Below are 288,358 nucleotides of genomic sequence, written 5' to 3' on the forward strand. Positions count from 1 at the left end.
CCTGCCTTACAACCGTGAGGACTGGTGAGCCAGCGACTTATGCCAATGGTCTCAGACTGACCAGGGGTTACTCACGCTTGTTGACACGCGATTTTGGGACTAAAACAGCTGTGTTCTTTTGGGTTTTAGTTTGGGTTTTTGGTGGTGGTGGTGGCTGTTTGTGCCTTTTTGTTTTGTTATTTCCACTTTTATTATAACACCGTTAGGCCGCGTGTTGCTGGCGAGCTGCTGGCTAGGGTCTGTTAGACCTGAGGGGGCCACCGCCGTTTGCCTCGCTGTCCCCTTCCCCTTCCACCCCCGCGGCGGGCACCCCCTGAAAAACCACCTGATGGCCCGCACCCCCAAATCTCGCCCCCTTCTCCCCGAATCGACCCGGGGACTCCATCCGAGGGGCTCCTTCGCCCCACGGGCGTCGTTGCCCCGGGCGGAGCGGGCAGAGCCTCCCGGCCGGCCCCCCGGGCGGGGTGCGGGCACGGCGCTGCCCCGGCCCGCCGCTTCTTCCTGGTTCGGGGCCGCCGTGCGCGGAGGTGGGGGGGCGGCGGGCGGCCAGCACCTCGGGCACGGGTACCGGGGGCGGCTTTGCGAAGGGGGAGCCTCGCCGGCCACCCGCAGGCGATACCGGGCGGGACGAGGAGGAAGAGAAGCGGGGGGGAGCCGCACGCCCCCGGGGCGCGGCGCGGCGCGGCTCGGCTCGGAGGTCGCCCCGCTCGCCCCTGCGGCTCCCGCACCTCGGCGGATGCTGCACGCAGTCCCCGGAGCACCGGGAGGAGACGCCGGTGCGTTGCCGTTTTACGCTTTTGCTTTTATTTATCTTTTTATTTTCCTTCCTGGCGGGGAGGGGAGCGGGGAGGGGGGACGGGACTCCGCCGCGGTGCTGCGCTGCGGGGAAGGAGGAGGAGGAGGTGGTGGTGGTGGTGGTTCCCCGCGGGGGGGAGGCAGCGTTTGGGCTCGCTCCTCTTCCTCGCTGCCGTGTGCCCCGCGTCCCTCCTCCTCCTCCTCCTCCTCCTCCTCCTGCCCAGCGGGGCTCGGAGGAGGAGCGGGCGGCGCTGCGGGACACCTGGAGCGGAGCACAGGTGGCTCGGCCACAGGCAGGCGGCGGCAGGTGGCCTCCGGGCTCCTTCCTCCACCTCCTCCTCCTCGCCATTCCGCCGGCGGGACAGGTACGCGCGGCCGGGAGCATCCCGGTAGCGATCGGCGGGGCACGACCGCCCCGACACCCGCTGCACATACACTAATCCTGGCTCGGGGAGCTGGGGGACGGGGCCGGCGGCGGCTGGAGGCCCTCAGGTCGGTACCGTGGGGGGTTCCGCTTTCACATCGTGGCCGCGCGCGGAGTTTTTAGAGCAAAACCCGGCGAACTTCTGCTTTTCACGCCAGCCTCGCTGCGCGGCCGGGCGCCCCAGGGCGGCTCAGGAGCGGGGCAGGCGCTGGCCCCGCCGCCGCCCCCAGGGCGGGTCTGGCCCCGGCACCCCCGGTCCCGGCCAGGGCTGCCCGTGGAGTTTGAAGGGACGGGGACCAGGGACAGGGACCGGGGCCGCGGTGTCTGCACGGTGCCGCTTCCCTCCCGGCTCCTTTCAGCGCCCCCGGGGCTGGGCCTGCGCCCGGCCTCTCCCTCGCCGGCAGATCTCTCGCCCTTCTGCTTTATTTTCATATTTTAATCGCTTATCTTCAGCTGCCGTGCCTTTAGTGCGTGTCTCCGGGTGTGCTCGGGCCGTGCGATCTTTTTTTGTGCGCGTGGATTTTGACAGTGTTTAAAATAACTCTGAGTCTATGGTGTCGCCGAGCTGTGGGGTCAGCAAAGACAGTGGTTTTAGGGTACGTTTTTATTATTGTTTCTATTATTATTTCGTGGGGACTTTTGGAAAATCGCTACACGGTTTTTCCTGGAAAGAATGTAACCATGTATCTTTGTGGTTTTAAATAGGTCGCTCACGACAGTGTTTCCTGTGAGCATCAAATTTATCCTTCGGTATATCAGGTGCTACGTTTGGAAAGTGGTTGGTTTTTATAAAAGTACCAGGAAACTGTGAAAGTAAAGAGTAAAATTAGAAGATTTGAAAATGCAAGAGACTATTGCCAAGGAACCAAAGCTTTCCCTCTTTCCAGTAGGACCACAACAAAATCTCAGGTGATTAGGGCTGACACCGTGTATGTTGCACTTTGTAATTTTTATTGTATCCAGTGCTTATTTCTAAAATGTTGAGTTTCTACGTATAATTCGTGTCTATAGAGCATTACTAGTTCACAGATACGTAGAAGTTAAACAGTGACTTGTGAGTGATTATATATGAAGGCTTGAAATCCCTGGCTGGAAGGATGACGAAGTGCTCCCTGTCATTCGAGGTAAATAATAACAGAGCAGGAGAACGGTCTTGTTTTACCTTAATGATTTGTTGATTACTGTTGGCAGCTGAGCAGGAAACAGAATTGGATGGTCTTAGAGCAGTTAATGACAACTGCTATGAGCCTGTCAAAGCACTCAAGCATCATGGATTATATATAATTTTCCTATTCTACATCGGCTCTGCCTGTATGCGTTTAAAATTGTTCTGAAGAGCACCCATGAGAACATTAAAAATACCATACCAGGGTGTAGCAGAGCTTCTGTAGGCAGGTGCCTACAACAAGAAGGCTGTGCTTGGTTGGGCTTTGCCATGATGCTCCCCTTCAGGGCCCTGTCCGGGCACCTGTGGATGAAGGATTCCCTCGTGTTGAAGTCTTGCTTTTGTGTTTGACTGACAGGGTGTTTTTTTCTTTGATTTTCTGCAGTAGCTTTTGAACTCATGTAAGATTCTAGTAAGAGAGTAGAAAGGTACCTGAGGAAGTAGGTAACCAGATGGACACCTTTATAGATGTTATCAATTGCTAATGAGACAGATGAAAGTCAATTTCTAGCTTTTAAAAGCCAGTGCATAGAATAGAAGTTGCATTAATGAATATTAACGTACCAAGTAAGGTTTATGCATTAGGCTCCGAAGTAATCCATCTTAGATAAAGCTTGGTATTTATAACACACATGCACACACACACACACACCCAAAAAAAAAAAAAAAAAAAAAAAAGTTATGCTCTTCTAATACTTCCTAATGAAATGGATTCAAATTCATTTTCACCGAGCTGGGAGAAAGCAGTGAATAAAATGTAAAGTTTCATTCTCTTCACTGGATTTATGTTAACTAGACAATTAATAACAGAAATTGAGTGTTCATGCCATATTTACACCATGCTGTACAATTAAAAATAAAAAAGTATACAACCTCTCAGAGCCCCAGATCTGCAATGATAAGTGGGAATAGAGTAGTGAATGTTAATGACGTGACTGATCTTTGTCACAGTGATAAGGTCTGGCCCACCGCAGTCCGTTTGCTTGATGATAGAGATTTCAGTATGTTCCTTTTAACATTTTCACGAACACACAGCATTAAACAGCTAAAAATATGAAACAGTTTTCAAGACAAAATTGTTTTTGCATTGGGCTTTATTTCTCATAAACTCAATTCCCATGCAATGCTTGTATTTCTAATCACTTGAGGCCTTGCATCCTCTTTACAGACAAGATATCCTGCATGTGCTGAGAAGCACTATGTCTGCTTTCAAGGCATGGTACCAACCAAGGCTTGATGCTGGGCACCTCATGAATCAGTAGTAGAAGTGGGACAGGCTTCCAGTTCTATCCAGCTCGTAGAGTTTGAGAAGATGCCTGTTTGTGATATGTTGGATTAAAAGTGAATGCATGTGGAATGGTAATGGTAGGATCAGGCAACTTGTCCCAGGAGAATGCCAATGATCTCTTTCAGTGTTGCTGGGAGAAACACAGAATTTGGAAAATTGGTGCTTGAGTCTCAGTATTGCTGCATATGCACAAATTTCCTGTTTATTCTTTTTGTGATGTTTTTATTCAGTACTCTATATAAATTATTCATACAGCTGAAATATCCACTTCAGTTATTTATTCCATCAAATAGAACATATCATTATAGTTTAGGCTCTAATTACTCTGCTACATGATTGTTATGACTAACGAAACACTTTCATTATAAACTGTTGAGAGAATACAGATTAAACTGAAACCCACATCTCATACTCACAGCATAAATAGCAAAAGTTCTAAGTGTTCAAATGATTAGATTTTGGTTGAAGGAGGTGATTCTTTTTCTCTACTCCACTCTCGTGAGACCCTATCTGGAGTACTGTGGTCAGTTCTGGGGTCCTCAGCACAAGAAGGATGTGGAAGTACTAGAATGAGTCCAGAGGAGGGCCTTGAGGGTGATCACGGGGCTGGAGCACCTAACCTATGAAGACAGGCTGGGGGAGTTGGGGTTGTTCAGCCTGGAGAAGAGAAAGCTCCAGGGAGACCTTGTAGTGGCCTTCCAGTGCCTAAAGGGAGACTACAGGACAGCTGGGGAGGGACTCTCTGTCAGGGAGTGTAGGGATAGGACAAGGCATAATGGCTTTAAACTAAAAGAGGGTAGGTTTACGTTAGATTTAAGGAGGAAATTCTTTAATCTGAGGGTGGTGAGGCACTGGCAAAGGTTGCCCAGAGAAGCTGTGGATGCCCCATCCCTGGAGGTGCTCAAGGCCAGGCTGGATGGGGCCTTGGGCAACCTGGTCTGGTGGGAGGTGTCCCTGCCCATGGCAGGGGGTTGGAACTAGATGGGCTTTAAGGTCCCTTCCAACCCAAACCATTCTGTGATTCTATGATTTGCTATCCATTTTCTGTTAACTTCTTACCTGCCAGAAGGAAGTGATATGGAAATAGATGAGTGCTCATATATAGGAATGTAAACAATTTGATTCAAATTTTTACTTGCTGGAACTAAATGGGTTTAACCTAGATGAAAACATAATGATTTTTTGACATTCAACAAATTGCAGTGAGGGCCAGTGTGGATGAAATCTATTATTCCTTGCCCTAAGTGCTGAAAGCCTAGCCAGTGTTTAATGGGGGAGGAGTCTGGAAAGTTTGCAGTCCGATCTTGCATGAATAGATTAAAGGGTAGCACAGTCTTCTGGATCACTGCTGAGGTGCCCAGTCCTGTGGTGTTTAATTACCTTGGGCAATTTTTCTCTCAGGCAAGCTGTCACATTGGAGCTGTGAAGCATGTTTGTTGTGGTGAGGCTCTCACTTAGTAAAGGACACCAGTGATGAGCAGTGGTAGGTGAGGAATGTTTAGACACAGCTTTGAGTACAGCCAGTTGATACTGCTCTATAAAACAGTAGTGTGTCTAGTTTCTTTAAAACACTCTGTTGAAGATGGAAAGTGTAAAAGCCACTAGGTATCCAGAACTCTTAGGTGCTTCCAAGAAAAAGAAAAAAAAATCAGCAGGACACTGCCATTTCTGAAGAGGCCTAGATTTTTAGGTATAAGATAAAAGTACCAAGCAATGGAAGAAGAATCAGAAAAGGGAAAAGAAAGAAAAAGAGCTTTAGGGCTCCACTGCTCAAATAATTTATACAACTGGAGTTTCAGGCAGATAACCCTGGAATTCTGTACTTTATTTGCTTATTACTTGCATTAATACCCATTTTCAGGGGCACCCAGCCTTCTGCAAAACTGCTTAATTTGAGCCTAATTAGATAGCAAGTGTAAAATAAACAAGTTAGTCTCTGAGAGAGTGATCCAGTTGCTACTGATGCCAAAGGCAGCGGCTGACTTTAGTGGTGATTACAGTCTTACTGTATTCCTCTAGCCTTCAGTCCTAGTTCTGGGTCTGATTGTGCTAATCGCTCTGCAGGAAGATCACTCCCACCCCGATGAGACATCGAGCGAATGCTGCTTTTGAGCTGGAGGAGCCCTGTACAGTGATCCAGATCAGGTCATAAATTAAAATGACAAAATTGAAATCTAGTTCCCTAGGGATTTCACACACCAAAAAATTTAGACAAAATGTTCTTAGTTATGCTAAGCACTGTGAGAATTAGCAGTGGTTGAAGAGAGTTGCATGAAACTTTACGAGCAGCTCTTCCCCAATCAGGCAATGACAGTACCTGAGCTTCTGTACTCAGTGACACTAAATAAAGGGTCTGCCACATACACTATTTTAGATTTCCTTTACTTAGTTATCTCATTCAAATCAGTAGGGATTTTTCTGTTTCTCTGGTTATTTTCATGTATTAGTCGTACATAAAGAAGTTGCTCTCTCCTACCATCTAATCACCACTCAAATACCAAACATAATCCGTGTTGAATCCTTGTGTCAGATGGGTTTTTGGATATAGTAGTAAACAATTTTGAGGTCAGTTACACAGCTGATACATAGCAATTGCATTAACTTTTCCAAAGAACAAATTGTACTCATGTTTTTCTGACTTTTTCCAGCTGTTTTTAGAGTTTGGCTTTTTTTTTTTCTTGATGTCCAGGGGATACCAGTAACCCCCATCTGCATTTGCTACATCTCATCTTCTTTATTGAGAGGTTTGCAGGGACTGAGCCTTCTGTGAAGGGTTGATCGTGCTAAGTTTAACTTTTCTGTAGAAATCGATATACAACCTGCAACTGTATTCTCTAAGAGACTCATTATCAATTGAGAACAACTTTTTCTGGCTAAAGAATTTCTGGTACTTAAACAATTCCCAAGAGTAATATTTGGATTAAAACATTCTGTGTTTCTCTCATTCAGAAGAAAATGGAGAGGGGAAAAAAAAAAAAAGCTTAAAATGCTCATTTAAAAGTACTCAGAGAAGTTCTTGGTTAATATAAAGTGGGATCATTCCTTTGAGTCTCCTGGCAGTTACTGAAATCCCAGCTCTGCTGCTTGGAATAGCTGTAAATCTTGGACATATCCCAGGAAAGCCCACACAAAGGGCAAGTGAGAGGAAAAAAAAAACGAGAAATAACATGGAAATTTCCAGCCATTTTTTTTTTCTTTCATTCTGAAATGATTTTGAAATAACTCAGTAGTGAAGTTAGTTTTCTAAATCTTTACTTTGCCATTGATTTTTTTTTTTTTTTTTCCTGGAGCTTTAGAGAAATCTTTCAAAGGGGAAAAACAAGCAAAGTAATAAATCTGAAATGATTGATCAAATCAGAGACTCTACTTCTCCCTCTCCTCTCGGAAACACACGGTGACTGAAGTACAAAAATGTCTTTTTCCATTTTATTTCAGCCATTTCAGATCAAACCAGCTGTACTAGGTTTGTTTTGCACATTGGAGAGAAAGTCAGATTTTATTTATTTATTAAATTTTGTTCCAATAAACATAAAATTTCTCAGTTTATCATTTTAATTCTTAAGTGTTTAATTTCTTAAACACTTCAGGAAAGCTTTAACATCTGGGAAATTTTAACTTCAAGCCTTTCCATTACAGATTGGCGAAACTAAGAACTGAGGGAACCTAGCATCTAACTACTATTATTTTAAAGTGAAAACAGAAGGGAAAACAAAATCAAAGCAAATATATACCAACAGATATTCCTAAAATTAATTGAGATGTATTATATTTTTTTTATTGGTACCTGGTGTATTTGGCTTCTGCTTAAGAATTTTGGTTCATGTGAGCTTTGGATCTTGTGTGAAAAGGTTTGTTCTTTGCCTGCTTATTTAGAAATCAAAATTCAGGTGAAACAATGTAGTTGGACGAGTTATAGCCATCTTTGGAATTCAGCAACTTGAAGAAAGAGGCTTGGCAGTGTGAGAGATCATTACTAATAGTCACCCATAAAGCTGTTCTTTTATTTCCTTTTCTGCTTACGCATTGTGTACAACCTTTTTACTTGGTCTTAGTTTGCTTTTAATCCTTGACTTTCTGAAGGAGATTTTTCAAGAGTAAAGGAGGGGCAACATTGCTATCAAGGACAATAATATGTTCTCAGCACTTGGCTATATTTTTCAGTTGGTTTTCTTGATTGTGGTCTTGTGAATACAGGCAAGACCAGGAAAAGTAATTGTTATTTGCAATAGAGTATATTTGATTAAGGATTTGTATAATGCAAGATTAGCCTGTCATCTTAATGAGAATATATCTGTACTCCAAAGATTCAGAAACCCCTGAGATACACCTATTACATAGCTGTCAGTGCCCTGATGATTTTTTTTTCCCAGTTACAAATTGAACCATGAAAGTGTGGCCTCTTCCAGATAGAAAGCATCACTCTGTTTGCATATCCAAAGGTCTTTCAGAGGCCACTGTGTAGCTGCTGCTTCTGTTGGGCCCAGGGATCTGCCATCTTTCTGGGTGTGGAATTGCCAAGGTGTGCTGTGGTGGTAAGAAGTCAGCTCTGAGGTAGGTTTATCTGGGGACGTGTGGCTCTTTGCTGTAAAAGTGACAGAGAAAAATCAGTTTTCGATATAATGATAACTTCAGAGCCCAAAGGACTGTTGTTCTGTGCCTTCTACTTACTATTTACACGCAATGTATTCTCTGCTAGATAAGACTCCACTGAAGTAATGTGGAACAGCTTCTCTTCCAAGGATGTTTTAAAGTAAAATAAGTTGAAAGTGCTATCTCCGCAGCTCTTGTGGGAAGGCTGGCATATGTAACAGCAGTTCACTCTTATCTAGCCAGATACAGATTATTAAATATTATCTTGGCCAACATTAGCATCTGGTATTCCAGACACACCACTGAAGCATAAATTAATGCTGATTGAATATGTTCAGTGGTAGAGGTGATCTTTGATATATCCTCAAGTTTTCTTCCTTGCCAACCCTTCAGTTTGACTTTCGTCTTGTCTGCTACATCTGACCAAATCTCACTCATTCTGCAGTCTACACACAACCTGGGTTAGCATCATGGTGAAGGCGCAGTCTATATATTATTTATTTTTTTATGCTGCAATTCTGTAAATCCCTGTGACAGCCACTATTGTCCTTAAATCTGTGTGTAAACCTGAGTGTCACAGGCAAGCTTACAGCCAGTTTCTTCTGACTAATATACTCAGAATTTCTGCTGCCTTCCCATGGTACCAACTCCCAGGAAGTGTTCTGGAGTTTGTGACAAATTCTTTGAGTAACCTGGACTCTCTCAGCTCATCTGAAAAGAGACTCATCAGCTTCTGGGATCAAGGTCCACATCATCTCACAGTTAATAGCAAAACATTGCTTTGTGATGCTGTGTAATGTATTGTAATGCTTTTCACTTATCCTTCTCCATCATTGTTATTTCCCAGATATCAACATCCTTCTTTCCTTAGGAGCTTAAAAAAAAAATAAAAATCAGTTAGTCCTTAGTTTAACCCTTTTGTCAAATTTTGTTCATTCTCAAGGGGGAAAAGTAGTTCTGGAATATCACCTGAAAAGCTAGCATATGCAGAGCTTGCAGTGCTTAAAGTGAAATTATAGATTCGTCCTTTAAGGACAATATATAATATTGTCCCCTCTTTGAGGGTCAAATATATAATTACGAAGGTACGGATGGAATTATGGATTTGTGTGCACTTGATGGTTTTTGCATGTGAAGGACAGCTTCACGACTCTGTACAGAAAGGAGCAGTTACAGTGAAAGCTACAGCAGCAAAGACTGAAGTCAGAACAAGGAAAACAACTGGATGAGGTTTTTGATAGATCTGTGGTTCACAAATTCACAAATACTAGTGAAATACAGAGAAGGAACTTTGGAGACTGACTTGTCCCTCAAAGCTGTGTCCATTAAAAACGATAGCATTATAATCTGAAACTTTCTGACCCTTAGTCATTGTTTTGCATTCATGTTGTTTTGACAGCTCTCACCATTCTAGAGTACTAAAATAGGAGCAGAAAACAGAATCTAAAATACTAAAATCTGCCACCAGGTTATACAGCGGTCCAGTTTGAGTTTGGATCTTTAGTTGAGCGATCACTCTAAAGTGCTGAGCAATTTGATTCCAGGCATTTTCATCTCTAAGTTGCTGAAGTGAAATGGGGTGGGGTGTGGAACAGGATGGGACAAAACCCACTCAGACAAAGAAAACCTGTGCCTGAAAGGCAGACCAAGAGATGATGATGAACTAAAGTGAAAATAGTCTCTTTATTATTATAGTTGCATAGAGTGCTTCATGTATCAGAAAAAAATGGCAATATTGAAGATGTGCAGAGCATCTTCATATTTCCAAAGTCACTCTTAGTGTTAACTGCCCTTTTATTTTTCTAAAAGCAGAAAGAAAACAGAAGTGATGTTTTATTCATGCTTGTTTTTTGGCTTAGAATATGTGCTCAAGTAATTGGGACAGACTTGGAGGAAAACACTTATAATTATCATTTACTTTGGCTCTCATTGGACCTTTTACTCTTGGACTTTTTCCCCAGATGGTGAAAGCTAATTGTGTCAAGGGGTTTCTTGGTAGCCAGAGTGTGTAGTCTGTAAAAATATAAACTCCCTGGCTTGGCTTTTGTAATCTTTTATATGCACTACTACTTTGTCCTGGCTTGTTGCAGAATCTTATGCTTAGCTCTCTTCCAGCATAGCTTTCATCAGCACGGTCTGAATCAGCACAGTTTGCCTGGAGGGCAAGCAATCATTTGGCGTGGGTTATGTTTTGCAGAAAAACATTCTTGTCCAATGGAAAAGAACCTCTAATGGGGTCACATGGGAAAGTTGTTGTTGTTAAGGGAATTTTAGGAGGTGCTCTTCGGCTGAATGCAGGATATTGAGAAGTTCATCTTAAATTTTGGCTGACTTGTATAGCGGGTTGCAAAATGTGCTTTTATCCTCCTGCGGTAAAAAGTGAAAATGCAACGTGAAGAAAATTGGTTCTAAATAAAGGCTGAAACTTGTAGCTACAAGTCATAATTCTGTGCGCCCCTGGAAAGCATGCAAAAGGCTGAAGAATACTTTTCATTACTTCTAATTGGCCTCTTATTGTAAACTGTTTATAAACTTCATCCCTTTGTGAGTAATATTTTTCCAACAGCTAAGCTTTAGCGAGAAGACTGAAACATGCCTACCACAAATGGCGTGTAGCAATGACAGCAGTGTGCTCCTTCCTTTCTGCAGCTGTCTTGTAACATGCTATCAGCATATTCAGAGTTCTTATCTGCAGTTTACACCCTACCATAAGGAACAGTTGTATCTGCCATGAGGTGTGTATTTTACCTGTAGTATTTTCTTTATAATTATTAGTAGTATAATATTTATTTATTTATTTATTTTTCTCCTGTAACTGCAGTGCTGCTCTGTGAATTTTGTGTTAATTGTGGCTAAGGTTGTTCAGTTTTCCAGGCTCAGGGAGGAACAGGACATGTTCTGATGACTGAAATACATGCTTACATGCAGTTTCTGTGATCTGTATAATGGCATAAAATTCAGGACAGTGAAGGATTTCGATTTACTGCTTGCACATAGCTCATTTGTACAGCAAATTCTTGTCATCTTCGCTGCATTGTGCCTAAATGTGCATGCTCCGTGTCACATGTTCACAAAAGTCCAGCACAGATTCGTAGGCTTGTTCAGGTTAGAAGAGACCTGAAGAAGTGTTGGACCATCCTCCTGTCCAAAGCAGGGTCAGGTAAGGGGTCAGGCCAGGCTCCTTAGGGCTTTGTTGGGCTGGGGCTAGGAAAACTCCAAGAGCACAGAACAACGTGGTTGTCCAGCTGCAGCTGACTGAGTCATGGGATGGGGCACCTGCGTCTTGGGAATGTGATGATGGGTGTACCGGGACTTCATGTGGCCTGGGGAAACGTGCTTGTTGGGAACAGGATGTTGCTGCTACAGTGATTCCTACTCCTCATGCGTGAGTAATTTGCAAGAAAGGAACGTGGCAGCAGAAGTGACAGTAAGTTTAACTGTTATATTGGTTTGGACTGCTTGCAGTCAGTGGTCTTTGGCTTGGATTCTCTTCTTTGTTGGTTTAGTTCCATAATCTTGCCATTAGGTTGATAATAGGAAGAAATGCATGTATATGTGTCAGGGAGAGGATTTGTGAAAGTTTTTATTTGCATTCTAATAAATGTTTAAAACTTCACCAGTCATGTGGGACTTTTTTCTTTTACTCACCATTTGATATTCCCTTATTACTCATAACTTGCCAGGTGATCTTTGGAAAACACCAGCCAACCTCACATGTTGCAAGACCTACAGTAAAACCGAGACTCACTTGATTCAACTCTAGTAAGAAGCAGACAGTTTTAGCCTGACTGTATGGTGCTGAGCACTGAGTTCATGACAGTTTATTGGGGAATTTAGTATTTGGCAGAGCTTCATGTTGGCACCACATGCCCTTTTGATTCAGACGTTTCAGGCTCAGGCCTTTACCCGTTCTTGGTGAACAGTGATTACTTCGCGTAGTCCATTGTGTACCAAAATGATTTCCTCATATGATGACAGCAGTCCTTAGCTTCATGCTGTATGGGTTTATGTTTCAGATATTCATTTGTAGCCATTGCAATACTATTTAATATCTGAATAACTTCTTGGGGTAAGGTTATAAATTCGTTCAATGAAACTTTTCTTCAGGACCTCTATCTTGAACTGAATGTAAGAAGAGTTATGGTTTGCAGTTAGAAATGTTCTAGTAACAATCCTGTTGGCAGTGACTTCATAAGAAATACAGCTTTTGTAATATGTTTTGAATGGCATGTGAAATGACCTCTTTAATCTTTTCAATAGTGCTTAATTTTGGTAAGACTTTAATACTTTAGTAAAAAAAATCATAGTAGAATGCAAATAATTTTCAGTATTTTAAGAGAGGTATATTGCATGTATCCCAAAACCTTAGTGTAATCATTTATTTTATTATATATTGAAGATTTCTAAACTGGAGAATGAATGCAGGGAAAAATCATGATAAAAAGTATATAGTACCTCCAGGATACATCTTAGATACATGAGTTCTTACTTTTAACTCTAATGTCTATCAATGGTTCTTATGTTTTAGGAATCTGTTTTTCAGGCTGTAATTATTTGTGAAGTGTAAAATCACATTTTCTTGTCCAGTTTGTAAATTAGCCTCTATGGATAAAAGATTAACATGCTGATAAAGCATTGGTATGATGGTACATCTGAAGACAGCCAGATGATTAAAGGCATTTCACAATTGGCCAATTTTGTACTTTAACCTGAGAGAACTAACCAGAGCTTTGGCAAGAGAGCAATTAAATTATTTCATAATCACCCAAGCATTACAGCAATAACACTGGCACACGTAAGCCTGAAAGCTGGTTTTGCAGTGTGTTCCTGATGTGCAGTAATGCAGTTGCCTTCACTGGGTTTGCTTGCAAAAACGAAGACCACCCAAATGAGTGCAGCCAGATGACTTTAAGGCAAGTCCGTCTTCACATCTCTCTGAAAGTACTGTATGAATGCAAGAAGACTTTGAGGCTGTGTTTGTTTTCACGTTGGTTTTAAATAGATAGAAAGCTTATCCTGTAATATGTCTTTCTGTGGTATTAAATCATTTTTTTATTGATTGAGAGAGGCGTTAACTTTGGGCATGTTGACTCAATTCCAGTTTCTAATTGCATTCCCTGTGTGCAAAACCTTCTCCTGCAGTGTCAGTTGAATAAGGTGCCTGTCATTTACAGTTCAAGTATTCTCAGTATTTAAAGGTTGCTGCAATTCAGAAGCGTTTGAAATTATTCTTAGTTTTACGTGGTTGGGAACCCGGTATTTTGAAGTTATTGAAAAGATTTTTATCTTTATGGTAACTGAAATTGCAACACTTAAGAAGCTTACTGTATTTTTACAGTAATAGCTTATCATCTAATGGTCTGACTTTACCCAGAATACCAAATTTTATAGCCTGGTGCCACTTGAGTTCCTGAAAATTAAGCTATCATTAGATAAAACTAAAAAATACATGCACTTACTTCAGCTCATAAAGAAGACCCTTGCAATACCATGCCTATAATGTAAGGTTAGATGCAGGTCGGAGAAACTGTCCTGGTGGTGCAAAGTGGTGCCTCCTGGCTTGGCTGTGGGCGTGCAAAAGGTAAGCAAAGGAGCAAGCAAGCAGCATGGTGGGAGTGCTGTGACTTTAAATGAACAAAACAGTGATTGAGCAATATCTACCGTGTTGGGAGTGTGTGGTACTGATGTTCTACCTACCCCTCATCTCGCTGATTCCCTTATTACCTGCTGTTATTAGCTCTTCCTACTTGTTGTTGGAAAGAGCCTGCGTGGTAAAATCTGCAGCCCTCCTCTGTTCAAGCAGACAGCTAATGCATAATGTCATTTAGAGTGCTTCAGGACAGGCAATTCATGTAACATAGCTGGCAAAATTGGGATATATCTGTGCATTATTAAAAGAACATAGGGGTGAGCTTAAGTAAACTCTGATGTATCCAAACTGATGAAATGTTTGCATGCAGCTTTGTTTAAAAACAAACAAACAAAAATCAGTTCTGGTGCTAATTGCTTTCCACTTTGCTTAACTTTAAAAACAGACAAAGCCTGCTATGCTTTTAGCTTATGTTTTTAAACATCCTTACCAGATAGTACGAAGCTTGTGGTTTGGGGGTGGGGCAATGTTTTGGTTGGTTTGGTGGTTTGGTTTTCTTTGAGTGAGTATTTTGTGCTGCAAGATAAGAAATGGGGAAAACACTTTTTTTTTTTTTTTCTTAGTGTAGCTTTATTTATATATGTACATATATATTTGGACACTGAGCATCTGCAAAATGACCGTCAAATACCACAGTGAGAATGGATTTACTAATAGATACTTATAAATGGTAATGCATTAAACTTATTGGATGTACTAAAAGAAGATAGTGATTAAAACTGTAACATTAGCATAGTAAAGGCAAGTTTGGATATCTAGAATCATGGAAAAAAGTAGTTATTGCTTTATAGTGTACATACTGACAGTTAAATGCTGTCGGTATTATATCATTGCTTGCAAACTGTCCACTTACAATTCCAGTAAGAGCTCTTTTAAGCAAGAGGCTACGTTAAATAAGAAACCAATTGTTTTCACTCATTGATAATTCATATGTTAAATAACAGATTTTTTATTCAGGTATCATACAAAGAAAACAACATGCATTATCAACTTCCCTTTTAGCATTACAAGCTGTTGTTTCCTGTGAGTGAGTTTGAAGAGAACTGGTTAGATGGAGTTACCGTCTGAGCTGGGAAAGTAAGGAATTCAGCCAAAGCAGGTGTGCTGGCTGAAATGGGCATCCACAGGTGAAGGTAATCCCCTGGGCCACCCTGGGCTGTTCTTTGGCTGTGGCCAGAGCCCTGCCATTCGTGCTGTCTCTGAAATATAGTGGTCACTCTCTTGTGTCTTATCTTGAAAGTGGTTGTAGTTTTCTCTCCCCTGGTCCTTCCAGACCTTTTTCTTCCAGTGTTCAGAACCACTCTGACTCAGATTTGTACACAGGCAGGATATATTTTCTCCTCTTCCAACACTGCCTTTTAACCTTGCTTTTCTTTTAGGTGTGACATGTCATAGGTTTTTAGTCTTGTCCCTGTATAATAGGCTCATTATCCCAGAATCTATTCTAGTAAAAAAAAAAATATGTATGCTGTTAGATATGGCTGAGCAGAGCTGTGCCTTGCGTTCAGATGAGGTTATACGTGTGTGTTGTGTGATGACATCAGTCCTTCCCTGTCATGACTGGAAATACCCCCTCGTCATACAACATACGTCTGTTTGTCTTTTTTTTTTTCTTCTTTTTTTTCCCCTGCCAGATCATGTTGGTGACTCACAGTTATCCTGTGATCAACCCATAGACTGATCTTTCCCCTCAGTACCTTCTGAAATGCTCCCTGGTTTCCCACATCCTGTGTGAGTACGCGAATCACAAGCTGGTTATCTAATGGTACTGATGACCTCCTGCTCTGGCTGTTTAAATAAAGGCAGGCAGAGAGGGGTTACTGTGGTTTCTGCTCTGCCTCGTGATAAGCCCAGGCCTGATGGTTAGCGTGATGTGTGCCTGAGAAAGTCTGCTGAAATAACACCTCGGAGAGCAGAGAAACACCTCGTTGTTGTATTTCAACAGGGTTCTGGTGTAAAATGAGGTGAAGCTGCTTAGGCACGTTATCATGGCTGGTGTAATTTATCTCTGCCTTTGTGCTGTATCTATCATATGAGAGAAGGGTTTACCTCCTGAGCGTGTGCTTTGTGTGCTGAGGTTGCAGGAGATTTAGGGAAGCAATGTTCTTCATCTGCCTTCACATGCTGCCTGGCATAACGAGAGACCCTTTTTGGTGGAGGGCTGCAGACCCTGTCGCAGATTAAATGATGATCATTGAAACGTTTTCTTCTTGTTTTAATAACACTCAGTTAACAATAAAAATAGAAAACGTTGTCCTTATACCTCACAAAGGAAGCTTGTTCAAGATTAAGATGATAGTGTGATGGGTGCTGTGAATAATACCTTTTAAGATTACTTAGCTTTTAATCATGGAGTGAATTTGAGGTGTATTTTGGTAAACATCTTTGAAAATTAAGATGCTGCTAAGCTCTTTATTAAAACACAGATTTTCTTATTCCATTGACTTGTTGCAAGATTTAGGTGTCATTTTGTTTTATTTGTACAGTGAATAAAACACGATTTGACATAAATGCAGAACTGCAATAGAAAGCAATCCTGAAGAAAACAGTGTTTGGCCTGACACATTCCTTTGTCTTCCTTTTAACATGAAATAAGCAATCTAATTTTAATGAAAGAAGGGGAAATAATTGTCTTGTGTATGTTTCATACATCATTGTGTTCAAATAGAATTTTATTTTTCTGGGCCTGTTATTCTCGTCAGTAGGAATTCAGTAATAATTATTCCTATGCTGTCTTTGCTCACAGCTCTCCCAACCTTTATAGAGGCTACATTTAGTACATGAAATTGAAGATTTAGAAAAAAAAATGAGGCAATTCTTGAATGTGAGGCACAAAAGTACTTTACATTTGATGAAGCACACAGCACAAAAGTACTTTAAAATATATATGACAAAGCACACAGCTACAGTAATAGTATCAGGATGATGTAAAGACTTAAGTGGTTTCTCACACAGATTGCAGAGTCAGGGTTGCTGCTGTTACTCATTAATTATGTAAAATTCCAAGTGCAACACCTCATGGCTTAGTGACTGCAACATGCCCAGCTTCTGACCTCAGCGAGGAAAGCCCAAAGTAGCCAGACTGAAATTCCCTTTGAGAAACAGGTAACTTTGTTTATTTCTCAGATATACAGTTATCCTTAGGAAGAAGTATTTTTGTTTTCTCTGTTTGGAAGGGAAAGCAACCCGCTCTATCACTGACAAAAAAAAAAAAAATCCCAAACCAGTGTCATAGTATTGCTGCCAGATACGCATTGAGGAGCACACAAATACTGCTTCTCTACAGTCACTTTGTTCTTGGAATTAGTTTCTTGATGTAGAAGTAGAGCATCTTGTGACACCTCATGAAGCTTCAGTGCCTATGTACAACTTGCACAGCAAAGGGTTTCAAGCTGGAGAGTCTTGTTTTGCATGCCCTAACAGACTGTGGGTAATAGCAACCTGTTAGGAGGTTGTCACAAGACCCATGAGTCTTGTTACATATCTTAAGCACACTCAAATCAAAAGCTTGGGGACTAAGTTTCCATCAAGTTATTAAAAAAAATAAAAATTACTTTCAAAGCGTAACTTTATGCATGAATGCTCAGGCAATCAGGCTAGGAAAGAGAAGGCAAAAGAGTAACATAGCACGTAATGAGTGAGGAATATAAGCATATATATTGTTCAGGGTGCTTTTTTCACGTCACAAAAGACAAATTTGATTTTGTGCCTCCTTGGCAGTGAGCTTATGGGAAGGGAGGGACATGGCTTTACAGCAGCAGATTGAGCCAAGAGGGAGTCAGCTGGGAGTGCGGTGAAAAGTCAGAGCCTTTCGTAATATCTATATTTATGCCAAAAGTAAGAGAGGAACACTTAGAGGAAACCTGACTCTCAGCTGATATGTTTACAGTATGGATAGGTAGATCATGTGTGAAGGCAGAACAGGCGGAGGGAAAGGTGGGGCAGTGTCTTTTTTTTTTTAAGCTTATTTAAATGAGAAGGGTGTAGTGGTTCATTGTTTTCTCCCAGCAATGTTAACGGTGTCTGGAGAGGATGAATCATCTTCTTGTCCCATCTGTCAGTCAGTCGAATATGAGAAGATAAGAGCCAGCGTGCAGTGCCTTTGATTCACGTGCGTTTGGAGCTGCAGGTGTGCATTTTGTCATCAGTCACTACGGTGTGTTAGGGAGACGCTGAGCATCAAAGTGGCTGTGTTCGCTGGAAACCTCACTTCTAAAGGGAAAACATACAGCTCACTGTTTGGAGAGGACTTGTCTCTCTAAATAGACACACAAAAAATGTGAGTCTTCAAATGTATCTTGTTTTGATTTTCGTGGTGTCTCTTCATTTTTATGTGAAAACAAATGTTAGGTCTTCTGTGATTTCAGAATACTGTAATCTCAAAACCCGAAAGTCTGCACGTAAGTCATAATGATACTTGCCTGCATGGTTTCTTGATTGCTCCTTGTCTTTTTCTGCTGTTCTACTGATAAGATCCTTATTTTGGCCTGAAATTCTCTACCATTTGAAATCAAATTTCATTCTTAATTTTTTTCATTTTCCTGCTTAATGTTACATTTATGTTATGTTTCCTTGTGTTCTGGTTTCTCTCTGAGTATTTTAGCATTTAGGGCAAGTACGTCGTTCAGTTGCTGACTCATTCAGGTCAAGAGGTGAAGTCCACTGCTGCAGGCTTGCTCCTAAAGGAGATATACAGCACTTTAGGAGCAATGATAGTGGAAAGTGCTGGTCTTAAGAGCTTACACCATGTGTTCATTATATGCAGAATAAGGTTGTGTTGCATCTCTGTACTTAGCTATTCTTTCTATATCTTTCTCTCTCTCTCTCTCTTTCTTTTTTTTTTTCCCTTGGGATTTATTTTATTGCAGTGGCAAAATATGTTGTCCCTGGAGCAGGGAAATGCTGAGGAACAAACACCCATGAGTATGCCCCTGAGCTTTTTCAGAGGGCTGGGAAAAATCGGTGCGTGCTTCTAGGTCTTCATGAGTCCTTCTTTGGACCACAATTCAGTATGGAGGGGAAAAAAAAATAGATGTTTTGTTGTTATTTTGTTTTGTTTTTCTTCAGTAGGGTACCTGAAAGGGTGAAAAGTGAAGATATAAAGACAGCACGTAGCAAATTAAATGAACGTGTTGATATTAGTGAATGAAATTCAAATAGACAAATCAGTCCTAATTTAATAATAAGGCAACAATCCCTTTTTGGATCAGGGTCAAGGGATGCGATACTAGGACGCTCCTTCCATCATGGTGTTGTGAAGACAAACAGTGAGCATGTGGCTAATGCCATCTGATCACAAACATTCAGGATTTGTGTTTGTACAAGGGAGTACAGATAACGGTGTGTGCTAGGTGATGCCAGGTGAGCATTTTTCTGTTCATGAAGGGAGGCAGAAAAGCCCCGTTGAAAAATTTGTTCTAAAATTATCTATTTTCTCATTCCTAATGGGGAACATGAGGCTGACAGTGTTTCAGAAAGAGAGGGTGGAGTAGGCTGAAGGAAGAAAGAAGGGAAAAACAAGAGAAGCATAAGCTACGGGCAATAAATATATATGGTTTAGAAATTTCATTATGATTGCTCTTGCAGGCTGCTGTCTGTAATCAAGTTTGGACTGTCCTCAGGTGAAATTCCTGAAATTTACATGTGTTTAAAAAAAAAAAAAAAACAGAAACAATGCAATATCCTTCTTGTTGAAGAGAGAGGGAAAAGTGTAAGCAAAGCAGTCAGAAAAGATCAAGAAAAAGAACCAGGACAAATAAATAAATAAATAAATATTTAAATCCTGTCTGCTGTGCTTACTCCTTGACAGCTTTGGGAAATAATTTGGTGTTCTTTTCACAAAATATATTCTACTGCAGTATCATAGCCTTGTAGCCTTTCTCCAGTGTCATACTGTTTACATGTAATGTACTGATACTGAAATAGTTTTGATACCTTTGGTGGATGAGGTGTACCTAAACTACTGAGATACTGCACTAGCATGAGGGAGTGTTTTCTCGGGTGTTTAGAATTTGAACCATCTCTTAGAGGGACACTATTCTAGGTCTAGTGTCCTTGCTAAAGAGCATACAGCTGTCTATAAACGTGAAAATTGTTGTAATGCCTACATAGGCCAGATTTCTAATATGCAAGGTACTGTGCAAGCATAATTGCTACTTACTGCCGGTGACTTTTCTGATCTGAATATTACTGTTTGCCACTGTAATTTTGTTTTTTGCCATTTTTGCCATTGACTACGGACATATATAGAGAGAATCATTTGGTTTTCCTTCAGGACATGTTCCTCAGAGAAATAGCACTGTGGAACTCAAAAATGAAGTGAGATTTGATCCAGCAAGGATTACACACTTCCATGGGGAATGAAAAGTTAAATTTATGTGAAATAATGACAAAACTTGTAAGAGATATAAAACATTTATTTCACAAAATTTAATGCTTGAATTAAGAGGGCTGGATTCCTAGGAAGCAATTTGCCCATGAGGTGAGTTACTTTTGTGTGGTTGCTTGCATCTGATTCTGACTGTGGCTACTGATGCAGTTAGCTACAGGTCGCTCACCTGAGGCTGCAAGAGGTTTTCTTTCTTGGTACATGGGAGTCCCAGATGGCCATGATGAGGGAAGTCTACGGAGCAGTTTAGGTGTGCCCAGGGTCTGTCTATTTTTAAAAAGATGCTGAAGTGAAGGGCTTCTTTCTAAAGATGCACATCACCCTGAGAGCCTAGAAAGCACTCTCAACATTTCTAGCTAGCAGCTGGGCAATAGGTCAACTTGCTTCCCAGGAAGCTACATAACCTGGATTTGACACTGGTGAAAAAAAAGATTTGTGTGTCACTGCTGGGGAAGTTTGTCATTAAGAGTCTGCATCAGAGGGCTACCAAAATTTGACAGAACTTGGACATTTCTTAACAGTAACTATGCTGCTTTCTTTTGTCTAATAAGATCTGGATGTAGTAGTAAAATCCAGTTTTATTCAGACAAGAATATCAATTAATCTAGCAGAAAGTTTTAAGTAAATTCCTGAAATATTTTTATGTTCCATGCTGACTCTTCCCATACGTGAGTAAGACTGTGAGCACTCGGTAAATGTATCTAGCACTGTAGCTCTGCACCATTATTCACCAGCATCAGTGTGTGGTGAATACATGTTCCTAGACAAGGTACTAATTATGAGCTGATACTTGTAAATATGTAAGCGCTCGCATACCTGTATTATTAGGTGTAGTTCTGTTGAGTCACACTGAAGTGCGTGGGAAGAGGTAAGATCGAACCCTTATTTTACATAACTAAATTGCTCTTCAAGGATAACATTTAACAATCCATTTGCAGCATCCTGTGACTTCCATTAGATAGTTTGTATGTTTTAAAGCTAAATAACTATTAATGTTCAATAAAAGTGCACCAGGTGCATTGGATTCTAGCCTCTTGTATTTCCTGAATTGTTATGATTCGTTAGCTGTCACTGTAAACAAGCTCGTGGGCTGAAATTTATTGTTTTTATTTAGATTACAGAAAGCTGATGTTCAGCGAGATATTACAGGAGATGTACACCCTTTAGAGTCTGACAATTACAAGTAGTGGACTTTTCTCAGGTTCCTTTCAGTGAGTAAGAAAAAGGTACTTTGCAGTTAAACCAGCATAACCTGCAAAAAAAAGATACCAATCTGTTTCTTGGTATATTCAAAAAGTTTAGAGGAACATGTTTCTGCCTTTCAGGGGAAATTCTGAAGTGAGATTTAAACCTCTATGTAGGACAGTGTGTGTGTATGGGGAGATAACCTTTTCAGAACCTTGTCCAAAGTACAAATATCTATTTAATTTCAACAGGAAGGCTAGAATTGGGTTTAAAAAAAAAAAAAATCTGATGATATATGTTTACAAAACCCATCTGTAATCAATTGAATCAATTTTAATCAAACATACATGCATTTTTATTTATTTATTTATTTATTTATTTATTTATTTTGTGAATATGTGATATGCGGGACTGAGTTTTCCCATCTCTTTCTGTATTTGTTCATCTTTTAATTTTACACTTAGATAGCAAAGAGAGGTTTCTGTCCTGAAGTGGTGTTTCCACTGTTTCTAGCTGGAATACAGCTTTCTATCCTGAAGAAAGCAGAGAAGAAGGCTTGGCCTAGGCTTCCTGCAGGCCACCTGTTAGACTGACTCCCCGAGGAAGGTGACGTGGTGGGAGAAGGCAGTTTATTTTATTTCCCCAGGCAAGATCCCTGTGCTGTTTTGGGGAATCACTTGAAGCAGCCTGGGTAGCTGGAATGATTTCGGCAGCAGGCAGTGACTGGGTTATGCCAGGGTTTTGGCAGCAAAGCTGCTTCAGCTGGCTCCTGGCAGGGGGAGAGGTGTGGAGGCTGTTGGGCAGCTCTGCCTGTAGAGCTTGCAGTGCCTGCCTGGGCAGCTGGTGCTGTGGTCTGGTTGTTGCAGGTCTTCCCCGTGTCCCCTCTCATTTTGTGACTTAAGGTCATATGCAGAATCGTTCATCTCGCAGGAATTACAAAACTTGCTGGATTTCACTAGGAAGGTTGAGGACATGTGCTGTTGTGGTCATAAGCTTGATCTCATGCTCAGGCCTATTTTGGAAGCTTATTGTTAGATCTGATTCACATCTGATTCAATGGAGGTTGCTGCATTTCTACAGCAGTTGTATTTTCTCATTGTTTTGGAGCTTTATGACTGTTCTTGTGGCTCTTTATCAGTGCTAAGGCACGTATGGACTCATCTGCAAACAAGGATGTAGCTGGGTTGACTGACATTTGTTGATAACTGCTAGGAGCTGCTGCTTTGCTGTATGCAGAGCTGCTTCGTCTGGCAACCTGAACGTTACAAAAATGACTAAAAAAGAAAATCCTCTTCCATCTCAGATTTCTTGAATAGTTGGCTGCAAGTTCCTACAAAGATTGTACAGTGAGTAATGCCATTGAAGTCAGTGACTCAACTCATCGCATAAAAATCAGCACACATACAAACGGTGGCTTTCTCAGAACAGCAGCAATCACAAAATAGGTAGTCTTAACAACAGCCTGTACTTTCATCCCGAAGTGAAAACGACCCGTGGTCTCAGTTTTTAATCAAGTACGGCAGACTTCTGCTCACATGTAAAGTGAAAAATTGGGTCTTTCTTTTTGCTGCTGGAAGTGATTTTAATGCTTCCAGGCTTGCATATGCTGGTGTTGTGCTCTGATCATTGCAGATCTGCATGTTGTCCTCTCTAATTTCATGTTGCTACTTTCCCATCAAATACATACAGAACAGTTTGCATTATAGGCTTCCACTTCCAATTGGCATCAAAATTTTTGAAAGCCTTTATTTCCCAAAGGACCACTTACAGATTTCTCCATTTCTGTTACTCTTAAGATATTTTTGTGCCTTTGTCTGGGAAGTATCTTTATCTCTACACAGGAATTTATATCTTACTGGTTTGCTGGTTTTTCATTGTGCTTACTTTGTGCAGACACTTGGGAAGAAAACTGGCCTTATCGTTTGCTACAGCTAGCTTGTGGCAGCGTGGAACTTGTTGCTGATTTTCTTTCCACTCACCGGCAAAGGATTTAAAATATTTATCTGGCTTAGTTTCACACCATGGTGCAGAATATGGTTTGTCTATAGCTGGTATCTTTCTCCACTATGGCAGTGCAGGAGTGGGGCCCCACTGTGCTGGGTGTTTCGTGGGCACGTGACAGTTATTCCTAGAGATTTAATCCACAGAAACAAGCGAGAGAAAGGTGAGGCAGGGCAGCAAGCAAAGTTCTAGTCCTCAAGTATTACATCAGCTCCATTGCCTGTTTACTTAAAGGTATGTGCATTGCAGAGCGTTTGATATTATTATCATTATTACTGTTTCTATAAATGACTTGGAACATCATGCCGGTATGTTCCTGGATAGGATAGATGTTTCCTCTGGTTTTGTATTCCACTTGGTATTTTCCTTAGGTCGCAAAGTAGGCGATGAGAGATGAGCTGCCTTTCACAGGGAAAAGAGGAAAGGCTGCTCTGAGGTAGTTCAGCTCTGAAATCAAGGTTGTAAGTGCATTTTTGGGGGATTTTTAATTGCAAATTTTCATAATGTCACAATAATTTAAACTGGTTTTGCTGATTTCACAGTTTCAAAAGCTGTATTTCAATCTTTTATGCAACACATACATCTTAAAAAAATCTATTATTTGGCAATAAACTCTATCTCGAGTACACTTAATGAGTTTGGATGGTTTTTAATTTTTCCTCTGTGAGACCTCAGAAGTAGATTTAATGGGGAGTGATTTGATCACATAGTGACATGTGTCATTTTGAGTGTTGAGTGGCTGGAATTTGGTGGATAATTGAATAAGCACTGGAGACCCTTGCTAATTTGAAATGTATTATGTGTGTCTGGGGAGAAATCTGTCAGTCCGTCCGAAATTGCAGTAGCAATGCAGGACAGAGTGGCTTTCAATAAAATGCACATTTGTGATGGAAAGTCAGAAGTAATCAAAGTCTCTATCTGTTGGAGATGCGTATCCCTTGGTATGCAGGTCAGTCCATGTATCTGAGCTTATAACCGTGTCTTTATTTTTGAGTATAACTAGGTAATAGGCTGTTGTTTTACTTCACGTGTTTTCTGTCATAGCAAAGGTCTGTTGTGCTTCTCTGCCAAGCTTTTGCAGAAGATATTGTTAATGAAGTAACAGCCTTCTGATACTGTTTGAGCATTGCGCAAATATTTCTGATGCCAAGGTTTTATAGTATGTAGCATTATATTTGTTGCAGAGTAGCAAATATTACTGTTCGTCAGAAATTCAACATTATGAGCAAAAGTCCAGTTCATTATTCTGAGAAGAGAAAGTCTCTTTGAAACTTCTTTTGGAAGTAGTTTTAAGTTTCGGGGCTTTAAATGTTACCTTGCACCGTCTTTAGGTACTAAAACTCAAAGACAAACCGTGTCTGTGTAAGATACTATACAGACACAGGCTTCTAAGAGACGAAATATGTAGTGTAACCACAAATGCAAGCTAAAAGCTGAAATTTGAGTGTTGTGGTTTAACCTACATAAGCTCTGCTAAAGCTGAGATACACCACAGTAAGCCAGAAAATACAAAGAAAAGGTTGGCATTCCATTCCTATGTGCTTGCCATGAAAGCCTGTGCTTTAAAGAACATATCCATTCTCACCTCCACAGCAAATTGTTAGCAGTTTGGTGTGGTGCTTGGCTTTTTTCAGTAATTGCTGTTTATGTAATGGCAAATGTGAATTCTAAAGAACTTACTTGATCCCTTATAAAAATCTGCAGCTACAAATCAGCTGCTACATATTGTACAGTTGGGATTGTAAATATGATATCAAAAAATAGGGCTTCTGCCTAAATACTGACCTAGTCTTGGCTTATGTACAAATCAAATGCTTTATTTTCCCTTCTCTTCCTTTTTTAAGAAGGAAAATTTACTGTGGACTGTAAAAATGTTTATTGTATGAGAGCTGTTTCGCTGTACTGTCCAAGGAAGAATTAATTTGTATTTCAATATAAATGTATTGGTTTCAAAATTTCTGTTTTGTTTTTGTCTTTTCAGAATTTGAAGTTCTGGTGGTAGATCATGGGGAACCATGTAGGGAAACGAGAACATAGTGCTGACAAGTCAACCAAGGTAAGAGCAGAAAATTGAAGAGGCAAGATCATTTCAGAAATCTGTGTTATATAATAATTTATATTTACTACCTTAACATGTTTACCAGATCACTTTCACCATTGCTATTTTTGTAGTTGTCATTTTAAAATGAAATCATTTTTTTAAGAGGGTCCTATGAGATGTAGCCAGACGAGGATTTTGCTGTGTTGGATGAAGTTTTCATGTGTCAGATGCATAGCTGACAAAATGCTTCTCAGTCATGTTTGAAATGAATGAAATGAGCCTTAGAAGCAGGAAATTGCAGACATTTTTAAAGAGCCAATGAGCTGACTAATGTTTTACTTATTGACAGCTTTCCATTTTGGCAGTCGTTGGCTTTATCATTAAGAAAGGAACTGTATGGAAACAAGTAAAATAAGAGGATTCCAAAGGCAACAATTGTCAGTCTCAGTAGATACAACTTTAAAAATCTCCTTGGTAGAAAGAGGAGAATCATCAAAATATTAACTAAAAGTTAGTATATACTTTCTAGGCCACTGTTGACACTTTGTATTTCATGTATTATGTTCTGTTTGCCTTGTGATAATATCTTGTTTATTTGTGTCTGCATTGTACAGAAAGAGTGTATTCACACGTATCTTAAAATAAAACATATATAAAAAAGTTGTTTCTTCTTACTAGCTTTTGCTAACTTCCCTCTACCCATCCCCACCCAAAAAGAACAGTTTACAGTCCAACCCCACAGTGTATAAACTTGGTGCCCTTTACATCAGACAGATGATGTAAACAGATAGTTCTGTGCTCTGGCTGGAGGAATGCAGGTATTTTGCATTGCAGTGGCACAGATAAGCAGCTATCCCTAAAAGGTTTATGCAGACTAGAATTCATATAGTTACTAGTTCTTTGACTTCTTCTTTAGGGAAGTACATGAGGATGTTGGAGGGAACAGAAAACAGCAGGAAGAGAGAACTGGAAACATGCTTTTGTTTTCTATGCAGTGTTTTACAAAATGGTTTTGGTTTCAGTGAAAACGATAGCGTGAGTCCCAAGCTGTGTTTGGCACTTTAAGATTTTTGGTTACATTTCTAGAAAATTGCCTTGTGCAGATCCAGCAAAGTCATGTGTACCTAACAGATGTATTTAGTCAAATATTTTGACTCTTTCTGACCAAGTGTGGGAGATCCTGCAGGTGTGATATGGCAGGTACACAAAGCTTAGACTGTTGTGCACCATGTGTCCTGTGCTTAGGTTTTTCTTTGGGCACAAAATCTGATTAGAAGAACTCTCCATAACTTCTCTCCCACTTTGGGATCATGTGTCTTACACATCTGAGTCAGTGAGTTGTCTGGCACATGGGGCCTTAGAAAGGAGAAGATTCTTCAGTATCTAGCAGTCTATGCCATGGGCACAAGTCCTTCAGGAATGAGCAAGAGTCAGGTGTCCATGAGTCTTGCACTGAGTATGTAAAACAGGTCTAGAAGGAAAAAGACAGTCGAGCTCTTTTAAATTCATTTTTCCTTATCATTCCATGAATGTTGAATTCTGCAATGAAAATAACATTCATTGATGTAAAATATTTCGAAGGGGGAACCTACTTCTGTAGCAATACCTTCTGTCCCTCTCGCATCCTTTCGGAGTGCAAAAATAAAGCAAAACCCCAAACTTTAAAACAGCCAATGCTGATCAAGATCTCCCTTTACTCAAGAAAGACAGCAGTAGTGTCACAAGAAATGATAAGGCCACAGATCTAAAATCAGGAAAGATATGGTTAAGGTGCTCCCGTGTATTCCATGTAACCAGTCAATCTTGATTCAGTTCTTGTAGGCAATAGTAAAGTTCTTACGGACAGATGTAACCATATGTACCATACTTGTTTTTAGTTTTCAAGCTGAAGTTGCTCTTTTGTCTTTGTTAAATATAGCTGTAAATTAGAACTGTTTTCCCACCAGTATTGTGGTGCTGCAGGCTTGCAGAGACTGATGTGAAAATGCTGAATGACCTCTCCTTGCTCTTAGCAGTAGAACTGCAATGCAGAAGGCTATCAGCTCATTCTAAAATTCATTACTTGTAACTTCAGGCTGTTTGTAATGTTTCAATTCCCCAAAATATAGTATCAAAGAAGATGATCATCTTAGGCAGCTTGTTTTGAACACATACCAGTCAGATTTTCTGCACAGACACCATACTGGCTCCTGAACAGATAGTCCAGTTCTCCAGGTAGCTACATCATGAATAGTGAAATGTTAGTGAAGATACTGTAAACAAACTGTAATTCTTGGTTGTACAGAAAATGCCCTGTAGTACAGCAATTACTGTGTGTATTTTTAATTTGTTCTTCTTTTTTTTTTTTTTTTTTTTGAGTTGACATCATGCTTTGTTTTGCTTTCAGTAAATTTGGATATTTGACGGCAAATTAGAAATAGCCAGAAACCAATTATTTCATCAAATTCCTATTACGAGACCAAGATGCTTTCAAATTTGCAGATTTGTGAAAGGCAAGATGGCTTCCCATGCTGTGATGCTTCTTTCAAAATGTTATCTTCTTGATTTATTAAAATGCCAGGCTATAATGATGCTTTCATGAATAATGAGGAGAAATTTGAAATTAATTGAATGCTTTGAAAAGTGGTCTATTTGACTTAGGTAATGAGAAAAATACTTACAAAGCCCTCACCTTTCTCTACTATTGAAAGAACACAGCAATTTCTCCTGTTTCTCTTTTACTTTGGATGGTTTTAGGCTACTGAGTCTATTGAGTCCTGCAGTAAATGTACAACTATTGATTTTGTTTAACTTTGTTCTTGGTGGTAATACATTTATTTAAATGTATCTGGGAAAAACAGAAAAGAAAATAATGTCCTGTTCTTCATGTCACAAATTTTGTTACCTTCTCTGAGAATTGAATGTAGAATTAAAAGAGTGGGTGAACAAGGTTTTGTTGATCTTTTTTCTGAGTTGTAGTTGATCTATCTTAATTCGGCACAGCTGCAAAGAGCCATGGGCTTTTTTTTTCTAATGTCAGAAGGTGTGTTCAAGTGTTTCATTAGAACAGTTCCTTGCCACTGTCTGTTCTGGCTGTCTCCCTTGGAGAATTCTGTTCAGCATATATATGCATCCCTAAATCTCTGAACCTTCTTGATAGCTGTCAAAACTGGCTCTTACCTTCTGTGTTGATTGTTCAGGCCCGTGGTGTTGGGAAGAAGTCTTTTGGTCACTGCCTCAGCTATTCTAGAACTACCAAATTCAGCAAGACCACAGAGCCTGGTTTTCTGTACCTCAGGTCACATCATATGGTGGGGTGCTGGAAAGCAAGCTTGTGACTTGTATGAAAGATAAAAACCCACTGCCCTGCCATGTAAAGACATTGCTCAAGAAGTATAAGAAGGAAACGTGTTGGATCATTTGCCTATTTCATATCCTTGCTGTATTTCGGGTATGCTGTCAGTAAACACCAAGGAACCAAAATCAATTGCTACCTCTGATATCCAACTCTGAGGAACTTTGAGAACTGTAAATTTGCCACAGTATATTGATTTTCACAGTCAGAAATTCAAAACAGATGTAGTGATGATAAAGCACTCAATCTACAGTTTAATGTTTTGCTTGAACTACAAAGGCATCTGTTAATAATGACCAAGTCTCGGTGTATAGTAAATTTATGAAAAATCTTACCTTTGATTACCATCTTACATGGATTCTGTAATGTGTTTTGCAGTGGTTCATTTGATAATTGTAAGAAACAAACTTGTTCTCTGTGTTTAAAGTGAACTCAACACAGTTAGTTCAAGCAAAATTGCTCTGGTAAGCATGCGTCAATCAACAAGTCAGATGGTTTCTACACTGATTCTGAAGAGAATTCTGTTTTTTCTTCTCCTTGTATGGTTGATGTTCAGAGATCTCACACCCTGTGCAGCCTTACTCCTGATAACATTGACAGAAAGTTTTCTGGCTCTCCCTGATGAGAGAGGTGTGAAATTCTGAAGCTGGCTGGCTCAGTGTAGTACTTGTTTAGTTTACCTCGTAGCACTGAGCAATCTGCAAGCAGAAGAGTTTCACACTGATCTCCTTTGATGCCCTACCTCAGACTGTTGAGACTGCTTGTTTCTAAACCATGTGCATGTTTGTTGTTCTTTTCTTTTACACCAGGTGCTTCCTCTTAGTATGCATGATAAAGTACCAAGAAAGGGGGGAGGGGGGAGGGAACACAACAGGTGGAGTAATTTGATTAGTTATATTAATTGCATTGAAGTCTTATTTTTGTAAGATAAAGCTTTATTACTCAATATGTCAAGTTTAAGAGATACTTGATATACAGGTTATATAGGTTATGAGGTCTGGGATATGCTTTTTTTTAATGACACATGGTATTGTAGTTTAATATGTTTAAATACACTGTTCTTGTTACCATGTGTAAAAAGAATGAAGCCCTTTCACTTTTTCCCCTAGCAAAGTTGTATAGTGCTATTTTTTATTTTCCTTTAATATTTTTTGTTTGTTTTTCTGAGCGTAAAACCTCTACCATAAAACAAAGAATCCAGAGACTCAAATGATGTATCCAATATATCAAATATATTTGATATATTGATTAAAATATTTGATATATTGATTAAAATACTCCCTCTCAAGCTCATTACTCCATCTCAATAGCTTTCTGAAGGTAGAGGGAAAATAAAGAGAAAAACTTTAAAATGTTGACCAAATCAAAGTTCTCTGTGAGAAAAGCGGTGAACACTTTCACCAGCCAGTTTTACAGGTTACACATAGAAAATCTCTCGAACTGCTACGTCTGGTCAGGCTGGTGTCTGGTACAAGGGAAGAAAGTTTTCAAAAGAGGCAATCCCATTCCAGGGAGCAAAGGGCAGTTCTGTAAAGCTAAGCAAAACCAGTTCAATTTGATAGGCATCTGTTTTCTTCAAATTCTGCCATTGACCTAGATTTGGCCTTGAGCAAATCCCTTTGTGCTGGCTGTATTCTCCTGTTACATTTCTTAACCTTCCTACTGTCTAACTAGATTGCTTGCTGGGACAGATGCAGTGTCATTCTGTATTAATAGGAGGACTTTGAGACTTTGAGCGGAGCCTTCAGGCACTAATGTGCTTCAGACAGTGAGATGATATCATAGCGATACAGAAAGGACAGTGCTGTTTGAAGCCCCTGAGAATGCCAAGTATGTGGTAACTATGACATCTTTCATCAAAAATTAACCTTTAGACCATCATTCAGCATTGTACTGAAGCCTGTTCAATGTTTAAGTAGGCAAGTAGCTCTGCTATGGAAGGACTGATTTATGTGTCCAAATTTAAGTCATGTGTTTAAATACTTGGCTGTTCATTAAACTTTTCAGGCAATGGGTTGAATAAGGTCTATTAATGTTACAGTATTTTTTTTAAGTCTAAAATATCTGAAGCTTATCATAAGTATGTGTGGAAGAAAAACCGTCAGTGGTGTAGAAGGCATACTTTTACGATTCTTAATTCCCCTTTTTCCTGTGTATCTGAATGCTACTGAAGGTAGCAATGCTTATGAACAGAGCAACTGGCAGAAGAGTTACATGTGGGAGGCAAGACTGAGAAGGGTAAGCAGCAAGTTATGGTCAGTACCGTGGCACCTGAGTATTTAAGGCTTTTACCTGAATTGTGTAATACTGGACATTTTTCATTAGACGTTCATTTTAATGAAAAAGCAAGTAAATACATAAATAAATGTTAAATGAAATATATCACAAGAATGTTTTTCTGTTGTGCATGAGTGCTAAGTACCAACGTTTCTTGGTTTAGGTCTTGAGCTGGTTGAGTCTGCATGGGTGTAAAAGGAAGAGGTGCAGTCACTGTGGTTTTGGCTGGGGAGGAGGAAGGGTCTTAGGCTTTCTTCTCCCACCCTCAGCCTGCAGAACTGACTAGCAGAAGAGGGAAGTGCGCGCTGTAATTTTTGAGGTCTTGTGCATCAGATGCCATGTTGCTGTGGTACTTTCCTATAGTTTCTTTCTCATCTGCTGCTTGTTAGCTCTGATACAGAGCTAGACAAATGTCCTGTCAGTTGAGTTTAATGATAGAACCACTAAAATTAGCGAGGAATTGGAAGGAAAAGGGTATAATGCACTGCCCGTTCTTTTTGAACTCCCTGTGAACTGGGCTGCTTGCTGAACAGGCTTCTCTTAGGGTCAGCCCATACTGAAGCCCGAGAACACTGTGTTCAATGCTCTAGTGACTTCACATCAGAAAAATGAAGGTGAAGATGTCATTTTTAGTCTGGAGGAAGCAATAAGCGATACAGAGATCCTGAAGGGAGCGATATCTTCCTTCTTTCTCAAAGAACCTCTTTGTGCTTCTACTATTATGACGGTTTGTAGATCAACATGCTATCATGTGGCAATATGCTTTATCAGCTGCTCTGAAACTGGATGAGATAGGTCAAAAAAAAAAACAACCTAGAATTTCCATTAGTTATATTTGATAATTATATTGCACAAGATTATATATATAAATGTGTGTGTGTATATATATATATATATATATATATATGTATGTGTATATATATGTAATATATCACCTTAGAAGACAGTTAAATCTGTAAAATCAGCATGGGTGAAGTGCTTTCGCCCTATTAGAGGAGAACTTGCTGAGCTTTGCCTATGGGGCCAAACCCCAGCAGAATCTCCAATATCCAGGACAATGACTGGCAAATCTTTCTCATGACACTTTTCAAAGTATTAAGCCTTGGTAAAAGTGTGTCCAATAGTTCAGTAGTGTCCTCATCTTCTTCCCCTAATGCTAGTTCTGTTGCCTCAGATGCTTCCGGGCACCAGCTGGGAGTATTGCATGCCAGAGCAATGGTTTATATGACTTCTCCATCTCATACTTATATTTCTGATAAAGTAATTGACAGTGAAACTGGGTCAATGAAACTTGTTGGTAGACATGGTTTTACACCATGCAACAGTACAAAGCCAAAACCTGAGCGTTGATATAGTCTGATGCTAAGCATCCTGCCACAAGAAAAGAGGAATTGCACATAGCTAAGGTGAGGGGAATCTTACTTTAATTTGTAAATTCATCAAAAATGATATGGATATCAGAAGAAAAAAGATGAGGGACTTCCTTACAAAGTGTCACTTTAACAATAACTTCTCTTTTTACTTCAGAAGCTGAAGATGAATGATAAACAGCTCTTTCTGACGTAATTGCAGTTTTTTGTACACCAAATAAATGTAATTTGTCTGCGGCTGCAGTTCAAAAAGTATTTTTCTACCTTGAGCTAAGATGTCATGGGATATTTTTCCTTTTTAGTTATCTTTCTCATGCCCTCAGCTTTCATGACAGAAATACTTGCAGAGCATTTGCTAGAGGAAAAAAATTGCTGGAGGAAAAAAGTCTTTTGCAAAAGGAAATTGAAAAACTTTTAAGCAGAGTAATATGACTTTGTTCTTGATTGCTGAGATAAGGCTCATTTGAAAAACAATCTGATCTTTCAGTGCAGCATCCCGTGGATGTGGCCATTACAATATAAGAATTTGCATAGAGCTGAGAGCCACAAGTTAAATACCATTTACATTGGATAATTAGGGGGACTTCTGCACATCTCTTATAATCAGGAAGAGACAACGGAAACTGTGGGTGGTATTTTTTTATTATTTTTTTCCCCCTACAGTGCCACAGGATGACGTTCAGGTTGGTGTACCTGGACTTAGCTTTAACTGAAATATGGCAGTTGTAACAGCACTGAATTTAGGGAGGTATGGAGGAACTCAGCTTGCTCATGACCTCCATACAGCTCAAAAGATGCAGATGCCAGAAATTGTAGCCAGAAATTGATGGTACCAGAAATTGTAGCAAGGCTATCATCAATGAGATCAATCCTTAAACAAGTCACTACTGATCAAAACAACAAAAAAGTCACCATTTTGGGGCCCTCAGTTATTCCCATTCTGTGTAAGAGCTTCAGGACTAGATTCACTGTCTGGTAGCGCTGAGGTTTTCACATGACTCATGGAAATCCCAATATGCTGGAAACGTCTTGGTTAAAAGGCACTGGTTGAGACTGTTACGTTGAAATCTGAGTGATTTATGGTTTTGTGGTCATAACTGACTTACTAAATGTCTAGCACGTTTTCCTAGTCTTTCACAGTCCCCCCTTCTTTCCTCCCTTTACCTTCTCGGTCCCCCTACTCCTTGCACGCAGGTTTTTTGTCACGCTATATTCTGCTAGTATTTCTATCTCTAATGCAGTCTAAACTCAGTGCCATGTTTTGATGTTTGGAGGCTTCAGAAACAGCATTTAATGATTAACAGAGCAGTTGCATGCTTGGAAACAGTGACGAGACAGCCAGCTGCCAGGCAGTCTTATCATGGAGGTGGGAACACTGTAGAAGAGATAAAATTTGCACTGCTATAACACACATCTACTTGAAAAATAGTTCTCTTCTAGCCAGATCTCTTTCTTTGTGTTGACAGAAGATGTTCAGCAACTATTCCTATCACTCTACCTTGCTTCTCAAGCAATCCAGTAGTGCCATTGCCGTTGTTTGAAAGAGTTGAAAATCAAAGTTCTTCTGTTGTTTTTTTTTTTTATACCCAACTATTATTATATATATACGTATATATATATATACCGTATATATATATATATATATACGTTACATTTGTACCTGTTAAAAATTTGTCTTCTACAGAAAACAGAAGAATGGCTATTGAATACTTTTGGGGGAAGCATGGATTCAATTGTGAGGGGGAAACTTGCAAAAACTTTAAATCCGTCTTTAATTACTTATGTGCATGTGTATATACATGTATATAAATGTACACACACATATATACATATATAAAAAAAGATCAAGCATATATTGAACTACCTATAAAAATGTGAGTGTATATTCAAATGTGTATTCAATATATATCCCCCTGACTGGCTGCACATGTGTTCACTACGTGAGTTTTAAGAAGTAAGGCCAGCAGCCTTCCTCCCCAGGGCAGCTTGCTGTCCATTCTGATCTTCCCCATGAACTACAAGCTGAATCTCTTTTTAATGTTGAGCCAGAGCTTTCTACTATAGAAATTTGCCTTATGGTGCACAGTGAGAAAGCTTTGAATAATTACTTCCTTTTTTTTTTTTTTTTTTTTTAATCCAGTGTCTGAAATCCCAATTGTTTTTATGAGACTTGGCAGATGCAGGTTGGTAAATGTGGGACTCTGAATCAGCATCTCACGTTAGTGACTGTAACAAATGAGGAATGCTTATATCTCATAAAATATATATTAAAGACAGTTCAATACTTGCCAATGCCATCTGTTTGTTAAATATTTAATAATATATTTAACGTGTTAAGTATGTAGTAATAGAATATATAAAAATCTCCTGGTGTTCTGTGGAAGGCTTCAGAGCTCACAATAGGTGAGACCCGCTGCATAAAGTAACAGTTGTTCTATCTCGGGTCCCCTGCTACACAGAAAACTCAATATGTTTAGGAGGATTGATGTTATTTCTGGAGCTTGATCACATGAGATGTGATTCTAGGTCAAAAGCTGTACGTAATGAAGACTAAAACTTAGTTGTTTTTCTTTTTGTTTTGTTTTGGTTTTCTGCTGAAAGAAATAACTTGCAATATGCTGTGGGATATTTGCTGGTAGGAAGAGGCTTTCTCCTGTGATACGGTGCAAACCTACAGTTTCTTTCAGAAGCAAATTTGTGTTCAGAGAAAACTTATGTTAATATATTTTAGTTGAGATTGATCCGAACCACAGTAATCCATTATGTTCAGATGTGACAAATTAAGTTATGGTGATTTGTAGGTGCGGAGAATGTGGGCTTGCAACATCTAGCTTTCAGTTTCTTGCAGGTTCATTTACCTGATAAATTACTTTCAGTGTTGATTTTTGTTTTCCTCTTACATCCAATATTTCAAGAAAATGTAATTCTCAATAGTTTCTGCTGCTGCGTATAAGGGATCAGAGACCCTCTGAATGTGGAGCCCGTGAGGGAGATGGCTCCACCAGGAGCAGGGCTTGGCCTCAATCCCACCTCAAGGGCCACGGGTCTCAGCAGGAGGCAAGTTGTTCTGGTTTTGCTCTGATCATCTTGCTTTAACCAATTACGCTACAAGCAGTGGGCTGGTGGAGCAGGTGCAGAGCTGCTTTCCTCCATGCAGAGAGCCAGATGGCCAGCTAATTGTCCCCGTTCCCGACTAAGTCTTGGCCAAGTCTCCTGCGCAGAGCTCAATTAGGCTGGTGTGCTGCCAAGGTGGGTTTTGGGGCTTTAAGAAAATGAGGACTCCAGGGACGGCTTTGGGCAGCTGGAGTTCCCTTGGTCAGTCTTCAGTGGGGTTAATTTCAAACCTTAATGTGGTTCCTATTTTTGTTTACTTGGTTGGTTGTTTTTTAGTGGTGGTGTTTTCTGTTTTTTTGGGTTTGTTTGTCTTGAAAGCAAAAATGATTGATGCCTAACAGGACTCAAGACTTCTTGATCTGAGCTAAGACATCTTGCTTGTTACAAGACTTAGCGTCAAGGTATGGTTGCAGCAGAGAGAAAAAAATAAGTAGCAGCCCATATTTTGAAGCATTGACTTTCTGGGATTTTGCAATGAGAACTTATACCTGTTGAGTTACCTGTTAAGGCAGAAGAGTTGAAGGGGGAGCTTGGGGTGTGGGGAGGAGGGGTGCTGTTTGGATTGGTTCAGCTTTCTAGAATCCTTTTGGGGGAATCTGTTTTAAAAAAAAAAAAAAACTAAGACTTTTATTCATAGTACAAAATGGGAAGATATGCTAGACGTTTTGTAATGGGTTGTAAACTTCCTAAAAGAGATTCAAATGAAATACGTTTGCTTATCCATATGCTTATACTTAATGTAATAACTGCAGATATAATTTGTGTAACCTCTTTATATATTTGTTTGTGAAATGCTATGTGTAACTCCATCAGTTGTTTTTATGTCAAGACATTTCACTTTTGTTAGACTAAATCATTGTGGGAGATAAAACCGTTGGGTGTCAGAGGAAAGCATTAGATGAAGTGGAGTACTGTTGATAGATCATTTTGCAACAGTAGGGAATTGAATAAAAAAGATTCCCAGGCATTTTCAAAGGGCTGCCTGTTCTGTTCGTCGCTGGAAAGGCTGTCTTTTGGTCCCAAAAGATTTCTGAAGTCCCACATTGATATTTACTCAGACAGTTTGAGTACACTGTCATTGACTTATTGAGTTCACAAGTAGTGTATATATATATATGTGGAAGGATCAAATATACAAGTTAATACAATACAGGTATTTAGACTTTTAAACTTAGCGATGATGTATTCTTTTCTTTTTTTTTTTTTTTTCATCGATCATGCTCCACTTGTTTTCTTCAGCCCTATATTTACTTTTTTTTTTTTCCTTCAGTGTTTTGACTGTGGGTTTGCCCTCACCAATTATACCTGGTGATTACATAGCCAGTAGATTATACTACCTCTAGGGATGAAGGTGAAGAGCTTTGTGTGTTCACTGTTTTGCTTGTGTCTGAAGCTTGCACTGAACAGCAGATGAGCAATACCAGAAAAATCTGTCTGAGGTAAACTTCAAAGAAGTTGTCTCTGCCCCTTTTTTAGGATGCAACACCAGAAAAAGAATGGCAATGGAAATACCTCTCTGGTCATGCACGGTTAAATTCCCTGCCTCGAAAGGCAGTTGAATGTAGCTGTTTGATGTACAGTGCCCTGCATGGCTCCCTGGGTTCTGGCTCACCGGTAGAATTGAGGCATAAATTCCAGCCTTCACAACACATATGCAGCCATGTAAAATTCTATTTATGTGCTGAGGGTTACTAAGTAACAGTTGCTGAGGGAAATGCAGTCTTTTAACTTCATGACGTCTGTGCACTTAAAACTGCCAGCCAAGTAGTGCATTAACATAGATTTTGCACATTAATGTAATGTGATTTGCTGTGGGCTATGTGCAAGCAAAATCTTTGGGAAAAAAAAAAAAAGCAACAGCAGTTTTGTCTGAAGAGCTGGAGTCTCTCTGCAGCTGGGTCTTATGAACAAGAGGTGAAACCCAATTTTTCCCCTTCTACCTCTTCCTTTGCTTGACACATGATAAATATGGACCCCGATATTATATATATTATGATATATGCATATATATATATTATGCATAATATATATCTTTACCTGTATATATAGATTATACCTATATCTATGTTTTGCGTTTGCATCTTTCTCCAAGGGTAGGAGGGGTGAGCAGAAAACAAACTAAAAGCCCAATGTGACTCAGCCGTAGGCTGGGTGCTGGTAATACAAGGAGAAGGTTGCCCTGAGCTGCGTCGCCTCTAGTAACTGTGTTTACCTCTAATTTTGCACAGACATTATCAAAGGATTTGTTTTTACTAAGGAAGGTTACCTCGAAAAGGTCATCTGTCTAGGCTGAGATGGAGCGTATCTACTGAAGGAGATTCTACTGAAGTGAGCAATCTTTCCTTTAAACCAAACCAATTTTACAGCAGTGGCTTGAGCCGAAAATCTTCAAATATCAATGAAAATGAGCTGTTGAACTGTCATTAATTCTTACAGTTTTTAACTTATTTCTCCATTATAAAGCCACTTTTTGTCCTTGTGTATGTGCACGTGAATTTTGCAGTGGGAAAGTAATATGAGCTTATTAGGCTGTACGATTTGCTGATTGTAGACTGTATAGAATTTCATTTCAGGGAGGTTCTTGTGTTAATTAGGTAAATGTACACAGGAGGTGTGCAAAAGTATAGACAAGTAGCTACTACCACAATCCTTTTATGAAAGCAGCAAAAGTATATGTAAGTCATAGCCATTAGCTTTCATAGATTTTTGTAATTTGTTTCAGCTGAATCCAAGGATGTTATTTGTTAATCGCTGAATATTGCATCACAGCTGGGGTGTGATAGACAGGTTATTTACCTGGGCCAACATTTGCTGCTCTCATGTGAATAGTACAGTAACTTTTGAACCTTGCAGAATATACTTTATCTGTTCAGTCATGGCAATTGATTTTTTTTTTTCTTCTTGCTATGGATTATTTACCAAAACAAATAAATGAAAAGCCCACAAACAAACAAGTACCCTCACATCATCATTGCTTTAAAAGCTGGGTACATTGATTTTTGTTCCCAGCATTATAATTCTCTTGACATTTTTTGACAGGGTATAATTCTTAAGTACTGCCTGCATTTTTGCCTGTCTTTGAGACAGCATAGTATCTCAGCTTTTTTGTAGTCTCTTGTACAGTCCACCCATCTTTTTTTTCTGAGGCTAGAAGCTTTTCCCTCTGGGGAGAAATTAGTCCTGAGTTTATTATTGCTCAGTCAGGCTGCTGTTTTTCTGCAACTCTTGTGACCAGTTGTGACTGTTCAAGTGGTTTTAAACTGATGTATTAGCCACAGCTTTTCCCTTGGGAGGCTGTTGTTTCTAGCGACAATATTGGCTCCAAGCAAAATGTCTTTAAAGTCTATAGAAGGAGCAAAGCAGAACAAAGGAAAAAAAATCTCAGCATAACTCTTAAGTACACATTTGTTCTTCTAACCCCCTTTCTTTTCACTACATAGGGATTTACAGGGAGCTTTTCTCTCAAATGATCAAGTTTAGGAGAACTGGGGTTAAATCTTGATGTTAATAGTCCCTTTCTTTGCTGCATGCTTCAGGAGCTATCCTTCACTTCCAAACATTTGTAATACAATCATTTACACTCATTTAACAGAAGTGGATGCAAAAAATATACAAAACCTTTTCTGCACAGCTATTTTCTGGCCAGTTGGCCTCTACTGGTGAATGGGGTTGTCCCACTTCAGATGCAGGGCTTTGCATATGCCTTTACTAAACTTCATGAGGTTCTTGCCAGTCCGTTTCTGTAGCCTGTCAAGGTCCTTCTGGACAGCAGCTCTGCCTTTCCATGTAGTGAGCAGCTCAACAGTCTTTACTAAAGTCACTGTGTGATACTGGCTACAGTGCTGATCCCTGAGGGATGCAGCTGCTGTCTGACTGCCAGTTGGACTTGGTGCCCTTGACTGCAGACGTCTGGGTCTGGTGGTGCAACCAATTGTCTGCCTTTTGTATTCCACCTACCCAAACCTTTTCTTCCCCTGTTGGCTGAGGAGAGCAGCAGACTGTGGGAGTTGGTGTCAAAGCCTGTGCTAAAAGCAGGGCACACACCACCAATGGTTTTCCCCTCCTTCACAAAAGCAGTCATTTCACCACAGGAGACTCTCAGGTTGGTCAGACACTGGGTACGTGTGGCATATCCAAGCAGTCCGTTCCCACCCACCTTCTTCACCCATGGAAATAGCTACCCTTAAAGCTGTTTGGTCATCTACTTTTAACAAAAAGATAAAAATAGCTAAGCATTTGAAATTCAATTTATTAAGTATGGTTCTCACTTTACCCATGTGTTACTGCCTTTTCACTTCTCATGCAGGTGTTTCTATTGAGAACAGAATGTACCCTATCTTTAACAGTCTCTTATACCCCAATAAAGTACCATACTTTGGGATACATGGTAAAACAAAACAAAATGGTGGAGATGACTTGCTCACTCATGTATAGTCCTCTTTCTTTCAAGACAAATGCATATAAGGGAGAGAAGAGGCATAAAGCACACATTCTAATTGGGTGATGATCCTTGTTTGCTTGAAATCTTCCTGCTAGAATGATGGGCACTGGTTACAACGTCATAAAAGATTTGAAAATTGGGCACTAAATTAAAAACAAACAAAAATGAGGGGGAGAAGAACAAGTTCTCCTGCCTGAAGGATGAGTAGAGATGCTGAAAAAGTAATACTTAGGTAAAGCACGACAAGCAAAATAGGAAACTCTCATTTTTAACATATAGCTCTTGAATTTCAGCATGGCATAGGTATGTCTTTGTTCCCATCTCCCCCCACCATGATACTTTTGTTCTCCTGAAGGTACAAAGAGTTTTTATTGGAACCTCATTAATGAATCAGCCTCTGGTAAACTGAATCATCTTTTTAAACACCAGTTTCTGTTTGCTTTTTGGTTCACTAAGTGAAAAAGTGGCTGCTCATAGGTGTGGCCACATTACTGGTATTACCATTTCTCCTGTATACGTGAATGAGAGCCTTTTATTGTCATCACTTCTGGGATTACTTCACTGGTAGTACGGAAGGTGGACTTTTATTTTTACAGTCAATTGGAAATTGCTGTTGCCTAGTCTTTCCCACGTTTGGTGTCTTGTTTCACTTTACATTTGGAAAATGAAGTTACAACTTAAAATAAATTAAAAAGTAAAGAAACACTGCCCCTTTGAGCAGTTTATTTAAAAAAAAAAAAAGGCATTTAAAAAATAAACCCAAACCAAAATTAAAACAAATGTGCTAATGAAGGATAGGGTTGTGCATAGTACAGATGGAGTATTGCTTATTTGGTGATGCTTATCTGTTCATACTTTTCATAAGGTATGAAAACAGCCTTATGAAACATTTATATTATGGAGCATGTATCTTACCATATTGGACATCTGAAGACACTTTTTTGAAAAACGCATTTTGATCTTAGGGTGTTTTTGGTGTGCTTAAATGGAAGCAATCATATATGCAGGCAAACCTCCCCGATTTCCACGTGAGTAATAGTGTGTATTTGCTGATGAATCAGGTGTCACCTGGGTCTGAAGAAGCACTAAGTGAGAAATTTGGGTGAGTCATTTCCTCAGGCTCTCAAGGTTTGTCTTACCACTGGCTCATTGTGGTACGTAGAAATAAGTTGACTCAAGGTGACTGTTTCTGAGAGCTAGCAATGCATTGAATTCTTGATCTATAGGAAAAAATGCAACATTTTACCTGTACTCATTGCATAACAAATCACGAAGTCACAGTAGAAACTAGCCCCATAACTTCACTGAAGTTTGGATAAACACAAATAAGATTACATATGTGAGTAATTCACATCAGCATGTGATAGTCTGGGCTACATTAGGGTGTAGGTGGGCTGCAGAGGAGGGCTCCAATATCTGAAGGTGATGGTGGAACCGATACAACCAATTGCTTGGTGGCCTGGTAGCCAGAACTCTGAGAGTTCAAGCTCTGACTGATACACTGTACAATGTCTGGAAGCCCCAATGAGATCAGGTGCTCAGATCAGGTTTAAAATATGAATTCATTAAAGCGTATTTATCTCACAACTGCATAAGCATTCCTATACTCTTGCTGCTGAATGAAACTGCATCCTAATGTCTTGTAGCTTGCTTCATTCCATGAGGGACCCCTATATACCAACAGTGTAGCAAGGAATGAAATTGGCCTGTGCCATTCATTAACCTTTGCTCTTATGTTTTCTTTTTCTTGCTGTTGCTAGACCAGGGTCAGTGCAATCTGAATGCCAGCTTAAACGTTTACACACTGATTGAACAGTTGCCTGGAAATAAACAATTAAAATGTCATCTCTCTGGGCACCTTTGGCTATACAAACGTTTCTGTTTTTTTTTTCCAAAGTAAGTTTTGCCTCTAGGACCTTGTTATTCAATTCTGAGATGTGAAAGTTCAGTTACTGGACACGCAGTTTAGTGTTTCAGCTTGTTAGCTTTGTACACATGTTACAATGACCCATTTGTCTTCCAGTCATATTGGTGTGATTGTAACTGCACAGTATTTCTTGTGAGAGTGCCTCTGTGTTGGTTTAAAGCATGGAGGAAAGCATTGTTCACTTGTTTTGCATTTAGAACCTAAAATCACAGAATTGTAAACAAAATCAGGGGAAGAGGTATCTGTTCTTATATGAAACATTGGCATAATGCCATTTACACAGTGGTGGTTGACAAATAGTGCTGTAAAGGCATTCACCTTCATGAAAGAAAAACACACAGGGTTTAATGGTGAGTTCAGTAGAGCCTCTTGTGTAGAGTCCCAAGAGTTACAACTCTCACTGCTGGCTACATCATGAAATTGCTAGTTTCTGAAGAAGCCATCAAAGAAGAAAACACCAACTTCTGAGTAATGTCAGACTTCCCACCTCCTGCGAGTGCTTGCAAAAAGAGAGATCTGGGGGGGCCCTATCCGGCTGCTTGCTGAAGGCTTTGAGAGCACCTGTGGGATGGCTGAAGAGCCAGATCCCTAGCTTTCCTCCCAGAAAATAATAACACTGGGCCGTGATCTTGTGCATATGAACACTGGGAAAGGAAAACGATCATCTCAGTAAGGGTCTACCCTTCTGTTCCAGCAAAATTGAATATTTCTCCTCATGTTGGGGTCATCTTGTGTAGCTCTTCCTTCTTTCTGGCATGGATTGCTTTGGGTTAATTTTTCTGAGATTCTCCCGGGTTGTGTTGTAGTGTTTTAGTGCTAATTAGGTGTACCGTTTTGCTATTTATTGTAATTTTTATGACAGTCTTTCAGGTTCTGTTTAGACAGCTTCTGGAAAATGACTGACAGCTAGAATATTTCTGAAATCAGTTAAACCTTTCTTTAGAGCATGCATTTTGTGGTTAAAAAAGTACCTAGGGAAAGTGGGGAAGGGATCGTTGTTTTGCTGCTTTTCACATGCCCTAGGCAAAACCGTAAATTGATTGTAATCAGCTTTCTGAAATTGTTTTCTTAATGTCACATTCAGAAAAGTAGGAGTGTGTACTCTTCAGTATACCTAGTTCTTTGGCTGTAGGATATTTTTCCTAAGCATGAACAATCTAGGCATTTTTTCTGTGTTCTGGTAAGGAATTATATTTAAATATCATTGACAACTATGGATTAACAGTTGGCTAACACTTGAGAGGCTTGCAGTGGCCTTCTGAGAAGGTCTGCCAGATTTGGGCCCGTAGTGGGACTGCAGATGACCGGATCCTTCAAACGGCGGTGTGACTTTCTGAAAAGGTAGTTGGTACCAAAATTTAGTATTTAATTTAAACTTTCTTTTGCTTCCTGCTAATTGTCTTGTATGACAATTGTTGTTTCTAAGAATTGATGAACAAAGACTCTCTCTTAACATGATGTATTTTAAAACGTTTTAGTGCTAGAAGAATATGATTGAATCTGTATTTACTGGATTTCTTTGAAGGAAGGGGAAGCCTATGCCACAAAAGAATAAAGGATGTTTTACAGGAATCATTATTGATGAAACACTCTTTTGTTCTTTCTCCATCTTTTTGTTTTTATCGTGCTTTTTTGTTTGATTGTTTTAACCGAGTTGTAGCTTTCCACTTTAATGAGGAAGGAGAAGAGAACAGAGAAACCAGACCGCCTGCACAAAACTATTTCCCTGCTCGTGTTGCTTGGCCTTGCCCGATCACTATTCAGTGCTGGTGATTTAAGCTCCAGTTCTGGAGGTCTTTTACAAAGCCATATACTCTCAAAGTGAATAGAGTGTGTGCCTGTTTGTATTAGTTTCCTAAAGTGGGAGTTGAAAGGCATCACAGCAGTATGTGTTACCATTACGCAGGCTATTTTGTGTCTCTATCAGCTTCCTTCAACTACAAAGCCTGGCTGCTGTGCCAGCTGTATTTCACAACTCTTATCTAAGAAAAGCTGAACCAAAACACTATTTACATTTGGAAAATTGTATTTCGATTGTTTGGTGAATATAACCCCATAAATCTAGACATTTGAAAATACTGTCTTTTAAGTGCTATTTGTTCATTTATTTGCACTACTCTCAGGACCTGAGCTCATTCCAGGATCACTGTGTAACAATACTCAGATTCTTTTAACATCTTGAATTTAATATCGAGCTATTTACATCAAATAGCTTGTGCCTTTAAGCTATGTAGCCCAACCTTTTGTGTTTTGTCTGGATAGGCAGGAACATTTGAAGGCCTTGTGATTGGTGGCTTATTCGTGACAGCTTCTCTCCTGGCCTGACGGAGGACATGTGGTTGGGCAGTGAGGGGGCTGCACACCAACAAGCAGCTGAAACCTCTTTTTTTCTAGGTTAAAATATCTTGCCAGTTGAAAAGATAAAACTATTTTTCTCAATGTCCTCTCCCTCGTGATAAAAAGTAAAAATAATTATTAAAAATAACTCAACATCTTGTAATAAGACTTAACAACCTGTTCTAGTGGGAGGTGTCCCTGCTAGTTGTTTTTTTTTTTTTTAGGTAAATATACTGTAATATCAGGCAACTTGGATATAAAATTTCTCTTAGGTTTGACGTAGAAATAAATTTGAAAATACTAGAGAGTACCAAGTGATCTAAAGCAGTGAAAATGGTCTTCCCTCAAAATCACTATATTTGAAAAATTAGATTATAATATTAACTGATTGGTATTATGACCAATTCTTTTAATTCTTGGCAAGCAAGAGTAAAGCCTACTTTTTAAATGCTGAAGATGTCTTGGTAGTTTTCAGGGAATTGAAGGAATGTAATTTTGAATCTAAAGTGCTTTTAAGTAGCAGTTTGTGAGTCTTCTTTCCTCAAGAGCTAGGACTTAGGAAATGAAAATTAAATTAAATTCAAGAAGTTGAAAGTCCATTATTAGTGTTTGGTGAAAATTGTTTCCAGGCATTTTTTTCTGCTCATGATATTAAACTCAGAAGGGGGTTGGATTAGTCTAATGTATCACTGCAGGTAGCACACTGAAAAAGTTGTTTAAACGTGTCTACCCTTTCTACCCTTTTTAGTGTTTTGTTTGTTTGGTTTTGTTTGTTTGTTTGTTTGTTTTTGTGTGTGTGTATTTGTTTTTTATTTAGTACCTTAACACAGAGCAAGCACTAAAAAGATAGTCATGTTATTCAATAAAGCCCATCTTCAATTGCATATAGAAATAACTTCTAAGTGTATGTTGTCATCTTCAGTTTGTACGCTGAAGGACTGCTACTTGTCTGCGATGGAATTAAGAATAAAAATCCTGAAGTGAAATTCTAGCCTGCTTGAAGTCTGGTTTGCTGCTGGAAAACGGAGCAGAGCTCAGCTGTTGTCAGGAACTGGTTTTCTTCTCCGTGTGCCTAGCTTGACACTGTTATGCTTTAGCTCATAGCCTGCCTAAAACCTGCTTTGGTACTTCAGGTCCATGTAAAATATTTTCCTTGTAGGTAATGGAAGAAAGCAAAAAAATTTTTGATTGAGCTACACATTTTCAGCCTCTTTGCTGTTCATTGAAGAGGAGCACACAGGTAAAATCCCTACAGTGCTGCTTTGAGGTGGGTTCGTAGCGGTGCGGTACCCCTGCATCATGCTTCACTGCTACCTGCTTCACCTCGTGTCTTGCTTCCTGTGGCTCAGAGGGGCAAATCAGCAGCCCTACTGCCACAACCAGTCCTGTACATAGACCCCAATGGAGGACTCAAGGCTGAGGAGCTCAAAGAGTCTGGGCATGTATTTTGCTTTTTAGTCATTACCAACTGCCAAACTCAAACCCATGATACCAGAAGTTCAGTGTAGAAGGTTGTAAGGCAAACTTTGCCTGAAAAACAAGATCCTCTTGTTCCTCTTAATCCCCTGGTGAACTTTTTTTTTTTTTTTTTTTAATGATCATGGATGTGGTTATTTTTCTCTGTTGTTCCTTTTTCTGTCACTGGTTGCTAGTTTTTGCATCTCTGTTGCGCCTTTAACTGGGGTGTATTCAAATGCTTAAGTGACTCGTTTTCTTCTGGTATATCAGATAGCCCTGTTCATTCATTTTAGATCTTATCAAAATGCTAACATGTATGAGCGGTTTCACTAGCAGAAGGAAACAGGATTGCTTTTGTGTACTTTTCTTTATTATTGCCCTTCAGAAGGACCTCACGTGGTGGTGACACTGGAAAATTACCCATCTAGTAGGGTTCAATGCTGCCCTTGTTCCATGTATTTTGAAAAGAGATTGCAGACTACAGCATCAGCATTGCATTTCAGACTTAAACCATGGCTTTGTAGGGGGGAAAAAAAAAAAGAGTGAAATATTTGTACTTCCTCAACATGGGACTAAAATAAATATGAAAGGAGAGTGAATTGGCAAACAGTCAGTCCAGATCAGATAAAGGTGGTGAGTGGACTGGGAAAGCATGGGTATTGATGGCTATTGCTCTTCAGACTACTCTGGAAATCTTGAGCATCTTTGGTGACAGAGATTAGCTATTTGCTTGAAGTTGAAGTGCCTGTTGTTTCTGCCGTGGCTCATCAAGTGCTGTTATGGCTCCTTTTTGGTCCATTAGGGCAGGAACTGCACCCGTTCGCGTGTTTTCTGCTTCAGGAAAAGCGTCTGGGATCAGAGTGGGGAGCACCCACGCTTTAATAACGCTGCCTTCAGGTCAAGTGCTCTGGAGGTTATTGAAACCCAGTGCATTTCCAAGTGCACTTTTAGGTCCTTGTATTGATCTTGACGCTTTGGTATTGCGCGTGCCGCTGTGTCTTTTGTACAGCTGGGGGGTTGTCACCCTGCTGGGATGATTGGGGTGGGATCGGTGGAGGAAATAGCAATTCACTTCTCTGTCTGTGCTTGTCTGCAGTGGGCGTGAGTCACAGTCAGGCTTCCTGTGTATGGTTTCAGCCCTAGTGTTGCACAGAGTAAAAGACACGTGACAGGATTCTTGCTTCAAATTGAAAATATTGACCTGGAGCATGTTCTTCTTCTTTGTCTTAACTTGTTTCTTTGATTTCTGTGCTGCTTTGGGAGTATTGCTGATACTACCTACGTCTCAGGAACCTGCAGAGTAGTAAGAGGTCGTTCACATAGGTTTCTCCTCACAGGATACATGGGCTTGTTTTGAGTGTGGTTTTTTTTTTTGTTTTGTTTTGTTTTTTTTTTCAGTTCACCCAATTCTTGTGAAAACCTTAATCTTTATACAGGTTTATTTTTGGTTTGGTTTGGTTCCCAAATGAATTCTGTCATTTTAGCACCTTTCTCCCAGATGCAATTAACTTGTGCAAGTTGAGCGGGCACAGTAATGTAATCACTTATTTATATTTTCTCCTTATCGCATGCTTGAACCTCCATCCTAGCACCAGGGAATACCTTATCGACTAGTAAAGGCCATAACCCAATTGGTAAAAACTTGTCCCTGAACAAAAGCAGTTTTAAAATGTCCTTCATAAATGGAAGCAAACAGCAAAATAGCGTGGAACTGACAATGGGGAACGTAGCAATATTTTTTAGATGGAATTCGGTACTACTTATTGCAACCCTTAGTATCTTAGGATTTTTAAATAGACTTAATGCGTTTCTTCAAAGACTTGGACAATGTGTTTGAGGCATCTCAGTCCTTTTTCAGGCCTGCCTTGAGGGTTAGTGATCGGATCCTTTAGTTTGAAACTTCTTTCTAAATTCTCCGTTTGGTGACAAGAGCAGCCCAAGTACTGCTGAAGCTGAGATTTTGGAGTGCCAAAAAACTCTCCTTGGAGGACTCTTCCTCTCTCTCTCTTCCCCTCACCTCTTTCTGTCACTTTTTCATTCCGTCACTTCATATCTTGAATAAGATTTTGACAAACACAGAGGAATGTAAGAATAACTACTCCATATAGAAGTTGTTGAATAAAGGATGTTTTAAGTATTGCATTTCCAAAGTGGGATATAAAGAACCTGTAGAAATGAAAATTGTATGGGGAGTATCAAGTCTACCAGAAAAATGGAGATAATGGCTGATTAAGTTGTGGTTTGAGGGAGTACTTTATTTGAAAATTATTGGGAAAATTATGAAACACTTTCATGTCTGGTGGAGAATGAAGAAGAAGTTAGAGAATTTGAATCTGTGGAGCTAGCATGAACCCAGCTTCAGTCTGGTATAACTGTGTTGTGTGTGATGGGAGTAGCCTCACTCAAGGGGGTAGGAATTAACTACTATGGCACTGTTAAGATTCACCATTCAGGATCTGCGTAACAAATGGGATGCTTCCTAATATGTATGTCAGTTTCCATGTTAATGACAGGTGCGGTAACGGATCTCCACAGTTAAGAAGAATTAATGGATGACTTCAGGAAAATGCTTGAATACATTCGTTAATCCAGGTAGAGGAGATTTCGGGCCAGGCAGTGTGTCTCAAGTTCCTGCTGTCCACAAGGTTATCTGCAGGGTCTGTTTGGTTGTGCTAAGCAACACCTGTAATATTCCTCCCAATGAACAGGAGCTAAAAATTTTGAGACTGACGCAGGTCTTTGAGAAGGAGGCAATAAGAAATGTTTCTGACTTGTTCTAATGAGACTTGCCTGATAGCACTATTGTTAGTGCTTAGTCTGGAGATGCAGACCATGAGGCGATAGTGGCAAAGAAAATTACCCCTGTTAGGAGTGACTGAGGTAATTCTTGCCCATTTTAGCTGTATTTGTTACTTAGAAAAATATTCATGCATTTCAGACATACTGATATGTGCCCCTCTATCATCTTACCGTCACATTTTGAAGCAGCGCATATCTACCATTTAAAGATTTACCTTTTTTTCTTCTTCAGAAACTCTGTGGAAGGTCAGTTATCTCTGTTGAGAAGAGGCAAAGTATATAATGTCCTGAAGGTGTACAGTCACCTGAAGATCATACATCCATTATGTGATTATTAAATGAAAGGCGGCCTTGTGTAAAAGAAATTAGGTGAATATCACTGCAGAAGTGAAATATCAGTGATGGTTTGCTGAGTTCTTTAGCTGTGTCTGGAGTTGTATGATTTACTGCTATGGATACAATTTGCATTATTAAGATTATTATTGTCTGCAGCAACTTACGCTTTTTCTATTCTTCCAAAATGGAGCTTACTGCCAGTCAAATCTGTTTTTGTCTGCTAGAAACATCTGTCTGTCTTCTGCCTGTTGTTTATCTTAAATAATTCTGTAAATCTAGCGTAGAAGAGGAATCAAACATTTTATCATACCCTGAGTTCTGCTACATCTTGGGGAGTTACATGCAGGGAAGGTAACTACTGTGGGCAGTAATGAAGGAAGGACACACAGAAATGGAGAGATGGATATTCACAGTCTGTGGTGTTTTGCTGCAATTAGAGCTTCTGATGTCAGTATGATACTGAAAAATAAAGGAAACAAGTATATTTTCCTTTCTGCCTTTGATTTGTAGTTAAGCAGACTGTCTGAGCACATAATAAGAGAACAGAATTTCTTGTACAAGGCTGGGCTGGATGTCAGCACAGACAACACAAAACTATACTTTGGATAGGATTTCACAGATTTCTTTAACTCTCTTGGATAAAACACTAATTCCGCTTGAATGCAAGTTTGGTTTCTGATGGGAAGTTTTGATTTGTCTGTGTTTTTCCTTTGCAAAATGAAGTCTTCAAGTAACAGTTTTATGGTGAAAGGAAAAGAAATGAGCTGTTTCTAACTAGTATGCAAAATGGCAAGGGAGCATAAAAAGTTGGCTTGGGTACTCAACAGCACAATTTTCACTTCCGAGACTTAAATTTTCTTGAGAAAATGAGCTGGTTTGGTAAATGCAACATGCTTCACAGTGGCCTGCTACTGTAGTGTCTGCTAACTTGGCCTGCTGCTGTAGAGTCTGCAGGACACTCAGCATTGTAACTCAGCATTTCTTAATATTTCCTATTTGTTAAAGATCCTCTAAATAGTCACCGATAGCAGCAAAATACAAACCAGCCTTGCTTCTTGCACTTATATGTGTGTACACAGCCAGAACATGATTTTCATATCAGTATTAGTTGTGGCAAATATTTTGACAGCTGGCAGTCATTTGTATATTTACATATAAAAGATTGTGAAATGTTTTTTAGTATAGAGACTGGAGTGCTCTCTTGAGACATTATGGGATGCATCAAATGTGATGGAAGACAGGTAAACAGAGTCTGAAGGAACTGGTGATCTGCCACAATGGGAAACTGGGCCAAAAGTGTCTTGTAGCAGATTATAACACAGGTTTCAGTCTTATTGAGGCTGAGGAAAGAGCAACTGTTATATATACACATTCGCATATATGCAGTTACAGTGTATACACACATCTTATTTTGCAACTGCTTTGTAAAATGGCACAAGTATTTCTAGACTGTGACAGCTTGCTGTGACCTGCTGTTAAAATATACTAGGTGCTAGGTTTTTTGTTTGTTAGTTTGTTTTTGGTTTTGTTTTTTTTTATGGCATTTTGGACCAAGGTTGGCCTGATTCCCGAGAGAAATGCAGCTCCATTGTGCTTTGGTAATGACCTTTGCAGTTTTTCTTCTGATGTCAGAGCACCAGCAGAGATGGGACTGTCTTCCTCACTTCCCCAAAGTGCGGGTCGGAGGCTTTGAAAGCATCTAAGCACACACAGAGTGCCTTTCTCATCTCAGGAAACCCTACTTGAAATCTGTTTTGAAGCAAATTTTTGTGGGAGTGCTTTGGATAGAGAGGGGGAGTTTCTGTGAACTTCATTTAACTATATAGACCTAAATCTGATGTAATCTATAGTTTGGGGGAACTAATCCTATAAAATAAATTTATTTTGCCAGTTACTCCTAAAATTGCAGTGAGTGCTGAACCTGCAAGTCAGATCTAGATAGCATTACATTTACTATGATAGGTACAAAGGGCCTTTATTTTACAACCTGCCACAAGCACTTTATCACTGTAGGTAATGAATCCATCCTGGTACAGCTCAGGAAGTGTAAAGGGATATGTTTTCACTTTCTGTTTATTGGCTGGAAGGACTGAGATATTTGAGTACTTTTGGGACACTAGAAAATAGAATTGAACAACTGCCTATATCTTGCCTTTTAAAATCTGTTTTAGTATAGAAATTGTTTTTAGAGCTTCTGGGTCATCAGTTGCTCCTTTGCAGTGCTTTTCTTGTATCAGGTTTGGTAGTAAAATATTAGCTATGCCAGTAACAACGTATCATGTAAGTTTTTAGTGCAAATAATAAAGCAAAAGAAATCTTTTTAAAGTTAGCTTTTTTTGGATAAGGAGCCATGCCAAAGAGATTTACATCCAGCCATGTACTGTCATGTCTCAGACTTAAATTCTCAGGCAGCTTTCCTGTTGATATCTTGGAGCGGACATCTGTCAACGCCAACAATGTAGCTCATCCAGGGAGCAGGCAACACAGCTGCTATGTAGTCTTCCCTGGTGATTTAACTCAACCCAAAATATCTCAGGGCTCTGTCTTTCTAGCTTTCCTGAGAATGCCAAAAACATGTTTTTAGAGTAATTGATGCGAATGTCTCCCTAGAAAGAACACGGTGTGACAACTCACTCCTAGGTACTGTCTATGAGTACCAGCTGTTTTGTTGCTGCTGCTCCTGATGTCTTGCAGCAAGTTGCAGACTCAACCATTTCCTAAAAGGAACAAGAGCACAGAGAATAGCAACCTCCCTCCTTTGGCTTTACAGTATGCTAGGTATGATGGAATACACACAAAAAATGAGCTGACAGTCACTATCTTTGCACAACCTGGAGCAATAGCTCTGATGACAGTTTCAGTTGTCCCCTTCATCTTGGAGAGCCCTGAACTCTGTTTGCTCATCTAACTGCATGAATTTTGTCTTTTCCATGGTGGCACGGTGGTGGTTGGGAGCTTTTTGCTTTTTGGCTCACTGTTGTAGCAGAAGTCCTCTTCTGCTTTTTTCAGAGCTGGTCTCCATCTCTTACAAAAATGATGTAACTGAGTTGCTGCTTGCTATGGTGCAAGGAAAATAGGATGGAGAGCCCAACTTTAATACATGGGTTACTGAGCCAGTGGCCTCTACTGGTTCTGTAAGCCAGTACAGGCACCATGGGCCTTGGTATGTGCCTCTTGGACAGCACCTGCACACTGCAGCTAACACAGGATAGCCACGGGGACAGGGCTCAAACATTTGTGCTGATCACAAAGTTGCTTGTCTAAAGCCAATTTTCTCTCAGTGTACTCACTGCTGGTTTGTGACCATCTTCCTGAGGGACACTAGTTCTAGTTAACACAAACTGAGGTGTGCATCTACTAAAACTGACTGTCTCCTCAGCTTTGAGATCCATGGCTGATGGATTTTCTGCTTGGGATGTTCAGTTTGGTACCTCAAGAAAGTGTAGAATCCTTTCTCTTCTGCAGATCATTTCCTCTGAAGCACAGTTTCTCCCCTTTCTTCTTGTTTCTGCTTTTCTTAACTCTTGTCTGCTGCTGCTGTGACACCATTAGGCTTCCTAAGACTTAGTCAAATTGTTTTATTTTATCTGCTGTGCAGTTATTAACAAGGGTAAGCAAGAGACTGCTTACAGCTTGGAAGTGTGCTGCAATTCCAAAGGCAGAACTAATATTTCTCATGGACTGTATAGCAGCACTTCCAAAATGTAAGTCAGAAATTATAAAAAAAAAAATCAGAAAAAATCTGAAATAATTTTAAATCTCTTTCATTGTGGAAAAAAATACAGCATTAGAGAGGAGGAGACAATTGCGTGTGATCTGCTGTTACAGTCAGACACATCAGTAATTTTACTAACAGCGTCACCATTAGTTCTGTGGTTACCTTAGAATTTGCAGGAAAATCTCATCATATTTGGAAAAAGAACCTCTCTAAAAATTGTACAGACTTTTATTTAGCTATATTATAAGGGAAAAAGAAAGTGTCAACCAGAAGGAGGAGTATGTTATAGGACATGTAGCCATGTTTATCTTTTGGGAGAGTTTTGCTTAACTTTAAATAAGTAGAGGTGCAAGGAAGACAGTGGTGAAAATGTTTCATAATGAAACAGCAGAGAAAATGCAATTATTTAGACTTAAGAGCAAATGACTGGAAAGTAGGAAAAAAAAAAAAAAGATAAAGGAAAAAAACTCAAAGCAGAACAAATCAAGAAAATCTGTGTTTTCTGAGTGTTTTCCCTCAATGTTTTGCAAAACATGTATATGAAATTCAAAAGATACCAAATCCCTCACTGTTAATGCTTCTGTTTTCACTTAAGAATATAATTTTTGCATAATTAAGATGTTTGAAGAAAGTTTCTGGTTGATGACTTTAGAATACCTAATCTGAAGAAATGTTTTTGTTACAGAATGCTGAAACCAAGGTGGAAGAGGCAGCTAAAGAGAGTCCAAAAGCAGCAAGACTAACACAGCAGTCTTCAGAGGACAATGAAGTATTTGGTGAGTTATTCAGACAATTGGGAAATGTTACTTGATCTGTTTTGTTTTTGTGTGTGTGTTTTTTTTTTTTTATTGGTGTTGCTTTGTTAAGTCTTGTAGGTGGTGGTTGTTTTTTTTTTTCCCTCTCTCCTAAAAACAGAAGAAATAATTCCTTCAACATCCTTTTGATCTACCTGAGTATGGGCAGTACAGTTCCAGAGAGATGTGGAAAGGTGGAGGAAAGGGTGAAGAAACAAAGAGTGATCAAAGGTGTGAAATATATGTCTGAAGAAAAATTTGTAGTTGGTTACTATAGAGGAGAAAGAGTGAATGCAAGTCTTCAACAAAGTTAAAGATGTATGCGGTGAGAGGGAAAATGAACTTTTCTCTGTCCCTGATGGCTAGAACAAGCAGCAATTGCTTTAAATTGCAGAAAGACTCAAATGTTGGCTAGGGGAATCCTAAAACAAATACTGAAACAGTGGCGTGCGTCATCTAGAAAGTGTGGAGATTCATCATAGTTGGCCTTTACAAACAGGTTAGACAAGTAACTGTGTAAACTGATATAAGAGAGTTCATTTTGTGGCAGAAGGATAGACTAACTGACTGATGACACATGAGGATGCTTGGAGGCCTAGATTTTAGATGAGTTCCTCTTGCTGTGATTTTTTTTTTTCACAGGTTTTGCTGATAGCTTTCGTATCAAATAACAATACTATTTTTGGCCTCTTCTGCTGAAATAAGACTGGGAGAAATAGCAGGAAAACTTTGTTTTTCCAGCTTTATACAGATTTTATGGTAGTGGAACTCCACAAAAAAAAAAAAAAAAAAAAAAAAACAAAAAAAGAATCAGTAGACAAAAGTTAATGCAGGAGACGATGAAGATTTGTCAGTTAATGTAATATTTAGCTCCATTACATTTTGGAATGGAAACTCTACATCTGCAAAAGTGATTTGGATTGTATTAAGGCTGACTAGCTTAAAATTTTGGATGATTCAGCTATTTATGAGTACAGTAAGGAATTATTTTTGTTCTTTCTAGGTACAGAAGGAGTGGAGCGTGAATAACTAAATTTTTCTTACTATATGTGGAAACAATGCATGTCCATTTAAACTGGTTTGGGCTAAAATCATCTTTCCTCTGTGAGCTAACGTAGTGTGATTAGCACATGAGACTGAATTCCTGGCATGAATTCTTCCAATACTGATCATGCAATGCCAGTGGCTGAAGAATCCACAAGTGGACTTAAGTGGACATAAGAACTAGGTTTCAGCTTTATTAACTTAGTGGCGAGGCTCTTACCTCATTTCCTCTATGTCTGCTCCACCAGTTATTTGCAGCAGATCCAGTGCTACTGGTTACAGCACCCCACGGCACTGCATAATTTGTGTCTCAAACTGCACCCTTTCTCGGTTCAGATCTCTCTCGTGCTCCTCCTCTGAGACGGATGGAGACAGCAAAAGCAGGGAGACTTCAGCCTACTTCTTTCTACTAGTGAAATCTCAAGCTTTTAAACAATGCCTCAGAGGCTCTGAGACATCTTTATTCTGATCACTAGCCCCAGATAGTAGTGAACTAAACCAGCAGTTAGTTAGTCAAACCTGTGGCACTTATCACGTATGGGGACTGTGAATTTTTTTTTTTTTTTTTTTTTTTTTAAAGGGGATGGGGGGAGAGAGTTAGGGAATTAAAAAACATGAAGTTCACTATTGGTATATTTAAAATTTTTGTTCAGTGATCACTGCGCAGTACAGAGTAATAACCTCGCTACAAATTCGTTTGCTAATTTTAGAAGGTGAATAAGCTGTGTCCTACCTGTTCTTTAAAGCTAATGATTTACTAACAAATTGTGAAATATTTCCATGTTCTAAATCTGTAAACTGAACAGCTTATCTAAGATAAGCCAGTGATCAACCTTTGCTAACTTGGCAATACAAGAAGGAAAATTTCTTTCCAGCTCTAAAAATGGTCAGCATCTTGTATCAACTCTTTTACCACTTTACAAATGAAGTCTGGCTGGTTTGCTTTCTAAAATTAAGTGAAAACTGGCTGGAAAGAACTGGCAAGTATGGTGCAAATAGAGTCTGTAATCTTGTTGACCCTTGTGCAGTAAAGAAATCAAAGGCTGAGGGTGCAAAGGCAGTCACTTTAGAGTGAGACTCCCTGAGAGTCAGGGAGGATGTTTTTTGCAGGTACAAGTTTTATGTCTCTGAGAATGGCACTGCTGTACGTAACTGCCTTTCCCTGCCCTTTCTGGGCAATTTGTTAAGAGATTCAGATCCAACGTATAGACGATAAACGAAAAGCTTCAGAAAGCTTTCCGTAGGTGAGGAATTTGTTGTCCCGTGATTTAAATGGTTAGATTACAGGCCCTGCTCACTTATTCTCCGTCTTGATCTATTTCAAGCCATTCTTCATTTCTTTCTTCTTTCTCCCTCGTGATGCTAATTATAATGAGTGTCAAGTATGCACCAAGAGTTGCTTAATTTATAGCTTCAGCTTTGACTAGAAACCCTCTTCAGAGGAATTTTAAATAGCCTCCAGCCTCTTTGAGAGCCTGCAGCACAACCTTCCTTTTTCACATACATCACTGTCTTCTGTGCTTTCTTTTGTGCCAAAGAACACTTTCCCTAGCTTTATCTGGACAATGCCACCCCCTACAGAAAGGTTAGCACAAGGAAGCGAAGGATTCAATTCCAGCCTGAAACAGTCACAAAGCTTCCTTTGCAAAGGGGGATCGCGTGCCTCGACTCGTGTTGTATTTCTGTGCACGAGAGCTCGGCGGGCGCCCACGGGAGTCTGGACCCCTGAAATCATTGTGGCTGTCCCTCTGCACTGAGCCACCCGGTGGCAGCAACTGCCAGCCCCAGCAGCCCCCGGACTGCCCGAGCAAAGCAAGCAGAAATCTCTTAACTCCCCCTTCTCCAAGGTTAGTATTGGGCCAGGTGACGAGGTGATTTATCAGGGGAAGGGAACCCTCTGTATTGTCGACAGTGTGGAATATATGCAAGTGTTAGAGGCTGTTATACACTGAGGATATCTGGGGAAGCTGTACTGCTTGAATACGTCAGTGTTTCTTTTGGAAATACTTTCTAGAGAAAGTGTGGTTTCTGCAGTTCCTACCAGTTGGGTATGGGTTTGGAGGCAAACACAGTATTACTGATTGAAACTGCTGTGGTGATAAAGAACCAAGTGTGGATATCTCTTTCAAGTCTGCTAGACCCTGTGCTCTCTGTAAATCTGAGTAAAGATTGGTTTGCTACTGTGGAGGCCCCTGGTGAGTGAACATGAATGTCTGTTTTCTTCTTCATGAGTTGGATTTGGGAACTATCATTTTGGAGGGTTTTTGTTTGTTTTGGGTTTTGTCTTCAGTTGTCCTTAACTACTAAATTTTTATACTGCCGTATGGCTGAAATGCCCTCAGCAGCAATGGAGCTCCATTATTCTAGATCCTTTACACACAAAAAAAATGGGAAAAGAGTCAGATTTGTACCGTGTTTTGGAGATCTAATTCTTAACAGCAATGAGCTTTTAATACAAAAAGATAGAGTAGACAGATGGAGCATAAGGGTAAGAAAAAGGGAATCTAGTCTGTATGATAATGGTATGTGTAACTATCAAATTCTGAATTAACAAGAGTTAGTTTTGTTTGGCCTTTGAAAGGATTTTCTTGTAACACCCAACAGAGTTCTGTTGTCTGTTCTACACTGAATATGCATCTGTGATCTAGAACTGTGCTGTCCTGCTGCTACAAACTTCTGCTGAACTTGCACGTAGTCAACATGGTCTCTGTTGCAATCAGTATGTACTCGGAAAGGATCGTGAATGACTCAGTACAGGAGAGAGATAAAATATTGCTGGGTAGAGTACTGTGCGTTTAAAGAAATGGATCAGGAGGTGACAGCTGGCTTTGCTTCCAAAGATAACTATAAAATATCTCTGGAAAATTCAGAAGTTTATTAGTTCCATTGCAACACTACATCTGTGAGGTAAAAGTGGGGGCCAAACTGCCTGCCATCCTGACTAGTGTGATTGGACCTTCCTTGGGTGCAACCCCTTAATGCATTAGCTTGGAGAAGGACAAATGCGGGCTTGTACAGATAAGTTTTTTCTACTGGGCTGAGCAAGCATAAAATTAAATGTAAGGAAAAATTCTATTGGGGGAACTGTGATATGTTGACGGTTTGTTCTCTTTGATAGCACACATCAGCTTTTCATTGCTAACTTTTCAAGATACAGTAAGTCGTGATATCCTCAAACAGGAAAGTTTCATCTCTACTGAGGTCATGTCTAAAATGGTACCTGGGGAAGTGGCCAAAATGTGGTTCCCCATGGCTTAGTGTTTTTCAGTCATCCCTACTGGATCTTGCAGCATGGAGTTGTGCTGTGGTTTTCTTCGGTTGTTTCTTTGGTGTTTTTTGTTTGTTTCATTTTTGTTTGTTTGCTTTTAAAGAGGCAAAAATATTCATTTATTTTCTTAATATATCAGAACTGTGGAGCTCTTTTTCACCATTTACTTGAGCAGGGGGAAGGCTCAGTTCTGCATATGGCCAGGTGGCACTGAGCGAAGCACCGTCTGTCGTTCTGCCAGCTTTAGCTTTAGTGCTGGTAGATCCTGAGGTAGGTTTTGTGTACAGAGCTCAGGGATGTAGCTCAATAATGTGCATTCAGAACAATCCCACAGCAACCCCGACTCACCCTGATTCATCGCTTATGCTGACACCCACTGCTCTGTCCTACATGTTAAACTCCTGTGGATATTTGTCTAACCCTGCACAGGTGGGAGAGTTCTGTCTCCATGAGCTTGCCATTTGTTTTGACAGGCGTAGGCATTGTCGCTATTGCTTTTCGAGTTTTTTTGCTTTTCAATCCCTATTTAAAAAGGGAAGGGGCAGAATGAAATAGGAGCTGGGAAGATTTTAGTATCTCCTGGCTGCACGATCCCTTTCCCAGGTGATGTGATAGTGTCAGGGACTTGCTAAGAGCTGGGTGTTACTGTCTTTCAGTGACCTTCTTACTAGGAAGCTTCTCTTGTTGTAAACATAGTCGATTGTGGGACACAGGCTGTGACTTTAATGCAAAATAGTGGCAAGCTGATTTCCAGCCACAGAGGGACATTTGTGGATAGATTTAAATGGTATCATACTAGCTAGTAGCTGGTCCTCATAGTAGAATGCTTGGGGTTGGTTGTGATGCTCAAATTTTGGTGTCTTAGCTTCTCCAGCTGTATTTGCAGAAGTACTGGCTCGTCAGGGAGGTAACACCAGGCCTCTCCCTCCTCAACCTTTATGTCATTCACCAGCCCACCTTGCCTTACCTGTCCAACTCTAATGTCTGTATCAATTTTATACCAAAGAATAGGGGAGTTCAGATGAAAAATAACATGAATATGAGTTTAAATTTAAACTTTCAAAGTTTTCCTGTGTTATGACAAGAAGAAATGGCCTAAAGTTGTGCTATGGGAGGTTTAGGTTGGGTATTAGGAAGAATTCCTTCACTGAAAGGGTTGTGAAGTACTGGAACAGACTGCCCAGGGAAGTAGTTGAGTCACCATCCCTGGAGGTCTTCCAAAATGTAAATGTAGAGCTTATGGACATGGTTTAATGGTGAACTTGGTAGTGCTGGGTTAAAGATTGGACAAGATGACCTTAAAGGCCTTTTCCAACCTAAATGATGCTATCAACTCTATGGAAAAAAAAAAATCAATCCAGTGAGACAGCAGGTTGTCCTAAAATAAATGTTATAACTATGATGTGGTTATTCCCTCTGGCATGAGAGGGAAATGGGGGGATTTAGTAGTTTTCTGTAATTCTGTAATTCTTCATTATAGGGTAGGAAATTATTCTGTTGTTCCAGCTGTCCATGTTGTCCTCATTGTCTTTTTCCTTTTCGCAATTTCTTACAAGACTTGACCTGGCTGCTTCCAGTGACCACTGGTTTATCAAAATGACACCAGAAAGACTGGAATAATTTTCTGAGCTGGAAAGGATAGATTTGCATTTCAACAAAAAATTGCTTTGCATTTTTGTGTAGTGATTGAATCCCAGAAGTAGGAGATGAATACTGCTCAAACTTTTCCTTTTGGTGCATTTTTGTGTCCACCCCAAGCTTTTTTTAAGGGAAAGGGTTGACATTTTGTTCTTTTTTGTTCTCCACTTTCTGCAAATTGTGTGTAGGAGACCTTGACCTGTTTCTTATGCACTAGAGAACTGCTGTGGTGAAAAGAGACACAGAGGATTTCAGAAACAGCAGTTGGCTGATCTTTTTTGTTGTTGCTGTTTTCAAGTTTGAAGCTTTTATAAAGTACAGATATTTGCATTTTGATGTGAATTCTGTAGTTTGGTTATGGCTTATTAGGTGACTACTCATTTTTATGGATTTTCTTTTTATAATAACATTCAAGCTTTTTTTTTTTTTTTTTTTTTGGCAGCCATTTGATGCTTTAAACAGTAATGTTAGCTCTTGGGCATCTAACTAGTTAATATGCCAGTAAATTAATGTAGTGCTCCATGGTAACACCTAAACCTGTGAGATTACTTTGAACATGGCACTGATGTTTGCCACAAAATTAGTGCGCAACCATTTTAATAAGTCTGATCCCGTATGTTTTTTTTTTGTTTGTTTGTTTTGTTTTTTTCTCATCTGCACCACACAAAAGCTACAGGCATCAAAGAGGCGTAGGGTTTTTCTCTCTTTCCTGGGGACTGGGTTTGTTACTAGATTCATTAGCAAAATCAGGGACCTGAGCCAGTGGTGACTGCTGTACTTTCAGCGGTGCTGGCCTGGCAGGGTGCTCTCCCTGTAATTTGTCAGCACGATAACAGTTCAATAATTGAGTTACTCGTGAATTTAATGCCTGCTATACAGTGTACAGGATCTGCTGAAATTTTTTCCCCTTGTTTATTCAGAGTGAGTCATTCTTATTATCCACAGCACACATGGTGTCTGAATGTAAAAGTTAGGATGGCTAAGGGTGGCCTAATGTCACATGCTGCTCTGTGGTGATTATGAGGCCTTCTGCTAATTAGCTAACCATGAAAACAAGTTACTTCTTTCCCAGTGTATTTTGCCTTCTTTGTCCTGTTAGCAGCCTGCAGCCCAGGGCAGTGGTCTGTTTGCACAGAAAAAAACAGACTGCTTAGTGTTCTCCATCACTGGTCCTTATGTACCAACCAGTTTGGTTAAGGCAGGATTTTATCTGCAAATGAATTAAAAGTGCTTCTGAAAGATCATTATTTTGAGGTAGGTAGCTGGCATAATGCTGTTGTCCCATTTCCAGTGTTGTTTTTTGTTGTTGTTGTTTGTTTTTTTGAGGCTGAATAAATGCTCAGTTCTGGTTTGAGTGAAGAAAGCAGAACACTCCTTTGTGGGCCAACCACTCTTCTGGCCTTTTAGCTGAAACAGATGTTGTCATTAAAGTTTAATTATGATGTGACTCACTTTTGATGTAATGCCTCGGAGAAAACCAGAGTGATTTTTTTTTTGTACAATTTTGTATGAGAATACATGTCTGGAAACGTCAACTGAGATTGGCAATCCTTTTGTGTCTTAAAAAAAAGTATTAAAGCCACCTACTTTGACTTCCTGAACAGTAAGAATTAAGGAATTTTATTGGGTAATTCCTGGATCAAATCCATAATATCCACTTTAAGCCAAAGTAATGTCATATGGCAAGAATTGTGTGAATACAATGGATTCTCCCGAGGCTTTCAGTTGCCAGTTATCCTGGTTGAAGGTAGGCACTTTGCTGAGGGTGTGTGCCAGGGACTGTATCCCAACATAACCTCTGGCTGCAGGGCTGGGCTCCTTTGGACGGTCTGTAGCACACATTGCAGGAGGGATCCTGACGCAGTTTTTATCTTGGCTAGATGCAGAAGACAGAAGTCAGTGGGAAAAGGGGGGTATGGAGGCAAATATTTCTTGCCCTCATGACCACAGTAGGTCAGTATTAAGTCGGTGCCTCCCATACAGTGTGCTATCAATAGAGTGAAATTTCAGTTCCTTGTGATTTCTTGTCAGGATTAGATAGGACTGAGTTCTGGCTTGGAGCTCTTAGTGGTTCTTTCCACTCACACCTTGATTTAAGCTTCAGTCACTGGCAGTATTGCAATTAGCTCTATTTACTTTGACTAAACTATGGAGATAGTGAGTTGAGCTTAAAAAACAGAAATCCATCAACCTGACCTTCCAGTTGAAAGGGGGTGGTGGTCTGGAGTATGGAAAGTTGTGGACTTTCTTTCATGCTCAAGTTGTTGCCCAAAGAGCATGGAAAGATGAGAAGGGTGTAGTAGCTGCCTCCTCTCTGTCAGCAGCTGTTCCTCCCTGAAAGTATCAGCGGATGTGTAATGGTTATAGATCTGAAAGCATTACAGGGAGAGCTGAGCAGCAGAAAACTCTCTGTGAAAGGACTGTGACAGTGGAGAATGTCAGTAAATTGTAAACACCCCTTGCAAGTCGTTTTGGTGCTCTAGTGACCCTGACAAAATATTTTCACTTCTATGCCGAGTCAATCTAAACTGTGCTTCAGTGTAATGTATGACACTTGTAACTGTGTCCATAGGACTGGAAATGAATCAGATGGTGGGGTGAAAGCAAGAAGGAATGCAGAGTGTATGAGTACAAGAAAATGCTGTCGGGCTTGGCACTCCCATCTCTGTACCACAGAGCTCTGAAACCCCAGGACTCCAGTACCCTGTCAGGCAGCAAACCCAGTCCGTACTTGAAGCTATAGTCCAAGCAAGCTGGCTGTGGTTTGGCTTAACTCCCTAAAATACACACCTTGGCACACTAGTTCAGTTCTGTGGGCGCGACAAGTGCCCCTTTAAGCGCTAACAAGGAGCCCCACAGCAGAAATTCACATCTGAGGTATCTATTTCTGATGGGGAAAATAGAAGTGAAAAGGACTAGTATTTGCGGGTGTGCACACACTGGTACTTGGACAGAAACATCCTGGTAGTGACAAGAGTGCGGTTGCTTCCAAGCCTTGCGAGCAGCAGCGAACAGCCACGATAATGCTGCTCTTTCTTTTCTACACTGCTGAGAGCAGGCTCGCTCTCTAGAGCCTCCCCTATGAAAAGCCAATAAAAAGCTTGGCTTTCTCTAGACCTTTTAATATTCTTACTTAATTAGAAGGAACCATTTTTTTTCTGCTGGATGGAATGTATCTCTATCTGAACAGGAACTTTAAATTAGCCTGAGTGATATTTAGTAGCTGTCATCTGTGGTGGCTTGGTTTTTGCTTGTGTTTATTCCTTGCTGCAGCATCTTATAATTACTGCTGTGTGAGATATTAACAACGGAAAACTAACAGTGGCTGTGGTAGTGCTGACAAGGGGGATTGCAGAAGAAATCAGTGTTTTGGAGACTAAATTCAGTTGTTTAAACAAACACGTGTATGGCTGCTGTTGCAAAAATACTTCTAAATCTCTTTTCGTCTCAAGTGACTGCCACAGAAATTGGCTACAGATAAAAGAAATTCTCAAGAGTTCTGACTTCTGTTCCAAAAGACCTGTAATAAGATTTTCTTTTTAATCTTTGTTTGGGGAAAAGTGATTGAATATGCCTCTTGAAGCAAAAGAATGATAGGTTTTAGACACCTGACTAAGTCACCACATAACATTAAGATAAATAGACTTGGCTTCACTGAAGTCTGTGGAGACAAAACAGAAATACCAACGCTTCCAAAGACAGATATATAAAGTTTGAGAAACTTTTCTGCCCTGAAATATTCAGGGAATCCCACTTATTTAATCAGGATGTAGTGACTCTTACTTGCCTTATCTAAGCACGAGCTCTTTTTTTTCTTTTTTTTTTTTCTTTTCAGTACAGTAACTCTACTGATTTCAACAGCTATGCAGTGATTATATCTGATTTTTTAACAAGGCAGATGCTGATCTTAGGTCCATAGGGGGTGAACTGCTTGACCTTGCTAGCAGACTTTGAGGAAATCATCTGTCACATCAGACATCCTGCATGCTGCCGAGGCAGCTTCAGGCAGAAAGAACATTTCCATTTTCTTGTCTGTAGATGTGTTGCAACCCCAAGTCGAACGGGTAGCTGTGGGACTAAGTGGATTAGGGGAGCTGCAGTCTATTGAGCAGAAAATTTTATTTGTGAACTGCTGAAGGGCTAAGTTTGAAGTGCACTTCTGATGTTTATTGTTGTAAGTGGACTGAATTTTTTGCAAAGCCTATTTGAGCTGGAGTAGTTCTAGATGTGATGTAGTTTTGCTTTGCTTCACCTATTCATCGGGTCTGAAATGTTCAATTTTTTCAGTTTCCTAAGACAAGGTTATGGAATGAGCAGGACTTTGCCATGTTAGTAATGTTATTCTGTTGCCCTTTATTTTCTTTTAGGCCGTCCTTTGATTTCTATGTTATATTCAGTTGATGTCTGTGTTATGTTTGAGTGACTGGAAAACTGCCTGGTGGAAAAAATTGTCCTCCTCCTTGCTAGGGGACAATGATTAATGAAACTAAACAGAGGAACTTCTCCAGATTTCAGCAAAATTAGGAATAGACCTTGAAATATTGTCCATGATTTTCTCCTCAATTTTTAAACTACCATGGTCCAAGTGCAGAGTCATCCTAGCATTATTTCAGTTATTGTTCATCCTGCAGAAGCACCTAGCTGAGGACTAGGACCTCATTCTTCCCGTAGACCAATAGTCATAAGGGGAAGAATATAAGAAAGGCACTCAGTGGTTGTGACAGCTGATTCCCATTTCTCAGAGTAAGTACATGTACTTCCTCCACCAGTCAAACTACTTTTGCACCAAGGAGATTGTTGCTCTCTAACTGTAGTACGAGAATCAAAGTGCTGTTGTTTTTGCAGGTGAACTGCAGTTAGAGAATAAAGCCTGTTCTGCCTGGGAGAACTCAGTAGCACAATCACAGCAGCACAATTACTCTGATTACATGAGTGCTTCATTAGCACCCTCCGTACATGCTATTCCTCCTCTGGACACAGTTACAGCTGCACTGTTCTCCCTGTACCAATATAGCTCTGCCAGTCAGTTTTCCCTGAAGGCAAACTGTTAAATAATTTCTCTTTCCTATTCATCTAATCAACAATCTTTTTATATTGACTCGCAATTTTTTCCTTCAATTGTAAGTAATTATAAGGGTTGAAAAATGCCTTACTAGTTTGAGTTACATTTTTTCCACCCACGGGGTTTTTTTGTTTAACATATGTGTTCGTTACAAATGTCTCCTACGGTGAAAATACGAGGCCTTTTCTAATAGATTTTTCTTATATCCCTTGTAAAAGGGCCCTTTTTAGTTCTACTTAAAGTTTAGGTGCCTATTGTGTGATTTCTCAGTCTGAATGTTCTTGAAAGTTATTTTTGAGATTCCAGTAAAAAGAAAGTAAGAAAAAGAAAGCACGCAGAGCTGTTCCCTCAAGAAAACCAGTCAATGTCTTGAAATCAGCATGTTGCTCAAAACTGCATGCTGCTTTGGCTAGTTATCAGGGCTCCTGGCCTCTTTGTGATAAATCACTATTGCCATATACAAATATCTGACTTTTCTAGTGGGCTCCCTGCGTTTTTCAGCATATAATAATTGTGTTCTTTATCAGGAATGAAGTGTGAGAAAAGGCTTATGTTTTCATTCGTGCGCATGCTGAGTATAAGCTGGTTGGACACAGGGAACTATTTAAAATTAAAGCATTTTCCCCACCAACTATATTAGTCTGCTTGTATTGACATAGCTGGGATGCACAACTGCTATGTAAAGACTTAAATATTTTTAGGGTCAGATCCATAATTCAGTATTTCTGATTTAAATACAAATATAGCCCTTTTAATTTAACAGGATTTTTTTGTTTTTGTTTTGTTTTGTTTTGTTTTGTTGTTGTTGAGGAAGTACACCAACATTTGATCCATGTGATGGTTTTACTTATTTTTAATTGGCTTTTTAAATTAATGATTAAAAAGGATTTTGATATGAAGGGTCTTAGAATTTTGGGCAGAAGAGATCTGAAACATGTAATTTTGTTTGATCTATAATTTCAGAAGAAAAAATATGTATAAAAATAATTATATTTTAATGTGAGGGAAATATCCCAAAATTTCCTGGACACTGAAGTTTTAATGAGGTCATTTCTTTCTGAATATTGCAAATTATTTGCACAAAGTGGGGGTTTTTAAGAGTCCTTCAGATCTTCTTGAAATGTTATGATTACAAACTACATTTATTTTCAAGCTAATATTTGCACACCAAAATTAGTTAGTAAGCCATGTTACTGGAGGAGGAAGGAAAAGAAAGGGAGAATTTAGATTGATGGGGAATTTTATCAGGCTGTGTTTATGCTCATTTCATGCACTGCATATGTATCTATTTAATTCACAGTGGAATCTAGGCTATTTTGTGTGTTAATTGAGGATGGTAATATGCACACAGTGGATATTGGATGCTTAGGCAATTGCTTTGTCTCCATTATAAATTGGGAAGTGTGTCAGTCTTCTGTAGATTTTAGTACATAATAGTACTGATTTGAGTTCTTGCTTGTATGCTATTTGTGCTAAAGTGACATGGATCAGAGGTGGTGATTGGTGTTTTTTATTATTGTTATTTTATTAATATATGTACAGGTAAGAGGCTGAGCACTTTTGAGATTGCTGTTGAATAACAATGTTTTTAACAAAACAATTCAGGAATCATAAAAATGCGTCACAAGACCATCTTAGTGTCTCGAAGAATGGAATATTGTAAAAACAAACTTGAGAAGGTCAGAAATAAATTATATTTGTAGGAGATGGTAGGATAAGACAGTGTGTATTAACCTTGTGTTTTGTTAACTGCATTATCTGTGGGGAGCTTTTTAGCCTGGTACATGTCTTTTAGAGTAGGGATATTTGTTTATATATTGTCTTGTGTATTATCTGTTTGTACTAACAGCCTTGGATAAAAGGCACGTACGGGCTTCTGCCCATGGCTTTTGGGAGAGATGCATGTATCTGAGATTTAAATCACATCTGTATAAATTTTGTCATTCTTAAATCTACTTCACTATTTGACACACAAGCTCTCAAACTTGAAATACATACTTAAAGGCTCTCTTGTACACTCACACCTTCAGACTTAGCCTGGTGGTCTGCAAATTCAGCTGTCATCAAACAGTGCAGAAGATGAATTCCAGGTCTCGGAAAAGCTTTCACTTAAGCTATCCTGCCCGCAGTTCTACCTCCGCCTTTATGTTTGATAGCCGGCATATCTCAGATGATCTCAACTCCCAGGGGAACATGAGAATAGAGGCATTCTCTGAGTGCATGAGTGGTTAGAATAACACTATGTTTAGCGATCAAATGAACGATCCCTTTGAGCTTTCGAGATAGTACCCCCTCTCACAGGGCGTCGGAAAGCATTTCTTTAACAATTATGCAGCAACAAAGCACAATGGGATCACTGGTTGCCATCATTTCTTTCAGAGGAGAAAAGTCAGAGTTTGTATATTACCTTCATGTTAGGATCTCAAATTCAAGCAATTTGGTAGTCAGGGAATACAACTCAATCTCTTGTTGCATCCCTGATGTTAGTGGAATGGGCTGCAGCAAAAATATGTTTAAGATTTTTGGTATATTAAGACAGATATATATATTTTTTTTTTTCCAAAAAGTGTCACCTGCCTGCTGCTTATTCTTTTCAGTCCATTTTCTGGCCTGCCAGCTTTGCATTAATCAGGTTTAAAATCTTCCTGGTGTAAACAGAATGTGAATTACCAACTGTGCTTTTCTTATGCTCTAGGTCATTTCTCCAATGTATTGTTCTTCCTATTTACTACGACTTATCTCCTCTATGTGACTATTGTATTTTATTGCTGTTGTCCACTCTCACCAGTCTTTTCCCTGTGCTTTGCTCCCCATGTGTTATTCCCACCTACTGCCCCATTTCTCTCTGTCAGACCCCCTTTTGCTGCATTTGTGTCCTTCCATCTGGCTGCTTCATTCCTTTTCTTAATTACTTTCTTCCCCTCTTTACACCGTGGTCTTTCTTTGCTGCCAGGAGTCAAATCTATCTCAGTTGCTTTCCGTAAGCTACTCTACTGAACAAACAGCCAAATTTCTCCTTGGTTATTAATCTGGGTGTTACCACAGTTAACACAACTGTGCTACACAAAGCACAGTTATTACTTGTTCCATCTCTCCTTGCATCCCTGAATGTTTTTTGTTCGTTTGTTTTCTTTAAAAAGTCCCTAGGTTAAGGGTCAATTTAAAGTTATTTAGGTGTACGTATTTTTTTAAAGGCCTTTTTTTATTTGTAACAAACTGACAGGATATATGCCAAATGTGAGATCCTGCAAGACATGTGCTAGGTAATATTCCAGGCTTGGACAGATGAATTACTGTTGAGATGACTTGGGTTAATAGTATTGCTTGGGGTTGTTGTGACCATTTTGCTGTAATAACAAATTCTAGTCAAAACTGGAGACTTCATCCTTGAAAAAGAAAGTTTCTGTGAAAAGCTGCTTCTAACAAATTATACTCTTTTCTGGTAAAAGTTTGCATAGTCTGTGAGTCTTTAAACAGATTTTGGGCCTAAAAGCACAGAATGAGGATGCAGACAAGCACACTCCCTTTCCCAAAGGTAAAATAAATTATAAATACAACAGTAGGTAAGTTGTGTAACAAGTTGGTCACACTTTCCAATACTGAAAATATCATCATCCCTGCACATCTGCTCAACAAATAAAAGAAATTTAAATCTCAATTAAAATTGGAGTCTGACCTTGTGTCTTTAATCTGCTTAGTAGACCGGGTGTTTTTATTTGCAATTGCTAAGGAATCAGAATTGTTTCATTAAGATTGTGCCAGCAGGGATAGAAAGTTCTTCTGCTATAAAATATCACTGAAGTATTTGCACCCTAAAGTACATTTCACAAACCACAGATCACTTTTACATTGCAATTCACAGATCTTCTTAACCTACTGTGACTGAGCCTCTGTAGCTGCTACTAATAATGTGGGATTAGATAGCTTGGTTTTATGATTATCTACAGAACTTTTATTAAATGGTTTTAGCAATACATGGCATCTCTGAAAACCTGAAAATGAAAGAAAGTAATACAGGCTTGCCGTCTGTTTCCTAAGCATGTAATAGACCACTTGGCCAATTTACAGGGCTTGAATGTGTATATATTAAAGGGCAAAGGAATTAGCTAACCTGAGAATTTCTAAAAAGCAGTTCAGTAATTTTGTTTTGAATCTGGAAACAAATATGTTTATATGAATAAACATGTATGTGTAGGATACTCAACTGTTGCTCAGTTAGACAGCAGTACAATGCACACACATGTATATTCTGTGTTCCTTTGGATGTTCACGTTAACTAATTTTTTCATCCTAGAACAGGAAGAATAGAAGATTGCAAATTACATTGATTTAAAATTAAGATTGGGTGATTAACTTTTTTAAATTAATTAATTAATTATTTTGTTTGTTTATTTATTTATTTATTTTGCTAGAGCAGTGCCCACACCCTATTAAAATCTCATAAGAGGCTGTAATCTTAAGCAAACATGCTGGTTCTGAACCTTTGTGTTGCAAATCATGAATACGACTATGTGCTTATTAGGCTGGGGTTGATGCCTTCCTCTGGCTCTTGACACTTCTGGATGATGGGGAGGAAAGAGCGGTGAACTGGATGCAGAGTGACAAGTGACATCCTAACGGGTGTTCACACGCAGGGCACAGCCTCGGAGATGCTACGTGAGAAATCACAGTTGTAAACTGGGTGAAACTTAATGTGTTAGCATCTTTTTATCTGTCTGAATACGTCTGCTGAAGCAGCATCTGGATTAACCAACAGCTAAGGAAATTGAAAGTGCCGTTTTCATGAGATAACGTTGAGGTTTGTAAGTGCACAACATTGAACGTGTCAAAGATTGCTTTTCACTTTAATGGCCAATGTGTAGAGAATTCAGCTCTCTGAACAGAGTTCTGCACCTGTCCATGACTCACAGGCCTTCGGTGTGGGCCTCAAGTTAATATTCCTTGTGTTTGTTAGTTTTACTGGCTTTTTGTTGTTGTTGTATTTTGTTGTATTGTATTTTATTTTATTTTATTTTTTATTTTATTATTTTTTTTTATTCCTCTCTCCCTGTTCATTAAATTGATGCTGCTGCCAGCTTGTCATCTTCAGACCAAGGAGCATCTTTTTACTTTATACTATTTATCTATGCTTCAGGTTTATGTTCACTTTTTTGGGAAAGGGTATGAATTGCAGTCTCAGGTCATATCTGAAATCTTGGACTATACTACGTCTGCAAACTGTCCTTATTGTTCATGCTGGTTTGAGTAATGTTTTGCTCTGTTAGTTGCTTTAAAGCATCTTATTTGTTATCAGTTGTTGTGCTTTTACTAGTCTAGAAAAATCCAGTACCAGCTGTTCCCTGTATGCAGCCTCTGGTATGTCCTACTCCACTTCAGAACCCGTCTGTGCTACTAAACCCAGCCAAATCAGGCTGATGTGTGCCTTGCAGCTTCCTTGGGCTGAAATCAAGCTCTGGGATGATAAAGACATTGGTAGTCTGCACTCCTAATGACGTGGGTGATTTTTAACAAGAACTTTGCTCCACTGCACAAAGGTTAAACATTTCTTCATAGAAAAGAGATTACTGCAAATTTCCTGTGTTGTTATATCTTGTCTAAAATGAAAATTGAAGTCTGGGTTTTATTAAAGTAGAGCCTTGCAGTGGAATTTTAGTACTGAAAGGCTGGCTGATGGGTAGCTTTGAGCCGTTTGTAATAAGGAAAGGTACTTTTTGTTGGAGTTTGCATTGCTGGAGTGCCCAAGGCTGGAAACAGGGATGTATCAATTTGGTATTTGATTTGATAGTCTTTATACATTGTCTTATGTTCTGATATTTTTTCTTTCCCATCATCTATATATTTATTCACCTATTCCTGCTACTACTGCGTTTTTTGAGCACCCTGCAATTTCTTTGGAAGGGCTGGTTAAGCATAACCTGCCCCAAAAGCAGAACACAACAGCCATTGCTTTACTGCCAGCCCCGCCAAACACCCCATTTCAAACACAGCCCATTTTCAGCACAGGGTGATTAGACATTTTGCTTGTTTGCTTTTAATTTCATTTAGAATTTGCTGCCAAACCAACCCGGGATACCAGTGACAAAGCTGAAAGTTTGCTTGCTAACAATTACCAATGTTTGTCTTGAAATGCAAAAGTCTTTTCCAGTAAGGAGGTGGTTTAAGGCAGTAACTGCATGATGTTTAGAAAAATTCTTAATTTTAATTTTGGACACCACTCACTTATTAATTGCTGCAGGTGAATGCATTTCATTGCAAGCTGCAAGAAGGGACATAGCAGCTTAGGGACATGTAGTTTTGTTATGCCTGTGTGAGGCAGGAGGAGAGAAGTAAAAGAACTGTACAGGTACAGAGGGTGAAAGGTGATGGTGGCTAAATAGGGCGTCTCCTCCTCCTCCTGCAGCTGGATCTCAGTCTGAAATTCATGGCATGTGTCTCTCACAGTGACCATAATCATGGGTGGAAAACTGTAACTGTTTGGCTCAGTCCTCTCTGGCTGCTTGCTTCTGACAGACACAATACCAGAGTGTTCACATCCCAAGTGTGGTAGGAAAGTTGGCTGATCAAGCACATAGCTGGTCTTGGAATCTAAAGATTTACTTCTGTACTTTACAATTCTTTCTTGCTGAATGGTTTATATGCAGACTATTAAAAACAAAGAAGTGTTTCTCTCTTCTTTTGAAGTGGAGGAATAACCAGATGCAAAGGATGCCTCTAAAATGCAGGACCCCAGGGACACTTTCCAGCTCTTTCTTGGGTCTGTGTGCTGGCTTCTCCTTGTACTCATGTGCACACGGTCCCTTCCTTCCCACTTCTGCTTGCTTATGTCTGTGTTTCCATCTCACAGAAACCTGAACATTCAGGCTGATGACAGGACTTCAAAGCTCACATCCTGTTCCATAGTGTTGGCACAGCTATATGACCTGAATGCATCAGATAAAAAAATAAACAGGATAGGCAGTTTTTCTACACTCAGATCACTGGGGGTATGGATGAGGCTGTTCTTATTTTATTTTGTATATTTTATTTACAGCAATCAGTAGCTTTGATCAGTTTACAATTTGTGTTTAGTGAATGCAGGAAGGACTTAAGGAATTCAGTGTTCTCCAAGCGGGGAAATGTTTTCCATGTGTTTCCCATAGTGCTTTCCAAGCAAGGATCAGCTCAGCCACGACACTGATCAATTCCTTGTAAAATGTGTGAAGCCAGTAGTCCCTGATACGTTTACACCTTTTCAGGAGTAGAAAAGTTTCACTCAGTCATATTTTCAGGATTTTACAAATTGTGTAAGGCAAACAGGCTTTCTGTAGAGGAGGAAAAGACATTGCTGTAGCTGTTTTCTCTGGTATCATTGGCATCACTGGCATCTCTCCAGTCAGCATTCAAGTGCAATGGTATTCATTTTTTCAAAAGCAGAGCCTCTTGCTCTTTTTCATCTGGTGTTATAAAACATGAAAAGACAGTCTCTTCAAATAATTTTTCCTTTCTTCAATCACTGACACTTTAACTCTTTTTTTTTTTTTTCCCCATTTTGAATTGTTCTCTGGCTACCATTCAAGGCATATTTGAGCTAGCTAGCTAAACCTGCTGCTGTTGGCATTCTCAAGTTATTAATGCTCATGCTCTGTTACTGTTGGAGAAGCTTTTTCTTCCCACTGTGAGAAGCTTCACTGGCAGAAGGTAACCTGGGGCATTGATCAGGGCCACGGTGCTGCTGCACTGGGGTACATCCACCCTTACCTTGTGCTGATGTTTATGCATTTGCTTGGAGTTTGTTAAAGGAATTACCTTTATTCAGGCAGCAGGTAGGCTGGCATTTACCAATTACCTCAAATTTGTGTGTGTGCGCATGCACAGAAAAAAGAGAAAAGAGAGAAAAGGCATCTAGGTGCAAAATTCAGTAGTTGTGTTGCACACACTGTGCCAGTTGTATCTGTGGCTGTATTGACAGTGCTGTACAGGTGCAATTCTTTTCTTCAAAGAATGGCTCAACAAAGTTGAGACCTGGTTGTATCCATGCAATTATGTTACGTCAAAAGGCCTCTGAACTGGGGGGGATGTCTCAGGCCCTGCCACTTTTGTGAACACAAATGGCTTGAAATGACTTGGAGACCAGTGGAAATAATCTTCAGGAAAATGAGCAGATCTATACTGCGGTATGAGCATAACAGTGGCTAAAGATTAAGCAGTCTTTCTGCTGGCTGATGGAGGTGGTGGTGATTGTTAGCACTCAGCCTGCCCCCTACAACTTCACCCACAGTGCATTAGTGAGAGGCGGACTGCTCTTCCAGTTCACTCCAACTGTATGCAGGAAGCTTGAAGCCTTTTTTATGAAGTGTGGCAAGCCTGACAGTAAAGAGAAAAAAAGACATAACCAGCGTGACTTTAGCTTGCAATCATCTAGTCAAGCTGGTACCAACTGTAAGTCAGATTTCTAGTAGAAAGACTAAATGCCAAGCTAGCAGTGTTTTACAGCTACAAGTCAGGTTATCCTGTATCTTCTTCTCATTTTCTATATGTGGTACACCACAGTACTTATACCATCAGTAGATGCACAGGATGATTTGACAATTACAGATTTCAACCAAGTTGTGTCAGCCACCTGTAAAGAAAATATGGTCCTTAATTTTATTCCTTTCAGGCACAAAGAAAATATTTTCCTTGTCAGGATAAAAAATGCTGAAATCTGAAATGGGGGGGATGTTCTTCTGTTCCAAACATTAGGTCTCTCCTGATTTCTTTGTTGCTTGATGGGCTTGTCTTAATGTCACAAGAAGGATTGTCAGGATGTGTGGGTAGGGAGGAGGGAATTTGTTTCACTAAATGCCTCTTTATGACACTTTCTGAAAGGCAAGCAGTCAGAGCTTTAGGCTTTTGCAATTGGAAGCTTCTGTCCTAGTTAGGAATTGCTTATGTCTTGTAAGAAACGAATCTCTTGGTTTGTTAATCATCACATGATAGCTTTCTTGTTGTTTTCATCTCTCAGGTAACACTATCCCCAGTGGGCTTCTTTGCTGCTGGGAGGGATATCCTAGGGGTTCAACTCGTCTTCTAAGTGTCTCATTTTATTTATGTAGGTAGGATAACTCACATGCTAGAGGCAACTTTGTGTAAACCACAGTTGCAGATGGAAATGAGATGGAATCCTATATTCTTGCACTTATCAGATTGGACACTGATTAGTTTTCTTTCAGCAGTGTTTGAAAGCCAAAAGTAACAAAGGAGGACTCCGCAACAACTGTATTTGGTTTTGGTTTGGCTGTCAGGGTTGGACACCATCCGTGACCACCAAGTAAGCATGCAGTGGTGAGGCAGGTCCCAGCTTGGTACAGCATGAGGCACGGCTGTCCCTGTAGTGTCACTGAGGATATCGCAAAACCATGACTCATGGCCAGCCAGCCCTGGAGGCTTCTTGCAGCTCTTCCTCACAACTGAGCAATTTTCCAGCAGTCTGAGCCCAGGTGACAGTCACCCTGTGGCAGAGCTGACCTCAAATACTGGCAGATAAACTTCTGGGTGTGCAGGGGAAAGAGGGTGCAGAGCCTGCTGGTGCACTCAGCACCCTGGAAAGGTGCATCCAATAAGCCAGGAACACAAGTCTAGAAATACATGGGCAATTTTCTAGTTACTTCTTCCAGCACATGGGTACTCTTGGAGCCTTTGACCCCACTTGGAAGGCTCCACCAGTTACTCAAGTTTCTTCAAGTAACCAAAGTCTCTGATTCACTAGAATTGACTACATCCTAAATTGAGAACTGAACCAAATTACAAGATCTTTATAAATAGACTGCTTTACTTACGTATTTCCAAAGGACACACAGAGATAGTGTAGAGTTGGTTGATAGGGGAGACTTCTTATTTTGCCAGACAGCCACAACTTGTGGATACAGAAATGCCCCTGAAGCATTTACCTGGAAAACAGATGACCTTTCATTTTCAGAGATAACACAGCTATTTCCTGCCTATGGAGCATTTTATACTATTTGTGAGCTGTCTCCACAGCTCCTCCGAGGTAGAAAAATGAAAACTTCCTGCTGAGCAAATTGAGGCAGGGTTGTTGTGTCTGTTTATTTCAGCAATACACACACACGTGGCAGAGAATCCCAGGTTGGGGCAGCACTGAGGCTGCTCCAGGCACCTGCAGGGTGCCGAGGGATTTGGCAGGACTTGGGCTGCCCTGGGGCCCTGCCTGCAAAAGGGAGGCTAAGTATTGCCTGGCTTCCCAGGCTTGCATCTGCACTTAGGGGAACGGGGAACGTGTGTGTTTGATCCTGGTATGACCTAACACATCGCTCGCAGGCTCTGTAAACTATTCTGGAAGTGGTGGTTTTCCTCTTTCTTGTGCATCCTGGGTGGATTGAGAGGAGCATCCCCAGTTAACACTTGGAAAAATGTGTTCATACAGTATTTCAGATTGCATGCCTTTATCGTGCTATAATTTTACTCTTTACAACTAATATTTCTTCTTGTTGAGTGTGCTCTTCATCACATAAAAAGTGACTTTATTTTGCTATTTGAGCGTGTATAAAGTTTTTGAATTCTTTTTTCTTTCTTTTCTTCTCCTTTTTTTTAATAGCAGTAACTCCCACGAACTGGTACAAGGCTTGGTACTGTGCAAGCAGTTTTTCACTCTTAGAATGCTGCTAATGAAAAGCAGATATTGTGCAAAGTACCATCGATCACTGCCGCTGTTTTATACAGTTTGTCACCATTGTTCGTCGTATAGCATTGAGTCACATTTAGGACTATGGTACAGCTCACAAGTGTTCAGCAGGGGAAAAAAGAAAGTGTTTATTTTTTTTTTAAACCTTAGTATTTATAATCTAATATCGATGATTTGTTAGCCTATAGAAAATGTCTGATGTGACCTCCTGTCTAGATGAGAACAGGTTTATTAACATATTTAGAAGTGTATATAATGTGGTCTGTAATAATGGAGAGTGGGATGGAGTTTCTAAGGACATGAAATAGCTGAGGTTAGACACTAAAATATTAAGAAAAGAAATACAAAGCACTGTTCCAACAGATGGTTAGCTCAGAGGCAGAAATGAACTTTTGTTTTATGTTTAGATTTACTTTAACAGCTTTGGGATTTCCTAATAATTTCCTAGATCTCCTCTGACTAAGAGCATACTGCATCCGAGGACCATAGCTAAAATCCAACCAAAACACTAGGTATGTGTGTCTTTAGTTAAGAGATGAGCTGTGTAAATTATGGTCACTTTTTTTTTTTTTTTTTTTTTTATTGAGGCTGACATTCCCTCAATGCCATGGAGTCTTGGGGCTGCCAAGATACGCTACTGGGGCCCTTTACTTTGTTCTTTTGTCAACTAAGAATCTAAAGTTTCTTATAGGATTCAGTGGTTTGTTTTTGTTTTGTTTTGTTTTGTTTTCCTGATGTTTGATTTATTTCTCTTATCAGTGCATTGATTTAAGCAAACTGTTTCTCTATGAATGTGTTTAGTGATTCCATCATGAATTTTGTTATCATTTGACAGATTTTTCTTGCTGAATTGATGGGGATGGTAATTGATACTACCATCATTGCTTTTTACTGCTATTACTGCTTTTCTTTATATTGAATATGCCTCAATTTATTATAATATATATTATATTACAATATAATATATAAACCAAGGCTGGTCTCTGGGCATTCATTACTATAATGTGCAATGGGGTGGGAAAGAATAGGACTAGGACCTTAAATGTTACTTTCAAAGATGAAAAAAAATGTGCAAACTTGACAATTTGAAACTTTTAGAACTTGGAGAGGTTTAATTGTCAGAGCGTCTTCAAAAAGTGTCTAGCATCCAGACCTTGAAATAAGCAGAAATTGCTAGGGAACAGTAAAAGGGCTAGAGAAGTTCAATTTTTCTGTTCTCAGAATGTAGATATTAAAAAAAAAAAAAAGTATAAAAGTACACTGTTCTTACTAATAGACCTTACAGCATAAGATTGAGGCATATACTAGATTTACAAATAATTCTAACAAAGGAGAATAGCTGAGCTGCACTTAAGGGTTTTAAAGTAATGAAAGCTGACCACCTCTGTGCTAAGTTCATCTCCTGCTTTTCCTTTGATCTTATAGGAGAAGAATATTGAGGAGTTAGTGCCTATGCTGTATGCTGGAAATTAAATCTGTGGAAAGAACCTGCAGTAGGTCTGTGCACCACACATTTGTCCACTTAAAGCATGCGGTGGGACAGGAGCTTGACTAAATTGTTTTTTGCTGGCAGAGGGAAACCACTTTTGCACCAGGCTAAGCTACAGCTCATTGTCAGGATCTCTTCAGATTGAGCTGCTTGTACTTCATGGCTCAACAAAGCTGTACAGCTTTCAGCCGGCCTAGAGTGAGTGGCAAACAAGATGGGTTTGAACTGAGGTGTAGGCAGAGCACATTGGCTCTCAAACTAGAAACCCCCCTGTAAATACACATTCTAGAAATCTGAGATTTCATGCTGTGCAGATGGTACCAGCCTACTTTTTAAACCTGTGCTTTAATTTTTGTCCCTTCCGTCAGCCAATATAGAAATGTTCTGTTTTCTTTTCATGGAAAGGTTTGTTGCAAAATGAAACGGGAAGAAACCTATTTTTATCTGGGACATGGAGAAGGTATCACTGTATGATCAGCCTGTTAGTGCAGCCATTTAAGTCCCTCTGCAAAGGATGAGAAGTGAGCTGTTTCTTCTTTCAGTGCCTGTGCAGTATTTGTGTTTTGAAAACAGGAACCCCTTGAATTTAGACATTTTGTCTGGGTGTATCTAAGATATGCATGGTTTTAAAGCATTTAGTGCCGCAGGCTAGGAGAGGTAGCATTTTAATCTTTTGACTCTCATACTTGACACCTCTGACTGGTACTGAGCAGGTAGGCTTTGCAACCAGGAGAGGTTTCAGAGTTGAACGACTGTGCAGAGATAATTTAGAATTTGCTCCAGAAGAAGCTTGCTGAAGCCTCCAGCAGTACGGTGCTGATCGTGGAGCAGGATGGGCTGCACAGTTGAGTGGTTTGGACAACGGTGTTGGCACAGGAGCTTGGGGAAGAGGATGTGAGAGGCAGGGCTGGCAACTGTGGGGGGACAAAAAGGGAGAGGGCTCTGGGTGCGGGAGAACAGCAGGGTGCTGTGACAGCTTGGAAGTGCAAATGCTGTCCTTTCCTTCAAGGTAGGAAGACTTGCATCCAGACACCAAATGCTGTAGATTTTGCAGTTTGCCGTCAAGTCCACAGTCTTTCCATGTGACCTCTTGTCATGCGTTTCTTTATTGTCTGCCCCGTGCTGACAGTTGATTACAGGATAGACAGACAAGGTGATTTCTATTCAGCTCTAGAGGTTTGAATTTGTCTTCTCTTTAACCTTCTAGTCATCAAAAGAAGTACTCACCTCTTTCTTTCTGATATCTTTCTTTCAAACATCTGCCTCAGTTCTTTGCCAATTTTTTTTTAATTTTTTTTTTGTGTGTGTGTGTGGAATAATCTATGTGCTATAAGACCCTGTGCCATTTCAGTCCATGCAGATTGTTTTAGTCCTTTGTATTCATTGCTGCATTTGTTGGAAATATCTGCTTGGTTTCAAGTATTCTTTATCCTAGTTTTAGGACTGCACTTGAGGCTATCATGAAGACGGCATTGCTTGCTGTAAACCCTATGATAAATTCTGGAGATAAGATTCCTTTCTAGTGTCTTTTGTTCTGCCAGACAGGCAGACATTTTAATCAAATCTCATATAAATTCTTCAGGCCTATATTAGAGCTTCCTTCTGAAAAAATATTTCTTTGGATACCAAATTTTATTACTGAGGATATCTTAAATTTTTATCGTAATTTAAAAATTCTGAGAAGGCTCCAAATGGTTTATCATTGCTTTATCTAAAGTACCTCTAAAACTTTTTTTTAAAGTTGCATACATTATAAAAATATTAAGGCCTCGAAACCTTTTTTTTTAATATTTTAACAAGCTACCCACTGTTTATTGCATGTCTTGCAATATTTTCATACCCTCTACTCATTCTGCCACAGCAACTACATGGCTCTGTTCCTAGGTCTGCGCTGACGTACTCCATTATGCAGCCTCCAAACAAAGCTGTTTTGACAAGCAAGGCAGGGCATGGTGACAAAAATCCTGTTCTCCCCCCATCACAGCAGGCAGCAGGATGCAAGGTCCCTGGGCGCTGTATTCCTTGTGCCAGGGGCTGCAGAGGGATTTTAAACCAGCCCCAAACAGCCTCAGGATTCTGTGCTCCGGGAGCATCCTCATCATAAATGTGCTCAGGTGTAGGGATCTCTGCACGTGACTTTCGTGTGGGGAATTTTGTCCTGAGTAACCTGGCTTTTGGGTTTATGTTCAGAGTTCAGGGTGATCGTTTCAACAGTGAATCCCCATCACATGAATAAACTTAAAAGAGGAAATGTTGTCAAGCAGCCAAGTCCTAAAATCTGAAATGCTGAACATCCCTGAAGTGACAGATTTGCAAAGAATTTAATGTATTTTTTTTAATTAGCAGTTAGCTGCTGATCTTTTAGGCAGAATTATTTTTTCTTCCCATTTTAGTAGTAGCTGAGATTTGGCAATGCTGGTGATAAAATGTTTTAAATATTTATTCAAAGAGTTTGGCCTGACATGACTTTACTTTATTGCATTTGCAAGAATAATGGTGCAGTCAAAATCTATAGAGCTGAAGATGGCTTACTAAATATATGTAATGGGGGACTTATTTCAATGTTTCATTTTTATCCCTTCAGAATTGGTATTTAATGCTTAGAAGTGAGTGGGTTACCATAGATTTTATTGTTTTAGCTTGACAGCTTGACATTGTTTCAGTTTTGAGTCCTGCAGATGCCAAACAGTCTTGTCAACTAAAAAAAAAAAATATATATATATATATCAGTTTGGTCTCCGGGGGTGTATGTACAGTATGATGTACATCATACTCTTTGGTAACACCCCAACTACTGCTGTTTCCATCTCACACTTGCCTGAAATCATTAGACAGATACATGAAATGCAGTGGAGAGCGGCAGGCTGTGGAGGAGAGCAGTGTTTCCTTGCTGATAGAGCTGGCCAGAGAAATAAGGGAAAGCAGTGCTGTGGCTGTGCACAGGGATGTGGGGGATTAGAGATGTGCTGAGCTTTATACAGATTGATTGTCCAGAGTTGGGGATATTGCTCTTTCTTGCCCAGGCCTGAGGACTGAAGAGATGATAGCTTGTGGTTGTAGAAGAGTATGGCTGAGGAAAAGGGTGTCTGAAGGGACTCGTCCTGGTCTGTCTTGCCAAGGATGGTTACTTCTCAGCTAACAGACTAGTGAAAGAAAGGCTAGGAGATGAGGAAAGTCAGGGAAACACAGATGATTACATTTTCCTTGAGTTTGGAAGGCAAAGGCACCCTTTGGTTTGCCAAAATGTGATAAAGATCTTTCTGGGAGGCCTGAGGTGGAACAAAAATGTAGAGGTGGCCTGTCCAGAGAAGAGGCCTCTCAGCTCCTGCCTGATGCAGGAACTTGTTTCCTGGGTTTGTGCTGAGCCTGCTGCCAGCTCTGCCATCTCCCTCACCACCTTCAAAGCCCTCTCCTGCAGTCAGTGACTCAGGCTGGTGGTTCTCCTCCATGAGGGAAACAGGGATGCCCCTTGGGAAGGAGGTCTGTCCGCGTGGTGCCATACAAGGCATGAGACCAGGTGCTGTGGGGAACAAAATCAGCCAGGTCGCTGTGGCAGCAACTGGCCCAGTACACACACCATGGGCGCTTGCTGGGACAAACCCTACACCAGGGGTCTGGGGCTCTCCCTAGGGGCAGGCCCTTCAGATAATGCCACCAAAGGTGAATTTAGGATTACTGGCTAAGGGTTTAGAGTCAGCGTGCTGAAGCTGCTGCCGTCACCAGCATTACTTTCAGCATCCCAGCTGCACAAGGAGCTTTTCTTACTGTCCGTGTCAAAGGCAGAGCTGGCGTTGCAGATGACAACCACACACTGTTCATTCCCATATCAGACAGGAGTTGTCTGTCATTGCCATCTAGGCTGGAAAAGACCTTCAGGGTCATCAAGTCCAACCATCTTGAAGTGGAGGTGCAGCTCATGACCTGGTTTTATACTTCCCAAAGAGTACAGAGGTCCTCGTGTCTTGTACCTTATGGAATCAGCTGGTGATGTGGGTCTCCTCTCCACAGAGGTCTGAGCTTCTTTCCCTGTCAGCATTGTGGGCAGAGCAGGAGATTTGGGTCATGGCCTGGGTCTTCTCATCCTCTTGCATCTCCTACATCTTGGATACAGCTGGAAGTACAGCTCTCAATCTGAATCCTCACAGGGTAGAGAGCTGCCACCCACATATCCTGGGCAGGGCTTTGATCTCACTGAGATCTCACAGAGACAAGGTGGGATAGCTCACCCACCATGCTGGGCACAGGCCTTTCTGAAAGGACAAGGCGGGGGACAGCAAGGAAGGGCAGTTGTACTGCGCGTGAGAGCAGTGGGGATGCACAGAGCTCTGCCTTGGGCTGGGGATGAGCCAGTTAAGAGCTTGTTATCTTTGATGATAAGCTTATCATTTTGCAATAGTGTTTTAAGTGGGAAGAAGATAAGTTTAAAGAAAATAAACCATAGAGTAACCCATTAGTTTCTGGGATATGACAAGCTCTGCAACCAAATTTCATGCAGACTCCTGCTGGCTTTTGCTTCTCTGTCCTTTCACCACATATGTAAGGTGAAAATTAATTCCAAAGTGAAGATAATGTCAGACTAAGACAGTGTCTGACAGTTGTGGAATTGTTCTGCCCATAGAGAACTGCATTTCAGACAGCCTTGAACATCTCTATAGCCCTTTTTTGGCCTTTAGAAAGTGTTCAGTATTTTTTCAAGTCCTGTAGAGAAAATGCAAAAGGGTCTATAGGCTCATTTGTGCCCCAACATTTCAAATATTTTTAGAAATATTAACAAATTACACACTTCAGGGTCTGAATATCGTTTATGGCACTCTGGTGGATCTTCTAAAATTTCTTCTTCTAAAAATTACCAAAGTAATTCCCCTCACTGCAGATTTTGTAATGATGGTGACTCTCTGAGTTCAAGTGGGCTTTCTAGTGAAAGCTTCAGTTCAAATACATTCATAGTGAAAAGAGAGAAATCTAGATATATCATTGTATACCAAAAGCATGCATGAACATTTCAAGCATGTTGACTACAGCATCCTGCAGGTAATTCACAGTAACCAAATAGATCGGTCACATTACTGTAATTTGCTTTTAATTTGGGTCTGCTCTGTAAAAATCTATCTTGGAATTCAAAGTTTGAAGTGGCATCACAAACCCATGAAGTCAATACTGTGGGTTTTGGGGGAGCGACAAGCATTCGTATTCTTTTACATATGAATAACTCATATGCAGTACAACTACTACTACTACAGTGAAGTGTTTTGTTGGGGTTAGGTCTAGGTAGTTATTGCCAGGAAAACTTTACACACATCAACAGTTTTACTCTGCAGGACTGAAAAGCAGCTTATCCAAGGAAGGTTTTGTAGTCTCATGCTTTAAGTAATTTTTCTGTTACAATCAGTGTTTCTTAAAGTCAGCATACTTGGTTATTATAACTGTATTTTATTCTGCAATGTATTCTTCCTAAGTATAATCTCTGACATGTACACTTAACTCCTGGTCAAGAAAAAACAGTAATGTCACCAGGTGCAGTTTTGGAGGAGCTAGCTATGTGATAATTTTTAACAGCCTATATGCTACAGCTGGTTTGAACCAGCTGCTTTGGTCACTGCCCTTAGCTCACTCATTTCACCTGCAGTTATGCTGATTTTAAGGCCCTGCTTCCCTATGGCATTATGGAAGAAATCTAAGTTTACTACTGTATACTCAGTTGCACTGAAGGGCATAGGTTGTTCCTCAGAAAAATGTGACTTGTGAAAAATAAAAAAGATAACGTGAGTTGTTGCAAAATCTGATTTAAGTGCTAGTACTTTTGTTGTGCAATTACTTTTGTGGGGGTGATGTGTACAGGTCTTGCAACCTAACAGTTAGGCTGAATGTGACTGTAGCAGAGAAGACAAAACATCAAGCAATCCTTTGTTTATTACTGGTCAGTTGTACAATTTGTAAGGATGACAAATGCTGATGGATCAAACAGGTGATTTCATTGCTCCTCTTTAACAACACAACATTGTTGTTAACATTTTTTTTATTTTTTTAAATTTTTTTTTTTTACAAATGATGCCCCAGCTCATTTTACTGTGGGAGGATCCTTTGTGAGATACTTAAGATTAAACCAAACCTATATGTTCTAGTAACAACAAAGGAACATTTTTCTTTGAAACTGGTGGGTGGATAAAATTCTTTTATAATTTTTTTTTTGTATAACAAAAAAAAAAAAAAGAAAGAAACCTCCAACAACAAACCTCTGCGGGTTGTATGGAGAACTGCCACATGCTTCTCATAGATTCCAAATTTCTGCCATAGCAAGTCCCACTGGTTTCAACCACAGGCTTTTTTGTTTTCTGTATTCTCTTTTGTAACCCTCAGCAAATGGAGGCAAGGCCAGAATTTCTGGAAAACAAGAGCGAGAGGCTGCAAGCCAGGCCTACACTGCTGCATTCCTCTGCAATGGTAGGCCACCGTGTGGGCTTCACTTCGTCTCTTCATTGTAAGGCAGTGGCAGTGGCAGTGGCAGGGATAACCAATGACCAGCTGCATGGAAACACGCAGAGTGCAAGGTAGCTAGTGCAATCGAGTGGGTTGGTTTTAACTGCAACCTTGATATCAAAGATAACTTTTCCATGAGGGATATTTTTAACCTTTTTGAACGCCTCTTTTTTCTTTACTTTTATTTTTCCTGTGCTCATAAGCATAAATCACCTTTGAGTACCCAGGAAGCAAATAACAAAGTCCACAACAGTTTTCTTCTTTTTACAGTTGGTACCATGTACTCCCAAGTCATTACTTTTCTTTACCTAACTGCACTGACCATCTACATGTAAGGGCAGCAGATGGATAGAGAGCCTTTCTGCAAGACTTCAGAAGTTGAGAGTAACTGGTTAGTCTGTACAAAGATTCATCACCCCACTGCAGAAATATATATATCCTCTAGTTTAAATAAAACACAACTACAACAGAGGAAGAGGAGGAAATGAAGCTCAGTGCAGCTACAAAGAAACATGTAACATCCTCCCTGCCCCCTGCTAATTTCTTGCATGTTGAATCTGGTGGTAGTGTGTGACTTTTAGAGTAAGTTTAAGAAAAAATGGTCTGTACCTGTGGGTTCTGATACGTTCAGCATTGTCTGTAATGGAAGAAGACGCATAGTTGCTATGTGATTACTGCTGCTGTTCCTATGGTTTGAAAAACATTGTGGGCTGTCTTTCTGTGATCGTTTTTCCTTTGACATGGCCATAATGAACGAGGCTATTTCAGCTGCTGTCACAGCTCATTTTGCTGCTTTAACTGAGCATCTGTGAGAAGGGCTAAATTTCTTCAGTTAAAAAGAAGTTACTTGCAGACAAATAACACAGAGTAAACAAGTTTGGGGATGACATGACATTGTTTTTCTTCCATCAAGTGTAAAAGCTGGCTCCCAGAGAGCAGCCCCTCACAGTGGGTAACAGGACGTTAACGCATGTCAGCCCACAGTAACCACATGTGCTTCCTGTTAACATCCAGCCTTTGGGCACTGACTACAGCACTGAGCTATTGCTGCACAGACTGCAAGTGTTTTCACATCTCTGACATGCAGATGCTAGGAGTTATATGCCCCTTGGTGAAAAGCCTCACGATAAGTGAGTTTTCCAGCGGGGGAATCCTGGTAATGGTATATCCAAAATCTGTTTGACTCGGTATTAGTAGTTATACCACAGTGATACCATAAAACTTAGTTGCCTTCAGTGGAATAATAATGCTGAACCCAACTGTAATGAATGTACAGTGTGTTTTAATTTTTGTTTCATAGACCCAGTCCTCTCAAATCATTAAATTACAGCCAGGGCTGTAAAAATTAGGTGCTGTTTGCTAATTCAAGAGGTAAGACTTCAGCATTTTAATTAGAGTGTCACCGTTCCAGCTACATGTCACATTCTTGCATGTTTTCATCTGGTCATTGATTGTGTTTGGGTTTTACCACATAAGCTGAATGAAAAGATCAGTGTAATTACCCTACCAAACAGAACACCACACCAACACCCAGCACCAGGACCTGCTTAATATAAGGATCTATTCTGTTTCATGTTTATCATCTAGTTTTTAAGCATTGGGTCCTTGAACTGAAAGAGGCAAATTTAGAAGAAGATGTGTGATATTTGCTGTTAAATAACATAATTTACTAGTTGTGATGCTTATAATTTCATAGTGTGCCTCCATGTAAGCGTGACCTCGAAACAGTTGTCAGCACACTGAACAGTGTTTTTTATTTTAAGCAGATTCTGTGGAACCCCTACAAGCTGCTGCTGCTTGCATAAACAGTGCAGTGACAGGGCCCAGTACTTAAAATCCAAACGTCCTTTCTTGTACCACAAGCAGCAAAATGTCAGATCTGGAAATCAGTATTAGAGGACCAGAAGCAGCAAAAATTAGATTCAGCTGCATTCAAGCCCAAGTCTGTTCCTACAGGATATTGAAGGCTTTTGTTTTTCCCCTCTTAGTCAGTCTCACATTTCTGAAAGAACTGACACAAAATTGGGCAGATACTGTTTACACAGAGATGTCTGCATGTAACCCTTTTTCTCTTATCAGTAACCTTCGGGATAAACTACTTCACAGATAGATTTCTTCCAGCTTTGGTTCATGAGCTCTGGGAACTACATTTCACGTAGCTGAGGGAAGCCCTGAAAATGGTGCATCTCAGGATCGCAATCAGACCTACTCTCCCTTGAGCACTGAAGGAACTGAGAAGTAACTGGCAGGTCAGCATGGATGGAAGGTTTATTTTTCTCAGTGTCAAAAGAAGAACAGCACTGGTATTACAGACACCTTTGGCAGCCAGCAAATGTCCCCTGGGGAGGCAGATTGAGATTTCAAGGGAGACTTTACTGAGCACCTTGCCCAGTGAAATACCTGGCTGTGAATTATGTCACAAATGTTTGTCAAACACTGGAGTTTCTTTCAGCAGCTCTGGAATACATTTTAAGTTAGTATCAGAAATTAAGTAAGGATTTGTACTTACATCTTTCATATTGCAGTAATTAATATCTGAAAGAATTGCTGAATAGCACTCTCTTATGCAAACTGAATTTCTCCCCCACTACAAAGTACACCAAAAGTAGAGAGAACCCCTCCTATCCCCCCTAACTGAATGCGGTATTTCTTTCCTTCAAAATCTGAGCATAAATAGTGTCAGCATGCTGTCATCCCATTCTCCTGCTAAGCCTGAAAAGACAGGTATTTCTGTAATTGGATGTGACCTGGCACTGCCCTTCTCCCCATCAAAACCTTTCTGCCTTGTCATGCGAGCTCTGCTGCAAGGGCAAGCTCTGTTTCCGCATCAACCACTCTTCAGAGAGAGAGGGCCAGGGTGCACTTGGAGCAGTGAGGTGTTTGAGCAGTCAGCAGCTATGCCAAGACAGAGATACTAACGACGGTCTAGCAATTAATAGATCATATGTGTTCTATCCATTTTTAGGCTGGCAGTAGCCCTAGGTTGGCATAATGCTGCCTGCACAGGTTGGCTGAGAACTGCTACTTCCTCAGTCAGCAGGGGTGCATGGAAAGCAGCATCTAGCAGGCTCCTCACCTTCTTCTAAGTGAAATCTTAAGTGAAAGTTTCATTCATCTGGCCACAGCAATGCAGTCTAATGTCAGCTCTGAAAATGTGTCATGCCTTTACCAACAGCAGTAAAATCCTTTTCTGCATGCTTAGTCAATGATCTTTAGACCCATGCTATGTGTTGGGTTAATAAACTTGGTCTTTTACTTAGTTCAACAGAATTAAATTAAACTTTGTCTTGAACAGAGTTCAACAGAAGTGTAAATATGAGTCTGCAAGTAACACAGGTAGTTAAGAGCCTATGCTGGGCCAGATATCCTTTGTTAGTTTGATTTTCTGTTTTTGTTTCTGTTTTTCTTTCCATTTCTTACTCTATTTTGAGTACTAAGCTTTTCTTGGTGTTGTTTTTTTGTTGTTGTTATTTTTGTCTTTTGGCTGGTTGGTTTTGTTATTTTTGTTTGAGGAAAATTGTGCCACTTTATGCCCATTATTCACTGCTTCATCAGAGTAGGGTAAAAGTGTACTGGGCTAATCAATGAAATGGAAACCCTTTTATTCTTGTCTAGGAAGAGCCTTATATGCTCTGTAATGTCTGAGGTGGGCAATGAGTGAAGAGTCAAAGCATTGCATGTTATACTTAGCAGGTGGTTTGTCATTTTTGTGGGGGAAAAGTCCAAAGGACTACAATTTGACAGACTCATTGCAAAAGCTAAGTTTCCTCCGCAAATACTCATCCTGTGCTATGAAGTTACATTGAAGCTATAGAAAACTTTAGGTGGATTTTTTTCTCAGAAGTGGTAAGTTTTGTCAAGGAGGGAGGGAGTACAGTGAGCTGTAATGGAAGTGGTCTCTTGGCTCACTACAACTGGAGCATTGAACTCATGTGGATTTGTATTATGAGACACAAGTTTCCCTGCACTTGTTTTGCTAGGGAAATAGGAAAAATAGTTGTGTAAAGGCTAAATGCACTAGCAGATTGGTTTGGGTTGTGCTCAGAGCTATGACCAACTGTCTTTCACACCGTTATGCTGCATGCAGCATATTCATGACAGAAGTATTTGGTCAGAGTTGACTTCCAACAATTTGACAAGCATCAGACAAACCTGGTAAATAGATCTGTGAAGTAAAATGTCTGATGGCGTATTGCCTTCTAACCAAATCAGTAAAGTTAGGCTGAGAGCCATTTTTGTCTGCTGTATCTTAGCATACATAATGAGAAATCAAACTTTGCAGTTCAGATTGAATAATGCAAACATAATTCTTTTTTTCTCTCAGCCTAAATACTTACTTATTGAAGCCTAATTGCTGTAGATGTGCCTTTCTGCTGTGAGTTGCACTGCAGTCAGAGTACAAAACAGGAGCTGGACTGTACCTTTCAGTGGTACTCAAGGGAGCAAGTGCAACCTCCTCAAGAATTTTGATCAGAAAACTCTTTTATTTTCTTCAGCCACTTAGGAAATGACCAAGAGATCTGTAACCTTGTTTGCTGAACCAGTTTATTGGTTTGTACCCCTTCTGTCATTGTCTTTTCTTCATTTCTTTTAGTTTGATCAGCAGGTGCTCCCACTGCACACCAAATGGTGCAGTGCTCCTCTGCACCACCTCCAGTGGCAGAGGAGCCTTGGTATTTCTGGCAGATGACCTGCACTGGTCCACAGATTAAATAGTTTTTCCACGCTTGCCTTTGCTACTCGATGCTGCTGAGCACCAGATAGTTGAATTGTGTTTCTGAGGAAATCAAGTGTTGAACTGGCCTGACCTTTATTTGACCCTAGCTTTCATAGCATATCACTGTGTCTAAATATTAGAACTGAACTGCCTAAAAAAACAAAAGACAAATGTTGAACAGCACTATGATCTCAATGCAGAGTTGGAACCCAAACATCCTCAGCTGCAGTTCCTGTGTAGTGATGCTGGACTGGCTTTTTCTGTCCTTTCCATTCTTTCAAATGTCTCAATGTTACCCTTAGAGTTACTAAAAGCCACATATTCCAGAAGAGACTTTTTTCAGCCTCTCCAAGTAATGCAAGGCAAACTACTACCTGTACACTGCATATACCTTACTACTACTTCAGTTTACTAAACATCTTGAAATCTTAGTCATTATGAAGCTGAGTAATTTTTAGGTGTAACTTTCAACTGTTTAAGTGACTAAATACAGGTAAGTCAGTATAAAATTCCACATTTTGATATTTTATCATCAGCATTTCAGTAAACATACAGAAATATAGTTAGGATTAACTGTTTTGTGTTGTGTTTAACTATCTAGTTGTCTCATCACAGAAGAGAGAGGAGAAATATACTTTGTATTTTTTATGCTGAAGAGCACCACTTCATAAATATACATGACTTAAGCAGAAAGAAAAGTTGATTCAAAAGGTCCCTAAAGTTAAGTGAGATCTTTTTCATCTTCGTACCTGGAGAAAAAGAGGGAAACAAGAAGGAAATTAGTAATCAGTAACAGCGATCTGTAGTTATTGTAAAATGTAGTAAGTATTCAGTGTTGTGACTTTGATTACCTACTTCTGATGTTTGTAAAATCTCCGTCTGAGATATGGAGATCTCACTTCATATAAATCAAGTTTTGATAGTAGCTATTCAAGCCACAGGGCTGAGAGGTTCCAGCTAATTTGAGGCTTATACAAGAGTGTTGATTCCCAAGAAATGGGATAAACTGCTTCTGCCAAACTGAGCGTTAAGGCATGGTGGTTGTGAAAATAGAGATGGGGCATGACTCATATGGGCAGGCAATGGGAGTTAGTTTTAATATTGCTTCTTTGAAAGCCCTCCTGGAGTTTCTGTTAATTGTGTTTCACTAAGAGACTGGATTTGTTGGTCCATCCATGTTCCTTCATTTTAGGAGTCACTGCATGTACAGGGAGCAAACAGATTGGCCGCTGTCACCAACATGGCCAGGGAAAGCTGTGCCAGTGGCAGGCTCTAGAGCTGCACTGCTCGAGGGGTTGTGGGAAGGTGACATTGCCTGCAGGAGTAGTCTTCTGCTGTGCCTGAAGTGACAGATCCCTGCTTGCTTTTGGGATGGAAATGTGCTTCCCACACTCCCACTTGTACAGCTTTCAATGTCTTTATTCACTTAAATGCAAATACAAGAGAATACACTTTAGTAGCCTTTCAGTTATGCCTATGGCAATGCATTCTGCTATATGTACTCTTAAAATTAACCCATTTTACAAGAATTAAAAAATAAAATAAAATGCCTGAAGCCCTCTTCTTCCCTGGGCAGCTTTTTCTTGTACAAATGACATGCTATAGGAAGGGTGCTCTTGTTTATTCTATGTCTTAGACAACCTTGTCAAAGCAGGGCTTCGTCTTGCCGGAAGAAACAAAGAAAGTATCAGTACTGTGTGCACTGCATTTATGATGGGCCTTAATGGAAGAAGTCTAAACATTTGTTACTGAATCAACCAATAGGCATATTTCTCTGTGTGCCATTAGTTCTGGTTATCCTTAAGGGATCATTAAAGGGGTCTGACTCTTCAAATGCACGTGAAGGCTTGGCTTACTTAGCTCAAATATTAACAGTATCTCTCAGTTGTATATTTTTAAATATTAGAAAACACTGAAGTGTGCAAAAATTCCATAAGAAAACTTAAATGTATGCTTTCATTACTGAAATAGAACATACAGAAAGATTTATACTTCGCATCTCGCTGCATATGCATTGGGAGAAGCTACTTTTATGGCACAAATGCCCTTTGTTGCTTACCAATACACGTATTCAGAGACACAAAGCACAACTGTTGTAAAAAATATTAGTATGCAGATGCTCTAGTGTTTTGTTAATGCATTTAATTAAATACAATAACTCTTTTGTTCATTTTTCTTTTTCTGGCCTTGAATGGATTTGTATTATGGTATAGAATCTAGGGTTATAGCTGCTAGTTGAAATGTTTTGCCGTTTCTGAAAGTGTCACATCTTCGTGATGTTACTTTCTCTTTCATTTGACTAAGAAAAACAGTCGAGGGTTTTAATAGTTCCTAAGAAATCTGAAATCATCTTTTCAGGAAAACCAAAATCACAAAGGTGCCAGCAAATAATTTCCTTTTCTCCACTGATGAGGTCTGAAGTTGCAATTAGCATTGGTTAAATAATAGTATTCCTGAGAAACATTTTCAAATGTTTTAACCGAAGAAAAACCTCTCAAAGTTTTCCCCAACATTTTCTAGGTAGTTTCCAAAGGTGCACAGCAGAATTGCATGATGTATTTTTATATGAAAAGCTGTGTAAAACTGCAGCAGACTGATGACAATAAATTGTAGCCTGGTGAGTAGCAGGTGCCTGTTTGCGGAAACCAGCATTACTGTCTTGTGCGGTTATCCATAAATTTATTTCAGAATTAATCTCAGCCTGAGAATAGGTTTCTTCAGTGCCCTGTGGGTGGGAAAAGCAATTTGAAATGACTGTGTCAAGTCTAAGATTGCTCTGGTGAATTAGTGAAGTATTTGAGCCTTGGCTACAAACATAACGGTATTTACCAGAATCGCTCCTGCTTATGGAAACAAAGACCAAATCAAACAGGAATGAGATAATTAGAAGATCCTAAAGCTAAAGGTAATACATGACTGACTGCGACTTATCATGCATTTTCAAGTTCTGTTAACTCCAAAAAATGGTCTTCCTAACATGGGGTGAACGTGTGAGAAGCATTTACTCTGAAGGCTTAAAGGCTACTTCCCAAGCAGTAACCTACTAATACTTTTTTTTTTTTTTTTTTGGTATTATTTGGTGGTAAGATCTATTCCTCAGTTGGATGCAGCAAGAATAATGTGGAATGTAAGAAAAAGCGCTAGGTTTTATGTCACTTGTAGAAGCAGATGTTAAGGATCGAGTTTGCTGTAACTGATTTTTTTCAGATATTTTACTGCGTGTGTCAGAACACAACTGTAGAGAAGGCAGCAAACACTTCATTCACTTATATTAAGGAGGTCCACCTCGGCTCCTTTCTTGGCTAAATGCTCATCAGGTTCTGGTAATTCTTATCATCACTTTTCACAAGTAATAAATGCATATTATATCATTTTGCTCCAGGCCTTCAATCAGCATCAGAGCAAGGACATCATATATAGAAGGCCAGGCTCACACTTGGAGGAAAAACTGTTATGGGAGACAAAGCAGAAAATTACAGCCAAGTATTCTCCACTTTTTTGAAGTGAGGACAATTTAAATAATAAAGAAAACCCTCATGCCTCATTATGCTTTTGGTTGTTACTGTTAACTTCATTAAGAAAAGTGAGAAATTCAAAATGGGGACAAACCTGAAGCATAGAGATGCTCTGGCAGCACAGAGGGGGAATGTGCAGTTGGGAAGACACAGCCGGGCATGTTGCTTTAACTACCTTTATTTTTTCCTGTTCTGGAGACAAAGAGTAGAGTTTAGAGTTCCAGTCTACAACGGGAAGTGCTGGAAATCCGATTGTCCAGACATTGTGCCTGAAAGCCCAATCAGCAGTAAACCTTCCATATAAAGTTAATTTCAGTTGTGCTTCCAACAAGTATTAATCTATTTACAATTACTAGTTAAAAAAAGAAAAAGAAAAAAGAAAAAAAAACAAAACACATAGAACTGCTTCAAATTTTGTGTGAGAACATCATCAGCGTTTCAGTTGCAAGATAGCTTAATGTTCTGACAGGCTGCTAGGGAACATAGTTTCGCTGCAACTGCACAGCTTACGGGTTTTGTATGAAATGGCCATCTCAAGGCCAGGGAGAGAAAGCAGCATTGTTCCCGGGCTGTTTTTCACAGGCCTGTATTCATATCTCATCCTTGTTGTTTGCAGGAGAGGCAGATGTGAACCAGAACAATGGGACCTCCACGAAGAGCCCAGCGGTGACAGACTCCAAAGGCGCAGCAGACCCGAAGAATGCCTGGCCCGAGGCCAACCCAGCTGACACGAGCGGTCGCCCCCACTTGATCCGCCTCTTTTCCCGAGATGCCCCAGGAAGAGAAGACAACACCTTCAAAGATCGGCCCTCCGAGTCAGACGAGCTACAGACCATCCAAGAGGACAGTGCAGCAGCTTCAGAGAATTCGGATTTGATGGCTTCGCAAAAACGCTCCTCGTTCCGGCACGGATCAAAAATGGCCTCTGCAAGCACTACAGACCATGCTCGACATGGATCTCCAAGGCACAGAGACTCGGGTCTACTTGACTCGCTGGGCAGATTCTTTGGAGGTGAAAGACACGTTCCCCGGCGGGGCTCGGGCAAGGTGAGCTCTGAGGAATAGAGAACTGCACAGCTACAACAAAATAAAGTACAATTAAAAAGGAAGGGTGGGACTAAAAAGAAGGTGTAACTGCTATAATGCAAGAGTTGATTTAGCCAGCAAGACAGTACTTGCAGTTGTGTCATGTAATGCTTGGCTTTGATCTGAAAACAACAACAAAAAAAAGCATAGATCTGAGAAACATGAGGAGCTATTTCTGGGTCATAACAAGGAGTATTAGAAATCCAGGTGTCTCTAGAAACATTACCGAGAGGAACTTTTATGAACATTTTATGTGGTGCATTCTATGCGTTTGTATGCTGTGCTTTTTAGAGAGAGACATCAGTCTGCTTTTGTGTGTTGTTTTCAAATATTTGCAAACTGGAGCTGGATGAAAGCACTAAATGCAAGACAATGGCTAGATAGTTTGGCACTAATTGTGGGACAGACTTGGAAATAAATGGTGGAAAAAGAACTGTGGCCAGATTCTCAGCCTGCTTGCACAAGGGCATGTTTTAAGGTCAGTTGATAGCATTACAAAATAGTCCAGCTGCTTTTTTATTCTGGTAAGAAGCAAAGACTTGTATTCTAACCATTTCATACTAGGAATTGTGTAACAAAACCATTTCTTTGTTCTGAATAGAAAAACAAGGTATTGATTAAAGGATGCTGCATTCTTTCCTACTCCAGGATTAATCTGCATCCTTTGATAAGTTTGCAGATAATGAGTTCACTGAGTGGCAAAATTTAAGATATCATTTACATAGCAAAGGGTGAAAATAGTCTTGTGTTTGTGTGTTTACACACTACATAAGCATTTGAATGGATCTACTCCTAAAATCTTCATTTTAGCTAAATCTATTGTTTGATGTAGTCGCTCAAAGTGTAAGTATTGCAAAACGTAATGCTCACAGTTGTTGGCTGGCCACGAATTTTTTGGTAACCTTTGACAACCTTTGCTGTCTGTTCAACAGTTCTAACCCACGATGCTTTCTAGGACGGGTCAATACGTGCAGCTTTCCCAAATCAGCCCTCTTGTGGTGTTGCACTGGGGCCTTATACTGCGGTTTACAGCGGGTTTGTGATCACTTCCCTACAGAGCTGTGGCAATGTGTAGAGCACTGGATGGAAAATACTCTGGGACCTTAAGACCAGAACTACCAAAGCTTCTCCCGCTTGGTCACCAGTGTTCTGGTCATGGTGTTGCTCCCCTTAACGAACCGGGGACAGTAGTGCTTGTGATGATAATGCTTACAACAAGGATTTAGCAACTAACTACAGGGATGTTCATACAGCAACTAAAACGTGCAACAAGCAGTTGCTGCGAGAAGGAAGAAAAGCCACTTTTCTTCATCTCACAGCTGTCACAGACTGTTCCCAATGCTGCTGTATTCTGCAACCTGGTTGGCTAGCTCAACTCTTGCTGGTGTATTTGTATACTGTATTACTCACTGAAAAACCATATACAAAATGCTCTTTATACCAAGGAAACAATGCCAAAAACTTAGATTCTGCCTACAGACTATACAGAGGTGTGTACATTCTTGCCTAGCAATAAGACAAACCAACCAATCCACTTTTTAGTAGCGATGACTGAAAAGTGTCTGCAAGTTGTACAGATTTCTGTATTGTGTCCTTTGGGGTGAACATGATTGCTATGATTCCCTTCAGCTCTCTACAATCAATCGTGTGCAAGGGGACAGGATAGCACCTGTCCTATCTCTGTTGCTGTTCAGTGAGCTTATTCTGAGGCACTTAAACGTCTGTAAAAACTGTACAGAATTAGGGGTGATTTGTTTTGTTTTTTTGAAGAACTACTGCATTTAATTTGAGGGTCCTGGCTTACAAATTTTGTCGAGAAGCACAGAGAAGTGTTGTTATTCTGGCAAAAGTCAGTCCCATTAGCACTGCCTTCCAGTGCCAAAGCACCTCTACCCCTGTTTCCCGCAATGATAATATTGATGCATGAAAACATAGCCTAGGAAGCTACATTGTGGGAGAGTTTCAGTGCTGAAAATGTTGAGAATGTGCCACGAATGATTATTTATTTAGCCTTTGAATCAATGCCTTTTGGTTTCTTGTGTCAAGGAAGGCTTGTGCTTTCATTTATTTATGTGTGTGTACACAGAGGAAGGCGAGGGGGCTAATAGTCTTATCTGTACTTAAAACCTAAGTAGGTCTAATTTGCCGAATATTGTAGTGTGAGTAGTGAGACATGCCAAAGGTGGTTGTGGAAGAGCTGAACAAGAAAGAAGTCTGGCAGTTTTCCAAACTCCACTAAGCAAACAGGGCTTTGGTAAATAGGATACCCTGAAAAGCACCTTCAAGGTTGAATTTCAAAGGCTTGACGTAGAAGCATTCCTGGAGCTGCACTGCGTATTTGCTTGCACTCATTGCTGACCAAATTTTGAAGCTTTTTAAAAGCATTTCTGCAGCTGCCTTCCTCACCATCATCCCTTTTCAGCCAACCCCTGTCCCAGTAGGAGCATGTAGCTGAACTACCCACACCAGCAAGCACTGGAATGCAAAGACAACACTTGCTCTTTGTACAAATTTAGGGCTGACATTCAAGCAAAACACATTATAAATTCTTTGTGGAGGCATTTTCATCTTCCAGCCATAGCTGAAAAGTACATAAATGAATAATATTCACTATTGTGTAAGGAAAGGTGGGGTAGGAACAAAGAAGGGACTATTCTGTGGCCTCCTTTTCTCCCATGGAGCAGGTTCTCCCTTATCATGGAATTCTGAAGTTAAATTAAGAGCCCGTGGGAGTCCCATGGGAGTAAATAGAAATAGAAGTACTGGAATGTACAGAAACACTTTCTCCTCTACGGGGCAGTGAATTCATTTGCTATTGTCCCCTCCACCCCCTGCCACATCAAGATTTTGATAGCAGACTCAATCAAAAGCAGCTTGAATTTTGTACTTCCACAATTTTTAAGGTAGAATATTCCAAGCAAAGTTATTTTTGCACTCAGCTTAATTTTAATTGTATTAAAGATGTTAAAAAGGCAAAAGAAAGAAACTGCAGTGCAAACACTTTAAGAAGCATGCAGCACAACAGCATAACTATAAATTACATCCCTTCCAATCTTTATAGATTACATCTGTAAAGTGTTTGTGCAAGTTTATGCTAAAATGATCAAATCTCCCTTATGCCTCTTAGGTATTAGCCTGTATTCAGCTTCAATATGTGCTGAATACTGACTTGTTTCTTTTATGGGAACAACTGCAACTAAATCAGTTGGTTATGCTTTTGTAATTTTTCTTTATGATTTTTTTCCTACTAAAGTCTTAATTACAAAACAAGAACTTTTCTGTCCTGATTTAACAATATTCATTAACATACTAAACACTGCATTTGGAACAAACCAAAAAGCAACAGACTAAAATATTGTGAATGAGAGTAAATAATAGGCCAAAGCGAGACAGTGAAAGATTAAATCCACTTTTCTTCTCTTGTATTAACTTCAGTTTTCTGTGTAATCTTGTAAAGTTGTCCTGTTGCCTGTATGAAGCCTTGCACCTGTGTTTCTTTCCCAAGATACATGTTTGGGTGCAAGGAATATGGGAGGCAGCCACAGAGATTTCCCTTCCTGCAGCCACAAAGTATCCGGAGTCCTTACCCATCTGAGCAGAACCGGGGGGTAGGATCAGCATTTTGGAAACTTCATTTCCAAACCCTACACCAGAGTTAAGCAATGGCTGTGATGGGGATCTACAGAGAGAGTTTTGGTAAAGCTGCAAAGGCAAAAGATTTAGGAACCAGGGTTTCAAATAATAACACAGACCTATGTAATCATCCGAATACCCATACTTCTTTTCTTATTGCACTTGAACTCAATCCACATTTTTTTTCATGCAAGCTTTAATGTATACTACAGCACCATGAAGATGTTGACAAGTAGTTAAAGCAATGCTAGTTGGACTAGTATATGATGTGCTTTGAGTAAATACTGTGATCTTTAATTTCCAGGTCTTGGTTTTCAGGGAGTGGTATTGCTCATGATACACTGGTTTTGTAAAACCTGCTGTGCAAGCAATATGCTTGTAAAAGTTTTTGATATAGTTTATGGTGATTGTAATGATTTTGTTTTAATCTCTTGCTTTATATGTGCTTTGTTTATGTATTCATTAAACTGTTTACATGACAAAACTGGCGTACTAATGATTTAATTTCTTTTAAATACTTTTAATACATTAACAGAAGTCACAACAAACTACTTCATAGTACTTGATGGGATAATGAGATAATTAAAAGAAACTTCACTTTTGTGGAAAGACACACAGTATATTTGACAAATGAAACTTACCTTTTATAAGGAGCTGGCCACACTTGAAATAACTGAAGCTGCTACATCTGCCGTTCTCACGTTCCAGTGACGGGAACTGAATCTGGCTTTTCTTTTTCATAGCAGGTAGTAATGGATGATGAATGACCTAAAAATGAGTCAGTGTGTCAAAACCATCAGTTTCGTTAAAGTTAATTTGATTTGTAAGGTTGGCCTCTGAGCACGTTAGAATTCTTTGTTTAAAGCAAAACAAATACAGAAACTTGCACTAAACAAGCAAGTTATCAACAGGTAAGTACCACATATCACTTGACAAGAAAAGGTTAAGGAACCAACATCATATATGACTCATTTTAACATCTCTTAACACATGTATAGTCCATATATGTTACACATGCTTAACGTTTAACACATTATTTAATGCACTAATCTCTTGCATTTTAAGGAAACATTTTAAGGAAATTACTGCTTGAAACTATATACTTTATAAGAGAAATTTGGAAGTCAAACTAGTTTAGATGAGACGCTGAGAGTGAGCACCAATTCTTGGTATAGCATTAATGATGTTTTGTGTCCAGACTAACTGCAGGTACAGGCAGAGTTCAGTCACAAGTGGAACAAAGCAGTCAGGGTCCACAGATCTGTAGCAGAATTTGAAGGGAAAATCATGATTGGATGGACAGGAAAAACCTATGCACATAACTGCTTTTAGTATATTATTTTTCTCCTTCAAATTTGGAGAAGTATTTAATTATTTGTTCAGGCTAAAATACTAGTAAGTCAACTGAAGCATTTTAAAATTACTGGTTGGGGTCATTCTACAGCAAAAGATTTTCCTTTTTTGTTAAATTTCAAACTGTACCTTCCATTTCAGTGTTTACTAGCTTGTTTCTGGGGACTTCTCTCCACCAGTTGGACATTAAAATGATCTGTTTGAGAAAGAGATAATAGGGCACCCTCAAGAAGACCACTGATAATTTATTTTAGCGCATGGTGACGATACAGGCTTGCTGCTACATTTCCCCTGCACCTTAGCATGGCCACCAGAGAGGTGGCAATGGCAGCTACTGTAGGAACTGGCATTGTTAATTCTGCAGCAGTTCCTCTGGTTTTCAACTGCAAGGTACCACAGCACGGTTGAGGGTAAGGTCTGGCTTTGGTTTTACTATGATAATACACCCAAGAGTTGTTGGGTTTCTTGTGCTTGTTGTTTTAACAAGTGGGAAGGGCAGGGAGGAAACCTGAAACTCAGACACAGGTCAAATGAACATGTTCAAAGTTTAGTATAAGGCTTTTCTCTACCTAATGTTACATTTTCCTCACTATGCTTACTTCTCTATAGCTGAGCCAGATTTACAAATAAATTTCTCTATAGTTAAATCCATTACAGTGTTTTTCTTCTATCATATGTTAAGCTTGATTCCTTGCAAATCATGAGCTGTTATCCTTAGCACTTTTCATCGTACAGTGATTAGAGTGGTTTTTTTTTGTACTTTAGCTATTTTGAGATTGCATAATAAATTCTCCCTGATAGAAAACTGAGGAAAAAAAAAAAAAAAGTTTGTTTTTTCCTGACCTTGTTTTGTATCACCATCATCACACGTCATTAGCACCAAATGCTGGCTTTTGCTTTATGTACTGATGCAAAACATTTTATGTAGTTCCTGAAATGGTGTCTGGTTAGGCATGTACAGTTAGTCATTTCACTTTAAAGCTACTGGGTTCCATCACTGAGCTACACAAAATCTTTCACTACTATTTTTGGGTGCTTTTATTGGACCTTATATGAAGCAATTAAAAAAAAATGCCCAAAGCACTCTGAATTTCTGCTGGAGATGCAGAATGATCCTTAGCACCATTTTGCCTTTCATTCATAATGCATTTACTTTTTCATTTCTGACATTTCATACAATTAACATGCCTTGGAGGCTGTAAAAGCTTCAGGATTTTAGTGTTGTGTTTTTGTGTTGTTTTTTTTCCCTCCCTCCTCATCTTGTAGTAACTACACCATTGGAAATTTTACCACTGATAGTATTTGCTTCAAAGAAATAAGCTATTAACTGTGCCAGGTCTAATTACTTCATAATAGTTGACTCTCCTTACTATTATATGCTCCCTTTTCATTATGCTGATATCAGCAATAATACATGTAACAACCTGCACACAACTTGGGTTTGTCATTTTCTTACCTGTTATAGGCAGAAAAAAAAAAACATTTGGCCAAGCCCTTCAAATATGAGAACTCTTTTAAGGTGGGGGCGTGGATCTTATGCTTGTGTTAGCTACCTAAGAGCTGAAATGAGTATTTTCAGAATTTCTTTTTTTTTTTTTTTTTACTACAGCACCATTTTTACTTCGACTCAGGGCTGTAACATCTTTCCCCTTCAGGGCCATAACCTTTTTCCTTCCTTTGCTTTTTTTTCTGGTCAGTAGCTATGAAGTGGTAGTATATACCTGGCACTTAGAGTTTTGTTTTCCAAATAAACAGCATCATCATATTTATTGCATGAGCTTCTTGGGGGTATGAAAGTACTGGTGATCAGGCCTTTCAAAGGGGTCCCCAAGCAGGGGCAGCACTGAAAATGCACGAGAGACGATGCCCAAGCAGGTCAAAGAGCCTCTACTGTGAAAAATATTTGAATATAATGACTAATCTAAGGTGAGAAATGCTTCGGAAAAAAACAAAGGTAAATGATAGTGTTGTTTTTTGATGACAAAACCCTTTATGAAGTGTCACGACAGCAGAATGAAATAAACATGGAGAGGCCATCATCCTAAAACATTGTCAAGATGCTATTTCTTCATTCTTCCCCCCAATAATTCCTCACTGTCACCTTCTAATCTGTGAACTGCAGTCATCAAGGCCCTAAGGAGTGAGAAGGTTTTGGAGAAATGTGGTTTGAGATCATGGATGATCCCTTACCTTGCTCGATGGAGTGTTCTCCGTTGCTTCCTTCTTCATGCTGTCACATTTGGGTTTCTTGTCAGTCGTCTCTGGTCTTGCCTCCAGTGCTTTTTGTTCCCATCTTTCTACTACAGTGCCTCCTCTTTCTTTTTACCACCTGTATCAAGGCAAGGAGTGTATTACTGATCTGAGCACACGACTGGAAGCCAGCACCTCCCGGACTCTCAGTCCCTCTCTCCCTACCACCCTGCTCTGTCCCTTTGAGCAAGGGTTTTTGTTTCCATCTTACTTTCTGCTCAAAACTAACAGCACCATTACAAAGATGCATGGCTTATCCCTTCTGAAGTGATTAGAAAAGCTTGTTGAGTTAGATAAGCATTTATACCGTCACCTTTGGACCAGCATGTGGGGATGAAGTGAACAGTCCCATCACCTACAGCAACACATCAGTAAGCTGTGAAGAGCCCGGAGGAAACAAGGTCAGCTGTGCTCAGGAGCACAAAGGCCCATGCACAGACACCTCTGAATTCTGAGATGAAGCAAATCCTGTAAAAAAAGCACTTGTCAATTTGACCGGGATTGCTCTACTCAAAGTCTATATAATAAATTTCCTCTTTTTTAAAAGAAAGAAGTAGAACCATTCATTGAAGGGACCTCTCTCTCCACTCCCATCCGAAGACTGTTTGGAAACAGTTCTAACTACAGAAATTCAAAGCTGACTATCCACTCCCTTGTGCTCAGAGAGACTTTGGATGCAGAGTGCCTTTCAAGTGCTAACACAGAATTAGCTGAGTGGCTTACAAATTGCCTCTTGTTCTTTCACCTTGCTCTTCAAACAAACTAGCATGAGCCGTATTTATCACTTAAAGGTGATTTTATTCTGCCGGTGCTGTTGCAAAGTTCTTCATGGGGTTAAGCATTATTTCCTGTAGGCTGTGGAACAGTTTGGTTTTATACAGCAACCTGTAGGTACTTTCTATATCTGTATCAATTTGAAATTTGTAGATTTTGTATGATTTATTATTCATGCACAGTGATCTTGGTGAAGATAACTGTTTTGAAGGCAACCCATTGAAAACCATGAAACCCACTGAACCCACGAAAAACATCCATTGCTTTTCATTCCTATTAATGTCAGAAATGCTTACTAGGCTTGGTTACATTTTAAATCAGCTATTTTTACATGTTTTGGATGCATCTCAATTTTGCCATTACATATGTGATGTTCTTTAGATTTTCACCTCCCCTCCTAAAAGAGGCAACAAAAAATATGTATTAATGATACTGAAAGAGATTTGAAGAACATAAATTCAGTACTCCAAAACCAAAAGATCTTAATGCTATTGTCACTAAAACATGTTATCGACTGATTGGGAATTACAAGTTTTAAGTTTATTTTTACATGTATATGCAATCCCTACTTATATGCAATCCTCTTACAGAGAACAAGAGGTCTTAGAGCTTGTAACACATTTTAAAATCACCCTTAGTAAGTATGAATTGCAAGATCTAACATACTATGTTTATACCAAGCAAAGTCAGACATGTATTTCATAGGATCACTGAAAAATGTTTGCTTCTGCTTAACCACATATTTAACACTCACCATCATATCTGAAGGCAAAATCAAGCGGGACATGTAGAATACTTAACTGCAATTGTTTTAAAGGAAAGCGAATTTAATCTCCAACCATCAAGTTGGATGAATATATCACAAAACAGGATTATTAAACCCAGTGTACAAATGTTCAGACCAAAGGCCCCCATGCTTCATTTATCAAAAATCCCAAGACCCCTCCCTCTAATCTCTGTAGAGTACAGGCAGTAACACCCCTTAGCAATTATAAAGTGCCATGGAAAATACCAAGAGAATTGGTTAGGTCTACTAACCAAAACTGAAGAGCACATCTCAGGTGTCCTCACTGCAATTAGAAACAGAATAATCTTGCACAACAGCCAAAATGATGCCCAAGCAGAATTACATATAGATTCTTCACAGTGCGCCACCAGAAAGAGCTGGAAAACATTTTAAGAATGAATGCCTTGGTGACAGAATAACCATGGGTATTCAGAAATACATCTAAGAGTTCAGTATTTACCTTATTAATCCTTAAACTGTTAATTCCACACTGAAGTTGCAGACTGTGCCCGTGTCCTCAGATCTCCCAGATACAGTCTAAGTATCCAATACTGGCAAACACTGTAAAATAATTAAGATTATTCAGATTAAGGAATCTTTCCTCTATGGATTTTTTGGGTCATATTTAATCCAGGTTGACACAGCTGTCAAACAAAAGCAAACTGGGAGCAGTGGAAAGATGTGTTCTCCTCTGTCCTGTATGTTTTTTGGAAAGCAAGACTGCTTGGTGTTCACTACAAACCATTCGGTTGACCCAGAAATTACACTGGCACAGATGAATCTCTGTTTTAAAATTCACAAACAGTAACCCAAGAGGTCTGAATTCAAGACTATACTTTACAAGTATGTTTCATAACAAATAGATTATGGAAGCCAAGTTTGATTTCATTGGCAGTGCCCTGAAGACCAAAAGTCAGGCAAATTCTCCAAGGGAGCTACAGCACAAGGGGATGTCACTCTTAAAGAGTATTTAAAGACGAATGGTGGTCTCCTGAATGTATTAATGAAACAATCAATGACTCAGTGAGCTCATTCAAAAAAAGTCCAGCTACAAAACAAAACCTCAGTAGCCTAACCTAGCACAATAAACCAGATTTGTCTTCCCTTTCACTCAGCCAAGTATTGCATGAATCCATTCAAATTTAACTTCTAACACTTACAGATATCAGTTATTACTTTTCTGAGGGAAATGGTTCTTGTAAATCATGTATATGAGCAAGTAAAAAAAAAAAAGGGGTTTCAATTCTCTCCATTAGGACTCCAAAACCTGAAAAGAACACTGTGTAGGTGGAAAAGCAAGTCCATTTGCTCATAAATCAAAGGAAAACATATAATCACATGCCACAAACATAGAATATTGAAGATTCTGCCCACAGGTGAAATCTGCTAATCACACAAACAAAAAGCACATTATTTGTGACGTGGGGAAACACCATCTTAAATTCATACAGAACCATCCTTAACGTTTTCAGACTTGCTGCTGCCTGATAGCAATCCATAGAACACTTGCTACCGCCTGCTGGCAATCCACAGCCCATTGCAGAATTGCAGGCTACTCCCATGCAAAAACTAATTTAATTTTATTCCACTTCGTGTACTGTCAGAGTTTCATGGATAGACAGCAACATGCTACTAGGACAGGAATTGTCACCTGCGACACTGCCAAAGGAGAAGTGCACCAGAACACAAATCAGGACACTTATTATAAGGACAATGCACCCAACCAGTTTCAGAGGCAAAGCAATGCTTTCTTTAAATATAGATTTAAAAGGCAAAACATGGCAGAAGTATCTTGGTTCTAAACATGCAAACATGTTGATACCTTTCTTCCTCGTGATGGCAACCTGGGGTATTTTGGCAATGCTGGGACTAGCTGCAGGATGGAAACTGCTGCAGAAGCACGGGCAGGACTGCCTGCCTGGCACCATGGAAATCCCAGTGACCCAATAAAGTTCAGAATTCCTGCTTTTTAAACAGTAAATCTCTAGATATCATCAGCATGCAAAAAATGCTGATAAATACCCGTTGAACTTCTCTGCATCTGCTTGTTTTTGTCCTAAGGAAATGAATCTCCTAAACAATCTGACATTCATTTCTCTTAAGGAACACACAACTTAAAAGGCACCGCTCATGGACACTTCTGACTTTCATTTCAGAGGATCCAACATAGGATAAAGACATTTCATTTACACAGAGTCACAAGATCTGCCTCCACCCATTTAAGATAGATCTTCCATTCAGTAGCTTTGAGCAGTAACATTAGGTAGCTCTGTGGGACCTTTTATCCATGGATCTAAGCACATGGAAATAAATCTCTGCCTCAAGATATGACTGCTGAGAACTGGCTACACAGGCAGGGCAGGGTTGCTCTGAAAGCTGCAGATGTCACTAGACAATCAAAGCCCAAAAACATTCTTCCAACCTTTGAAACTCTGTTCTATAGATGCTAACTTATTTCTCAAAATTCACCAAACCGTTCACAAGTCAGGAGTCCTGCTCCGACAATAAGTTTTTTCCTTGGCAAATTGATCAATGTTTTTCCTATATGTGATGAAAATAAAGTGTATTTTAAATAACTACTCATATTATTATATAGTCAAATGTCCATTCAGTTTGGACAACTAAGTGCTTATGTGAGTGGTTGTCTCACTACATATTTATATGTCATATTTAGAAGCCAAAAAAATATTTTATTATCCACCTGGTGCATATAATGTCACTGTATTTGCATGGAATTCATTATACTGAGAGAACCATTGCGGCACGAACGTTATTTTAATTCTCTCCTACCTTCTCTGTTCCCTACTGCATACGCTTAAGAACTTTTGTGCTCAACGTGAGGCACTGTGGCTCTACACTTACACTGATGGACGGACAAGTCATCATTTGGGACAGTCACACATAACAGTTTTTTAAACTTAGTCATACTGCATCTATATAACAACAATTTTTTACTTTTTTTTTAAAAATGTTATTTTCACCACAGCAGATGTGCCATGCTCTAAGCACCTGTCAAGGCATTCACTCTTTGCAATGTTATTTGTGTCCTTATGCCTTCTCTTAGTGGACTTTTCTGTATTGCTACAGGAGCACCACTGAAAATTGAAAGAATTGTCAGTCTCATTTAATTCCTTCATTCTAAAAACAGTTGCTCTTGCAGTTCACCAGTGCTATGCAGTCACTGAAAACTGAGAAAATGAGTTGTTGTTTTTTTTTTGTTTGTTTTTTTTGTTGTTGTTTCGTTTTTTGTTTTTTTTCTGGATTTGCTCTCACAAATGATCCAGCATCTCCTCTCCTCAGGTTTCCTTTTCTAAAATTACATTCTATGAGCCTACTTCGAAGGAAGGAAATTTTTAAAGTTTCTGCTACCAGAACTGTCCCATAACAGATTTAGTTCCACATTGGGTTCTAACATTAAAAACATGTACACCTATATCTATATGCATATATAGATACGCACATACATACACCTATATATACACACGCATAACATATATATGCATACACACATGCACATACAGTGCACTTGCCATTGTATTAAAGAGTTGTTCCTTCGCAGCACTGCCAAGTTTAGATCGCAGTCCCTGCAGACTGCTGAGGCATTTTCCTCCTTTGTTCTCTGCTGGTGAAGACGAGTTTTCCCTTCTCACGCTTCCAGCTGTCCTTCCCTCCTCGCTGACTTGGCACTCTGCCTATTCTGCTTTGCAGGATATACACGCAGCCAGGGCCAGCCACGTAGGGTCCATCCCCCAGAGATCTCAGCACGGCCGGCCTGGTGATGACAACCCCGTAGTCCACTTCTTCAAGAACATTGTAAGTCTCATCTCTTCTCGTTATGCACTAAAATGAGAGACTTTCTTCGTGATCCATCAGTAACCAAATAACCCACAATCGTTTGCCTCTGTGTGGAAACTCATGAGTTGTTTCGTGCTTTAGAGCTAACTGTGCAATCTGATACAAATCTAATTTAACTGGAAACGCAAACACCACTGAAATGCTACAAAAAAGTGGGTGAGCCCTCGGTCAGCACAGCCAAATTCCAACAACAGTGATTGCAACTATACAACTTCACCATTCACAAGGTTTGTGCTGGTGTGTTTGGCATTGGGTGTCTTTAGGCATGCCTTTTGTTTAAAAACAGCTATGGCAATAAAGTGTACAACAAAATTAAACAAGAATTAACACCATGGTCTAGTATCTCAGATAATAGGCAAAAGGCTTGATGGTTACCTACATTTATTGTTGCCATGGTTTTATAATTCTGTTTTGTGTTGGTTTTTAGGTCTCACCCCGCACCCCTCCTCCAATGCAAGCAAAGGTGAGTGTTTGCAGGGCCTCGTGCAACGACCAAGATTTTTTGTACCCTCGTTTATGCCAATTCAGCTGTTGACCTCATTCATTTTCTCTATCCGTATTAAATTAAAATCAGGAGCTATCTAAAGGAATATCTCAAGCAAGGGACTAAGACTGAAAAGCCATGGTTCTCTTCCTAATGCACTGGCTGATTTCCTGCACGGCACTGAGCCAAGTGCAGTCCCACACAGGGATCTTTGCAGCCCAATTCTGTTGGCATTGCATTGAGTAACATACAAGATGCCCAACAATGGGTAATGCTTTCAGACAAGTCTCCCCCCCAGGAGCTGTCCCTACATGTACTAAGCTCCAACGGCTCCTGAAGTAGCCAGCCCTGACAAACCATGGCTTGTGATGGAAGCTCCTCTAATTTTGATTGAGAATTTTGCCTTTTTCATTTTTATGTAATGACAGTACATAGACTGCTGATTTCAACTGATGCTTTGTTATCCTGCCAGTATTTCGTTATCTTTACTGCATTTCCATCACCATCTGTGCATCACACATGCAGATGTTATATTCCACAGTGATCAACATGCCATTGTTTCTGTTTCTTACATGTACAGGGAAGAGGATTATCCCTCACCAGATTTAGCTGGGTAGGTGATGAACGCGCTTGCAGTAAAAGCCATTTTATTTACCAGGCCAAAGCATATCTTGCTCCACTGCCTCAAGCTGCTGCAGCAACGTGATAATTTTGTTTTGTCTCAATTTTGCTATTTTGCTTTTCCTGCCCCACTTTCCTCCCTCCTCCCACAGCACTTTAAGACGGTAATCACGCCGCTTGCTCTTACCCAACAACTTCACAGCCTTGCAGCGGTAACTTCGTTTGCTTTAGCACAACGGGAGCAAAACCCACTGCATGGCAAAGCTCTCCCCCTTTAAAGATTCCCGGACGACTCATCTGCTGTATTTCTCTTTTCACGGGAATGACGAAAATACAAGGGTGGGGCTGGGACAAGACGGGAAGCTGCCTCACAGTTCCAGCTGTTCTTACACAGCAAACCCTGCAAAACTAACACTGTCACTAATTCAAGTATTTTGTCTTACCTTTCCTCACAACCCTTTTCAGTAAGGAGAGACCTGACTAAACAGCTATTAGACAAGTTCTTCCTACAGTCATCACAGCTAATTCAATTCTACTTCTCTACCACAGGTTTGGTTTTGTTAGGAGAGGAACGTGTACATTTTAAGACGAAACACATTAAAGCCTTCATGCTGTCAACCATTTCTTTCACCATCAGTAGACCACCAGTTTACTTGATGCGTTAGCCATACCAGATCTTGTAAAACTGCAAACTTTTTAAGTTTTGCCATGCAGGTTAACATCCTGAGCATCCATTTTTGATCATTAATTCTTCTTTTACAGATTGGTGCTTCCCTCAGATTTAAGCATATTCTGATAATCTCCTAATATTTTCCTTCATCCTGGCTTGCTACTTAAAAGGTTATTTTATTCCAACACCTTTACGGTTCTCGTTCAAGTATTGCATTTCAGCCATGGCAAAGAAAGATTAAACGTGAACAGATGTCAATTTCTATATGTTAATTTGCAATACATATGAAAATTTTTCTTTGCAGGGTGGTGAAGGACACAAGCCAGGATACGGAGGAAGCGGAAAATTCTATGAGCATAAATCTGCTCACAAGGGACACAAGGGATCCTATCATGAGGGCCAGGGCACTCTTTCCAAAATCTTTAAACTGGTAAAGTACAATTGAATTTACTATAAGTATGAAAAATTGAGTCCAGGAAAAAGAGAAGCCAGTCCTCTCCAGAACCTGACATATTTGAAACTGCCACATTTCCTTAAAGCTTCTGAAGGAGCTAGGTATTCATGGGTAAAACAGAAGGTTATCTCATGGCCTAGTAAATATAGGATAGGAAACAAAGGTAGAAACACACTCCCAGTTACCACCAGGAAAGAAGGTAAGTCCACAAAGCCACACAAAGAGCTGCACCAGGATCTGTTATTAAGGAACTCACAGCTGATCTGAAACTCAGAAGGTAATTAAAGTGACAATTTCTCAGCAGCAGCAGGCTTTATGTAGAGTAGTGAAAACAAAAGCCCACTGATACTCTGTAGAATGAAGTCTAGGGCATAGTTTCACAAATACTTGGTACAGAACAGCTTGGGCAGTTCCTGCTTGTTCCCACCCCAGGTGTGAGAGCTCCTACAATGTTGGCAGAGGGACTTATAAAACCACATATGCAAATTAGAAAACCGTCATATTAAAAATAAACACTTCATCAAGATCATCTTTAATCTGGCCAATTCATTACTTTGAGACACCACGCAGCACCCTCTGGTGCTAATAAATTAAAACAGAGCAGGAAAAATGTCAGGCATGAGGATTTACAGGTGCTGATCAAGCTACCAATGGAAATAGCAATTGAATTGCAGTTTAAGTTAGAAAAATAAATAAATAGACATATATATACATACATATATATATATATATATATATATATATATATATATATATATATATATATGCAAGGAAGATATATGGGGAAAAGCCTAATCCTAGATGTATCATTAAAAAAACAGTTAGAGGCCTCAACTCAACTTATTAATTCGGATGCTTAACATATGCAAAAAGAAATACATTTGTCACAAAACATCCAATTCAGCTTTGGAACTTACCATCACAGATGTGGATGCCAGCAGTATGTAATATATAACTGTAAAAACACAGGGAAAAGAAGTACAAAATAAAATACATAGATTATTAAGATTACAATTTCATGAAATAAATTTCATTATTTCTAGATGTTGGAAGCCACAATGAACTCATTTAGCTATTTTTGTAGCTAACATTCCCAATTCCCAAAACAGAGAGATACCAATCCATTGCTTACTTTAAAGTAAACAAACAACCACAAACAGTTGAGTCTTATTTTTACCTCTGTAAATCTCCTAAAGAAATATTCTTACTACGTAAGTTTCTATCTGGCACAAGTCTAGAGCATGGCAGCAGAACATAGCCCAGATTTTTTTTACATTCTGTGTTAGGTAAAAGACACATGACAAGCACATCATACACACTGCTTTAACCACAACTGTGTTTTGCCTCAGAGAGGTAGTAAAGCACTCTCTGGTAACAAATCGTTATACACTATTCTCACATGATGAACATGATCAACAGCAAAAGGTCTGAGGTACCATTAGCAGAGCTGATCATCTCAAACTGTCCAACAGAATGCATGACAAAACCTTCACCTGTAGCAAAATATACATTTTTCTCTCTTACATGGCTTAAGGCATGTCTCATTGTAAAGCTGCCTTTCAAACGCAAGCAGCCTCAAGTGAGAGCTGGAAAATTTCAAGGAGGTAGTACAAATTCTTCTGTTGCAGTTTGATAGGAAAAGGTACCCAGTCAGCTTTATCTTATATTGAAATAAACGACTTAAAGAAAGAAATGCCAAACCTTCTAGCTTCGATCACCTTTGCCATAAAACTGCTGTAGGGCTTTAAAATTTATGAGTTGTCACAAATGTACTCAAAGACCGAGAATTACCACAGAATCACAGAATGGTTTGGGCTGGAAGGGACCTCAAAGCCCTCCCAGTTCCATTCCCCTGCCATGGGGCAGGGACACCTCCCACCAGACCAGGCTGCCCAAAGCCCCATCCAGCCTGGCCTTGAACACCTCCAGGGATGGGGCATCCACAGCTTCTCTGGGCAAATCTTTTTTCCTATTTTGATGCTTTCTTATTTGTAAGAATAGGTCAGGTTTCAGCCCTTCATCTCTTTTTATTTTTTTTCCTGTACTTGTATCGTAGTCTTCCCTAGAAGACGGATGTTGATAAAACTGCATACATTTAAAAACTTACATAAGCACTTACACCAATAAATTGATTACATTTCAACTTGTATGCAAGGTCTGGATTTGTGGTGGTTTTTTGTTTGTTTGTTTGTTTGTTTTTAATATATACAGATTAGGGGCTATCCATAAAGAGGCAGTAGTCTCCCTCTCCTTGGAGTGACAAGAGGGGATGAAAATGAAACACGTTAAGATGTCCAAATAAATAAATTGCTTTCATAAGCAAGGTCTGAATAAGAACACTCATTTACAAATGATTCATGAGAGACTGCCTAGCCCTGTATAAGAAATTTAATGAGAAGAAATTAACCCTATGCGAAAATATATGAAAAGCAATCATCTCTTTCAAGTGAAAATTCAAATAAGATTTAAAAATATACTAGAGGTCACTGCAAAGCCATTATAATTATCACTAGATATTTATAATTTTATTGCATTAGGGAATGATTGCTTTTAAATGCACAGCCCTAAATATCCAGTACCTTTTAATTTCACTTTCCTCTTCCTTCCACAGGGAGGCTCTGGCTCCCGACCTGGATCGCGGTCTGGTTCACCAGTTGCGAGGCGCTGAAGCTCTAAGATGCCACTCAAGGATCACGTACTCTGCTTCATAATGTAACAGCCTTAAAATTAATAACAACTGCGAGAATTACCTAGTTAGATGCAATCCATTACTTAATGCCAATTAGGTTCTGCATGCAGTAGGTTACAAAAACTTCTATTGGCAATCCCTGACCAACAGTTGAATGAAAGGAACACACAGAGTAGCTTTACTAGAAGTTTTCCCTATTTTTATGTAAAGTAACAAGATCTCTTGACTTTACTCATTCTTCTTCAGGATGCCCTAACTGTACGCTGGACTTCATTATTTCTCCCGTGCCCTTAATTTGAGCTCAAGTCTTCTGGTTTCATTTTATTGAACATCAGAATTGCAAATAAAGAGCTAACATCTTGAATACTGAGCACTGCTGTTAACGAATTTCTGAGACACTGCTGTAAAGAAAAAAAAAATCCACTTTGTGCAGAAGTTGTAAGGACTGTTTATCCAAATACGTTTTTTTAATTTGGGATTTTTGTTTGGTTTTTGTTTTGTTTTAATCTTCCTTCTCTCACTCACAGAATAATTTATTTTCATAACAGGATTAGGCAGTCATGGAAAGGTTTACCAAACATTGGGAGTTCAAGGTATGTGAAATGTGGGAGGGGGCAGATGTTGTAGAATCAATATGATGCAGAGCAGCTGTAATAAGGAAATGCTTTCCATACCAAAAATTGCTCGTCGCATCCAAACCATTAGAATTAAGAGCAGATGAGGGAGAGAAAGAGGATTTCAAATTTGAGTTAGACTAATGTTAAGAAACAAGGGATATTCCCAGCAACGAAACATCTAAGATTGCACATGTGACCGACCACTGGACGTCACTGTTGCTCCACGCGAACTCTGCTGCAGCAGCATTAACTTTGCAGTAAAATAAGTAAGTAAATAAACGTATACATAAATAAGTCTAATTTCTGAAAGAGAGCCCTTCAGTACTGGTATCTCAGATAGTCCTGCACATCTTATGATAGAATTTCAAACCTAGGTCTTGGTATTGCAGCAGTGTTGGGTTTGGTTGGCTCAGCTTTTGCCTGAATAACACCTGGATGCCTGTTTGGGGCAGTGCACCAAAGCCAACTCATAGTAAAACTACTGTGAACGTTTAACTGTTGTACTGTAGTTGCCTGATAGAAATAAATTATAGCCGAGTTAGATTTAGGTATTAATTGTTCAAAAGTAACTAAAATGAATGTGTGGCAATGGTATTTCCAGCCACATAGAGAAATACAAGGCTCTTCTGAATTGCACTGTTTTATTACTTAAACTTACCATTCCTTCAAGCTATCGTCTAAGTGTCTTAATTAATTCTTCTTTTCTATTTTAGTTTTAGCCTATGTGTTGTAGACTACAGTTAATGCTTCCCAGGTTGAAACTGCATCTATAGTAAGTGCCCAGTAAAAGTCACCTATAAACGTGTATGTTAATTCCATTTCACATCTAGATCTATTTTAGGTTTCTATTCAGCGTATATTAATATAAAGCAGTGGAAGATGAGAGGATAGAAAATACATAGAGATTAAAGAAAACAAAACCACCAAAACTATTGAGTACACATGCGTTACATCTTCTGTTACCTGCATTGTTTGCTATGTGTATTTTTCTATTGTAGCTTCGTTCAGATGTATACTCCGCAACGTAATAGTTGATTTAATTTGAACACATATTGTTCTTATAGGAACAAAGCTTTTAAAAATATTCAGTATCGAAATAAAGTAATCAACTTGTAATGAAACTTGGACCAATTCTTGTCTTTTATAACATCCATTGTGTACACAACAGTATTATTTTCCCTGAAGTTTATTAAGAATTAAGAGACTGGAAAATGACATTTTGGGCAGGACTCCCTTGCCTGTTCACAGGCTTCTAGTGACATTGCCGGTGACTTAACGTGGCCCACACAGCTGACAAATATGACACAGGATTTATAGATCAGCGTCTCTGCAGTGGTAGCTAAAGGCCAGGGGGTTATTGCAAGGCATAAAATGCCTACGTATAGGCAATAAAATCCTGCCCTTCATAGACAAGTACAACACAAAGCACCTTTATTGAACAGAGCATGCAAAAACTCAATTTAATTTTTCAAGAATTCGTCAAAAATGGTAAAGAATATTTAAGGTAAAAAATGTGAGAGAAATCTTTTGGAATACTGCACCGTGCAACTACAGATCTTAGCTAAAGCTTCTTCCTTTCTGTCACCACTCTCCTCCTCCTCAGTAACTTTTTTTTTTCAGAGTCTAGAAGTGTCTTTTTTTTGTTTACTTCATATAGAAAAGGCACAGTAATTTAAAACAATATTTTACCAACACAATTCTTGTGAGACTAAAACTTAGAGTGAAATCTTTCTTTGTAATTACTTAATAGTAGCTTTGCTGACAAAACAGCAATTTATATGGCTATGCGACTAATGAAAAAAAGATTTTTCTGATAATAATGGACAACCAACGCTAGGAGTTTGTCATTTCTTGTGCTGAGGGAATGGACATTAAAACATAAACCAAAAGCAATTCTTCAGCAGACACATGCCAAAAGGCCTGAGGCAAGCAGAAACCTACTACTGCAACAAACCAGAAAGAACAGAGGCATTCCTAAGCCCTGTTTTGCCTTACCCACTACACAGTCTGACTCTTCAGCAAGGTCCCTGAATAAGGGTTCAGGGTTCTTTCCAGTTCCTGAACAAAATGCATCTGCTTTGGATTTTCAAGAGCATTATTAACATATTTGTTCCAGTGCCTGTATATGTACTGAACATCAGATACATTGCTCTGAAAGCTTCCAGTTCAATCTCACCAAGTAATGTGTGCTATGAAAACCTCTCTATCAGGATATTCGAGAGTGGATTCCTGAAGTTCACCGGCAAGGAGGTGGGGTGGTGGTGGGGCAAGCACACAAAATACCGTGGTACAGAAATGTTTTTAGGAAGCCTATTTACTGTAACTGTCAGGACTGCAAGAGCTAAAGGAGAAGCAAACTGAATTCAGGAAAAGTGTCAGGTGACTACATAACTCGTGCTATTGATTTGTCACTTCCAAGACTTGCAATACACACTCGTTGCCTCTTGTTGAGAAAACACTTTGAGAAGTGATCATTTTAAAACTGCATCCTTTTACTCATGAGATCTGTTTTTAGCCCAATCTCATCTCTTGTTTCCAACCACTACCACTTCTGACTTGCTGCAAAGCAACCAGAGGCAGAGTAGGCAATGCTTTCATACGTTTAAGAATCCTCCTGCCAGTATGAAGGATGGAATTACATCTGGACATAACCACATGCAAATAATTTTCTGTCGAAGTATATTCGGCCACCTCTGGACACCATTATCACATATGCAACAAATCAAGTCCAGCAAACCTTGCTGTGCATATACACTATTCTCTGAAAGAGCAGAAGTGTTTTATACATGGCGTGTATCACACAGCCCATTTACACAACTCTGGGCTGTGTAACTTCAAAATCTATCTTATTATAGGTAAATAGGGGGCCGTGTGAAGGGGTGAATATGCCTTCAGACAACAATTGTAAAATGTCCTTAAACAGCTGGAACACTAATGCTGTCTGGAAGGAAAGACACTGCTAGAAGACTTCTTTAAATATGAGAGGGGCACACTTCTATTAAAACAGTTTTCAGTTTCCTAGAAACCCGAGTAAAATGCTGAAAAAAATACACAAAGCAGAATTTGGAAAAAAGTAATATTATTTAACATGTTTTTGAATTAAATATTCCACATAACAAAAGTGTTATTTTCATGTCACCAACTATATTACTTATATACATATGCCAAAGAGTTAACAAAAGATTTGAGATGCCCTATCAAAAACAACAGTGATTTCTTGATTCAGCAATCCGAAATAACTAGTTTGTATCATAGACAAAGTATAGACAATATTTACAAAAAAGGGCTTTCTGGATTTGAGAGCAATTATCTTTCAGAAAGTAAATTAAAATCCAGCTCTGTATTATAGTACAATGAATCCACCACTGATCTAGAAGTACTTGCAGCAAAATGAAAAGATGAACTTCCTGCAAATGGGATTAGTATTTACAAAATATACTGATCAGCCACACAGAGGCTCATATAACTTTAAATATATATATATACAAGCACACATATATATATATCTATATATATGTAACATATAAATAAAACTCAAAAGAACAAGGTAAAAATAAGAAAAAAGCTTCTGTCTTTGGAATGTCTAAAAGATGACTATGTTTTTACTCCAGTGTTTCTTTGCTATGAATATACTTAAGAAGTGGCACCTGTCAAAGCATTACTTAGGTAGTTTTGCTGAAACAATGACTTCAACAACAGCATATGAAAGTAACAAGTTCCCAAATTCACAAAGAAAACAATGAGGAATTTACAGATTTAAAATAACCATTTACAGCACTGGGGAATTTTGTATAATATAGGTGACCTAATGTGCAACTCACTTTGACTGTCGCTAACAGAGAACTGCATGTTTAATTCCCAAATTTAGTGTAAGGCTGTGCTTTCCACAGATGCTGGGATATGTACCTGCTAATCCAATACAGCAAACATAAAAGAGGATTTCTTTGTAACCTCTTCTAGTTTGAATTTTCTTTAAATAATTATTGCTGAGTTTAAAATCTCAGGCATTTTAATGTAAAATCTAACAACAAACTGAACTGCCCCTGTGGTTGGAATGGAAATGAACATGTGCCCTCTGAAGAGCGTAACTCAAGAAAAGCCATAAATTTATGGCAATTTATTTTTTTTTTCCAATTCTCAAAATGGTTAAAACAGAAATATAGCATTTTCCCGTGCCTTGTAAAAAACAAAGATCTAATTTATACTGCATGCATCTACTTTGTAACATTGTTTCCAAACTCAATTATTTCTTTAAACAAGAGGAAAAAAAAATGAAGCTAACAGCTTCATAGCTTCCCCATGAAGTTAAGTTATTCTTCATCTCCTTTAAAAATGGGAATCGTTCTACTCTGGTATGAAGTTCCAGTTTATTTTTCAAATAGATATACTGGCTGTGAATTAGAAGATGAAACTGTATACAGTATTACCTGAGTTCATTGATTCACAGACAACTTGCACAGATTAAGTGATGTTTTACCAATATTCTTCAACAAGCTTAAAAAAAGACAATGATTCTTTTAGGTAATTTTTGTAAATAATTAAAAAACCTATAATATATTATTCTATTGTTAATATTTCCAATGCTTGAAGCCTCAACTGTAAAATCCAACTTTTTCTTCTCTGAAAACTTGTTTATAGAGAAATTCAAGTCCCAAAAACATTTTTAGCTTTCAGATTTTAAGTTGTCATCGAAAAACACTGCCTATACTTTGCCATTCATTTGAAGATTCTTGTACCACTTCTTCTAAATTCAGAGCACGACTAATATCTTCCCCTTCTTGTTCTTGATTGCTAGCAGGTTCTTGTACAGGACCTTCCAAAAAAAATAAATAAAATAAGTATGATTGGATGTGTAGTTAAGAAAAATCAAAATATCTTTCTTAAAAAATCACAAAATATAATTGTTTTCCTATTAGAGTTTTTGAACTTCCTACTTCTGCAATGTAGAGCTCCACATAAAAAGCAGGAACCAGAAGTGCTAACCCATCTGTTTCAACCTGCTTTTTGGGTTGTGTTCAAATACGAACTCACCAGCACTGGTGTTATTGTTGCCTAAATCCCTCAGTAACTTAGGGCAAGCATTTTGTCCTTTCCTAGTGAACCACACGGCTTTCTGCACTCACCATTGCTATCATTATGCTACATACCAGTGTAACCATGAGCCCGTTTCATATGGAGTTTCATATTGCTTTTCTGCGTAAATCCCATCGCACAGTAATCACATTTGTAAGGCCTCTCTCCTGTGTGCTTTTTCATATGAACTTGAAGAGCGCTCTTCTGGTTAAAAGCCTTTTCACATAGTGCACACTGAAATGGCCGTTCCCCTAGAAGAGAAAGATGTGTTTACTAAATTCTTATTTTACCATGCACGCTTTTCAGAATTCAGTATCATTAAGGTGACCTAGAAATTACATAGACAAATGTTTTTTTTCCCTTGAGTATCTAGGAATCTAGGAAATTTCTACAGTGCATTAACGGTAACTTCTTGAGACAGATGACTGAGAAGCTAGCAAGGGGAGGTGTTTAGCTGGGCTTCGTAATCACGAACAAAGGAGAATTAGTTGGGAATGTGAAAGTCAGGAACATCTTTGGGTGCAGCAATCATCAGATAGTGGAATTCAGGATCCTGAGAGAAGGAAACAAGGCAAATAGCAGGATCACAACAGCAAGAACTAGGAGAGCAAATTTTGGTCTCTCGGAATAATTCTGTGATTTCAGGGTTCTTGGGGGGAGTAAAAGGACCCTAATAGAAGTATATGAATATAACAAGTATATTTCTATTAGGATGGCCCTCTCCCAGGAGGGCTTCATGCTTACACCAGTGTATGTTACAGTGACACAAACAATACCCTTTAAGATAGGCAGAGGGAAGACAGATTTCGGTGGGGGACAAGCTGAAGAGAAAGGACATACAACAAACTAATTAATCTACCAAATAGAATACCAAATAGAATAAGAAAAAAAGAGTAAGAATACATCCCTATATATTGAAAACAAAGCTTTTTATGTATTTCTGTTTTGAATTTTGAGGGAAAAAATGGGCAGACTTGCAAAATATTGTTTCTGCTAACCTGCCAACTACAGAGACTTTCACATGTGGTCCAGAAGGATTTTTTTGGAAGACTGCTCTGATAAATCTATTCAAGAATGTAATCACTACATGGCATTTCCAACAACACTGCTGAAAATAACAACATGCAAAGGATCACTTCAAGGAAAACTCTCAAGAAATTAAATTTCAGAGCATTACAAATCTTCAATGTAGTGGCAAAATTATGGCTAAAGCTCTACCCACTTTTATACCCAATAATTGAAACAACATGTATCAATTACTTTAAAACCCAAGTACCTTCCTCCACTGAAAGATCTGCTTTTTCAGAAAAAATGCTGACAGGTTTTCTGGGTGTGTAGCATGCAGCCTGTGTATTTGTTTTGTATGTGGCTTAAAACTATAGATCAGAAACCGGACTGACATAGAAATGAAAACTGCAGCACAGAGGTGTTCTTTGCATTTTTATTAACAACAATTTCACTAGTTTGAAGTAGAAAATCTGTTTCTTCAGATACTTTTGACTCCAAGGTCTATATTCTACTAAAACAAACAACCTTTTTGGTGCTGTGTAAGGGATTGCCACATGACTTTTTCTGATAGAAATGCAAGCATCTGCTTTCCTCTAATTACCACAACATTTCTACAAACTGTCCTTCATTGAGAAGACTTGAATGTACAAGATACTTAAATGATGTGAGGGAACACTCTCAAGTTGCACCAGGGAAGGTTTAGATCAGATATTAGGAAGAATTTCTTTATGGAAGAGGCTGCCTATGGAAATGGTGCAGTCCCCATCCCTGCAGGCATAAGAGACATGTGGACATGGCACTAAGGGGCATGACTGATGGTTGGACCTAGTAATCTTGAAGGTCTTTTCCAACCTAGATGGATCTATGATTTTACTCATAGAGACAATGTGATTTTCTTTAGGCCACACAGATTCAGTAGGTATTGCCCATTATAAATCATTAAAAGTGTTTAATGAAGAAAGGTATCAGTTTCTCACAGACAAGAATCATCTTTAAGTCTAAACTGATTGGCTTTCCTAAACTTTGATAGGAAAGGCTGTGTATGTAAAAGCACCTGAAGACTTACTTGCAGCACATTTTCACTCATTTTTCTTAAGGGATTTTTAAGAGTAGTCATTCTTTCAGAAGAGAATGTTATGCTACAACTGCAAGGCAATCTACAACTTCAAACAACAATAATATAAAAATGAATTCTGCAACGATTGTTGCAGCTCATGGGCATTCCCAGCTTATGAACACTGAAGTCCAAGAAATCTCAAAATATTTGATGACTTACTGAGTATATTATAAGTGATTCCAAAATAGGAAGTTTTTTTTTTCCTACGATTGTGCAGATTTATGAGAAACAGATGCATAAAGGGACTGTGGTCTCTCCACGGCCTTCCTGAAGGGCTCTGTGTCTATTACAATGGACAGCATGAGCCAAAACAGGGAGGAGGGATACTGGCTTCTTCTCTGATTTCAAGCTATTTGGGGGACTCCTAGAACACAACACTCCCTTTTTCTAAAATCTTAATTATTTAAGCTATATATAATAAGCTATATTATTTAAGCTATATTTAAGTTATATGGAAAGCAAATTATTGTGGAATTCTAAAGATGGTTAATCTCCTTTGATTTTAAATCTTGGCTCTCCCTTCTCCAGTATAACCAGAATGTTCCTTTCTACCACTGTAACAACGAAGCTCTGCTCCCTTTCTTCAGTTTTTCCTCTCACAAAGAAGAGTCACCACTCATCCACAGCTGAAATTCTCTTGGGGCAGGGGGCAGAGGAAAGAGAAGCATGCACAGACAGTCTGTTAAATCAGAACTCACAGGATCACCAGAGACCTCTAAAACATAACAGCTGTAACAGATCAAATCAGAGCCTCCTCTCACAACCAGATGAGAAGCCACCTTCAACCAGGTGTAACAGCTTTTATAAAACAGGCTAACACACACCTATGTATTGTGGGAATAAACACAACTAGCTACAACTGAGCAGTGATAAATGCTGCTAGCTGACAAACTGCTGCAAATGCCCACTACCCCTATCTATCCATGCCTCCTACTGCAGTATCTGTAAACCTGTTTTCAGGACTCCCAAATTTAAGGATTTCCTTAGTGAAAAGACTCAAACCATAAATTAATCTTAAGTTCATGAATCCTCTTTATCCACTGCCCTATCGTTCCTGCAAGAGAGATCTCAACAGTAGGAGAACAAAATGTGAAACAAGACAGATCCAGAATCTGCAGCCCCTCTGGCTCTCGGTTGCCTGGCAAATCCTAATAACCCAAAGCTCATCAAACACTGATGTGTAAATGAGGTGGTATTTGTAATTACTGTTCCTGTTTTTACCTTTGACAGTATACAAAATATGTGCTGAATTAGTCCACTGAAACAAGGCAAATTCATTCTTCCAGAACAAATTAAACAACGCACAGAAAGCTGTACATTATATAGGCCTGATCTAACTCATCTACAAACATTTTGAGTTCTTGAATCATTTTTTCTCTAATCCTTTTTTTTTCCATGGTAAAGCAAGTACCAGGCATTCATTTATGTGTAAACCTCATGATATACTGGCAAAAGATTTAAAAATGTTTTGAAGATAAAACTGAATGAACAGTTGAGGAACATCCCCTCTCAACATTTGGTACGTATGGTAGAATGCATGCAGGTATGTGGAGGGAAATTTTAAACAGGGTGAGAAATACAGAGATCACATGCTGACCAGAGATGGGAATAAACAGCTCAATAAGGGGCCGGTAAGAGGGAGGACAGAAGAGAGAGAAAGGCATAGGGGGAGACAGAGAACAGAGACAGAGATTGAGAACAGCTCAACGTCACTTGAATGGGAAGACAGATAGCTTGTGGTTGCTGCTACAACGGATGAGAATGAAGGCATAAAAACAATAATCCAACACAGTACAATGACATCCAGAAAAGAGTTCTGCAAAAAAGCCAAAGCATTTCAAATGGGTTTGAATAAGACTGTATTTATCAAAGTCAAAGAAAATAAAGTTCTAATATTTTGAGATGCACGTAATGAGAGCATGCACAAGACAGCTGGATACATAGGCAAGCCTATACAGCAGAGATGTAATACTGAAAAGTGCTGTATCTGAGACTGAATCTGAGAGTGCAAAGTGAAGATCCAGTCAAAAGGTGACTCTCAGATTATCCTTCACAAGACAGGCAAATGATACCAACCAAGGAAAAATGACAAGGCTAACACAATAGCTTGAAGAGATTAGGAATTTTGCTTTAAATCCATGAAGAGCGGCCAAAAGCTAACTGCCAGACAATGACAGCGGGGAAAGAGAAAACTCTGGCTGACTCACTGAACAAAAAGACTAATCATTTTTTGGGTGTTGTCTTAAGCTATAGCTTACAGTTACTCCCCTCCAGCTTAGAAGCAATACAGATAACTTCCCCATTTTTAAAGTTTCCAATGTTACCTGTGTGAATGCGACTGTGTCTCTCCAGCTGACTTGGTTTAGCGAAAGCTTTTTCACATGTATCACACTTAAACACCCTAGGTTTCTGGGAACTCAGTGAAGGTCCAGCCTGATGGGTTTGCATGTGTTCCTAAGACAGAGAAAAAGCATGTTTTAGAACCATTTAAAAAACCTTCAGTATCTAACACAGAAATATATTCACATTTTGAAGACAAAAGCAGAGGATCTTAGTCAGCAACAGACAAGGAGGAGGACGATGGAAGTCTGCAGGTTTTTTTTTTCCCTTTAGAAGAAACACTGCATTTGTATATCATTTCTTTGTAAGACTGAGGCATCAGTTGCTTTACATTCCTGAAAACCTCTGTCAAGAACTGTATGAACCTTTTTTTTTTTTTTAAATACATTAGTACCCTCACTAGTTATGCGAAGCAAAATGACAAAGTTATTCATTCAAAGTGCTCTTTGAATATTTTGTTTGCTTACAAACATGGATTTAGGGCAATTATACGTACTAAGTTAGTATTTGATTTTTCCCCCCTCTCATCCATCTCTCCCTCATTTGCCTGATGCATAGACATTTATACTCAGCACCTGAATAAGTACCATTCTCAAAGAGCGAAAGAAGAAGACTATGACAGTCACAACACACAGAGCTGCACTATCAACATGCGCATTGAACCACTTAACAACAAACTGTTGAATTAATTAAAAAACACTAAGGTCTTTACAGGTAAGAGAGCAGAATGAAAGTATGACACGTTTTAGTAAGAATCAGTAATAACATTTCTAACTTCAGTGGTATTAACTCCCTAATGTTAAGCGTATAAAAGGTTTACTTCTAAGAAAACAAGAGATTGGTATCTTTTTATTTTGTTTTGTTTTTCATCATTACTTAAGGAAAACAATTATCTATATTGTATTCCAAAAACATTTTGCTGGAAAACTCCTCAAACATAAGTAGCTGAGTTTGACAGCATTCTGAGAGTTTCCCCAAGGACCAAAAATCTTGTAACACACTCTCCAAGGGGGTGAAGTTCACAACCAGAGTATATCTCCTTGAAATATGATACAAAAATGAGAGGAAATCTCCTGAAAAGCTCTCTGAAGAGCTACTAAATATCAAGGCATGGCTTCTGGATCTGGAAATTTCCTGTTATAACTCCTGGGAAGCTGGAAAAATTCTGGGGAAGTTAAATGTTTGTTCTGTTCTTAATACACTTCTTCAATCCACTGCATTTTAGTATCTCTCAGAGATAGGATATTGGCCTGGAGAGACCACTTGTTTACTACAGCCTCATACTCTTAACAGGAACATTCTATAATCATAATTAAAATACAACTAAAATTTCTGAAAATATTCAGAAGTATCAGGTTGTTCATAATCTAACGAAAACATAGAAAATATCACTAAACAGCAACAACATAAGGATAACTTAAAACCAATGCCTCCTCCGCAGATGTCACTTGTGCTCCAAAAAGAGAGCACCTAAAAATCAAAGGATAGTATACAAAGTAAAATGTTTGTATGATTACAAAAGCCTCTCTGGAAATCAGGACAAGCAGTGCTGACATATATAATGCAAGTAAAGTAAATGAAATCTTTTTCTGCCACCGCTATTTGCATGACAGTCATTCACTTTTTGTTTTTCCTAAGGTTAATATATGCATTAAAATACTCTCTGTGGTCCAGGGAAGTTATCTATCTGTGCAAGCAGTATCATTTAGACTCTCCCTTCTCAGAATCATATCTCACAGACTATGAACAGAAAGGAAAGGGGTAACAGGTAGTTTTCATTAGCATGACACGAAGTCCACACCGAAAGAATGAGTTAACAGACTGATCCACTGTTATTACCAAATACCTTGAGATGCGTTGCCCGCTTAAAGGCTTTATTGCAGACATGGCAAACGTGTATTCGTTCCTTGCCATGAACTTCTTTACTGTGGTGCATCAACATGGTGGCTGAAGAGAAGGTTTGACTACACTCAAAACACTGGTGCACACGACTTTCTTTTTCTGCTTGATTGCTTTTAGTCACATTAGGAGAAACCTCTGTCACCTAAAACAGTTTGTAAAACAGTCAAATAATTACATAGGCGCACCCACAACAGCTGTTTATTTTTCAACGTGATCCATTTTTGAAGTACTTGCAAGCGGCTATGAACACAAAGGAATCAGATGATTCTTTTCTGACCAAAAAAAAAAAAAATCGAAGCCAAAAACATTTCAGACAAAACCAATAAAAAAACACAAAGCATGTCTGATTTTTACAGAGGATAGTGTTTTCTCTGGTTAGTTTATTTATCAAGGACTTTTTTTTTTTTTTTTTAATGAAGTAGCTCTGAACTACCAACACAAAATTTCAGAAGTACTGTAATCGTAATTAAAACTTGAGAGGATGTGGGTGTTTTTAATCAATGCTGGCATTTGCAAAAATTTCACTTTCTTCAAATAAGGTAACAAAAAACTTGCTCAATTTTGTGGATAATAAAGAACCTTAAGTACTAAATCTTATAAAAGGAAATAAATGAAAATAAACAAAAGATAAAGGAAATATTATTCTAAATTACTTATTTAGGATAAACTGAAGTTGAGAAAGAGAGCACAGTAGAATGTTTTCCATAGTAGAAAGCAGGAATAGTAACAAAATTAGCAATGATGCAATATGATACATACTGAACAAAATGATAAATAACATATGCACACACATTTAATTATATATGTATGCACATTTCCAACTGGTTGGAACCTCTCAGGAAAAGGCCAAAATGTTGGAAGTCAGTCAACAGTCACCAGAAAGTCAGAAAAGTAGTTTACATTACTGTTCTATTTTGACTGCTACAGCACTGCTACACAATACTGCTACTCAGTCACTGTCTCACTTCGCAGATGATTTGGGATTGCAGAAAACAAATCTTAGCAATAAAAACAAAGCAAAAGAGACACTCTGTCTATGGGACATTTACACATGTTTTTTTCACGTGTCCTCTGACCCCCCTGTAGCAGACTAAATCATTTTTCTTTTGCTGCTGATACAACTGCAAAAGCTCCTCAGAGGTGCTGGGGCAGAGGCTGGGCCAACTAAACCAGCACTGCTGCGGTGACCCCACTACACTCCTGGGCATGTACCTCAGTGGGCTGCTGGCTCCAGCAGAGCCGAGTCTTTGTTGGCTTTTTTCAATATGAGTGTTATTAACTCAAAATTTAAGCACAATCCAGATGACTAGGCAGTTAAAATGAACTTCTTCCCAATGGGAATGACATCAGTCTTCCTGCTTCAGTATACAGAAGAATCATTCTAATACTTTTTATTAATAACATCCTTTACCCACAAGAGACAAAGAAATATATTGCATCTACCTGATATGTTATTTCTTCAGAGTTGGCAGCTGCTGAATGGGGTGTATGGCTCACTAGTATGACTTGCTGTGAGCCTGACCCACTTTGGCTAGCGAGACTGGAATCTGTGAGTATAGCAGGGAACTGCTGACCCTGTCAAAGAGGGGAGGAGAAGGGAAAGAAAGTAAAATTAATTATATTGAAACTGTTAATTGCAGTCAAGTGTGTTATTTTTATACCTAAAACTATTTTTTTTCTCTAGAAAAATACCTTTTTCACTATCCTATTTGAGCAAATGCTACTGTTTTCTCTCCTCTTCCCCTTTCATCTTAAACCTACCAACTTAAGGGTAACAACGACTGGAAGTCTGTAAAAGCAGAGATTCAGTTCAGTTTTTCCAAGTCTTGCATCAAGTGCTGCACGTTTCATCCTTCCCTTATCTGTGTCTTCCCAGATCATACTTTCCTTAACCCTACCTTCTGCTTTTCTGCATGGTCTCCCACAATATTTCCCTTTTTAAAATCTGTTAAAGAAATCTACTTCCAAAATACATGAAATCAAGATACAAAATTACCAATTGAGAGTCACAATTACTAACATCACAGCACTACTTCTATTTCTTACTATTAAAGACTTTTCCATCTCCCCAGGAAATGTACAATGTACTACCTGTCCATTTATCGTGATTCGCGCTACATACACTGTTTGCATAGTAGCCAATATGGTTTTCCATTATTTGGCTTAACATCTTATTAATTTAACTTAACAGTGGCTTATTGATAATCATCAACACTTAACTTTACATTGTTTAAATGATTACAAAGTCTGAAATGAAGCTACATGTTGCTTTGTTATTCTAATGTCAAAAATGACAAATGCGTTACTAGAAACATTTAAGAAGCCTTTACCCAATCTTTCCCCATCTTTAGCTTTCAATGACACCACAAAAATCTTACATTATAATAAAAACAAAATTAATGCTAAAGCTATCTGGGAGACGATAGCCATATCGCACAATTCTTGCATCATTTCTTACCACTATCTCTGTTAAAGAGGGATAGATTTAATCACTTTCCTATTACTTGCCGTGAAAAGAACTAACACAATTACTCTTCAACTCATATACCCACAAGAAGGAAGATAAAAATTTACCAGATTAAACAATAAAAAGTTTGGGAATACTAAATTATATTGTTTACTAAACAATATGTTGTATAACCAAAATAAACTGAAGTGAAAACATTCTCAAGCTAGATTTCTCAAGGTAAAAGAATTATCTTATTTAGGTCTCCAGGAGTTAGGACCTAAAGAAAAGGCTACATAAAGGTCTTCAGAACGTGTCCTATTATCACAGGTCAACTATTCTGTCTCAGATTAAATTATTTTTTAATCCTCTTCCACACAGGACTATGTAATCAAAATTGGAAGCTATCTTTTGAAGACTGAGGAGAGAAAAAATAGCCTTTGCTACTTTGCCTAGCAGAATAATTCATAAATTATTACAACAGTGTATGACTTTCACATGACAATAAAGAATAAAAGGTACAGCCTAAATTTAACCAGAAGGAAAAAATATATTTTAAAGCAAGCTTATTGTTTTTTCATTATTTATTCTGTATGTACTGAATTTGCAGATTTGCTACTAACATTTCTTAAACATTTTTAGTGTAGCACTCATTCCAATCCTCAAGAAAGTACTATCTACCAGTTCCGTGATTAAGCAAGAACTAATCACAGAGCACCCACAGGAAATATTCATTACTAATCTCCCTTTTCATTTAAAATGAAAAAAAAAAAAGCTACAATTAGAAGAAATTAAGTTTATCGTATTTTTAAATGGTTTGGTCAGGTTTTGCTCTCCAAAGAATTACAGTAGCCATGTATATACAGTTTATCACAAAAAAAGAACTATCTCATACAAAATTATTTTGTAAGCAAAATCCCAAATTCCTGCCCTTTAAGACAGTAATATTAGTTTATCTGTCACTTCAGAAAAAACATTTCTTACCTGTGAAGTGATATTAAGTGTAACTGCATCAAGACCACCTGACAACATTCCCTGAGTGTCAGCAAGAGTTAAAGTGACACTACCATCTCCTCCAACTCCTGATGAAGACATTACCAAGTTCTGTGTAGAAACTGTAGGCTGAGACATGGGTGTTGTTGAAGGAAGGTTTGTTCCACCTGTTGTACTAAGCTCTGGAATATATGTAGAATAGTTAAAAAAAAAAAAACATTACGTAAGTTCTAACTGCAAATTTATTATCTTAATTGAACTTAACCATTTCTATTTCTCCTTTACTATGCCTTTATGTCTCAAAAGCAAGAGAACAAAATCAGTTAAACTAATCACATGTCAAAAATCGTCAGTCAAATGATAAAATTAGAAAAAATCTAGTTCTTAATGTACCTTGATGTATATCACACTGTGAGGCCATAACTTTGTAATAAGGCATATTCATTGCCAAAAGAACACCTGAAGAAATTTCAGGTTACACATTTCTGTAGTCTGACCACTTTCAGAATCCTCAAAGACTACTTGGACTCAAGGTAGTAAAACCAAAATTTCAAACTCCACAACACAGCAATCCCACCCTATTTTCATAACATGGCTGATAAACTATAACAGCTACATAGGCTAGTTCATTATAATCAAACTGTTCTAAGACACCTGTATAAAAATAGATTCTCCAACACATGACTAGAGGCCACAGCTTTCAGTTAAGTCTCAAAAAAAAAAGATGAGATAGAAGGTACAATCCAACTGCCTGTTTTTCATTACCTAAGAATAGGTAATAGGTAACTAGCCTTAACCTCCAAATTTTACAGAATATTCTGGGGGTAGGACTTATCTGTATTTCTTTCTTACTCTGTGCAGTGGGTAATTTAAATTGGCACAACGAAGTAAGGCTAGTGAGAAAACACACCCAAGGCTTGTAGTTCTTCAATTGTAATGTGCAAGATCATACTATTTCAGATTCAGTTATCTGGTCTATGGTTTAGTTGTTGTTGTTTTTTTTAACATGGCATTACATTTTTTCTTAGTGTGGTGGTTTTACCGTACTGGGCAGCTAAACCCCACAACCGCTCTCTCACTTCCCCTCCTTTAGATGAGGAGGGGGAGAAGTAAAGCAAAGAACAACTCACGGGTTGAGATAAGGATAATTTAATTAAAGGGAAAATAATTATAATAATAAAATAAAGACTACCGAACTAACAATTTAACTAAGGGGAAATAAAAAGGGAAAGGGGAAAGGGAGGGGAAAAAAGGAAAATAAAAAGAAGGGAGGAAAACAAACAAACAAAATAAATGAAGGCTATATGGAAGTGCAGAGGAAAGAAATTACTCTCTACTTCCCACAAATGAGCGATGATTGACCACGTCCTTGAAGCAAGGCCTCAACGCACGCAGCCGGTGTTCGAGAGGAGGACCGACGTCTTCCAAACGAGAGCCCACCCCTCCCCTCTTCTTCCTGTTTCCACCTTTTATTGCTGAGTGTGACATCACATGGTATGGAATATCCCTTTGATTGGTTTAGGCCAGCTGCCCTAGTGATGTTTCTCTCCTCACCTTTTGCCCACCCCCTAAGAGGGTTAGAGAAAGGCCTAATACTGTGCCACTGCTGCTCAGCAGCAGACACAACACTGGTGTGATAACACTGCTGTTCCAGCTACAAGTACAGAGTACGGCACTGTATGGGCTGCTGCCGGGAAAGTTAACATTCCAGCCAGACCCAATACACTTAGAAAATCATTTTATGCATACCTGGAGCATTTAGTGAAGTGCCCTGAGAAAGAAGCTGGTCATTGCTTATAGTTAATGTCGCCCCTGTACTCTGGCTGTTGATGGTTGGTGCTGTCAGCCTTAAGCTACTATTCATATCACTGCTTCCAGAATTATGTTGAATAAGATCTTGTCCTAAACAGAAATTAGCCCTGTTAATATCTGTTAATAACTGGAAATATCTCAACATTATTGTACTAATGCACTTTCAACAATAAAAAACTGATCATATCATCAAAGAAGTAGAAGACAAAACCAAAGGACAAAATTCATTATGTGGAGGTTCAACATTTTTAATACAGATGTGGTTATGTACGCACATGACCATACATCTAGATACTAACAGAGAAATACTTTTGCTTATTTAGACAAATTGATCTTTCCTAGATTCAAATCACCAGCTTCATGAACCTATACAGCCTAGCAAACTAAAGGCTAAGATATTTTTTATATCTACCATGCAGATAATGAATTGCATTGAACATGCTCTCTTTCGAAAAAAATCAGCGTTAATTTTGTGGAACCTTCAACAGGCACCCAAAATACAGAAACTGAAAGCAGATTCTGTCAGCTGTTGCACAGCTGAACTCCATGTTCCTTAGATGTGTGAACATCCATTGACAAGCAAAAAGCAGAGGTGAGGAACCATGACACTAACATGGACATTATTGCCATAACACTTTGAAAACATAAAATGCTTTACAGAAAAGAAAAAATGAATTGAAGAAAAGAGAGAAGCACTAAATATTATACTGGACTCTATTAAAGAAAAGTAATGATACAAAACACAGTGTCTTGGGGGGAAGTAGACAGCTATTTATGCTATATAATAGGATCGATCTCTTAGAGGCAGTAAAGAAAGTTGGTCCAAACGTGTTCAAAGAAAGACAGCGTATTAACTACACATTATAAAGACTGAATAGTACAACTCAAAGAATGATCAGGGCACATATTAGAAGATGGTTGTGTTTTAAGTAAATGTAGATCATATAAACTCAATCCTCCAGGTGTTGACCTGCCCTGAGCTGCCTGTTCCAATCCCAGTATTACCCAGGAGTTATACTACACCACATGAGGCATAGAAAGGAACTGCTAATACAGGCTTTCTCCCTGAGAAGTATCTGTTGAATCAAGACTATGAAGAAAATAAGGAATCAATTTAACACGTCCTCAAAGCAAGCATACATTGTTTTTAAAGGTAGATTTGGGGAGCATCTTTAAAAGCTGATGTATATAAAAACACACCACAGGAATGCCGTGGACAGTGGAAAATATCCTCAAATACTGTATAGCTAGCCTATGAAATGGAGACCTGGTACCGTTAAGAAATCATTAAAAATACCAACCAGATATTGTAAGAGTGATTTCTTGAGGACTTCCTGATGAGTTTGTAGTAGTAGAACCCGTAGCATGAGCCAGAACTTGGCTCAAACTGGAATTATTTATGGTCAATGTTATCTCATGTTGTCCATTTGAAGATGATACCATACCCTGTGAAGTCATGACTTGAGAGATGTCCTGTGTACCTAATAGATAGATAGAACAACAACAACAAAAAAAATCTATGAAGATCCTATCTTTATGATACAATTTTTAAATCAATTACTACATTTTCTAAATATATTTATACATAATATAAACCTTTATTATATATATATCAATATAAATTATATACACACATATATCTTATATAGATTTATATCTTATGTTTATGTTTCTAAATTCTCACTATAAAAGATGTAGCCAACATAAAATTTTAGAACATGTACTCTAAAGAAGTTGTTTCCACTATCAAATTTACTCCTCTAAAGGTTAAGATTTTCAAAGTTTTTATACGTTTCTAAAGACTATGTGTTTTTCTATTTTCATTATATAGCTTACCTTATGAAAAAAAGTATTAAAAATGATAAAATTGTAGAATTTTCTCAATATGCTGCTACAAGAAGTATATGGCTATCTTTTTAAACAAGGTATTTAAAAAATCTCAGTGCATGACAAACTAAGAAATTCAAAGCATAAGACTTATGACACTGCTTACCACTAGCGTTGGTTGTCAGCACAGACTCTTGCTCAGATAGAGATCCTATTGTCATATTAGCTGAAGACGTTACTGTAGGCTGTAAAGACAGGCCTGATATGGGCTGAATAACCACATTAGCAGGCACTGTGTTTTCTGTTGTCTGGAGGGTGGGATTCTGCGAAGCCATATTGGGATCTCCAGTTAGCTGCTGAGCAAGTAAATTACTCTGCTGTAGAATACTTGGATCAATCTGAAAAGCAAGTTCTCAATCTGAAGTTAACAAATATGGGTTACGTGAATATTCATAGCAAACCTAGAATTCAAGAAGGTGCATATAGAGTATATATATGAACTTCATAATTGAACATTTTAGTTTTCATTGTGCTTTTTGTTTGTTTGTTTTTAAATGTCTCTCTCTCTCTCTCTCTCTCTCTCTCTCTCTCTCTCTCTATATATATATATATATATATAGAAAGCCTCCAAAGTCTACATGTAAACAGTCTATTTAGCTTCAGCTATACATTCATCCTTCATCAAAAAGTTCGGGAAATCATTATTAGAGTTGCATACAAGCATGCTGGACTCTGGATACCCATTATACTGGCATTCTGTACTGACTTAGTGTTGCATTTACTCTTAACACTCTTTTCAGGACTTTCAACGCCAAAAGGCATGGAGCAGAAGATAAGACTGATATCAGAAATTACCTACTTTTTCAGCTCCTATGAGTCTGAAAAAGCTCCAAGCAAGTCAATGCAACTCTGCAAATGACTTTTCCCTTAGCTTGGGGTTGGCCCTTTTGACCTGCATAGGTCTTCTCCAACCTCAGAATGATTCTGTGAAACTGATCAAACCTAAACTAGTTCATTAAAACTGTTAACATCATTTTAAGATTTAAATGTAACCATCTCACTTTCTTATATGAAGTATTTGTATTGTTCATTTTACAAGCTCAAAGGGAATTTAAATTCTGAAACCAAAGTATTTAAAAACATGCTAAGTAATACAGGTATCATGGTGAGGAAAAAAACTATTTTCTGTAATCATTTGAGTTGTTTTCAGGGGTGGGGACTGCTGGGTGGGAAGATTTAGCCTAAAATGCTTTTAAAGTGAAAAAGACAAAATGCAATTAAAAGAAAAAGCAACATTTAAAGCAATCTGACAAAATCCCAGAGCAGTAAAAACAGAAAGACTGGAGGAGAAAAAAAAAAAACCCACAATGTAGCTATTGTTGAAGTCTTTTAACACTGTACAATTGATATAGCACAGAACTGCCAAACACCTCGCTCAAGGGAACTCTTCCAGAAGTATACTCATTAAACTTCCTTCAGTCCTCAAACTGACTCTACAAAATTAGAGACAAGAGACTAAAAGCAACCTACCTGTAATGTTATGTTGTTAATACTGGTGGCATCTATTCCAGATATTTGAACATTTTGTCCAACTAGATTAGCAGCAAGTTGTAATTGTATTCCTTCAAGAGTGGCCAAGCTACCATCTGTCAAGGACACAGTTAAGTCACCTCCAGCTACCAAAGAAAACAGTCATATTATAATGTTTTTCTTTATCATTACTGACCACCAGCTTATTTTTATAAATAAAATCACTACAAAAGCTACACATATACACATGTATATATGCAAGGAAACAGAACTTGCAGTTGCTAATTATAAATTCCATATAATTTAGGGATAGCTATTACTTAAACACAAGTTGGCATCTTCCAAAACCAAAGTAGCTTTGGAACCTGGAGAAATTTGGTATAAATTTCATTGGAGAGTATGCCACCCCTAAATACGAGCAACACTTACACAAGGTATGTCCACCTGAGTCATTGCCACATTTATGCATAGAACAGAAACATTATTCAAGAAGGAAGCAAAGGTAAACCTACACACATATGTGGGTGGAAATAAAGGTACGTTAGCATTTGAAAAACAAAATCTTAACAACTTAGAAAACTAGTATTAAAAGTCGAACAGACTGTTGCTACGAATGCTCAGAAAAGGTGAAGAAGTCACCTTGTTTGACATACCTTTTCCAAACACCTTTACTATTAAGTATGATCAACCAGCCTCCTTTGGTTCATGTCTCAAGAACATTTATTTTTGCCTATCCAAAATCCCTTAATACAATAAATAAATTTGCTTCACAAAGCATCCAAGGAATACCTCTTCTGGGCAAAATGCAAATCAGTAATCTTGATTTTAAGTTTCCTGCCTCTTCCTACGACTCCTTATTCTGTTCACTCAAGAACTCCAAGCAAACAGATAGCTTTTAAATCTCCAATTTTTCCACAAACCAAGCTTGTCAAAGAAAAAAAAAATACCAGTATATTCTGAACTTTATTTGTTGGTTTCAGACAACAGCTTAGGGTAGCTGATGACTATAGTTAAGTACAAGACCAAGACATCACTGCAAAACTGTTTCGCTTCTCTTCTTTTTAAGAAAAGGCAAGAATATTACAGAAAAGAACACAAGTACTCCTGCTACTTATCTTTGTTTTCTTCCTTTCTACAGTGCAACACCACAGCAGAACTTAAGAGATCTAAGTGAACTATGACCAGCATACATTTTCCCCTTCATTCTAAAATACATGTAAATAGCTATTTATGTCATCACTGTGAAGGAAGTTAAATGCTACCTGCTTTGAAGTAGCGTTTGGTATAAGTTTCTGAACCCTAGCAGAAAGCCAAATTCAGTATTTCATTTAAATACCACTAACAAAAAGTAACCCATTTTTACCTGACACGGAAGCAGGCAGAATAGCCTGGCCCACAAGTCCTTGTTGAAGTAAATTTTGATCAAACTGACTTGTCAAAACAGAGTTATTCATGATGAAAACATTGGGGTCTGTTGATGATGAATTAAGAAGACTGACTGGCTGTAGTCCCTCAGTTGAAGTACGGGCAACAGGCTTCCTAACCTTCTTGGTCTCTGGTTTATAATGACACTGTATGTGGGTTTTTCTGCGCCCAGAAGTACGAAACCGTAAATCACAGTGAGGACATTTGAACGGCTTTGCTCCTGTATGCAGACGCATGTGGACTTTCAGACTTCCTTTTGTAGAAAAAGAATTACTGCACACATGACAACTGAAGAGCTTCTGACCTAGAAAAATTTTAAAAAGAGAAAGGTAAGTGATAAAAACTCTAAAAATCAATAGCCCTGTACCAATGAATTAAGAAAACATGGATTCTAAACTAAATTGAACATAATAAATTTGAAACACTCTTTATAGTTTTGGCTGCTTTTCAAATGAAGAAAGGATTTTAATTAATCTTAATTTTTTCCTAATTTCTGAGACTCGGTTTATTTCTAATACACTGTGAAAAAAATCATTCAGAACCCTGATAGGTCACCTCATGTCTCGTCTTCATCATTATCTCTCACTTCCTGACATAACAATTCAACCTACTTCAGTTTACTGATTTAGATTACAGAACCCTAACACACCGACGTCCTTTTTTGTTCAACAAAATAGTAATTACAAATTGGGATGAAAGGTCATACAGGAATGACAAATGCTGAATTAGCACTGTTTCCAAATAAAGTCAAATTAAGTGTACTTTATGGCATCTACAAGATGATTACTGCATCTACAAGATGATGCAATATTGCTAGCTACTCAGGTAAAACATTAACAAGAACTGCTATACATACAGGGAATTAAAAAGCAGTGAAGGCAGAAGTACAATATTGTGTGACTTCAGTTATTCCACTATAACAGTATACACTACGTCAGGATGAGATGCAAGAAGTAAATACTTAGCCAGAGAACCAAATCTCAGAACTTTCAACAACATACAAGAGCTGCTTCTGTGTATTACAACAGAGTCTCTCTGTATAGTAACTGCAGTACAAAGGCCAATAAAATCCAAGAGAATAACATATCTGAAAGGAAGCGTAACAGTAGTGTTTGTTTAAAAAAAAATTAAAATCACCTCAAACAGTAAGTTTTTGCAGATAGCACAACTTTTTTTTTTTAAAGACACTATACCAGACACTCAGGGGAAAAAAGCTTATTACATATTAAAGGACTTTAAACTGATTTTAAACACAAGGCCTAACAACAGAAGGAAATGACCAGAAATGTGGATATATTTCAGAAGTCCACCTAAAGAGAAGAGCAATATTAAATAAAAGTCATAATACAATAAACCAAGAAAATGTATCCAGTGCTAATGGTTAAAAAAAATTGCAGGTACATATATACTTCTTCCATGAGCTAAAACTATGACTGTACTCTGCTCTGGTGACGCTGCACCTCGAGTACCGTGTTCAGCTTTGGGCCACTCAGTACAAGAAGGACATCAAGGCCCTGGAACATATCCAGAGAAGGGCTACGAAGCTGGTGCAGGGCCTGGAACACAAGTCCTGTGAGAAGTGGCTGAGGGAACTGGGGTGTTTAGCCTGGAGAAGAGAAGGCTCAGGGGAGACCTTATGGTTCACTACAACTACCTGAAAGGAAGTTGTGGGGAGTTGGGCACCAGCCTCTTCTCACAGATAACTAGTGATAGGACTAGAGGGAATGGCCTCAAGTTGCACTAGGGGAGGTTTAGGTTAGAGATTAGGAGACATTTCTTCTCAGAAAGAGTGGTCAGGCATTGGATGGAATGGTTTTCCCAAGGAGGTGGTGGCATCACCATCCCTGGGGGTGTTCAAAGAAAGGTTGGACGTGGTGCTTAGGGACATGGTATAGTGGGTGACATTGGTGGTAGATGGACGGTTGAACCCAATAATCTTGGAGGTCTTTTCCAACCTTAATGATTCCATGATTCTACCTTATAAGCCTACTAGTATAGGACATAGTAATAATATGGTTTATTCAAAATAACGACTCATTTGATGATGCTGTAAGCACAGAAAGTGTCACCTAGCATTGCCGTTCCCCATGTCATAGCGAAATACACCATTCCTTGCAAAATCTTCAAGCTAAACGAACCTGTTAAGATAGTTATAAGATTCTCAACAAAGACATTCAAAATCTTACTGACCTGTGTGTGTTTTAACATGACAATCTAGAGTGGATTTTACAGTGAAACTCTTCCCACATTCTTCACACTTATACGGCTTCTCTCCAGTATGGATACGAACATGCCTAATAATTCCAGAATACATGTATTACATGAATCTCTACCTTTTATGCCAGTTTCTAGGAATATTTTATATCTTACTCATTTTAGATTTTAGCAAATACTTAACGTACCAAAGAAGATGATTTAAGCATGTTTGTTTTTTTTTCAAATTGATTTTTACGTTTTAAAATTCAAGTTCTATTGCAAGCAAAATAATCTAAAATCCAACAATTGTTTTAATAGTGCAAGAAACAAGTAATACGAAAAGTTTGCATATTCTGTATTTGACTAAACCAGCATTTTGGTACATATCTTTTAACCATTCTGGAAAAAAAAAAAAAGACAAATGTACATAAATAAGAGTCAAGCCTTAGCTTAGCAGTAACGGTTTCATATAACTTTTTTGTGACTAAGTGTCTGGTGAAGAACTTAGAGATCTAAGATACAGAAGTTTTCCATTTCTTACCTGACTAAGTCACTGGGCTTTTTAAAGCTTTTTGGGCAGTAACTGCAACAGTTAGCATATTTAGGCTCTGCTTCCAGTTCTGCCTGTTTATCTTTGATCTCACTAATTCTGTCTTTCTCTGCAGCAGACTGAACAAGAACTTTTTCTGAGACGGTGGCACTTTCTCGAGGCCTGATCTTTGCTAGTTCTGCTGTTTCTTCTTCCGTGAAAGTTATTACTCCAGGACGAGACTTTCTTGAAGTTCTCTCAGAGTTTTCTTCATCATCTTCAACACACGTAACTATCAAAAAATATATAAACATACCTGTTTAGCCTAATCTGTCAGCTGAAATTATGAAAATAAAGGGTGGCCAAGAAACACATGGCCACTAGGTGGACTTAAAGTCTGTGGCCTGAGCTTGGACTTAAATCTCTTTTGGAGAACTAATTAGATGTTTATATTTCTTTTAAATCAAGATAGATTTGTAACTCTTATTTTTACAACAATTAAATACAGGTATGAGTTATTCAAGAAAAAAAATCCCTTTTAATGGCACATTAAAATAGCTATGGAACACAATACTCTGACTGCACTGGACAGGCTCCTGGCAAACTGATGTCTTTAAACAATTTAGACAAAAAAGTACTTTCAGTGGCTCAGGACATTACCCATGCTTGAAGGCTAATTTATAGCATTACTGTTACAGCATTCATGCAATCCACTGAAACATTTGTACTTGTTACGTAGTAGGTACGGTAAGAGTAAAAAATGAAGTTACCTCCCCCTCCTGTTTCTGTAGCTGCAGCTACAGCTGAGGAGACTGCCTGATGTTTTTTCATATGTTTTTTGCAGTGAACAGTTGTTCGAAAACTTTCATCACAGAATGGGCACTTGTAAGGCTTCATGCTCATGTGAGTTGCCATGTGCCTTGTAAGGCTGCCATTAGTTGTGAAGGACGTATTGCATATGCTACAGCTGAATGCTTTAACTCCTTAAAATAACAGAAACAAGTAAGTAGCATGCAGTTCTTCTAAGTTTATGTATACAAGTTTGGGTACTGTAAACCTTCTGAGTTAAGGAAATGCAGAGCTGGTTGTACTCTGTTACCTGTATGAGTCTTTTCATGTGACTTAAGAACTCCTGATGAAACAAAGCCACGGCCACATAGTTGGCATTTATAAGGCTTCTCACCAGTATGTGATCGTACATGTTGTTTCAAATGGCTGGATTTCTTAAAACCCTTGTTGCAATATTCACATCTATTAAAAGAAAATTATTTTCATTAGTTGTGTGTAGTTAGTAGCAATAAGAAATTCAGGAAAATCTTTGACTCATCCTAAATGTTAAATATAACAAACCTATATGAACGCCTGCTTTGATCTTCACTGTCCTCAAGAAAATGAGGCCGCTGGGAATGCAATTCAAGTTCTTCTTGAGATGACTGATCTTGTATCAACCGAGTAGTCTAGAAATCAAAGCCTCAAGTAAATTTCAGCAACACAATATTGAAACAAAGCCACACAAGTAGGTAAGGAAAAATATAGTATTTGCAGTCAATACAAATAATCAAAGCAATGCCAGAAATCTACCCTTTCACAAATGCCAAGAAATTGAGTGTAATACAATACCTCACTCTTTCCAAGTGAGAAGGAAAGTAGCTAAGCTTGCACCTACTAAACCAGAATAAAGAGATGAGGTGTACTCACACCTCCCTACCAATCTAGAAAAGAAGTCTCAAGTCTCCTAGATTTTCTGATGTTTGAAGGGTTAAATTTAGCACTAAAGCAGCCATTTTAAACAGCATGAGCCACAAACCAAGTAGCAAAATACAGTGGTGCTGATAGTTCTTGACTACTTTCTGAACAGGTTTTTCCTCTAAGCAATAGCTACAGACAAATCCTCCAGAACAATAGCATGTTGTAATGTTTAAAGAAGAACTCCAAAGGCTGAATTGACTCCAACATTTCCACACCCTAAAACCTAGCTCCCTTACTAGCATTTGCCTTTGCAGAATAGTATTAAAGGGCTGTAATTCCTGCAGCTCAGTATCAGAATGGTGAAGACACTCCCTATTACTATAGATGGTCATCACAGTAGATACAGTTAGCATAATAAAAAGTACTATTTAAACTGTAGTGTTTTTTTCTTTTTTTATAAGTAACTAAACTTAAATGAATTTAACCAGATGAGAGCTATGAAAGAACACTCTACACTGCGATATACAAGCTCCATGAATGATAACTACATATTTATAATGTTCTTTTTATTTCTTGATCACATCTGTAAGATTTTAAGAATTAGGAAAGAATATAGTGCAATAATACAAGATCGTTTTATAACATTAAGTCACATGAGAAGACTCATACAGGTTCCTTAGCTTCAGGCTTGCAATTTTACTTCATAGTATTATATCTTTTAAATGCCTAGAGCACCAAATCGTACAAACCTTTTTATGAAACAAATAGCCATGTCACTTACATACCACCCCCTCCCTTTTTTTCCCTAGCTGCTCAAAGAAAAAATGCAATCTAGAAAAGAAAACATGAAACTTTCCCCATTTGTCAGTTTACAAAATCAGTTATTAAAGAACTCAAGAAAATCATCACTGAACATAAGAAAATGGATTCTGCCATCTACCAGTACTTACTACGTTAATAGCATCTGTATTTGGAACTTGAAGAAGGGCTGGTGGATGGTAACTCGTTGAAAGAGCCTGAGATTCAAGTGTGCTTGAATCCTGCAGCTGCTGTACAGCTGGAAACTGAGTCTGTTGATTGTAGCTGTCATTCACTGTAAAACCTATCAGAAAGTAAAAGTCACAAAACCAGAAAACACACTAAATGGGACTCAATAACACTATTGTTTTGTGTTTTTTTTTTTTTTAAAGACTACCTTCAAAAGAGATTAAGTAGTATTACTATATGGTAATGCTCATTTTATACTCTTCACTGCTGAGTGGCAAAATACATGTTTCTGGGATCTACATAATATGCATAATTGGGTTACTTACCATTAGCTGGAATTCTATTGGACAATCTCCTCCACAGAAAAACACTGTTTGAAGTTTCTTCAAGGTGCCACAATTACCTTAGAGCCATTGAAATTTTGAATTTCTTGTATGTAAGCATGCATGTGTCAAACAGGTTGACCCATCTCCCTTTATCCATGTTGGTACCACGCTCCCTTAACTACACTGGAAGCCGATCACAAGGATGCAAAGCTCAGTGGGGAGGATGGCGGGTGAGTGGAGGAGATGACCCAATAGGAGAACTCCAGTTTCTGATAAAGTAACCCCATTTTCTCCTACTTTGGATCTCCTCCACATATTCCCACTCTTTAGATCATAGTAAAGTATGGCCTCTCAAAGGCAAACTGCAAAGTAAAAATAAACACATTTTTAATTCACGTTTCCAGTATGAAGACATGAAATTTTTATTCAGTTTTGTTCTTCTAAAATATCAGATTTTAACCAATTCCTTTTCTAAATGAATGAACAAACTGATAGTATCACTGACTCAAAGCCAGGAAAATACAGCTCAGATTCCAATTTTCTTTATGCTGTTAGAGATGCCCTTTTATCAACCCTTCCAAACCCTAATACTTCTAATATTAAATAAAATCGGTGTTACATTGGAAGAAATGAAACCACAAGTATGAGTAATTAATAAGGGCAGCAATTTTACTATTTCTGTGCAGTTTGCCTTCAGTGGACAAAAAGGGTGAAGATTATGAAAACAGGGTAGAAACAAAAACTCATATCAGATGATCGCAGCATCAGAGGCCAAAAAAGCAATGCTTAGAGAATGTTTTGAATTACATTTATCGAACACTGGGATGAGTTAAGTATAAGCAGAAATTTTCCCAAAAGATATTTTCACAGCATAAGAATAGTATTATCAATATAGAAAGAAAATCCTAGATATGTGCTACCACTTACATCATAGAATGAAAAGTCACAAATGTAAACAACTCGAGAACATTATTAGTCAGGTGGTAATTCAGCATAAAACCTAATGCCACAACTTGTCTTAGATTTTCTCCTAGAACTACCAAGAATACCAGAAAAAAGGATTCAACAAGCTGAACCTTGCACCTGAATTACTCTTAATTAAATGACAAAAAAAAGGTAGCCTGAAAAACAGCCACTCGAAGCTTTATGGTCTTTAAAGGGATACTAATTGCTGTTTTGAAATATATTTTAAAAGCTCTGTTATGGAAAAATGGTATTCCCATTATATATGATGAGAACACGCACAAAAATAAGCTTCAAGAAACCAAGAAACTAAAGTGATGCCACTTCCACACCCTACATACAAAAATGGACATAACTATCAAATGTTAAAAACATTTCTTAGAGAAACAAGAGGGGGAAAAAAAAGCAAAAAAAGAAGCTACTATATCATTACCTGGTTCATTTTAATGTTTTAATAAAAGCAATTATAGACATGCTGATAAGTTTTGCAGAAAGAATTCTGGAACAGAGCGCTCAGGAAGAAAAGTTCTGAGTTTAGATGTATTTTAGGACAAAATGAAGAAAGAAATACTACTTCTGAAAGTAGTTCTAGAATAAATATAGCAATAAGCTATAAAAAGAATGTAAGTGATGCATCACTGTGTTGCTCAACACCTAGGTCAAAGGTCAATTTCCACTCAATATTTTAGAAAGATCTGACAACTCCTAGTACGTTAAAGACATTTGCCACTACCATAATATTTTCACAGAACATTACCCGCAAAAATAAGTAAATGAGATAGGCTATGTCTAAATAAGAGACAAAATTCATAGCCTTGAATTTCAGTTCTTGCTTTCCATCACTATCATTTCCCAGAAACTTCTGCTTAACTTTCTTTTGCCAAGCAAAGAACACAAGACGACTTAAAGGTCTTTATTACAAAAGAGAGTCTCTTAACTACAAAATTTTCTGAATTTGGATCAGTTTTATGTTCAGTACAAGTATTCATTTGCAATGTTCATTTTCTCTAGGCTTTATAAAATCACCCAACCTATTCTCTTCTACATTGATAAAAATTACTGAACAAAATAGAATATGCTGGAAATCAGTTTACTACTGAAGACACACGGCTTGACATGAGAATCAGAAACCTACCGTGTAATAGCTCATAGAAAATACAGTATCTTAGTTTGTAATAACAACTTCATGTCTTTCTTTTCCAAACTGACAGGTCATTCAAACTCTAAATTACAAATGCATCTACATGCATGTGTTTATCACTGCAGAGATCCACGACTAGCAATCAGATGTTCCAGAAGTTTGTTTCCTAGGCAACTTTTGGAACCACCTGAACCATATTCGTTACAATCAATGTGTAAGTAGTAACTGAAAGAATAGGAATTTCAAGCCTTAGGATTGCAAATCAAATTCTTAAGAAAGCAAAACAGCAGTCCGGTGGCAAGGGTATATTCACATAGGCAACAGAGTAATAGTATTTGGAATTCTTGTAGTATTTCAAAAACACTTTCCCCATCTCCACTAATTGAATTAGTGACATTCAACCATGCTTATAGGGATATTTTACAGGAAGAAAGGATGACAATCTATACGAAAACACGTTTGGTGACAGATGATGTTCAACAACCTAAGGACACGTTCTGATAAAGGATCCATTTAGTTGTTCTGACCTCACTAAAAAGTCTTCAAATGCAGATGCCTGAATATGTAAAATTACAAAGGACACTGAAGTGCTTTTACGATCTTCAAAACTAGCTAAAATGAATACCAGATTATGACGCAGAAGTGCCCTCAAAAGATACACACTTCTTACCAAGTCTGAACATATCAAGAAGAAAATCTGAACAAACCAGAATTTCTGTTTGTACTTGTAAGTAATACTTATACTACTGACAAGTATTACAAACAAACCTGAAAGGAAAAAAAAAAAAAACAACAAGTTCTAACAGGTCTGTGCAGACATAGAATCAGCCTCATTTGGATGAAATGCAAAGATTTCCCTTCTAAAAAAAAATTTACTGAAGGTTTTCTAAAAACTTTGATGTTCTGTTAATAAACAATGACCCAAAATATTTTAAGAATACAGCCTACAAATATCAAGGAAAAAAAAAGACACCATGTCTTGAGCTTGAATGCTCTGCCTAGCTGATAGGAAAAAGAAATTAGGAGCATGAAGCACAGATGCAGACATAGGGAGAGGGTCGACCAATTTAACGCATGCATCCGCGCAACTGCTTACCTACCTGAAATTCAAAAATTTTGTAGGGCTCCAGGATCTTCAAGGAAACTTCAAAGAGTAGGGAATCTGTGGATGAGATTCCAAGTAGAATAGGAGACATCTTATACAAAAGAGCCTTAAATAAAACCACAAATGTTTTGATTCTCCTGTACCAGTTTCATAATGTACTGATGATCAGCCTAGATTTCTGGTCAAAGAATTGTTTTGTAGGATCTAGAAGTGTCCTTTTTTCCCCTCTCCTGAAAAAAGCTCTCGTTTTTTAACATTCACTTAATGGAGAAAATAACATACTAGAAATTGAAGTCTAAATAAAAAGTAACAAAACAAGGCCTTCATATTGGATTTTTAAGTTCAAATGAGCTATAAAAATCCAAACAAAAAAACATCATCACACTGAAAATAACACTGATGGCGAAAAGGTTGTGTTTTTATTCTGCAGTCTTTTTTTGTTCACTTGGAAAACTTTAAGAGGTAACTAATGAAAGTAATCTACAGGGTTACTATAGGACCTGGTTCAGTTTTACTTAATAAAGGTGGAGACTAATTTCTTTTCCCAGTGACATACAAAGCAGAACAGCCTAGAAAATTAAAATTGGCAAGAAATTACACTACTTCTTCACACTGTCATGCAATTTAACAGTTGATAGCATTTTTACAAAAAGCACTCTACAATTAATCAGGGAATGAAATTAAGAATATAGAAGTTTAATCAGATGGAATACCAATTGCTGATCACCAGCTAAAGTTCTTTGCTAGAGTCAGGAACAAGGAGGAAGAGACCAACCAAAACAAAAAAAAAATTCAATGTACACCCAAACCCAACCAAACAAGAACTAGTAACATTGTATCAAGCAACAACTCAAGAAAGACACCAGTGAAAAGCAAAGGAAAACTAACTTCTTCATTCTCTGCAGGCTACAAAAGCATCTCTTACACTTGAGTATTTTAAAGCTAGAATAAAAAAAAAGCTTCCAGGTGTTTATGAACTTTTAACTTGTTACATATGTAGATTTATAAAATATAAAGAAAATCACTGTCATTAAATGAAAATGATTTTTACATGATAATATATCACAAACCTCAACAGCTACTCAATCAAATCATAGACCATGTTTCTGATCATCTCAAATTAGTAGCAGGTACAGTTAGATGAGCAAGTTGTGTGCACTGCCTACTATCACACTGATTACCAACACGAGTAAGGAAAGAACATAAAATGCCTGACTGCAAGCCCCATACGGTAATAGCTAATCATCAGCTCATAAAAGCAAAACCTAATTACATTCAAGTATTCTATATATTCTACCAAATACAGTTTCTAAATTGTAATTTAAGAAAATGCTTTTGTAAGTTATTTGCCTTGCAGTTATGTTGATTGTGGATGCTCAATTTTAAAATGTTTTTTGATAGCTACACTGAAAAACCAAATTTATAAAGATCACCTTCAAAACCTTTATAAAAGCTTTATTTATTACTAACCTTGTGATAAGCCCTGTTGATCAAACGACTGCTGTGTTATAGCTTGTTGCTCAAATTGAGCGATGTTTTCTTGTAAAGTATGCTGGGATGTCACAAATCTATCTGAAATGGGGGAGATGAAAAAGTATATGTATCAAAAAAAGATGGAATTAATTGGATAATTCAGTTACTCCAAAAATCTTATATTTCAGTCATTTGAATTTTTCCTAAATTTAAAAAATAAACAAAAAATTATTAGCTAAATAGGTATTTAAATCTTTGCTTATTGTAGGCTCTTGTACTTACTGTGTTAAAAAAGCAAAAAAAATTAAGGAAAATACTGTATTCTATCATCACTAACAGAATAAATTGACAAAACATCTTGTTATTTTCCAACCTCAAATCACAGGTATTACTTCCTAAGCAGACTATACAGCAGTGCTTTTGAATAAAAATAGAGATGAAAAAGTTTTTGGCCATGTTATTTTCAATATATTTCACAGTTTCATTTGTGATACAAATAAATGTGTAAAGTTTAATACATAGTCTTATATTTTTAAAAGTACGCCTAAAAGCTAATGAATAAAATTGCATAATATGCTAAGTGGTGAGCTTTTTACTCCATGTATTTTTCTAGTTTTATACTTGCATTGTCTTGAAACCAAAATCATTTGAACATTGGAAGAAACGGACCTCGTTATAAACCTCATCATGTTTCAAATACTCACCCTCATCTTGCTCTAAAGGCTGGTCAGCTAATTGTTGTTCTAGTGCTGTTTCTTCTGTGCCTACTACTGGCTGCTGGTCTAACTCTAAAATAGCCTGCTGATCTGTTGCAACAGCTTCTGACTGCTGAAGCTCATCGCTTTCAATTTCCACTTGCATCTGTGTAGAAACATGAATACTCTGCTGATCTACTGTAGAGTCATCTATTGAAGCAGACTGCTGATGCTGCTGAAGTTGCTGTGCAAGTTCGTACCTGCAAACAAAGGTAAGAAAGTCTTTTTGTGGCTTTAGACAGACACTGTCAGATTATTTTTATTGTACAGCAAAATTTACTACACCTACAGAGCAAGCTAGGTATTTGCTACCCAGGAACAAATACCCTTATTCAATTATTAGCATTTATTACTGAGCAAAGCTGCCTTTTGAAGTATCTTTAAGAAAGGACTACCGAAATACGTTGAAGGATTTGTATAGAAGTTGTAAACATACCTATGAGTCTTCATGTGTTTTTTACAGTTTAGTGATGTTTTGAATGTTTTTTGACAATATGGACACATATATGGTCGAAGGTCATTATGGATTCCCATATGTCGCCTGAGGCTACCACCAGTAGTGAAGGCCCCGTTGCATATAAGACACTTAAAAGCTTTCAATCCAGTGTGTGTTCTAATATGTGCTTTCAGAACTCCCGCTGACACAAAACCTCTTCCACACTGAGAGCACTTAAATGGCTTTTCACCCGTATGTGACCTTTTTAAGAGAAAGGAGAAGACTTACGTTTGATTCCAAAAGGTAGTAAGATAACAAATTTTCAAAAGAGTAAAATAAAGAAAACGAAAGCAACTGGATGGATGGAAAAGGCCTAAGTTAACAAAATTTAGATATTATAGCTTCAATAAATGATACGTGTCCTGCATGTCATCATTGGCAGGGCCAGAAGTGATATTGTCTTCACAGTTCTCACCATGTTCTGCATTCCAGCCACCTTTTCTGGTCAGACTTTGCCTGAATTAAGCTATTCAGGTTGAACTGAATATGCTCTTCAGACTAAGATAATATCATTCACGTGCAGTTTGCTCATTCTAGCTAAAACAATGTCCCCAGAAATTCAGAGGAAAATATATTGTCCTGCACATATTAACTGTTATTCTGGCAATCTCTTAATGAAAAGCTTGGATACCTTTGACTGAATTTCAGCAATAAAGAAGGCTCTTTTTTTTTTTTTTTTTGTCTCTAATACATCTTTTATGATTCACTAACAACTAAATTTTAAGTAACTAAAATCTGCAGCCAATTTTCTAGAAGTTAACTTTTGAGAACAGAACTATGTCCATCCTGAATACTCCCTGAACAAAGCACAGTATAACTAGTACTTCAGAGTGCTATGTGAAAACGGTATTCAGAAGTGGGGAAACACTCTCACCTATACTAACGCTAAATCCTGCTCAACAAATCCTTCCTTCCAGAGATGTTAGGAGTTTCCCTTTAGGACTCCACTAAGATGTAATACAGACTGAATGACAAGTTAGGAAATGGAGCAGAGTGAAATGAAAATTTTTAAGGTTACAACTGTATTTTCAGAGCAGTGAGAGCTAGAAGAACAGTGTGAACGCTAGCAAATGGAAGATAAAAGAACCAGGATTTAATAAAATAACCAGATGGAACTGGATGAAGTTAGGGATGCTTTATGATTATAGTATTCTTAGAAGTTTATGACCACCACACTAGATGCCACAGTAAAGAAGAGTATGATAGATAGATCTACATATCTAAATTTGAATTAGAGAAAGTATGAAAGCCATGTAAAGCTCACATTGCAGGTGTAAGCAGATCACCGCCTGCTTGCAGGGAATCCTTACTTAGGTCATAGTAATCATGACCCCCTTCCCCCCCATGTTTTCTCTTTCAATTATTTGGCCCACGAAACATTGTCAAGTCTTGGAGCAACCTGATTTAACTTTGAAGCTAGCTCTTCTTTCAAAAAGAAGGTTATACTAGTTACCTCCACTGGCATGCCTCACACCTCATTTTTTTCTATAACTCCATGGCTTTAGGGTTTTAACAAATACCCACACTCTGGAACTTGAACAGAACCTGAAGGAACTAAGAGATCCCAAGAATGTTTACTTGATTACATTGTAAGCCTAAATTTTTAGATTCAGTACTTAGAAACTAGATAACAACACAAGGCTGACTTCCTTCTCAAATAACAGCAGCTACATAGAAAGCAGATGATTTGGAGTATGCATTTACAAAATTATTGAAGAAATTACATGCAATGCTTGCAATTTTCTATATACCATTTCGGAAAAAAAAAAAAAAAGAATTCTACTGCTAATGAACTGCACAGTAAACACAACCGTGCATACTGCTAGAACTGGGCACAGGCACAGATTAGTCCAAAATCTCCTTCAACATTACCAGAAAAATCAGTTATCACTGGTTCACTACTTATAGACAATTAAAACATTGAAAAGAAGCCTTTTCGGTGACCAATATGTTCACTTCATACTTTTCCATAAGATTTGTTATTGTGTATATTTCCTTTCTCCTTCATATTTATTTTACCTGATATGTTGTTTAAGATGACAAGATTTTTTATAGGCTCGATAGCAATAAAAACACTTATAGGGTCTTTCTGCATCATTCACAAAATTGTTGTTAAAATAATTTTGGAAGAACTGGCTATTCCTTGGGATTGGCTGGATAAGACCTGCATATAAAAACACAAAGGAAAAAATGATTGATAAAGATACTCCAAAGTTGCAGTAATCTGGAAAGCTAGTATTTGAAAAAAAAAAAAAAAAAAAAAAACTTACGACTAAGCTTTTGGTATGAAAGAATGTAAGAAAATTAACACATTTTCAGCACCTACTTGAGATTAAATATTCATCTACTTCACATTATACACACTGTATCATGCATACTATGTATGCATACATACATAGTTGATTTTTTTAATCCATAGGTCAACCTCATTACATTAAGCCTCACATATATCAAAAATAAAAATCAATTTTAAAGAAAGTCAACTGTTACAAATTCACTGCCAATCAGATGCATTGTTCTTCCTACTTCCATCTTATCCACATAACATTTTGTGTACCCACATATATGTTAAAACATGACATATTTAACACTTACCCTGTATGAAAATTAGTTTGCATAATGTATAGCACCTTTAAATGATATAAAATCTACTTTAAAATATTGTATTTGATCTGCTCTGCCTAATCAGCATGCTTGCTAATTTTCTGGGTAACTCCAAATATTTATTGGGGGAAAACAGAATCAGAGTTGGCTTATTTAAATAAAGACTCTTTACACACTGTACCCTGAAGCCAGTTAAGGGTAGTTCTGGAAAATCACGTAAGAGTTTCTGCTACTAAACATCCAAGTGCTAATAGAAGAGTATCTGTCAGAAGCAATCAACCTAAGACCATCATTCCAAACAGTGTAACAGAATGGCAACAGTAGCAGAGATCTCAAGTTAACACCCTCAGTCATTGATACACCTGAATGGAAAAGTACTCATCACAACACTAGTGTGAAAGACTGATGAATGACAGTTTCAATATAGCAGAAAAAGATACCTTTATGATACTAAATCACCAAAAAAGCTCCACATGCTATTTTTCCTTCTTCTTCAAACTGTTTAGTCTAACCCTGTATTTCATATTCAGAAAGGAAAGTCCAATGGGTTTCTGCTGACTTCCAAATATATTTGAAAAGCGTAGAAGATAAAGAAAGGAAAACTTTCTACTTTTTGATGAGAGGTTGCAGCAACATCAGAAAGAGATTGGGTTTATCAGCCTGTGACTAAAATAAGTGTACGTATATATATGTTATATATATATATTTCTATATGTGTATAAGTGAACCAAAATTTCCTTTACATTCCCCAGCTAACTCAGTCTAGGAAGATTATCTTCTCCCAGAAAAATTATTCTGACATTCTTTTGCAACAGTAATGAGAATCATACTATATCCTGAGTTGGATGGGACCCATGAGATCCCTGAGTCCAACTCTCGGCAACACAGGACTACCTAAAAGTCACACCATGTTGTCCAAACACTTCTTGAACTCCAACAGGCTCAGTGCCATGACCACGTCCCTGGGGAGCCTGTCCCAGTGCCCGCCCACCCTCTGGGTGCAGACCCTTTCCCTAACCCCCAGCCTGACCCTCCCCTGTCCCAGCTCCATGCCGTTCCCTCAGGTCCTGTCGCTGTCCCCAGAGAGCAGAGCTCAGCGCCTGCCCCTCCGCTCCCCTCGTGAGGGAGCTGCAGGCCGCCATGAGGCCTCCCCTCAGCCTGCTCTGCTCGGGGCTTTTCTAGTTTGTTTTTTTTTGTTTTGTTTTTGTTAAAATTACTATATTAATTTTGTTAATACTACGTCCATCTCCCTGCCTATTGCAATTTCACTGCAGAGATTGCAATTTCATTGTAGTGTTTTTTCTTTAAAATCAATTGAAATGACTGTACCTGTTCCTGGGTTCACTCAAGAAAGAGAGGTTGTAGAATCTGATTATCTGAAGCTGTCAGATTAAGCTTTGCTGCTACTCTTTGAAAATTTGTCTTATATCAGACACCAAATAAACAGTTACTCTTGCATACAATAATTCTTGGAAGCAATGAAAACAAGTGGATTTTTAAAGATTTTAGGATAAATATATTACCAATTTTCTACTATATAATGCTGACTATACAATAGACAAGGCAGGGGTTAGCAGACTGTTGAATCAAACAACAATGGAGAGCAAATAACTTGCCCACTACATTGACCTCTAATGGACAACATATCTTGACTGAGCTGTGAGACAACTTACCTTGTTCCAAAAAGTGGTTTTACATGATGTAATAATTGTTTTACAACAGAATTAAAATAACTATATGAATTATCTATAGTATGTTCAAAAACTAATCTGCCCTTTATTGAAATATTATCACTAATTTAGCTGAGGTCACAGTTACACCAAATGCACTAAAATTATGTAACACTGGCTTATTTAACGTATGTAATTAGAATAAACATGATCAACTCAAGAAAAATCTAAGACTGTATGCCACCTTTTCTATATCAAATGTCTAACAGTAGTTAAACTAAAGTCCAAATAACATAAGGTAAAACTGCATACACTTATTTCTAAGACTTATACAACTTCTCCATAAATAAAAGACTTCTTATTAATTCAGAAAGCACAAAAGAGTTTCAAGCAAACTATGAAATAAAGTGCTTTTCCATAGTTTATTAGTTTATCTGATGACTAATCTCAGAAGTACATCTTTCTGAGTAAGGTCTAATTGTGTTTGCTTGATTAAACTGTCACCTTTGTTTTCCAGTGAAATCCTAATTTCATGTTTACAGGCAACCACAGATTTACTCACTCTTTACCTAAATCAGTGATGAGTATGGGCTCTTGCAAAGGGATGTCTGGTACAGGTACACTCGTTTTTCCTACTCGAACTTTTGCAGGCTTACGTTGATGTCGCAGCTTTCTTAGTTCCGTGTGTTTAAAATGTGAAGCTATATGAGTTTTCCGGTGGCCTGATGTTCTAAATTTTTTGTCACAGTGAGGACAAGCGAAAGGCCTAACACCTGCAAAATATTAAAAAAATTAGTTTCTGATTTTATCTCTACTTCCTCAGAAACACTGTTTTGGTATACAGGTTCTTTATGCATTTTCTGTTTTGTTTTCTGTCCAAGTGTTCTCCGAGAAGATCAATAAAATCCAACCAACAGTAAATATAAAATTGCCAAATTACTAACTGGTTATAACAGGAAAAAGACAGCAATTTTCAAAAGGTGCCAGAAGCTATCAAAAAATTACAGATACCAGGTCAGAGAAATATGAGGAAAAAAAAGAACCAGTGAACATTCAGACAAATGATACCTAATAGTATGAAAAAGATGAACATTGTAACAGTTTCAAGAAATTCTGACTCTGTCTCTGAAATGTCAACAGTGTTTGATGACAGCCAAATAAGTGTGCCAGTGGGAATTATTAAAAGGACGACTTTTTCACTGAAAAATCCAGTAATATTTTGAACAGTAATATTTAGTTCTGGAGGCTTGGAACGCATACAGAACTTAGTAACTGTCACAGCGACAGGCAAAGCTGATGAACATTCAGCTTTTGTTCAAAGGAAAATCTCATACTTACAGGGCTAGAAAACATGACTAGGTGGAAAACCAGTGGAAAATATGTGAAAGAATTAAGAATGAACTGCTGCTCTTCACAATACAGTAACTAAGAAACACCAGATGAAACTAGTGGGCAGAATATTGAACACAGTAGAAGTTACTTAACATATAGTTCAACATTTGAATTCCTAATTGTCTATATGGCAGGAAGTTCACACAAATTCAAAACTTATTACTTAAGTTTCTGAGACAAAAATTGACTGTGTTGCTTAACATAAAGGTGTGGCCTGCTTCATAAAACCCTCAGCCCCAAAAGTGTAGTGAAAACTAGTTGTACACTGCTAAGAAGCATTACTGTAGCTTCTCCTCTTCACCAGGTCTGCATCAGAGATGGCACAGAGGGCTAGATCTAACTTAACCCTGCAAGCTCTAACCTGACAGGCAGCAAAAGAAGCAAATGTCTATCTCTGATAGGAGTAATACGCTGGAGTTCCATGAACATGGAATTACCTAGTTTTTAAGCCAACTTTGAATAGGTCAGATTTCTGCAGATGAATACAACGCTGACATTTCAATGGACTAAAGGTGTTAGACCATGGAACACTGAACATCAAATGCACGTAGCCAATAAATAATACAGGAAAAGAACTTCGCTACAAACATTTTTGCAGAAATCAGTAAGAAACCGTATCTTGCAGAATTAAAATATATAAACAGAAGTGAAAGAGTTTCATGTTTATGAGTATCTGACTGAAAGCTTATTTACCAGTACAAAGTATGAAAAAGTGGAAAATGACAACATAGTCCATCAAGAGTGGAAAATTCATTTTAATCTATGCAGAAGATAGAAGCTGAGCCACAGGTTTTGAAGCTATCATGTATTATGTAAACAATAAAGACCAAATGAGAAGGGTTTTAGGGTATGCAACACAAGATATTTAAAACAGGTAAGCTGGTGAAAACACCATGCAACACCTTACTGCACAAGATAAAATCGGAAGTAAACAAATAATCCTGAGAGATACAATGAAATTATTGAAGAGCATGAAGAAGGGAAAATAAAAGATACAGAGTATATAAGGTAACTGTGAATAAGTAAAATTAGAATTCAAAGTCTAAGTGTATGATTCTCTAGAAAACATAATCAAATATGTTCATAAATTGATATTAAATGGGAAAAACAGCTGAATCACTATCAGAAAACTAAATGCCCACAGCTTTTCTATAAGCCCAAAGTTTCAAAGCCATGAAACACTAGAGAGCTATGACAAATTTTTAAGTTCATCATTTAATACGGTGAAAGTGATTTATTCTATGGTAGATATAAATAGCATGATAGACACCTCTATAATTAAGCACTTCACATTATATGTATGTGTTTGAAGCCTCACTCACATTATCAAAAACACACCAGCAGTTTTGAGACCTTACCTGTATGTAGACGAATGTGAACTTTTAAACTCCCTGAGGTGGAAAAGCATTTCATACAAAATTGGCACTTGAAAGCTTTAATGCCAGTATGTGTTTTTATGTGTGCTGTGAGAGTACTCTTAACGGCAAATGCGCGGAAGCACTGGGGACACTTGAACGGTTTCTCATGGGTATGAATGCGAATGTGGCGCACTAAATCACTTGGCTTTTTAAATTCTTTAGAGCAGTATGGACAAACATGCCACCTTATTCCATTTTCTTCACGTATAGAACCTGAAATAAGAAACAAAAACAATTTGTTTGAAGTATTTTAACAGTTTTGTTTTCTAAGTTCCACTATACTGACACCATTATACTAAGTAATCAAAAAGAACACATTTTGTAGATGCCACTACAACACACACTGTAGACAATTAACTTCTCAATTAGATGCATTCTAGTTCACAAAAGTAGTGACGGGCTGGAATGACAAACAAAATCCTGTTGAAATTCAAATATTTTTATGCTACTGAAAAGGAAGAAAGGAGAGACAAAACGAAGCTAACAAGTGTCTGATTTCAGAGTAACAAGAAACAATGCAGCTTGAATGCCACTTCAAATAGTAGGTATAATGCAGTATAGTAGGTAATAATGTAGTATAATAGTAGGTATAATGCAGTATAATATACCAGTTAACTTGTAATAAATACCACATCTAACACAAACAGTTGTTTAACAGTAAATAAAACTCCTCAACCATAACCACACCTACAAATTATTTTAAGTACTACAGACTTAAGTACCTCACTGGAGGGGGTACTTTATATGGCACTCTCTTATCCATATTCAAGAAAGCTATGAATCCCTAACTGTTCTCATCTAAGGACCCTTTTGGGCTCAAGGTACGCTGTTCTTCATTTATCTCTGTTTCTAGCTCAATTTATGATACAGGTACAACTGCAACATAAGTGAACAACTGAAAGGAAAATTACATGTGTGTTTACAAATAATATGGGCTGCATTTGGACCAACAATATAAAGGCAGAGCTGTTCCACAGATACTCCAGAATTTCACATCAGTCCAGCAGAGCCTGTACAGTTGTGAACACAAATTTACAGCTCAATCATTAGTTTCAGGACTTAAACATGCAACATCAGTAATGATCTGTATGAGGCAACAACATCGTACTTGTGTCCCTGTGAGGCCTCATTTCCAAAAGAGGAAAAGGAGAGCTTGCAAGAACCCTCTGCTCTGGGACACACCACGAAACCCCAATCTTCCTCAAAGAAGAAGGATGGGAGAAACAGGGAAGATCTCTATTTTCTGTCCTTTTCCAAAAACTCCACTGATCTAAATCCAGAACATTGAATAGTGTATAGAATAATGTCCAGAATAGCGTATAACTTCAGTTATTGCTACTCGGTAAGGTTTTTAGTACAAAAATTATAAGTTACATTGATCATAGCTTATACAAATACTGTATTTTATGTAAAAGTCAATTAAGCCTGTAACTGATCTGCAAGGTTTTGGGAAATTCCTTTACAAAGTCATTAACACCCCCCAGAATACTGTAGTCTCTACAGCACAAGAAGTAGCAAACAGTGGCAACATTACCAGGTAAAAATGGCGATTTTTTCTTAATAACCTTTTTTTCTTTTTTATCCAGTTTATCTGTACTCTCTTGCTCCTTATCTTGTTCTGCATTATTAGAGTCAGTCTGATGATTTGAGAGAGTCTGGACATCTGGGCTCTGATCCTGGGTCCCAGGAGTCTTCGCTTGGCTGCAGTCAGTAGAATGTGCAGAGACAGGAATTGAAGACAACCCACTGTTCTCTAAAGCTTGCTAGAAGAGAATAAAACTTTTAGACTAGGAAAGAAGCATTCCCAGCTGCACCAACTTTCCTCAGACTGCCATTTAGAAGATGTAATATAAATATAATTAAAGGGCTTACCTTTCAGAAAAGTGCCAGTTGTCTCTATAGAATCTAACATTTCCCAGAAATATACAATTATGTCTTACACCTACACTACATAAGAGAATAGTTTCCCATAAATGGTCAATTTGAAGCCCACAAGCTTTGGGAGAGGCCATAGAAGATATCATCAAAAAGAAAGAATGCTACATCAAAGAAAGCCTTGGAAAAGCTCAAAAGCCTCTGTTAACATATCATTGATAACCCTCAGACTGAGGCATAAGCAATGCACCCATTTCACGTACACCTGAAGGGACCAAAATGGAAGCACTTTCATGGATACTATCGTGTATGAGAAGATTCTGGATCAAAGACCTCAAACACAGTAAGACTGCAGATATTTGATCACTAGAAAGAAAACTTTTTTTTTTTTTTGCACTGTATGTTGAGGGTACTACATGCTCATACTTCAAACCTTGTTTTTATTAATAGCTATCAAGACTATATATTTTGTATTGTAATTTGCTGCAACTACACACAACCTTCCAGACATTAGGGAACTCAGCACAGGTAACATGGTGAACCTGCACAGAACTCTTCCATACTACACAACATTTCCTATTGCCAAGACCAAGGACAGAATAATGGATTAGACAAAACACAACACAGAAAGGAATTTGCATAGATCAGAAAAAAAATCAAATACCCTGTGTTAATTAGAACAAGATAAAGGCCCAGAGACATTCTCATTTTTTTAATCAGATAAAAATATTATCCCTCTTAAATATGGTCACACTTTAAGAATCATAACTTAAGGATGTTTCAAAAGCTGCTTCTAGGCAACAGACAAAAAAAAGTCAAAGGGTAAAATATCCATGAATAGGTGTGTACACTTACAGCTTTTCTCTAGGCCATGTAATCAAATATTATATAAAGCCTGGCATGTTATGTAATATAATATAATATTATTTTTATATATACATAATCCTGGCACATTCCATTCCTTTTCATTAGATCTTTACAATTCTCTCTTGACTGATAAATCATTTCAAAATACAGGAGGAGTACTGTCTTTGAAAATACTGAAACAAAATTTCACTAAAATGAAAGCAGCTAGAAAAACCATTGAAATGTAAAGATGTTATCACACACAGCTCTTACCTGCAAAATATCTCTATTGATCCCCACGGCAATGCTGAGCTGCTGGCCAGGTTGTTGAGGCTGGTTATTTTCTACAGGACCTGGTTCTGATAACTCAAGGAGCTGTTGGATGACATCGGTTACAGCCTGTTGTCCCTGATTAGCAGTAGCTGAAGACACCTGGTTTTCTGTCTGCTGAAGAAGCGGAGACCGGAAATGTGTGGCCTGAAATATACAGCAGTATATTTGTAAAGGAAGATAAAATGTATATATGAACTTCCCTCTTAACCTCCCTTATCTGAAATGTCTCTTAACTGTCCACTACAAGGACTTTTATCAGACTGCCTTTTCTTTTTGGAGTTTTTCCCAAGATGCATAACTGTAAGCTTAAAGTTTGAATTAAGTTTGTAGCAACTACTGAACCTTCAACCAGTTTACAAAACACAGGGATCCGTTACTGAATTCCACATTGAGAGGCCACATGAAAAGTACAAAACAGATACATGACACTGATATGGTTGTCTTTTTATAATTCATGTTTAACTAAAAACAAGTCCTTTAGAAAAGAAAACTTCTACTAGCTGAGATTTTTGTATTAAAGTGTTGTTACACTGAAACCCTTCAGAACAATCTAACTTGTTTGCCTCCAACTTTCAAACTTCTAACTCTCTGAGCTTTAAAAGAAACTATTTATACTCTGAAAGTTTAAATATACAGAGCTGTGTTCAAATACCCAAAAAAATCTTTATACTAAAAATCATTTTTCAGTTCTGATTTGATAATTGCATCCTTATGACACCTTAGTAACAAAGATTATAAAACTCAATATTTCTTTTTAGAATCACAAAGGCATTCAGTTCTCTTTTGTTTATGAACTTTTCTTTCTTGAAACACACTGCAGAAATATACCATTATTGAAACAAATGCTTTTAATCATTTTACTGCAAAAAATAAATATGTATTCATATATAGTGACTGGCTCTGTAATTCTGTTTCTTGGAACACACTGGATATTTGCTTTTAATATTTCCCTTCCACAAAAGTAATCACTTCCAGGCAAAAACGCATATGCAAAACACTATATTCTTTAGATTATTTTTGACAAAGAACAATCTTAGCCTTCATGCATGTAATATTTCTTTCAATCTGAAAGCTCCCCAAGATTTTCTTTATATTGACACATTGCACAAGACAGTTAAAATGACACTGTCACCATATTTGAGAATAGTTCCAAAGAAATGTATGAAGAAAAATCAGCTTGATTCCAATTTCCAATTGAGTTCTGAGAATTTCATGAAGTATTCTTAACATCTTTGCATGAGACAATATAAAACAAACCCTTCTCTCATTTTTCTCGCATACAAGCAACAGAATAACACTTGCTATTTTGTCATTTTTATCATTAGTTCATCTTTTTTCACCTCACCAGTGGGACAGATGGAAAAACTTCTCAGATTCTAATTTAACAAAAAAACCATAAGCATTTCAGTATGTGACCTCTTTCTAGGTTTCCCTTAGAATAATTAAATATCTAATTTTAAAAATAGCACAGAAAATGAAGTATTATATCATTACTCTAATTCCACATTTGTAGAATAGTGAATAGTGAACACATATGGAGTGTGTGGAATCGAATAGTGAACCTTGTGATGACGGGCTTTCTGATCTGGCTGTGTAACTAACACAGACTGCACTTCTGAGTCAATTACTCAAGTGAAGTAATTGTACAGAAATTAGTCTTTTTTAAATCAAGTAATTTATTATGGTAACTTTCTATTGCTAACAAACTTCATTGAGTTGCTCCAACAGTAAATTATCCACACTAGAACTCCCTACATAATTTCAAAGTGTGAATTTATCTAGTTTCAACCCACAAGTCTTTTTCCCTTCTCTTTTTAATGCAGAGATTATAGATTTTTCCCTTTTCTGCAAAACAGAAGATCAAGTCATCATTAAATATTTTATCTGATGAGCAAAATAGATGCAGCTCCTTGAATCTCTTTGATAACAAAACACATCATATAGTTCAAGAATTTTGATGGGTGATTTTGTATCTTTCAATACAGATAACGAATAGTGATCTGAAAACTGTGATCTTCTCAAAATAAAAAGACCAAACTGATCTTTGCAGGCAAGGAAAACTTCACTTTTTGCTAACATATCAAATGTCCATAATAATAGGGATTGAAAAGGTTATAAAAGACTTGCAGATGCCTGTCCTTTGAATTTGGCCCATTTTTCTGGGCCAAATTGCCCAGATGTGCCCAGGTTGCACATCTTACAATAAAGAATGAGACTTTGAAGGCGTGTAACAAAATTGCTGCTGATTCTTCTTTGTACTGAAGTTTTAGTTTTGGGGTAGTGCCATATGCTCCTTTTCCTCAAAATTCCCATACATGTTACAATATATAGTTGTTAGTTTAAAAATAGAAGGTACCTTAGCAAGGGGAAAGAATTCAAGTTTTTTCTTTGCTAGACTACAAAGTCAGGCTTGCCTTTGCTTGACTTCCTAGATTCCCCACATACACAGTAAAGCTGATTTTGCGAAGTTGCACACAAATGGCCTGGGCACCCAGCAGCTACTAAGGCTGCTTCATTTGAGAAGGCATCTTCATTTGAGAAGGCATCTTCATTTGAGAAGACGTTACTTTGAAGACCCTGAGGCTAAGGATGGAATTGGAGACTGTTCTCTCACTTGCTAGGGAAGACTATCAGACACTTCTTCAAAGAAGGTGGGAATGGAGACCCATCGCTCCCAGCTAGCACCTACCAGCGGGCAGGAACCAGCACTCTGCATCAAGTAGAAGGAACTGCACAAGGGGACATGCTGACACAGGAGCCTAATTTCAACCTTCAGATTCAGTCTAAGAAAATAGGCGCCCAAAATTTGACAAAAAGGTCATCAGCTCCTCTTTGGAGCTTGCTTTGTTGAAAAGCTTTTGAAAATAATGCACCCTATTCAAAGTCTTTTCTCTCCATAATACCTACCTGAGATCACCAATAAGTCTGCCTTCATGTATTAACTGATGTACTTATCACAGTGGATAACTGCATCTTTTTCCACCAGAAAGTTTACCAAATTCTGTAAAGTTCCTCCCCTTTTTATTCTTGACCAAAAAAAAAAAAATGTTCTATACTTACATTCTTCCATTTATTATCAACAGGTTGTAAAAGATTAGCAGGAGATGTTGTTAAAGGCTGGGTGACAGAGTCCTACAAAGAAATAAAAGCAGTATTTTAAGCTTTGGTACAAGAAGTAAAAGAAGAAAAAAATCTTAAGTACCACAGTTCATTTTCCCACAGTATTGAGACTAGAGAGAGAAAAAAAGACTATGGGAGAGATACAAATGTACACAGAATCACCTGTGTTGCTCCATAGTTTATATGTATTAAACATAAATTTTAGAAACCAACATACCTGAGCTATAAAGCACTGATGCTGCAAATACATAACAGCCCTAGATTAAGCAAGTTTACAAGATGTACCAGTGTATCAGAAAATAATGCTTTCTTTGGTAGTGCAGCAATACAGCTGACATCAAGTTTAGGAATGCATGTATTTAGGACATAATCATTGCTCATCCCACATCCATAGCAAGGGATGACAAAGGGAACTTTAGAACAGGAAAAGTATTATACAGGAAACAGGAAAGAGTATTATACAGGATCTTCTGTTATTAAAGAAGATCCGCATGTTGTGATCAGGATAAGGAAGTCAATTCTAATGTAAGAATGGTAGTGCTAATCTAAGAACATACCATCTTTCTACAGCAATAAATATGCAATCAACCATTACATATCTGCAATTTCAGATGAAAAATATAGAAATGATAATACTTTTAACAGACAATTAAGACGTCAGTCATCCTTGTTCTTCCTTATTAAGCTTATTGGCATCTGTTTTTAAAATTACTTTTCTTCTGTTTTGCTTATATCATTGTACAGAGATTATTTTCCATTGCCTTCATGCAAACAGAGATGGATGCATGAGACAAAGATAATGGCAATACACTTCTGTAATATCAATGTGCAATTCAAATGCAAAATAATCAAGCCAAACAAAGCAAGAAAAACACAGCCGACCAGGGAAAGGAAACATTAGGTGGCTATGAAGGAATCCTTCTCCATTCTGCTTTTAAGATAAAACTTGTGAATGTGAAGATCTACAAAAGGAGGTATAGATTATATGTACTCGCAAGTAAATAGGACACATTAATTCTTCCTCCCCCGAATTAACCTGGAAACAATCTGCAATATAAAAACAGCTTTATGGAATCTAAAGAAAAATGGGTACTCCACACAACACTACTAGATACTTGTAGTCAACAAGATACAGCTGCATAATGAAGCTGAGACTTTAAATTTTTACCCTCCTCTTCAAAATCTGGTACTACTTGTCATACACTGAATTTCAGAGCATTATAGTTGGAAATGGTAAGAAATAGAAGAAGAAAGGCTAAAAGGTAGAAGCTTTCTTCAAAGAAGAAAATATGATGTAGTAAAAATATGCATTGGTTTAACAAAATAGTCAAATGAAAGCAAAAGCACTTTTTGAATCTTTGCATTTTCTTTTATTTCAGTAATGAAAAAAAAACACATTCAGCGTTGCTAATAAAGCTTTTTCCTTGACGATCTTGTCAAGTAAGAAGTTAACACTGAAAGCAAGTTATAAGAAACACCCAAAAGAAGAATCTCCTCTGCATAGATTAGGAATTACACCAACAATTAATTTATGAAATTAATGTTCTCAGGTACTTGGAGTAATCTAGGTTTCATTGTTCCAATAAAACTTCCAAATTAGTTTCATTACATAGAAAGAAAACCTCCCCACACAATTTGTAACTACCACAGTTATGTTTTAATTAGTTGATGTTATTCTACATCATATTTTCATCTAAACCCTCAAACTGTAAATCCTTTTTTGCATTTACTTGGCCGATCTACATTGTGCCGATATGCAAATCAATTCCAAAAGGACAAATCTAAAAAAAAAAAGGACAAAAAACCTACAATAGGTCAGAACCAAAGCTACATGAATAATTACTGGAATTAAAATATAGACCCAAATAAAATCTTAAGGGAATTTTCATAATATACCGAGTGAAGCTTACCGCTGTAACGTGAGATACATCTGCTGAAGAGCTCGCAGAATTCTGTTGACCACCCATGTGCATCTTGCTGATATGTGTATTCAAACTACCCAAGCTTTTGAAGACACAGCTACATTCTGTACAGTTGTACGTAGGGCCATTTTTGACCTTCAGGAAAACAAAAGTGTTTAAGTACATTTTCCCTAAACCTGCCTAATTATCTTTTACATTATTTATTTGCATAACAAATGTACAATGGGATTATGAGAGTTAAAATTATTTATTTCTCCAAGTTACTGATACCTTGTTATGGAATCAGTCTGCTATCAAGTCAGCTGTAATCTATGTGCATGACTCATCTCCACTTCTCAACGCTGGAAAGCACCAGAGAGTGAGACAAACGTCATCTGGCTAATCAGGCTTCAGATTTCTCTTTCCTTACCATTTTCTACCATTACACACTCAGAAACAAAACCAAAATGCATCTTGATAAAGTAAGATATGCCTGCAAAAGTAACAACATACTGAATACATGCTGAAGTTGGATAAAAATATGAAGGGAAAGAATGCAGATAGTTTATTTTAACATTTTGGTTCTCTTTTGTTTACTTTTGCAAAAGTGCCTTTGATAAATTTTTCAAGAACAAATAAAATCCCTTTTTTAGGTCTGAGTAAAACAAAGGTGAGAGATTGGACCAAAGGCTATTAAGTACTGCATGAAAAAAGAATGGTGAAAGACAGGGAAGTTAAAAGTTGAATAGAATATTGAATTCTATTTTCTGATATTAAGCTTTACCTCTTTCTGAAATGTGTTGTTGCCAGTTATCAACTAATAAAATACAGATAAGATCAAATGGTGATAAACCAAGTGGGAATCATCCAGTTTTATCACCACCTGTAACAATTTTTTTTGACTGCATCAGAATTAGAGTTCTGCACACAATCTTGAAGGAAATAGTGACAACAAGAAAAAAAAGATCCAAAGTCATAACTAAAATAAGTCCTCAGGATCATGCAACACTGCTTGAGATGTGACCAGGAGGTAGCATTTATGACAGGACAAAAAACGTGAAAAATATATTTGGCTTGATACCCCAAAACTTAGCAACCCCAAAGCAAATTATAAAATTAATGCTGATGCGTTTTTCTTTATATAGATATAGGTATATCATATGTATTTTATATTGCATGTATAGAAAGTTGTGAATAATAAGGAAGACGAGTCACATGAATCCATATGAAGTGTAAACATGATTTAATATAACCATGAGTAATACAAAACATTCAGTGAAGGACTGTATCCAAAAAATAAGGAACTATCATACTAGAAGGTTCCTTAGTTTAAAAAAAATAAAATAAAATCTGCCATTGTAACAAAAATTGAAAACGAGAACATAATTCTTTCTCCTAATGGAGATAAAGAGTGGAGAGGGCAGCCTGCATGCAGCAAAAAGAAAAAAAAGCTACCTTTACCACCAAAATATACCTCCAAAATCAGAACTAGATCTTTTTCTGTGGGTATTTCAAACCACAACTCACTGAATCAATGCAGTAATTACTGCACAAAGTTGCATAGCCAGTGCTGCTCAGACTATATTACATGTATATCAGTACCTTAGGTACCTTTAAAATTGTCTGTCACAAAAAAAAAAATCAGCATTAAAAAATATGCCATAAAGAGGTCCATTTTTTTTTTTTAAAGTCTTATTTCATTATTTTTCTTTTCTGGCTGTAACTGCAAAGCTTCTGATAAAGGCTGCAAGATGCATTCTTCAAAGACAATTATCAACTGTGCTTTATATCGGAGATGGTGTTTGGGCTTGAAATTTCTCCTTTTCTACTTTGCTGGTTTTGGCTTACTTTCACCTGATTTTAGACCCCATTCTCTCAATACTGAGGTAAGTAGCATTTTTAGCTATTAAAGGAAACGCAATGTTTTAATCTTTCAATGCACTGAAAAGACAATGGTAAACGAAGGCCTTGCTAATTATCCTAAGCATCCATTTATTCAGATGAAGCTATTTTAAGCAAGCTGAATTTGCTGGTAAAAAAAACAACCAACTGGAATCTATACTACAGCAGAAAATGTATATTGGCTGAAGAAAGCACCAGTGCACATAGAAATAGCAAACAGTACATTTTAAATACTGAGAACGAAAGGTTAAACACCAATAAGCACTATATTAGCACCAACCACTTTATGAATAATTGCATTTACCTCTGAATGAACTCTCTGTATGTGTGACTGAAGATTGCCCTTCTGAGAAAAGGCAGCAGGACAAAAGGCACAAGCATGAGGTTTTTCACCAGTGTGCTTGATCATGTGGGTCTGCAATGCCCCCTTCTGGTTAAAGGCTTTTCCACATTCACTACATTTAAAAGGTCTTTCACCTAAAGGGGGAAAAAAGGCAGCTGTAGGTTAAGAGGCTTTAGATAAATGTTAGAATTTTCCTTTCAGATATGGGAAACTGCTATCACTAAAATAAATTATTGCATGTAGATAGATATACACACACAGATGAGAACAAAAAATGAGAACAAAAACACAAATTATCAGGTATTTTGACAATGACTGCTTACTTCAAATGCTAAACATAGCATCTAGACAAAGACTTGAAACTTTCACAGAACTATGACCTAGGTGATTATTGCAGTATGTAAATTTAATGAAACCTGTACAAATATTACCAGAACAGCTTCACTCAACCTGTGGATCTAAAAAGTTACTATGCAAAAGCACCCGAGGAGGGAAAAAAAGAGGTGAAAAGAAAGAAGTAATGCAACTATGATGGTAGTATAGTACTGTATATGCACCACAGACATATTCTTTCCAAAATTAAAGATGTACATATCCTAAATTCTCCCATATATTACAGACTGCCTCAAGCAATCGTAAGCCAGACAGAGTGGCTGTGGATTTAAAGTAATAATAGAATTCTTATCTTAAATGACTATTTCCTAACTATTTGAAACGACATACCATGATGTGTAGATTGAGACAGTATTTTTTGTCTCTGGCTTCCCCAATAGACAAATGTCTATTGGGGAAAATAGACTAAAAAGTCTTTTTATTCTTCAAGAGAACTGCAGATGTTCTTGAACTTATCGAAACTTCACACATGTCCTCAACCAACTATAATTTTGCTTAATTCTGATCCAAATAGCTAAAATAATGCATCAAAGAGACTAGACTCCTTAATAAGAAAACTATTTTTAATGACTTTTTTTGGATATTATTTTGAGGCAACTTTTAAAGCAGGTGCAAGGGTGACCTCTTGTGTCACTGCATCATAACTAAAATCTATAAAACTTGAATGTTCCTCTGAAAAGGTTACACAATGGAATTCTAAAGGTATTTTTATTTCTCTTTGCAAACTGTCATTCCTACACACAATGACTCATGATACCGCTATTGTCTGAGCACAATGCTAATACAAAGAACACTGGGCAATTAGATAATTTACTACTTTAATTAGCTAAAAACTAAACAAGCAGCAATTTATTCATAGGATGGATACATATGAATTGCACATCACTTGTGTGCTTCAGTATTTTATTTAAATCCAATCTCACCCTATATTACGTATAGCTGGTTAAAACTTAACTATTCTTACAGTTCTCTGTACACTTCCTCCTAAACTTTTGTATTAATTCCATACACCAGTTTTTTCAGTTATTTCTATTGTTTAAGGATTAAACAAATATCCATTTTTTTAAACTAATTTAGCCCAAACCACCTGCTATTCATTCTGAAAAATTGATTAGTCTCCTACTCTCCTTTAAACACCAAAAGTACAGTCTTATCTCCTACTAATTCCCTTTGAACATCCTGAATGTGGCCGTTACAGTAAGTCAGAGAAAATATGGGTTTAACTTTAAATAAATCAATATAAAAACAAACGTAATGCCATTAATTTACTATTTATTCTCATGTTAAATCACAAAACCAGTAGAAATACATTATAGAATATGCAAAATCTTATTTAGAGTAACAGACAAGCCCGGATCCAGAGATCCAAATTTTATGGCCCTCTGAAACTGTAAGAATTAAGTGTCATTCTGTAACAAACGAGGCCTACAAAGTATTTAAAAGTTTCCAAATGTATATCGTTATGAAAAGTTTTTAAAAAATCTTAAGCATATAAATTTTCCTAATCAAAGCAATTACATAAAGGGTGTTTTAAACCATCAGGTAACACCATAATGATGTTTCACATCCCAACGGGGAGAAAATTATTTAACATTTCAAGGGGTAATAGAATTTAGTAAAATAGTTGCTTTTGTAGTCTTACCTGTGTGTATTCTAACATGTCGAGTTAACTGGCTTGGTTTTTGGAAGGTCTTTCCACAGTGAGGACAGGAATAGGTAAATCCACTTCTGTCAATGTTTCTGTTATAAGATCTGGTATTTGATACCCTGTCAGTTAAAGAAAACAGTTCTTTTTAATCCTAATATTAAGCATTATTTTGAAGGAATTTATTTTACATCATTTTTTTAACATACACCTTTAATTTTATGAACATATATACTATCAGCTGTATAAGTTTAAAAAAATTCTTTAAAAGTTAAAGAACAATGGAAACAGTTGGAGACTTTTAGATCCACCTAGAATTTTATAGAAATTTTATAGTTATTTCTGTAGTAAAATAGCTACATCTTGTAGGTTCTCCAGAGACAATTTCATTGTAAATTCTGCTAGAACTACAGAGAAACTTCAAAAGTACTTTTTTGGTGGGTACTTTCAACACCGCAATTTCTGTTCGTTGAACACAGCAAAATCTTTGTTCTCAACTACATATAAGAATCTCATAAACACAAACACAGTTTCTTATGTCTAACAAGAACAGGTTAAGAATTTAATATCCCAAATACGTATCAATCTCCACAGAGCCACAGTAATATATGGGAAAAAGCTTTATAAATGATTTCTCTACAAATCAAGCTAACTAGTTTGAATGATGGCTGAAAACCAACAGCATAATTGTGGAAAAACAACAACTAATTTTATCCAGGAAAAAAAGAAAAAACAAAAACCTGGGATACCTTAAAGAGCATTACAACTCAGTTAAAGAAGCAGAAAATGGAATGTAGTGCACTATGATATCCAGACCACTTCACGTTTTCATTAGTACCTATTTATGCCTATATAGTAATTCAGCTTGTCAATACTGCTCAAAGCAAGTTGAAATTACAGATTTTAATACTTACTCTTTTTCTAAAGAAAATGAGAAATAAGGATTAGCTAACATGGATCAGATGTACAAAAATATACCTTGAAGTATAAACTAGTAACAACAACATGACAAATAGCAGGGAAGTAACAGTCTGTGCATAAGATGAAATCTTTAAATTTCTATTCAAATGATGCATCTTTCTACTCCAAAACAAAGTCAGAGTCTACATCATCTATTTAAAGGACAGCACATTTTTTCTTCCAGTTACTTGAAACAAATTTTGTGTGTTTTTATACTTTTTATACTCTTCCAGAGAAAGCAGAGTTTGGGTGATACTGTTACTAATACATGTCAATTGTGTCTGCTAAAGTTACTGAATTATCCAGAGTAACATGCTGAAGACTGAAAAACAGCACAGATACTAGCACAGATTTTTAGTCTCTTCTTCCTTCCATTTCAGGTTAGATGTGCCTGACTGTTCCAATATGCTCTCTGATGGGTAATAACATCTGCATAGCATGGCTGTGACATTTTAATAAAGAAATGATAACTAATTTGGAAACAACTGCAGGATCAGTCCTTCAAGATCAGGTCATCTTCTGAAATATTTCAGCATTTACAGTTACATTGACCATTTTCTTTTTAGCAGAAGATTAAAATTATAACTTCATAACAGTTTCTATTCAAATGTTTCAGACATAGAACAGATACCTTTTGGGAAAGTAGCAGCTACATTTGTAGCAGCTACGTTCCAAAAAAAATAAAAAAAAAAAAAGAAAAGAAAAAGAAAAGTCTTTTTTCCTTAGGTCCTACAAATTGCAAGCTTATTTTATAATTAAAAGCAAGAATAAAAAAAAATAAGAATTTTAACTACCTATGTAAACAACCTATGTAGGTCCTTGAACTTTAAATACTATACTGTATACTGTCAAGTTAGATGAAATGCTAACTTTTCGTAATTCACCTGAACAATATGACAGGACTGTGTCATATCAAAATTCAGAATTTCCATGCTTTTCTCTTCAAAATCATTTCTACTGAAACAGAGAAGGTCTGAGCTGTGTTAGCTTTGTGACGAAATAGCACTCATGCAATTCATTAACCTGGCTCACATACATGGGTTGCATTGGAAGAGCAGAAAGAAAGACAGTAAGTAACTGTTACAAACAATAGTTTCTTGGATATACATGCAATGCATCACTACACCTAAATTGATAAATAAGGTTAATTTCATATAAGGAAGCTCTGAATCCAAAAGTAATCTTTATTTTCCTAAACGTGAATTAACAAATGATCACTGAGCTCTACTTTCCTGCAAAATGAGAGAAGTTACTCATAAAAGAAACAATCTGCAGAAGAAATACCACAAAATTGTTTTTTCTGTTTTGTCACTAACCTCCCTGCCAAGATTAGTTGTATCAATTTTTTTCTCCTTAAAAAAATACTTCCTATCTTCAACATTTTTAACAAATGCAAATTAAAACTATACTTATATCTCATTTACATCAAAATGTAACATGCCTAATGCTCAAAAATCACAGTTATATTATATTCACTCATCTATTCTTTATTTATTCATCTTAACTTACACAGGAGACATCCACAATGAGACTCACCTTTTGGCTAGTATTATATGCTTATCTAACTTTATACTCCAAAGCCTCAATTTTCAGTTTGCAAATGGAAACTATAATTCCTTTTTAAACTTTCTGGAACAGAAATAGTAAGATTGCCCAACCTAAGACAGATGCTAATAAAAACAATTGGAAATACCTCATATTTATCATTTTTAAAAATGTATTTTTTCCTGTCCGTTAAGTTTCTTGTCAAAACCTTAGGCTTTGTTAACGTATAAACTAAACCAATGGAAGTGCTGCTTTCCTCTAACATAAAATTATCTTAACCTTCTTTAAAGTGAAGTTAAAATAGAGAGCTGAAAGAAATTACAGAACAAATATTGACCAAAATTAAGAACAGCATTTATCAGGCCTCTTTTTTTCTCCTCATTTTGTGCTTTTTCAGATTTACAACTCATGGCAGTTTGTGATGGGGGCTAGCAAAATATGATTAAACTGCAAGGAAAAACTTTCTTCTTTGCAAAAGACAAGCATTAAGATTTTTGCAATTACATTAACTGCTATATAAAATTAACATACATTTGTTTCAATGTATTGCTATTAGGCTTTGAAATCATAAAAATGCACTTCAAAAAGCACTATGTCAGAAAAAAGTTAACCTGTGTTTACAAGTAGCTGACAGATGAAGCTGTGTTTAGTACGGATTCCTAAAATACAAAACCAGCAAGAAAATGGCCTCAAAAAGGAATCGCCTAGTTTAGCAAGGATTTAAAAACAAGTGCCATTTCAGAACAGCACACAAAAGAAAGGAAGCGACCTTCTACAGATCATGGTACTTCAATGACTGGAAATGCTATTCCTGCCTTCCCTAGATAAAAGTAACATCTGCCCATTTTGTTACAAACCCATGACTGTCACCTTATTTTATAGTGAGTTTTCATATGTTCCTTTAGCTGTGAGGAAGTTTCAAATTCCTTTTTGCAAGATTTGCAGCTGTGGACCCGACTGCCTGCCAATTCCTGACGATGTTCTTCCATGTGTATGGACAGCTGACTCTGTAAAGTAAATTCATCTCCACACTCCGAACAGATAAGATTCTGAAAGAGATAATAGAGACTGATTTTTAAAAAGATTCACAAACAGCTGTATGCATACACAAGCTTGCTCAAGTAGATGCATGTATACTTCTGAGGACACTGGCAGCTGGAAGCAAGCAGCAATAAAAGTAAACAAGCAAAAAAAAGTTTAAGCCTCACAATATAAATCACGAGCGCTAATCGTTGCATACTTATGGTAAGATTTATCTTTTAAGAAACTTCACAAAGTAAATACTGAAATAGTTCATAAGACAGCAGCAACAAGCAGTGCAGTATGGTCATCTCCACTGCCTATTTCCTTGGTTGGCTATTTGAAGATACACACAGAATACATTTATGCTCTACATAAAGGTTTGTAAAAAATACCACTTCCTAACCAAAAATATCTTAAATGCAGATTCAGTTTTTTTTACACTTTAACCAGTTAAAATGATACAGAGTACCATTTAACAATAACATTAAACCACACTCAATACTAACTTAACTCAAGCTATCTACCCAGACAAGACAGAAATAAGTAGTGACACAATGTTTTTGACAGGTATCACTTCAATCCATTAATTTTAACCATGCCACTTTCTAGTTAGCCACTTAGAATGGAAATCATACTTGCAATGTTTAATGCAGTTTCTCTAAAAATTTGGAGGAAGATTCGAAGTCAAGTATTGTTGTAATGCAAACTAGAAGAGGAACAAGGATATGCAGTGCTATTTTAAAATGCTCTGACAACAAAATTGTTTCCCAAGTCTAAAAAAAAAAAAAAATTGAAAAAATCTGTAATATTGCCAATGTTTAATTGCCAGACAAAGATAAGCCCTTTAATGAAATTAAATACTACTTCAAAGATGACTTGTTTAGTTTAACCTAGAGATCATGATTACTGGAATGAAGTTACAGTGTGGTCCAATAAATATTACTTTATTTTCCAGGACCTACTTTCAAGTCTGAATAAAAATATTCTTCAAAAGAAAGTTTATATAACAAATTCATTTTATGATGATCCTTTGGTACAAGTGGAGAAAAATTACACAGAGAGAAACTTCTAAAGCATACTATACCAAGCTGATGGCCCCCCAAACAGTTCATCAATCATTCCTCAGCATTTTTCAGACACATGCGTTTATCTATGTTATTAAGCTGCACATACCTTATTAAACAATTTGCACAAACAAAAGAATAATCTAATAAAAAGTATTTCATACAAAAAGTCTATGTATTTCTGTTCAGTATAGTAAAGTTTGCAAGGACAATTAAGCAGAAGTAGTAAAGCAACAGTAAAGCAAGGACAAAGTAAGGCAGAAGAAAAAAAAACTCAGCAATGCATTAAACCAAATAGCCTCTCCCTGGAAGAGATAGTACCAATTTTATTTTTTTGCCACTCAAGCAAACAAACAAACAAAAAAAAAAAAAAACACCACCACACACAGAACAAGTAATTGCACGATATTAACTTCACTGTGCTTAAACCCACCTTCTGACACTCAAAGAAAGAAGGCAGTTCATATACTGCTACATAAGACTTAAACTTCCAAAATTCAACAACAATTTTATCCAACTCTATTCATCTGATTCAGCCTATATTACTCATCTTTATCTTATCACATCCAACAATGTACATTTTTAGCAAGCATTAGTTTCAATTTTCTCAATACATTAAGGTTTTCCTAGAGACGTCTTGTCCCAAAGAAGACATATTTGCAGTTTTAAAGTAATAAATCAACATTTTAAGTTTCAATTAAGTTTTTCCTCACCAAATCAAAAAATAACACCAGGTGCCACCGTTATTCAGAAGAATGAGACAACACAAGAATATTCTACAAAGCTGGACATATTTCACTAGGCATTTTCTTTATGACTTAATAAGAAGAAAGCTACCTGAAAGTGAAGAATTTCAAACATGGAGGTTTTGGTTTTTTTGTGTGTATGTGTTTTTGTTTTGCTTCCTGTTACACCAGTTTATCACAAGAGAATCCATAAGTCACTAAAGAATAGGATAAAAGCTAGTCTTTTGCAAACTAGATTTTAATAGCCCAGAGAACATCTTGAACGTCTCACAGGAGCAATCAATCATGAAAATCTGCATTTCAACACAGATATGCTTTCACAAACCTAATTTGACAGTTTAAGAAGCTAATCACACCAATTTCTTATTACTTCCGCACTCACTTGTAGATAAAGCTGGCTGATGGAGCACAAAATGATACTAAAGTTACCCCAACCTCAGCTGTGTACAATAGCCTCCTCCACCGCTATGTATGTTTCCTTAAGCGAGTACATATCTGCTCTGTTTTCAGACTTTCAACCCATCTAACAGCAAGGGCAAGAAAGTGACAGCAAACAAGAGGTAGAATGTACTCCACTGCTAATTTAACTTCTTATACTCCACATCCTGAAGAACTACTGAATGACAGCCAGTACCATGCTCAATACCCTATGTTTCAAGTTCAAATTCCAGCTCTTCAGTGATCAGGCCTTGAATGTTATCACTGGGAAAGTCATTCCTGCAATTCTCTGAATTAATTGCAATGGTCATCTGCTTTATCACAGAATCATAATGAATTACAAGAGCATATTAATTCACAATTGAAAGTTGCTGATATTTTTCTAAGTTTAATTTTTAAGCTGCAGTTTATTTTTTTGTTAATTGTGAGGCATCGCACAATCTACTCCCCCAACATCTGCGCCTAGTATCAAGATCAGAGTAGCTGAAGTGTAGAAATTAATACTAAAAATCACTCTTAGGCATCTTCCTTGATGCTCAATTTCCTTATTCTAATGCTTTTAGCAATCCAAAAATTTGCTTCAATAAACTCCCATTAAACTGTTTAGTACTACAGATAGATTAACACCTAACAAAATTGTACTGAAGTCTTCTCATTTTAACTCTGTTGTGTACATGACAAAATAGGAACTGATAACAATATTGAAGAGAGAACCATTTCCTACAGATAGTAATAGCATAAACAGCTTCACGATGCAAAAAATAGATTGTGAAAGTCTCAGCAGTAATTAAAATATACTAGCTCAACAAGGCTAAGTGCTGTGTCCTGCACTTGGGGAGCAACAACCCTGTGCAATGCTACAGGTTGAGAGAAGAGTGGCTGGAAAGCTGCCCAGCAGAAAGGGACCTGGGAATATTGGTGAATAGCCAGCTGAATATGAGCCAGCAGTGTGCTCAGGTGGCCAAGAACATCCTGGCTTGTTTCAGGGATAGCATGGCCATCAACACAATGGAAGAGATCGTCCCTCCGTACTTGGCTCTGGTGAAGCTGCACGTCAAATACTATGTTCAGTTTTGGGCCCCTCACTAGAAGAAGGGCATCAAGGTGCTGAAGCATGTACAGAGAAGGGCAACGAAGCTGGTGAAAGGTCTAGAAAACACGTCTTATGAAGAGCAGCTGAGGGAGCTGGGGTTGTTTAGCCTGGAGAAAAGGAGGCCCAGGGGAGACCTTATCACACACTACAATTACCTTAAAATGAGGCTATAGCTAGGTGGGAATTGGTCTCTTCTCCCAAGCACCAAGTGGTAAAACAAGAGGAAATGGCCTCAAGTTACACCACGGGAGGTTTAGGTTGGGTATTAGGAAAAATTCCTTCACTGAAAGGGTTGTGAAGTATTGGAAAAGGCTGCCCAGGGAAGTAGTTGAGTCATCATCCCAGAAGGTCTTCAAAAAACACATAGGTGCAGAGCTACATGGTAGCTCTGGTTTAAGCATGGACTTGGCAGTGCCAGGTTCAAGGTGGGGCTAGATGATCTTAAAGGTCTTTTCTAACCAGAATGATTCTATGATACACACAGAAGTACACTAAGAGCAGGAATTATCTAAAATTACATCAGCCATCAAAAATTATCACAGACTGTTACATATGGGCTTATCAACGTACATAAAATCACACCAGTTGTTTCAAAATAAAAGTATTTGTAAATAACTAAAAGAGCCAAATATTTAGTAGGGTTAGTATTACTTATAGCACATTCATCAACTAACGATCATTGACTAGGTATGACAATTATAGTACACACACAGATTCTCTCTGTTAAAGAAGACAGGATTGCAACACGTTTATATCCGATACAATAATTTCTGCTACTGTTATTAAAATAATTTCCCCAATAGAAATTTTGTGCTTCTTCTAAATGAGACCATTTTTTCAATCTTCCAATCTAAAACATATTGCTGAGGGATTAAGTACAACCAGCATAACATATTCGTCTTTTTAAAACTTAAATCATGAGGTTTAATGAATTACCTCTTCCTTCTCATGTAGCATTATATGAGCTTTCAGACTTGCTACTCTGGAGAATTTCTTGTTGCACACAGGACACGTAGGATCTTCACCATTGTGAGTGCATTTATGAAGTGTCAAGTTGAATTCAACATTAAATGACATCGGACACTGATCGCATCGATGAGGCTGTTTGTTTAAAACACATGAAAATAAAGACAAAATTCAATCTTCCCAAAACCTTATATATACACAATATAGATGACGCGTAACTATACAAATTAAAATAAAAAAAAAAGTAGTAATTCAAGTCCCCACACATAATAATGTTCCCTAATAACATCCATTTTAAATATTTTCCTCCAGTTCTCCCTACTGGAAATGCTACTACTATATTTAAAGAGAGTTTAGGGAAAGAAAGAAGAGGAGCAAGGAGTCAAAATACAGACTCTCTGAGAAGAGTGAAGTTCTCAAGAAAAAGAATAAGCAAGAGACATGTTTCCCTGCTTTAACTGAGACTCTGCAAACTCAATAATTCAACCAGCAAAGCAAAGAGTTATGCTAGGACTGACCTGCTCTTCAGTTGGTATTTGCACAACCATTTCTCATTTTTAAAGAACACCTTCACTTTTAGATATAAAAACTCTTACACAAGCATGGAATAAAATGGTTTTAACAATATTAACTTCAATTTTTTATGTATCAACTTTAGAACACTGAAATTTGTGTAAATAGCCCTTTGGACAGATGAATTAACATATGAAAGTTAAACATTTCCTCAACATTATCCATTCTGTCTACAACTACAGCTACCTTAGTATTGTAACTTTTTGAATCACATGAAATAGTTTAAGCTTTGTGAAACAAAGCAAGAAAAAAAATAAATAAAATGCTTCAAAGTACATATGAAACCTGGGGCAGAAGATCCATTCAAAAAAGTCAGCAGTCTTAAAACACATCTGCATTCTTCTCTTTCCTGAATTTGATTCGATTTGATTACTAAACTAGGTAACTTGACTTTATTCAAGACAGTTACTCAAGACTAACTGGGTCTAGGTAATCAAGTAATCTAGGTAATTCAGTTAAGAGAAAGCCATACATTATTTTTTACATTATTTTTATTATATTATTATTTACATTATTCTATAAATCAAATCAAACAGCTAAAAATAAAAATTACTGAACTTCAATCAATAACTTAACTAAATGGTATCAAAGTAAGATATTGTCTCAAAGGAAAGGTATGGAAATGTCCAAGAAAAACTTCATAAAATTCCAAAGTTCACAAGTAGTAATTATGAGGTATGTAACTACAAAAAATCATTTTTTTTATTAGCTTTACTTGTCAGAATATGGAAGTATCAATATACACTGGTGTTTTCTAAATTCAAATCTACTAAAACTCATACCTTGTCATTTTGCTCATGATCCCTCATATGGCGCTGGAACTGGGTCTCTTTTGGAAAAGACAGCAAACAGATCTCACACTTGTGGAAGTTGGGTACTTGGTAGGGAAAATTACTGTTTTCTATTGTCGGGGTCAGCACACCATCTACAAAACAAGCATCAAGACATTTTGTATGACATTCTGTACTTCGTTCACTTGTAATTTATTGTAAAAACAAGAGTTCTTTGAACCAGAAACTATTCTAATTCCTATAAGTTTTTGACCCCTATAAGATTTAACTGCGCTGGATCTTGAAGATTACAAATTATTGCTTTCCCTGCTTCATAAAGACCCTTCGATTTTGCAACAACATGAAATGCTGCCAAAGACAGCAAGGAATACATAAGATACTGACCAAGTTTACTTTTAATAATATTAACTGTTTGTTTTTTTGTTGTTGTTGGTAGTTGTTTGTGTTTTTTTTTTTTTTTTTTTTTTTTTTTTTAAAAAAAAAGGTACTTAATACAACATAGTCAGCACCTCTAACTACTCAGGATTTCTGTCCTTTAACACAGATTTAGTAATCTTTTATTTCTCCTACTTCTGGCAATGTGAAACCTTTATCTTTACAGTTGTAAAACCAACACCAATGTTTCAAATAGCTGAGAGAGATGCAATAAACTGCAAGTCAAACTGTGTACACATACATTCAATGGAGAAAATGATTTTTTATAGACCCAGTCTAACCCTATACAGGTTTCTTGTTCTGAATGCCCACAGTCATATAACTTTTGATATACAACTTGAAAGCTTAAATATTCTCTCAGATTACTGAAGTCAGTCTTGTTACTATTTTCCCTTTATCTTAAATATGTAATAGAAAAGGGAAATTGAAAAATCATAGGTTCCAAGACAAACAGATTTTACACTTGGGACCATACTGTATGACTAAGAAATTAATAAAGGAAAACTTTAATGAAGGAAACTGGCAGGAAGGGTTAAAATACGTAAGAGCCTTCAAAGCTGTATTAATGAAACAAAAAAAAGTCTGTTGACTCATGCTGCAGAGTGAGGAAACTAAATAGGAAAAAAAAAAAAAAAAAAAAACAGAATTCTACTTCAAACACTGCCATAGCTCCAAGTGCATCAACAACAGAATGCAACAGGATGCAAAAAGAAGTTGATTTTATTATCTAGATATCCAATAAGTTATGTTGCCCTTTACAAACATCAGCACTTCCATCTGCGTTTGTAAGAATTAACCACAGAAAGCAGAAACAAAACTAGGAGCTTACAGTATCCTGTTTATATTTCCTCTGAATAAATTAAAGATTCAGCAACAGAGTATATCTGCTCAGTACTATACCTACTTCAAAGTCCTCTATCATTCAATGCCTCAGTTATAAGGGAAAGGGAAAAAAAAATAAACAAAGTGGTACCTTACGCCCTGACCACCTTTTCTTCCTACTATAATTCTCAAACACAACCTTAAAAAGATTGTAGTTAAGGAAGCTCTAGAAAATGTTTTAGCACGGGCGAGAAATCACAACTGAAAACAGTATCCTGGAAACTCACACTTCCCATTCCTGGGCTACCCGAGTCACCCCACTAACTTTTGCTCTGCGAAGTTTAGTTATGCATCATTCTGTTATAGAGACAATTTCAGTATCATAAATGTTAAACACATGTCCGTTTAAACCTACATCATTTAAAAAACTCTGCAGTAAATTCACAGCGTATTTAGACACTATTAATAGCAGGTATCCTTTCCACCTCTGAAATGGCCACAGCCAAAAGCTGATAGGCACACCGTTAATTACAAGACACTGTCACTTGAGCATTTTTGTGATAAATACACCCAAATAGAACAAAGGGCACAAAATGAGTTTCTGTAAATACTGACACGATTAAAAAAAAAAAAGAAAAGAAAAACAAAAATCTACTCCAATACTAGAACCATGCAGAAACTTAATGCAAGGAGCTTTCCTCTTCCCTGAAAAAGGGAGTGATTGTTCAACCTTCTGAAGGCTTGACCTCTCACTTTAAATTGACAACTGAAAGTGATCCAATCCATGACTTTTAAAAAGGCTTTAAAGTTTCTCCAAGAACCAAGGAGATTATTATCTTTAAACATTCACTCATGAGATCAAAGAGACCAGACAACGTACAAAAACAATGCTTAAGCAACTGAACTAGTACTATAATAATCAAAGGTGCTAACTTGCCTACAATTTGAAACATAGAGAAAGCAACGTGCTCACTACTCTCTGAATAAGATTACCCATTAGTTATTTTTCCACATCAGTAACATTTATTAAATGTTACTCCACTTTTATTAAAATATGTATCATATCTTCAAAAGCACAACACTGATTAAACTACTGGCAATGCATTTTCTTCTGGAATCCAAAAAGGACTTCAGTGGAATTATATGTTAGTGAAAAATTAGTATCTTGCAACAGAATTTGAGTGATAACAAAGTGTACGAAGTCATACTGTCTGATGTACTGATATATGGGAAGAAAGTATTCCAGCTTTTGTTTAAAAAGAAAGAAATGATCACCACTGAAAGGAGTAACAAACATATAATCTTAAAATATTTCATAGCACAGAATAGTTTATGCCTAAACTGTGGCAATTCAGCAGCTGAGCACATCACACTCCATAGCAAAGCATCAGAAGTTTCTCAAGACCAGCTCATGCTGGTCAAGGCCCAAGCTGCCTGAAAGCTTTTCTGCCCTCCTGTCCTCAGGTTCCAGGAAGAGAGCACACATCTCCCATTTACAAAATACAGTGATAATGTCTGTAAGGTCTTAAGCATTCCTCTCCCAAAGCAAACCTCTGTAACACTTTGCAAAGCCAAATGTTGCATTCTTTTGATCACATCTTTCATAGCTGGTATCCCAAAGAGCAAAAGAAAGAAGGCTGAAGAGTCAGGATTGGGCTCTGGACTGCCTGGTCCAGCCTGAAGAAGGCTGCTTGGCAGATGACTCTTACTGCAGAAATGCATCTGAAAGCCAGAAAGATAAGGCACAGCAAATCAATTTAGGTTAGATCCAGAAATCTTGAAAGGCTCAACTATAGAAGATCAGCTGGAAACTGCTCTTAGTTATGAACAGAAAAACAGTCCAATTAAAAGACTCAAAAGAACTTTGAAAGAGCAATTGTTTCACTTTTACTCGAAGGGTAGGATTGAGATCTAACGCAGATTAAAATTACAACAAATTCAATTCTTCCCTATCACTGCGTCTGAACTAGCTTAAGGGAAAGACAAAATTACGATAATCTTTTTTCACTTATAGTCTCACTAAAGTACAGTCTAGTCTCTATTGCCAGCCAAACCTGGGGTATTGCTGAGAGCTGCGTAGCTCATTTTTATTAAAGATGCAGGAAGGGTTTTTTTTGTTTCATTCTTCTAAGAATGAAATAAGGGAAGTATTCAAAATAATATCCCTGCAGAAATCAAGGAACTAGATAACAGCAAGGACAAAACCATCATGTGTTTAGAATGGGGAAGACAGCAGAACAGAAAAGGCATTGTCAATAAAAAAAGCAACAAGCAAGTGAGATATATTGTAACTTTTCAGACAGGCATCAAAGACTCAAAGTATAGCTTGGGCCTGTCTTCATTCAGATATAAAAATGAAGTAACAGCTTGACAGAACTTTTTGTTGAAAGAATTAATAAGCAGATGGGGACACTATTTACACCGATACCTCATTCACGCAGCAAGTCAAAGTAATAACCTACATTACCATATTTTGGGGAAATCAGCAATAAAACCCTGTTGTGTTATTACCATTCTTTAATTTAGAGGAGCAATGCTTTTAAATGTATGAGCTTGGGCCATGAAACAGGCCAAAGACTGAAAAATACTGAACCTATCTTAAAGACCAATATTTTGAAGACCCAAAAACATGGAGATGAAGTCAATTAAAGAAGTCAGCAATGGGACATGGTTTCTATCCTTTCAAATGCACTGATCAATTTGCTCATTTTAAAACACTCGTGGCATTCCCTGCTTACCAAAGAGAATACAAATACTGACACACATGATAAAGCTTCACAATGGTCACAATTAGCAACTCTATCATAAATACCCCATGTGGTGCCTAAGCTCTGAGAAGAGCTAAACACTAAGAAAAATGTAAATATTGGGTACACAGATTAAGCAATCTGTCTGTTCTTAGATATACCCAGTCCAGATGGAAACACAAGTCTACTGCCTGTTAACAAAGATAACAGAATGCTATTCAAGTCAATAACAAAAATAAAAGTTTGAGGTTTTATTTAGATTAGACATCAACTTATTAACCATATACCTCCAACAAAATCACATGAAAATATGCACTCAAGAGAGAAGCTATTTCTTGATGTAAACATAAACAAAAAGTGAACGTCAGACCAACCAGTGCCCTGTAAGACAAGTGATTCTTTCACGTCTGCACACCACAACAAATGATAATCCTTACTGAGCAGCTGCAAACTATAAACCACTGCCATTTATTAATATTAACTGCATGGAAACAGTGCAAAAGGTACTGGCTTTGTTCTGTTGCAATTTGAATGCTCGTCCAGTTGCAACCTAAACCAACCTCATTACATCACAGCTTGAGAGACAGTCATATATTGATACAATTAAACTAAAGAAGCATAAGGTAGCTCCTTATGCACTAACAAAGATCTTGTCTGTATTCTTGCAGTTTGTTTGTAGTGCAAAGGTTAAAAACTATCAAAGATAACACCACTTTTGTTTTAAAGATTCTTACTTTTACAGCCTTCAAGTTTGTTTGCAGTGTCCCAATCCCTCACAGCATACCAGCCATTAAGTTTTTTGGGTCAACTCCACTGGATCTCTGTGCTGCTGCCTTCTGAAAAATCTACCTTGGAGGCTGAGTCAGCAGCAAGCAGGTGCTCTCTGCTCCAAATGCCTGGTACCATCTCAGTGTGGAAGGGGGAAGAGAGAGATGGAGCTCCCATATATTTCTTCCTAATGTAAGCAGCCCCATGCCCCGTGGCAGTAAGCAATTCTCCGTGCAAGGCGCAGATGGGTGCACTCAGCTGCAAGCACGCCACAGCCCCGGTAGATCTCGAGCAGCCTGCTGGCATCAGACCGAGAGGACAATCCAAGATAACTCTCACACTCAGCGAATTCACCTAGGAAAACCTGCCACTGAATCTACATGGCAGCTGACAAGCCTAGGGATGCAAGGACCCAAGGCTATCGAAATCTGTATGCTAATTTTGAATATTAAAAGTGGTAGAACAAGGGAACAGAATGGGGACGGCAAAATTGTTGTCTCCTCATATTATGCTAGGAATCTTGATGATGAATAACGATGTATGAATCATTAAACACTTAGTTCTGTAACCATAAAAGAATCAGATTTCTTTAAACCTAACTCAGCACTTTTTAAAACAACAAAAAAAAAAAACAGAACAGTACAGTCGCTCCTCATAACTTCTCATGGGAGGAGCAAGGGGAAGGCTCAACTCCCAGCCCACACATCAGACCAAAATATAGAGATAAAATTTGCTAATATATACAAATACATATAATACATATTATTTTTTTTTTAAATGTAGTTTTTGTTATTTTTTGGTCAATTCTCAATTTTGAATTTCAAGTAGCACCAGCACAGACACTGAGCTTCCAGAAGCACTCTGTGAGATGGATGTCCAGACGTGCTCCTTTCTGGAGCGGAGGTGAATCCTGAAGTTGCATGGCCACACTGACGCCCAGCAGGCAGCAGAGAAGTCTGATGGGCTCCATCCTCTCTGCTTAGAGGCAAAATAGATTGGACCAGGTCTGGCTGAGCTGGAGTTAATTTTCTTCATAGCAGCCTGTACGGTGCCGGTTTTTATTTTAGACTGGTGACAAACCAGTGCTGATAACATGTCTGTGCTTCCATTAGTGCTGGCTGCTGCTTGTACAGTGTGAGGGCTGCTCGCTTCTCACCCTGCCCCAACAGTGAGCAGGCCGGGGTGGGCAAGAGGAGAGGGAACAGCTGCTGGGATTTAACCAAAGGGATGGGATGTTCCTTGCCAGGAATTAACCAAAGGGATATTTCTTGCCATCCGGCTTCACACTCAGCAACAGAAAAAACTCCGGGCGGTCCTTCCAAGGTAGCTGAACATCAGTCTGTTCATGAGGTACAATGAATGATTTTGCACAGCTTTTTTTCTTCCTCCTATTTTTTTTTTCCTTGATTTATTAAACTAACTGTATCTCAAGCCATAATTTTTTTCTCACACTTTTGTTCTTCCAATTCTATTCTGCAGTGAAGTGAGGGAGGTGAGTGAGTTTTTGTTGGCTAGGGTGAACCCACGAAATAACCCACCACCCTCATCACCCTAATCTAAAGATAACTGAAAGCTGGCATTTCCTTAACCAAATCTAATAGCTTCACAAGACATTCAGGTACAATATTGCTACATTTATTGCTTAATATTCTGAAACAGGAATTACACTTTTTGACAGTTGCACATTTAGCACCAAGCTACCACTTTTCAGATGTTTGCTTCTGTATTATTTGGACCTTGACCCTCACCTATGTCTAGGTACAATATCATTAATAAAAATTTAAGAATGAATTAAATAATTTGCTAGGTGATCCTCCCCATCTCTGAGAAGGAACACAATCCACTTACAGAAGAAGACTCAAAAAGAAAGAGACCTGAGAGGTCTCAAATAAAAACCTAAACGTATTTGGAAACAATGCTTAGGAATGAATGAGGTATGAAGGTATGAGTGTGACTGCAATAGGGAACAAAATATCAAGGGCCTGGAATTGGCAGAAAGGCTTGAGAAGGACAGAACAAGGACTGAAGTTATCACACAGCCAGAACTTAAACACCCGTTATTTAACTGCTTAGATTACTGGGGAAAAGGCACTGATTTATTTTAAGCCTAGTGAGGAACGACTGTGGAATTAAAGAACACCAATGTAATCTAAAGCTCTCTTCTTCCAGCAGGAACCCAACGTAGCCCTCATGCATAAACTTAGATCTGGCTGTTGATGTATAACACCATGACGACAGAACAAAATTATCACTATTAACGCCTAAAGATTCCCTTTTTCTACGACAAACTTTTGAGCAGGTGGCCCTCCTATGTTTTAACAAGGAATTACCTTCATCTATCATACTTAAACGATTTAGCCCGCATCACAGAGGCAATACCACAAACCCCTCATTCCTGCCTGCACAACATCACTCACCTAGTCTTACTTGTACTTGTCAGAGGTCAACATATAAAACCCTAACGCACAACTACTAAAGTAATCAACGTAAGTCTTCTCTGGATTGATATTAACCGGCATGTTAAGGTTGCATTTCACTTCAGTCACACAACATTGGAAAGTAAAGTCACAAGACCACCTTTCCCCTCGTTCAATAAATTCACATCCTACCTCAAGCTAGAGAACTGACAGGGAGTAAACAAAATACAGCCAGCTCTGCATAGCAGACTTAAAGAAGCTACACTGTTTTCCTTATAGTCCTTAACTTTGTAACGTTTTGTAACTTTACCACCCTTCATCTGTGAATTTTGTTAACGTGTATGCCATGTGAAAGCACAAAATAACCAGTTTAAATCTGTGTTGTATTTAAGTACAGGACATACATGCACTCGGGGCTTAGAAGTTGTTTGAGTACATCCTGAAAATATTGCGCCTTGCTGAAAATTCACAACCTACAGATCTGACAGTCCGAACCCTGTAAGGGGAGTTACACTGCAGCCACACTGGAAACTCTGAGGGCACACACAAGTAACTGTTTCATAACTTTCTTTTCAGGTTAGGGGCTGTCACCAGAACCTATGTGAAGGTGTTACTAGCGTGCTAACACCCATTACATGTGAAGCGCTGCTTGTCCTCTTCTTTCTTCAAAAATAGCTCCGTGGAGAAGCATTGTTTCTAATGTATTATTCTTGCTTCATATAGACTCAAGGCCTCATCCTGAAATTTTCAGGACAAGAGCCAACGCCTTGACTCTGTATTAGGATCTTCAACCTCTGTATTAGGATTTGCCACACAACCACTACTAAGCAGCCAGAGTAGGAATCAAGGTGTAGCAAAATCCCAAATCACAGCAGACTAGCTCATGAAGCTTCCCGAGACTCATATTTTATGTCCGTTCACCTCAAAGGAGAGGTCAATTTGAAAAGTTTAATCAAGTTAAAAATAAAAACTAAGAACAATAATCAAAAATACTTTTGGGAAACAATTACCAATTCAAAAAAAAAAAATTTTTTTTAGAATAGCGACCACTGAGGTCAAGATAATATTTTGACTAATTCTGCCTAGAGATCAGGTTTGTACCTAACATTTTTAGTTTTCATGGGACAAAGAACATGCCTGGTGTTTGACACACATGGTAGTCAAAGAAGTCTGAGGAAGCCGCACAACAAAGCATTACTGATTCACCTTGATTTCCTTCCAAACGGAGCTGTATTGCCATAAATACACAGATTGTCTAACCACTGAGAGCAACACTTCTCCGTGAAAGAGACGAGCATACCAGGGCTATAAGAATTTGTGGAGGGGTGCAGACTGACAGGGAACAAAGCCTAGACATGTACAGTCTCCTAAGCAAAAGATATGCTACCTCTTTTTGCAAACAGCTATTTTCCAACTGAATTCCTCCCCCCAAACTCAAAGCCCGTGGGATTCACAACCCATTTTCTATGTCTGTCTGCGTGTACCTGAATGGGACAAAGAGCCAAATATCCTGGGAGCACAGCTTCACTAGATCCAAGCTGTCTTGTTCCACTACAGCTTCGTCATTCATGACTTTTATTCAGCCACACAGTAATGTAGAAGGAAAAAAAAAAAAAAAAAAAAAAAAAAAAAACACACAATGCTTGACCACACTAGTTTTGCTGTTGTCCCAGACTTCTGAGATCTCTAGGGCCAGAGGTTCCAGCACCCACAACATTTGCCTGTGTAGGGCAGAGTCCTCACAACTGCAGGCTGCAAAAGTGTCTGAATCCCTGCAGCAGCACTAGACCCTGTAATTCTAAACTGCTATCAACAAACTACCCCATAAAGCAATTTCATTAATAAATTACAAAGTTTATTTTGATTTTTTTAAAAACATTAAAACTACAAGATACGATTGAATTAGATACCAGCTCACAATGATCTCTTTCAGGCGTACAATTTCTATATAGGAAGGATCTAAGATCAAAGTCTGACTACAAGCAGAATGGATACAGCCACCAGGCTCTTCTTCTTGGACAGCTTGTCTCAGTCTTTTCCCATTCATAGCCCCATGCCATCAGTACAGGGCTTACAAGCACACCATACATGTATAACCTTGCAAGAATTACTACAGAATTACATAGACGATGTAGACAAAATGAACGTAAAGAAATCTCAAATTCCAAAACTTGTAGAAGCCAAAGCTCTTTGGGTCCTTTATATTTGGCGTTAAAAAACTGACATCAGCTGCTCCAAGAAACAAAAATAGTATCTTCTGACAGGACTCTGTGGCCTTTTTGGTGTTCCATACAGGAGAAAACATTTCAAAAAAAAAAATAAAAACATCAGTCATGTAACAGTGCAACATTTTATTTTTGTTTGCCAGCACATTTTAATTCTACAAAAAGTACTCCAGACAGAAGGCTCACCTACACACTCCTCTTCGAGAGCCAGAGCTCATCTGCGAGCGCTCAGAAAGCCAGACATTTAAAGTGTATGCTGCAAGTATTAATTAGCCAGCTTTTTATGACTGAAATAACCAGGGTATTTATGTTTTATGAAATCTCTCCCCTTCTTATCTGAAAAAAAGAAGGCCTACACGGTTGTGCAGAAAATCACTGAAGGGGGTTTTGTGCCTACGTCCACTTTCGCAGCTTATGGGCCTCGTTCGGGTGCTGCTAATGGATCCCCAGTAACACCAGCAGGGCCGAACTACACAAAAGAACTACACCAAAGCGTCAGGAGACCGCTGTCAAAAGCCCCCAACCCACCACAGGCAATCCCGCCCGGGGAGTTATTTTTCAGATCCTCACAGCGACAATAAATAAATAAATAAATAAATAAAATAAAAAGAAAACGAGGCACGAGAACAAAAAAAAAAAAGAGGCGGTGCGGGACGCACCGGGAGCTCCCTGCGAGCGGGCAGGCGTTCCGTCCCTACCCACAAAACAGCATTTTTAAAACCCTGGGTGGGACAATAATAATAAAAATAAATAAATAAATAAATAAATAGGAAGGAAAGCGTTGGAAGTTTCAGCCGCCTCGTTCCCTGAGGTAACTCGGGGGGGATGGGGGGGAGGGAATGGGTAGACGAGGCGGCCGGCCGGGCCCTCTCTCCTTCCTTTCCCTTCCCTTCCCTCAGCCCTTCCCCGGGCCCTTCCTTCCCCGGTCCTTCCCCCCCCTCAGCCCCCGGTCCCTCCCCGCTCGGTGCCCGGCGCCGCCGCCGCCGCTCAGGGCCGGGCCCTGCTCCCTGCTCCCTCCCCCCCATATCCGGGGACTATATTCGCACCCCGCGGAGCTTCCCTTTCCTTCTTCCCTTCCTTCTCTTCCCCCTCCGAGGCCCCGGCCGCGCCGTTTACCTGCCTCGCTGCCGGCCTTGCCGCTCTCCCCGCCGGGCCCCGGAGGCCGCCCCCTCGGCATGGCTGCCCCCTCCTCCTCCTCCTCCTCCCACCCCCTCCCCCCCCGGCGCGCACGCACACACGCACGCACGCGCGCGACGCGGCCGTTGGCGGAGGGAGGGCGGGGCGGGGCGGGGAGCGCGGCGCATGCGCGCTGAGTGCTCCCTCTCTGTGTGTATGGAGGGGGGGAGTGAGGTGCTGAGGGGAAGCAGCGCATGCGCAGTGCTGAAATTCCCATTTATTTTAATACTCGTCTTTTCCGCAAAAGTCGACCCAAAACTCACTTTTTCCCCGAGCCATGTGGCTCCTGTTTAGTGGTTCATCTATTAAGATCCGCAATTCTCGTTGTTTGCCTCTCTATCTCTCTTTCCCTCCCCCGACCCCATATGGGCACTTCATTTCAAACTATAGCCTTCCAGTAGCCTCTCTTAAAACGCGTTTAGTATTACACAGAGCTACTTAATCGCTCGAATTTGGTGGCCCTATCTTCATTACCTACTTCTTTTGTGTCACTTTCTTCAGAAATAGCATTAAATGAGTGCTGCAGATCCCTGATCAAAACTATAGTGCAGGCTAGGCATGGATACCTGTAAACTATACCAGCTAAACACTATGTAATGGCTTTCTCATCACTTAATATTGATAACACTTTAACTCGTTTATCATCTTCTGTTTGGAAACGTCTGGAGCTGTTTTTTTCATGGGTGCCGAGTTAAATGCTTTTCATGTATATATGTAATTAAATTACACCTAAAACCTTGCCCTCAGCTACCAAATTTAATCACATAAAGGAATGGAATCAGGTTTTTGGAATGCAAGGTCTCATTTCTTCCTGAAGGCTAAGGTCGGGCAAGCATATTTAGATAATTTCTTCTTCTATCCGCCAGTTAAAAAATGTACCGTGTTTAATTTTCTCTACAGAAACGCAGCATTGGTGCATAAATATGGGAAAGGAGGAGTGAAACTGCTGTGACCCTTGCCCGGGGCTCCTGTGAGCTGGCTGCTTGCTAAGAGCACAGCTCCACGGAGAGAAAAGACGAAGAACAGCAGTGGCCTCTGGTGGCTACAGGCTAGTTTTGTGCTGGAAGTTGTTACGCCTGTCTTTTCGGCAGCAAACTACAACCTTCAATTCCGTGAGATGAAGTGACATCTGCTCACAAGATTTCAGTTGGACCCTAGGGACAGGGCTCTGAAACAAAGAGACCCAACTGAATCTGTATCTTAAGTCATTGCACAGGCTCATTATTCTAATTACCAGTCCTTATTCTGTTCAGGTTCTGCCACAGGATTATCTGTATTTCTGGTGAGGTCTCCACGTTAGGATTAAGAACTTTGAATCTTGAGTGCTGTTTCAGTTTTGAACTGATATATACAAGAAAATAAGGAGTATATAGTTTTTCCAAGTCTAACACAAAAAGCAGCTTTAGTTCCTATTTTGGCTTTTCAGTATTACATTTCCAGCATTTCCTTCAGTGTTCAGCATGTCCTGGTTTCAGTTTGAGGGCATTCCACCAGCCTAACCCCGAGCAGTCCGGCCCCCTCCCCCCAGCTAGCCACCCCTATATATTGTTTAGCATGACGTCAGATGGTATGGAATACCCCTTTGGCTAGTTTGGGTCACCTGTCCTGGGTCTGTCCCCTCCCAGCTCTTACTGCACCCCCAGCCTGCCCGTTGGCAGGACAGAGCAAAAGGCTGAGATGTCCTTGGCTTAGTATAAGCACTGCTCTGCAACAATTAAAGCATCGGGGTGTTATCAGCACTCTTCTCATCCTAAGCCAAAACACAGCATTCCACCAGCTACTAGGAAGAAAATTAATTCTGTGCTAACTGAAACCAGGACAAGCAGTAGAACACTGCTGAACACAATCATGTTAATCCTGTACTGCAAAAGTCTGTGTGTCTGTTCCAAATTTATGTAATATTTTGTCAGTGTGTATTAGTGTTCTAACACTGCTGCATCACTCTCATTCTCTACAAAACTAGCTCTGTATAAAAGTTGAAAAGACATCAGATTTTGCTTCAGATCTCCCCTTTTGAATGAAGAGAATGGAATAAGTGTTGAATAGCACATGAAAGTAACTCCTTGTTTACAAGGAAATACAACGGTAAATCATACCATTGCAAAAAGCAATACCATACCATAAGCATTGTCTTTAACTTTACAACCACTTTCATATTATTGATGCTGTTTAATCTCTGTGACTACCCTTCTTTGTCTATATGATAGACATATTTTTCACTTGAACTTTGCAATTCCTGGAAGAAAGGCACTTGATGCATAGCTAAAGCTGTTGCTCTTCTTTTTGAGTAAATCTGTTGTCTGTATTTGCAGAAATTGTGATATTTCAACATATTTAAAATTTGTTACAGTTTGTGAATAATAAAATAACCTACTACAGTTTCTCTTTAGTGTCTCTTGCATTATTCCAGAGGTGCTATGCAGTGAACTTTTCAGGTTTTGGGTGTGCCACGGTATTACAGCCCTGTGCTTTCTCAGGTGAGAGCCTAGCAGACCATTAGTCATGCTCGGCTTTCCACGCAAAGGAAACATGGGTCTGTTCCCCAGGGGGAATCTGTAATGTAATACAGGGAGAGTGCTAGTCAGATGGCTGGCCTTTAACTCTTTCCATTGTGAGTTTTATCTGGTATCACTGATTTATGGGAAGAAAAGCAGCTATAGTGTCAGCCCTTATAATATGCAAAATTAAAAGTCGTGCTTGCTTTTTGTCTACAGATGAAGAATATAGCTACAGAGTGAGGTTGACACAGGGCCACAGAACAAGTTGAATTCTAGATTTTCCTAGTAAAAGTACTACTAAATTTTAAGGCAAACTCATGAAATCTGGCAAGCCATCTCAGTAATCCTACTTACAAAGTAGGGTGCTGTTTACTGTTACAGTAGTCAGATCCTTACAGTTGTGAGACACTATCTCCAGTTGCTTATAGCTTTGCCACACTTGTACTGTTTGGACTAAAATTTGCATGCTGCCCAAGTTTGGGTTTGGTCCATTTGAATGCATTACTCCTATTTGTCAGATTATGTTTCAAGCAATTTTTTTTTAAGATCACAGAAAATTCCTCTCTGTATTAAACTACAGTACTCACCATTGATAAGTTTTCACTCCAGCATGAATTTTAACTTGGGATGAGACCATAACTGTCTCCAGGAAATTTTCAATTAAATGTACACTTTTTATGTGTTCCATAAATAAATAAATAAATAAATAAATGTTAGAATATTTTCAATGAAGATTTTTGTTCCTTTTAAGGAACTGAGTTACATAACAAATCTCTGTCCATATTTTCCAAGCTGGAGCAGCACAGTGCTTTTAGTAGTAGGTATGTAGTACTCCAGGATTGCAAATCCTTCCACAATTTGTTGAAAATCAGGGTATTTATTTAAAAAAAAAAAAAAAAAAAAAAAAAACAGCTTTGGAGTTCCTTTTATTTGCTTTCAACATTTTGAATTCTCATGTCTTACCCGTGAATGTCTCAATGATTGTGAATTAGAAATGTACTTCTAATGAGTATGGTTTTGAATCATGGTTTGATTTCAGGGAACAAGAAAACATAAAAAAAAAAAAAAAAGAGGAAAAAAATAAGAAAAAAATATTACAAGATTAATAGCATGATTTCAGAGATAGAATCACTAATAAACCAAAGTATTTCTGTACACAGATGAAGGTGACAGAAATGAAGGCAATCATGATATTGTACATACCCAGCACATCCAGACCTCCATAGAGGAGTGTTTTGATAGCTATACCAGCACATTTGCCTAGTGTGGACACAAAGCAACAAATGCAGTTAGGACTTACTTATACCTGTAATCAAAATAAAAAAAAGCTGCACCAGGAAGAGCAATTCTAGGCTTATAGGGCATAACCTGAACTAAAACCTGCAGGAATGTAGAAATGCCAATAAAAGCAGCAGCCTTCTCTCATATTAATATAATAACATGAACTAGAATAGACCTGGTGTATACTTGGCATGTATATAATTGTTGAAATTATACGCTGCAAGAACTGCAGTATACATTTTGTGTAAAGAGTTTCACTAAAGAAACAGTTTTCCAGTGTTAATATATTGATTTCCAAAGAAACATTAATGTTTTCAGCTTTGCTGAGATGCTTTGTTCATTCATGAAAGAAAGGGTGCCTTGGTTTGTTGTTGTTTGGATAAAGGACTTGGGTTTACAGCCCTGCTAGCTTGCTTCTAAAAGCGCTATCCCAGTGGAAAATAATATTTTGATAACAAATTAATACTCCGTAAAATTTAATGTTTACACTCATTACAAAAAAAAGAAAAAAAAAAAAAGTAAATTGAAATACTGTTAGCCACGTGAATAACATCCATGAAATTCTCATTGTCAGCCCTAAAGTTGCATGTGCAGTTCAGTAGTTTAAGAGAAAATACTTTAAAATACTGAGATGTGTTATACTCTAGTACTGAGACAGTAGAGGTGTATTTCATGTGAAATTTTAATGTGTTTTGAGACTGAGGCCACTAATACAGTAAGTACACTCAGTCTAGCAGCTTCTTTTTAATATACACAGCTAAACTTAGATATGTCATGTTTATGTGACTTTCACGTGTTGTCAGCTGGGCACTAACTCAAACCACTTGTCTAAACATTAAAAATTAGGTTCCTTATCAATGTTGGAGTTCTAATTGACAGCTATAAATCCTTACAAAAATGTTATCAATATTGGGTCCTACACTGAGTTTTTAAGGCTCATTCCACCTTAGAAACTGAATGAGGATTTCACAATTTACTTGAGCATCTTTCCTAAATGTTCATTCATTACTAGGACACTGATCAGTCGGAGGCTCTGTGAGTAGCTGTACTGTTTCTGTTGCATTTGTTGCTTCCATTTGTCTACTATTTATGTAATACATATCTTGTGGTGCAGGTACTCCACTGACTGAGCTGCTTTTTTTCTGTTTGTGGGTGTAAAGTGCGTGGAAGATGTTCCAGTTCTTCAAATGCAACCTCCTAATCTTTCAGCAGCTCTGCTGCGAGAATGCCAGACTGTATTATCTGCTTTAAATAGCAGGGGGGTTGATCTGGTTTGCTTTTGAATCTGTTTAAAATCATTTGTCAGATATTTAGTGTAATTAGCTTTGTGATTTCTTCTGGTGACATTAGCTTCTGTGTTGTCTGTACCACCCAAAATTCCAGCCTCTAAGTTTTCTCTCCGTTTTTGTTGTTGTTGTTTGTTTTTCTGTTTGTTTTCTTTGTGTGTGGATCTATTTGTTTATTTATTTTAATTTCATAATCTTTGTGGGTTTATATTTACGTCTTGTGTAATTCAAATCTTTTTGTGGTTGTAATTTTTCTTTCTATGATCAAGTAACAATACCAGAGTCTTCATAATGTACTAAGTTCATTGATGCCTTACTACATATTTGGCATTTAATTTCCTGTTTGTATGCTGCCTTGTCTTGATATTTTATGATAGGCTGAGGTTTATGTTTTCTATTTTATGTTGCCTTTTGTTCTTCTCTCCTTCATTCCACTCTTCTCTTTCCTCTCCTTTTTTTCTTTTTCCTTACCTAGAAGTTTTGGCATGATAATTTCTTCTGCCACAAATGTATGATACCAGATAGAAGGCTCCTCCATCATCTTATTTTTCTTCATAATATACCATGAACTATTTTACATGGTCTCTCATTTTGCTTGTCTTCTCTGCACTGTATTGCATTTTGATGTTTTTATTGTTGGTGATTAGTTCTTGGGCATGTGTTTTTTTTTCTGTTTCTGTGTTTTTCCTGTTACATGTTGATTTGTCTCCGAGACTGCTCTGTTATAGTGCTACTGTCCATTCTGCACTTGTCTATCTCTCTTCATAATGTTTGCATGAATTGCTGCATATTTTCATTCAATATCCTGCAGCTTCATTCATATTTCTAATTTATCAGGACTTTAATCTGATAATTACAGAATTCAGCCATGTAGTGTAATTCAGAGACATACCGGTCTGTTGGTTCTTCACTTTATTAAAAATCCCCTTTCACAAGTTTTTGGGAGAATGTAAAATCCTAGAAAGCCTCCAAAAACATGAACTTCCCTGCTCTTCTCTTGCTATCCAGATGCTCCTGGAATATGTAGTAGTTTTTAAAAATAATGACCAAGCCATGGCTGTTCTAATGCAGTCCTGTAGCCATTTTGTCATCAAGAATGCCCAGTTTCTAAACAACATTATCTTTGTGTGTACAGTGAGTTTGATTTCATCTGTGTGCAACAATCAACTTGTTTCTGACACATTAGTATTTCAGACAGTGAGAGAAACTGTACAGTCTCAGGGCTTTATTCTCTCTTTCACATATACAGACTTCTCTTGCAAAGCATTTTGTGAAATGAGGGTTTCAGTTCATAGAAATTACACTTCACATCATTTCTGAACTATAAAGACAATGCTTGGAAAATTGCTCACCCCATGTGCAGGATGTGTGGTGTATTTTCTTCAGAAGGCTTACATTTGGACACATTATTGAACTCTGTTTTATATCCAGATGCTGTTTAGACAGTAGAACAAAAATCGTTCATGACAAACACAAACATCTTCTCCTCAGCCAGGTACTAAAACTACAGAAATCAGGGAGTAGAGTTTAGCCTCAGGAACGCTGCCTCAGTACAGGGAGGCCACGCAATAGGGGTAGGCCTCTTCATGGAGGTTTGTAAGGGAATTAGGCCTCTGGAAGATTTGTGTCGCAGGATACTGGGGAGGCTCTGAAGCTGAAGTCTTCTTTGTGAAAGACTCCTCAGAGGAGCTATGTGAAGAGGAGGTGACAACAGAAGACAACATATGGAGCAAATAGATGAAACAAGCAACAGCAAAGCAGCAGCAGGACTAAGTTGTGTTCACAAAAAAGTTCTAATGGAGTTTAAGTACAAAATTTTTGAAGGATTCCTCAGGCATTACAGTGGCTCTTCTCACACAAAGTTGCCTTGGTACCTAGGGAACAAGGGAAGTTGAAAATCTAAAAAAAAAAAAAAAAAAAAAATGTTTTGAAAAAAAAAAGTTTTGAAAAAAGACCTGGGGAGCTACAAAGCTTTTAAGCGTGGCATCTAAACTGTGCAGATTGGCAGGAAATATAAAAATAGAATTACTAAGTATCTTGATAGCTTTTTGAGAAAAGCCATGTTGGCTTTTGTGAAATGAAGTCATATCACAGTTATGCTGAGAACTGTGTGGTTGACACAGCTTACTTGTTTTTTCAAAAAAATATGGGAAGGGTCTTACTGGAGGCTTGTAAGAAAACTTAGGGCCACATCATGAAAGGGAAGACTCTTGTATGGTTAAATGGTGGGAGACAGGAATAAATGGTCAGTTTTCACAACAGAAGGCAATGACCGTTGAGGTTCCATAAGATCTATATTAGGACCTTTACTGTTAAAACATGCTCAAAAATGACTGAAAAGCATGTTAGCAATGAGGTAATCAAGCTTGATGATATTAAGTTATTCAGGGTAGTAAAACATAGTGACTGAGCAGTAAAATGACAGGTGTAATTCTGTGTAGATAATTGTGCGGTGATGTACATAAGGGGAAGAAATCGTAATTTCACTTACATGAGCTCTGAGCTGACTGGAGTGGGAGTTGAGAGTTATGATAGATAGTCACACAGAAACATCACTTGATGCTCAATAGTGATTGAAAGTGTAAATCAGAGGTTAGGAGTCATTTGGAGAAGAGTGAAGAACAAAAGAGAGAATGGCACTCTGCCTTCACGTAAATCTGGTTTCACCATATCTGTCATGTGCTGTATGACTCTGGTCTTGTCCTTCCCTACCATCTCAAATAAAGTTCAGGAAGGGCAGCAACAATGATTCTATACCAGACTTATAGAATAACTTCCACATGAGACATGACTTCGGTAAGTTTCAACTGTTTAGACAAATGAGATGATTTCAATGGCAAGAGGCAAACTACAGAAAAATGATCCAGGAAAAAAATAAATTATTATTTATTATAAAACTAAATTATTATTTACAAATAATAGAGTCAAAGGAAGAGTCAAAAGGTAAAAAGACAGAAAAAAAGGAAATGAGATACTAAGATGCTCAGCAGAATACCTGGATGGTATTTGGATGTGGTGCTTAAGGACATGGTTTAGTGGGTACTATTGGTGGTTGGACCAGGAGGTCTTTTCCAACATTAATGATTCTGATTCTTAATAGGACCCATTGCTCCATGAGGGCATCCAAAGACTAGGTGAATGCTGCCAGCAGTTCTGCACCCAGAGGCATTGCTAGACTCATGGCCACAACCAAGCAACTAACACTGGACTTTATATATATATATATATATATATATAAATCAAATTCTGTTATTTTTATGTTCTTGTTTACATCTGAAGTATTTCTACTGTCATACACTTTCCCCCACTTTTGTTTTAACTATTTTGTTGAAATGCATGTTATAATCACATATCTTTTTATTTGTTTCTGAGTCCAACTTCACATTAAGCTTTTGGATCCTTTTCTGGCACCTTAAACTAAACAAAACCTGTAACAGAGTTCTTATTAACATTAGGACGACAGCTATTTGAATAAATTATTCCCTGTAAATATAATATGTATCAGTATTTGAAGAATATATCACCCCAAAAATACATCAATCAGCATCATAGCAAACTTTTTTTAAATACACTTGCTTATTTAAATAAGGAAAATAAATCAATTATTCATCTATTTTCTATCCTTCATCTATTCTTAAAAAACAGTAGGACTGAGGCAACAAGGCCACTTCCAATCAGATTATAACTGCTGCTCTGGTGCAGATCATTAGTGGGTAAATTACCTTGGGATGTGGTTAAAATCACTGCAGGTGTTCTACTTAATGAAGTGTTAGTTAGGTGGCAGATGACCATAAAACTTTGGGGCTGTGTGAGTTGTCAGTACAGGAGAAGGAAAGTGCTAATGCCAAGCTGTGTTACATCAAAGACAGATAGTGAGGATTGCCCTTTACTGATGCTAATTGCAGTCTTTGCTGCATCCAGCAGCTGCTGATCTGGACCAAAAATGTAGTTGCCAATGTATATGTGGAAAGCTCTATAAGTTGCTAGTAAATCAGATAAGCTCGCATCTATTTTATAGACACTGCAGACGGCAGAGGCAGATGGGTTTAGTGAATTTTCAAAAGCCACACAGAAAAACAGTGGCAAACTCAGGGTTAAATTCAAGCTTCCTGATTGCAAATTGTCTGAGAAGCGATGAGAAGAGAATGAAGCGTAAAATCATTATAATTAAAAAAAAAAAATCATGTATATATCTTAGCAGATGAGCACTCCACAATAACGTTTTTTAGGGATGTCAGTAATTTAAAACAAAAAACTTTTACAAAAGTAGTTTTAGAGTTTAGAGCTTTATTGTATCCCTATGTAACATGAATCAGCCAATATGACTTTTGTGAGAGGAACAAATGATTTTGTAATAGCATATATGTGGACGAAGTTTCTTGTTATGCAGTCAGCTGCACAGAAACCTGATGCTGACTTTTCTCTGGAAAAGTTAGAAAAACTGCATGCTGATATTTCATGAGAGTTATCTATCTTCTTGGGCTCTTGGTCACTTGCACAGAATTTATCATTATTTTATTACCAGATAAACAAACAAACAAAAAAATCATCGTTCATTATTATATCATTTCATTATCATACCATATCATTCATTATAACATCATTTTCACAAAAATGAGTTATCAGTTTTGTGGACACATGAACAGAAAGAGATGGAAAATTACAGCAGTTTACCTCTTCACTATTTTAGAAGTTCCAAGGCTTTGGAGGCATGGTTTACATACTTCTGCTTTTAAAAGGCCTTTGTACCTTATCTGCCTCACCAGTATCTCCTGTTTTTGTTGTTTGTTTGTTTGTTTGTTTTTTCTTGTATATATTTGTGGTGTTTTGTTTTGTTTTTTTTTTTTTTTTTCAGTGCTCACTGACCTTGCGTGCATTACCAAGCTTGTCTTTTCTTCTTCAGTTTCATCCACCCCTTCTGCTATCACGTGTCCACATCATCCCACTTAGTCCATGTTTGCCTTCCACAGCTTTCTTTTTTCATTCCTGGCAATTTGTCAGAGTGGAATCTTCACAGATGATAGCTACAAAATTGTAATACCCTTCCACTTATGTCAGTGAGTATTGCCTGATTTTTCTGGTGCTCATAGCTTGGCCAGCTGTGGATGCCTTTCTCAGGAACTTCAACAAGTGTAATTCTGCCAGCTCTGGAGTTCTTGTTTCAAGGGATGTAGATAAGTGATTTTCTTTTTAATGAAGTAATTGAAAGAGAGCCCATAAAAAGTAAGCGAGCTGTCATCCTCCTACATCATTCTTGAAAATCACAAAAACATTTTATCTGAAACACTGGTTCTCCCTCTTTGTTTTTTTTTTTTTTTTTCTTTGAATTAAATCTCAAGATGACACTCAGAAAAGGTCAGCCCCCAGAGTTAAATTAGCAATGGGCCTGAAAATGGTCTTAAAATGAGAAAAGTTAGGCAGTCTTAACAGCAGGTGTCAGTGTGAACTCTGCCTCTATAATTAAGGGTGTAAACAATGTGATTAACAACTTTCAGTGCCCTCACATAATATCCTGAGTTAATGTGAACGTTAGAAGCTGCTGTATTATTAGAAAATACTTTCCAGATACTGTTGTTTCACATGTCTGGTATCTATCAAAGAGTTACAGTATCATAGTTGTGATATTTTTCTGCTTGTCAGCAATTTTCACTAGCAGCAGCACAATAATGAGAACTTTGAAATCAACCCTCTGGAAGCAGCAACACTGTATGTAAATATTTGATGTTATGTAATGTATATTATATTTATCTTATAGAAGAATGTGCTAAATAAATGATAAGCTTGATTGAAAAGACGATCAAAACTCTGAAAAGACAGAAACAAAACAGAATATTAATTTGAAGAGATTTGTAGAACCGTGTAGTAAATGGAAAAATCTAATGTAGAAAGTCACCGAAGCATGTAGTAATAAAAATCAATTGTCTGCAGAGCTGGCTGAACAAGTTATAAGAAGTTAATGAAATGAATTAAATTAGAAACACCTGGTAACTAGTAAAATGGGTTGGCTTTGTTTTGTTTTGTTTTCCAGAGAGGAAGAAATGAACATTTAATTTTATCTTGAAATCCACTTAGCTATTCCCTCTTCTGCTTTTAGAAGTGGATACCTTCAGCCACCTGCTTCTATGCTAGGTGCAAGACGATATTTTCTGTTATTGCAGATTTTGGAGCACCTGTCTGTATTTCTTCTGAGGTACAGGTACTCCAGCCATTAAGCTGTTGGAATATTTAGGTTGCATTTTTTCTGAGAAGACAGACATAGAGGTTTTTGTCCATGTGGTGGCTTAAAAGTCTGGTTTATGTGAAAGCTGAGGGTAATCACAGATCAGGCAGCTGCAGGTTTATTCTGTCCTAGCCCAGATATGAAATAAAAATCTTAGTCAAACTAGAAGACATATGGAAGATAATTATTCCCTTAAATGTTCTGCTATACATACATGCAGATATATATATATATATCTGCGGAGGAACAAGGCTGGAAGGCAGCCAGGTTTTCCCAGCTGAGAATTCCCCTGGCGCTGGGGGACTTAGCTGGCACCCAGCCTGTTTCTCTGGCTCCTGCTCCGCTCCGCTCCTCTGCTGCAGCACTGCAAGCACCTTGCCCTGAGCTACATGCTCAGCTGGTGTACATAAAGCTTTCGGGATTTAGGGCATGTATGTCTGTCCTGAGAGCCCATGATCCGTAACTGCCTCTGTCTTTCTGCCCCATCTGCACCACCAAGTGTGTTTCATCTTTTTAGCTGCGTGTTTGGTGTGGCTCCCGTGGTGTGTTGCCTGAGTGCCTCCAAAATGTGAACATGTCATCTTCCCAGTCCCTGTAAGGTAGAAAAGTTCTGCTACACCCCTGTTGCGCATGGGGAATTACGGCATTAATTTTACTGTCTTTGAAATCTGTGTTTGAATTCAAAGAGCCAAATGGCTCGAGCTGTGTCTGTATGGCTTGGAGGAGCAGGAGCACAGGTGCAATCCAGTCCTGCTGCCTGCCTCAGGTTTCCTTTTTGGAGAGGCACCTTGCTCCTTCCAGGCAAGAATCAAAGTCAGAGTCAATGTGCAGGCAGTACGGTCCACAGCGTGCTCCCCTCTGGCCCCAAGTAGCGTGGCCATGTAGATCCAGCAGAGATCTGGAAGCCAGAGCTAACATAGCAATTCAGTGTCCATAATTTCATCATGGAGCAGCTAAATTTTGTGAGATAGGGTCTCAAGAATCCAAAACACAGAATACAGGGGCTAGACAGATTTAGGATAATCCTACCAAAATCATGTGAAGTGGAGCCACTTAACATTATCCAACAGGCACTGGCAACACATAGGTTTGTCTGAAAACTCATTCTGATTGGGACTTACATATCTATAGAAAGACTGTGAGGTAAGAAGCTGGATTTCCTCAGGGATGTGAGGTGGGCGCAAGTAACCTTTGGTAATACTGTACCTTCTGTAGGACAGCCTAATGGCTACAGCATTCAGCCTGGAGATGGGAGGCACCAGCCCCTCCGTTTTGTCTCTCTTCAGCTGCAGATGTACAAAAAACCTACATCCCTTTAGGGCTGCCTGCACATTCTGGGCTGCTGGGTGGTCTGCTTTGGGTCACCTTATTGCAGCTTCATCTCTGCACATGCATTGTGTTGGAAGATTTAAAACTTTGGTCTCATGACTTCCAGGACAGTGTTTGAGGTGGCGGGCAGTCATTTCTGATTACTTAGAATAATGTGTATTGATGTATGTTGCCTTGAAACATAACTCCAGACATTCTGCATGGGATTAATCAAGATACAGAATCAAAGCCGGCTACACCTTAAACTGTTTCTGATTTTGGCTTAATGCTGTGCCACCTGTGTTGCAGTGGGATTAAAGTAACAGGGGGAGGCAGCCTGTTAAAAAATATATACATAGAAAAAGACCCATCCTTACTTATGGATTTGACTATCAAGAGTGATTCCAGCTGAATGAAACTATAGATTTAGTATTTACCCTCCTGAAGCATGAGCAGGGAAGGGATATGTGTGCGTTTCTTCTAGCAAATTAAACAGTTCCCAAGGACATTCCCAGGCCCAGGAGCCAACTGGCATGGGCTGACTCACCAGCGGAGCAGTAAACAAACACGCTCAGCCTCCAGAGCAGGGCGGCTGGATGCAAATCAGTAATGGGTTGTGGGATGCTCTAACGCCTTAGCTGTGCCTGGGAATTGCTTGGGAGACTGCTAGTTGGTACAGGCCAGCAGCAGTCAAATTCCAGAGTCTGGGAATGCTCTCACATGTGCTGGGATTCACCAACAGAGGCACAGCCCTAGGTTGACTGGCATATCCCACTAACTAGTCTCAACAGTGCAAAAATGATAAATACGGGTTACTTTTGAGGAGAAGCCATTTAATATGTCTCAGACGCTTGCTTTAGGGAAGCTTTTAGCTCCTTAAAGATACATATTATGGTTCAGTCCTGGATTTGTGGTCTTGTATTGTTTTTCTTGTGCATTTTCTAGTATTTTCTAGTGCAGCCATCATGTTAACGAGTCATACAGGCTCATAAAATATCTTGAAGATGTCTACAGGTTTTAGAATGAATTTAGTGACCTTTAGGGCCAACTTGGAAGCAGATGACTAAATGTTGGGTGCTTGGTGCCATTCTTAAACTGCAGCACTCTTCTGTTCAGAATCTTACCCCTACAGCACCTATTATTGTCTGTTACCATACTTAGTGTTAAAGCTGTATCACCTTTTAATGATCTTTAGAAGCCCTTAATTTGTGGCACTGGATAGCATATTATCAGTAGCTGTCATTAATACACGCAGATAAAAATGGATGGTGATTTAGTTATATATTTTAATTTGATAATGTTCACAGTTTTAAATCTCATAATTCCTATTACCTACTGCTCAGTGTCTTTATTTGTTGCATCCTATGTTAAATCAGCTAAAAAGGAACAGATAACCCCCCATAAATTTAAAAATCTATTTGTAAGCATCTAACACACAAAAAATAATTGATCAGTTTTTGCCTTCAAGTTCACTTATTTTCCTGGTTTTAATAGGCCTTTGATTGCAAATCTTGTCTTTACTCTGCCCATGAAAATGTTGTTTTTGTTTTTTGTTTCTGTTTGTTTTTTACCATCAAGTATTATTTTCTTTTTGAAAAGAAAATCAACTCAGCATAAATAAAGCATAAAGAAATTCAGCTAAAACCTGTTTTTTCCCTTTTCTCCAAGTTTCATTTAAATGTCTTTATCTTTGAATTATTCTTTATTAACAGAACTAATTTAAATCCCTTGAGTCCACAAAACGTCAGACAAAAGTTTCTGTCACATCCTTATTGCCCTTCAGGAGACACTTTGTATTTTTATATATTTTTTTTTTTTTTCAAACCGTGATGATAATAGAGCAAAGCCCTAAGAGGATCACTCTGAGGAGCCTGTGGTCAGTTACATTGCAGGATATTGTCTTATCTTTTTGTGATTGAATTATGTCTGCATATTTCAAAGACTAAAACTTTCAGAAAATTAGCACACAAAATTGTGCTAAGGCAACATGAAGTCACAATAGGAAGAAAATGGCAGCTTTTATTGCTGCATATTCTTAACAGGCCTTTTGGTATCCAGGTGTTGGGACGGATATGGATCAGGTGGTGTCATTGTGTAGTGTTGCAACTCCTAACAAACAAAAGGGGGTTGAGTAAATATGAATTAATGCAAGCATTTAAATATCCAAATAAAATATTTTTATAATAGTGAAGCTAAATATGAAAGCACTAATTTAAAGCATTATTCTTCAGCTATGCTATATCCTACCATCAACTGAAAAAATGTTTCTAAAACTCTACCTTCCACTCCTTTACTCTGCTTCAGCATCACTGACTCATTTGAATCTTTCCTTTTTCTAAGAATAACAGTCTGTGTTGTGACACCCTATCCTAGTGGTATTCCAAAATATTGCAAGGCTATTAGTATAAAGGCAGTGAAAAGAGACACTGAGACATAAAATTATATGGCAAATAAAACTAGGAATGATGGTTAGAAGACTCTATTTTCAGATGTTTTATGTAGATCCGAATCACGGAACCACCTATTCCAAAACTGAAAGTCCATAAATATGGGTTGGAAAAATGTGATGCATGAACCCCATGTATTTTATTTCATTTTATTTTATTGTGATAAACCCATTATGCATAAATCAAATGTTATGATTGCCAGTTTTCATGAGCAAAGTAGTTCAATAAACAGATCTTTAAGACTGGGAGTGATTCAAAGTATATAGGTTTGTTTACAGTACACCACAAGCAGATGAACACAGCGAACGTCCTTGGTGTGTAAATCCTGTGAAGTTCAGCATTTTCTGGTAGTCTTATGACTGTGGGAACTGGGATTTTAAAAAAAAATAAATCAACAAATCCCAAGAAAATCATGACACAGCAACAAGTTAGCAGCATGAGAAATTTGTGTCACATCTCAAACCAGCTATATCAGTTCTAGGTACCTGATCACATTAAATCTCCTCAGTTTAGAGAACCTCAACTAATACCAAAACTTCTCTCAGTTTCCCATCTAATTTTAAATCAGACACAGTGTTTGTTCAGTGTTTGGTGGTAGTTGGCTTGGTTCAAGTCTGTGGGATCTGTGGTTTGCTGCAGTTTGTAGTTTACGGTCTTCTCCAGGGGAGCTAAGTAAAACAGACAGTGTGCAGCTGAGGCAGCTTAAACGTTCTGCTTTTAATCAGAGCTGATGGACAGTTAACTGCTGAGATTTAACAATGGAAGTAGCCAATGCTGGGAAAGTACAGTGACTATAAAAGCAAAGAAATAAAGAGCATTAAAAAAATGTTTTTATAGGGTGAGATGAAGGAAGTACAATTTTCTCTTTAAATGTAGGGAAATTTGATCTAAATTGATCTTTTACTCAGAGAACTAATTTAAACACCACATGTCTTTAAAAGGTCAGTTAAAATCATCCTTCACAAACTTGATAGTCCTCATAAGTTACTATATATTTTCATGTCCGTATAGATTGTTGTTGACTCAATATGACACATCCAAAAAAAACCCTCCACAATCTATTAAAAACAGGCAGGGGACAGAGAAATACAGTGTCTTTAATGCATTAAAAACTGACTAAAAATGGAACGGGCATGAAAAGCACTTGATGCAGAAGCAGTAGAATATTTTCTAATCTTGAATAGGTACCTGATGGAAATTACCTACTGATGAAGTGTTGCCAGACAGAAGAAAAGATCTGAGGATTAGTGCTGCAGCTGGAGGATTGGTAAAAGAGTAATAAGAAAATACAGGGCAAAGGAAGGGAGAGAGGAGGCTGTGCAGGCAACTTGAAATTTATAGACACCTAATAAATGAGATGACATAGAGAATAGATGCTTGAATGAGTTGGATGACCTAAAAAAACAGTTAATTTCCCCTTCGAGAAGTTTCAAAGAATTTCTCCTTCAAACAGTTCTAGGCCACTATTAGATCACAACATATTTTCTTCTTCACCAAACTAAACAGAGTTCTTACCACATATGTGAGGGGCTATGCCCTTGGCTTCTTTCCATCTCTGTATCCCTCTGCTGGACTCTGGTTTCTTAACAGCCAGGGAATGGAGTGGGTGAAGCAGGACACCATATTCCAGGTATGGCCACACTAGCACCAACCAAATGGGAATAACAACTTGCCTTTTTCTGCTAGCCATTCACCTCTTAATGAAGCCCAGTTGGCTTTATGTTTTTATAGATTTCCAACAGATTACAGTGGCAAGGTAAAATTGGAAACTCGGATTAATTTAGATTGGAAGAGACTTCCGTAGGTCACGTGGTCCATAGTCCACTCAAAGCAGGGCCAAATTTGAAGGTAGATCAGGTGTGCTCAGGCCTTGTCCAGTTAAGTTCTGAATAGCTTCAAAGATGGATATTCCAGATCTTGCATCTGCAACCTCCTTTAATATTTGATCACTCTTTCAGTGAAAGCATTTTTTTTCCTAAGATTTGATCAAAATTTCTGTTGTTGCAACTTAGGACCACTGTATCCTACTTTTTCACTGTCCCCATCTTCTTATAATCACTCTACAGACAGCAAAAGAAAACAGTTAGAACCCCTATTAGACTTCCCTTATCCAGATTGAACAAACATGGCTTCATCACCTCCTCATACATGATGTGCTCCAGCCTCATAGTCATCCTGGTGGGCTTCCACTGGGCTCACTCTGGTATGTTCATATCCTTCTTTTACAGGGCAGCCCAAAACTGAAGACAGGACACCAGATGTAGTCTCACAAGTACAAAATAAATGAGAAAAATCACTTCATTTGACTTGCTGCTACACTTTTCCTAATACAGCACAGGATGTGGTTAACTTTCATCACCACAAGGACACAGGGAAGTCTTTTCCTGTCCTTTGAGAGAAAAGTCCATGGTGTGTGAAAGCAACAAAATCTAACAGATTCTAAAGGCTGGGATTTGGAGGAGAGTTTTGGTTATGAGTGCTCAGTCACAGTCATTGAATAAGTTTTATGAGAAGAGGAATTTCACTGAAAATGGACTCAACTGTAGGGTACTGTTTTTCTGGCACAACTTAGAAGAGTCTTAAAATAAGAGCTTTGAACTGTTGTCATATTTACAGTGATGGGTAAAAAGTAGCATAGCTGTACATGAACTATTTCACATCACGGGAGCAGCCTGGCTACAGCTATATGCAGCACATGATAGGTTTGCTTATGCGGTTCAACCTGATATTTAGAAATTGCTTGCACAGCAGGGGAAGACTGACATGGAGATTCATGTTAATTTCCACACTTGGCAAAAGCACAGAGGAAGAAGAAAATTAGGAAAATAAAGACACTGTAGTGGGTAGAAGAAAAATCAAATTAAATAAGAAAGTCTTCATTCAATATCCTTCCATTTTATTTTCAGTGGATTTGAAGTATTTAATATGGTAACTGCATGGGGAATTATAAAATAAGACACAGATTGAGGTTAAACAAATAAATGTCTCAGAAAATGTGTTCTTCACTCTCTGATCTCCTAAGCCTCCACTGTACTCCCTTCAGATTTGAAGCATTAGTCTCAAATACTGCTCAGCCACAATTCCAGCAAAATCCTTGTGAGTGCTGTTGTGGGATGGAAGAGACAGTCAGCTCCTCTGCAGTACCTTTCCTCATACATTCCGGTTTCCTTTTGCCTGTTGGTCCATGTGCGATCAATATGTGCGAAAACTTATTTCCAACCACAAGCACCCAACTCAGGGCAAAAGTCTTTAAGCATCCTGCATCTTAAGCTCTTACAATTCATTAAATTAGAATTTTTCCACTCCATAAAATCATACGTCTAAGTGATATTCCAGTCCTACTTTGCATTGTTGATGCTTTCCAAATATGTGACATCAACACTTTTCATGCTGCTTGTGCCGTAGCCATTAAAGAAAATAATAACTAATATTGATCAGGAATGCAGACCCTGAAGGATTCTATCCTAGTACTGTTGTTTTAACAACCTTACTAGCCACTAAGACATAAATGTGTAAGAAAGGGTAACCGTGAGGGGGAGAAAAAAGCTGTTTAGCTAAGGGACAATGCTGGCAGAATAACAGACATCTATGGTTTGGCCATAATTAAATTTAAGCTGGTGATTTAAAATCAGGATTCTGAATACTGGAGGAATATTATTTTGGAACTGCATCTCAAGCAAGTAAGTAAAGGGTGGAGAAAAAAAATAAGAAAAAAAAAAGACATCTTTAAAAAAGATACTGTGCTTTTCAGGTAGTTGAAGTCTGTATTTACTGTAACATTAAAGGCACTTGAAATTAAATCTTTTTGGCACTTCCATATCATTTTTTGTTGTTATATAAATATAACCCTTCTTCCTTGACACTGGTTGTTTTTAATCTTTAAACAACAAGAGCAAAACAATAAATTCTGTTTAGTTTTAGTCCTGAAGTAATTAGCACATTGTATTCTTGCAGCTCAAAAAACTGAGCTTCAATAGTAGAAACTGCGATACAAAATACCTGTATTTCCAAGCCTTGTGAAATGGGCAGTTGCCAGTATAGAATACCAAGACAAGATTTGGGGTGAGTGACTGTGGTGGGTTGGTCCTTGCTGCCAGCCAAGGTCCCACCCAAGTGTTTGATTACACACGCATACACACGCACACACAAACCATTCGGAGTGTGGAGAAAACTCGCGGGTTGAAGAAAAAAAAAGATCATTCACCAGTACTGTTGTGGGCAAAACAGACTCAGCTTGGGGAATTTAACTTAATTTAAAGCATCTAGTTACTGATTTGGGTATTAGGAAACAAGGAAGGCAAGCATTTAAAGACAGGGAAAACACCTTTCTTCTCCCTTTCCCAGGCTCAGCTTCCCTCCAGACACCTTTCCTCCCTGCTTGCCAGTTTCCACTCCCCTTTTTATCACAGCTGGTTATGCTCAGTCCTGTTGGCAATGAAGGGGGCTGGAGTCAGGGCATAACAGTTTCTTTCTGCCATTCCTCCTTTCTCACTCTTTTCTTCCACTCCTCCTTCACTCTTATTTGTTTCATCTGTTTTGGTGTGGTTTTCCTGTAGGGCTGCAGACCCTTGGGGAGTACCTGCTTTCCCATGGGCGATCCATAGGCCACAGTCCTTCTAGAGTTCCACCATGGAGCCCTTCCTCCTTCTCTAGCCTTAGTGTTTCTCCCTTTTGGCATTTATTGCCGTTTCTTAAATATGTTCTCACAGAGGCACCACAAACTCCTCTGACTTGTTCACATGGGCCACCTGCTCACTTAATAGCCTAAGCTGTGTCCTGTGGTAGAGCTGACCAACTGTGTCCAGCATGAGTCTCCTCTCACAGAGGCCAACCTTGCAGCCCACCCACTACCAAAACCTTGTCATCTACACACTATACAATATCAGAGGTTGCTCAAAGAGCTGACAAAATGATGTGGGCATCCTAAATCCAACCACAGTCTCAGGTGAGTGTAAGCATCGCTACCCCTGCACAGGCCACCCTTTCAGGATGCTTTGTGAAGAATGGTGCAACACTCAGCACGGTGAAGACTTCAGGCAATTTAGCCATCTGTAGAGCATCCTCAGGAGATAGTCATAACTTAACCAGGACTTGAAGCCTGTCTAAATTATGCTGGGAACCACTGTGTGGGAGCCCAGGATTAGGGGCAGGCCATAAGGGTTTACAGGTGTCCTTGTTCCCTCTGTAAGAGAGAGTGAGTACTTTTCCATGTCTACCTCAGACACAGAGTAGCTGTCACTTTCCAAAGTAAATTGTGTTTGGAAGAAAAACTAATCAGATTATCCATCATGTTTCAGACAAAGTAAACCGTTTGGGGTGAACTGCCCAAAGGTATCCAGGCTGGAGCCAGCTTTTCATGGAAGTAGTTAACACAATACTTTTTAGAAAGGCATAGGATTAACATGCTAAAACAAGAAGTTATATCACAGTTTAAACTGTTAATATGTAGTGAAATTTTCATGATCTTTTCTCACTTTATGTGTGTAGCTGTGTTATTGATTTTTTAACAGTGCCTTGGAAACACTGACTCATGGCTCACTTTTTAATAAAACTCAAACAGTGAACCTTCAGGGTCTAACTTCTCCATATAAATCTCGTGTCACATCACACATTGGAACCTCATGACAAAAGTTCTCTTTTATTGTGCTGTAAAATATGCAAATATTATTGTGATGGTAGTTCTGTAAAAGCTTAGAAAGTAAATTTTTCATTTGTGCTTGTAAAGAGCAAATTCATTGTCTGTGGTTAGGAGTGGTTTAGAGCCTTCTCTGCATTCGGAAGAAAAAAAGGGGAATAGTCCAATAGTGGCAATCCTAGGAATTTAAAATTATGCAAACAACATCTTGCTTTCTAGGAAATAGTAGAAACAAGCATGATGAGACAGCTTCTTTGTTCAGAAATCAAAGTCTGCCTAGCTCTCCAGAAATTTTTCTCCCAAATAACCCCGCATGGCTTGCTTACATAGGTATGCCCTTGACATCTTTTACTTATCCTGGGTTTCTGCTCTTCTCACATACACACATGGGTAATCAGTCTCCCAACACCCCTGAGACCTTCTCCATCTCTCTCATCTTCTTGAATTGCAACCTATTTAGTTAGTTACTTAGTTACCACCCCCCAAAGGGGCCCTTGCTTGCTCCTTCCAGTTAGTCTGTTGAAAAGGTAGTTTCTATGCCCTTTTAATTTTGCATGTCTATAAACTAGAGAAAGCACCTATTATCAGCAAGCAGAGTACTAAAATTCTGCATTTAAAAAAAAAAAAGAAATGAAATTTATGTGTGACCATTTGTTTATTGTTCTCATATTTACATTGGAGTAGCTGTTAGCCTTCAAGTGTTGGAGCAGAATGAGGATAGGGCACCCATTCTTTTCACACTTATATTGATGCTATCTAACTAACTTACTGTGTTACACAGTAAACATGCCAGCTCTACAGCTGCTGAGTTTGCTTTATCAGTTGTTACAATTATAGAATATTTGGCCAGGAGGATGGAGGAGTAAAATACAAAGGACAGGACAAATTTAAGAAGGATAGATCCATTGTGATTTTAAATACAGTAGACCAAAAGAAGACTGACACAGGATATAACAAAACAGCAGCTTTTTGGAAGTAAAGTGGATGTTCCTAGAAAACACTGCTCTATACTTGATATGTTTTTGATGCTGTCTCTAAGCATCCATTTTAGCCTTCCGTCATAGGGCTAGGTGGACTTTTGGTCTGCCTGATTATGGCAGTTCATGCTTTGTGGTGGGATGTATTTCTAGATATGTAATCTAGATCAAAAGGTTGTTGAGATCTTTCTAGAAATTAGTGAGTGAAACTTGTGGGCTAGTGCTCTGAAGGACACTAGATTAGGTAACCCTAATAGCACCTTTGCATTTGAACTCTAGTGGATATATAGGTGATGACATATGAACAAATTATTGGGAGATATTAATTACCATGTTAACTACTTCTCAGTGTGCGTTTACCTTGAGTAAAAGTGAACTAGCCTATCCTTCCTTAATTGAGAGGAAAACTACCCATAATTATATTGCATTTGCAGAAGAGAAGAAATGTGCATATGGACGATTACCTCACAGGAGCAAACACATGGAAATTTATTGCCCCATGGTAACATCTTTGTATGTCAGAGCCTTAAGACTTCAAACTGATATTTTGCTAAACTTTACATGTCTGCACTGAACAGACTGTATATTAATTTCTTGAGGCCACTGGAAAAGCCAAATATAAAATGATGACCTCTTGAGATTTTAACTGTGGGAAGATTTATGTGTGTTTGTAATGATTTAGTTTATGACTAAGATTGCAGCAAAACTGACCTATATGTACTCTGACTGGGCATAATTTCTGTAGAGGTTGTGTCTGCCAATGCTAGCATGCATGTAGCTCTATTTAGGTGCATTCATTTTTGTCCAGCACTTTTTTTTTTTTTTTTTTTTTAATTTTTATCAGCTCCCTGAAAGCATGATACACAAAATTAGTCATCATCAAAGTAAGTCCAGGTTCTGAAACCTTTTGAAATGAAATTTCATGCTGCTGAATATAAATATTTGTAATAAAAACTTTCAGACAGAAGATACCATAGTGACGCTATTGTGCCAGACAAATGATTACTTTATATCTTATCAAAGTACCACTCATATATAAGTTCCCAGTTAAACAGAAAGTTGACACACTTTCTCCCCCCAAATCCTATTGTATTGTCAAATTAGTATTGCCATAACTGAAACTCTTGGTAAAAAATTAATTCTAACATTACTTTATGGCACAGGAACCAGTGTCAGTATCTTGGTTTTATTTCTTCCTTTACATCACGTTGCTTGTTTCTAGAGAATGAAATTTGGCTTAAAACAAAAATCACAGCTAGACTTCCATTTATTCAGGAAGAATGACTGATCACTTAGTGGTGAAGTTCATGATACTGAATAGTAAACCTCTGTCTTTCGCTATAGTTCATGTTTCTACAAAATAATTAATGGAAAGGACCAAGAGAGAATAAAAAATAAACTATGAACCAAGCAAAAAAATGAAAGGATACCTCAGCAGAAGAAAACATGCTGCAAACATAAAATGATTTATATAGAAGGATCCGCAGTTGGTAGGATAGGAAAAGGACTACCCAACAGGCTTTACACAAGTCTTACTTACCTGACCTGATAGCCTTCAACAATGAGATAGCTTGGTGAATGAGGGGAGCAGCAAACATGGTTTATCTTGATTGCAGGAAGGCTTTTGGCAGTCTCTCATAATCTCCTCAAAAGACAAGCTGATGAAGTATGGGCTAGATAAATGGAATAGCAAGTTGGATTGAAAACTGTCTGAACTGCCGTGCTTAAAAGGTTTGTGATCTGTGGCACAAAGTCCATCTTAATGGTGTACCTCAGGGTTCAAATACTTCAGTACTGTTTACCCCCTTCACTGATGACCTGCATGACTAGACATAGTGCATGTTGAGCAAGTTGACAGATGACAGAAAACTGAGAGCAGTGGTTGATACACCAAAGGGACCTTGACAAGATGGAGAACTGGGCCAACAGGAACCTCTTGAAGTTCCACAAAGGAAAATGCAATGTCCTGCTTCTGTGAAAAGATAACTGGTATGTTGGAGGCTAAGCTGGAGGCTTCTGGAAAGCAGATCTGCAGAGAAGAGGACTGAGGGTACTGGTGGACAAGTAGCTGACCACAAGACAGCAATGTGCTCTTGCAGCAAAGGTGGCCAACAACATCCTGGGATACAGGAGAAGGTCGAGAGGGGTGATGCTTCCCCTCTACTTGGTGAGAAGACATAATCTGGAGTGCTGTGTCCAGTCCTGGGCTCCCCGGTACAAGAGAGACATGGACATAAGGACATAATAACATGGAGCATCTGACATAGGAGGAGAGGCTGAGAGAACTGGGATTGTTCAGCCTGGAGAAGAGAAGAATTGGAGGAAGATCAATGTATATAAATACCTGATGTGTGCAAGTAAAAACTATGTAGCCGTGCTCTTCTCAGTGATGCCCAGTGAAATAGGCAATAGGACAAAATGAAATATGGAATATTACATTTGAACAGATAACAGATGAAAACCTTTTTTAACTGTGAGGGTGATTGAACCCTGAAAGAGGTTGTCCAGAGAGGTCTTAGAATCTTGCTACGTAGATCTAAATATAGCCTTCAAAATATACTTCCTGCTAATTGTGGAGGGCTAAATATTACCTCCAAAATTGTGAGAAAAGAGATAATATTGTTTAAAACAGAAAGCATATTTGGTGAATGCAAAGGAAAAAAAAATGTTATAAATCTGTTCATTTTACTATTGAGTTAAGGAGTAATGATTCTAGCATAACCACATGAAGTATTTTGAGCAAGTTGAGAGCCAAGCATTGAGAAAGTACTCAAGGCAAATTTCACAAGAACTTGCATTGTATCCCTCTTGTCGCCACCAGGCAGTCAGCCACCACAACGGGCTTTCTGCTTTTTTTTGATGTAGTCAGAAGAGTGGGACTCTACAGACTGCCCTGTATTCTAAGGAATGGAGCTGTCTTTTTCTTTTTGTATGTGCAAAGGAGCTTAGGGAAGCAAAACCACTACTGTTTTTAGACACCAGTGAGGAGAGAGCATGAGATTTCCACTGTTGGCAGGTTAGGTGTGCTTGCTTACAGAAATCCTGGGAAGTTTTTATATTGTCCAGGAGAGAAAGGGTTTGGATAATATATTTAAGTTGTATAATGAAACACATAAGGGTCTTCTTCAAGCAACCTGTGAACCTCAAGTGCATGAGACAGTCTTGATGATGAAGATAGTGAGTAAATATGGATTGAATAGAGGCAATGGACTAAAACAATGACCATAAATTTTGAATGCAATCTAGTAAGCCATAAATGTACATGCACAAAATCTGAAACTGATCAAATGGAGTAAAATAAAGGTAAATCAGAAGTGGCCTGAGGCAAACCACTTTCTTTCATCTGCATTAGGAACGTCCCATTAAAGGACACTGTAGATACTCTAGAAAGAGTTAGAGCTAAAGCAGCTAGGCCCCCTAAAACATTGCTTTTTTTGCATCTCTTCAAATAAAGCCTCATTGATACAATTAAAAGAAAAACAATAAAAACAACTCATGATTTTGTTACTACTCTTGTTAAAGATTTTTATTTTTTTTTCCTAAACAGATGAGGAAAACTATCTGGAGGATAAAATTAAGCAACAATACACATTGCTGTAATGGAGGAAGCAATATAGGACAAAAAGGAAAATGCAAGAAGACTATATCATAGTCAGACTTCATATGACAGACATAACTCTTTTGAAGAGACTTGAAGAGACTGGAATTGTATCAGAGCTGAGCGGAGTCTTCCTAAATTACATGAAGACAAATGTCTTGGTAGATTATTTGTGAGACGGAAAAATTTTATTTCCTCTTTTCAGGAAGCTTGTAGTAACAACACACACAGAGATGGAAATCCACAAATATTAAATTTATAGCCACCATTCTAGCAAATGAATACCTAATTACTTGTTTATATATTTTGCATATCACCACTCAATAATATTTTACATTTTTCTTACAATTAAATTCGGTCCTCCAAACCATATAACCAAGTAGAACATAAATAAATTTTTTGTGTGATTGAGTTTTTGTTTGTTTGTTTGTTTGTTTGTTTGTTTGTTTTTCATTCAAATAGGTAATATATGTGTCATATGGACATCTTAATCCAATAATGTTGTAATGAAATTTTGAAGGATATCAAAATATGTTGTTTTTTCTTTCTGTTCTTTCTTTTCAATTTCTTTCATTGTAGCTTTGTTAGCACCTGGTCAAAACCTTCCTATATGGCATCTTTGTTACTTACATACACTTCAATAAATGTTATGGGCTGAGTTTTGATTCCTTTCCCTTTTGTTATTCAAAACAATTAACATCAAACTGAAACATGAAAGAGGTTTTAGGAAAGATTGCTTTCCCTACTTGAAGAATTGTATTTTACGTTTTCTAAATGAAAACAATTATTGTGCATCTCTTACCCACATGCTACATCTTACATTTGGAATTTGGCAGGTAAAGTTATGACATTTTAGTTGGTTAATGCTTTGTCTAAACCCAAGCAGCACTAACAATGTAATGTTTGCTATTATCCAATAGACACTTCTCCTCCCCCATATGATACTTTAATCCTTTTTTAAGACCAGTTTTCTGGAGTCCATCTGGCATTTTCAGACACCTCTTACACCCATGTTGCCATTGCAGTAATGCTGTTGCATTACTGGGATATGCTGTAGCCAAGTCATGCTTTGTTACACATACACAGCAGCAATGTAAGTGCTTTTAGTTTATACTCCTCTGCATGTTATCTATAATCTAATTTCAAACATGTTAACAATGAAATAAGACTACTTCCAACTACCACTTTTTTTTATACACTTAAAGCTTTCTCAATCATAGCTTTATTGGCTATAGAAGTCTATAAATAACATCCCTCAGGCAAAGTTCTCTAATGCTTCATTTAAGAAACATTAGTAACTCTGATCTGTGGAAATTAAGTAAGATATATGGTTGCCTTTTTAATACAGTTTCCTTATATCCAATTTAGGCATCAAAAACTGAAATATTGGTGGCATTTCTAAGGCATTTGAAGGTGCAATAGGAAACAACTGTTAAAAGTGAAGTTAAGTTTACATGATTTTAAGACCAATCTATCCAGACCCATATGGAAGAGGATAGGATAAAGGGCACAACAGTGCAGTTTTCCTATGTGAAAACTGATCATTAGACAACACCTAGAGTTGTGCTTTTTCAGGCAATAAATAAGTTTACAAAAAGCAGTGCAATTGTTAGGAAGCTCTGACTGACTTTGGCTAATAGACTCATTGGGGATTTTTTTCCTCCAGGGAGCCTGAGTCACAAAGCTACTAGAGGATGGTATGATTCTCTTTTATCCACATTCTTAGTGGGTCAGGGCACCCCACATATAGGGACATTGAGACTTAGTTTCCTCCTTTGTCTGAAGGAACTTGAAGCCATATAGATTAATACCTTAAGCCCAAAGCTTCTTGGTATGTACAGGCTAGGGAGACAGTGCCTTTGGTTCCTTCATCTTACTCAGTCTCACTTCATATAATTAGACAAACTTTCCCTGATAAGATCATCTGACTCTTGTGTAGTTCTCCTAAGCATCACACCTCATTCAAGACATGCTTGAATGCATGTCTTCCTCCATCAGTGTTTTCACTGCTTCATTTTGAGTAATGTATTTAAATGTCCACTTTCACAATAATGACTCTCACCTGCTATTTGAACCACATGGCAATGAAGTCAATCTCACATTCTGGATGAGGGATCTAAGCTAATAATGGAGCCACAATTATTAGTACTGTCTATAGTGAAGAGCAGGATTTCAACCATACTATGTGACATCCAAAGAAAGGTCAAGTATTACATTTAGTAAATGCTATCTTGGAAACTTCTTTTGTAAATCTTGGGGTATATTTCATACAAAATTTAAAATTAATTACTGGCATCTTCTCTGGCCCAGGGAACATAGCATTTGGGACAGTTTGTTCATCATAGATTTACAAGATGCCCATGAGATATGGGGCAAACTAAATAGACAAATCTAATCCTCAGTTCACTATTTATAAAAAATAATAGTGTTTGAGGGCGGTTTCATTCTGATTCTGTGAGCTGGATAGAGCATTCTCCTTTTCCTAAGTGGTAGCAAAATTCAGAGATTTTCCGTTGATTTTTTTTTTCATATGAAACAGAAATAAGTGACAAAACTGTAATTTAACTCATGTAAATTGTGCATTGAAATATCATATAGGTGTTTCTTTTCTTTAAATAAAAGTAGCAGCAAAGAGCAGAATGTAATTTCATCCGACATCTCTGTTCTGCAACCAACCATCACTCAAATAACATTAAATTTTCCACAGCCTCTTTCTCTGGTCTTGAGAGAAAGATGATCCTGATGTCACGCCAAATTCAGAAATACCTACCATGATCAGAAACGTTTTGTGTCTTTCTGTCACCTTTCTGTTCGTGATTACTTCAACCTCAGCTGAGACATTTGAATCAATCACTTGAACATTTCAGGATAAAACCAGTTCGGTTGCCCTAAATTCTTGGTGGTGGTAGTTAATGGCATCCAGGTGACTTTGCACTGAACAGAATGAAGGGCACTCACAAATCGTTTCACTAAATCAGCAGTACAGCCAATAGTTTCCAGTTAAGAGTCATTAAAATATCTGGGGATAGAGGAAGAGGAGGGGGTGCTGCAGTTATTTCTACAATAACCACTTTATTCACAACTGGGAAGCTCCTAGCTATGGGTTGTGTGCTGCTTATTTAGAAAAAGCAGCTGTGGATGAGTATCTTTCTTTAAATAGGCCTGACTATCCATATCTTTTCTGTGTTTCCTCTCTGCATTTGTTGTGCTTTCTGATGAGGTTGCACAACTTAAGGGAGCTTCAAGGTTTCAGATGCCATCCAGGAAGAAAAATATAATTTTCTGGTCATAGCTAATTACTGTTTGGCTTGATACTCTCCAAAAGGTTATCCAGCATGTTTACACATCTTTAACCTTCTGCATACCTATTCTGTAATACCTTTAACATCAGATACTTCACACCAATTAGCATTCCAGCATTTTTAGTTCAGAATAATTATTTTCACCTAATATTTTAATAGCTATGCCAATGCATTGCACTTAATAGTGCAATAAAAACATAATTATACAATACACAACATCTATTTTGCTATGTAAGTTTGCTTGTAGAATCAAATTACTGACCTTTTTTCATTTCACCCTACTTGGAATGCCCTCTTATAGCACTCAACAGTGAAACTCAGGAACTATCTGAAAGCCAGATCAATTGCGGGGTTTTTTTGGTCTCTTTTTCACCTAAGGTTCTTACCTTCAGGAAATAAAATCCAATGAAATCAAAATGATCCAAAACAAAAATCAAAAGTGACTGGGTTTATAGGCCTATTTTCCCACATTACTTCAGATGTTATCTGTTATGTTCATACCACAAATAATCAGGAGGAAAACACTTGGAGGGTCACGCAGGTCAATAAACATCTGGCTTATGAAGTGTTGCCTTGCTGCCTGTATTATGTTGATAAAATTACTTTAGTCAGGAGAAAGAAATATCAAGTACAAAATTTAAGTGGTAAATCTTCGTGTCTTGACATATGGAAGATTTGCATGTGTAATTTACATTGGCATAAATCTCATTATATCAAAATGAAATTCCAAAAATCTGAAAGAAAAAGGAACATGTTTAGGGAGCGCATCTCCAACTCAGTGTGGACATAGGCCTGTTGGTCCTCTGCACATGGAGATGAGACCATTCAAGTGCACTCCGCATTTGTTTAAGGAAAACATATAAAGGCACTCTTGATTTGTGGTGTGGGTTTTTTTATTTGTTTGTTTGATTGTTTGTTTTTAGTTTTTGTTTTTGTTTGTTTTGTTTTTGCTGCTACAGAAACAATTTTGAGCTGTTCTAAATGCACATCAGTAGTGGATCCCTGCAGCTATATGTGTTCCCACAGTCATGCTCTTCCCTGAATTCTTCTTGTTTATCTCTCAAGCTTTTGCAAATATTTGAAATTCCTGGAGGAAGCAGTCTACACCTGCACCCACTAGCAGATCTACTGAAAGAATATTTAATGAGAAAGTACTGTGTTGTCTGTGTTATCTGGAACAGCATGCTTAGCTTTCTTTAATTCACGTGGCAGATAACTGCTTTTACGATAAGTCAGTTTTCTTATATATACAGTTGTTCTTTGCATGGCTTTTATGTTCTCTTGTGATGTTACTAAACAGTTTGCTGAATAAAGACTGGGCTGCTTGCTGGATTTTTGGAAACTTTCTGTGTTTAAAAAAAAATGCTTTGGGCTAGATTTTTTTTTAATTTTTTTTTTAAGGAAAATTCTTATTGACTTCAGTTAAGGGCTTCAGGAGGTTAGCTGTCCAAAAAAAATTAATATATGATCACAGGAAGAGATTTCTGACACTTTCCTTGGCCAGGGGCATTCATCACATATTTGAATAGTATGCTGCCTAGAATGGATCCAGGAAAATAAATATTACTTTATGAACTCCAGTTATTGTGCAACTGAAGTGCAATGATATTGTCCAATATGCTTAGGTGGAAATCTTTTGTAGATAGGAAGGAAAATGAAAATTAGTAGGTATGATAAAAACAAAAAAGGATAGTCCTGTGCTAACTCAAGTAATTTTGTGGCAATCACAAAATTAATCACAAAGCATCTTACATAGACAGCTAACTCTAGTTATATAGTTTGCTAACTCTCAATAATTGATTTTTTTACATCGCTCAGGTTCAGTCATTTTCCAAATCACTTTAATGGAGAACCTGAAATGAGTATTTCTAGAGACTAGAGACTTCTAACATAGTATGGTACTCACACAATAGGTAATGAAATATGCCCAGCAAAGCATTATGGTCTGTGATCATATTTGTATCATCCCACACACTGATCTTTCAATTTAGGTGTTAGGTAATTAGGCAGTAGGTATTTACCATGAGAGGGAATAATGTCCTCAAGAAGCCATCATCTGGTGTTTGTCAGGTAGCTCCAGTGTAGCCAGTTCCTGTCTATCTGACCACTTCTCATCCTACATTCCAAATAAGTCACCTCATTCATACTTCTCTGGCCACTTCCTCAGTTTTCACACAGTCAAACATGCTCATAAAACTGTCCTAAACACCTCTTTCACATCCTTCAACTATTCCAAACAGGTGTGGCGATATATCAGAATTTCATCGCTGTCGGCCATGGTGGATTTGCTCTGTACCTCATGTACTTCCTAGGATATTTTTTTCTTTAACCATTCTTTGGAATGCCGCAGGTGTGTGCTACATGCTAGAAGCCAGCAATGACTTTATCTGTGGAGAGAAAAAAAGGCCAAGAGAGCCTTCTGCTCTTTTCCACTACTTTGAACTATCAGAACCATGGGGAGTCAGATGAGCGCCACTTTGCTCCACTTGAAAGAGTAGCACATAGTATTAGTAAGCTTAGTGTCTTTGAACTGCTCTTCGAGACGCAGGCTTATGTGTATTGGTTGAATCAGTTCAATTAGTATCTCCAAATGGTTCTCATTACCATTAGCTCTAGAAATGACTGGTATTGACAATGGCTTCTTGTCTCATGTGGTACGTTTGGTAAACTTAAGTTGTCTTCTTCAGAATCCCCTGCTCTTACATTAATCATCATAGCAACAAATACTCAGCTTCACTTTTTTTTTTTTTTTTTCCTTTACTTCATCTATGTGAAAGGATGTGATCAGACCTGAGAAGAAGGAAACTAATTTGTCTCCTTTCTGTCCTTTATTGTTAGAGAGCTGGTCCTGCCTTAACACTTTCCAAAAACTATTTTGTAAAGAATGGATGTCAAAGAGAAATACTGTAGGACATCTCAAGACACACTATCATCCTGTCTAATATTACCTATTATCCACTTTAGAATATTTTTTTTTACAGTTGCTATGAGAATCAGAAGCTCTTGGATATACTTCAATCTTAGATCTTGCACAGTGCTTGGATTTCATGCAATATAAATTTAAAATTAAAACATTAAAATATATATAACTATTCCAAGTTAGATTCAAATATCTGCCCACAAGCATTTAAATAAATGATCTGTTTTCTTAAATAAATAAGCACTTGCGGCTTCTATCAGGCTCAACAGAAGGCAAGGAGATGGGAACAGGGAGCAATTTCAAGGTAGAAAATAAAGAAAAGCAAATTTCTGCCAATACTGTATCAACCTGAATCATATGCAGAAAAAAAGATGTAGAAATTGCACTCTTAACATGAATTCTGCTAATTAAGGGACTCACTGCTCATCTGTCCACTAGTTGGCAGGCATAGCAACGGAATCAGCTATCCTGTGAATGCATCCCTGGCTGCTACTGAGTCTCTGCGAAAAAGTCCTAGCAACTGCATGCCAGCACTGCACAGTGCAAATGCATAAACACCAGGATCAGTCAAACCTGCATGGGAGTTTACCACTGGTTTAACACAAGTTTAACACCTGGGGTATCAAGGTTAAATAAATAGGAATACATTTACAGGACTGTCTTTAAAAATAAAATAATAATAATAATTAAAAAAAAAAAAAAAAAAAACACTAAAAATCACATCCTCAAATGCATAGCATATAGATTTCCCCCTTCCCTTCTAGCTCCTGTTCCCGAGGATTATGCAATCGTACAAGTGCCTGCGGCAGATGCTGAGAATACTCTCACTCATCTGATGGATTAAATGGGTCACTTCCCATTTAGATACTATGGGACTCAGATCAGGTTCATGGCATATTTAATATTCCCATTTTGATACTGCTAGTCTAGCATGACAGTAGAAACTGAAGTGACTGTAGTGTATATGTATATGCATTTTTCTTCAGATACTATGTTTTCAGAACAACACAATTGCACATCAGCAATTTCATTTGACTTAAAAGATAGCACATATTTTTTACTTTTGTCTTCTGCCTTTTCATTGCCCATCTAGCAGCTCTGTAACATTTATTTTGGAGCAAACTTGTTGTTCAGTCAGCAAACCAGAAATGAATCACAGCTCCCACTTCACATAAACCTTTAAGTATATCTACACACAGATTCACAATTTCATTTTCTATCTTGTACGTATTACCTGATATATTAATATGCTTTCCTAGTCTTCTTTTACTCCTTCACTTTTCTGTAGCTGCTGGAGAGACTTTTGTTGGAGCTTTTTTGTACTGGAGCAAAACCCTGTCAACAGAGCGCAAAAGCTTGTTTAATGGCCTCTAGCTGGCTGCAGATGCCTACATTTCTGAATAGTACTCAACATCAGAAAACTGAACGTACTATTAATTAAAGCTTTCTTTTCAAATGATGCCAAAATAGAATATTTGCTAGAAAGACTGCACTTTTCCTCTGACATGAAGTAAGATGAAAGACATTTACTCTGTGATTTAATTTGCATTCTCTGAAGTGACTCTGTGAAATGTCCTTTGGTGATAAAGAAAGTACTTGTTGCTGAAAACCTAAAACAAAGTATTAGTTGTCGCTTTCTATACAGTGTAGTTGCAAATGTGAATCTTGCATGAGAAAAATTAGTGGTAGTGTAAAATAGGACATGTAAGGTCACTCATTTACTGGTTAGAACATCCTAGAAGTCTTTTTTTTTTCCAACCACATTAAATCATCCACATCAAATATCTATTTTAAGATTACTATACAATAATATGTTAAGATTTACATTTGGCGTGTAAAAGAGTTGTAGACAACTGAATAGAGCTAAAGGGATTGAATTAATTTTCTCAGAGTAAAAGAATGCTTTTTTGAGTTTTACAATGTAGAACTGAGTTTTGCACTTCATTTTGTATTCCTAATATTACATTAAGACTCTTTCTGTTTCTTTTCTATTTTTTCTTTTTATTTCATTTTATGCATATATATATTTCAATTAGAAAAAAAGAGAAAGAGAAAGAGAAAGAGAAAGAGAAAGAGAAAGAGAAAGAAAAAGAAAAAGAAAAAGAAAAAGAAAAAGAAAAAGAAAAAGAAAAAGAAAAAGAAAAAGAAAAAGAAAAAGAAAAAGAAAAAGAAAAAGAAAAAGAAAAAGAAAAAGAAAAAGAAAAAGAAAAAAGAAAAGTGTTTAAACAAAGTGTGAATGATCTGTGAAGTTTCTAGACCTTGTTTATTGTTAGAGCAAGCAAGCATGTGCTTAGGGTTACAAAATGGACATCTCAGTTGTGTGGAAAGTATGCTGGTCTCAGTTTTCCAGATTGGGAAACAGGCTAGTAAATGCCTCTTCCCCAGCTTCCAGGCCCTGTACCTTCAACACAAAGCTGAAAGAAGAATAGGAAATATGGTCTCAAGCTATGCAGAGTTAGAATGTTACTACAGCATAAGCTTGGACATGCTACCTGGGAAGACCACACAACTTATGTACAGCACAGGGCAAGAAGAAACATATTGTTGTGCTCCTCCTGGAAAACCCCTTCCAACTCCCATGCAGTTCAGGAAAAAATAAATAAAAAACGTAAATACCTCTATGCAAAATAAACAAAGATACACTGGCTGGCATTCTGGCAAAACTCTCTCCAGCCTTAATTTCTATTTGCCTGCTCTTGCCTGTCTGCATGAGGAGAATACATAATGAATTGGTGGGACCTGCTCCTCCCTTCACACTGCTTTGTGAAAAGTGATGAGGACCATATGGATACCTGGCACCCCTCTGTCCTCATTAAGTTACTATGTATTAGCACTTCCAGGATACTAGGGGAATACTCTTCTGCCCAATATTCTGTAATACATCTTATTTTAAATTATTAAGTCCTGCTGTTCTTGCTCAAGGACCAGTAGGAGAATTCTGATGCTAAACTTCAAAACCCTTTAAATAATAATAATAATATTAACAATATTAATAATATTAACAATAATAATAATAGTAATAATAATAATAAAATAAGTCTGGGAGCAGTTAAATTAATAAAGCCTGATTTGTGAAGAGTTCTGTAACTGCATCTTCATGGACTCTAAGCTTTTTTCATGGCTGGGAATGGACCTCTTGCATTTCTACTGTAGATTTTTTAATGTTTAAAAAGGATCGAGATTTTTAGCAGCTTTCCCTATAATGGATCCCAGTGGTGGGCCACCACGATATTTGAGGGCTGGAGCACATACATACAAGGAAAGGCTGGTTCAATCATAAGACGAGAAGATCCTATTGGATCCTAGACAAACTAAGGGGAGAGCATGGCAAAAATGGTGTCAAAGTTTTCTGGGAGGTGCACAGTGATAGGACAAAAGACTGCAGACATGAACTGTGACATGAAAAATTTTGATCAGATATCCAGAAAAAAATATTTCCATAGGTTTGATGGTCAAACACTGGTGTGGGTCACCCAGAGAAGCTGTGGAGTATCAATCCACAGAGATATTTTTCTCTTACCTATATGCTGATGAATTTGGTTGAAATAGGCAAAAGAGGATCAAAGGTTATTAGTAGACGATATACATCATAATCTCATAATCACATAACACTCATTTCCTTACAAGCTAGTTTGCTTGTAAAAAAAAAAAAAAAAAAAAAGTTTTTTTGTCTGAATAACAGGTTCAAAAATTGCTGAGTTCAAAAATGTTGTAACTTACAGATTACTTTTTTTTTTTAAAAAAAAAAAAGATATATTACTTAATGTCAGGCTTTGAATGAAATTGTTTCTATAAAGACTTTAATTACTAGAGTAATTAATTTAGCATCCAGATTAATATACTAGTCTATACTAATTATTGGAATGACAAAAAAATCATCAGGCCAACTCTGACTTCTGCAATACTGAAATAAATGTTGAATTAACATCAAACTAAGCAGGAGCAGAATTTGACCCACTGATTCAAAGAATTTATTCTGAATGTTACCACACTTGACTATATCTATACAGATGTATAAGCAAATTATGTCTAAAGTAACAGTCTATGCAATATACAGAACTGTGCCTAAGAAGCCAGAAGAGAAATGATAGCAGTTTATTTCATGTAATCAAATTGTTATTTATGTTATTTTGTAGACACTAAAATTGTATTCTGTTATTTTCTATTTTTATCATTCCATTGATGAGATACAGTGTACATAAGATTAGAGAAGACTCTGGAGCATATGAAGGCTTATTCATTTGGTGAACATCACTGCAGTCATGAGCCAGTGGAGTGTACTTGGAATACAAAATATATTCAGCCTGCACAGGTGGAACACTGTTAGTACTACTTGTTTATAAATCTAAAACCACTGCAGAATTGCAAGAATATTTAGGTCTTCTAAACTACTGGAAATAGTGATAATGTCAGAAGAAAGAATATACAATTTTAATCTATGTAATCTAAACTAATTTAGTTATAAAACAAGCCTACTTTTTGAAGGATATTAATTCTTTTTAGAGTAGAAACAGAAAAAAATAATCAGTCTCTTCTAGCATGGGGAATGCTGAATTGGTGTTATCTGGTGGAAGTTCTATTTGGTATCCATCCTAAATATAGGAACCAACCAAAAATCATATTTTGGGGAGAGAAGCATTATACCCCCACCTTTCCTTGATACCTCCTCTTTACCATTTTCTCCATCCTTGCAAAGTGAACTGATAGAAAGAAAGTTTCTCTAAAGCAACCCCCAAGGATAACTTTCTATGCTATTCTAAAGATCCTTCTGTTGATTCTTCAGGAAATGTCTCTCTCTCCAGATGAATTAAGCAAAAGCATTCATTGTTTTATAACTTCAGAGAAAAGCAAAGATTTTGGAAAATTTATTCAGCTGGTGTAAACTGACTTACAGCCTTTGATTTCTGAATTTACAGCTGGCAAAATTGTATGTGGATTTAGTGCTATTAAATAGTCCCACTGAAAACAATAGGATATATAATATGTGGTGCAGTCAGAAGGTGTCAGTAGCTGGCATAAGTATCCAAAGTAGTAGTATAATCTATAGTTATGGCAAAATAGACGTGTCTTCTGGGCCTGAAGCATAGACCTACCTTGTCTGTGCCTCCTGCAGCTCCGTATGAATAGATATGGATTTGCTCTTTGCACAAGCACAGATCTGGAGCAAGCTAGTAACTGATTAAACTCCTCATACAGTTAGGTGCTTGTAACTGCACTACCTTGAGCTGTTAATAGCACCCAGTAAGATGGTTGTCTCCCTGCCAGCAATCGCGAGGTGCATGGTAAGAATGCTGAGAAACCGTCACTTGGCTGGTTAAGTGCATTAATGTTGCTTTTGCTCCACTTCTGGCAAAGAGTTTCTCAGCTGATGGCCAGGCTCCAAATCCTCCTCAGACTGCTAACCTGTATGAAGTATATTGCAAACAGAAATATTTATATAGTGTCTTCCAGCGTTGCTCAAGGTAACTCAGATTACCATAAGAAGGAGACTATTGTTGCTCATTTTTAGTGTTTCTATGCCTGTGCTAGGTGACAGCCCTTCCTCTATTTTGGCAGTCTGCATGATTTTCAAGCTCAAATGCCAGCATCATATCCATAATATATAATAATATGCTTTCACTAAGACAAGCAGTGTTTTTCCAACGTTTACAGTGGTAGGTAGGAGTTGTATTTTAGACCTGGCTCTGCCCCTGTGTTTGGGAAAATTAAGTCACCACTGTACAGTGGGATGTATTACACTCTTAAATATGTCTAAATTTCCTGTGTCCTCTGATGACCAGAAACCAGGGAGGAAGGTTGGAAAGGAAAGTACTCAGTCACAGTTTACTAAGTTTACTGGAGGAAAAAAAAAAAGTTATTTTTTTCTTTTTCTTTTTCTTTTTCTTTTTCTTTTTCTTTTTCTTTTTCTTTTTCTTTTTCTTTTTCTTTTTCTTTTTCTTTTTCTTTTTCTTTTTTCTATTTTTTTCTTTTTCTTTTTCTTTTTCTTTTTCTTTTTCTTTTTCTTTTTCTTTTTCTTTTTCTTTTTCTTTTTCTTTCTTTCTATTTTTCTATTTCTCTTTTTCTTTTTCTTTTCCTTTTTTTTCTTTTTCTTTTTTTTCTCTTTTTCTTTCTTTTTCTTTTTCTTTTTCTTTTTCTTTTTCTTTTTCTTTTTCTTTTTCTTTTTCTTCTTTCTATTTTTTTCTTTTTCTTTTTCTTTTTCTTTTTCTTTTTCTTTTTCTTTTTCTTTTTCTTTTTCTTTTTCTTTTTCTTTTTCTTTTTCTTTCTTTCTATTTTTCTATTTCTCTTTTTCTTTTTCTTTTCCTTTTTTTTCTTTTTCTTTTTTTCTCTTTCTTTTTCTTTTTCTTTTTCTTTTTCTTTTTCTTTTTCTTTTTCTTTTTCTTTTTCTTTTTCTTTTTCTTTTTCTTTTTCCTTTTCTTTTTCTTTTTCCTTTTCTTTTTCTTTCTTTTTCATTTTTTCTCTTCTTCTTCTTCTTCTTCTTCTTCTTCCTCTTTTTCTTCTTCTGTTTTCTTTCTTAATAAGAGAAATTTGCTGCCATAAAACTATGACTGAATGACATGCCCTTTATAAGTTTTTCTTGCTACGCCAAAATTGCTAGGAAACTTGCTCCTTGGTCACTATGCAACACACCACCACAATGTCCTTCAGCTCCAGATGCAGCTGGTTAGAAGGTCACTGGCTGGCTGTATACGATAGACAAAGTCCCAGAGTGGGAGGCAAGAAGATGGTGAGAGAGTCTCACACCCGAAGCATAAGTCTTCATATTTCCAAAGGCCAAATGCTAGTCTTGTGTAGAAATTCCCTTGAATAACTGTAAAGGTTCCACCCACAAGCATGAGGAATGCAACTCTGTGTTCTGTCTCTAATCCAAGAGGGAGTTTTATAGCTCTGTGGAAATCCCTATTGTTGTAGCTACACTGACTTCCTGCAGCAGTGTTGGCTGATTAGAAAAAACCTTGGGTAACTCTGTACTGTACAGTGTACCCTAATTCTCATCTTCTGTAAAGAGTAAGGAACAACATTCCTATCTCTTTGCAAGAGATATAAAATCTATAGTTGAAATAATAAAAAATAGTATTTTGAGTTTTGTATAATGCCTAGTTGGCACATGAGTGAAGCAGTCTACAATGGCACAAACCATTATGGTAATTCTCTTTTCTTCTTTACTTAGGATTCACTCATAGATATTATGATTCACCGATATACATGTATATGACAGGTAATAAAGAAAATGTGTTGCCTGCCAGCTTTAGGACAAATTTACTTGCAAATATGATATTAGAAAGCATGTAATCTACAAAGACAAAATTTTCTCCACTTATCTCTCTCTGTGCTTGAAAACTTTATCCTTCATCTACTGTTCTTCCTCAGATCAAAAATAAGTAATCATTTAAAAAAAAAAAATCAAAAAACATTGTCTCAGAGCAAAAAGCTATTAGTTTAAAAAGTTGAAAATGGAAGTGCAAAGTAGGTCAACTTTAACCAACTGACTCAACTTCTAAGGTCAGGAAAGGCTTCAGTCATACTTTTTGTTCCTTTGCTAGGGAAATTATTACACAGTAATGTCTTGGGGCTGTGCGTTTTCTAATGCTGCCAAGACAAGTCATTTTTGTGTGTGCTGTGAGCAGCATTCCTTTTCTATCATGTGACTACAGGATGGACATAATGCGTTGCAGTTAGCAGCACTGACTCACCCTGTAGTTTACGCCAACTCTTAATGTCATTCATGCTTAATAAAACCGTAGGGTTCTGCTTTTCCACCCACTTTTTGTTATTTATCTTGAAACCTTCCATACCACAAGAAAAAATATGGCTGCTTGATGTAAAATGCTTATTTTATATTCTCCTTTCAGGCCTTTTTGATGCGTTAACAATATCCCTGAGAAAAAGTTGTCTGAAAAGCCACATTTAAGATGGCCAGCATATATCTGAATGACTGTGGCATACTTTTCAGAGAAATAAGTATCATCTGATATTCTGACTATCTAGTCTTTTTGTTTGATTTAATGTTCTTTTAGAAATCATGAACTCACCCACCCAAGCCAAAATCTCCCACAAAAAATCTCCAGCACTCTGACCCGTTTATGTTCTCTGCAGATTAGGCCTGCCTTTAAATTTTACACAGTAGCTGCCATGCTGCCTCTGACTGACTGTTGTGAAGACAATCTGTTAAATATTGCAGGTACAAGCCTTATTAAAAAATATAGAATCAAACATGTTTCCTGCAATACTGTAAGCCCAAACACAATAGCAGTGGCATGGTAACTAATGAGAAATGCAAAGTGAAGTTGACACACCTCAGTGTCACAGAATCATAGGACAGCTTGGGTTGGAAGGGACCTTAAAGACCATCCAGTTCCAACCCCCTGCCGTGGGCAGGGATGCCATCCACTAGATTAGGTTGCCCAGGGCCTCATCCAATCTGTGAAGTACTGGAAGAAAGCAAATGTCGCCTCTTAAGCTACATTGTGCGTTGTGCCTTGCCCTGAACCCAAGTCCAGCAGGATTCAGCAATTCACTCAGTTGCCACTTTGAGCAATGAGCAGCTGTAACTTCAGCTCTCTGCCTCCTAAGTAAAAGCAATGAGGAAACCGAATGGGCCTGAAGATTGCACAGCTCACAAAATAACAAGTTTGGGTGGGGCTCTCAGGGCTTTCTTCATGCCATACTGCCATCACAACTGACTATGCCCCAACGCTAAAACCATGAAATCTGTAGCTGAGTGTACAATCCACATGAACCATGCTACAGAGGTGAGAATAGAAAATCTAGTGAAATTAGAGCTGCTAGTTTGTACTTTATATTTTGCTCCTGTGCTCAGGGCCTGAAGTCTCCTGTCCCAAAAATTGTATTGGAAATACCTGAAATCTGGTGTTCTGTGCTCTCTGCCAGTGGAACAAAATTATCATTCAAAAATATCTGTAGCAGTTCCAGGAATAAATCTTGCCTCTGCTTGATTTAGTGATACCAAGGCAGTAGAAAATTCTCAGTGTTATATATGGAGGGAATTGTCCCAGTTTTCATTGTAGCAATAGAACAATTGAAACAGGCAATTCCAGTAAAGTGTTACTCTACTAAAAACACTTTAATTGCAGTTTAAGTGTGTATAAGCCACTGTGTTCTATTCCTTCTCCTTCTTCCAGCCAAAAAAAAAAAAAAAAATCACTTTTTTCAGTAATACTATTATTCCAGTAAAATTAACAACCTGGCTTCTCTGTTTATTGTCTGTTTGATTAGAATCTACAGCACTCAGATGTCTGACCTTCTCCTTGCTCAGGGATCCTTTCATGGACAGTGTGGAGTGTGAATACAGATGTGACACTGAGTGGCTGAGTCATACATGTGTGGTTGGTTTTACCCCAGCAATACTTTTTTTTTTTTTTTTTTTAAATGAGAAAATTTAGAAAACTTAGGATTTTCATTGTTGGCTTTCAAGATACTCAGAAGATTCTGGCAGTATATATGTCAAGAAACAGGATATTTGTGCTCCAAAGCCTTCTATGTTTAACACACTTGTTTCAGGCTCTCCTGTGAAAAGTATCAGAATAAAAACCTTTCAGGCTAGTATACTAATAAATAAACTATTTTTGGGGGGAAAATATATATATATTTACAGCCCTAGTAAAAATATTGTTAAAATATGAGATATTTCTCATTAGAAAACTCATTAGAAAAATAAGTTTTAAGAATATTGGAAAGGAGGAAAAGTTTTAAAAGGGAACTTTTGAATCTTCATAGGAGCTTTCTACATGTCCCTGGCTTAATTTTAACAGTAAAATCTGATAATAAAAACCAAAGCAAAGTGTTGCAATAGGAAGAAATGACACACAGTTTCCTTTTCCCCCCACCCTTTTAATTGGCATTGCTGACAGGTATCTTGGGGTTTTGGGACAGAAATTATCCAGAACTTCCAGTATTGTGCTAGGCCTGTACTTGGCACTTGATGTTCAGCTCCTCTCAGGCATTAGTACCCTCTTCCGATGCCATTTGGAGGCCTACAGTAAACAACAGCGTGTGCAGTCTATGTTTGAATTAGGGCCTATTGTTGCTCTGCGTTAACAAGGACAGAGGCGAGACCAGAAAGGAGAAGTCATGGAGCTGTTTCGTAAGGAGCTGTCTTTGATGGCCAAGGAAGGAGTCAGATGCCTCAGGCAGTGAGAGCTATTGTATATGTGAGACACGAGCTGTCTGGGAGAGATGTGAGGCCTACAGTTTTGATTCATGTGGCCTACAATGTAGGATACCCTGACTAAATGGCATCTGAGCTAAATCATTTAGTTCTTTGCCTTAGGCTTCATGTCCTGTGTATTGCCATGAGTATATTTAAATGATCACCATCCCCTGCCCAGCTCTCACATACGGCAGCAGACATACACATCTGCTGTATGTACACAGCCGGATTTATTTTCAGGTCTTCCATTTCAAAGCTTCCTTTCATTCAGACTTCTGCAACCTCATTGGTGCTCTATGTGAATCATCACTTGCATTTAGTTCACAGTATGAGGGCCAAATGAGAGATGGCATATAGAAGAAAGAAAACTGTGTACAAAGAAGTCACCATATTGGAAGGAAGCACATGAAATCACATGGCAAATTATGTCCCTGTGGGCTGATGCTCTAGATATATTCACAAAAGAAGAAAAGTAAAGTCTCTCTCAGATTACTCAGGTGAGCAACTACTTACTGATGTGAGCAAAAGTCACATCTTCCTAAAATACTAGTAATTTTTTCTAGACCTATTTTTGGCTCATAGAAGAAAATATACTCAGAACTATTATTTCGAAGCAAAAAAAAAGAAAAAAGAAAAAAAAAAGGATCACCACAAGCTTTTCCGTGTTAGCTTTATGCATTTGTTCTATTTATTATTAGCAATACATGCTAATATATTTGAGAAAAGCTATATTGTGGTTATTGACATCGTATCTGAATTATACCATGAACAGTGAGCAATTCCCAAGTGATCTGACCCAGCTTTTGTAGCTGTGGCTGATACCGTCTCTGGGACTGATAACTAAATGAACCAAGCAACAGTTGAAGGTCTCTCCACATAGCCAATGACTTGGACTATTGCCCAGATATCCTTGTTTATTCTTTACGTGTATATTAATCCTGCTCTTTGTTCTTATTTAGTCATCCTGACTTCTCACTACATCATGGTCTCACTGAAAAGACCTAGTAAACAAAGGGGCAAAGAGATAGGCAGAGCTGAAAACCATGCCATGCTCTGTCCTGTCATATTAGTTTAACTGATGTTATCACAGACTTAACATGCATCTAGTTGATTCCCATCTGCCACCATAGGATTGGCAATATGAGCAACCTAAATGTATTCACAGATAATTAAATGCCACTTGATGCGACTGAATATCTCCTACATATTTATATGCTGTCTGAAATGATAGATATCACTATTTACATTATTCAGTATTTAATATATCTGCATACACAAAATTATATAGATGTACTCACAGCATTGTTCCACTGTGAAATGGGAAAGGGAAGCCCTTCCTTATTGAGACTGCTCAGAAATTAATAAATTATGGTAACATATTCTGTATAATAAAGACCAAAGTACCTCACCCAATAATTTACACCCTGGACAACTAATCTCTGCTTGATTTAGCATTGGTTTTCCAGGAAGACCCAGTTATTACTTTAGCCCTCCCTATTCAGGTCATGTTAGCAATTAATTAACCTCAGCGGGCACAATTTTGCTGTGTTTCTACTGTGTTTCTACTAAGCATTTATTTAATGTCTCAGTATAGATATTGGAGCTCATGCCTCCTGGTTTGCTGTTACTTGGGCTTATTTTTTTTTTTTTTACTTTTCTTTTCTTTCTAAATTAGAAACTACCTTCAATCAGAAATTCCTTTACAGTGTAGGAGCTATTAAACTATGTGTAATTCACCTCACAATCTTCTAATTGTGTTTGCTACAAAAGTATGAAAAATTGGAGGCTGCTTTCTCCATGCAAACCTAAGGGAAAGCAGACAGAGCTGTGATGTGCAGGTCTACCCTTAGCTGAAGCAATGGGCATCTGCTGCCTGGGAGGACCCTGGAGATGCTGCTTATCAACCACCTGGGGCTCCCTCTGGCCAAGACACACAAATTTTACACCAAAAACAAAGACAGGAGGGTCTGGGGTATGCTTATGTCTCACCACAGTATGGGGTTCATGCCTTGTCAAAAAAGGCACACCTGAGCCTGGAAGCTTGGAAACACTCTATCAGTTTAGACATCCTCTTGGCCACTCAAATACATTTTGTGGGAAAGAGATATTGGCATACATGGTGCTGGTTCCACTCATCTAGTTGCTCAGGTAAGCAGAAGCAGCCACTTTATGTCTTCCTCCAGAATATCTGCAGTGGAAATATGAATTACTTTTTTCCTTTTTGCCAAACATGAACAAAAGTGGAAATGATCACTTTTTCATACATTTTTGATACTGCTAAGCATCTCCCACATCTCAGCTACTATATATCTGCTCTGTTTATGCATAAATAGAAATAAGCCAATTTGATCTCAGAGAAGATAATTGTTTTGTAGTTGGGGTAGCAAGGTAAAATCCAAGGTTTATTTGAGGGCAAGGTTTAAGAAAGCAGGCCTTCTTTTCCTCTGGGTAAGGAGGAGTGCTGTAATAGTCTCAAATTACCAGAGATAAAGTATCTCATTTCAGTTACCTAGAGCCTAATTTTGTCTAGAACACAAAGCACCACCTATTGCAGGCAAATTCAATCATTTGGCTATCATACGTGTTTCATGCATATTGCGTACCTCATACATAGTTTTCAAAGGAAAAATGCTTTATAACATGGACATAACTTATATCTCTAGGTCAGCTACGTAGAATTCTTTAAGCTAAATTGCCCTTTAGACAATTCTGACAACGAGAAAGAGTATACCCGAACTATTTATGGAAGTTGGGTCTGTGTTTAGAGAATCGTAAGTGTAGTATCATTAGAGAGCTATTAAACCACACTGTGCAATAGCTGAAGAGTTCTGACAAAAAGGTAGAGGTATTCCTAGCCCTATTTTTAACCACTGACATAATCTGTAAGTGTGGGAATCAGACACACATATCAGAAAACTAAAGGCCACATTTTGGTATTTGTTATACCATTGAAATTTCATAGATTACTTTGGCTGGGTTGCTTATAAGAGTTTCTCCTCAATGCATTCTGTGCACCACTCCTCTGATTAATATTAATGATCCATTTTCAAGTCACATGAAACATTCCTCAGCTAACACGACTTTTTTCCTCTTGAGAAATGTATTTCATAATGAAGAAAAAAAATAATCTTCTGAGATTTCTTTTGTTTGGTTTTGGTTTTCTTAGTCTGGAAGAACCAATCAAATAATAAATAGCTGTGAAATTAAGTATATTATACAAAAATCATTTGCTATTTTTATTCTGTATTTAGAGTTGTGAATGACCACTGATGAGTCATCTATGTGTTGGTATTATGGCAAATTTGATTTAATTTTGAAGCTATCCCTGATAAGAAGACATCTGCTTCTCCTCACCACTCTGGCATTTTATCTTGAATACAACCATTCATGGTAGACGTTTACAGTTTCATATCACTGTTACAGTCACTGGGAATTCAAACAAATGTCCTTGCTTGTCTAGAAGGTAGGATTTAGTAAAGACCTACAAGATGAATTAGAATTAACTAATCATTTTAGCCCTTTAACTTCCATGGGCTGAATTTAATGCTAAGGGTACACAAGCTGATCTTTCTTAATTCCTTTCTATTTACAGATATACCAAAACCCTATGTTTTTAAATTATTTAGAAACAAAAGAAGAGGACTCTGTAAAAACTTCAAACAAAGAGATGCAGATGTAGAGGGAAAAAGGGAGCCTAAATATGGTGAAAGAGCAACAACCCTCAGAAAGGTGTACATCAGGGAGAATATCTCCTCCCCCATCAGAGAGATGACGTGTCCTGAGAAAACCCATGTCTAGGAGATAAGGAGCCTTAAGGAAGAGATTAACAGCTAGCCAAGTATTAGCAGCAAAATAATTTGTCACAATATTTGCTGAGTGGGAAAAGACAGGAATCTGCATTTACTCCAAATAATTGAAATGGATGAGGTAAATCTCTAAAAAAAAATAGACTGGGAGAAAAGACCTTGTAGGATAAGAGCATAACCATGACAACATTACATGAAACATTCAGGACTAGCCTTTCTACTGAATTGAAATAGAAAAAGGACTCTTCCTATTACCATGATTTTACTATCGTCTTTCTCAAAGAATGACTTGAAGTATTTATGTTTGGTTGAATGGCCTGCCCTTGAGACATACAGCTTGTTATATAGTGAACTTGACAAAATAACTTTTCTCCTATTTAAAAATGTACATGTGACCAATTGGCAGTCCCCCACCCTATGTTGTGTTGTTCCTGACAATAGCAATGATGCCCTATTGCTCTTTTTACAGTGTCAAAAGCCTTTTAAGGGAATTCATAACCTACACACACACACACCCCAAAACAAGCAAACAAACAAACAAAAAAAACATCGCAATGGGCTTCCATCAGTATGATTCTGAGTAGTAACAACATCTGTCACTGCTTTTTACCGTTGCAATATCCAAATCTCCACTTAAAGCTCATAGAAAGGACTTTGAGAAAGGAAATATGAAGTAAAAAATATCATCCTGGCCAAAAATATCACTAAGTGCCATTTTGGGCTCAGAGCTCAAATCAAGGGGAGACCATTTCCTTTTTCTACAAATGAAAGCAGCTATCTTGCTTCCACTGAAGTCACAGACTTGATCATATAAGACAGGTAAAGAGAAATTTACTTTAATATTTTCCATTTCAGTTATTCATGTTTCTGTTTCCTTAGATACACACCTCATTGTACCTTCCTTGCTTTTACAGGTTGAGGTTTTAAAAGTGCATATGTTTTCCTTCATCTATTCTTTTTTTTTTCTTCTTCTTGTAAATACTAACGGGAACAGTAGGGTTGCTGTGATATCAAATCCAGTATAAAAAACAGTCAAAACTCTGACTTGGAGCATTCCTCACTAGTTACCTTGCCTAAATAAATGTATTGACTATGATTATAACAGATCAAAACAATGATATTGGAAAACAAAATGAAGTGTGTACACTCAACTTCTGGCCCAATATTGATCTTGTTGTCACAAGTATTATTACACTGTGTTCTTTTCCTCCATATCTGTATCCATGGCACTTCATATCCAACAGACATTGCCAAACACACATGGTGTCTCTACTGCTTCTTCTGTTCTGTGGTATGATAACAGGGTTGATATCCTCGGTCTGATGGGTTGTACCAAAAACCTGCAAGAAGATTTATCTTTCCAGTGTGTCTATATGAACCTATTTTCTGATCATCTCAAAAGTTTCAATGAAGTTAACCTCCCAGAACCTCTGTGAAATAGGAAACTCGAATAACTACCACTTAACATATTTGGGAAGTGAGCATCACAAAGAGTAAGATTATTCAATATATTACAATGTTCCTGCACTCAGGAGCACATAAGATATCACTGGTTTAGACTCCTGTCTTCTGAAGTCAAAGACCCCAATAACTGCAGCATGCATCTGAGTCAAAATAGAAGCCAGTCCAAAAGCAAACCCACATATTATTCATAGCAGGCAAACTACTGAATCTCTAATCCACCCTTCTGTGTCTGGTTTTGACTGGAAAATGCAGACCTGAGGAGTCTCCTCAGGTAAAAAAAAAAAAAAAAAAAAAAAAAATCCAAAGGAAATGTTCCCATCCTTCTGGGAAAGTTTTGGATCTGAGAAATAGGTTTCCTCTTTCATTGTTGAAACTAGTCTTATCAAACAATTCCCAGTGAACTCTTACTCTACAGCATGTCAGCTATGTTGTTGCCAGACACCAGGCATTGGCACCTGCTCAAAAAGCCTTTTTTTTTTTTTTTTTTCTGAAGTGAATCTTGGTTTAGCTCTTTTTTTCATTGACGAACTTCAGAAGATCATACTGTCAAAGTTCACTCTGGCGTCATGTTTGGATCCAGTAGCAACCTCAGACTAAAGTGATTGTTAAAAAGGGTACAGAAGGAGAAAATAAATCAGCATTGGTGTCAGTTTGTTTTATTTCAATAATGGTCACCATGGAAACAAAGTCACTGACCTGTTTCTTTTCATACATATAAGTAAACACTAGGGTTTCCAATTTTCATACAAACCATTTTTAGTACCAACAGTTTACCTCACAGAATGCCTACAACATGCTATCTTATTGAAACTTACTTTTTTATTTTTCTTTCCCCTAAAGGCCTATTTTTATTTATTTATTGCCAATTTCATTTACCAGGGAAACAATGAAAATTCAGTACTGTCATTACACCAGACCACCTCAATTTTCACTGTAACTACCCTTGCTCATAGGTGCAGTGACTGTAAACCAGCAGTCTACTAGTAGTACATTTAGATGTGCTTCAACAGCCACTTCTGACTCATCAGGTTAATTTCAGATGACTTCATTCTGCATCTTTTTATTGGTCAAGCATACTATGCACGAAAAACACCTTACTAATGACAAGCTAGCTGTGATTGACACATTCTCTTTACAATGGAGAAGGCCTTTTTCATATCTCCTCAACAAAGCACTCTTAAAACAATTTATTACCGCCAACATGGCTTGTGTCATACATTCCTTGCTTGATTTGCATTATTCACATTGATTCTAAGCAAAAACTTACACACTTAAATAAGCAAGAGATATGACTGAGGTGTCACATATAACCCACAGATAACCAGCTGACACCCAAACTGAGTGTGAGCATCTAACCACAATGCATGGATGCTTGCACAAAGAAGCAGGTAATGGAGTTTGCAATGAATAGGGCAAAAATATCAGGTTGGAGTGCCATTTCTCCTTTTAAGAACACAATAACATCCTCTCCCTATCCCTCTTAAGCTTTGACTATGCATGTTGTATGTGCAATATATTGTGGCCTTAAGGACAACCACCCACGTATACAAGAAGAGAGAGAAATCATATATGGAAATGTTGAAAGGCAAAAGAATATCATATTTGCTGTATTATGGCCTCTGAGACTATGCCCTGTGTTTGTTATCTCAAGAGCAGGCAAATAATCTAGCATATCAGTGTATTATCTGGGACAAATGCCCTGCTAGAGTAACTCCAGTTAAGTAATACACTTATTTTCCTTTCCTTTAAGCAATGTAAAAACTCATAACACCATTTAATTTAATGGCATTACTCCAAGACTAAATAGCTATAACTATGAACAGAATTGTCTGACTGAATCAAGCTGTTCAGAAAGAAATCGAAGTCATGCCAAACTGCCTTTTTTTTTTTTTTTATTGCTCTGTGACAAGCCTGACTGCTCCATCTTTCACAGGCATTTTGGGTTTAAGCTAAAGGCTTATGAAAATAGTTGCTTTGAGTTAAGTAACTCAACTACATCACTGTTCATCACAGTCAATATATGCATTTTAGATGATCAGGGAATTGGGTGTTGTCTAGGTCACTTTATACAGAGGTTTGCTGGTTTTGTGTATTTTTTATTTTTATATTTTTCGTAAAGGATTATGCCTAAAGTTTGGCTGCTATTATTCTGCAATCTACTAGACAAATGTGGTTACAATTTCCTAACTCCCATTGCCCAAATTTACTTAAATTGCTTCATAAACAGAATTTAAACATGCTCTAGCTTGTGCTTGTGATAGATTAAACTTTTCCTCTAATACACTTCCAAAATCTCTGTTCCAGCTGAGGGCACTGACCTTACAAATAAATAAAACATGTTTTGTTTCCACGCTCTGTATTTATCTCAATGGCCTGTAATCTTTCAAACTTTCCTTCCCTCCCCCTCCTTTTCTTCGGGTCTGCTTCAGTTTCCCACTGATACTGATATGCAAGCTTCCTCATTGGGTAACATTTGGCAAGCCTCGCTGCTGCTGTCCAGTAAAGGCAGATTTCTGTAATGACGTCTGCTTTTTACAACAGCAGCATGGGGAGTCTGAACTCAGCAGTCAACAGCTTGTGGGATTAAACAGGAAGGGGAAAAATAATATCAAAAAAAAAAAAAAAAAAAAAAAAAACTGCTTCAGTCTTAATAAATTCTGATGATTTTTGCTATCTTGGACCAGTGGAATATAAAGTCACAGTGCTTTCTCCTCATTTTCTACCTTTTAATATTTCAGTGTTCCATCCAGAACTGCTGTCACTGTGATTTTATTCTCAACTTTAAAACATTTTTAAAGGTTATTTGATATTGGTATGTTTCAATTGGTCGGGAATACAGTACAGGAGAATTTATGTGGTGACATAAATGATGGTGACTCCTCAGGGCCAAGCAGTGCTCACATGCAGTGTACTCTCTGCATATTCTCCCTGCTTAGAATAAAATCCACTGAGAATAGACCATAAAATAATGCTGCCACTGGTTAATATATTTAGGACTATCTTTGTTTATTTCAATAACAAAAATTAATACATGTTATATTGGATTTCCATAGCCAACTAATTGTCTCAGACTGATGGAACCAGTGGTGATATTTGCATAACAAGTTTTCTGAAGTAAAACCACCCTAAAAACTGTGTTGTGTCCCAGGTGGCTGTATGGAGAACCTGGAGTCTTCTAACTCCTGCCTCAGGAGAAAAGAGATTAACCAAATCCTAACTGTGGGCGTTAGTTTGCTTCAAAAAGGGTTTTTCTTTCTTTGCCCGAGTGGCAATTACAAATGGGAAGTTAAAGTGCACTAAATTAAAACAGGATAAAATAAAATAGCCTTTCTTTAATCACCATGTTAAATTTGATATGTCAACCACCCGTATGAACACAGAATCTAAATTTTAAAGATTTAGGATTCCAACTATAAACATTGTTGAGAGATGTAATTTCAGAGAGAGTGAAACAAGAGTCCACGTCAGAGATTGAGTATACTTAGCAATAATTTCTCTTTAGAAATATACTCTCCCTCTGGTTTTGGCCATCCTCCAAAATTCTACTTCTGAGACATCCCAAACAATGGAGACGTTATAACAAGAACCCATGGAGCAGTGTCCTGCATTGCACTGATGGTTTATAAAAGAGTGGTTTGTCTCAGCTAACCATCCCACATATATAAAATTAATGGTCTCAAAAGGCAAGTAAATACTTACTGCACATAGTGAGCACATTGCAGAAATCCACTTAGATGGTACTAACTTTCCATTAATTTTCTCTGCACCTTGCCAGAATAAGCAGGCAGCCAGCAGGGTACTCCCGTGTGTAAGCCCAGACTTTGCAAGTGGTGATTCCTACAGGCGGATTCCTCACACCACACTTAGGGTGCTTACATGAAAATTATTGGATTTTCAAAACTGGGAGAAACACACAGTTGCCTCTGCCATCAAGAAGACAGATTGACAATTTCTAGGCAAGTCAGTCACCTTCTCGTTGGGCACCTAACTGTGGTCTGCCAAGCACAGGTCTGGTTACTCAAAAATCTTGGTGTAAGGCTGGGTATACAGTATTTTGTGCTGATACAAGTATTTTGACTTGATGAGTGATTTTTCTATTAAAATTATTGAGGTGATGCATTCCCAGATTTGTAATTTCCTACTCATACAAATGCCTCCTTTTCTCTTGCTCCCTGAAAATGTGAGCAGCGGTGGTGTGAGTACCATACACCTCCATGACTGCAAGCGTGCCAAAGGACTTCCAGTGTGCTGGGAGATTCATCAGAAGTTTCTTTTTTTCATAAAACGTGCAGGGGGTCATGCAGTGTGAGCTCAGTTGTGGTGTACCTCGGTCCCTGTCACTAGATGGGGCTCTGGGGAGGCTCTTCCTGGCCTCGCCACTTTCGTGGGGGCTGCAATTACTGTGACTTGCAGCTCTGCAATGTGTTTTATTAATCCATTGGCCAGACATGAACTAAGGAGCAATATCTGCACAGGTGGAAGGTGTTCCTCCCTAAGGAATGGGCTGCTTCATGCACCCAGCCTGTGTCCAACCTCCCCCTGCCTCTCCCCAGCCTTCTCCTTGGCCTCCCCACGCGTCTGAGGGCAGCCAAAATGGCAGCCTGCCCCAGGGCCGCTCGGCAGGCTGCAGGAAGTGGGAGATGGAGACAAACTACAAAGGGAAATTCCTAAGAGGCTGGGAGTTTGGCAGCGAGGACCGGAGTGTCCTGACTTGGCTTGTGGGAATTAAGGGATGATCTCGGCTGAAGCTTGCGCTGTCAGACCTGCCCCTGTCAGCGTGGGTGCCTGGCACAGCCATCCCAGCGGGAAGCTCTGTTCCTGGGTCAGTCCTGCTTTCTCCCATCTTTTATGCTCAAACTGAAAAGAGGGTTTTGTGAGTGTTTGCTTCCGCTAGCAGACGACATGTATGCGAAGACGCATGTGTGGTACTAAATCAATCAGAAGATGTTACACGCTCCTCCCAGTGGATTACAAAATGAGAGCGGCCTCTCAGCAGTTTGCACATACGTTTTATCAACCCCCATCTGTCACTGAAACTTGGTGTCCCAGGTAGTCGCTCAGATGAACAGTGACATCAGTTTACAAGTTGCATCATGCTAAATTTTATTTAACGACTGTTTACTTACTTTTCAATGCCATTATATAAAGTCAGTTAGCAGCTGGTCTTGTCAGATCACTTTCGTGTGTGTGTGTGAAAAAATACCATTTCAGTTCTTATTCAAAGCCTCTCAGGTCTCTGGAAGAAATAGAAAGTGATGAAAAATAATTAAAATTATTAAACATAATGTTTGCCAGATCAAAGCAAATTGAATAAGCACAATGCGCCATCCCTAATTATTTAAAAGTAGATACTGTTCTCTACCTTTATGAAACCAAAATAATTCTTACAATTTGAGCAGGTATATTTAATTGACATAATGCAGAAAACCATTTTATGCACAAATCCATGCTTACGGACATTATTTCAAGGACTTATCCACATGAAATAACTACCTTGTTTTAAGGGCAGATCAAAGACAAAGGATTATCTTTGTCATCTACACAACTATTAATTCAAAAAAGCAAAAATACATTTATTTGTATCTGTGCATTTTATTCCCTGTTGTGTTTTCTTGACAGGGGAAGGCTTAATGGTGTGTTAGTAGTAAATAAAAAGCCTAAGGGTAACAAGCAGAAGAGACTGTGGTTTGACACATGTAAGTTGCTGTTTATAAGTTAAGAGAAATGTATCTTCACTCGTATGCTAAAGAATCATATGCTGTTTTATGAGGGAAATCGCTGATGTTTTTATTCTGACTTGCACTTGTCCCGTAGGACAAAATAGATGCATCATAGCAGTGCTGTGGACTGCCTTTGTGTTAAAACATCACAGCAGCATGTGATAAGTTTTGCCACTATTTTGTAACCAATTACTACCAAGTATTGACAAATCTTGTCAAGCTATTTGGCATACATCCAAATTTGGCAGTACAGCAAGTAGAAGACGGCATTTTCAATGTGATTTGAATTTTGCTGGTGTAAAATGTGGACAATTCAACAATTTTAGAAATGGAGAGTGATCCTAGCTATGCAGACATTATTCTGTTCGTTGTATAATACCCTCTGAGAAGAAGAAAAAATAATTTACAGGGGTTTTCCATACAAGGGGGTTGCAGTTTCTTCAGTTCCCAGGAGATGGCATACATCTTTTGGAAAAAAATGTCTGCTCACTTCCTAAAGGAACAGCGAGGTGTAGGAGGAAATACATCAATGCGCCATTCAGTCCTGCGATTTCCACTTGAAAATTGAAAGTCAGTTGGCAAACCCCTTGGGATTTAGGAGAGATGGAATGGGGATTGCCATCCACAGAAGAGAATTTGTATGAATAGCTCAGCAGGAGGAGGGCGAAGAATCCCCACCCAGCAACCGCATTTTCTTTGTGGCATAATATATGTAAGACTATAATACAATGCCCTCCTACTTTCATCTTTCTATATTGCCACTCATCAGCATTACAAAGAATGTAGCTATTAAAAGAACTGCCTCTTGGCACCCAAAAGCCATAGCACTGTATTTTCTACAACAAAAAAACTCAAGCCTCTATTATTTGTTTTGCTACATTTGCAGCAGTCTCCCCATTAAGCTTGCTTCTCACAGCTCCCTGATCTCATTCCCTGTTGGATCTAGATCAGACACACCAGAGGTCAGGCTGACTTTCAAACCTTCTTGCGGGCTGGCAGGCATAGAAAAGTGTAACAGTAATAAGGATTAAGAAGTTCTCAGATGGGCCTACCAAAGTGGAAAGCCCCTCCCTTCCCCAGACTTGCCACCCTCTGAAATGCTTGGCATAAATACCAGAGCCAGAGTTATCGAGAGAGTGCGTATTAATTCCTGGTTACTCAGGTTGGTGCTTTGAAGCATGGGTAACAATACTGAAGCTCCTGTAAATACCCTCTGTGACACTTCAGTTAGATTTTCAGAGGTCCCGCAACTTGTTAGGGGAAGAGGATTGCTACCAGTTTCTTTTGGTTACCCCAAACCTTGGAAGAGTGATCTGAGGCCATGAAAGGCCATCTGACGTAGGTCCCATTACTGGCACACCAGTGAGAAGGTGTTTGTGGTAAATGTGAACTGTTATGTCATGAGTCATGATACACTGACTGCACATTCAAAGTTACATTATTAATAAAAAAAAAAAAAAAAAAAGTTAAAAAATGCTGAAAGTGAGGTAATGTGAACCGGCAGCAATGGCTGTAAGAACCCAAATCCAACCTATTAGCAGTCACCTCCTAACTGCTGACAGCCAAGACATAAGTAGCCACAGTGGAGATAGCAGTGCACTATGTCAGTCACTGAAGAAAGCTACATCAAGAAGAAAAAAACAGAAATACTTAAGAACTGGTTGCCCCAGTACCACAACCAGCATCTTCACCACATCTTGCTGGCAAGGGATTAGCTTGACTACAAGTGGAGTCTGGTCTAATTTCATCACAGAGGACACTTGAGGCTCCTCACCTGTGTGTTTCAGAGCAACATACAAGGGCACAGTTCTGCTGATTCTTCAGGTCCAGACTGTTACATTACAGACAACCCGGTCACTGCTCTGGGGACACAAATTGAACCCTCAGTGGTTGCTGCCACAGTTTTATGTACTCATGGTGATATGAGTGGTGATGGGTTACATGGTTGCACCACCCCATTCACCCCATTCTACCCATAAGCACCAGGGCTGGAGCCACGTCCATGATCACATTATAAAGGCCCCTTAGGAGCATGCTTGGCTCCAGTTCTCTTTAATATGTTACTGCTGCCATTCATGGAGACAGACTTCCAGCTAAAGCCTTGATTGCTCAGAAGAAGGTTGCCTTGGGTCACTGCCAGGATTCCCCACCTCTTCGAGTCTTCATCCAGCTGTGAGCAGTGACTCTGGAGACTGAATTCAAATGCACCAAGACTCCAACAGGTAACCTGTCTTGCTGATGTAGAAAGCCCCCCAACTCAGGGCATGCCATGCTAGTTGTGGTGTTGTTGGGATGTGCATTTTGCATATCCAACTTGCCAGGAAAATGTTCCCTGCTGTGCATGGGCATGTCAGACTCCCACCAGATGGGTGTGCTGATAGTAGCTCATGTGCTCCAGTGTCTGGCCACCAGTTGTCAGAGATAACGTGGCCCTTCTGAGACACGCTGGTAAATCTTAAAACCACCTGACAGCACTCTCCTCTTAGCCTGCTTTTTTCCACCATGTTTGACACAAGAGAGGTGGTGTGGGTTTCAGACTTTGGGGGTTGCAGAGGACTGAGATGAGGCTATGCCAGCTCCACTAAAATAAAAGTAAGCAACACAGCTGGCAGCAGGTAGGTAGTTATTTTTGAAGATCCTGGGGGAAGTTTGAAGTGCACTTATCTTGATTTTAGCTGATAGTTTTAAAAGAGCTCCCTGGATTTGCTGTAGTCAGCTGTTTGCTTATTCTACCAGATAAATATAATACACTGCTCTTCAAGAAATGAAAGGTTAAATTTGGATGCCATCCACAGGAAATGGGAGCTTAAGGGTGAGCATGTATTTTGAAATACGGATGTTACAATTCCCTTTCTAGCTTGCAAAACAAACCCTGGGCCTATACCATGTCACTTTAATGATTTATTAGCCCATCTTTAAAAATCACTTATTCAGTTCCTCCCAATGGCTCCCTGCTACAGACGAGGCTCAGCAGCCTGCTCATTTCTCATGCTGCAAAGATTATTGCTTTTACCGATGGCCAGACTGTGGCTGCCCAGGAGCAGGTGTGAGAGGGAGGGGAGATAGGGAAGCTCAGAGCCTCCATCTCCTCGGGCACCTATTCAACAAGCAGCAGTCCTGATTGTGCTTGCTGAAAAAGAGCAGGTGAGCCCCGACACTGGTGGCACCTCACAGTTCAGATGGAGTGAATGCGTTTCCCTCCAGCACTGCCTGCTGGGATGGTTTGGAGATGCTTGTGCTGCATCTTGAGGCGTGTTAGTGAGTAACAGCTGCTCAAAACACTGGGGCAAAACAGGTCAAAGAAAAACAGACTGCTCCCTGGACTTTCTGACCCTCTTCCTTTTTTCACAGAAAGAGAATTTCTGCCTTTTTTTTTAAATTTCTGTTAATTCGAAAGGGATGAGTCTTTCAAAAGTATCTACATAGTCTGGCCCATTGCTCAGGTCCCCTGACACCTGGAGATGGACTTCAGACACCCAGCGCTGCACAGGGGCTGCCCACTCTTTGAGCTCCGAAAATCAGACTTGTGAAGCTCTCTTAACCTGAGAGGCTCTGAACCAGCAGGCAAAATGCAGCTGCAGGAGTTTTGCCATCTTAGTTACTGAGAACAGGAGCAGATTTAAATACAGACACACATGCAGAAGCGTGAGTGGGAAGAATAAGTGAAAACAAGATCAAGGGCATGCAGATATGGAATTATCAAAGCATTGTTTAATGATTTAAGGTTTACTCTGAACAATACCAAACTTGAACAATACCAAAGTTGGGAAGTTTCTCATTTTTCTGAGACTAAAATAGTATATCATAATTTGTTTGACCAATGCAAAATCTAAACCATCCTTAAAGTATGGCTTCAAAAATAATCTTATAATAATCTTTTTTTTTTTTTTTTTTCTTTGAGATTTACTGTTCTTTAGAGCTGATGTATACGAAGGGGGACCTTTCGTTGGTTATGATAAATGGCTTATCTCTAACTTCACTGAAGCTATGGTATATTGCTTCAGTTTTTGAATATCTGACCTAAAGGGCCAGAAAAAACTTCAGGAGACCAGTGCTGAAACCTGCTTCTAACTGCAGATACCGCAGCAGTTTTTCTAAGGACTAGGAAATGTTCAAGGTTATAGGTATTAAGCTTGGAAAATGATGAGCACATTTCCAAAGACAGACTAGATTCCCTCCCCCACAACCTGAAACTCTTCTCATTGAAATGCATGTATATTTTTCCATGACTTATCCTTATTCCTTTTTTAAAGAAAGAAGTTGCTCAGTTTAGATGTTGAATACTGTTTTTCCCCTTTGAAATTGAATCATGTTACAGAGAATTAAAAACTTTCAGTGTCTTTGGAAAGGGCCTCAGTGCCTCTCAGGATTGAATTGACAATGATTAACATCATCATTTCAATGATTGCCAATTTACCCATCTCACAGATACCCTAAAGGTTTTGTTCTGTCCTGTAACCACAGCTGAACACTAAAAATGCTTTCCACTGTAGAAACAGCTATCTGAAGATCATTTTCATTTCTCTTTTTCACGTGCAACTGTTTACTCCATTCTCAGCCTTAGGTTGAAAAATATTTGTAAAAGCAGAAATGAAAGCAGTTGCAAAAAAAGAAAGTCATTATTTCAATTTGGTTAAAATTGAAACTTTTAGGGTTAACTCTGGCTATGGTAAGCAGCACCAGCCAATCTCTGGGGCAGAGTGGTGACTAAGAAGATGCACTGCACAGTGTCACCAGGAGACTATTGGCTGCTATTCAGAGGGAACATCTGCCAAAGCTTGAGATGATCAAAGTAAAGGTAGCCTGATAGAAAACCAATTCTATTAATGAATCGTTAAAGACCAAGCAGGGAAAAGTCACAGTTTTGTCCTGGCACAGTTCCTGCACCATACAACTTCTTTGCGAATTGTTTTATGTTTCTTCTGCAGTCTAAATGTTTTGATTACCAAGGCAGTGTTTCCCCATGAGGCGTATCTTAAAGAGATGCGGTGCCTGTACCAAGTGGGATGAGATGATAAAATGTAAGAATCTGGAACATGAGAAGGTTGAAGCTCAGCTGTGAAAATGTTTATTGGATAAACGTTTACTGTGCTGCATGCTTATATTTATTTTTCTTTCGAATCTTTGAGTATTGCTTCAGTGAGACAATTAATTCTTTTTGGAGAGTATGACATGGTTAATTAAACAGGTGAGAGAAACTAGTTTCTCAACTGTCTGGAGATTCAAAGATCCAGTTGCAATTTACAAAGAATATATTAGAGTTGTCGACATCATGTGAATCCTGGCTTGTCTGAGAATGATGAACAGATGAGTGGTGTAGAAAATGCCATTTAGAAACCAGAGATCATGCTCACTGAGGCCAGTCCTCTGCTGTGCTAGGTAGCTGCACTACATTCGGCTTTTAGTGAAGTGATTATGCTTAATCCTAAAACCTCTTAAGGATTTTGTCATTTTTCTGTCCAAGGGGTGCCTGCTCCAAAAACCACTACACTGATGGTTAAGAACCAGATTCTGAATGCCATAGCCATTGCATAGCCATTTGTTCTTGTGCCCAAGTCGTTCTTAGCTTCAGTAGCCCATCTTTAGCCCTAATGTTAATCCTTTTGTTATATTTATGAAGAGCAACTGCGTTCTCTGAGTCTTCACATTGCCAGCCCAAGCAAGGCAAGCCAGTGAAGGGCTGTGCAGTGGCACACTGCATGCCTGTTGCATGGGCTGGAGCCCACCCAGCTCTGCTCCCCTTTACTCTCCTTTCCCACCCACCAGCAGGTACCAACAGAGGCTTGGAGATGTGCTAAAGAAGGCAGCAAACCTAAGCCCTCATAAGCATGGCTTGAGAAAGCAGAACTTTGACAACATTCGAACTGTGATATAGAAGGTAAACCCAGAAAATGTTGCAGAAATTGCAGAATTGAGGCTGTAAAAATGAGTCCAACCTTTCCGAGACACAGACTGCTACTTCCTCTATTTTTGCCTTGCACCTAGGATGATGTGGCCTTGACCAGCTGGTCTCTCAGTGCTCCTGCAATCTAAACATTAGGCATTAATAGTTTTGAATAGCAAAGAGTTGTAAACCGCAGTATATACTGTTATACTAAGGAAGTTAGTGCAGTTGGCTTTATTTACAGCAGGAGGGACTTAAACATGACAAAAAAGGCACCGATTTGGGTAGAGAAGGAGCTTGAGAATGCCCTGGCACTGACCCCTCTTTACTACTTCAAGCAGTAAGATGGGCTCTCCTTTGCCTCTCGTTACTGACTGCAGACTTTCATGGCTTTCCACATGGAGAGATCAAGCAACTATGTGTAAATTCTTTATATTTGACTATTGTTCTAATGAATCTTTTATTTTACTGGTTTTAACATATTATCTGTAAACAACCACTACTGTTTGGCCAACTGTTCTGTTTGTTTAAGGTTACTTAAGTCTCAGTTATCTGTGGAATGCTCCTATATTCCTTTGGGCAGTCAGTACATAACTCACAATTATCTAATTTTGGGAGGGGGGCGGGAATCTCAGATCACTTTTATGAGTCTTTTACGGAGCTGTTAAGTACTATCAGGCATACATATATACATATTCACTTCAACCCCACCACATCTGCAGTTGTGGTTGAAAGTAAGAGGTTCTCTCTATAGCAACCAGCGCGTGTTCGTTTCTTTTCTTTTTTTTTTGAATACCAAGAGCCAGATTTTGCTCTCAGGTCCACAGCAGTTTTGTTTTTCTGATTGTTTTATTCTTGAGAGTGAATAAAGTCCTGCTATTTTTCCACTACACGTGTCTCAAGAACAATCTGATTTGGGCAACTTTCTAAACAAACATTTGCTGATTTACTTCTTGATTAGAAATTATTAGTGGATCTTCAGGAAGGGACATGCTTCAATTAGATCTGGATAGAATTAGCAACGATGAGACATTTACAGCAGTAAAGTCTTTCTAAAGAGCCTTTAGAACTAATTCCAAATGCATACATGACTTTTAATTGGATAATTATTGCCTGTTGACTTTCTTCCAGCTTTGTCCTGTAAGGCAATGTGTGTCAAGATTTCAGAGTCACTTGCATATCTATGTATTCCTATTTTTCATCTGTATGTGTAAACAACTATTTGCCCATGCAAAAGGGATCCTTAGATGTGCAAATACCTTATCTTCTGCATAAATATTTTTTGCAAGCAAATGTGTTTACAAGAGTGACTACATGAAATATAGATATGTTTGAAATGGAATGAAATACAATTAAATACAGATCTGTTTACATGAATGGTTACATACACAAAAAGAGGGCCTTTAACTCTGAAATTGGGGGCTTCTGTCTTGTATCATCTCTCAAGTTGATTGTATTTCTTTATATATGTAAAGCTACCTCACTAATAAAGCCGTTTTAGCAGTGAACCCAGCAGATTAACAACAAAGCATCTATGCATGTGCTTAACTTTAGTGGAGCTAAAGACCCAAGCAAAGGTAAGCACATGCTTCAGTGCTTTTCTGAATTGGATTCACATTTCGATCCAGTACTATATTTTTCCAGGCTTCCTAATTTCCTGCTCTGCAAGAGAATCAAAAGTCAATGGAAAAAGTTTACAGTGGATGCAGTGTTAAGTGTTGTCAAGTATGTTTTGTAGCCACATTTCTTTTGTAGTCCAAGCTGATCTGAGAAATTCAAACCCACACTATGCACTGTACCATTGCCATAGTTAAGGAAATAGTGATCCCATTGATCTGCAGATTACCTTGCAGTTCTCCAAAAATGAAGTGATATTTACCTCTCCAGGAAAATGTATACATTGGCTTTTGAATGCTATTTGACAGCACAAATATTTATGTTTAACTGACCAACTTATTAATGAGGAATCACATTATTCAAGAATAATCAATGTTCTGCTGGAGGTCCAGGGTGCTGAGAGCTATTTCTGAAGAACACTACATCTGTCCTCGTTTCAAACCAGGACAGATAGTTACTGTAGAGCGATACCACACCTGATTTGTTATGCAGTGTTGTGTTGTTAAAGGCCTTGTCATCAAACTCCTTTTGCCTAGCCCCATGCAGAAACCGCATCTCCCTGATGTTGATGTATCAGAAGGCAACTCATGCTTTTCTTCATAGATTGTCCTTCCCATAGGTTATGTATGCACAAGGCAACTGCTGTCTTCTGGAAGTCTCTTGGGAAATGAAGAAGGGCAGTGGTAGAGGGGGGGAGAGGCTCTGTGTATGCTTCCCATTCCCCACTTCCCCTAGGCCTTGGGCCTAGAAACTGGAATTTATCAGGGGGTGGCTCTACTGGACTAGGTAGGGCTGAAAATTTTATGTAAACTTTGAAAGAATCAAGAACATCCAATTGGCTTTATATTATGTGATACTGACTTCAACAGCACTTGAAATTAGAAGTCAAGTCTCGTAACACTGTTTCATACAAAAAAACAAAAGGCCTCTGGTTAGAAATATTGGTTAGAAATATAGAAAAATTTTCCATTTAGATAAAAAGTTTGTGTTTATTGTTATACCATACTGTTTTCCACCTTTGCTTCCCGTCATCCTTTTGCTGATTCATATGCAATGACTGCAAACTTTGTGCTAAAAAGATTACTTTATTTGTAACATTTATTTGTATTTAATTTGTATTTTTATATGTATTTAATTTTTATTTTTTTTTTGAAAATATTTCTATTTTAAGTTTGGTTTAGACCTAGCAAAATGTTTGCACATTTGGACCCCCTTTTTACATGTGCAAAGCTTTCTGTACTAAATTATTTAATTCCCTATATACTTCCAACCCCCCCCCCCAAATACCACTTAGTGAAAAACAGCCACAAAGATAAACCCTGCTCAATGTGGACAGGGCCTTTGGATCGAGCAAGAAATAGGATAAGAGACTGTATGACTGTGAACAGATGAAATCATGTGACGGGCTTTATTGCTGGTGAAATCTGTTTCCACTTGCTGCCACCCACTAATTTGACAATAGATTGCATCATGTGGTTGCAGCAACTGAGAAGACTAGCAACCATTTTAAACTGCTTTCCTTAAAGGGGAAAACACTGTATAAAAACAGTGGAACAGAAAGAACAGAAAGAACAACTTGGTGTTGTGAACATATTTTAAATCTTAGATAAATGCAGTAATTCATACTGCATTATATTAAATTTAATGTAAGCCAACTCTGCAATGAGGACCTAAGTATTAGCCAAAATTTGTTTATTGAGAGATTATTCTTAGTGGACAAAAACAGCTAGGAGATTTGTTAGAGTAAGTTAGCTCATGCTAGAATTGCAGTTACTACCTAAGTGTTATATGGAAAATGCACAGCATTTTTAAAGCAGAAAAATAAATAATAATGAACCCTTAGCTTAAAAATGCAATTCTCTCTGAGTTCTTTTCTTGTAAAGTAAAATCTACATTTCAAAGGAATATTTTCTTACATATGGAAATGCTTATTTTCTAGCTACTGAAGATCTGCCAGGAAATATTAGAGAATATCATGTTCAGAGTTTTAGAAGGCAAATTGCTTCTGCATACACTGTATCTAGCAGACAAGCTTTATGGTGCTTTTTACCTGTCTGTCATAACATCATCAGGTTTTCCAAAGCACCTGAAGCCCTTGCAAGTTAAGAATTGTAGCAGTGTACCTTCACACGACACATGTATTTAGCAATGCTAAGCTGATGAGCAAGTAAATACAAACAACAGATTTATATGCTTTAAACCCAATTATTAAATGTTCCTTGATGGAGGAAATAAACAACTTTGAAATGAAATAGTTGTGTCAGCAAAGAAGACAGATTTTAAAGAGCACTTATCAAAGTACCTACAACATGGCTATGCACCTTTAAAAATCAGTTTCAGCTGTACTTTATTGTCTTAATTTATATCCCAGGAAAGCAGGGAGAGCCACCTTAGCTGTGGAAGATTTGGCTTTTTAGATATAAACACCGACTTTAAAACATCTCAGCAGCATTTTCAAATTGTCATAGTGAGCAGAAACATACATGTTGTTAGCCAGATGGGAAATTTCATGTGCTTTTCTTAAACCAGTTAATTTTCTTGTTCAATGCAGAGAAGCCAAAAGCTAATGTTGAGGTCTGGGACAGACTTTCAAATGTTTTTTCTGTCAAATTCTATGCACCCAGAAAGCCTTAGTCTTCTATTGATTTGTTTGCTTTTCTGTTAGAGAGAAAGCAGTGCATTTGTGGCAGTTTATTCTTACTCTGGCCTAAACTCTTCTGGTATTCTGACAGAAAAAAAAAAAAAAAAATGTGTCTGAAACTTCCAGGAGAATTTGAAAAACTATTTTGGAGGTAGAAACTGAGCTCCCTTTAGTTTTCTCTATAGAGACAAGTTTTAACTAATCGAGGAAGAGCTGTAGAAATGTCCCATGGTCATATCTTTGAGGAAGTTTCCATCACGACTGTGTTTACCACTTATTCTTTCTCCTCCTTATTTTAACAAATAATGGAAGAAAATAGCTCTCCTAACTCCATTTGTTTGTTTCTTGGCTTCTTTAATTCCCAGTACATTTTTCTACTTGTTTTTGATTGCCTCCAATCGCAGAGTGAAGATCAGTTTTATTTGGTCAGCATAATGCAAATAAATTGCTGCTGTTGTTTACTGCTAAATGCCTGCAAAGGAAAAAACAACCACCCCTCTCTCCCTTACTGGCTGTGAGCAGGACATTTGCTAACCAGCAAGGGGCGCCCTGAAACTCACTGCAAAGGTACTGGGGAGAACTGTTGAAGATAGTAATGAAGTAAAGCAGATAAAGACTGCTTTTTACAGGAGAAGAAAAATGAATTAAAAAAATAATAATAATAAAAGTAATTAATAAAAAAAAAGTGTTGAGTGAACTTTAAAAAGGTCGTGCACTGGAGGGAAGGAACATCTCCCAGAGGGACCTTGACAGGCTTGAAGAGTGAGCTCATCTGACTCTCATGCAGTTGACTAAGGCAAAGTGCAAGGTCCTACACATGGGTTGGGGTGACCCCCAATAATCAATACAGACTGAGTGATGAATTGATTGAGAGCAGCCCTGCAGAGAAGGACTTGAGGGTATTGGTGGGCATGAGCCAGTGGTGTTTGCTTGCAGCCCAGAAAAACAACCATATCTTGGGCTGCATCAAAAGAAGTGTGACCAACAGGCTGAAGGAGGTGATTCTCCCCCTCTACTCTGCTCTTATGAGACTCCACCTGGAGTACTGCATTCAGCTCTGGGGCCCTAAAAACAAGAAGGAAATGGAAGTATTAGAATGAATCCAGAGGAGGGCCACAAAGATGATCAAAGGGCTGTAGCACCTCTCCTATGAAGACAGGCTGAGAGAGATGGGGATGTTCAGTCTAGAGAAGAGATGAGGTTGAGAGGGTGGTGAGGCACTGGCACAGGTTGCCCAGAGAAGCTGTGGATGCCCCATCCCTGGAGGTGCTCAAGGCCAGGCTGGATGGGGCTTTGGGCAACCTGGTCTGGTGGGAGGTGTCTCTGCCCATGACAGGGGGGTGGAACCAGGTGGTCTTTAAGGTCCCTTCCAACCCAAACCATTCTGTGATTCTATAAAATTGTTCTTGCATATAGACCAGGGAGAAGAGTCGAGAGAACTACCAAGTACAATTTGAAAATGAATTTAATCAAAACCATGCTCTGTGGGACAACAGACGTTATAATGCGTGTGGTAGTCATGCTTAAATTTTGAAGGTAGGTTTTAGCAAAATTCAGAACACCAAAGTCTCACGATACCTAATAGTGGGGAAAAACACAGTTTTTGGAAGAAGAAAAAAATGAGGAAACCAAATTTGGAATTTGGAAACCAAAATTTTGAGAAATCTTAATCTTTTCAAAAATAAAAAAGTATATATAAAAAAAAAAAAAAAACTGTGCTTTATTTCAAAATAAATAAAAACAGAATTGCTGCTTGAAAGGAGCCAACACATTTTGTAGCTTAACAGAGTAATAAAAGAAAACAAACAACAACAAAAATAAACCATTTCCCAACTGCTGTTACTACATGGTCTCTTGAGGCTTTTTGAACCAATGAAATATAATTGGAAGGGGGCAGAAGAGCGGGGATTTCCCACTGCAACTGAAATTACTTGTGTTCACAAAGAGGAATTTTGGTCATCTTACAGAAATGCCACCACACCAAATAACTTTAAGCAGTGATTGACAGTGCGGTGATACCTTTACTTGCAGTGTACCACTTCGTGTGCTTCCACAATGCTACAGGTTTTGATAGCAATGATTAGTACACCTGTAATTCCAAGTGACAACCATGCTCAGCTTGGCTTTCAGCCAGCGTAGGAAAATAAAGGGTGAATTTCAGTGTGGTAAAAGATGCATGAAAAACTGGGGAACAAAATGAGATGCTAACTTCCTTTTAACATATACAGCCTGCAACTGACTGTTTAAGAAATAGAGGTTTTGCGTATCCTATCCTGAGATCACTGTGCACCAGGTTGAATGGCACTGCTGATCAAGAGATGACTGTGACCCAGTTTTATTACTGGTAAGCTAACCTCAAAAGGTTCAGCAGATCTTTTCGGTTCACAGAAGGATCAAGTTACCTATATGCTTAGGCAGCCTTTGGTCAATTCTCCTGCAAGCCAACAGAACTACCGCTCAGCTTGTGTAGAAGGATTTTTAGGACTAGGAACTAATGTTTTCCCCAATTCCTAAGTTGAAAATAATGTGAATGCTGTCCTGTTTTTAAGGTAACTCCAGGATGGAGGATGGATTTGAAGACATAACTAATTTTCTTTAAAACTCCTGGGGGAGGTTTGGAAAGAAGTTTTAAAGAAAGTTAGTTATGTCTTCAAATCACTACAAAAGTCCTTGCAAGGGAAATTTTAGAGATTCTTTTAAAGTGCAAAATTGGTTCCATTTATTCCCTCAATTGTCTTCCACGATGAGCACAGGCAAGTGCATCTTATGCCTGTTTTTTCCTTGTTTTTTCATCTTTTGTAGGTCTTTATATTCAACAGTTTATGAGATACAGTGATCCAACACTATTAATACAGTAGGTCAAGGATGCAGCTAGAGCTTGAAAATGTCAGTTTGGATTTCTGCTCTGACAAGGACTTTACATATAGTCTTGCTGACTGTGTCTCTTCTGGAAAGTTTTTTCAGTTGCTAGCAAAGCAATTGTGTTTCCTTGGGTTTGTATGTTTTGTCTTCTTGGGGCACATGAGCCAACAGACATGTCAGAGAGGTGCTTCCTTCTGCCATCTCTGCACAGGCTTGTCATGGGGCTATCACTGGGAAGTGCTGCACTGCACTGCAAAGACTCTTTGTTCCTCCCAGGAATTGCAGCACTTTTAGGTCTGGTCCCCCCAGTTCCTTTTATTCAGATTCTTAATTCAATCAGGTATCAAACCCTTTTGTTAATTGAAAAGCCACAAAAAAATATAAAAATATCCTAGTCAATTTATATAGATGTTTAGATGCTGTTGCAATGCTAACTGTAGTTCTTAAGGACTCAGCTTACCTTTTCACTCCCTTGATTGATGTCTTGCACAGCCAATAGCAAAGACTGATTTAGCTATTCTCTGTGCAGGTGGGAGGTAACAGCAGAAAGTATGATGGTCACACAAAAAAGATGGTGGAAATGTCTGACCAGTAGGTTAGATGTTAGTGGGCTCAAAACCTTAATCTTGTGACAGCTGATCATTGTTTAAGAGGTTATGAGTATTTATAAAGCAGAAACACTTTATTAGATGGAGGCAGAAGGGTATAGGAAGTTTAAGCACAAAGGCACCAAAACCTCTCCAAATCCTGTGTGGCTGATGGTGATGAGAAAAGCTGACACTAACTGCTTGCCCCTGCTGGACAGAAGGCTGCTTTATGAATATGCAGTATGGGGCCAATAACTGTTCTGAACTTTTATTAATCTCACTAAGCAACTACATAATCACAGGCCTGCTGTTTATTTACTGCTTCTTGTTGTTTTACTCATTATATTTCAATTTTAAGGGAAGCAAATCTTGACTGAATACCAAAATGAGTCTCTCTTGCTCAACAAACATGTAAAATAAAAATAAAAACAAACAACAAAGTTCTGGTTGTTTTGATTTGCATCACAGATTGTTGCAAAGGTACACATAACACTTCTTATCAATCACTAGTGATGTACAGAAAGGACAGTGTTACAGCTCATGCCATCTCATGCCATCATTCAGGAGAAAGCGCACAATGCTGGAACCTGGAAGATGCTAGAAACAAGAAGTCATCTACACAGTATAACTGATGGCACATCATCCTTTTGAAACTTGTTTTTTAATATTTTAAAGAAGTTTGTCTTGGTATTGTATGAGATGGGTGATACCTTAGTTCACATGAAGATGTTTGAATTCACTTTCTCTGATCTTCTTCCCATAAAAGCCCTCAATATTCCATTAGTTCTCTCTGAGAAAACCCTGAGTACTGTGGGCCTTGAAAAGCAGCATTAAATACATTTGCAGTAATAATTCTAGTGTTTCTCTTTCGCTTTTAAGTTTGCTTTGACATTTTCCAATGTATTTTTTCTGTGTCCAGGTATTGGTTAGTGTATTTTTTATTGTACCGTTTCAGGCAACTACTCAAGGACAAGCTGCTTTGCATAGACCATTACTCTGCACTCACAAAGTTGGGGAAAAAAAAGCATTTCTAAACCTCACTAGGGCTCTCAGACACAAAACTGATAATGACTTTAGTCCCAAGCCTCTTAGTTGAGGAGTAAGATTAGAGAAATCCCACAGAAGTAAGAGTGCAGTTGTGGGATTGTTAATGAAAAACTGCTTGTCGAGGGACAGGTAATGCCTACACAGGAGTGTCTACATGAGCATGGTAGCAGTGGACCTGTGCTGTGCAGGTCTTGTGTTGCTGGAAGAACTGGTCTAACCCGACTGACAGAAGTTCAGGATTTTATCATCTGGCTTCAAAATGAAGAGTGCACGCAGGCACGACCTATAAAATTTTGTAGTATAAACATTAAAAAAAAAATCTCAATTCTGCGTCTGGAAGATCACATTTCTGTAAAATAGTGATGTTTACCTGTCTTGAAGATTATCACATTGAAAGCCATGATTTGTTCAGAGAGCAATGTAATGGGGCTGGATAAGTACCATCCATAAACAGAGGCTTACTTTTAAAAACACTTTTCTTCTGAGAAGTAATGGCTGCTTAGTTTAGAGTTTCCAGCAGCTCTGAACAGCTGGCGTTGCTTCACTTATAGCAGGCAGGACTTCTTTCTCTTAAGAGGCAAAGGACTCATCGTATTGCTCTGCAAAGAGAAAGAGGAGGGGCAGATGATTACTATTATTATTTGCAAGATTGTAAGAAGGGGAGGTTAAAAACCTTAAGATGCTTCAGATCTTACCCTTTTCTTTTTACAAGGTTGCCTGCATAAAGCCTTGTTTAAATTCATGGGCTTGAAAAAGGAGTAAAATAACTGTAAATCTAGTCATGTTTTGGGCAATGTTAAACAAACAGTACATTACAGCCTCAAAGTTCAGGAAAGGCACCAAGTCATCTTCCTGCTTGTGGTTCCTGGGCTGCTTTAAACCCATCTGTGCCCTGCTTACAAGAATTAGAGTTGATAGGAATGACTGCTGCATTTATGAGGGGTATGCAACCCGTAATACAGAGAACATAGAACAGTGCAACCATTCCCTCTTCTGTCTCAACATGCCCCCATTCCTACCAATGCTGTGGGCTGTTGCAACAGAAGCCTCTATATCAGGCATAAAGATGAGCTTTTGAACACTTCTGTGAAATAGATATATGCACACTATCCATTTCTTTTTGTTTGTTTGTTTCCTCTAACTGGGAGAATTATCCCAGAATTATTCCTTTTTGCAGCTCCTGTACCCCATTTGGGCAGCATGCAGGAGATTTCCCTGGTTGTATTATTTTGCCTATGAAATGTCGCAGCTAACTGTAGTGACAATAGCAAGGCTGCATGTCATGGTACCTACTGACCTGCAAAAGATAGGATTTCTTTACGTTATATTAAAAACCATCATCAGGAATCAAGCTGCAGTTTTGTTGTATTTACTTGAACTTTCCTTAATGTTTCAGCTCTACAGTGGGTTCTTTTGATAAACAGTAAATTAATCACCATGATACAACAATATTACCATGAGAATCCCACAGAAAGCAGAAATCTTTCCTTGCAGAATATTTTTCCTCTGACTCATTCTAGCATTTTTTCCTAATACATACCTGAAACTCAACACCTCTCATTATACACCTGAGAAGCGTATATCTCCTAAAGAAGGTTGTCCCATTATTTAAAAATTAAGTGCGCATTAATTGAAAACAATGTCTCAGACTAGAAATAACTTATGCACTTACAATTTACAAGAGGTTATCTCAACACCTGTTTTTCTGTTAGTAATAATAAATAAAAAAAGTCTTGTTGTTACCATAGAAACTGTCATATCTCTACCTACACTTCTCAAAGAAACACACCAATATATTCATTTGTTTTGTCTCTCCCTGCTCACCCTCCTACCCCCCCAACCCACCCAGTGCTTGAAAGTAATCCTGGATCCTGTTAACAAATGGGGGAAGAAATGAAGCATCCTTAAGTGACAGTGTATTGTCATCAAGCCTGAAAATATGTAGGCAAAATAGTAGAGACACCTCACTGGGCAAAGTTGTTCTGAAGTTTAAACAAAGGTCCCTATCCTGCCAGCTACTTTCTGGTTGTCAAATCCCACTGCACACATGAATTTGCTTTAGGTTGAAATCAATTTATCCTTGCAATGACCATTTCAGCAAGATAACTGGAAAGAAAGGAAGATTTTCTTTCCTTTTTTTTTTTTTTTTTTTTTTTTTTTTTTTCAGAAGTACTGTTTTGGAAGGAATTTATAGTTGCTATTAACAGGTGAGATCAATAGTTCACATCACTGCTTTTAAATTTGATGCTCAAATGTCACATTAGTCAATTTTTCGTTATTTCCTTTCTGATATTGTTTCCACCTTCATTAGAGCAAAGTTCTCCCATCAAAACCTCTCTGTGCAGTGGAAGGAAATGATTTCAGCTGAGACAAGGAGGCACTTAAATCTGATCCCTGCTATATTTTTATTAATTCTGTAGTTTTTCTTGTCACTTGGATACCGTGTTGAAGGAAGGGAAAATGCTTAAGTTGTTGCTATGTAGAGTGTAAAGGAAGACATTTACAGGGGAACCATCAAGTAAATAGATATAGTTAAAGCTTTAAACATAACCTTTTTTCTCTCTCTCTCTCTTTTTTTTTTTTTTTTTTTTGACTCTTACTTTTAAAAACACATGTAGCCTCTACCCGTTCTGGCTATCCATGAACTGCTTTTTGTAACCCTTGGATTCTGTCCTGTAAAATGCTGAGATGCTTATGTCAATTTAAACATTTTTGAAGTGAGCAAAGGTAGAGAATTTTTATTTTGAGGGTCTGCTTCCTCATATATTGAATCAGAGAGTCATGATTAAGGATAGAATTAAATTATATTCAGGACTCAGTAAACTCTAAGGGTTCTAACAAGTTTTAACTTTAAAAACTAAATAAAAATTGCATTACAGCATAAAAACATTCTCCATCAAATCTGGCTGAGCACTACAAATGGGTTATTTTATTTATTAATGTATTAATTTAAGCATATGAAATTCATAAATATTTCTCTCCATTATTGTACAGGAGGATTGCATATTTTGGTATAGTAAGAAATGCAACATTGACCATATATAAACTCAAATGCCAGAGGAGAAAAAATTATGGTGTTTCTATTACAGAGTTCTGCAACTGGAGTTTTGAGGAGACTGCTGAGGTGGAGACCTGAAAGGAATCTTTTTCATCTCAGCCATCAATGACAGAGGGAAAAAGACAGCTCGCAAACCCTGCCTGCGTGACCTTGGTCTGTGTGTCCAGAAGGCCTTCAGGGATGTACAAGTAGGTACATATTATAGACCTTTGCAACTGGTAAAATGGATTTATGTGAAATTACTGAGGAAATTCAGTTGAGTGTGGTAGCCCCAAGAATATTTGTTTCTCACTAAGCCTTGGAGTACTTGAGAACTATGGGAAAGGAGAAGGATACAAAACGGCTGAGCATACAGCTGCACGAGACTGGCTATGTTGGATGGTAGGATTTTGTTTGCTCTAGGGATTTGCTTGGCACAGATAAATTATAGGCCAAATCCTCAGCTCCTTACATAACCAGAACTCCAAATGAGGGCTCTAAAAGACTTTGTGCTTAAGTAAAGACTGAGAGCAACCTGAGAGCCAAGGCCCAAATTAACAGGTCTCAGCTATTACTAGAGTCAGCGTTGCAGCAAGTACTGCCCTAGGATCTTCCTAGGGTGCACAGCTGACAACTGACTCCAGCCAGGGAGTGGGAAGGTTTCTAGGCTGCCTAGAAACTTTCTCAAACCCTGACTCTTCTTTGGATTTAGGACACAGTTTGCAGCCTGCGGTTTCATACTTCTGTATGACTAGCATTCGATACTTCAAAGTTTCCGAGTTTCATACACCTAAATTGGAGGAGACAGTGGCAGCCTTCAGTGCAAGGGACTGCAGGACTGGGTTTTACGTCAGACAGTGCTTGAACTCACAAATTCCACCATAAGTAATGTCCCCTACCTATCTGACTGTGACAATAACAAGATTGAGATAGTTTCCACGTCCCTATAACACATGGACTGCAGGGCTCCATGATCCAGAAAGAGTAGGCATGACTTCTTTGTTGTCCTGAGGTGTGACTCCTGGACCTAGGTCAGGATAACTGGCAAGCAAACAAACAAACAAGCTGAGACCGCGTGAATTGTTTTGCTCAATTTTAAATGGGAAAAGGGCTTTTGATTTCAGTCCTCTCAGAAACAAATGACATTTTGGGCAAGAAAATTCAAAGCATTCCTTTAAGAAATTGTTGAGATTAAATGCCTTTGACTTTTCTTGCATTCCTTTTAGAATGGTCAATTATATAAAACTGGTATGAGTCAGTATGCATTTTGATGTCATTGAGTTTGTAGCACTTGCAGAAAAGCATTAATTAGATTTTTTTTTTTCCTGAGCTTCCCTGCAAGTATATGCTTAAGAATTTAACTATTTGGCTGGTATGTTGGACTCCAAAACTCTCCCAAACTCAAACCTACACCCAGTGAAAACACTCAGGTTCCACCTAATTTCATGCTTCAACCATGCAAAACCATTAAGTTTGCTATAGCGTTTCAGCACAAAACCATAAATCATCCTGAGAGTGCTTGAAGGGCTGCAGAATTAGTGACCCTATTCTCAAGTTTTGAAATCACAATGGAACAGCAAAGTAGGTTTCATCTTAGACATTTTGTTCAGATTTCTTTAGACATTACCCACACTTTTACTGTCTCTTTGCATCTTCCAGTATTTAAGAGAACAAGCTTTCAGCAAACAAATGCTACGAATAAAAATTAGGCATACACTGTATGAAAGGGGCTGTTCATAATCTGTCAGAAAGTGAGTAGTTTAAAACTACTCTCATATAGTAATCCCAGGCTTGTACTGTAATTTATGACATCTCAGTAGGAGAAAAGATAAAAATTCTGAAAGAGAATCTCCCCCTGAAAAAGAAAAAAAAAAAAAAAAAAAAGGAAGATCTCTTTCAGAAAGATTGAATGATTTAATATGAGAGAAAGAGAGAAAGACAGACTCTGGAAACACCAGGGTCTGCTCTATCATCAGTGTCGTAATGCAGTCAGTAGAGAGAGTTGCTGAGTCTGGTGTGGTGGGACATGTATTCCGAGCAGCTGAAGAGCTATTTCAGTATATTTGTCTCTGGGGATCGCATATTTAATACATTAAAATACGTTACTCTGAGTGTACGTGCATTTCAAATATGAGTCACGTTTGTTTCAATACATGCGTGGCATCTCCATGTAACGTGAGCATCAGCAGACAGGCAGCAAATACATTTTTGAATGTACATGTGTTTGGACATTGTTTAGACACCTTCAGAAACGGAGTATCCAAGTCTCCAAAATATTCTGTTCTATCCCACAAGGAACAGATTAGAGCTGTTAGCTGAATCTGTTCACAGTGAAAACATACAGAGTGGATGCCCAGTTGTAAAGACAGAAAGCCTGATTCATTCCTATTAAGCAGAGTTATGGAAGAAATCCATGTTGCTGTCCGCGTGTGGATAGCAACCATTCACATATCCCAGCCATCTCACGCTTTGACTGATGGGGAAAAAACATTTTAAGCATGCTGTAACTCCAAGTTGTTGCAATGTAGACAAGCCTCTGAACTTTTTACACGCAACCTTTCTGAGCTGCGGACAGAAGACTGTCTTTGCAGCCTCCTAATTGAACCAGGTGGGGAAAGATTCTTCCAGTCAAGTAGTATTTGCCTTAACCAGGAAAAATTACTGTTTGCTTGTTTTTGTATTTAACCAAAGGCAAATTGTTGTTAACAGATGCTGGCTGCCTGTAGCAAGGCAGCTTGAGAATATGCTAGTAAATATTCTTGACAACAAACTTTTTTACATAGTCAAGAGAAGAAGCCTTTAGTGCAGCCAAAATAGCCACAAAATTCACTTGACATGCTCAGATGTAAGTCATCTTCTGTTTCTTTAAAAGCAAAGAAACCACACAGTAAAAAAAGCTAAGTAAACAGAACTGCAAGAATCTTTCACAGTGTGCATTCGGCTAAATAATGCATTTTTCTTGATAAGGCTTAACAGCGGAAAACTCTTGCACAAGATTTCATCATTGCTACGTATTTCATACATTCAATTTAGTTGCATAAGATGAAAAAATCATATCAGCAATTCCTGTTAAACAAAAGTTTTCTAGTTAACAAAAACAAACTACATATACGTTAGAAGGAATATACCTTTTGTGCTGTACTGGTATGCAAGTTTCTTACCTGTAGAATTTTATTTTTTTTTTGTGACCAGCCACATAATCAGTGTCTGAATACTGCTCTACACTCAGTATAAAATACTGTGACCTTGATTTTAGGACTGCACGCGTGCTTAATCGTGGGAATACTCCTATGGAAACTGAGGAAAGCAGGAGAAAAGATAGGCAAGTCTGTACAGTGCTAATGTAAATTAAATGAATTTCTGCAAACATAAGAAACTCTGATTTTCATAGCAATTAACTTAAGCATTGCTAGCACTGTGTCTAGGCATTCAGATATGCATTTAAGAGACTTTCTGGTAGCAAAATGTTTCATGTCTGCAATGTATGTTCACTGATTTAAAAAAATGCTGCTGTCTCTTAGTGAGACTCACATTCCTAAATCCCTTCAGGTTTAAGGGTACAGGCACTTGAAATTCATCACTGTACCTTTTAAACTGGAGACGGAATTTAAAATATCCAGCTTAACTACTTGATCCTAAACATGTGTCAGGGAAGGTACCTACACTTTTTTCCAAATTCAGTTGTGTAATTTCAAGTTTGCAATAATGGAGAACTGCTGTAGTGGATGTAAAAAAAAAAAAATCTACATTGCCAACTAATACTTTTGAGACATGGAAGCAGTGTCTGTAGTCTTGTGCAAAAGGCTATCTGATTAGTGAGGAATAGAAAATGGGTGCATGATACTAAACGATTTCTCAAGAGGCTGATCCAAGGTAAAGGGAAGAAATAGCACAGTGTGATGAGTCATTAACAAATGTTTTAGCAGAGGTGAAAACTGCATTATGCCAGCACTTTGTTACCAAGAGGGGTGCATCTTCATTTTGTGCTTATTCTGCAATGTTAGTGGAAAAATATTTCCACTACAGGGGCAGTGAGCATATGTAATGCAAACATTTTGACAGTGAATGTAAACAGCTTTCCTGCATTTTAAACCATTAAATCAAGGACACAAATTTCCATGGTTTGCAGATTGCAATCTTCGCTGACTATAGGGAAGATGGTGTTGCATCTGTTTTGTGTTTATAATTGCACGTTGTGTTGTGCCACTGTGACTGAATTTTAATAAACATGTTGTTTTTTTAATTGTCATGGACACTAGGGTCTCCCATATAGCTACGATGCCAAGAATCAATAATAAGTTCCATAGGAATGTTTTTAGAGAAGTAAACACTCATTGGGATGACTTTAATTTTGCTCTTGCTTGGTTGTGAGATGGAAAAGTCCAGCAGCCTGACTCCCGCTTGATTTGCGACTTCTTGCATTTCAATTTCAGCCGATTGGCTTAAGCCGAACATTTTTGGCTCCATTCCTAAACAGGAGGCTCTGGGGAGCCCTCGCTCTAAGCCAGCCGTAACGAGGTGTCTGTTGTTATTCCCGTCGATAGAATATAACCCCCCCCCCGCTTTCTTCTCCATCCCTCCACACTGTCCCAAAATAGTTCTGCAGGGCAATGAAGGCGCATGTCAGGATGGGCCCCGTGTGTGCAGCAGCGGTGCCCCAGGGAAAGAAACAGCCGCAGACTTGTGGGGCAGGCGGCTGGCTTTCTGTGGAGGAGGAAAAGCTAGAGCCAGTGATTTGTGAAAGAGGTAATGTGACTCTCTCGGCTTAGAGGAAAAGTTTTCTTTTCTAATAAATTATTTCTCCCCCTGGTTAGTAAATCATTTCCCCTTCCTAATGCATTTAATTTGCTATTCCCTTTAATTATTGCTTGTCCAGGTGGATCTTAAAGGCTGCAACTTAAAAGAAGTCTCTTAAGCCTAGCAAAAAGTCACCCCCTGCCACATCATTAACTGAAAGACAATCATAGTCTGCCTTGCCTTATAAAAATAAAGAGAGGGGTCAAAATGCTGCAGTAAGTGTTTTTCTAAAGGTAAAGTCTTGCATTAATAGGAAGGACTTTGGTGGGTTTTGTATCAGGTCCATCGGCCCCTTCTTGAATGACATGACCGTGTGTTAATGACAGCTTGCGTCCCTCCGACAATGCATTTTCAGGGAGATGCACGAGACAGTATTTTCTTAGTCAGAGGAGAATTGTCTTTGCATTGTCATTAGTTGCCTATAGCTTGGACCAGTTACAATACATTAGAGCATAACCCTCACTTCCCACAGGAAGGAACAAATTGGGAACCTGCTTTTTAAGGACAAAAGAAGACGCTGTGTTTTTTTCCATCCTGTACCTAAGAGTGCTGAGCTGTGTTTACCTTACAGCCCTGCCTCTGTCTCAGCTTGTGGCTGGCTGACTTGTACATGGAGATTTATTTCTGAATCAGCTGCCTAGCGCTGTAGCCTGCCTGTTGAATACACAGCCTCACAGCTGGCCTGGTCTGATATTTTGAAGTCATTTCCAGTAGCTTATGATGTGTTCCCTGGATGTTTATATCTTAGGGGAAGGAGAAAAGGGGTGAATCCAGAGGGAAGCAACCCTCATCTCTTTTTGAGATGTGGTTTGCAAACTGAGACAGCCCCAAGTCCTACAGTTGCCTGATCACAGATCTCAGGAGTCTGCACTGCAAAACAAAAATTTCTTCAGCAGAGAAAGCAGCTGTTCAGTGTTTTGGAACAACATGGATCTATCGCCGAAGTGTCTCAGTGCCAGAAGTGTCTGTGTGCTGAGCCAGCTTTGCTGCTGCAGGGGAAGGTGCCTCTGGGTGAAATCAATAAGGATCAAACTCACTCCTGGTCAGTGAAGGAACTCACTCACTGCACTCCTGGTCAGTGTAGGATCAGTGTTCCCAGAGGCTGCACTGCATCTGTCCCCGGTGTCCAGGAAGCCCTCACATTTTTTGAGACATCCAGCATAGAAAGGATTGCAGTAATCATTCACTGTGAAAAAGAATAGCTGTTTGAGCATATGCGTTAGCTAGAAAAAGAAGCACGTAAAGTCTTCCTTTTATTCACGTTTATTAGGATTCTATACTTTTCTTGCACTTAGACGCACAGTTTTAGAAAACCAGCATTTTGGTTAACTTCTATGTTAAGGATACAATTTTGTCTGCCTGTCCTTGCTAATTAGAACATGATGGAATGAGCTAGTTAACCAGCCTCATGTAGATTTCTTTAGTCACTAGATTCAGTGTTGCTTTCTGCCCCTCTTCTTTATTTTGTCTTTCAAATCACTCATGTGAATGAGATTTAAAATTGACTTAATGAAAAATTTGTCTCCCATGTTAACCAAAGCTGTCTGAAAATTTATTAAGAGGAAGTGCAGTTTTGCAAAGTTTTTATGGAAATGGGAATGAAAATCGATTCCTAAGCACAGCTAGGTTCATCAGTAAGGATATGCACCTGTAGGTGCACGTATCACTGCATCCACTTAGTGGTCCAAGCTGAAGTGACAAGGCCAGGTGAACATCATGTTCCAGCCCTTGCTGTCTGCAGAAGCTGCTGCAGGAGGACCACTGCAGCCCAGGCAAGCTGTGTGTATCGCCAGCCAGCCTGGTGCTGCATCAGGCCCAAAGTCCAGCAGGCAGCAGAGATGGCAGGCAGCCTACAAGTGCTCGCAGAAGCACAGAATTTGGGCCAACTTCAGCAGTCCTGCTTCCAGGAAACAGGAGACAGAAATAGTGAAAAATGCATCCTTCTTTAAATAAAAATATCCTGTACAGATTACTTACACTGGATGTAGCTAGGCTTTCAGGTAGGATCAGAGTGTGCTTCTGCCTTTGTGTGTCTGCTGACACACAAAACTAAATGGATCTTTTCACTGGGACAATGGTTGCTGATAAAGAACTTGCTATCAAATGTTATAAATGCGGCAGAATGCTCCTGTCTGTGGAATGTGCTCATCTGTTCTGCTGCATAAATCGTCCCTGTTACCATAAAATACGAGCATGTCACAAGATTTAATGTACTTATCCTTAAAATACCAGTATGCAGCAAATCCCTCATTTCTGTGTGGGAAACTGGTCTGTATCATGAGGCGGTTGCCTTGCTTGTGGCTCTCGAGGCTGGGAAGCCTGGCCTACCCTCACTCTGTGGCCTTTTAAAGCATGTTCGTAGTCTTCTAGTTGCATCTTCAGATCTGCCATTAATGCTGGGCTCCCAGCAGACTCCCAGCAAGATCCTTCCTGCATCTGCTTATGCAGCGCCTCTGTTTCCCATGCATCCTGCTTTCCTCCAGAAGGAAACGCTATGTCATTATCCACAAGGCCATGGAATAAAAGGGGAAACAGAAAGCGATTACATGGGTCAGGCCTGGGAGTACAGTCTCTTGGCCTCCACCATTTCTCCCTCCTCAGCTAATTGTGCTTATATCTGTCAGCATTAATAGAGCAAGGCAGCAAGCATCTGGTATTATAGGCTTGGCTATCCTGAAAGCAGAAACCCTGGCAGTCCCTACAGGTTCCTTTTATTTCCCTGGCAAATCATCTGGAGGCCTGGACACTCTCTGAACAAAGCCTACACAACCAGTATGGCCTACAGCATCCGGATCTTGCCCTTGGGGTGCATAGTCAGGGCTGTTCAGTCAGGTTGAGATGCACAGCACCAAACGACACAATTTAATCCTGGGGAGAACCAAACTGCCTCAGTTCTCCTCCTCACGTGGGCTGGGAGGCAAGCGCAGGAACCCCATGGACCAATGGCACTTCATGCTCCTGTGATCATCTGGAAGCCCTACAGGATGGGCAGAGGGCAAGGATGGTGTCTGCTGATCCATCCTGCTACCCCCACACCAAATACCAGGCAGCTGCCTACAGAAAAAGCTGAAGAAGCCTTTCCAGGCGTGCCTCGAAGCAGAGGCAGGAGCAGAGTTCAGGTAAAATGCTCAGGTAAACAAAAATCAAACAGTGAGATATCCAGATAGAACTGCAAGGAAAAGTCTACCACCAAAACCATATTGCTTAATCCCAAGCACACTCTGTTGCTGCCCTGGCTGTGGAGAACTGCCATGGCTACTTTTTTGAGGTCAGTAATCCAACATTTCATCCCTTCCTGAGGCCTGCCAAAATCCAGCCTTCAGTTGTTGTTTGTGTTCTTGCTTTGTACCTTTAAGCTACACCCATACAATAAAAAAAGGGAAAGCAAAACTAAAAGTCAGCCTTGGATTATCCTGCTGTTAGGTTGTTGAGGATTTTTAAAGCTCACAGTTTCCTTGAGGGGAAAGAAGTTAACGTGTCAAAATACATCAGGCCTTCTGATGTGGGGCAGGCCTTGCTAAGTTCACTTGCTCGCTGTTTCAACATTCGTTTGCAAATTAAACCTCTTCTAATGAGAAATATCACATTCATTAGCTGGTAAACATCTGTTTAGAATATAGTGTCCTCCTTTGTTCTAGAAAGTGGCCTCACAAGAGAAGCTATCTTTAATGCCGGTGATTGTTAGCTGCAGTAAAAGTCTCTATTCTTACAATATTTAAAAAGAATTGATGTTTGCATAACAAATTACAGAAATTCGGACTGTGAATGCACACATCTGCAGTATGTCCTCAAGGCACTAACCTTACCCAAGAACACAAAGTCCTTGTTATGATATGCAAACTAATGAATCAGCTGAAGGAAGCATTTATATTTTGACAGTGTTTTAACTTTCTCTGACTCAAATTAGCTGCGACTGTGGCTGTTGCTCGGCAAGATTCTGTGAACTTTCTAGCTAAAATTAGCCTTTCCAGTGCTGGATGTTATCACAGAGAAAGTAATTTGCTGGAAAAGGAATAATTGATCTGAAACTATCTCTTTCACATTTTGGTATTTGGAAGAAACAACTAGCAGATTGTCACTGTCTTTTTCATTCTTGTCTGTGATATGTTAAAACTGTACTGGTGTTAGCAGGTTTAAATATAAAATTAAACCATGTTCAGGTAACAACTCTGACTGTGTGTGGATAGGCTGTGCTCTTACACAGTATGGATTTTTTGTATATTAGTCCACAAACACTTAAAAAACCTCCATACCTAAAATCTTCCATATACATCTTGTTTATTAACTTTTCCTTAAAGTATGTAGTGTTGGTTGATGTTGACCATCCTGTCAGGAAGAACTTATAAAAGCCCTGAAAATCAGTTTATCAACACTTCTAACATTTATTAATCACTGTATTGGGCATTTTGTGTAGTGGTTCCTTAGTGCTTTAAATTTCATCTTTAAATTTATTTTATTTTTCTTTATTTTTTTAATTATTTTCTTTAAACTTTCAAACCTCAAGGTCCTTCTGTCCTCTGCTAGACATCTGCTCCAGAATTTGAAAAGCATTTAATCAGCTGTAAATGGCTCTTCTTTTTTCTTTTATTTCTTTTTCTTTTTTTTTTTTTCTTTTTTTTTTAAACAGGATTTGGCCTTCAACATTGGTTTGGCAAGCCCAAAGCTTTACTCCCTATCAGATTTGAAGGAAAAAAGTAGGAAGCAGTGGTCTTTGTCTTGTGACAACACGGAAGTTTGGATTTGAGCTTGTACAGCTGTTTCCAACCTGCAGAAAAAACTGAGTTGCAGCATGTTCTCTGGAAACGTGGATTTAACACACTCCTGTGTGTGACTTTATTCCACCTGCCCGAAACCGAAGTTTTTTGCACTGTGACCTGTTTTGGGACCTGTACTGCCTGGCCTAACAACCTGAGAGCTGAGTGATGTGCTGTGGAGAAATAGCCCTCTGAAATGAGAAGGTGCTTGTCTGTATCATAGCATGAGCCCAGGCGGCTGGTCCCCCCACCATGAGAGGAGGACCATGCCCTGGGCCCTTTGCATGTTTAAGACTCATGGAAAACTCTCGTCTAGCTCTCCTGGAGGTATTATTTACAAGAACAGTTCGTATTCTTACTCAAAGATTACACAAACACTGCTGACAAGGTCAGTGTCAAGATGGATTAGCTGGCGTGTAAAGGCCAACCGCGTAAATAAAGCTCCCCAGGAGTAGTATTAACTTGCCTCGTAGTGCATTTATTTATTTAGCAGCTTTTTTCATCTCTTAATTTTATGAATCAGTCGTTTTATTTGTTTATGCCGGTTTCTACTCCTTATCTTTCTTTACCCTTCCTCTATCTCTGCAGTGTGCTAGCAGGTGGTGGTGCTAAGGGATATTTCTTCTGCCTTGTTCATGTGTGCTTCTATTCTACCCATTGCTTGTGCATGCTGTGGAAAATGGTGGCCTTTTTAACATTTGCATATCCAATAAATGAGGTGTGGTAAATTTGCAAAACACTGCCTAGAGATTGGATGATGAGCATGTTTACTCACATGGAAGTACATACACATGCAACCCTACCTTTACAAAGCTACCCCTACCTATACAATTATTTTTCTGTAATATAGTATGGAATTTCTGCAAGGGATCAGGATATGACTATAGTGTTAAGCTATTCACTCACCATTTCTTTGTTAAAGCAGTTCAGCTCATGAAACCACAGCTCAGATCTCTGCAGTGGAAGCAAACACAATGTATATACAGATGTTTATTCTCATCCATTATAAAAGTATTCCTTTGTTCCATTTCTCACTTCGTCACACTCACCTGTGGAGGTAGGAGGTTCTGCTGCTGCTGCTGCTGGGAGAGGTTTTCCTCGCTCCCACTTCACTGCTGCTGCTGGCATCACTCATGCTCACTGGGGCTGGACCTGAGGCTGGCTTCTCTACTGCAGCATTCCCCATATTTGCTTGATTTGTAGTGTCCTGTGACGGTGTTCACAACACTGAATTCTCTTTGCTCCTTACTTGCTTGTTTCTGGTATTCTTTTCTTTGTTTCTGGGTAACAACCACTCTATGCTAAGTGTACAACACAGAAGAAAAAGTCCCAGCCCCAGAGAATCTGTCATGCAACATTATTCCCATCTTAACTCCTTAAATAATTGTATTCATCTCTGTCTTTCTCACCTCTGTTTCACTGTGTAACATATCTCATGGCTTCTGTGGCTGCATTTGAAAGAGACTATATATGTCAAAAAATAAATTGAATATCTCTCATGCTAACAAAGCATATATTAAAGAATTGTATAAAAATTCTGTTCTTTCTCATCCTAGTGAACCATGGTAACTATAGCCGATATTTTCACTTTAGTTGCCTTACACTGGTTTTTGAAATGTATGTTTAAACTTCTATATAAATGGTGTACCACAGAGGAAGCTCAGTGTCTACAGTTTTGTGGGTACCTAGAACTTCCTCAGATAAAACCTTAGAAGTGTTTTTTTTGATAAGATTTTGGTGCTAAACTAGGCATTTTCAACCCCAGCTGTCCAAAATCCATGAGTCATAGAAATCTGGAGATTGGATGAAGAGTTTTGAGATCAAAAGCAACTTGAACAAAAGCTGGCTGGTTTTCAATGTTTCACTTTGTTTTCTGATGCTCCAGTCTTTGAAGTTTTATTTCCAAGATTTTTTTTTTCACAACCAGGAGGGACAGCAAGTCCTTTATTGTCAAATAAGAGCTTGACAATGTCACGTGAATCCAGCTATGGCTTTTATTATTTTATCGTGTTTGTTTGCAATACTTAAGACTCCTCTGAGAGTTAGTAACAAGGGACTTAACTTTGAAAATTTTAGCATCTGCATCTGATTACATCTTTGCAGGACTTCTTCTTAAGGGTCTGAACTTTAAAATAGCTTCACATTAACTAGCACTGTGATTCTTCTGAAATAGGGCTCTAGGTTTAATTCTTCTTTTATACAATTCAGGTCTTGTGTTTCACAAAAGCAGCGTCACAGAAATGTGAGCTTGGAGGAGGCAGTCTTAGTCCACAAATTAGGTTCTTGACTGTAAGATTTCATTGTTATCTTACTAGGTGAGAGTTATTTGGTGTCACGAAGGAGTACTTTCTTTAGTGCAGAATTTGGTTCTCTTCTGTTCCCTTGTGGGATTATCACTTTTTACTGTATTCTCTGGTATGCGTGACACTGTAGCTATGGTGCATGGTTACAGCTGCTAAATCTGTGTGAATCAGCATGGACTAAAAGTTTGTCTTCAGCACATGAGATACTTCAGTGTGCCATGTCATCTTCAGAGAAATAAACTGCTGCAATATCTAAGCTGCTTTGCATTTATTTTGCATTAAGACATTACCTCATTTCTGATTGTGTAAATTCAGATGCTTTCTGAACAGCAGAAGTAGTTTAGATGCTTACATTTTGGAAAGGTAAATGCTTATGTTTTAAAGGTAAAACCCAATCCACCTTTTAGGAGATCTCAGGGTTCTACTTCCCTCTCTTTAACCTATACTAGCTCTGCTACCCCACAATAATCTCAGTTGCCTGTGCTCCTATGACTGTTTTGCAAAGGCTGCAAAATTCAATAATTCAGCCAATATTTCAATATAATCGATTTGAATCGTCATCAATGGCTTTTATGAAGATGTATGTTTTACCAGTAATGCTGGCTTAACCATTCTTGTTTCCCACTCCATATTGTTTGCTACACCCCAGGAAAAAAAGAAAAAAAGAAAAAGAAAAAGAAAAAGAAAAAGAAAAAGAAAAAGAAAAAGAAAAAGAAAAAGAAAAAGAAAAAGAAAAAGAAAAGAAAAAAAGAAAAAGAAAAGAAAAAAAGAAAAAGAAAAGAGAAGAGAAGAGAAGAGAAGAGAAGAGAAAAAGTAAAACCTATATACTTATTTATTTATATGTTACTTACCTGTCATTTATTTTTGTTTAGTCATCTGTGTTTAACCATTTATTTATGCATTTGTAACCTGGGACAACTGAGTGGTGTAAGTGACCGCAAAGTCTGACAAAGCGAAGGGGCAGAGAAGAGCCAGTCACTAACAGCTGGAGATGGTTGATCTTTCACTTGGTGCTGCTTCTGGAAGAGTGATGAGAAGGCTTCAGAGTGTGCCTCCATATACATTTTATTGGCATGGGAATGTTGTAGATGTTGCCTGTCCCGTTTTTCCCATAGGCTCCTGCTCTTCTGTTGCGATTTATCGCTCTCTGATGTGCGCCAATAAAACCGTAGGACTGTGCCATAAAACAGTGAAGGAAATGAGAGAACTTGAGGTTTTTGGAGGCTAATTTTTAATGATGAGTTTACAGCACAGCCTCTCAGACCGTTGCGTCAGCACAATCAGAAAAACAAAACAGAACAGTGAACTGCGGAGTGGGGGATGCAGGAGTGTGCAGGAGCGGATCCCATACACCAGCCTCAAAGGCAAAGAAAAGAAACGCAGAACCACATCCCATCTCCTGATTCAGGAGCATTGGCAGTTTTGTCCTGTACCTTTAAGGTATGAAATACACAAGCACCAAAAAAGCCTCTGTTTCTGTAAAGCAGTTAATTAAACTACTCATATTTAATTGCTTCGGTAAAATAGCTAATAATTTAAACTTCTGGTTGCACATCAAAGACACCCCTTCATAGGAGACACACAAAATACACTCAGTTGGCACTTGGCATTGCTAATTTTTCAGGAGCAGTGGGGAATTTTAGATGCAGAAGTGTCATTGATTTTCAATGGAGTTTAAACCACCAAATCGTGTAGATTCTTGAAAATTTTTACCCTTATTAATTTTCTTTGGGTAAGTTAAAAAGCCCGCAAGCCACGAGCAGTTGTACAAAGAAAATGCTTACTGCACTGGATGCTTAGTCATAAGGATTTAGCATTAGGACTCTTCCTGTGTCTGTGTGTGTGTGGCTTTACCACACATAAATTATCCAGTTTTCCTTTTTCCTCTTACTTGGGGAAAAATATACGGAAATTTCAAAGGCAAGAGAATCATCTGAAAGGTGGACCCATTCCTTTTATTCACATTTTTGATTCGGGCAGGAAGATAGCCCCAGAACCAGCCCCAGTAAAAGAACTGCTTTATGCAAAACCAAAGAAAAGCAAAATAAAGCTATCAAGTTGTAAAAGCAGTGGAGCTGCAACTCCTTAGCATTCAAGCAACTATCTCTAGAAGGGAAGCAGATTATGCGGTATCATATTGCAAAAGGGCTGTTCGACCCTGTTGCGCTTACTCGGAGCTACATATTTACTTTTGTCACTGTATAGCAGCGATTGCATTATATCCTTCCTGCCAGGACACGAGGAGAAACAGAAGGTTAAGTGAAAACGGGGGAGGGGAATAGAAAGAGGGAGAAGCAGCAGTAAAAAGGCTGAGAAGGGAGAAAAGAACAGCTGAAGAGAAAAGAAAAAGTTCCTCACCAAGGCACGAAAAACTCCCAGAGTAACACAGAGAAGTAAGGGATCAGGCACGGCACATATGGGATTACTAACGCAATTGTATTTCATCTCTGATACGGCTGAAAGCAAGACAGTTTGGTCGTAAGAAAATAGATGCATTTTATTAAGCGTACATAAAAGTGGGAGGCACAGAGTCTGGCACCAGCGTAGCCTAAAGGAATTTCCATGATTTGTGCCATGAATGCTGAATGGGAGACTTGTAAAAAGCACCTTTCTCTTAAGGATAGCCTGCTGGAATTTGTAAACATAGCCAAAAAAACAACAACAACAAACCAACCCTGAATTAAAATACTAGAAAGTGGTGGAAATAGCAAAGCCTTGTTCTCTGGATAGAAAAACCTGCAACCAAACTCTTTTACTTTAGAGGGACCTGAGCAGTCCAGAGGCTGTGGAGGTCACTTGGAGCAATGGCTTTGAAAGTGATTAAAGTTGAAGGGGGACCACACGACATGACAAAGAGGAGGGGAGTGTCTCAAGATGGTGGTCAGTAACAAAAATGGCAGGAGCAGGAAGCAAAGAGGTCTGGTTTTGTAACTCTGGGTTTCCAAACTCAAGGGTTCATTTGGGGGGGGCGGGGGGTGGGGGCTGATGAGGGACGCAACCCCACTGGCAAACCTCCTTGCCTCTCCCGCCCTGTGAGCTGATGCCAGAGCTCTGGACAATGTAAAAACTATTTTCCCTTTGCTGGAGAAAGGGCTAGAAGGAATATTCAACCCATTAACAGAATGTCTTGGCTTGAGTAGAAATGGCATTTTTCTCAAAAATGTGTTAGCTAACTCATTTAACCACTATATTATATATTCTACTTCAGGCTGAGCAAGTAATATTTTAATATGTGTTAGGCTGTGTACGTGAGCCCTAGGACTGAGCCAACTAAACCATATTAAAGTACAATTTGTCCTGTCAATAACAGGAGCCTAAAACCTGTTAGCTAACACACTTAAGGAAAGAGAAAGAAAACAAAACTCCTTTTATTCCCGTCTATCAGCATCTCTAGCAGTGAAAGAGGTTTGTTGATCTCAAGATGGTCTCAACATGGGAAACAGTGGAAGGCAGCCAAATGGGTACATTAAGTTACAACTGTCTATAAAAATATTGGTTTATAGCAGCACAGAAGCTTTTGAGTCTGGCTCTTCCAAATTAGCTGCATGAGGAGGTTAGGGATCTCTGCTAAGTAGAAGGGACACTTCAAAAGAAAACCCTGACTCTTGCTTGCGAAGTGCAAGTCCATAATAATTTTGAGGGTACTATAGTGATGGGGAGAGAGACGCTGTGGCATTGCTTTGGCACTGAGAAAATAATAGTAACTTCACTGAACACAGGCAGACTCAGTCTTGTGCAATGGAGAAGAATAGCATCCTGGAGCTGTAGCATTATTGTATGTTGGGTAATCAGATTTTCCACTGTCTCTACAAGATAAATATGAACCAGAGAAAGAAGCTCTGCCTGACTCTGTTCTGCTCTGATTTTCTGTAGGGGTGGCATATTTGATGAGCGTTGCAGAGGTGTGCATAGCCCTTTTTGAACCACAGCAGTCCCTGGCATGGGAAGATGGCTTTACTGGGTCTGATCCTCTGAATTGGTGTCCTTCCATACCGAATTACACCTTTTAATCGCACTGAGAGAGCGCCCACTATTCACCAGTGTAGGTCTGGCCCGTATATTTATAAACTACAATGAGCATGCACAACGTTTTATGTAACAAAAGGATCTTACGGCAGAACCCAGACTGAACAAAGAAAAGGATCACAATTAACAATGCAAGGAAAGAGGAAGAATGAAGGGAAGAATGAGAAACCATGATGAAATTACTCTATACACATCAACCTTTACTTCCTTTTATTATAATGCCTTTATTTAAACAATGATCAAATAGTGAATACTTGCAGTTTTATGAATACTAAGTTTGCCTATGGAGCATCAGCAGACTGAGGAATTGTCATAAGAACAGTTATGGAAAGCAACAGCAGAGTTTTCACTGAGAAATCCCCCCTATTCCCTTGCTTTGTAATTGTCACCTGTAATAAATTCACCTCACTTGCCCCTCCTAAGCAGCAAAGAAGCAGGGATTAAGTTCTTTGGCCTCATTTTCTCTTGTTCTGTATCTCAGGTGATTGTTTGCAAGTAGGTAAAGCCCTACCACATTTGTATTGGCATAAAATAATAGCAAAAGAGACCGACTTCAAGTAAACAGGTGCTTCAAAGAAGTGTACAGAAGGAAAATTCCCACTCCCTTCTTTATTTTTATACTCATGGCTAAAGCACAGCTAGGGAGTGGAGAACCTCCAGCATGGCCAAGTGAGAGAAAAGGTGCAAGTGATGCTGCCAACAGGAGATCCAGAGTGAAAGATGAACTAAAAGGTCAAGGAGGAAAAGAAAAGATGGACAAAGTACAGGGTTGGAATCCATAGCTAAGGGAAAGCACAAAGGGAAGAGGTCATGGAAAAATCATGCTAGGGAAAGAGTGTTAGAAATTGTTTATAAGGTGTAGACAAAAGCCCTGTCTGGAGGTTCCCAGTCCCAAATCCTCTGCTTTCATGGCTGGCTGCCGTGACCAGACTGACAAAAAGTGGCCCTTTAAGAATGAATGGTGTTATCAAGACCTTACACGTAATCCTAGCGTTGCTAATGGGGGAGGGCACACAGGTCCTTCAGTGCTGCTTCCTCCTCCTCCCTCCCTGATTGATCACAATTAATGTACTTTGCAGTGCATGCCAGAAGCCCATGCGATACTAAAATCTTAATTTTTTTCTGGAAATGTATATAAAATGGGGAGGTGTTAAGAAACTCTTGCAAAAGGGAACTGCAATAAAGCATATAACATGGTAAAGATGGGTGATGGAGAGGAGAGTGGCAAGCAAGCTGTGCCTCACCACTGGGGGTTATCCGTAGTCCAGGTGTAGGAAGGGGCAAAGACTCTGTGCCCCTCGGTCAGGATTTGGGCATGGGACCTCCTCTGGATTCCTGTGTGCTTTTTCTATTGTCTGTGGTCACTGAAATAGGTGTAGGAAAGCACAAAACATTTTGATTTTTTCCTCCTCACCTGTGATTTAGGACTGAAGCCTAGATCTTGCAGTCCATGACATGCTTGCTTCATATTTGTTTCATAGGCAGAGGTTTGGCCCCTCAGAATTGTGTTAGTTATGTGAGACACGGGCAATAAACTGAGTGAGGCTCCCTACGTAGTCATCCCTAGCACATGCTTTTGCCTCATCCCATTGTTCAGTTCATGCATCTTCACCTCCTACATAGTCAATAACTGTGCACATGGGTCTTCACATCCAAATGGATGATATTAGGCCTGTTAATTTATCATGTCTGTAGTGACTTTGATAAACACGTAGAGTTCCATCAACTCACTCTTCTCTGGAAAGCAGGGTTCTTGCCTTTAGGATTTATCCTGAAGACATAAAAACAAGGGTTGCTGTTATCAGCATGCTGATGACAGCACACAATAATTGTCATGGCAGAAACGTCCCAGGCAGCTGTCATACCAGCATCACCTCAGCAGTTAGCACTGTCCACTTGGGAAAGCCTCAACTTCCATGGCCCCTTGTGCATTTATCTCCTGGTCAGCCCTTCTGCCATCAGGTCCTGATCTTGGAGGGAGATGCAAAGAAATGTCAGACTCAGACTGGTCGCTGTCACTTACGACACATCCCGCATGCAGCATGCTTCCAGTAATAATACTGAGAGGCTGTTTTCATGCCTGAGCTGGCTCTGGATCAAGAGAGATGCTTGGCATTGCTTCGGTGGGTAGTGTTCAAGCCCTGGGCAAACAGAGTGACTCTGCAATTGCTGCTGCAGCCCACCCTCCATCCTCAGTACAGGTCGCTACATACATTATGTCCTGGCACATGTAGGTAGGTATCTGTGTATTGGCTTCGGTTTGTTCTCTTGATCTAATTACCACCAAGCACCTCATTCACAGCAGGGAAAAATAAATATATAATCTTATACTAATGGAATCTCTTGTGGACAGTGTAAATTGTCTTGCTTAGCCAGACTTTCTTGAAATTTTGAAATGAATGCCTCTGTATAATCCATCTTAAAAAGTAGCCCTCACAATATTATGTTAGCAAAGTGATAATATTTTATAAAGATGTCAAAATAAAGAAAATATTTCTTCTGTTCAAGAATACTGTGGTTAGTCTGAATATGTGTGAGGAGACAATTACACCTGAACGTCTATAAAAGAAAAAAGCCAGACGCCGACACCTTCCTTTACTGCACCTTTGTCAAGATACACAATTCTAAATGTTTTCTAAAACTGTATTTCTTAGCTTGCTTTTGACTACAAGCAAAACCTCTCTGTTGATTTGTCATCTGGTATAGTGAAAAAACAGAATCAAATAGCATGTCAGGTGATGCTGACTTGTGTGTCTCTAGATGGGTGAATCAGTCATGTTTAGACCTTAGGCTCATGTCTGAGTTCAATCTGGAAGGCAAGTCGGGGATATCATTTGAATTTGGTGTTTAAAATCTTGACAGCTTTATAGGAATTTAGTATCTAGTGTCTATATCTAATATTGCAGAGGATATGGATCCTTACAATCAGGGTCAGTCATGACATAATTTGTGCTCACGATGCCTCTGTAACTATCAGCCTGTAACTCATCAAAACAGCCAAGGTAATTATCAAGAGTTACAAACTTAGTTGTCACCAGGGGTATCCTTAATGCAGCTGAGAAGAGTTGGAGCAGACATAGCTAAGTTATCTTTTCGTACCCTTTACATTCTCAGACTGTCAAAGGCTTTTTTCATCCCTGCATAATTTAAAGCAGCCTCAGAGCACACACATTCTCTCCCTTTGGGTCAGGAGTAAAGAGAAAGTAGCTTGAAACTCTTTAGAGGCAAAATTCCTCCTGCTGCCTGGTTGAACAGCTTCAACAAGCCAGGAGATGTGGCTTGGAATACTCTACAGGATAACGGCACACCTCCTGTAACAAGAGACCTGGTCAATGTCTTCTACTACACACAGTCTTGTTAAGCTACTAGAAACACATTATGTTGACATATTCTGTGACTATTTTGTGGTTGTTGTAAATAGCCATCAACCTACACCACCTGGCCTGAGTCAGTCAAAATGCTACAATTTCCCAGCTGTACCTGGGAGGGCCTATTTGCTGAGTTGATCTATATGATGGGTGAATGGAAGGATGAGGCTGGTTGCCTTTCTGTAGGCAGTGAAGAGCTGCTTGTGTTTGGGACCCTCATTCTCTTTCACGTGGCAAACATAAATATGATGCCACCATCTTGGTATTGGCCATCTTTCATATAGGTCAAGAGTTGTCAATGCACAAAAGATGTCCTCAAAAAAACTTTATTGGTTTTGGTGTTGTTGTTTTTTGTTTGTTTGTTTGTTTGTTTTGAGACTCTGGGCACTGGCAGAAAAGTCAAAATCATTAATATAGTCTGTAAGAGGGCTCCCAGGTCTCCAGATGTTCAGTGGTGGTTGAGTCTTGCTTCTGTAGGTCTTCAGATTCTCTCCTAATTCCATGCATGAGCTGCTGTTGTTATTGCTGTTGTACACTGCCTGTGAACATAGCACCTGAGAAGAATTGTGGGCAATAAGGAAGTTTATTATGACATTTCACTATCAGAATAATTGTTTAGCCATAAAGCTACATTATTTGAGCTGAAAGAATCAGGCATAACAAAAGCACTTTTTTCACTTCTTTTTTTCACAAAGCTTGGCTGGAGAATAGGTGGTTGGACTGGCAATTAGCACCATGAACAGAGTAAGTGGGAATGATTTTACTTCCATAATGCAGATGTATATAAGTTTCCTAGATGTCTTTTTTTTTTTTTTTGGAAGGGGTGTTATCAGTTCCATGCAACATCCTTCCTTAAAGAGAAAGCGTCTTCCTCTAAGCCTCGTTTAGGAAGATACGTAGGTTGGACCTATCTTAAAATAAGAAAATGACAGAACCCCTTTGCTTCTAGCAAATTCAATGGATGAAGTTCATTCTGAGGTCTCTTCAGGAGAAAAAAAAAAAAAAAAAAAAGGCTTGCAGTATTTCACTGCCCTTGGTTTGACAAAATATATGCCTCCAGTCACCACAGGGCTCATTAGAGTGAAGGTAAAAATCCAACCAAGAACTTAGTTGACCGAGCTGGCTTCTTATTTGGAGTTTCTTTTCCAGTAAATTGTTGGGGGCTTTTTGGTAATTCAACAGTAAAATCACAATCAGCAGAAGTGCAAAGCTAAGATCATAATTTTAACACATGTATCTAAAAAAAAAAAAGTGTAATTTTTTATATTTTTATCTCCCATTTTACTATTCAGACACATGGCACCAAGTAAAATCCCGGGCTTGAGGTGATTGCAGAGCTGACCTATGACTCCAACCTGAGGTTGTAATCGTGTTTTATATCCTGCCCGATCCAATTCATCAGATGTTACTGTCAGAGATAAAGGATGGCTTACTGGTTAAGGCACAGAACTGGATCATCTGGATTTAGTTCTCTGCTTTGCCATTGTTCAAAGAAAGCTCATCCGTCCAAAAATCTGGGAGGGATGTTACTCCTATTTTAGTAACCCTTGCCTCCACTGATTTTTAAAAGACAAGTTACACATCTTGGAGGATTTCAATCTTGAGCTTTTAGAAGCAATTCATCTCCTGTGAGGGTAAGGATTATAACTTCTCCCTCTCTCACAATGAGGAATAAGAATTAACTAGTCTGTGGAATGCCTACAAATGACAGTGATGGGTTTAGGGTGATTGCTCTCTAGTTAAAAAAATGAGGTAGAATAAATAAGTAAATAATCTGAGTACCAGGTTGATTTTCAATGGAAAAAGCTGTGGAAACATGAAACCTGAAAGAACTGTTCTGCATGGACTTGGAAAGACTTCATGGCAGCTTTTTAGAAACAAGTATTGCATTAGTGTGTGTGCAAAAGTTTCCCTCATCTGCAGCGGCTTTTGTCCATTTTGGCTTTTGTCATACTGCTGCTCTCACGTGTGCTGGAGGTAACTACATTTCAGTAATGCTGAAGTGTACAGGAGGAGCCTCTTGAGTTGGAGAGCCAGCAGTACACAACCTCACAGCATCATAACATCTGGGGGAGGCATCTTCTGTTTAAAACCTGCAGATAGCTGCCTTGTCCTCTTACCTGGGGTCCACCAGTGGTACTCTCCATTCCTTGGGGTAAAAGTATACAGCAGGAGCTCAAGCCTTAGCCCAGCGCTTGCAGATAGTCCTCCCAAGAATAGAATAAGGCAGTCCCTACCACATTGCTGCTGCCAAGCAAGATGACACACCACAGACACAAGCCTCATCATCTAGTTTAAAGACAGGTCTTCTAATCTGAAGTCTGGCTTAAAACTGTTCCCTGGTATACTGGGCTTCAGCTGGAGGTACTTTAACAGTAGTAAAAACCGTACAACTTTCAAAACAACTTCACAGAAATACAGCAGGATCAATCTGCAGGTATATATTTTCTAGTATTTTAATGATGCATGCCTTTTGAATACACAGGAACAAGGACTCCCTCCATTTAGGAGCCATTGCAATTGCTTATTATTTTTTTGGTGGTATTGGAAACTGAAGTTCTATTACTGACTCTGTTTGGTATCATGATAAAAAAGAAAAATTTCTCATAATAGTTATTTTCTGAAAACTAATTGCATAATGTTGTCTGCTAACTGTCCTTCCATCTGTACATACATATTTAACACCACAGTAAAATATAATAATCACATATGTCTTTTCTGTGCTACTCTGATACAGAAAGCAGTCCTGAACCCTGTGGGTTGCATTTTAAATATCTATTTCAAAAAGAAAAACAATTCAGAGTTCCTTTGGTGACACATTGCACGAGTTAGATGTCAGGACTGCATTTATTGCTTGCCAATACATTTTCAATTTACAAAATTGTTGAAGATACAGAAGTAAGAGAAATAGAGCAATAATTTAAGGTAAGCACTAAAATGAGCTGCTTATGTACAGCTTCCCATTGGGCAAAAGCATAAACAGGGAGCTTCCCCTTGTTTCTAAAGGAAAAAAAATTGAAAGGATGCTGGATACTGGTTTGCAGAGCAGCCACTAATAGGGACCTGACTCAGGGGCCAGCTAGCAGGATATGGTACCTTTTCCTTCCAGTTTACTGACTTGACGTGAGCTCAGGTTGTTGGTGAAAATCATGGTAGTGCCATCTAACCTGTGCCCAGTGGCCTTTAGGTGCTGGCATTGGTTGGCCACCAATTTCTTACAATGCTGGAACCACCTGAAGTGGCACCTTGTGGCTATGGAAGCAGAGACTCCAAACTTTTGGTACAAACTTTTGGGTGCACAAACAAAATCTCAGTCTCCCCCTACCACAAGGTGAGGAGATGGAGCAGAGCTGACATTACACTGCTGACTTTACTACCACCTGTTTTGCGTAGAGACAGGAATTTGGTTTCAGGAACTGCCCTTCAGCATCTTCTGCTGACAGATCTCCTGGAGCATCCCCTGATGAAGATATGTATTTTACAGCCTTCCTCATGTAAGAGCTGGTTCCTGGGCACTGCCACATCCCTCCTATCCCCTCTCCAATTTCTTCCTGGTCTTTCAGAACCTATTCCCCATATATTCCTGATTTATTGAGGCACTTAATGCTTTGAATGAATGAACATCTCCGTGTCTGACACTGAACTTATCTAAATTTTCTCTTGTGCACTGTGCTTTTTTGTTTCACCCCATCCTTTCATGAGCCTGTTCCCCTTTTGAACTCAGGGCTTTTGGGTTTCATGGGGCGGTCTGCTGGTGGCATAGGAGGTGCTGACAGTGCTGCAGGGACTGCAGCCAGGAACGGGGTCGGCACACTAGCAGCACCCACTGGGAGCCAGCCCCTGCCTTAATACTAAACTGGCAAGCCTAAAACATCCAGAGGGCATAGAAATGCTTTTAAGCTGTATGAAACACACTGCAGGAATGAAGAGCTCAATCTGATCATTTTAGTAGTTTATTTTAAATAATACTGGGCTTGTAGCTGTTGAAATTCCTTACGCGATTCTTCTTCCAAGGTTAACAAATTCTCCAATTCTGATGTCCTTTATTTATTTTATTTTATTTTATTTTATTTTATTTTATTTTATTTTATTTTATTTTATTTTATTTTATTTTATTTTATTTTATTTTATTTTATTTTTATTTATTTTTCTTTTTTTTTTTCTTACTTTTTCTTATTTTTTCTTATTTTTTCTTATTTTTCCCAGGGCTTTGTAATAGAGAAATTATACTCACACCAACTTGGAGTCCTAAGTCCAGTTAGTAGCAAGTACCATAATCTCACCCCAAAGACCAGCATGCTGACTATGCTGAAGAAGGCACTCAGAATACCTGAGAAATAAATTACAATTGCTATCCTGTTTAACAAAGATGATTTTTCATTTCCCAAGTTGCTCAGTCTTTTGAAGTGATACATCATAAAAGCAGAGCAAAGGTAAAGCTTTTCAGTGTCTTCTTACTGATAAATCTACCTGCCAAGATGCAGACTGGCTGGAAAAGCTGCAAAAATTAGATTCCTCCCTCGCAACCCCCCCCCCCTTTTTTTTTCAGTGTCTTTTATAACTTTTCATTTTTATGGCTGAAGAAAAAATAGTTTCATGCCTCATTATCTCTCTCTCCCATCTCTCCCTCTTATCCAAACTTTTGAAACATACTCTAAAGTAATCCAAGAATTCAGTAGTGATTTGAAATCTTATGATAGCCACGAATAATTAAGAATACCCATTCTGCCACTATTCAGGAATTTCATCTATTTTTTTTCAATAAGGACAGAGTAGGCAGAAACTGAATAATACATAAAGTAAACAAGGAGTCAAGGCTGATTAGGGAAGCAGGCATCAAGTTTCATTTCCCAAGGACATTACATTTGTAAAATTAGTATCTCACAAATATTTTGAAATGTCTTCAAACTGGGAAACCTATAAAAGAAATTCTCTCTTTTTTTGTTGTTGTTGTAGAGTTAATACTTCTGGGTATGAATTATTCAAGATTTCTTTAATGCTTGAAAAGATAAAGAATATCTTTTTAGCTTTGCAGATATGGGGCAGCAGAACATCTACTGCTACAGAAATAAAAACTTACCTGACCGTTTCTTACTGTTTTCAAAATCTGTGCAGTACCAACACATACTTTGTATAAAAATCATTCAGATATGTATTTTGCTAATTCACTTTCTAGGAGATATTATATCATTATGCAGAATATAATAGAAAACACTTAGTAGATGCCATTTTAAAACATCTGGGAAATTTAATAGTGAACTTAAATGGAATTTAATGTAAAACTGTGGTTTTTTTTTTGTTTTGTTTTGTTTTTCTAGACACATCAAAACACTGTGGAACAGATTTAATTCTTTGTTGCTTTCTTTAGCTTCTTACAGCAATTTTCGGTGGAAGATGTGTTTTCTGAAAGCTCATTTTTAAAATTTATCTTATCTTTTAATATTGATGCTAAAGATAATGTTAAGTTAAACAATAGTTGCTCAATTTCTAAGGATAATTACTTCAGGCAGTGTAATGGTACAAATTTGGTACTAGTGTGTTCTGTATTAAGTATAAAGACTTGGATCTCAGAGAATGTGTGCAGCTGGCAGCATAGGATTAAGGATGCAATGTACTCTAAAGGATCATGCAAGAAACAGAATCAGAAAAGGAACTGAATAATGACTGTGGTTTTATTTTATAAAGATTCATGCAAACAATGGCTGTTGGCTTAACTTTGAATACCTGTTTGGAGTGTCTTGGAAGCTTTATATGTTTCTCTAAAACTCAAAACAAAACAAAGTTTGTGTTGGTTGCAGTTGGGTTATGGTCTCAGTATTACTGTGAAAGGCTAATTATCAGACATTATGCATTATTTCAGTGTATATATGCTCAGAGTGAACCTTTTTATATATTTAGTCTGAATTTCAAGGCATTAGTGAAAGGAAGAAGCCAAGGTAGTCTGAAAACACGATGACATCTCTGACCAGATGTCATCTAGGCTTACCATTGGCAACAAATATACTGTTATAATATATACAAGTTATAAATCTCTCTGAACATGTGCAGCAGAGAGATAGATAAATACAATGCTTTCTACTTCTTAGAGGCACGGACTTCACTCTTCAGATGAAAGTCACTGCAGACATATGGCAGTCAATGAATGAGGAGCAGCAGACAGAAGTCTGGGCTTCTACTCCCAGCTCCACCTCTGATTCCCTTTCTGGCCTCAAATGAGTCATTTTGCATCCTGAGATATTTTCCTTAGCTATTATATAAGCATTGCTGATATTCAGATATGTGTTTGAAGTACCTCAAGGTCTCAGGACAAAAGCATGAAGTTCTATTGAAATTGCAATGTATTAAATGCCTTTTTTTTTTTTCTTGAACACTAAAGAAAGCCTAGAATCCACAGTTATAAATTTTAAAAAATAAAAATATAGAGAAATATAAAAATATATAAAAAAATAAAAATACGAATGTTTTTTGTTATAGTAAAATCAAACACATGCTACAAATATAAGCATGCATTGAAAATGTATAGCTTCTGCAGCATGCCAACTCTGACTCACAATGAACCAAAAGCTGCAGAGGTTTGATGCATTTTGGCACAAAGTTTCTCTGAGATACCAGTGGTGCTGCGCATTCTACATGTGTAACAAGTTGATTACAATTACAAAAATGAAAGCTAGCCTTCCAGTCTGCATGGGCTGTTATGCTAGGCTTATGTGAAGTTCTCCACATTGGCTTTAGGATTTTGCTGAAAATATCACTTACACAATTCACATCTAATTTCAGGTAAAACAAGAAGAATGTCAAGATTTCTGTATGAAGAGTCTTAATTTTAAATAATAAATAAGTTTCACATTCAGGACAGAGTTGTAATTCAGAAGGGTTTTCTAGTAAAAATTACATCTCTTCAGCAGCTGTGGCTTCTGGAGAGCTCTCTGAACTCCTGATAGCACACGGCTAGCACACAAGTCAGGAACAGGGACAATGCGAATGCTAAATAGGATGGATATTGGGAATAGTTTAGACTAAAGCTGAAGTAGAGACAAAGATGAAAAAAACATAGAAGAGGCAGAAGAGAACTGAGCAAAGGGTAAAAGGAGATATGGTAAGTGTGGAGACAGGGGAAGAAGAAATGAGAAACACGTCTCATTCTTGCATAGTGTAATCCTATGCAGGATGGTGTTACCCATAATTAAGTTATTATCTTAGAGTCACAGTTGGAATTCAGGTAGTTCCTTAGGGTTGGGGCTGCCTTAAAGAAACCGCAAGTGCCTCATCATCTTGATGATGCTTTGTCATTAACTTCAACAGGTGACGTGAGGTGAGACACTGATGGTGACTGAAGTCCCACTTAGAACAGTGACGGGCAGCCCAGAGGGAAAGGTTCACAGGCCTTTTTCTGTGGATCACTCGGGGTCTGGACTGTGACTTAAGAGTGGAATAATAAATAAAGATTTCACAGCGCATTTTTGGATAGTTTTACACATGGCTGTTGGTTCATGTTATTTGTATGGTTACACTCAGGTCCTTGCTTTAGAATACTGTTCTTGTGGGTAAGATCAATAGCAACTTATTAACATATAAAAATTCAATTTTTCATGCAGGCTGACCACAGAATTCTCTCCAGAGTGAAACAAAAATGTTATGTTTTGCTACAGTGTAAAACAGATGATAGTTTCCTAATACAGCAAATTATAAAGTTTATAGAGCTATCATGAAGATGGAGAAGTATACATGAATATGTAAACTGGCTATCAGGCATAGAATAAACCATATTTTGTCTTCTAGTAAACACTTAAGCCTCAAACCATCCGATTATCACTAACAGGCAAAAATGTGAAGTTCTTGACAAGGTAGTAAAAGCATCTGGCAGAGGACAGAGATTTTTAATTTTTAATTTAAAGACTAACTATCCTTCTCACTAAAAATATCTTGAAACAATCGGGTGATCTTCAACACTCCAGATGGGTTAAATTTGTCACTGAAAGCTTTTACCAGCCTGCACTGTTCTGTCATGACTCCCTGCTCAATATGAATAGCATGGATGAAAAATGTGTGGTTTATTGGTTCACATATAAAATGTGTAAATAAGGGAGCAGAGAGGAATGTGTGTGTGTGTGTTTTTATCAAACTTCCTTTGTTCCACACAGAAAGTTTTTATTCTTGGATAGGGCATGCAGCCCTAGTGGAGTAAAATAATGTCTAGCATTCATTTCCCAAGAACCTGATGATTTCCTTATTTGCTGTGTTACCTATGAAGGGGCCAGTTCTGCTTGTTTATCAATTTAAGGAATGCATTAAGAGTAAGTTAATATTCAGTACTTCCAGAAATCTTGGATGAGGGAGAATGTCATTACTCCTCAAGCTTTAATTGTATACAGGTCAAGATCAGGCTTCATGTAAATAACAGTGGCATAAGCAGGTCCCTGGTGATTTTATTATCTCTTAGCCTCCTGTTAATTTCCATCCTGAAGTCAAACCTGTACGTCCATGAACACCCAGGAAACACCTTTTTTATTCTATCCACTGATTGCTTTCATTGCTTTGGACAGGTCTGAAGTCGGTGCTTATGTCTATATTACTTTTACTGAAAAACCATTAGAATGAAGGACTTTAATTTAAAAGTAAGAAATATGAACTAAGTATATTTTTAAATTACCATATACATTTAGAATGTGCCATACTTTAAGAAAGGCTTTTTCAGACTACAGAGTGTATTTTTAAACATAGGTTAGACATTGAAATCTATCTTTTGGCCCTGAACAAAATTGCTAAGCATCTGTGTCTTCTGTTGCTTTTATTCAGTAAGGTGAGCTGTACTGAGGCTTAGCTAATGTCACTTGGATGTCCAAACAGTGGCTTAGGAACCGAACTTGTATCATCTGGGTCCAGCTGTGATAGCAAGACCTCCACAGTAATTTATTCAGAACACTGTGGCTCTTACAGCTTTAGGGGAAAAGCGGTGCACTGCACCCAAGCCCATAGCATCAAGCAGACCTTGGAGGGCTGCATGTCAGTAGTAGAGACTGAACTTTGCTGTGTCTAGGAGGAAGGTAATAAGCCTAGTACAAATGCATATTTTGGCTGAGTAAAAGGGATGCTTTCTGCCCGAATGAGAGTGCTTCTTCATGGTTATACACAGACGTCATAAAGCCTTGATCCAAAGGTATCAAATTCAGGTATCTTTCACTTGTGGATCAGGTTCTTAGAAGGAAGTAAGTTCTTCCTCTGCCTAAATATTTCACTCAAAAATGTGTGTGCTTAAGGGTGCTTGCTCCCTGCCTGATTGCCTCTTTCTCACTCTGCACACTTGATTTAAGGACAAAGTGCTTACATCTCTTGGGTGCTATAGGAATTAGTCACCAGGACATCTTCAAAAGCTTATCCTTCAATCTCCTGAGATGCTCTGTGCTCCTGGGGTGAATTCCTGAGCACTGTGCAAGTACTGTAGGTACCCTTCCCTGCTGCCCATGGTCCAATGCCTGGGAAGCTGGGAGGGAGGTTCAGCGTGGCCATCTCCCATGGGCTTCCCATCCTAGAAAGGCATCACCACTGCAGAGATGGGCAGGCTTTTTCTCTACATGAACTTTTGAAAGTCTAGTCTCCTCTTAACATCAAAGGACTACTGCACTTGGTTATTGAAGCATGGGGAAAAGAGTATAGTTAAAAAAGAGGAATCATTATGGCTAGGATTTTGGGTTTGAACTCATCTAGGTTAATTTTAAAAGCCAAACCAAACAACACAACAGAGAATGAAAATAGACTTGTTCCTATAGCTGCTTGAAGAATGTGCAAGAAAAACAGGGGAAAAAAAAAAAAAAAAGCCTTCCAAAGCCTTCCATTTCCTAGCTCTGCCTTTCTGTGACCCCGACTAAGACCTGTTTGTAGTCCCCAGGTCAAATCCTTAGCATTAAGAGATAAACTTTCATGGCGTACATCACGACTGACACCAGAGGGAGGAGATGGAGGGAGACAGGAAAGCATATAGTCACTGCCTGAGGCCCCTGCCACTGCGGAAGAAATCTCCACATAAATTATGGCCATAACCTTGGGAAAATTTTGCTTTTGTTGTCCCAAAGGGTTTGGTATTTTGTTAAACAAATAGGAATTAAGTGCATACGTTTTTTAATATCCTAGGAATTCAGTGTACATGCTGCAATGACATGGCAGTGGGAATATTGTCAACTTTAGCATGCTGGAACTCCACCTGCAGAGAGGACAATAGGAAGTCCAGACCCTCTAACATCTGCTGTAGGACAGGGTGATGATGTTATGAATCATGATGGGTACTAACTTCCTGCCTGCTAAACCCACACCAAAATCCACTTCATCTGTGGTATGAAAAGGTGTCTACATAATGGATTGTGTAATTTATGCTATTTCTGGCTCTAGCGTGGGCTAGTATGCCTTTGGAAATTACCTTTGTTACGCAGTATACCAGTCATAATGTTGACTCTACTGTATCCTGAGCAAATATGAAATCAGACGATATTGTTTCCTCACTTTGAAGTTTGCAATCAGCTCTGTAGCTTTTAGGGACAAGCAGTCCTTCTACATTTTGTAAAAGTGCCTTCTTTAAAGAGATTAGAGATTGGAGCTGCAGATTGTAGCTACTGCTGCTGAAGAAATAATTATAAATAATTAGTATGGGAATTCTACTCAAGGAAGAACTGAAAATAACTACTTTACCATCTACAACGTATTAATATTAAATAGCTATGCAGTTTTAAATAAAAACAAATACCTGGATAATATAATACAATGCATATACACATTTCTTCTTCTTTACTTTTCAGTGATTTTTTTTAATGGAAATTACCAAGTGTGAGAGACTTATCATACCAAGTTTTCTACTTTTTAAAAATAAAGTAAAAACAAGCTGTATGAGAATAGTGAGACTTCTTCCTATTGCTCTGTCCATTGTCTTCACATTCACTGGTATAGCATAGGGAGTCCTTAGGAATGCATTTCATTAATGCCATTTTTTTTTCTACTAGTTAACTTGGTAAAACTAGTTGAAAATCATGAAATTCTGCCTTGTAAATTATCATTAACAATGTGTTTTAGTTTTGTTTGGCAGCTGAAATTTTAATGAAATGTTCTGCTGAAATTCTGAGATTCAGTCAAGTTTTAACAAGCTGTAGCTAGCAGGAAATTGCATTATATTTATGTATTTGTCATTAGAATTCTTGATAAATGTTGCAAAGATTCTCCCTATGAGCTGTTTTTCACTCTCTAGCTGATATTAAATACTTGCCACCACACCTGCATTTTTGATGGTGATTTGTCACATGGTATTACTTCTGTTCCTAGAGTGGATGATCGCAACCTTCATCTGGTTTCTTCTTGAAGCCTTGCAAGAAATACATTTCAAAATGAGTCTTCAGTATATACGTGCATAAAATCTTCCATGAAGTACTAGTACTCCTTTCTTGCATGAATGTTTATGACATGGAGTCATGAAGACTTTTCAGCATGGGAGAAATGGAAATGGATACACATTTTAACACCGAACAAAATTTAATAGAAAAAGTTTGTGTTGTTCACCCAACTGTGTATTGTTTTAGTTGACATTTATCCAGGAAAGCCACTCAGATGTTTTAGAACACAGACAAGGCACCTATGATCCACAGTGGCTTTCCCAAGCCAGACAGCCTGGGAAGATGGAAACATTGAGACTGGTGGACACCTCACCTTAGAGCATATGAAGGTGCAGTTGTAGATTTGAAGGGGATAAAACTGACTTTTCCTATCTTTTGTGTGTATTCCAAAGTCTTAAGATAACAGGATCCTGATTTGCTTGCAAGCCTGGTTATGGTTGTTCTTTAAGGGTTAAATGAACCCTGGAGCATTTCTTGCATGCAGTACTGTTTGTCAACAGGTATTCCTTCAAGAATTCAGTGTGGTGACATCATGGAGGCTCCGCATGTGCCAGCCTCTCTGGCCAATTGCCGTTACAGTAAATAGGAACAGATCAGTGGTTTTGTGCACCTAATTGTCCAAAACAAGCACAAAAAGATATTCAAGTGGCTCCATGTCTGGATATGATCTTGACCCATCTTCTCTGCTGATCCCTGGGAATATCACACTTATTCAAGCTTTTCTAGTGTAACTAATCTCAGCCCACTGTGCTTAACTCATAGCAAGGACTCATGGGTGTGCGTAAAGCTGGTATTAAAGCTATGGAAAGGGACTGTCAAGAACAGAAGTGTCCCCAGCAGTTCTTTCCCAGTCATATAAATATTCACACAAAGTTTAAGCATCCTGGGAGCCCAGAGGAAACACACTCTGTGATCTCTGTGACCACAGCCACCCTGTCACCATATAGTCCCAAAGTTAAATCAACACCTACTGGGATGGCTGTTCCCAGGGTAGACCGCTGTGAGAGCAGATGAGCGTCACGCCTGCAGTGTCCTTTTGCATGAGCATCTGAAGATACTCTCTGACCCTGTCCTGCAAGCTTTATCAATGCATGAACCCAATTAAACATTCATCCACATGTTTTGTGTATGTGGCAGCCATACACACATTGCAGTTCTCCTGCAGTTAAGGAGAGGGTTGGGTCTGTTTTTTATTTATTTTTTTATTTTTATTTTTTTTTTAGTCTGATTGTGGGGGGAGAGTGGGATCTGCAAGATAAGGATGCTATTTTAAAGCTCTTCTCCAGTAATGATGATAATGAATGACGTAAGCCATTCCTTAAGATTGATGATTAATCCTAATGAATATGTTGCATACATATGTTTCACAGCTGTCATTAGGCTTCCATTTTCACCACTCTTCCCCTCTCCCCACTGCCACCCATGCCTGCAATCTGCAAACTCTTATTCCCTGTAGGTATTTTGATAGAGAAACAGACAGGTAACGATCCCGGTGTCAGACTGTAAGCCATGCAACTGTCAGTTCATATTGTGTCTGACAGTCATTGACAGCTTGCTTCTTCAATTTTACTAAGATTAATATTCTTCACATGTTTTATTTATATTTACTGATCTTGCTGCAGTGAATTTTTAAAGATACATTTTCACGTTAAAAATCCCCGCTTAAAATAAAATCTACATGTTCTTTAAAATTTAGATTTACATTTCATCGATATTGCTTGATGAATTTTTATGCGTTGCTAATAGCCTCATCAGATGTACGATGCTTTATTCACACACTGGTCAATATGGCTTACTCTCATAAACCCCCAGGATCACTATCCGGGGAACCCTCTACTCCTCGGAAATGCATCTGCACATGGCTAGCTTGGCACAAGGCAGTAGCTCCACAGAAGAGGACTACTCAGATGCATAAAATTATTCAACTGTGCAAGCATTTGAAAGATTCAATTTCTGTCAGAGTACCATTGTCACTAGAGTAATGCTATTGAGCTTAAAGATATTCGCATGAGTAAATGATTGCAAGATTAGCCTTTGAACTCTCTGGTGAAACTCTTATACTGTTCTGTCCATGTTGGCTGATCTCTCTAGATGCTTGAGTTGAACTAGCACCACACTGGGATTTTGGAATTGCAAATACTTGAGCCAAAAGAATTTAAAGGCAAAAGATAGAAATAGTCAGAAATTGGGGAAAAAAATATCTAATTTTATTACTATTTTATGTAAATAGTATCATATATATGTGTGTGTAAATAGAAATTAGTCTATTTCTTTATATGATAATCATATATATCATTTATATGTCTATAAATATATATTATTAAATTATTTGATAAAGATAGAAGCTGAATCTTAGTTTCTCTACTATGTCTCTTTAAAAAGTGCTAGGCCAGTCCTCCAGTCCTTAGTTGAGGATTTTTATTGGGTGTCCTATCTGAGTGAAGGCTGACTTATTTGACCCAATTTAGGGAAATCCAGACCCTCATGTTGGACACCTTTGTATGTTTATGAATTGGAAATTTTCCACTTCAAGACTCCTCTTAACCTCTCTGATCTTTCAAATTGAATGTCTCTTAACTTCACAGATAAATTAGCCAATTCCGACCTCATCGAGCCTTGACATGACCGTGGTGGTTTATCTTTTTTCTTCCTTTCTCTCCAAATCTGCATCATTGTGTTGTGTATTTTTTCTTTTTCTTTTTTTTTTTTTTTCCTATTGCCATGGCGATGCAGCTAAGTACACAGAGAGGTGCAACAAGCCAAATGCGTGCTAAAAGTTTGAACAAAGGCAGAAATTGCGAACTAAACAGCTGGCATTGTTGATATGGATCCTGCAGGGATATCGGGGGTTTTCCCCTTTTTATCTTTTCCCCTTACAAAATGGTTACAGGTGAAAATCCAAACAGTAAGATGCAAGCTGACACATCACAGTTTGTAAATCAGGTATAGCAGGGGAAATCAGCATCAAATAATATTGCAGTAACATGAAAATGTGAGACGGTGTAGAGCTCTAGCAGCTTCCAATGAAAATACGGGTGATGCAGCACTTCTGAAAATAGCCCTGCCCCAGACGTTGGCAAGGAGGCTTGCTGTTCATGGGGAAATGGTGGCACAAACAATCAAGGGCACGAAACAAGCCCTCACAGAATCAGTGCGCAGCTCCCTCCATTCAGCCTGGTAACACTCTCCATATTATCAGGTGTGAAATGAATAATAATTTGCCCCTCAGTGACACTTCAAGACAGCTTCTCGAAGGAGCAATTTTTTCCTAATAATAATAATAAAGCAGTTAAACCAGATTCCTGTGATTGTTCCTAAAAGAAAAGGAAATGACCCACATCACCCATTGGCATGGCAGATGAATGGGCAGTAGCTTTTATACTTTTCTGGCTTGAGTATCATTCATATTTAATTCATTAATTATTTTTTTAAGGGAGAAAAGGTTTGTCTTATTTTCAGCGAAAGGAATGCTGATTGTTCTCCTAGGGATATTATGAGAATGTCAGGGAAAGCCATAAATATTTTATAAAGACTGATAATAGAGTTTTCTGTGCTAAGGAAAAGTCAATGGTTTTTGAAAAGGGATACATAATGATTTTCTGGCTAACTGCAAAAATGAGATGACAGTAATTTTAATATTAGTTAATAAATATTGACATTAGTATTTCAATGAGTGTAATCAGGCTTTGGTTGGATATTGGAAAGTCCTGATTTGTTCAACAGTATTATTAGAAAAGCTTGCCTATTTCCACTGCAGCTATTATACAATCTCTGCAGAAAGCCTCAATAACTCCTCAGAATAAATCCAGTAAGACTACACAGGAATTACCATGTGATCTCTGCATCATATTGTGATCTCATCTATTTTGCCATCTGACTTAAAAACAACATTGCACAATAGGTTACATGTTTGTAGTATTCACATGTAAAATCAACCTTTATTGCAAGATGGTGTGGTTAAAATGACTACATCCAGCATATAGGTATTCCGATGTATTCAGCATAGTTTACGTTGTTGTATTTTGCAGTTATTCAGAAACTTATTGTTTAGGAATAATTAAAAAAAAAAAGGGGGGGGGGGGAGGCTAGAAAATATCCAGGGGTCACACAGAGTCTGAAATGTCAACTATTACTCATGTTGGTAGCCTATTGCAGAGTCTGTCAGAAAGTCATTATTCCGTGATGCATTTTGAGTTTTCAAATGCTTTTAGTCCCAAAGTTACCACCCTCCCTCCCACCAAAGCCAAAATTCAAAACGGGTTTCAGAACTGCTACATTTCTGGTGAAGGACACCCTTGGGATACCTGGTATTCGATGAACTAAAAATGACATCATTCTTGTTGGCTTTAGGATTGATAATTACTGTCTTCTGAGGACACTAAGCACTGAATCGTGGGAGAAGAACCAGAGTGAACTGAACCTTGGTTAGAAGTTCATTAACAGACGTGTCTGTAACAAACACATTGGATTTAAGAACTGTTGTTTTGGTTTTTT

General features: G+C 38.3%; 2 protein-coding genes and 1 long non-coding RNA gene across 15 annotated transcripts; 2 read left to right on the forward strand and 1 right to left on the reverse strand.

The window, feature by feature from the left end:
• The first annotated feature begins 510 nt into the window (after nt 1-510).
• Nucleotides 511-111,696, forward strand: MBP (myelin basic protein). 6 transcript variants are annotated; one of them, XM_068671331.1, is made up of 9 exons: nt 511-776; nt 25,468-25,542; nt 53,324-53,414; nt 91,919-92,349; nt 104,894-104,998; nt 105,468-105,503; nt 106,105-106,137; nt 107,120-107,245; nt 109,881-111,696. In XM_068671331.1, the coding sequence occupies exons 2-9, from the start codon at nt 25,492-25,494 to the stop codon at nt 109,935-109,937; spliced, it is 930 nt and encodes a 309-aa protein (XP_068527432.1). In that variant the 5' UTR covers nt 511-776; nt 25,468-25,491; the 3' UTR covers nt 109,938-111,696. The 6 variants fall into 6 exon arrangements, with proteins under 6 accessions (XP_068527432.1, XP_068527438.1, XP_068527437.1 ...); XM_068671336.1 differs by lacking the exon at nt 511-776 and adding an exon at nt 929-1,160; XM_068671332.1 differs by lacking the exon at nt 511-776 and adding an exon at nt 1,147-1,287.
• Nucleotides 111,697-113,637: 1,941 nt separating this feature from the next.
• ZNF236 (zinc finger protein 236) lies at nt 113,638-183,082 on the reverse strand. 8 transcript variants are annotated; one of them, XM_068671328.1, is made up of 34 exons: nt 182,880-182,975; nt 181,950-182,099; nt 172,341-172,483; nt 170,956-171,120; nt 166,526-166,704; nt 163,148-163,272; nt 161,074-161,246; nt 158,877-159,023; nt 156,907-156,978; nt 153,787-153,990; nt 152,327-152,555; nt 150,733-151,005; nt 148,552-148,755; nt 145,728-145,872; nt 143,649-143,909; nt 143,162-143,412; nt 142,455-142,556; nt 137,413-137,564; nt 136,124-136,230; nt 135,873-136,024; nt 135,544-135,756; nt 134,786-135,065; nt 134,239-134,342; nt 131,987-132,352; nt 130,624-130,769; nt 129,260-129,491; nt 128,568-128,747; nt 127,204-127,356; nt 125,446-125,636; nt 123,459-123,590; nt 121,960-122,157; nt 120,098-120,227; nt 115,723-115,899; nt 113,638-115,388 (listed from the first exon to the last, which is right to left on the reverse strand). In XM_068671328.1, exons 3-34 carry the CDS (start codon nt 172,365-172,367, stop codon nt 115,261-115,263), a joined length of 5,598 nt encoding a protein of 1,865 aa, XP_068527429.1. In that variant the 5' UTR covers nt 172,368-172,483; nt 181,950-182,099; nt 182,880-182,975; the 3' UTR covers nt 113,638-115,260. The 8 variants fall into 8 exon arrangements, 7 of the variants coding, with proteins under 7 accessions (XP_068527429.1, XP_068527425.1, XP_068527423.1 ...); XM_068671324.1 differs by lacking the exon at nt 181,950-182,099 and having other exon boundaries at nt 130,624-130,739; nt 182,884-183,082; XM_068671322.1 differs by lacking the exon at nt 181,950-182,099 and having other exon boundaries at nt 182,884-183,082.
• A 57,156-nt stretch (nt 183,083-240,238) lies between these two features.
• On the forward strand, nt 240,239-264,757 carry LOC137851778 (uncharacterized). The gene is made up of 3 exons (XR_011093461.1): nt 240,239-240,367; nt 253,297-253,453; nt 262,669-264,757. It is a non-coding gene; the product is annotated as an uncharacterized lncRNA (long non-coding RNA).
• Nucleotides 264,758-288,358: the final 23,601 nt, after the last annotated feature.

This window comes from Anas acuta, chromosome 2 (genome assembly GCF_963932015.1).
Source record: "Anas acuta chromosome 2, bAnaAcu1.1, whole genome shotgun sequence".
NCBI lineage: Eukaryota > Metazoa > Chordata > Aves > Anseriformes > Anatidae > Anas > Anas acuta.

Excerpts from the sequence above, each read along its gene's own strand:
- MBP (XM_068671331.1), top strand. The coding sequence starts at position 25,492 with ATGGGGAACCATGTAGGGAAACGAGAACATAGTGCTGACAAGTCAACC. Across the intron at positions 53,415-91,918 it reads AGAGGACAATGAAGTATTTG|GAGAGGCAGATGTGAACCAG; the intron begins GTGAGTTATTCA and ends TGTTGTTTGCAG. Across the intron at positions 107,246-109,880 it reads TTTCCAAAATCTTTAAACTG|GGAGGCTCTGGCTCCCGACC; the intron begins GTAAAGTACAAT and ends TTCCTTCCACAG.
- ZNF236 (XM_068671322.1), bottom strand. The coding sequence starts at position 183,067 with ATGCGCCGCGCTCCCCGCCCCGCCCCGCCCTCCCTCCGCCAACGGCCG. Across the intron at positions 137,565-142,454 it reads TCAACAGGGCTTATCACAAG|GTTTTACAGTGAATGACAGC; the intron begins GTTAGTAATAAA and ends ACTTTCTGATAG. Across the intron at positions 120,228-121,959 it reads AGCGGGCAACGCATCTCAAG|GAACACATGCAAACCCATCA; the intron begins GTATTTGGTAAT and ends TCTCTGTCTTAG.